Source organism: Amblyomma mixtum, chromosome 5 (genome assembly GCF_055824585.1).
Source record: "Amblyomma mixtum isolate Tamu chromosome 5, ASM5582458v1, whole genome shotgun sequence".
Classification (NCBI taxonomy): domain Eukaryota; kingdom Metazoa; phylum Arthropoda; class Arachnida; order Ixodida; family Ixodidae; genus Amblyomma; species Amblyomma mixtum.
The window spans coordinates 141,928,915-142,217,272 of record NC_143016.1 but is presented as its reverse complement, the minus strand read 5'-3'; the positions used below and the strand labels follow the sequence as shown (position 1 = coordinate 142,217,272).

The 288,358-nt window shown below is 47.3% G+C and overlaps 3 protein-coding genes, 2 long non-coding RNA genes and 1 pseudogene across 5 annotated transcripts; 5 read left to right on the top strand and 1 right to left on the bottom strand.

The window, feature by feature from the left end:
- Positions 1 to 8,037: 8,037 nt before the first annotated feature.
- Positions 8,038 to 14,029, top strand: LOC149343935 (uncharacterized). The gene is made up of 4 exons (XR_016283161.1): positions 8,038 to 10,524; positions 10,749 to 10,838; positions 11,929 to 12,040; positions 13,920 to 14,029. It is a non-coding gene; the product is annotated as an uncharacterized LOC149343935 (long non-coding RNA).
- Positions 14,030 to 17,648: 3,619 nt separating this feature from the next.
- On the top strand, positions 17,649 to 74,874 carry LOC149343934 (arylsulfatase B-like). The gene is made up of 10 exons (XM_089547103.1): positions 17,649 to 17,981; positions 18,332 to 18,491; positions 30,245 to 30,357; positions 30,821 to 30,931; positions 48,640 to 48,771; positions 58,124 to 58,250; positions 59,627 to 59,929; positions 70,468 to 70,739; positions 71,457 to 71,633; positions 74,734 to 74,874. Exons 1-10 carry the CDS (start codon positions 17,649 to 17,651, stop codon positions 74,872 to 74,874), a joined length of 1,869 nt encoding a protein of 622 aa, XP_089403229.1.
- A 21,433-nt stretch (positions 74,875 to 96,307) lies between these two features.
- Positions 96,308 to 128,409, top strand: LOC149343933 (acidic mammalian chitinase-like). The gene is made up of 7 exons (XM_089546101.1): positions 96,308 to 96,579; positions 98,308 to 98,419; positions 119,387 to 119,499; positions 121,409 to 121,538; positions 125,250 to 125,420; positions 126,735 to 126,854; positions 128,272 to 128,409. The coding sequence occupies exons 1-7, from the start codon at positions 96,398 to 96,400 to the stop codon at positions 128,407 to 128,409; spliced, it is 966 nt and encodes a 321-aa protein (XP_089402227.1). The 5' UTR covers positions 96,308 to 96,397.
- Positions 128,410 to 138,821: 10,412 nt separating this feature from the next.
- LOC149343930 (uncharacterized) lies at positions 138,822 to 280,890 on the bottom strand. Its single transcript, XR_016282744.1, has 3 exons — positions 280,803 to 280,890; positions 153,671 to 153,740; positions 138,822 to 138,979 (listed from the first exon to the last, which is right to left on the bottom strand). It is a non-coding gene; the product is annotated as an uncharacterized LOC149343930 (long non-coding RNA).
- On the top strand, positions 236,867 to 238,671 carry LOC149343932 (uncharacterized; annotated as a pseudogene).
- Positions 248,836 to 250,053, top strand: LOC149343931 (uncharacterized). The gene has a single exon (XM_089542790.1). The coding sequence runs from the start codon at positions 248,836 to 248,838 to the stop codon at positions 250,051 to 250,053; it is 1,218 nt and encodes a 405-aa protein (XP_089398916.1).
- Positions 280,891 to 288,358: the final 7,468 nt, after the last annotated feature.

Below are 288,358 nucleotides of genomic sequence, written 5' to 3'. Positions count from 1 at the left end.
GCGACACGGCGGTGACGCAGCTGCTGACGGTGGGATTTACGCTATCGGCGTGCTTCCCTTACTGTATGCTTCCATCGCAGGTGCTGGCTTAAATCTTACTGCCCGCGCCTGCGTCGCTGTCCTGTAACGTTTTGAGTGGCTGAACACGCGACTAAATGAGCTTGAAGGAGCGTTCAAAAAAGAGCGAGGAGCCTTCAAAAAACAGTTCACTCTCACACCTGGCGGAATGTGATGCGGCTTTGCCAGTTAAGTGCATTAACACGAGAGTTCACACTCCGTCAGCCTTTACTTACGCACCTTCCGGTCTGGCTTACGCAGACCGCGCCATAGCCCCACGTGAGTAGGTTCCTGTAGTCTTGCACTGAAGTTGATTCACTCGCAAGTTAATATTGCCATGTTCTAGTGACGGCAGTCCAGCGGTCAGGAACACACCAAGAAGACTTGAAAACGAAGCTCTTTATTTGGGCTGACTTGCGCCCGTAAAAGAACTGAATAACTCGGCAGCGGCGTAAGCAACAAACGTGCTCGTCAGTCGTCGAACTGCGGATCCCCGCCGCTCAAGACATCGCTCAATTTAAAGCCAGCAAGGAAACTTCGAGATAACAGGTCAAGATCATCTACAGTAATCTAGAAAAACGTAGATTCAGCTCTTCATGGCTGTGATCAATCGAGATTAGTGCGGTCGCTTCTCGCGTGACGAAAAAAAATGACAACAACCCTTTCGTGCGGCCTTGAGCGCGAACCAACAGACGTACACAACAATGATACGTGGCAATATGGATGGCCATGTAACCTATTCGAAGCATTACTGACATATAAGATGCTACCGCTATCGACCACTATTTCGGATACACTTCTATCTTCTTACGCTCAAAGATATCCGTGGTGTTTATAGTATCGCGCGTGTTTATCAATTTTGTCCACTTGTTATCGTGGATGGAGAACCGGTTCGTCTTTTCCTGAATCTTCCAAGCTCTGATGCGAAGGATGCGTTGCACCTGGAATTTCTCTACTTTACACTTGGCCACATTAAATAGTTGCAACATCTTTAAATCTTTATGATTTGCCGTTCCTACATATATCGCCCTAGTTCCTTCTGCAAGGTATGTTCATGCCCTCAAACTTAGTTACTGTACACTGTACAGGGCGCACAAAGCACAAAATTTTAAGCAACGGTATTCCTTGCATCAAAGTTCGAGTGATAAAAGAACTTTAGAACAGGCTTCCTCCACCGCTTCTATACGTACCGAAATATCCAGCCTCCGGGATACATCTCCAGTATACATAGAGTATTGACTGCACTCACTGTTTTTTTTTTGAGCACTGGCCTGCGTATGCCACAATTCGGTGTTCATACCGACAGCTATCTTGGTTTGGGTTGGAACGATATTGTAAATAAACAAACAAGATACTAATAAATAACTCTCGAATCTAGGCAGCTGTTACTGAAAGTTTAGATAAATATCGAAGGTAGGCCGTTCCGATTCAGAAAATATGACAGCTAATTCAAAGGGCGGAGCCACTTACTTCACGACCAATGTAGCTTCGTCACTGATTTTTGTCTCACAAGGAAATGAATTTTGAACGTCCTTTCCGAATGAACCACAAAACTGCAACAAAAATTTTGAAGTGAAAAGCTTCACTACGCAGGTCAGAGCCGAGCTTCGCGTGAGCCGGACTGAAGAGTTATGCGCATGCGCGAAACTGAGTGACGTCACGCGCTGCGCAGATGGTCGCTCCGCGCCGCTGCCGCAGCTGACACCGTCGCCGACTCCTGTCGCCTGGCCTTTCGTTGCAGCCGCTCGCTATTGCGCATGTGTGTCGCCTCCTCACTTTCGCTACAATTACGCGCTTCTCCTGCTCGCCAACCATTTGACCTTTCGTTGCAGCCGCGTGTTGCCCGCGCCGCAGCCGGCAACCCTCCTCTCCGCATTCCTGCGGGCAGTTTTAAGTGCGCAGATTTCCGTCTCCTCCTGTGCGCCACATGCGCCAGAGTATAAACACCACGGATGTCTTTAAGCGTAAGAAGATATAAGTGTAGCCGAAATAGTGGTCGATAGCGGTAGCGTCTTATATGTCAGTAATGCTTCGAATAGGTTACATGGCCATTCATATTAACTTGCGAATGAGTCAACTTCAGTGCAAGACTACGTGGACCTACTCACGTGGGGCTACGGCGCGGTCTCCATAAGCCAGACCGGAAGATGCGTGAAGGCTGACGGAGTGTGAACTCTCGTGTTGATGCACTTAACTGGCAAAGTCGCATGACATTCCTCCAGGTATGAGAATGAACTCGTGTTTGAACGCTCCTCGTTGGAACGCTCCTCGTCGGAACGCTCCTCGTCGGAACGCTCCTCGTGGGAACGAACAGCTCATTTAGTCTCGTGTGAAGCCACTTAAAAGCGTTACAGTACAGTGACGCAAGCACGGGCAGTAAGATTTAAGCCAGCACCAGCGATGGAAGCGTACAGCGAGGGAAGGATACAGCGAGGGACGCGCGCCGATAGCGTAAATCGCACCGCCAGCAACTGTGTCGCTGCCGTGTCGCCTTTTAAGCGGCAGTCGACCGGGCTAAACGATGTCTTCGTTCTTAAGAGAAATGTTTGAGAGCACTGCAATCACGGCGCGCAAGCGTGATTGTCACGCGGTGTTTTGAAGCGAAAAGCTTCACTAGGCTAGTCAACACCGCGCTTCACGTGAGCCGGAGCATAGATTTTCCACTTCTGCGCATGCGCGAAACCAAGTGACGTCACGCACCGCGCAGGTGGCCGCAGCCGTCGCCGCCGACACTTCACTGCTTGAAAAACGAAACTGCGTCGAGGCTAGAAATCGAACCAGGGCCTTCGACATTTGAAGCGGAGACGCCACCACTCCGCCACGAAGGATCAAGGTTTGAGCACGAATAAAGGCGCATCTGGTGAATGCATGGGTTTCATAAATGAAATAAAAGGAATGAATAAGTAAAAATAAGAAAAGATAAAATACAATTAAAGTATGTAAACGAAGACTAAAAAACAATAACAATAAGAAAATAAAAAATTATAAAAAGAAAATGAAAAATATAAAAAATAAAAAATAAGGAAAGAAACGGAAATAAAAATTAAACGGAAAAAGAAAATGTGAAAAATAAAATAGTAAAAAGCATTAAAAATAAAAAATAACATAAATGAAATATGAAAATTAAAAAAGGCAAACAGTGCGCCAGGGAACGCTTTCGCCTTGCAGAACTTTAGAGAGCCAAAGTGCACCCTGAATTCTAGCCGCGCCGACTTCCGTCTCCTCCTCCGCCTCCGCACAGGCAGTGTGTGGGCGGCTGAACGCCTGCACCGTTATCGTGGTGCTCCCTGTCCATTGTGCGCGAACTGCGACAGCCATGACGTCAAACCAAACATAACTGAAGCTTTTCGCTTGTATATTCAGGCTTAACCAGAGCTAAGCCACTGCCAAATTTGTTTTATTAGTTTCCAGCAAAACTACAGTTCTCAGTTTTAACGAGCACGAAAAATTAGAGTGCGCTTTGTTGCCGTTGTTGAAAATTGTTATTGACAAAAGTGACTCTGAACTCCGCGGTTGGAGTCATCGTCATCAATACACATCACAGTGCGCGGCTGCTTTGCAGGGGTATTTTTTCCTGCCCTTTATTTAGCCGCAAAGAAAGTGTATTTTTGTTCGTATTTAACACTTTCATGCTGTTCATAAAGGCGTAAACAAAGCATTAAAGAAAAGCAAATCTGTTAACTTTATAACAAACTGATTCCGTTGGCGGCCAAAATGCTTCATCGATGGGCTAATGCAATCGAACCGCTGCAAGCGCCTCTATTGGAAAATCCTGCCATATTATATAGCCATGAAGTCGCCGCTCCACGGCTGCTGTGAGAATGGCTAAGCTTTGATATTAGCGTGGACTCAGAGGGGACATTAACAGAAAATACACTTCACTTTTTTCCGAAACCACGCTGACGAAGACAAAGACGTTGTTACAATCCTTGCGCAGATTATTGCTGCCTACTGTCACTCGGTGGCGGACTTCGTTGCTAGAAAAGTAGTTCTGGTCGCTTGTTATCAGATAATCCAGTTGCCACTCCACGCCTACAATCCAAGGTCCAGCCAAGCCGTGAGTTTCCTTCATCATTACGGCTCTCCCTGGAAGGGTCTTTAGTTGAGAACGCAATGCCGTTCTTACATCGCCGACTTCGGTGCCTTGTCGCGTTCCTGTTGTCACTGATCTTAACACATAGCCAATTTTTCATTTTCGACAGACCAGGCGTCTTAGGGCAGTGTAATTTCAGTTCATGGGATAGACGGGCCAATGTTTTTACGAGCACTAAAACCAATCAGCCGATGACATATTTCGGAGCGTCCAGACCCCTCCCCCTAAGCTGCTGACATATAGCGCCCGGTGTGGAGTAGGGAGATGAATAAAAGGGATACATGACTAAATTTGCGGCTGGGTAAAATATCTCGGCCGCCCGCTCTGTTAGCTGCAATACAAACCAGCGTTCGTGGCTTGGGCGCGATCATACACACTGCGGCCCCGTACCTTCTCTTCCAGCGGCGTTGGCGCACCAGCGAGGGGAGCGAGATGGTTTGAACATTGGCGGAAATATTGAGAATACGCGACAGTCCCGTTGTTTCACGAGCTAACGTGTATAAGCCTGTCACCGAGCTGTCTGGTCTGCGCCATCGCTTTGAAAAACGAGGAGCGTCCCCCTTTCACCCTTCCCTTCTGAATGGCGTCCTAGCGATTGAAGCAGCGTAGCGTTGAGACGCTAATGCGTCTCTGAGACCGGCCAGCAAGAGGGCTGTTATTCTGTTTAGTTCAGGCTTCGTGCAGTGAAGTAGGCAAACCCTGCCTTTTCTCTCTTCTGCGCAAGAAGCCGTGATGAGTGATCCGCAAGCTATGTCAGTTACTCTCGCTGTGCGCTGATGGGTTGAAGATTTGTTAATTGTTGCCGGTGCCACTCGAAAATGCTTTTAACGAACTTCTCGCCTGTTTCAGGGAGTAAGTGCTTTTGGTTCCAACTGACGGTCCAGGTTTACAGCTTTACCACAAAATTGTGCATTAATATCTGTGCCTTAACAAAAATGGCTGTCTCAGATCCACTTCACTGCCGCCTGTTTTAACCATTGACACCCTTCGATTTAGCCTGAGGCTGAGCCAGTGCCGGAATCCATAAGAAGCAAAATTGCTCTCTCCATATCGCAACTGTGGCTGGCTTGTTCGCAAATGGTGGCTAGCCAAACGATAGCAGAAGCAGTGTTACTTAGACTGATATGGTGAGGTGGGTTTACTGCCTTGTAGTGGCACTTGGGCGTAAATGACGCCAAAGTGGGCGGCTGCGGATTGACTTCGAGCACGTGGGTATACTTTACGTCCATTGGTAATGCGCATAAACGGCGAGTGTTGCATTCTGCCTCCATCCAAACGCGGCCGCCTGGCCAGCAAATCAGCCTCCTCGGCGGTTGTCCTTTGACCTACATTCTTTAGGCACATGCAAGCCGCTTCAAACAAAACGAGCGTGGGAGCAAAAATAAACCAAGCCTGCCTTTCCTCAGCTTGCAAACTCCAGTGATACGAAGATTTCCAGAGCGTTATAAAATTGCATGAGAATTTGTGCAACGAAAAAAAAAATGCTGTATTTGCTGGCATCATCACGCCATTTGTCACCACTACAATCGGCTTGTAACGCCAAAGTGCTGCTACTTGGACGTGGTAGTTTTGTGGTGTAGAAAATATATTTTGAACTGAGAAAATTAAAAAAGTAATGTGCCTTCGCGCAAAATAACAGCCATTACAGTGGCGGTTGGTTGTGCCCTTTAACAACAATAACTCTGCCAGTTCCCTAGGAAGCCTCGAATGATCTAGACTGTACAAACGTGTGAAAATATGCGTAGGACACAGAAGTTTCGGAATACAGGCAACCAACATTGTTAGGAAAAAAAGAACAACCAAAATTGATCTTAATATAGCGCTTACTTTGGGGCCTGAAAGCAGGCGAAAAAGTGTAAACTGAAACTGTTTGCAAATCACTGTGCCTTAGAAAATCATGAGGAGGTTGCCTTTCACAGGGTAATGAGTACAGTTATTTAGTGTGCACGCGCGGCTCGGTGGCCTTGCGGCTGAAAATTCTTTGGTTTGATTTATGTGGTTTAACATCCCAAAGCGACTTTGCGTATGAGGGACGCCATAGTGCACTACTCCGGATAATTTCAATCAACTGGGGATCGTTATCGTTTACAGACATCTCACAATACATGGGCCTCTAGCATTTAGCCTGTATCAAAATGCGATCGCCGCGGCCGGGATCGAGCACGCGTCTTACGGGTTAGCAGCCGAACACCATGGCCACTGAGCCTCCTCGGTGAAGTTAAGACAAGACGTTTAGTAATAAATATATAATGACAATCAATGCGGTTGAAGCAGCACCGTATGCATTGGGTTTTATGTCGTAAGCACTAATGTAAGCAACAATGGCAGCTTTATTCTTGCGAATTAGTTCGCGTAACAAAATATTTTCCAGCAGTTCTCAACATAAATGTGAAAGAAAAACCTTTGTTATGCGGTTTGAAACGGAGCTCACGGTGAAGGTCAGAAGATGGTAGGCATAAACTCAGTTTAGCATGGCGAAGCGTCCACATCAGGCCTGTCTTTCGGAGCGTCGTGACGACAGTTGGTGCTTCAGGTGAGAAAATAATGTTTGCACTTTTATCGCTCTCTGATTCAGTAACTGAGATTCGAGCTCTTCCTATTCAATGTGCAACCCTCCCCGGGTACTGTTTTATAGAGGAAGTACAAATATTTGTCGGATGGAAAAGCAACTTTGGCAACTGGGTGTTTGCTAAATATTCGAAAGGAAATAGGGTGGAACACATGCCTGGCGAGAGGAAAAGTGACAGGGAGAAAAAGGGCTGCAGGTTGGTGCAGTTGAATGACCTACACTCTAAGAAAAAAGGGTGTAAGAAGGGTGCATCTTCACGACTTATGCTATCTGAAGGCGCATGGACTAAAGAAGCACTTTGCAGAGTGCATCGTTACACCCGTGTGGAGGTGGTGGAGGCCGTTAGTCTCTTTCAGAAAACTTACCCTCTTTTTTACTCTTCAAACCAGCTGTGTTCCCTCTGCGCGAAGACGCAGTACAGCAAAGTATGCAGCCCTCACCGCCTCCCCTCCCTCTCGAAGATGGCCCTCTCCCGAAAGCGGGGTGGCGGGGTTATGCTGGCTCACGCTCCCCCACTGCATTGATCCTTTCACCCGCGCTGGCGACACTGACCGCGCCTCCTCGCTTCTTCAAGGGACCAGAAGCTATTTCTTCGAAGAACACGTACAGCGATCTTCTGCCCATCTCCGCCTGACATGGTCGGCAATAATGGCGGACGAGGCGGCTTGGCGGATGCACAGAACGTTACTGAAAAAAGGTGCATTGGCCGCGATCGGCCACGACAACCATCACGCATGCAAACATGCTCTTGGTTGCTAACGACCAAAATAATCACTAATATTCGGTGCATGTGCTTTCATACTCATGATTGGATATCATTTTAAAAAAGAAGTAAGTCAGCAAAGACAGACGGCATGATCGGTGCTGTGTTACTCCTCTGACCAATCGCAGCTCTGAACGAAATCAACAGTTTAGCGCTTCAACACACCAGAGGCATGAAAATTATTGCGCTTATAATTTCGGCTTGTGGTTAAGCTTTTATTAAAGAGGTAATAAAAGCTTTAAAAGGAACAGTTTTGCTTCACAGCCAGCGTAAGCTCTATTAGTTCGCGCTGTTAATTCCCTCCGTGCAATTTCGAATAACGTGCACTGCTTTTCGAATAACCCCTCGTTGTGGCACATGTTCCTGAGCAAATAACAGACGAATAACAGAAAGGGTTCAGGTTAACATGCATACAAGTTAATAAATCAAAATCAGACGAACGGGCGAGATTGTTGACGCTGTAATTTTATGTTAGCTGAAGATGCAATGTAACGCAAATCCCGAATAAATTGCACTCTCATATTTCTGCTTCATTTCAACAGCAAAAAAGAGCCCTACTCGCTGATAAACGCGTGATCTTCACCACTAATACTGAGAACGCTGAAAAACAAAAATGCAAGAAACTAGGGAAGGAATAATTCTGCATCTGAACTGAGTTGTGAACGTGGCCTGACCATTCCATATATATAGGTACATTTTTGTTTACAGCACTTTTACCAAGACACGAGCCAGGCCTCAGAGTCGCACTTTTGCTGGTCTACTATGAGATCACCAGCATTTGTACATCTGCTCGGAAACTCCTCAACGCAGTGTAAAAGACATTTCTGCGTTTCCTTTCCAACAAGTGTACGGATCCTTTCTCTCGGCACAAGATAGCGAAGCCCATAGTAATCAGTTTTCGAGATAGCTGCATTTCCTGATCATGTTTTGGCGCATACAAGTGTTTCACATAGAAGCAATTCAATTTCAGCTTATTTTAAATTGATAAACAGGGAGCGAGGTGACCAACGCGATTTAAGTCTATTCGAACTTCTCTTGCGTATGAAATTGTGCTGCACACCTACAAGAGCAGAAATTAGCTTAAACTCAGTGTACGTGTGCGTAACTTTTAGCTTTTAGGTTGTTCCGCGCAGCTTTAATGCAGTCAAGTATAGTACTGATATTCAGAAATGAAGTTGACTGCCTCCAATTTTTTTTTTCGAACTGTAGCGCTATGGAAGCATCGAATTCAGCAACAAACCGGGTGCCAGAGGAAACAGTAATCAAGGCGCTTATATTGAGGCAGTGCATTGTGAATTCTTATGGAATGGTTCATGCGTCAGGAAATAACTCTTTCTTTTAGAGGCTAATGATAAGCACTAAACAGTACATTGCACTAGATAGACGCTGCCCGAAGACCCAAGCTCGAAAATAAATGAAACTACGGCGTATAAACCGGCAGGTTTTCCTTCATCATCGTAAGTTGCTTCGGATGACTGAGACTTTTGTCTTGTATGCACAAATAAAACTGAGCTAAAGGACACATTGTATCGCACTGACGAACCAATCTTTAACAAAAGCATAAATTCAGCGGTGGCAACTGCCTATATTGAATAAAATGAAAGCGCGTATAATAGACGTAATCGCCCGAATAACCAGTCGGTTGAAGCGTCTTAACGGATGCTTGCTGGCATAGCGCTGGCAGTGCTCCATTTCTGCTCTGTTGACCCATTTTGAAAATATTTTGAGAACTTCGCGAACACTGGAACGATGAGAGGTGAAAACTGCTGCATCAGCAGTTGTCGACTGTCGTTTGAAGCCCTCTTCTGCGCCATCTTCCTCAAATGTTCAAATGTTGTGAATCCCCTTTGTTTGCCTGACGCTTCTGATCACTCGATGCGGCTTTATTAAATCAATATTTCTACAGCTGTATCTATTTCGATTGAGTTAAACTATTTTTGAACAGAGCGGTTTTTCTTTCTTCGGATTCTCCTCACACGTGCGGCCCCATAAGCACAAAAGAAAGTTGAAATTTCTCGCAGCAATATCACGCGGCAATATCAGTATTTAAAACTGTTACTGTGCCTGACATTGAATCAATAATGCTGCAGCATTTACATCGCTTTTTTAGCCGGTTCTATGACTGATTTAGAAGTACAGGAAGGGCAGTTTATTGATATATATTTCGCAGTGCCTTCTGTACGCGGTAGTAAATGAGAGCTGACGAGAACTTCCGAATGATGCTCGTAACTTTAAGCTGCAGCTGCTCTGAAAACTATTCTGTTGCATACGCCACACATTTACGGCAGCATCTGCGTAATTCATACTGCGTAATAGCTGGCTGCATTAAAAGCTTCAAAGGGATACTGCAAGGACTGACAAGACGAGTCTCGCCGCGCTCGTTGTCTCCGATAACGGAAGAGTTGTGCGCACGCCGAAAGCGCGGAAAAATACGTGCCACAAGGGCAGAGAGGCGCATGCAAAAATAATAAGCTACCAGCACATTGCAACGACCAAAGGTTGTCGCCCGCACGTGGGCGGCTTGACCTTGGGACACTACTGGGAACGCAGACGTTCTTTCAGTCAGCGGAGAAAAGGAAAAGAGGGGAAGCGCGGGGTCCGGCGGAACGAAAGAAAGGCACGAAGCATGGAGGAAGGAAAACCTCCTCTGTAATTCCTCTATGGTGCGAAGCAAGCTTTGGAAGCGATGGCTGGCGATGGGTTGTAGTTTCTCGTGGTTTCTCCCTTCTCTCTCTTCAGGTCACGTGCCTGTCTATTTGGATTGGCCGCTCGCGTAGAGTCGAAGACGAAGCCGCTGTTTACCGCGCCTGGGTGCCGTCGTGCAAGTCGCGACGCGCATTCCTCTTTTCATCTTGTAGTACGGGCCTGTGTGCGTTTAGGTTCTGTTCAGCGATTACTTCATCGTGCAAGCTTCATCGATGTGTGACGCTGCAGTGGGCGACATCTTCGCGAAAGAGTCAACGTCTGAAAGAAACAGCGCACGCCAGATCGTCGCGGCGCCCTCATCGTACGGATTCTTTGCGCCCAATTTCAACCGTACAAGTAAGTGACATTTTCGTTTGGTCATACGGGTTGTTTCCTGCCATCAAGTTATGGTGTGTTCAGTACAGATTTTTTTATCATGGATTGTGTGCGCGAGCCGCTGCTTGTTGCTGTTTTCTTGTTTTGAGCCGGTCGCGTGCGGCCGGAGGGAGCCTATCGTGTACAACACACGATCGCAGCGGCGCAATCTGCCGGCGTCTTTCTCATGCTTTCTTTCGCTGCAGGCCCTGATCCTTCGTCTGCCGTGCGAAAGAACATTGCCGGTCGTCTCTTCAACGCCAAGTATTTGTCCCTGCTCACGACCATTCAGTAAGGTAAGTCCAAGCCGCAGTCTCCGTTCAGAAAGGGGCGAGTAAATTAGGGTGCGCGCTTCTGTGGCACGTACTGCGCGCAGTGCTCACATCTACTGCAGCACTGTATATGTGATTCTTATTGGACCATAATCCCTTTGTAATTTTAGCGCTGCAAGGCAACTCCTTCTGCCAGGCCGCTTTTTTTTTTTTTTGCGAATGGACGGCGTCAATTTTTTGTTCTTTATCACGGACTAGCAAGCAAACGATAAAACAGTAAACGTGAAATTTATTTATGCATATGCACGAAATTAGCAGCTCATTTGTGCTCTGCGCTTCCTGGCATGCGGCCGTTTTCGCTTACACCTTGCAATATTTTTGCTAACCCAGAATGTGACTTATCATGCCAGCAGTTTTACTGCATTCGAATGGCAAGATGCGCTTGCTAATGGTGTTAAGTTGATATGTAACTGGCTCTTCACTAAGGCTGCGAACTAATAGAGAAAAGTGAACTTGTTTAGTTCTTTTTACTAGTGAAAAGGTCGGGGCTAGTTGGTGGCCAAACATTAGCTCACAAAAGCGTACAGTCTATGTCACCTCTTTTTGTGCTCTTATATTCTCTTATGAAAGAGGGAGACTTTAGGTTTGATGTCGCTCTAAGAGGTTAAATAGAAGAATACGCTAGTATCTAAGCTTTTCTGTTTAGAACAATAAGGATTTTGGTTGCACTGCTGTAATCTGTCAACGAAAAAAAAATTCTGTAATGAATACTGTCAATCTCGTAAGCAGTAGCAGTATAGTTCTTTCTTTTTTCTGCAGTGGCTGTTAGAAAATATGTTAATTATGTTAGGCACTTAGTGGCAATTCACTGGTAATAGGCCATTGTGCTGTGGAAGTTTGTGTAGGCTTACTGTGCCAGTGCATTGCGTCAATTATGCCTCTTATAAATATGTGGCAAGTGCTGTAATGGATAAAATTTGGAATAAAAAGTTGTTTGTTATTTTCAAAATATTCCTGTAGTTTTTTGAGCATGTGCTGCCATTACGTGGTTTAATGAACATATAAGTTATCACTAACCATTACACTAACGCTATAAATGACGCCTCTATTGCAGTGCACCTGGGAGAAGGAGGGATGCAAAGGTGCACAACCATTGTCACTCCTAGCACCGAAGTTCAGCCTGGATTCTTCAAAACCGTACAAGTGGCCGGGACTAGATGTGTGTGGTATGTATGTTTTTATGTAATTGGGACATTGTTGCAAGTTCATCATCACTTGATGTCCATCCGTGAACATAGTATGCTATGTTGCACAGCTGCAGCCATTCTATTACAGAGATTTTAGAGCTTTTCAATGTTTTCGAGGACTTAGTTCTGGAAGAATTTCTGAATAATGGTTTGATTAATTGTGACCACTTTTTATGGCATGAAGTATAAATGCAGTTTTTTTTTCTGCAAAAGTAGGCTGGACTTCAGCAAAGATTTCATATTGAATTAGTTTGAGAGGCGCTGCCTACAATCCATGTTGCTGACGTCAGAAAAAAATGACACAATTATGGTAATGCTTGGCAGGGTGGCATGCTACCAAGCTAATATGACTAGCACCGTTTATGCATGTGAAGCTTAATGTGATATGCAGCTACGTGAGGCTGTTAATCTTCTTTGCACTGTTCATACTTTCTTTTTGAGTAGGAAGGTGCTGTTCACTGATGTGAATAATTTCCAACAACTCACATGAATCCATATTAGTTTTATTTCACATCGGAGTGAACTTAAAATTTAATTAAGCTCACGTTCCTTGCATGTGACAGCAGATATGGAAGGCAACTGTTTTAATAGCCATTCTTGAATGCTGTCAGTCAGTGTTTACAATTTCATTATGCTAAGCATCTGAAAAGATGTGTAAAGGTAACATTCTATTGTGCCAGCAAAATGTAATTCATGAGAATTACTGCTGCTGCATATGCTGCAAGCATTGGATGAAGCAGCACTGTCTAAATAAAAAGACGAGATTTGTAATTTCCTCAAGTAAAAATAGTGCTTTAGAAGGAGACTGTTCTATGCTGCTTGTGTAGTTAATGTAGTCTGTCAGTGAAGGCCAGTCCATAACCAAAGCTTTTTGCACAGGCATAATGTAGAGGTGTAGTATGAAACAGGCTATGAACGTGAAAAAAAGTATCTGTATTATAATGTGGTCCAAATAATTTTTTGGGTATGACGTTACCTCATGCATGGAGACAATTCTTTAGATGTGTAAGTTGCCCTTGCTATTATTTCACATTTAGCCGAAAGCTTTTCTTTGTTTTCCAGGAGTGGTACGCTAAGATTTATAGTGCATAGCCTTTGTGCATAGGCCTTTCACCAGGTATTTAAACTGTATCGAAAGGCTGTGACAATGGAATGCACCCAAAAATGCCATCACAGGGACAAGCTTCCTGCTGTTTGCTAATTGGAAATGAATTCACAGGTAATATATGCAGGGAAAATTACAGTTGGAAGTATCACTCATTGATGCTCAGATAATCACCTACACTTCCCTTTTAGGATGAAAATTCACTGTATGGGCAACAAAACATATAATGGCATCAGAGACCAGAGACATATTGTTAGCAAGGGCTGCATGAATCCTTAACCACTCTAGATACGGAGAAATAAAAACACGAGAATGGAGGGAAGGGTTTGTTAAACGGCATTTTATTTTAGTATCACCTTTTAGTAGCTTCCATTTCATGCACATGTTTTTCTGTTTCTCGATATGACCCTCTTCTTAATCTGGCATCCGGGATGCCTACAGCCTGACCGTGCAGCTGGGCACAATAGTCTGGATTTTTCCTGAGAAGCCAGTGTGCTTGTGATAATGTCAGCATATGTGAGTGATTAAGTAGCTGCCATTTAGGACATGTTTTGTTTTTCCTGCATATCTTTTCTGATTTTGGTTCTCAATAATAAACAGAAGCCTGCACTTGTGGCATTGTTTTCATGCATTTCCATTTATCCCTGCCTTTTGTGTGGTTTACACTTTTAGACCTGAATTAACTAAGACCATGGTCACGTCGTCTGAGCTTTGTGGTTGCAAAATTCATTATATGTTTTCTTCTCTGTGCAGGTCAAATACATGGTACATACTGCCTCCACCTGTATGAAGAAGACTGCCAGGGTCATTGCTGTAATATGGTGTAGCATGTGGCAAAATAAATATGACGGTATGTTTCTTTATCCGATTCGTTTATGAATTCTTTGTGTACATTCTGCAGTAGTACCTGCACCTGAACACACAATGACACAGACCATCTCACATGAAAGATTCGTCGCAACATTTTGACACTGCCTGCACTTCCAGAAAGACTCGGGCTTCTACCATATGGGTCAACTTTAGTTCTGCATTCAGTGGGCAGGTTTACGCTACAGAAGGGTAATAATGCTCTCGTGTGGACAGTATAAATACACCACCGAGTAGTGCATAGATACCCCTTGCAGTAGGGCATTACTTTGTACCACTAGAAGGGTAACTTTATCCATCATATAAGGGTATAAGCTTGCACCACAGGGGTGCAAACTTTGCTCTGTTTATGACGGTATATGTTTAGTCTTTGACAAAGTAACTTTGCACTTCTATACGTAGCATAAATTTACCTGCTAAAGGTGCAAACTTGCACCTTGCATGCTAGGATATGTTTATGCTTTCCTCAGGCTAACATTTACCCCTTTTAGAAAGGCGTAATGTTATACCTAACTGGTTTAAAGTTACTCTTCTTATGTCAGTGCAAGTTTAGGCTATTAGAGCGTAACATTACTCTATGTGCGAGAGCATAAATACTTAGTCTCCAAGAAACAGCGTAACCTTACCCCCAAAAAGGTGTCAGCTCAGCGACAAGTGTTTTACCCCTCAAAAAGACTAAGATCACACCTTTTTTTCTTAGAGTGTAGGATGAAGTTAGCTCTCCTCAAGGAGATCACTACCCAGGAAAGCATGCTTTTAATTTTGTTCACAATGGGATACTTCATCACAAGAAGGTGACCTGATGTCGATATCTCTAGAACTCATGCGGTCTGCAACAGTACTGTCTCCTGTTCGGAGGACAATTGTATAAACAGGAGGAAATACTGGTGAACCAGTTCATAAGAAAAGAAGCAAGAAAATTGTTATTTACTTCCAAATACGATCAGGCCGATAAACAGCGCTATGTTTGCGTATTTCTTGTGCCTTCTAAGTATGTTCTAGATAGGGAATATTTCTAGTAACCGTCCTCTCTAACTTCATTCTCGATTCAAGTCTCTTGGGTAATCGAAAAGCTTGGAAGCCTTATAAACTACGTTCTTAAAGACGGAAATTCCAAAGCTTTAGGTTGCCTGTTATGGCGTCTGCCATCAGTGTTCAACGTTCTTGTGGAGATTTTCTCGCCAAAACTACGGTGGAAGCCGGATCCATAACACTTATTTAGTACTCTGAGTGTGACCTTTCGACCTTACTCTCAAACTCGGTCTTGTGTGACCGAGAGTAGATTCGTTCAATAAAAGTTTGGCCATCAGATTTTGGCGGCACATGGTGAACGATCACTAGGTCAGCGGCCATTACAGGGCAATCAATTTTCTCGCCAGCTGCTGTCAAGATGGCCGTGCGATCCTCACTTTCAGTGTACGGCACTCCCTTGATCTCGACGTTGTTGAGTCAACAGTATTGCTAGAGATGTATTCCTCTTTTTCGGAGAGCAATATTCTCAGCTTTTAGAGCTTTATTAGAGACGGCGAGATCAACCTGCCGTTGGCCCACGCCTTCGACAAGTTTGTTGAGCATCTGCAGACTCACATTCATTCCATCAGCTTCTGTTTTGAGGCCACTAACATCGATACCGTCAACAAAAAATTTTTTCTTTACACTCGTCAGAACCTGGTCGACAAGTTCATTTAATTTTTTATTGAACCTTGGTTCGAGGATTTCGATTTGCTTTGCGAGCTCAATATTCGTCGGCATTGTGAGCAAAAGCAATCAGACGCAACAAGATCACTTAAAAATAACGCATGAATAGAAATATTCAAATAGGTGTAAAACAGCAGAGCAGCAGCAGCAGCAGCAGCAGCTGTGGTTAAATACGCCAACAAAAATTGCTAAAAGGATGCCGATAGCACCAACTTCAGGAATGCGTGAATATTAGCTCGCTTCCTTGACCACAGCCGCTGCTACTATGAAGCCGGGGCCCTGCCAACCACGACTTCAGCAGGGAACGCCGGCAATCCGCTCAGACGCAGGGGAGCCCGTACAAGAAGTGTTTATTGGCACGTATTTACTATGATTACACGTAGCTGGGCAGCACCTGCAAGTACGTCTGATAGAGAGTTTCGTGTCAGAGTAGCCGGAATTTTTTTTTTTTTTTGCAGACGACAGATGTGCAGATCTGTCGTCTACGGCCCATTCAGACGGAGCTTCTATGGAGCAATCGCATAAACAAAACAAAAAATTAAGGGAAAGCAGTGAGGTCGCGTATATCTAAACAGCAGCCTCCATTTGTGTTATAATATTGCTGCCGTTCAACTCAGTTGCGACCGCTCACTTGTGTATAGTCAGCGCGCACGTTTAGTTAATCCGAAACATGGTTTGGGAGTACTGGAATATGGTAGCGCATGAGCGTGGTCACGTAATTGTTTTTCATAGTAAGTGGCCTTTCTTTAAATCCCGGAAAAAGGACCACGTAGGAGCTACGTTGCTACAGAAAACTGGATGAGTTATTTATTATTCCCTCCTAGAAGTTAAGGAAACGCACATGACCGTAATGTGAACACTAGAATATTTGCATAATTAATCTTAGATACATTACCGTTTAAGAGAAATGTAAAAATTGCCCTCAGGAGCGCCACACGACGGGAAACAATATGTCGTTGGTTTCGCCCAACTCCGGTGAGCAAGAATTTTTATTTCTTGGGCTTCGGCCGGGTCTCACTCCCGTGAAAATGCGCTTTCAAGAAGCTTGCAGTCAAAGCAATCTCTCCAGTGCATGTAACTTGTTGAAATGGACAAAATTTGTTGGTGCACAGCGTCGACAGCAAGCTCCCCTTCAAAATTCTAAAAACCGGCTTGTATATTACTAACGGTTGGCTACATGATTCTCAATAATTAAAGAGCCTAACAGTACTAGGTAAAAAGTTCACTATTCAATATAGGTAAGCCATTCTGCCGTTTCCACGTCTTAGCTGTATTCTGATGTCGTATACCGCTGGCAATGCTGAGAAGAAAATCGTTCTTCTAACTCAAAAAACATATTTTTTAAAAATTGTGTAAAGTCTTTGGTGAAACACCTTGTATATATATGGGAACATGAGTTGGTTTCGCTCGTCGGACTTTCCTGGTTTCGCACATTGTTCGAAGCTGCCTTGATATGCCAAAGGTGGCGAAACAAAATTGAAAAAAAAAAACAAGCGGTCCTTTATCTGTAGTGAAAGGCTGCTCAAGAAGGGCTTGCGGCTTACCGGCTGGGGAAGGAACGCGACTTCGGCGGCAGAAATTTGTGAGCTCCGGGAATGTCGGCCTTGCGACACGAGTCTACGTATGCGCGCCGTGTTTTTGAGGCAGAGCAATCCCCGGGAATATGCCCTGGGGAGGCTGGCGGCAGTCTCCGACGGGTCTCCCCGTGCGCATGCCGCGGAAGACGCCGAGAGGATGCGGCCTCAACAGCTCGCGACGCTGGTTGGATCCAGAAGAGGCTCTCACCTGCTCAGGGAAATTCCACGTACTGTCGCGCTCAATATACGATATTGAGCGCGACAGTATATATGATATGATATGATAGCAATAGCGTGTTTAATCTCTCTTTAACCGCCCTTCGTTTCCAGGTGTCACGCTATGTCGGGGAACTCGGATAAAGAAGAACGCGCTGTCGATGTGTCATCAGAGGACGTCGATGCGTTACCAGAGAACGTCCCTGCTGCGCCTGCCAAAGCTTCCCAAGGCCAGAGCGAGCCAAGGCACGCTGCATCTTCATCGAAGGAGCCCGAATCGGTTGGTGGCGGATCCAGTGACCGTACCCTTCTTTGGAGCGCTGGTGTGGCACTGGCAGCTCTCGTAGTGGTAGTCGTCATTGCACTAGCCTTGTGGATGCTTCCTCGCAAGGCCGAAGATGAAAACGGATCCAAGAAGAAGCCTCCGCACATCGTATTCATCCTGGCCGATGACATGGTGAGGGGCTATTCCTTTTTTTATTGTTGGGTTCTCAGCCAGCCAGCATTTACTGGAGAGCTTAAGGTATCAACAATAAGCGTTCAAAGACATAATAAAATTCCTTTCGCACTGTATATGTACTTCATCGGTGCTATACAACCTGTTCAAATTTCCATTGAGGTATGCTGCAATATTAATATTGGTTAATTTATTTCCGCTAAGATGTCTAGAAAAATAAGCTGTTCATTGCTTTTTATTGAAGCGGTCCTGAGAAATACCGCTTTGAATAGGCAGGAATTATTGTTTTGGTGCTTCCAGCGATGTAACAACTATTCAGCAATGTAAAGAGCTACCTGTTTCTTCCTCAGGGCTGGGGGGATGTCAGTTACAACGGGAACCCTCAGATTCGGACGCCGAATATTGACGTACTTGCATGGAATGGAGTCCGCCTCAACAGGCTCTACCACCTTCATCTGTGCACACCCTCAAGAGCTGCCATCATGACTGGCCGCTACCCAGCAAATACCGGTGAGCTGCTCTTCTCACGGTTCTCGGGCACTTGCCAGAACGCGAGATGTCAGCCCCTAATGACAGCATAGTATGCATTTCAAGTAAACAAGTTGCAGTTAAGATATTCTTCAGAGGATTTTTCTTTCTTGCTTTAATGGCGACTTATAAATGCTGCATATTAGGCTGCATGCGTCAAGAAGACCAAATTTTAAGACATAGTGATATCGTTTATCAAGAGGCTAAAGGAAATAACATAATTGAGCCATCACGCGCACCAGTAACTAGTGCGTAGTATTCAGCTTCACAGGCGTCTCCTCTTTCAGTTTTATTTATTTATTTACTTATTTATTTATTTACTTATTTATTTAATATTTATTTATTTATTTATTTATTTATTTATTTATTTATTTATACTGTCAGCCGTAGGCCGTTACAGGGTGGAAACAGATACATATGTAACTTAAGTCACACAGCCACAAGTATGAACAGTGCGCAATTCAAAACAGTCAAATTGAAAACGACAATCGTCGCAACACAGCTGTCCTGCACTGCAGATACAGGCCTAAAGTGCAAACGCTAGTGGGTAAATATTTTGGCTTACAACCATAAAATAGCAGTAGGGAAACAAAACGTATGAAAAGAAAAACAAAATTACAGGGATGTCTATTCAGGTAAGTGACGGTACGAGCAATTTTCAAATTTGGGGAGATTGTCTATTTGCAGAAGGGCCTGAGGCAGGGAATTCCATTCTGTTATTGTACTGGGGAAAAAGGAGTATTTAAAACAGTTAATACGGGCCATCATGGGTGTAACCTGGTAACTGTGGGAGCTTCTTACAGGGCGACACGAACGCTGTTGCAAATAGAGGCTTGTGCTTAAGATGAAGTGATTATTGCGCAAAAGATAAAGAATTTTTAGCCTGGCGATCTTCCTTCGTTTCGACAGTGAAGGAAGTTGTAATTCATGCAGCATGTCAGTCACCGAATCAGTATATCTATATTTTGACAGAATGAACCTGGCGGCCCTTCTTTGAACTTTTTCAATCTTATCCGTTAGATTTGACTGATACGGATCCCATATGACGCTTGCATATTCCAGTGTCGGACGTACCAGCGCGAGATAGGCAGTTAGTTTCGCTTTTGTGGATGCAAGTTTCAGTTTTCTGCTAATTTACCACAATTTACTTTCGGCTTTTGAACATATGTTGTAAATATGTAAATTCCAGCTTAGATTAGATGATATAGTGACACCTAAATACTTAAAGGAGTTGACAGGTGTTATATTCCGCCCATCTATTTCATAATCAAATGAGAAAATATTTTTGGTTTTGTTTGTCAGTGTAATATATGATGTTTTTGTATAATTAATTTTAATTCTGGAAGCTGTACACCATTGATTAGTGGAGTTCAACGCCAAATTTAATGTGAGCTGGTCTTCTGGCTTAGATATGATTGAGCACGAGGTCTGTTAGAAAAGTATCCGACTTTATTTTTTTTTGCGAACACCTCATGGATATGAGACAAGCGCGCTTGCATCAGCGACCTTGAACCTTCATGCGCATGCATGAATTTTTTCCCGTCTGCCGATAGCGTCAGTCGCTGGGAAGCAGCGTTTAAGTGAGGCAGTGTGCAGTGCTCTCGTCAGTTTTTTATTGCAAGGAAAATGGCGGAGTGAAAGGAGCAGCGCTAGTGCGACAAATTTTGCCATAAACTTGGCGACAGCCGAGTGGAAACCATTCGAAATATTCAGACGGCTTTCGGTGAAGATGCTATGAGCAGCACACAGTTTAAGCAGTGTTACAATTGTTTTAAAGATGGCCGCACATCGGTGGAGAACGAGCCACGCTCCAACAGGCCATCAACATGCCAAAATGACCAGGTCATTGCCGAACTGAACGCTATGGTGATGCGGGACTGTCGCGTGACTATCCGAGAAATTGAGGAAGAGGTGGACATGAGCAATTTCTCCGCACATTCCATTATCACCGAAGATTTGGCCATGGAGAGAGTTGCGGCGAAATTCGTGCCGAAGCTGCTCACGGTGGAGCAAAAGCAGCTTCGTGTTGAAGTCTCACAGGACATGATGGATTCCGCAAACAGTGACCCCGAGAAGGGTTGAAATGCGGGCCAGTTGGTACATTGTAAACGGAAAAAAAACCAGTCACACAAGACGACGGACAAGAAGAGTGTACACACCACAACGACTGGATGACTTCCTCCAGTCGTTGTGGTGTGTACACTCTTCTTGTCCGTCGTCTTGTGTGACTGGTTTTTTTCCGTTTACAGTGACCCCGACTTCATCAGCATCATAATCACTAGTGACGAGTCTTGGGTGTACAGGTACGACCCGGAAACCAGATCCCAGTCGTCAGAGTGGAAGTATTCCACGTCACCAAGACTTAAGAAGGCCCGCCAATTGCGCAGCAATGTGAAAGTGATGCTGACTGCTTTCATTGACACCCTCTGTGTGGCAGACCACAAGTACGCACTCTACAGGGTCAAACAATGACCAAAGAGTACTACAGGGATGTCCTCCGTTGCCTACGTGATGCTGTGCGGCGCAAGAACCCGGAGCTGAGGTCAACAGGAAATTGGCGCACCCATCGCGCCAATGCTGCTGCACATTCCTCGCACTCGAATCAGATTTTTTGGTGAAAAACCAGACTCCTGTAGTTCAACAGACTCCTTACTGTCCTGATAAGGCCACTGCGATTTCTGGCTGGTTCCCAAAATGAAAAGGCCATTGAAAGGAGCGCGATTTCAGACAAGGAAGAACATTATGGCTGCAACGACAGCTGAGCTAAACTCCATTCCGAAAAGGGCCTTTTCGGAATACTTCCCACAATGGCAGCACCGCTGGGAGAAGTGTGTGGAGTCCGAAGTAGACTACTTTAAAGATGACTAGGTTTGCAACGCTCCAGTTATGCAAGTTTTTTTTCAACGGCCAAAGGTCGGATACTTTTCTAACAGACCTCGTATATTAAACAGTCATCCGCAAATAGCCGGACTGTAATTTGCAAGATTGAAAGAATTATCACGTGCACGTGACATGTTTACGGGCTACTGGCTTCATGTTGAGCACTCACTATTAATGAGTCAAACGGGAGTTATTTTGGGTGGATGAAACAATGCAGTTTTCTTAGATGGCACTGGGTCACGTATAGTTCTAATGACCGCTGCCAGTATCAATCTCGCAGATAATGAAACTTCCTTTTGCTGTGTACTACATGGTAGGAAGAATCGTCGTCAAACTACGTAAACACTAGAACTGTATTGGGAACCACATTACTGCATGATAAACCGCGAAAAAAATGTTTTCACTTAATTACCCGCTGCAGCGTATGTAGATTTATCTTTAGCTGAAAACGGCACTACTTTCCGATTACTTTCAATTTCTTTTAATTACTGCTTAGCTAGTAACGGAATAGGCATATGACCTGACGCTGAAGCGTCGCCGCACTATGTGCACAGTCTGGTCCAGGCTGTACGTGCTAGGCGTAATCCTGGCACGAAGAATGATCTGATTTGTTTTTTTTTTAATATGAACAATGAAGTACACGCAGCGGCTTTGGTCAGAATGTCAACTAAGGTGGCATAGCACCTAAAGCCACAATCTTCGGTCAACCACCATGTACAGTTTGCTCAATCTTGCAGATGGACCAAGAAAGAATGCGATGAGTGGTTGTTTTAGCGGATATTTATTTTTCTGGGTAGTACTGATTTGAAACATCAGGAAGACCTTTGTTTGCGAGCGCCAACAGAACTATCAACAACACAAAATAAATAAATTAATTAAAAATCCCCTGTGCCCCTTGGTTTCTGTGGCTGTTGGCTTCTCTCATATTTATACCGAGCCCCTTATTCCCCTTTCCTTGTCTGCTATATTCTATCAAGTCTGATAGCTCCAGAGAAAGTACGCGGTAAATGTTCGAGATCATGAAATGTTGACAAACTTGAGCGACTTGCACCATGTACCAGGTTGCACTGAGCGCTCATAATCACCTCGAGAATTTCGAAAAAGCGATACATGACATTGATTTTATATCGCCATCGGAGATAGTTTCAGCGACCCCAGTAAACATTTTATACGTCGCATTTTGCACTGAACATTCAGGGTCGGCCATGGTAATCACTATTTTCGCGCCAAATCTCTTGGCCCTAGCGCACTTGCAAATTCAAGTTCTCACCATTGAGGCACTATCAGCAACAAATGAAACGCGAACAAGGAAACTGAGGTGGCAGTACAAAAACACTAACTGATTAGCTCCTGGAGAGCAAATAGAAACGACGTTGATTAAGACTTCTGAAGAAGAGTCTTCGCGCTTTCGAAGTTAAAATGACGTGAGCTGGAATTGAGTTTCCCTTTGCTGAGAGCTTCTTATTTTGCTGTCTGGGGCTCAGTCGTCTTGTTCGCGTTTCATTTCTTGCTGATAGTACGTGGTTCTTGTTATTGGCGGCCAAGAGATGGCACTAGTTGCTGAATGTTCATAACAGGGACACTCGGGGACACTTTCTCGGGGACACTTTTTCTTGGTAATGGAGCCAAAGCTACAGAGCCGAAACGCATTATCTTCCTACGCAGCTGGAAATAGCCCCTAGTTGCATGAGCAGTTTCCTGCAAATAGAAATTGAAATCATAATGGTCTGTATTTGCGGTATATTTTTTTTTTGTCACGGTGTTCAGAAATGAAGTTTTCAAGCCTAAACACTTTTCTTGGTTCCGCCGTGTTTTCTCGTCACATGTCTGTCGCGGGTTTTCGACATGCCCCAACCTTGCAGACAAGATGGCGACTGCCGACTATTCGGGGGCTCAATTTGTTCCGGCTGATCCACTTCGCAAGGGTTGGAAGCGTTTTCACCACACAAGATTCGAGTCAAGTTCAAGAAGAGCTAGCTGTCGAAGTAAACGAAGGAAATGATCTGCAATGTGTATGCAGGCGTGAAGAGCAGTGACCCTGGACTTCCGACCGCTTGCGCATAGTGGAAAGTAACCTTCCTGACCGGAGTGAGTCAGGGTACCGTCGCCCGCATCAAAAAAGGAGCTTCGTACAACGGTCTGAAATCGCCGAAACGAAAGCGGCTGAGGTGGACGCCCGGAAGTGTTTCAAAGAAATCTGGGAAGACGTGACTGCAGCGGTATGACTCATTTACTGTCGGCGCTCTGCGGCGAAAGGTGCATAAGTATTTTTTTCCGAAATGAACTGCCGACTTCTGCAAAGATCCGGAACGAGGTGATTTATGACCCAGACATGGACATGCTGAACGTGTGTGTGTGCGTACATTGGGCAGGATGGTCAACGACATTGGGTTTGCTTTTCAAAAGTGCAAGCGGAACTCGGCGCTACTTGAAAGAGACGATATGATCGGGTGGCGGCGAAAGTATTCGCACTTTTCAGCGCCTATAGGTGGCGCGGCGGCACCGGCGTCATGGAGAACGGAGCTGTGATGGAGGTGCCACGGAAGCGCTCGCGTATGAAGGAGCATGCAGCTCTCGGCCTTGTTGTGTTTGTCGGAACGGTTATGTCGCTCACTAAACCAACGCAGAGGTGCGTCGTAGAGGATGAGACACCTTTTAATGCCAGCCATATGATCCACTAACCGCTTGAAACCATACAACGCAAAGAAAGGCAGGAGACGAAATAAGCACTTCAAGCGCCTCTTTTCGGTCTCGGTTGCATTACTTTGCGCTGCAACTTTTTAGCATGAAACGCTAAGTAACTGGCTTCAATGTACCGTAATTTCAGGTATGCAATCCGCGGGCTGTAATGCCCAAAAGCTGAAATTTCGCGCTTTGCGCACTAACTATAGGCGCGGATAGTACAGTATCTTTCAATATCGGCGGATATGCAATGACATTCCCTACGCTTACTTTATTAGAATGTAATCGTTCTGGAGTGTGTGCAGATAAATTTTATGCGCCTGTCGCACACGTTGCTCCTCTGGGCTACATGTATTGGACGCAGACAGTCTAGTGAACAAATTTTTTTTTCAGAAGAAATTGAGCCCTGCTGACAGGTGTGAACTGCATATTGTAAATTACAGTAATCCGCCAATTCCGCCACTAATGTATTGCTTTAACCTCACCCTAACTACAGAACCCGTGAACACAACGAGCGGAAAATACAGAACGTTTCGCAAAACATTACTGTGCACAGGGGTCCGCTACATTTAGATGTTTCATGAGCACCACGGTCAAAACATTAACAGTCAACATTCAAACCACACCTTTAAAACACGTATAGGCAAACTCTCTAACCGGCTTGTGCTTTTTTTTTTATTCTTGACGCCATGTCGCGAGAGTACTCTGTAATCTGTAGCGGCGACACGGTGCCGGCTTTCAGCCGTGGTCGCAGAGGGTTAAGATCCTTGATTGAAGTCATAAAACATCGGACCGACGAGCGCCCTAACCAGTCACGCTGTGGCGCTCAACTCACCGAGATAACGCAAGAACAAATCTTTCTAGACGGGCTCACAGTACACGACCATTGAATTTGAATCAGTCACTTTATTCCCGATCCACAGCAGGAAGCTACAAAGTGCTTTCAATTTCTTGTACCTAGAGGAACTGTGCAGGCTCAATTCATGTCACGCTGCACGATTTATGCCCTGGGGGACACTGCACAAACGATTGCATCGCACTTTTCGCGTCGGCACATCCACTGCGCGAAGCGTAGCTGCTTGCACTGCGAACGCTGATCACCGGGCGAGCGCTTCGGAAAATAACCGCGTGGGGGCGCCACCGTTGCTGAAAAGTGCGAATCTGGGAACCATTCGGGCAATGCGCAAACATCACCGGTACGTGCGAATTTTTTCGTGTGTAAAAAAAAAATGTTACTCCTCTGCGCATACAGTACGTGTCACGTTGTCACATTTTTCTCTGGGCGGCGCCTCCACCATCGCTCAGTCGTCGACAGGAGAGCTGTGCATGCAACTGACAGCGGTCTTAGACCGCCTGCATCGAAATTTCGACGAGTGCATCAATATATTAATATACTTCTCACTATGGTAGTATGTACATGCATTTAACTTCTTGGCTAGAACTTATGCGAGATTATAATTTTGTTTCGCAGTACCGCTACTACATTCATGAGTCGTGGGTGAATGTTGGCCATTCGAGAGATTTGTACGGAAACGACCGCGAGTTCACGAGATGAAGCATTCCGGCAGCGTTTGACAGCTGGTCTTCGCGTACCAAGAGGCAAAGGTGGCAGGCACATCCCTGCACACGCAGGAAGTGAAGAAGGATTTGTCGAGGGAGCACTCCTCACCTTTCGGGCAACCAAAGGAGCTACTGATTACCACATAGAAATGGATGGTGCTTGATTCGAGAAGTGGTTTACGGAAGAATGTCTGCCAAGTATCTAGTCTAACAGCGTAATCGTGATGGATACTACAGCGTCCAAATGGAAAAAAGTGCCGTCAATGAGCAACCAATAAGTGGAGAATCACTCTTGGCTTATGGAAAAAAACATACCGTTTTTGAATGATCACTTGAAGGTGGAACTGCTGGATTTAGTGAAGCAGCACAAGCACAGGTTTTCGGGAAGCCGCATTGATCTTCTGGCCAGGTACGCTGCCCACGAAGTAGCACGGCTGCCCCCATATCACTGTGAACTGAATCCAGTCTAACTGGTGTGGAGCCAGGTGAAACGCTACGTCGCTTCTAATAACACCGTGTTTACCTTGGCCGCAATGGAGGCACTGGCACGCGAACGTGTGTCTCGTTTATCCTGAGACAATTGGTCGCGGGACTGTGCGCATGTGACAAGGCTTGAAGATTGAAGAGGAGGCATGGGAACGGGATGCTGCCATCGACACCCACCTGGACAGCCTAATAATTACTTTGCACTCAGATTCCAGCTCATCTAGAGAAAACAGCGACATAAGTGGCGCCGAGGAATTGGTATGAGGAAAGCAGTACGGCAGAATATTGTTGGTTGTTGACCGCTACTGCTTTATCTGGTCTCGATCGCGGGGCTGTAACTTCCCGTAGCAACTCAGGCTATCAGAGACGCCGCAGTGAAGGGCTCCTGATGTATTTAGTCACCCCAGGGCTGTTCACTGACATCGCACGACACACGGACATTTTCGTATTTAGCCTTGAATGAATGCAGCCGCTAAGCACGGGATCGAAACCACGACCCTGCGACCAGCTTCCAAAAGCCAAAACAACTGAGACCACGTGCGTGCTGCCTAATTTGTGCACCTTTTTTTTCATCACTGATAATAAGCGCCTGCAATTGGTTGAGTGCCAGAAAAAAAAATCCTCTTTCCGTCCCGCACCACTATCACTTGGTTTTGTAAATTCCTTTTACTGGTATTTTTTCGCAAATAGAAATTAAAAGAATTTGTTATATTGGCGCTTCAAGTAATCTCAAAAATAATGCGAAAGAAGAAGCGAAACTGAAATCTGTACAGAAAGCCGCGCGGTCGAACTACTTGGCGGAGTGACACATTTAAAGAAGCCCCGCCTCCCTACCTTTGCGCCCATTGCAAAGAAAAAGTGTCCCCGACTATACTGAAGGTGCCGCCATCGGCACTCTTCCTCCGCGGCTGCATTCTGCATTCCTCTGTTTGGCACGCATTTTGTAGCAGCGATGGCTGAAAAAGTTCTTCGTAAGTGGTTTTTGAGGCATGATATTAAAGTTTTGGTAAATAAATCGCACTGAGCTTGTAGTTTTTGGATTAAGCAAGAAAAGAAAGAAGATGGCCGTTATTTAAGGATTGAAGAGTCCGCATATTGACAGCACATGACGACTGCAGCAGTGCCTTGATATCAGCGGGAATAGTTGCGAAGTTATTTTTGTTTGAAGGTTTCACTGTGTGAGACAGATTTACTGGTTGCTTTGACGTATCACTAATAAAAGCTGCAGTTATTGCTTGTGTGAAATCTTCGACCGGCTTGTGTCACCAACACTTAGTAACAGAGCACCCTGGGCACTGGATCATGTTACAGATATCTGAAGCTGGTTCTCGATGATTGTGGTTCATAACTGTCAGGTGCGCGTTTCCAAACGTGGGCTGTATTTAGAACAAGGTATAAAAGAATGCATCAGTAATATTTGTTAGCGCAGAGACCAGCTTTTTTCAGACGCACTGGAAGAGATTTAAGGATGACAGCAAGGAAGAGCTTGCTGGCAAAACTGAGGAGGGCTTCTGATAGAAAAAACTGTTTTTCCGCGTTCACGCCTGTAGTATGTTCTTGAAGTGCAATTTTTTTTCTGTACCCTGCTGGCTTGTCTAATGATTTGGGTCACAGGAAAACTCTAGGTTCAAGTAATAATGCCGCTTTACCTACACAGCTTTTAGGCGTGGGTGATTTTTGAGCCTTTGATGGCGTTAACCGCCACGATGTGAGGGGGTTAAATGGGAGTTCTGCTGAATGTGTAGAACTCAGGATTGTATCACAAAGAAAGAGTATGAAATGCAGTTCCGCTGATTGTAATAGCGTGATAAATGCGTATTCGACAGACAACATAATCAGTGTCGCCCTTCCTAAGAAAACTGTAATGGAGCTTAAAAGTTACCATCTATGATCTATAGAATCACTGAAAACGAGTTTATTTATTTTTATCCATTTATCGTGTACGGCGGAACAGACATGGTTCACACAGCAGAGGCAGATACAAAAAATGAGCAAAGTATAAATATACAAGGCCGAATGAGATACAGTCACGCACAAAGACGCCATACAAGAAAGGAAACAATACGCAACGTCAACAGCATAGCACTTTACTGACAACACGAACTGACGATTCAGATAATTCATCGCAGCAAATAGAAGAGAATCATGCGGAAGGAAGTTCCACTATATGATCGTGTTAGAAAAACTATTTTAAAATTCTTTTTAACAAGGAATGCAACGCCGCTACGTCTAGAGCTGCGAACTCTGCGATAAGCATTATACTGAGGTGGTATATACATTAGTACAAGCAAAAACTGGTTCAATATAGTCTAATGTTCATTCTTATGACGAGACTTCTTAGATGAATATTTATGTATGTACTGTGGGGAAGCCTAAATTCGAAAAATGTAAGTGACAGAAATTTAATTCCAGCAGTTTTCCTGCGTTCTTTCGAGTACTACAGCTGTTCTTTATGCAACGTGGCAGACGGACAGTTTTGGCGTTTGTAGTGGTTGTGTATAAAATGAGCGGCTAAACTTTGTAGTTTTTCTATGTTTTCTATATCTGCCATTGTGTGAGAGTCCGACACAATGTTTTCGTACTGTAGAGAAGGTCGTCACTGAATGAAAATGGTTACTGGCGTTTCGTAATTATAGCAATTGTAGCAATATCTCGGAAGCACCTAATTGGCATACGGTGAAAATGAGTGGGAGGAGAAGCTCTCGCCTTGGTAAGGGGCGAGTGGTCCTATGTAGCTCACCATTGCTAATTTATGATGCGTACGTGCGAGCGTGCGCTAAAGTTTAGTGACTAGAATTGTCAGCATTATATAACTGGCACTAAGATCAGTTCAATTGTAATGAAGCTGAAAACATGGCCTGAATAAGGTCGCATTAACGTCACAAACCTGCCCCGCATGCCAGCATTTTGAGAGCGATCCAGGAGCTGTGTAAAGGAACGCGAGCGTCCTGAACAAAGGTCTTGACTCAAATGCTCTGAAAATTCCGCACCGCCTGCTGGCGTCCTCAAAACACTGGATGGTTTGATTTGGTTTATGGGGTTTAACGTCGCAAAGCGACTAAAGCTATGAGAGACGCCGTAGTGGAGGGCTCCGGCAATTTCGACCACCTGGGGTTCTTTACGTGCGTTGCCACAAGCCGAGTTATTTTTCTCCGACCTTTATCCAAGCTTTAATAATACGGTTCTTTATGGCTTCAGAAAAATACATTAACATCATATTGCGCATACTTGAACTCGCTTCAGAAGACATATGTAAGTCGAAATTCCAAATGATTCAATCGGGTAGAGCTACTAACTTGAAAGTGTTGTAAACGCTGAAAGCAGGAGAATGATTTAACGTTTGAACAAAGGAACCGATTCTTGGAAGGCCGCTGACGCTCCCCTGGGGCGTGAAATAATTCCTGGTACGGTGACTACGTCAGAGCAATGTGCATATCATTCTCTGGCTTCCAATGACACTTACCTGCAGAATTGATTCGTTCGTTTTTAACACCGTAAAGGACAAACGTGCATTATAAAGAACGGAGTAAATGCCGAATGCACGGAATGCAACTAAAAGAAGAAAAAATTCCTCATTTTCTTCATGCTTAGTTTGCCGCCTTTATTTATGCGCTGAAGATGAGCGCTAATCTTTACTTTCCCTGGGCTGCAGCTTTTATTCAGATCTATGTTTTTGTTTTAGAAATATAGATAGGAAAGCAGCGCCTTGTGCAAAGCCCAAACGAACTTTTAATCCACTGTTACCTAGCAAGCTGTTCCTGATGGCGCTGCTGCAGCGGTACAAAGAAGAGTCCCAGATTCCTCACCTCCGCGTACAGCAGCGCAGAGGCGGAGTGGGAACGGCCAATTTTCCTCACGAAGACATGCTTCCTCTCGAACGTAACTGCCATGGGTGATAATCGGTTTTGTTATCAAAGTCCTTTTCTCCACTATCTCGTAGCCTATTGTCTAGACGGCTACAAAAGCTCAGTGCTTATCTTCCGCGCATTCCAAGAAAATTTAAGACTCAATTCGCAGAAAGAGAGAGGTTTTGATGCCGCTCTAATTTTCAAAGCATAAGGAAAGCGTATCTGATGACAGAGCGTCTGTGAGAGCAGGTGCTAACCTTGCGCCGAATTTCTCCCCAGGAATGCAACACTTTGTTCTCATGTACGCGGAACCAAGAGGTCTGCCACTGGACCTGAAGATTCTTCCCGAATGGCTCAACGACCTAGGCTACACTTCGTACATGATGGGAAAGGTTTGACTTGGCAGATTTGCTTGGCATTTGCGATTTGCGCCATCTGTATGGAAACAAGCAGCACTGTGGCCCTATAGCCTTTCTAACTGTGTTCTCGAGGGAGATTTTTAGCGAACCAGCAGTCGCAGGTCCCCTCAGCGAGTTCTCTCTTTGTGAGTGCAAGTTTCATGTCGCTATTCTTGTCACGGGTGCTGGTAGCACAACGGGGCCACTATATTACCTTTCTTTTCCCGGAGCGTGCTTCATGCACCCTTCGAATCTATTGCTATTCTATCACTAGCTTCATTAAAAAAAAAAGACGCTCAGTTTAGTTTCGAAAATTATGTTCCAAAAAGCTAGGCCATTTTATGCTTTAATTTCTTTTGAATCTGCAGCGCCTCTTTATTCGCAAAGCTGCGTTATTAGCATCACGTTATATTATGCTGTCCTCTAACTCATGTTCTCTTTTTTGCCCTTTCTTTAGTGGCACCTGGGCTTTTACAAATCAGTGTACACGCCCACCAAACGGGGCTTTGTGAGCCATGTGGGATGCTGGGGAGGAGGTGTGGATTATTACAGCCACCTGAGGTCTCCAGTGAGTGAGCTTTTTCTGCACGAGGCGATCATAAGTACCGTTTCGACTACTTCAAAAGGAGTGATCTGTAAACATGAAGGATTTATGTAGTTCGGTTATAAACATGAACACTTTATGTACTTAGGTTTAAAACAATAAAGCATACGCATCTAGGGGTGGTAGAAACATCTTGTGACTCTTCAGATTATCTTTTATCTCCTCTGCTTTGGAGGTATGATTTTTGATGAGTCGATAAGAGAACCAAAAGCCTACTATTTCGTCCCTATACTCTTGTCTGGGTGGAGTCATCATATTATTGAAACTGAATGTGCTTATATTTTATCAACACTGAGTTTTCTTTCACAGCGAGTAAAGAACAGCGTATAATGAATTACTGTTCTCAAAGTTAGTCAAAAATCACATAAAACATAGGCCTCATCAAAACGAGAGCTGCTGAAATAGTAGTCGAAAAGAAAGAGCATTTTTGATTAATACCGCTTGTTCATAAGGCAAGAGTTGCAACAGAAGCCGAGTGGAGATATCTTTATAATAAACGCAGCTGACGCTGCGGTCATTTGTTACGCATGAGTTTTATCTCTTTTATCAAGTCGTGTTTGGAATCCAAATGATGGATGTGTCTGAAATGTCTATTTTGTCTATTGTGTCTATGAAATGTCTATTTTGTGCCTTTTATCATTTATGCATCCCGTTTGACTTAGCGCGTGAGCGTCACCGGATGAAATGATTCCAGTGGCGTTTTCGATAAAAAAAATATTAGAAATAAAACTTGAGGTCAGTATGTAGCTGCCAGTAGTTTTTAGCTGGCTGCTGATATGGAGTTTCTGAACTTGATTGTGCTTAATGCCACCTGCTAGAAAGAAAAAAGTGTTTTGGGGGTGCTTGGCAAGGTGAATTTAACATGACGCTGGATATATATTGTTGACATAACCTCTTTCGCTTCCTTTGACTGTGTGCCATTCAGTGAACACTTTACCGTAGCGGACGCTGCCGTTATTCACATCCGTATGTTCCGTTGTTCACATAGTATGTTGTTCACATACTGACGCAGACTCTGCGTCAGTATCCATCCGGATTTCTGCGCATGGACAGTCGCTCTCCCTGAATCCGCCGCGGTGGCTCAGTGGCTATGGTGCTCGGCTGCTCGGCTGCTCACCCGAAAGACGCGGGTTCGACCCCGGCCGTAGCGGTTAAATATCTATGGAGGCGAAATTCTAGAGACTCGTGTACTATGCGATGTCAGTGCACGTTAAAGAACCCCAGGTGGTCGAAATTTCCGGAGCCTTTCACTACGGCGTCTCTCATAGCCTGAGTCGCTTTGGGACGAAAACCCCATAAACCAACCAGTTTCTCTCGCTGAGGCTTTAGGATGTAGACATAATAAACGCAATTTGAATGAATCTGCGGTAGATGCTAATTTCGTTTATGGGGTTTAAGGTCCAAAAGCAACTCAGACTATGAGGGATGCCGTATTGGAGGGCTCGGGATAATTTAGACCACCTGGGGTTGTTTTGACGTGCACTGTCATCGCACAGTACACGGGCCTCTGGAATTTTTCCTCCAGCGAAATGCGACCGCCACGCCCGGGATCAAACCCCCCTCTTTCGGGTCAGCAGCCGAGCGCCATAACCACTAAGCCACCGCGGTGGCTGTGGTAGAATTGAGACAAAAACGAATAAAAGTCTTGTAGCTCAAAAGCAGCGGAATTAAGTAAGGTTGCATATTCAGGGTTCACAATTGTATTAAAAGAGTAATGGGAAATTTTCAGGTAAAATTTAAGACACACTTACGCTCCACTTTAAGGGCATGACATGACAGCTTTAATTGGGGAACGCCAATATATTGTCACCGACAAACGGGTGAAGAAATAGCCCAGGTTCTAATTAGACGAGGCGGGCGTGCCAGCCAGCAGGCAGCTCGAGCGAGGAAGAAGACGATCTTCGATCACCTCGAATGCCCAAGGCTTGGCAAGTCCCTGCTTAAACAGTTCGGCCGCGGTACGGCGCCACTGGTTGGTTCCGACGGTGCCATTGCTCCCGCTCTCTGACGGGCACCGACTCGGTGCCGCAGCAATGGGCAGCACGAAGAGAAGGGACGCTGCATGTGTCCGGCGGCAGGTGTAGACACGCCTGAAGCGCTAGCGGGCGTGGTATGGTTTCATCCGTGCGACATGGACAACTTCGGAGGTCGGCCGTCTGGAGGAGCGAACTGTTCCTTGGGGAAGGACTTCATAGTTCACCTCACTTACTTGGCGGAGTACCTCGTAGGGGCCGAAATATCGGCGTAGAAGCTTTTCGGAGCGTCCACGCATGCGGATTGGGCTCCAAACCCATACTTGTTCGCCGGGCTGGTTACTAACAGCTCTGGTTTGGTTTGGTTTATGGAGTTTAATGTCCCAAAGCGACTAAGGCTATGAGAGACGCCGTAGTGAAGGGCTCCGGAAATTTCGACCACCTGGGGTTCTTTAACGTGCACTGACATCGCACAGTACACGGGCCTCTAGAATTTCTTCTGCAAAGAAATTGTAGCCGCCGCGGCCGGGATCGAACCCGCGTCTTTTGGGTCAGCAGCCGAGCACCATAGCCACTGAGCCACCGCGGCGGCGTAACTAACAGCTCTGTGGCGGAGGTTATAGCGGCGAGCGTCATGGGTTTGCTGGTGCCGGATGAGCTGTCGAGCGAGTTGGCGGGCGGCCTCGGCGTGACGAACGAAGTGGTCAGCACCCACAACAGTTGAGGTAGTACTAGTTGGAAGGAACATTTCGTCTAGCATGGTGGTGGCTTCGTGACCATGCACTAAACGAAATGGAGTGAAAGGCGTTGTTTCTTGTAGTGCAGTGTTATAGGCGAAAGTGACGTAAGGGAGTATGGCATCCCAGTTCTGGTGGTCTGCGTCAACATACATGGAGATCATGTCGGCGATCGTCTTCTTGAGCCGTTCGGTGAGTCCGTTCGTTTGAGGGTGGTAAGCGGTTGTTTTTCGGTGACTCGTGCCGCTAAGGCGCACAACCTCCTGTGTGAGGGCCGAGGTGAACGCCGTTCCCCTGTCACTTATAACGACGATGGGGGCACCATGACGAATCACAATGTTTTGAACGAAAAAGTTCGCAATTTCCTCAGCGGTACCACGGGGGAGAGCTTTAGTTTCACAGTACCGGCTGATGTAGTCGGTGGCCACCACAATGGAGCGGTTACCCAGCGAGGACTGCGGAAAGGTGCCTAGTAAGTCCATGCCGACTTGGTGGAAGGGGAATTGTGGCGCATCAATGGGCTGTAGTAGTCCGGCTGGCTTAATCGGTGGCGTCTTGCGACGTTGGCACTCGCGGCAAGTTCGGACGTAACGCTGTACAACTGCCGCAACCCTGGGCGAGTAGTACTTTTGGCGTATCCGCGACAAAGTGCGAGAAAAACCCAGGTGACCAGAAGATGGGTCATCATGGCACGCCTGCAGGACTTCTTCGCGCAAAGCCGCAGGTACGACGAGCAGATAGAGAGCTTCTGTCGGGCGGTTGTTTTTCTTATACAGAACGCCATCGCGCAAACAGAATGACGACAGACCACGTGAGAAGAGTCGCGGTGGCTACTCTGCGCTTCCTTCAAGATACTCAATGAGAGGCCGTAGTTCACTGTCGTCTCTTTGGTGTTGAGTGAGGACGGACGTGGAGATGGCGCCGAGAAACACAGAATAGTCGTCGGGATCAGCTCGGTTGTCCTCGACAGGGGCACGAGACAGACAGTCGGCATCTCTGTGCTTCCTACCGGACCTATAAACGATGGTGACATCGAACTCTTGAAGACGAAGGCTCCAGCGTGCAAGCCGCCCCGAGGGATATTTCAGATTCGTTAGCCAACACAGAGAATGGTGATCACTGACAACTCTAAACGGGCGGCCGTATAAATATGGACGAAATTTGGTCACTGCCCACACAATTGCCAGGCATTCTTTTTCAGTAGTGGAACAGTTCGCCTCCGAGCGTGACAAGGTGCGGCTTGCGTATGCGATTACGCGTTCGAGACCATCCTGCCACTGCACAAGTACCGCACCGAGGCCGATGTTGCTGGCGTCTGTGTGCAGTTCAGTGTCGGCTGACTCGTCGAAGTGGCCAAGGATGGGCGTACTTTGCAGACGAGTTCGGGGGTCTTCAAAGGCCTGTTGTTGCTCCTGGCCCCAGAAGAACGGTTCGGCATCTTTCGTGAGGCGGATGAGGGGATCGGCAATCTGGGAGAAGTTCCGCACAAAACGCCGATAATAGGCGCAGAGGCCCAGAGAGCGGCGCACACTTCTCTTATCGGTTGGCATGGGAAAAGCAGCGACGGCGGCTATCTTATCGGGATCAGGGCTTACTCCCTTAGCGCTCACTATGTGGCCCAGAAAGTTCAACTCCTGGAAAGCGAAGTGACACTTTTCGGGTTGAGGGAAAGACCGGCCGAACGAATTGCGGCGAACACGGCGCGCAGGCGCCTCAGGTGCTCTTCGAACGCAGCGGAGAAGATGACAACGTCATCCAGGTAGACGAGGCAGGACTGCCATTTTAGGTCGGCAAGCACGGTGTCCATCATTCTCTGGAACGTGGCAGGAGCCGAGCACAGTCCGAAAGGGAGCACCCGGAATTCGTACAGACCATCCGGTGTAATAAAGGCGGTCTTTTCCCGGTCGCGCTCGTCCACCTCGATCTTCCAATAGCTACTACGTAAATCTAGTTACGAGAAATACGTGGCGTGGCGTAGCCGGTCCAGGGAGTCATCAATCCGCGGCAGAGGATAAACGTTCTTTTTGGTGACTGTTTAGACGCCTGTAATCAACACAGAACTGTAGGGTACCATCCTTCTTCGCCACAAGAACAACAAGCGATGCCCACGGGCTCGTCGACGGCTGTATCACGTCGTCCTCGAGCATTTCTTGAACTTATCGGCGAATAGCGTCACGTTCCTTCGAAGAGACCCGATAAGGCAGCTGGTATAACGGTCGCTGGTTTGCGTCAACAATAATGCGATGCTTTGTGAGCGGAGTCTGCCTAACTTTAGAGGTCGAGGCAAAACAGTCGCGGAAAGATTCGATAATGCTCTCCAGGCAGCGTTTCTGATGAGAGGGGAGGTTCGGGTTGAGGTCGGTCTTTACGGGAGTGGTCGGTGCCTCCACTGATGCCGGGATTTCGGACAACGCGTGCTGTCCCGCGAATTCACAAAGTTCTTCGAAATACGCAATAGCTGTTATGCCAGGCAACCTCTCAGGTTCAGAACCAAAATTGGTCACCAGAAGTTCGGTTCGCCCACTGTTCAATTCAATAATTCCGCGAGCTACACAGACTTGCCGACCAAGGAGCAGCGAGATGCTGGTTTCAGCGATGCCACGAGTGCTGGGGCTGTTATCGCACTCTACGGTAACAAACATGCTTGCTCTTGACGGGATTACTACCTGGTCGTAACAGACGCATAGCTTAGCCCTGCGTGGCTCGGTATCGTCGTCGACAGGGCCTTGGGTGGAAAACGACACGATTAGCTCCTGTAGATTGATAACGGCACCGTACACTTGAGGAAAATCCAAACGGAGTATGAGGTCCTTGGAGCACTCGGGTAACACAGCAAAGCAACCAGGGAAAGTAACTCCGCGGATCTGGATTCGCGAAGTGCAGCCACCGATCGCAGTTACGACGTGGCCACCAGCTGTCCGGATCTGCGGCCCAGACCAAGGGGTCAGTACCTTCCTCAGAGCCGTGGCTAACCGATTGCTCATTACAGAAAAATCGGCGCCAGTATCCACCAGTGCAGTAACGTCTTGGTTGTGAGCGGATACCGGAATTTCGGCAGAAACCAGTCGGTTGCAGCGCGTCGTTGAGGTCGTCGGGTCAGGTCGTCGTCGGTCGGAGCGTCGCGGCGAATCTTCGAATGGAGGCTCTTGACACGGTCCAGTAGCGGCGGCCCTACCCCCGGAGGACGCCGTCTTCAGTTTTCCCGACGTGGGGACGCACCTCTCAACTGGCCAGAAGACGATGGGTGGCCGGGCGAAGAGAACCGCCTTGGGGATGGGGATCTGGACTGGCGCCGCTGCGGGGTCCAGAACTGCACGTTATCAGCCAGGTACAGCTCGATATCCCGTGGTCTTTCACAGTAGCGCGGTCGAGGTGCGTCAGGTGAAAACCCTCTTAAACCCATTATGCGGTAGGGACAGTGGCGGAGGATGTGGCCGGGCTCCCCGCAGTGGTAACAGAGCGGCCGATTGTTTGGCGTACGCCACACGTGCCCTTTGCTCATGGGGGGCCTGTACTCCTGCGGCACAGATGATACAGCCGCGCTCAGGTACTGCAGAGATGGCACTGGCATGGGAACGACGGGGGAAAAGGCTTGCATCGCTGGCCCAGGACTTCGTAGTGCCTCGCTGAACGTCATAACAGAGGGCGCCGGCTGTGGAGCTGGGGGCGGCTGCACAGCTCGTCGGATTTCGTCACGGACCACGTCCGTTACGGCAGCGACACTGGCCTGTGGAGCTTCCAAGCGAAGTTTCGCCAATTCCTCGCGCACACCGCTTCTTACAAGCTCCCGAAGCTCCTCGGCGGGCAGCGACGTAGGCGTGTACTGGGAAGCGGCTGCTACAGTAGCCTCACGTCCGTAGTGCGCGCCCAGTTCCTGCAGAGAGCGCTCGATACTCGTTGCCTCCCTTGTGAAGTCGGCCACTGTTCTTGGCGGGTCACGGACAAGTCCGGCAAATAGCTGTTCTTTTACGCCGCGCATTAAGTGGCGCACCTTCGTCGCCTCTGGCATAGCAGGGTCGGCCCGATTGAACAGTCGCGTCATGTCCTCGACGAACATCGCGACGCTCTCGTTGGACTGCTGGGACCTCGAGTGCAGAGCGATTTCAGCCTTTTCTTTTCTTTCGCTGGTGGTAAACGTCGCTAGGAGTTCTCGACGAAACACTTCCCAGGTGGTAAAGGAGGCTTCGTGATTTTCGAACCATGTTCTGGCTTAGTCCTGCAGCGCAAAGTAGACATTGCGCAATTTGCGCTCGCCGTCCCATTCGTTGAAGCCCGCCACTCGGTCAAAGCTGGCCAACCAGTCTTCTATGTCCTCGAACCTGTCCCCGTGGAACGGCGGCGGCGACCGAGGTGCGTGAAGGACGAATGGCGGGGCATTCCCGGAATGCTGAGTCGTCTGGCTAGCCACGGTTGATGTCATTGCTCTTACCGCTCTTACCGGCGCTATCAGTTGGCTGAACTCCGGTTGTAGACCTCGCAGACGGCGGCTCGCTTTGTGGACGGGTGTTGTGTCCACGCGTGGAGAATAGGTGTCGAGAGTGTCCTCGCAATCCGAGTACATGGGACGTTACCCAGCGGCTCCACCAAATATGTCACCGACAAACGGGTGAAGAAATAGCCCAGGTTCTAATTAGACGAGGTGGGCGTGCCAGCCAGCAGGCAGCTCGAGCGAGGAAGACGACGATCTTCGATCACCTCGAATGCCCAAGGCTTGGCACGTCCCTGCTTAAACAGTTCGGCCGCGGTATGGCGCCACTGGTTGGTTCGGACGGTGGCAATATGCGTAAATTGTTCATTCTCATCTTTACATTCAAAGATCCCTGAGAGTCCTCATACTATTGCCGGCGCTGTGGTGCCCTGATTAGTGCGCCAGACTGCGTGAAGCCCTTACGTCAGGTGCTAGACCGCGGTTGCGCATGAGATCCCCCTAACCTGTGGAAAAGGCTACATCGGTCAGACGGGGCGATGTTTAAAATATTGTTTAAAGGAGAACCGGCTTTCGATGAAGTCTAAAAACAGGGCCGATTTACCCATGCACTGCCGCGCAATCCCCGAGGCTACACTCAACAAGCCTTGCCTGCCTTTGCAACAGAAATAAAAACAATTGACGAGAAGCAAAGATGAGGTCGCACGTGAACTTTCAGACGTGTTTTTCATAAGAAAAGCTGGAATGACCATGTCAGTGTCACGTCGTTTAAGTTGTAGGAAAATGAAGGCAGATTTTTTAACTGCGTGTTGTCGTAGATATGGCATCTTTGGGGGTACACAAAAAAACACGTTTTTGCTGCCAAATCAATGAGTAGCGAGTCTGCGATTGTTGTGTTAACCTTGTCGTACATGTCTCTGTGTGTGCAGAAATCTTTGTTGAAATGTGTGACCAACTCACCCAACAACCGTCTCTCTTAAAAAAGCGATGACCTTCCGATGGCGGGTGCTGCCATCAGTGGGGTTTGTGCAACCCAGGTTGTGTCCTCTGGGCAACTTCTCGTGACCTATCATTCATTTAACTGATGTTCTGTATCCACTATTATAGAAGTTGCCACCAATAATTAACTACACTGCTGTTGTATATGCACAATTATATTTCTTAGAAGTGTTGTAAGCCAAGCACGGGCAAGGCGGCGAGAAAAAAAATTGATTCATGCTGCCAAGGACCCCATATTCGTGAAGCCATCAACGGTTGTGACGACTCTTTATAGACAGTTTGTTTCACGTACGTAGAGCGCTTAGGTCATCACTCCGCATGCGTACAACGTGAAGTGTGTGCGTCGGTCTCAGTGACCTACGTGAAATTCGGATCTTTGAGCTACGGTTTGCACGTTGCTTGCGTACACCCGGCCAAATATTTAAATGGCTTGGGTGTGGCAGCGCTGAATGCACCGTGTAAAAGGTTCTTTTCGGCTACACCACTGGCATATTCATGCTATAATTGGACGCGCAAAATGTAATTTCCTGGTTTCTCTTCACTCATCAAAATTTCACAAGCGCTGCGACTAGGAACAAGAACAGAGAAGGAAGGACAAGGACAAGTGCTACTAACAACTGAAAGTTTATTTGAAAAAAACACAGATTATAAGCACACAACTGACAACCCAAAGCGCCTGCGCTTCCCGCAAAAAGAACGCAAAAGAAAGTTAAGAATCTAGATACAAAATTTCACGCTCATGTAAGTTTAAAGATGGTGTGCTAACGCACGTGTCGCTGTTCTTGTGAATGTGATAGGCTTCAGAAAACTCCCTAGTCAGCTGATCTGGATGTCTGAATTTAATCTTAGCCCTGTTAAGCAGTGGAAAGCATGCTTTTTATTAGACACCTTGGACACACCGGGTTTGTTCAGATGACAATCTCTGTAATGAAGGGACAGATTTGATGAAGGAGCACCATTCAAAGAGGTTTTATGCTGACGTAAGCGTGTATTTATGCATTTCGCGGTTTGCCCAATGTAATTCTTGCCGCATTTAAAAGGTATGTCATATACCACTCCCTCTGCACATGGCACAAAGGGTGATTCATGATCCAGCTGGCATGCAAAAGAATGCCAGGTGCCAGGCATGCCAAAAGAATGCAAAAGAAAAGGCAGGCAAAAAGGAACCACAAAATGCCATCTCTTACAAGGAGCATTTAGCAATGCAACACCCGACCTAGGTAAAGATTTGGCCGGGTTACGTGGCGTTGGCAAGAAGGCGACATCTTGGCCGCCCGCTTCAGAGTGAATACAGCTTCGTCGCTAATCCCTCGACTTGGTATCCTTCTGTAAACTGTTGTATTACCTTCAGTTTGTCCGTTCTTGCTCGCGCATGAAGTTTTATGTGAGAACTATTTTTTATTTTCCAGACAGAAATCCGTTTCAGCAGCTCCTAAGCCTGACGAAGGACCGTTTGTGGTTGTCATAGCAAGAGAGACAGTGTGCCAAGGGTCTCGCGACACCACGTGAGGCTCTAAACCTCGTGGGATATCGCGAGACCCCGGCACAGGCAGCGGGAAAAGGGATACAGTGCACGTTTTGGCTCCATACACACACGTTGTCAACATTAGTAGGACACCAGTGCGCCTTCGCATCTCGAAAAGTGATGATTACATATGCTGCGGTACGTGAGGGAATGCAGTCCTTTTGAAGATAACATGCAATGCTCAGTGCGATGGGCTGAAATTGCTCAACGTCTGTCAGAAGAAATGGGGAAAGTATTTACCGCCCGCACTGTGCGCGACCACACGGACCTGCTACAGCCGCACTGTGGCTTGGCCTGGCTCGGCTCCAAGCAGCTAGACCAAAAATTAGTTTTGTTTATCTGTACTAGATGGCGCGCCATAACATGGTGGTGCAGTTTTTAGGTTCTATGGCAGATATACACAGTTTGCGTCTTGTACGTGTTGCTAAAACTGTACGAACAGACACGGGCGTACGCTACGTAGACTGCTCACCTTTGCGTACGCGAAGGTTCTTCGTACGTGAAACTAAAACTGTCTGATATTGTCATGCTGGTAATAAGCGGCCGAGGGTCAACAGCGGCGTAGCCCAGGACGTGCGCTTTCAGAACACTTCCACACACACACTTCCTCCTCTTCTTGATAGGCGCTTCCATCTGCACTAGCACTGGCTTCATTAGCCCTCTGCTCCGAAGGCATCGACCCGATGCCGCCCCGAACGCAGGAGTGGTCTCGAGAAGAGTTAGTGCGCCCTTTCGTAGTAGGACTTCAGGCGAACCACGCTGAACACCTCGGGGTGGAGTTGGTGTCGAGATGGTTGAGTCTCGTGAGGGATACACTTCATAATTCAGCAGTGCGAGTTGCGGGCAGCTTCGACGCGTTTTAAGAAGGATGCAACGTCGTCATTTGAGATGTCGTCGCCATGGGGCAGCATGAAATCGAGTGTTGTCGTCACCTGACGGCCATAAATGAGACTAAACGGCGTCATGTTGGTGGTTTCTTGTACGGCTGTATTATTCGCGAACGTTATATAGGGCAGGACGTCGTCCCGGTTCTTATGTTCCACGTCCACGTACATGGAAAGCATGTCTGCAAGCGTCTTATTTAGACGTTCCGGCAGTCCGTTAGTTTGGGGATGCCAAGAAGTTGTCCTAGGGTGACTCGTATGACTGAAAACTAGTATATGGTGCTGGAGCTCAGAGGAGAAGGCAGCCCCTCTGTCCTTAATCAGAACTTGTGGAACACCACGACGTAAGACAATTTGATGCACAAAGAACTGGGTACTTCGAGGGCGGTGCTACTCGGAAGGGATGCTGTCTCTGCATAACGGGTGAGATAATGAGTGGCTACGATTATCCGCCTTTTCCCTGAGCCTGATGTAGGGAAAGGTCCCAGCAAGCCCATACCGACTTGTTGAAACGCTTGCGAAGGCGGCTCAATGGGCATGAGGAATCCAGCTGGCTTCACGAGCGGAACCTTACGACGCTGGCAGTCCCGGCAAGTGCGGACATAAAGTGCAACGTCATGACCCAGGCGAGGCCAGTAGTAATTCTCTTGAATTCTGGCTTGTGTTCTAATAACACCAAGGTGGCCGGAAGCTAGTTCGTCATGGCAGGCGTGAAGAATTTCATTCCGTAGGGTCATGGGGACGACCAGCAAGTATGGCCTAGTGTTGGCAGCGAAGTTCGTCTTAAAGAGTACACCGTTACGTATGCAGAGAGACGACAAAGCGCGCCTGTGGGCTTTAGGAACTCTGCTGGTGGCACCTTCATGATAACGAATGATGTCGCAAGATCGGGGTCGGCGCGTTGATGTTAGGCGAAATCGTTGGTATGTATTGCACTCAGGAATACTTCATCGTCGTCAGCAGCGTCATCCGGAGCTGGTTGCACAGGAGCACGAGATAAGCAGTCTGCGTCTGCTTGTGCGCGATCGGATTTGCAAATGAGGGTGATATCGAACTCTTGAAGTCGAAGGCTCCATCTGGCTAGGTGGCCGGAAGGATCTTTGAGATTGGTTAGCCACCATACTGCAGGATGATCGGTCGCTACTTTGAAGTAGTGGCCATATAGGTATGGTATGAACTTGGAAACTGCCCACACGATGGCGAGGCATTCTTTTTCAGAGGCAGAGTAGTTGGCTTCTGTCTTGGAGAGTGCGCGGCTGGCATAGGCGATGACACGTTGTTGGTCCCGCTGTACTTGAACGAGGGCAGCGCCCAAACCAACGTTGCTCGCATCGGTGCGGACCATTGTGTCAGCAAGCTCGTCAAAGTGCGCCAGCACGGGGAGTTACTGCAAGTGGCGTGTCAGATCAGTAAGGGGTAAAGCAATTTTAGAGAAATTCTCCACGAAGCGGCGGTAATACGCGCATAGCCCGCGGAAGCGACGAACTTCCTTTTGGTTACGTGGCGGTGGAAAATGGGCGATGGCGGACGTTTTCTTGGGATCCGGTGGGACCCCTTCTTTGTTCACGACATGGCCTACAAACTTTAACTTTATTAGGCAAAATGGCGTTTTTCGGCTTTTAGAGTCATGCCTGAAGACGTTATGGCCTGCAAGACCTCCTCGAAGCGATGAAGGTGCTCCTCGAAAGATGGGGCAAAAACGATGACGGCAGACCAGACAAGTTTGCCACTTCAAATCCGCAAGAACGGTGTCCATGAGCCTTTCAAAAGTTGCGGGTACCAAACAAAGACCAAATGGCATCACGTGAAACTCGTACAACCCGTCTGGAGTGATGAAAGCAGTCTTTTCGCGGTCTGTTTGAATACCTCAATTTGCCAATATCCAGAAATATCTGGTGCTGCATGAGGAATCCAAGGCGTTATCAATTTTGGGCAGGGGATACACATCCTTTTTAGTGCTGTTGCTTAACCGACGGCAGTCAACGTAGAATCGTAAGGTGCCGTTCTTCTTCACAAGCACTACAGGTGCCGCCCACGGGCTCCTCGAAGGGCGAATAATGTCGTTTTCGAGCAGTTCTGTCACCAATGTGCTAATAACCTCGCGTTCTTTTGTAGTCCCTCGATAAGGTGACTGTCGGAGTGGCGGAACATTTTAATCTGTAATAATGCGATGTTTCGCAGAATACGTCCGCCCGACGCATGGCGAGGACGCGAAGGCACCACTGTAGCGATTGAGCAGTTCCCGCACGTTGTCTCGCTGCTCAAGCGGCAGCGTTGGGTTAATATCGTACTTAACACCAGCAAGTCCGTCGGGCTCTGTTGTTGAAGCAGTTGTTAAGCTGTGCACACACCTAGTTTCACTAAGAGCCTCAATATACGCCACAGTGGTCCCCTTGTTAAGGTGTTGGTGTTCGTTGCTGAAGTTGGTGAGAAGAACGTTGACCTTTCTATCTTCAAGTAAGAAAACCACCCTTGCGACGGAAATTCCTCTCTCCAGTAGCAACTGCTGCTTGCTTTCGCCGACACCCTCAATGTACCCTATGTTCTGTGAGCCGACAGTTACCATTACACAACAGGTAGTGGTGTACGAGTACATAGAGTTTGTTGCACCTCCACGCGAACAACTTCAGCAAGTGTGCAAACCTGAGGCTCTTCCTTGACCGGAAAGAGCTTCGCCAGTTCTTCCCTCACGATGCCTCGAATAATCTCACGTAGAGAGTATGCCGAATTCACCGTGGTGCCCCTCCACAGTGGCCGTGAGCATCGACGCTATTCTACGGTCATACTGCCGGGCCCTCATGTCAAAATTATTTTCGATGGGGCTACCCTCCTTTACGAAGTCAGCTACAGTAACTGGAGGACTTCGAACCAGGCCGGCGAACAGCTGCTCCTTGACCCCTTTCATCAGGACGCACGTGGGAAGAGTCTCTTCGTTTTCTAAACATACACTGTCACTCTTTCATTGGGCAGTTGATTTCGGGCCTTTAAAAGCAAGTCAGCCTTCTCCTTGCGCAACATGCTGCCCTTGAAGACTTGTAGCAACTTTGTTTTGAACGCATCCCACGTTCGAAGGTCGGATTCATTGTTTAGAAACCAGGTCCTCGCGTAGTCTTCAACGGCGAAATAAACATGCCGCATCTTGTAGTCAGCGTCCCAACCATTGTAAATGGTCACCCGGTCATACTGGTCCAGCCAATCTTCGGCGTCCTGATGTGGTTGACCGTAGAAATGGCTTGGCTGTCGGTGCTAGTGGAGCAGGACCGGTGGTACTATAGCTGGAGGAGCACTTGTCCTCCGTGAACAATGGGAAACATGGAGCAGTCCAAGTTCAGGAGGTAAGCCGTGCAATCGGCGACTGCCCTGGTGGACTGGCGTGTCTACATTCGGTACTTCTCCGGGGCTTGAATTACGGCTTGAAGGGGGCGTACGATGCATTAACGACGCATGGAGCACCTCCACCAGATGTCACGTTGGTAATAAGCGGCCGAATGTTAACAGCGGCGTAGCCCATGACGTGCGCTTCCAGACCACTTCCACACACACACTTCCTCCTCTTCATGATAGGCGCTTTCGTCTGCACGAGCGCTGGCGTCAATATACTGCTGCATGCGCGTGACTCTCCCGCGTGTGTGTGTAAGCAGCCGCGATCGCCACGTATTTGTTATAAGAGAAGGAAACTCTCTTTCCTTTGAGTCTGATGTCGAATGGTTGTCGTTGAAGTAAATGGTTGTACTCCGTTGCGTCTTCTTTCTTAACAACGGCCAGCTGCCACGTTGTTCATTTTGTTCCCAATCTGGTGCGCAGGCTGTGATGACGCCTTCAGGTCACATGACCTAGGTTGCTTCTCCGCGGAATTTTCGCGCACAGCGCCGAGGACGCGGCGCCGGATTTTCTGCACAGCGGGAGTCTTAACGCTATTTGAGTTGAACTGTTTAGCTAATAAATATAATGTAATATGAAGGTTTATTGAAGGAACTGAGACCTCAGGAGCAGGGCGGCAAGAGTCTGTGGTCGGCCAAGGCGAACAAAGCACGCGCAGCTATCGCAATGCTGCCGCTAAACAGAATTTTCATCTTCAACTTTACAATTGCCTCCGGGAAGAAAAGGAGCCAACCTGGCGACTTAAGGCGCAGGAAGGATGGCTGGGTCGTAGAATGGCTTGAGACGCTGGACGTGAACAGACTCGCGTCCACAGCGGCGGCGATCAGAAGACGGGCTGAGAGGTTCTACAGAGTAATGAACTGGAGATGTGCGCTCCAGGACACGGTATGGGCCCTGATACTTGGCAAGAAATTTTGACGACAGGCCCGTAGTATTTGTTGGAATGCAGAGCCACACAAGGGAGCCATTGGGGAAATGTGGCGTTGTTTGACTGAGGTCGTGGCGCGATTTCTCTCTGCACTGGGTGTCAGTCGTCAGAGCACGGGCTATGCGGCGACAGTCTTCGGCGTGCCGGGCGGTTTCAGAAAGAGGTATATACTCGGAAGCGTCAGGCTGGTACGGCAGAATCGTGTAGATGGTGTCAGAAGGGTGGCGGCTGCAAAGGAGAAAGAAAGGAGAGAAGCCAGTAGTAGACTGCGTTGCGGTATTGTACGCATAGGTTACATACGGAAGGAGAAGAGACATACATAGACAACATATAACCGAAGGTACGGATGAAGCGCTCGGTGAGACCGGTGGTTTGTGAATGTTATGCGGAGGTGGTGCGATAGACTATATTGCACTTGGTGAGCAGTGCTTTGACCACATCAGACAAGAAGACGCGGCCTCTGTCACTCAGCAATTCTCGAGGGGCACCGTGATGAAGGATGAATCGGTTTAAAATAAACGAGGCAACTTCTGAGGCTGTGGCAGCCGGAAGGGCAGCGGATTCGGTATACCTTGTCAAATGGTCAACCGCGACGATAGCCCAACGGTTGCCAGCTCAAGTGTACGGTAGGGGGCTGTATAAATCAATGCCTACGCGGTCAAATGGGCGTGGCGGGAAAGGTAGTGGCTGCGGGTCTCCAGCAGAATGATAAGGAGGTGGCTTGCGACTTGGACAGGTAAGGCATGACCGCACGTATTTGAGGATGAACATGTACATGCCCCGCCAGTAATATCGTAGTCGGATGCCATGGTATGCATCGATCACTCCGACATCACCACACTCCGGGTCAACGTAAAAATGGGCGCAGACTTCCGAGCGAAGGTGACGGGGAATAACTAGCAATCACTTGCGGTCATCTGAGCTGTAGTTGCAGCGATAAAGGAGGTTGCCACGAATTGAGAAATGGGAAGCATGGCGGCGAAGAGCACGCGAAGGCGAAGCGGCCGTAGCGTTGGTGAGAAAGTCAATTAGAGAACATAACCACGGTCGGCACGCTGCGCCGAAGGCATGACGCTGATATGAAGCATCGGTGAGGAGGCGTCGACGGTGGAAAGGCTGGAAATATTGGCTGGATTTGGGCAGCGGGATAGAGCATCACCGTCTTGATGTTCGCGGCCAGTACGATACACGACGCGGATGTCGTATTCCTGTTGACGAAGGGCCCACCTCTCGTGGGGACCGGACGGGTCTTTCAGAGAGGAAAGCCAGCACAGCGCATAGTGGTCGGTCACAATTTCAAACGGGCGGCCGTAGAGGTAAGGGCGGAACTTGGTAAAAGCCCGAACTATCGCCAGACGCTCTTTTTCAGTGACCGAGTAGTTAGATTCAGCCTTTGTGATCGTGCGGCTGGCATAGGCGACGACGTATTCGATGAAGCCATGTTTGCGTTGTGCGAGTACGGCGCCGCGGCGTACCCCACTAGCGTCAGTATGTACCTCGGCAGGTGCGGTCGGGTCGAAATGGCGCAGTATCGGCGGTGCGGTGACGATACGGCGCAAGGAATCGAAGGCGTCGTCACACACTTGGGACCACTGCGAAAGATCGGAACTGCCGGACAGAAGTTGTGTCAAAGGTGCAGCAATTGAGGGAAAGTTGCGTATAAACCTACGGAAGTAGGAGCACAGACCTAGGAAGCTGCGCAGTTCTTTGATAGAAGTAGGTCGAGGAAACGCGGCCACAGCACGAAGTTGAGTAGGGTCCGGACGGTCAACGTCCTTGGAAGCAACGTGGCCCAAAAAGGGAAGTTGGAGGGCTGCATAATGAAACTTCTTTAAGTTGAGCTGGAAGCAGGCGTCAGAGAGGCAGGTCAGAACGTGATTTAGGCGGGAGACTTGAGTGTCAAAGTCAGGCGAAAACGCTACGATGTCGTCGAGGTAACAGAGGAAGGTCTTCCACTTCAGCCCACAAAGAAGGGTATCTATCATCCTTTCAAAGGTGGAAGCAGCATAACAAAGGCCGGAAGGCATGACAGTAAATTCATATAGGCCGTCAGGGGTTAGAATGGCTGCTATGGGGCGATCGGCCTCACCCATGTGTACCTGCCAGTACCCGGATGGGGGAACTGGGACCTCAGGAGCAGGGCGGCAACAGTCCGTGGCCGGCCAAGGTGAACACACAGCACGCTCAGCGATCGCAATGCCGCCGCTAAACAGAATGTTCATCTTCTTCTTTACAATAAGCAAAAAAAGCCCGCATGGTGGCAACTACCTCCACCCTGTTTCAAAGGGGACGCTGTTAACTTTTATGCATCGACCTATGCCTTCTCGTGCGGTTCTAAATGGTTACTCCTGCTCTTAAAAGTGATATAGCTAATACTAAGAGCCAATTAGAAATGTTTTTCAACAGGGTGGCCAGCACTGACAGTTACAAACTTACTCACTAGGAGTTTGTTAAGGAGCTCAACGTTTCAAACATTCTACCTCTCTATGGTCTCTATGGCGTAGAGCATTTATCATATAGGTATGCGGTCGAAGCCAAATGTTTCCGTAAAAATGTTTTTTTTTTAGTTTTTTTCTCGCGGACTATGCTGAATCGGCCTGTGCATTTGGGTTACAAAACCAAACAACCCTGTAGCCAAGGAGACCGCCTGTTCATATTACATGTGATTTTAGCATGAGTTGCTTTCTTTGGCACACCTCACAAGGCTTAATAGATTTTTTCGCTTAGAGGTCACTACGACACTTCTGTATTTGCAAACGTTCAATTAACCAGGAGGTTAGAGTGCTTCCTTTATCTTCTTCGATTTTCTTTCTCCGCAGGTTCAGGTCACCGACTGGGGCTTGGATTTCAGAAGAAACCTAACACTGGCAAAAAACGACACTGGCAGATATTTCACGCATATAGTAACTGAGGAGAGCGTGTCGGCTATCAGGAATCATCCAGTGGACAAGGTGCGTTGCAGTAAGCTTGACTATTCGCGGCAGATATCCCGGAGAACATAAAGTCCAGCTTTCTTGTTTATCGCTTTTAATTGTCAGCCAACTGTGGAATACAGAAAGAGTCGCTTTTCAATTTACTGATATGAGCAGTCTAAAGTGACTGTGTGGCCAACTCTTGCCTTTAAATTTTTGTTCTGCGTTCGCACCGCGTAGTTAAGACTTCCGCATGGAAGGAGTGGGGTTCGTTTTCCACAATAAATGCAGGAAACCTACTAGCGTTCCGGGGAGGGTCCTGCCGCTATGCTGATTGTTACGATGCAGTCTTGCAATGCCAAAAAATTACCTTCATAAACAACGCCACTTTGAAAAATGAGCTTGTTCATAGTACTTGGGTATAGGTAAGCTTGATGTTCTACACATGATAGGACTTGCACGCCTAGCTGGTTAGCATTATTATCCATTTTCACCTTCTACACCTTTAACCGGCAGATAGAAACACCATCTTCGAGTGTCAACAGCTCAGTGGGCTTTTATTAAGACAGTAGCCAAGGACTCACGGATAATTTCAGCCACGTGGAGTTGTTATCGCGCGGGGTAGCTTAGTGAAAATATGAGCGCTTTTTACTCGTCTTCGGCGAAATGAAGCCACAACGCTCTAATTCGAACGTGCCTCTGGGATTCAGAGGTTGAGCGGCATTGGGCACAATAACCCGAGAATAATTTCCTCACGCGTCCTACACGCGACAGGTTCATGGTTAAGCAGATACCTAAAAAAATGTTTTTCAGTACCTGGCGATTCCTGCATACATTATTTTTAACAGGAAGTGTCTTTTTGCGACTGCTAAATGTTTCCTACTAGGAAACACGCGGAAATCGCAAAAATGCGACGTCTGTATGCCTCTAGAGTCTATCGTTTCCTTTGAGGAGAAATGAGTTTTGTTTTTATAAAATATGTCGGCGCTAGCAAACAGTATATTTTTCAAGAAGTTAGGTTGAAATAAAACCGCCCTAATACGTTTCTACGTTCATGCCTGATTGTGGCAGCTAAATGTGACCCTTATCTGAACTGCTGCACACTATACAGCTGTGCACTTCAAATGAGCATTCAGTGCCCCTTCTACACTTCAGGTCCAGCCGACCTGTCGACGCCGGAAACGTTTCCCGCTATATATGTATATATATATATATATATATAGCGCTATATATATATATATAGGTTGCGAAAGCGTGAAGTACTAGACTGCTTATAAGAATATATAGCGAAGCATACGCTTCGTTAAAGGAAACATATTTATTCAACTCGACGTTTCGATGGGAAGACCGATCTTCTTCCTGAAGAAGATCGGTCTTCCGATCGAAACGTCGAGTTGAATAAATATGTTTCCTTTAACGAAGCGTATACTTCGTAATATATATATATATATATATATATATATATATATATATATATATATATATATATATATACACACACTGTATTTAGTAGGGATTCCAATGGCCCAGTTTACTACTTTAGGTACAGTATTACGACAAAGGCGACTGTTCTTTTAACGTTTATTTTGCCAACAGTTTCGGGAATGGTATTCCCTTCGTCAGGGCAGGCTTACAATGAATCCGTTTCGTCAATATAAGGACACAGAACAAGCGAGGAGGTATAATCTCCGCCCTCTAAACAAACTTGAGAATCAGGGCAGGGGACCGTATAATAGGCAGCACGACAATTCTCACGCGGGCCGCGGCTGAACAACAACCAGAAAAGCAAACGGGGAGGTGGAAATGGTAAACTAGTAGCAAAGAACGAGCCTGAACAGCACAGCGATAGAAGGGGCAAAAGAGCGTTAAACCCGGCTCTCGGCGCACACGGAAGCCGCTACCCCCCCCTCCCAATACGCGCACACCCCCGCAAGACGCCGCCGGGTCCGAGCGGGCGGCCCGTATCAGGTATCCTGAGACGCTTGAAAGGGACGCGTTCGAGAGACGGCCAACACTCACTTGTTAGCCGCTGCAACGGCAACTTGCGACTGTGCCCTCTGCCTATTTTTGCTTCATTTCGTCGCTTTGCTCTCCTGTCGGGCCTTTCTACCAGACAATCTGGCGCCCCTTTTCCCATAAATATACTAGGCTGTCGAAACCCGTGTCCCGCAGTGAGCTTCCCGTGAAAAAACAGCGTCCGTCGGGTAAAATACTGAGCTAGCCCGAGCGCGTAATGGGAAGGCAAAGATGAATTTGGGGGAACAAAACAAAAGAAGGGAAGAGCAGAAAAAAAATTAGCTCTAAAAATGTTTAAAGAAAATCTAACGAAAAAAAATGTTAACGCACACATAGGAAGAGAAAAGAGAAAAAGAAAAACTACTGATTGAATGTGGCGCCAAACAAGTATGACATGGTGAGAGCACTTTGATAAAGTTTGGCGCAGTGCATGTGGTTCCGAGATTTGCATGCACGCGCAGGTTAAATCATTCTGAGATTATCGAGTTGAGTCGATGTTGGTGTAAGTAAATAACAAATGACGAGGAATATGTAGAAAAATGAAAATAAAAATGCACGGAGAATAAAAAATTGAGCACAAGAAGTTATACAAAAGTTAACAAATTAAAAATAATAATAATACATGCGTGCGGAAAACGCGAAAGGTCTGCGGGTCCGCGGAGCTGTCGCGTGGTCCCAATGGTCTAGGTGATAGATCAAAGGTGTCTATTTGGAATGGAACGTGGATGCTGGCAGGAGGTTGGACAAAAAAGTACTCAGGAAATAAACTGCTAGATTCCTTGCCATTTCAAAGTGTGTCTGCAGTTGTCAAGAAAAAAACAAGTTCCGGCGTATTCTGATAATAACGCTGTCCAAGGCCTATGACCGGCGGAATTTCCTACGTTGGCTCCTTTAAGCAGGAAAGTCTCCCGGGAGTAGCGTTCATGCCATGAGAGAACGTGCCGAATTTGTGAATGAAGTACGATTCCCTTTGTTCCCTGTAATATGTGTTAGGGAACCCGGACTGGAGAAGGATTACACGGATGTTTTCAAAACTGTTCAGGGGCAGACGCAGGTGCCTGGAAAGGGGCAAGTTGGGCAGAGATGACACTTGCGCTTTGTGGTTGTTGAAGCGGAAACGAAATGTTGTCTTGGTTTGACCAATGTACTCCTCCCCACACACCTCGCATTGTCCAACTACGTGACAGCCATACCCACATCCTCCTGAATATCCTTCCCAACGAATATCAGCACTTGGCCGAAGGCACGGCTATTGCCTTCTTCGACGGCGTTGCTGAGGTTCGAGGTTTGTGCCCCTAGGGAGGACACACTCCAGACAATGCTGGCCCACACCACGTTGTTCAGTCAGTCAAAATAAATCCTGCCCTGCCGTCGGTTCAGAGGGATCTTCTGTCGGACCTCTTGGCAGACTTTGTGGACTGTTTCGCTACGTGCTCGAAGGTCGGCCGAACTCCACTCGCCAATCATCGTATCATCACTGATGAGACTACGCGACCTGTCTGCCAGCGACCATATCGTGTTTCCCTGGTGGAGCGAGAAGCCATTCAGAACCTGGTTGCCGAGATGCTTGCAGACGATGTCATTCAGCCATCCACCAGTCCATAAGCATCGCCTGTGGATCTTGTCAAAAAAAAAGGACAATACTCTACGTTTCTGCGTTGACTACAGAAAACTTAACGTGACCAAAAAGGACGTTTACCCGCTGCCCAGGATAGATGACGCGCTCGACCGATTGCGGAACGCCCGATACTTCTTGTCATTACAATTATTAGGCAAATCGATGTGGATGAGAGAGACCGGGAGAAGACTGCTTTCCAGATGCCCGACGGCCTCTATGAGTTTAAAGTGCTCGCATTTGTTCTGTGCTCAGCACGGGCCGCGTTCCAATGCTCGATGGACACCGTTCTCTCCGGCTTGAAGTCGCAGTCCTTCCTAGTGTACCCGGATGATGTCGTAAGATTTTCGACCACATTTGACCAACACTTGGAGCGGTTGCGCATTGTGCTACAAGCGCTCAAATCGACACAACTCACCATCAAAACCAAGAAATGCAGTTTTGGCTTTGAGGGACTTCGCTTTCTTGGTCACGTTGTCAGCACACAAGGTGTTCACCCGGACCCTGAAAAGACCGCTGCCATCTCAGGTTTTCTACGGCCAACTGACAAGAAGGCCGTTCGCCGGATTTTGGGCCTGTGCTCCTTATAGGCGCTTTATTCAAGATTTCTCGAGAATCGCTGAACCGTTAAACACACTGACCCGCGACAACACGCCCTTCCTGTGGGGATCTGACGAAGAAGCTGCATTTGTCGAGCTTCGCAGCCTTCTACAAAATACTCCGATACTAGGCTATTTCGACGAGCACGCTGGCCCCGGACATCCGCACTGATGCCAGCAATGTTGCCCTTGGTGCGGTACTCATCCAGCGGCAAGACGGCGCAGGACGGGTGATCAGTTTTGGCAGTCGAACACTTACGCGCTCCGAGACCAACTATTCTACGACGGAGAAAGAACGTCTCTCAGCAATATCGGCCAGCAGCAAGTTCCGACCATACCTATACGGCCAACCCGTCCGTGTGGTAAGCGACTACCACTCCTTTAGCTGGCTGGCGGGTCTCAAAGACTCCTCACTATGCTTGGCTAGATGGAGCTTACGCTTGCAAAAATACGACTTAACAGTAGTTTACAAATTGGGCCGTAAGCATCAAAATGCGGACTGTCTGTCGCGCGCGCCTATACCAATTGATACCGAAAAGCCACCGATTATTTCCTTTTCCTGTGCGCTCTGAGTACCACCCAAATGGCGCAGCTTCAGAAGGCAGACTCTGAGTTCGCGCCCCTCATCGATTACCTCGAAGCATCGAATCTCACATTCCGCATGTTTTTCTTCGAGGGCTCCACACCTTCACTTTACGATCTGGTGTTCACTACAAGCGAAACTTTGTCAACAACAAAGACATGCTCCTGCTTTTCGTACCATCACAGTTGCGACCTGAGATTTTGTGTCTGTCATGATGCATCATCCGCAGGCCAACCTCGAGTGAGCTGTACGCTGGCACGGATTAGACAAAATATTATTGGTCCAGGTTACTCCCATCCTGGCGGGCCTATGTAAAAACGTAGCCTTGCGCTTCCCCTATGGAGCCTTCATTGGACTATAAAACGATGCCGTCAGCGTATATTTTTGCGTGGACGGTAAGGTATGTTTGTGTGTTGTTTGACCAGTGGGGCTAGGGCTGCATTAAGTAGGACAGGGTAGAGAACAGCCCTTGTGGACTGCATTGTTTGGGGAGAGAAAATGGGGCTTCAGAGCTTTCGGTATGCAACAAACGTAATAAAATAAGAGACTCTGGCTGTGAGGGACCCCGCAGTGGAGGGCTCAAAACTTTTGATCACGTGGATTTCTTTACCCTGCCCTGACATAACACAGTATCATGGGAAGTAGCGGGGCCAGTTGGTTCATTTTTCTACTTAAAACAGTGCGCAGGGACCGGACACAGTCGAGAAACACACAGACACAGGATAACACAGTAGGCTGCTCTGAAGTATATATTCTCCACCAGTATGCGACACCCGCGGCTGAATTTAACCCGCGTTTTCCGGGACACCAGTCGAGCACCATAACCATTGAGCCACCACGGCGGCATTCGACGCTGTGAGTAAATCATTGAAATTCAATCAATTAGCAAGCAAATATACAAAACTTGATGGGAAAGCAGGGGCAGCAGCAAAAGCTGAAGTTAAACACATGTATAAGCACACTAAGTTTCTAAAAAGATACCAATATCGCCAATCTGAAGGATGTGTGAAGCTTGTTTTTTTATGATACCGGCTGCATTTGAGCAAAATGGTGGTTTGAGCTAGTTGGTACATCTTTAAAATTTCACCAGCGCTGCGACTAGGAACAAGAAACAGCGCTTGTCCTTGTCTTCCTTCTCTGTTTCTTGTTCCTAGTCGCAGCGCTGGTGAAATTTTAAAAATACGGCTGCATTTGCGAAGATAGGCCCTTGCAGATGAAGGCTTTCGTAGAGAACGGCGGTAATCCGTGTAGTCGCAGGAGGCACCGCCCAGGCAGTATTCAGATGTGGTATGTAGATACGGCGACTACACTTTGCCGGAAGGAAGGTACGCTTATAATCTGGACCACTGAAGAGAGCAACGGCTAAGCAGAAGCTTCACGGATGTGTGAAAAATGGTTGCCTTTCGTTTGTGACCGCAGCCGCAGAAATATCTTTTATATCAACTTAGAAGCCAACACAGTTACATGTATAAGCTTTTCGAGTTAAACATTTTGATGCTAGGTGGCCTCTGATTATTTTCTCACGTATGTTTGCCTCAAATGTGTTCTTCTAACTTTTGTGCTACATACTAAAGACCGGTTCTTTAGTTCCTAAAAATTATGAAGTAACCCAAAAATAGCACGGGATTAGTCCGAAGTTTTATGCAGCACTACTGGCTGTAACAGAACCGCCTTACGCATGTCGGATGGCAGCGATGAATATTTCTAGAGTTTGTAAAGCTTTTGAACGTATGCCACGGAAGAGTTTGCTATTAAATACTTGCAAAATCGAGCTTTGAATTAAACAACTTATGACTGAGCAGCTTCTAACCAATCGTTGTGAGGCAGCAAAACTTGACCAGTGCATTTCAGACCGCGTCACAGTAACCTAAGATGTTCCACAACGGTCTCTCTGCTTGGCCCTTCAATTTTTAAAGCGAAAGGCCCAATACAGTCGTGACCAAGGAATGTTAGCAAGTGTGTCCGCGTTCCGGCGTCACTACTTAAAAAATAAACTTTGTCGAGGCTGGGAACCGAACCAGGGCCTTGGGTATTTGAAGCGGAGACGCTACCACGCCGCCACGAAGGCTCAGGGTTTGAGCATTAATAAAAGCGCATGTAGTGAATGCATGGGTTTCGTAAATAAAATGAAAGAAATAAGAAAAATAAACAGAAGAACAGAAACAAAAATAAAATAAAGAACAGAATATATATAATATATATATATATATATATGAAAATAAAAAAATAAGAAATAAACAAACTGTCCACAAGGAAACGCTTTCGCCTTGCAGCACTTTGGAGAGCCAAAGTGCCCCCTGAATTTTTTTTTTACTCAGCCCTGTATGTAGTCACTAACATAGCTTTACTAATAAGTTTCTTGAAGCGACAGGTTTAAGGAGCTCGTGACAAGGAAGATCCAAGAAAAATATCCACAAAAGCAACCTAGGAGGCGAGTGGGCCCTTAGGTCGCGAGACCTTACGGCTTCTTCGCAATCTGCTCACCGGCTTGTGAGCAAACTGCCCAGCGAGTCCGAAGGGCATTTCAATTAAGCCGCCGCGGTGGCTCAGCGGTTATTGTGCTCGGCTGCTGACCCAAAAGACGCGGGTTCGATCCCGGCCGCGGCGGCTGGAATTTCTTTGGAGGAGAAATTCTAGAGGCCCGTGTACTGTGCGATGTCAGTGCACGTTAAAGAACCCCAGGTGGTCGAAATTTCCGGAGCCCTCCACTACGGCGTCTCTCAAAGCCTTAGTCGCTTTGGGACGTTAAACCCCATAAACCAAACCAAACCATTTCAATTAAGGATTAACAGGAATTAGCTGGAAAGCAATTAACAGCAATCGACGGGGAGATCAACCTGGGTCGCACAAGGGTCACCGGTGGTGGCAGCTGCCATCACAGGACAGTGGCGCATCGCTTAACCGCTGCACCACTGCGCCAGGAAGGGTACGAGGACTCCCAGGGATATCTATGAATGTAAATTATCGAATGACCAATTCTGTTCATATGAGAATTCACCGATTAAGGATATAGCGTCGTACCCTTCGGGCAGGAGCTTAAGTGTCATCTCAAAGGTTTTGCAGATAATTGTGTAATTTAAAGGAAAATAGTTAATCCAATGACGCGCATATTCTTAAATTCGAGCTGACTAATTGAATGGTGTCGGATATGGCACATGCAGAGTATTGTCAGTAAAACTAAATATTCAAGATTTTCAACCAGAGTCGAACCACCCCTCAGTCTGGATAGAGTCAATAATTAACCAATTAAAGCAGTGTAGACTACCTGGGCGTGTATCTGCATTCGAATGTATCCTGGGACAAGCGCACAGAGCACATAACAAATCATTTAGGAAACATGGTCACCCTGATAGGGTCCTTGGCGCTTGTTAACAAAGATATTTTACATCACGCATACACAAATCTTATGACAACATCACTTGCATACGCTTCACTGATATGGCGCCGTCACCAGGACAATCTTAGTAATCTTCTTAAGTCGTTCCAAAACAAATGAACAAAGTTTATTACCTCATCCTACTGACGTCATAAAAGCGTACCTGCATTGTAGTATTCTCTAGACCGCTAAAACACTGGCAACAGGCAGGAAACATGCTCGCTTATTATTTTACCATTGTTTCATATTTTTTGCCTTAGTAATCTATCCTTTCCTCAAGTAAATATCAGACCGACCCCGCCCCCCCCGTTTCATGACGCCTTGATCATGGACATCAGCTCTGCCTAGTGTATCCTCTCCTGAAATGAATATCAGACTGCCCCCCCCCCCTGTTTCATAACGACTTTATCATGCAGATAAGCTCTGTCTAGTGTTAGCGCAAACAAAATATATCAAAAGTCCCCTCACGTTCTGGCCATAAACGAACAGAATTCTTTTCCATACACCATCGTGTGATTGCCAAATTTCCTGCATTTTCAGTCTTCATTATTATATTTTATTTGCACCCTTCACGCCTGTCAATATTTTGTGATCCTTTAATTTGTTTTCTTTTGCTCGTTGCTGCTTAGTGCTCAATCTAATATCGTTTGATCCCGTATTCCATGTAATATTTTAAATTTTTGTCTGCATAGATATGTCCTACTGTTAATTTTTTTCTTTGAAAGAAAAATGCTGTGGTCCATTTGTTCTTCTTTGTTGTTTCCTATGATCCTGTTTCTTCATCATACCCCCTCTTCTTTATGTACCGCTTTGCTGGGCGCTTGGGGTGCTCTGAAATAAGTAAATAACCAAACGAGACTGCTAGCGACTACTTTTGCGAACCTAATAAAAAGACGCACGAGCACGTCTAAACATCTCCAGTGTCGTGAATACCCTCTTGCGAGTACTTCTGAGTGCTCTTCTTGCAAGTATTTCTCTAAGTACCTCAGGACTTTCTATCAATAGGTTTTTTTGATATAGGTTTCAAGCAGAATTATCGCCTTTTAATAGTTTTATAGCGCGTGATATTTCTCGCCAAAAAGGACTCAGTAGCTCGAAGTTGCTGTTCTTACACTTGCATAACATTCAGTGTTTGAAAAGGAGTTCAATACTGATGCCTATAACTGCATGCGGCTGACGCAGAGCATTGATTACCTCCGCAGCCGATGTTCCTGTATGTTTCACACCTCGCTCCACACTACGCCCTCTACCAAGACCCTTTTCAGGTGCCGGTTCGGTACTTAAAAGGTTACGACTATATTGGCCACCGAAACCGCACCCCTTATGCAGGTACGTAATCATTCAAGGGCAAATTTATTTTGGGGTCATTCATCATCATCGTCACCTATACTAAGTTGCGAAATGCAAGAGAAAGGCCCTTGCCATGTATATTCAATTAAACATGTCCTGTGCCAGTTACTACCACCTTATGCCTGTAAAGTGCATAACCTGCTCAATCCACTTGACTTTTTACCGCCTCCTGCCACACTTGCCTCCTCTCCAAATCCCCGCAATCGCTCTCGACAATCATGATTTATTTTGTCGTCGCATTACGTACCGTGCTCTTTTCAGACCTCACTTGCACTATATGCAGGGGACAAAACACTTGGTCGCAGGTTCTTTAGTTTCCGATGCATAGCAGCCTATGATAAACAGGGGTTCCTTCGCACTAATCCCAGCAACCTTGAAGAAGACAATCAAGCAGCAGGAATTGTGTTCTTGCCCTTGCCATCGCATTTTTTCTCCTCTCCTTCGTCTTCCAGCCACCGGCGTCGAACAGTCGACGCTGCCTCGATATTATTAACAATCTGGAAGGTTTTATGTTCCAAAACATTTGCTAATGGGAAAATTTCACGCTGATATAATTAAAACAAGCATGACCGGAAATAAGCAATCGCAAGATCTCCGTTGCATGATGGGAACAGATCTAGCACGCAGGTCCTGAAATGTCCCGAAATTTTCCCGGAGCAAAGAACAAGCACCATGCCTGGCAGCTGAGGCTGTCCTTTCCGTGCATGGCCATATTCCTTAAAAAACAGCGTTTATAGCCGAACGAGTCTGGTGTTGCGAATTTTATTGAGTTAATAGTTTAGATAAAAGAACTAATACGTGACAAAAGCAACGAAAGTGAAGTGAATGTTTCTTCAGTGCATTCATTTTATCTTGAATGGCTAGATTAATCATGATTACAACGTTTCGACGGGGTAGCTTAGCCCTCATCACGGAAGTACAGCCTTTGTAAAAAACAACCAGGCAACGGAGTTTACTCCTTAGCCCTGTAGGGAAGCCCTTATGGCACCCCTTGAGGTTTAAATGCGGCAAAATAGGAAAATCCTTGTCCTTACCTTTAAAGACATTCCGGACTTTCAAAGCCTAAGGACCCCACTATACGGCTGACATGGAAACGGCGCTGTATGGTGAGTTTTAGCAAAGGCGATAACATCGTACAGATGTAGATGCTACTTTTAAAATAACTAGCAAGTTTTTCATGGTAATGTAAGTAGACACCTCATCTTCAAATATGCCAGAATGGTATAATTTCGCGGTGTCACCTTTGGAAAACGATCCGAGGTTCACGTATGAAGTGTCAAAATAACCTCAATATTTGACACGCGATTAAATGCGAAGGCCGCGCTCTATTGGTAACTTTTGAATATTTGTTGCAGGTATGGTGTCCGCGCTTGACGAGTCTGTGGGGGAAATTTTCGCCGCATTGCAAGAACGAGGGATCCTGGACGACACATTTTTCATTTTCTCCTCTGACAACGGTGCCGCCACTACAGCCTATGGTGGCGCATACGCTGCATCGTCTTGGCCCTTGAGGGGTGAAAAGTTCACACTCTGGGAAGGCGGCGTGCGCGTTCCCGGATTCATATGGAGCTCAAAAAAACTTTGGACTGGCGCCGGATCCGAATACGACCACTTATTCCACGCTGCTGACTGGGTGCCTACGCTTTACGACATGGGTGGTAAGTTGATCATATGCACTGGTCTTTATCTTCTTCTGCTTTGATCACTGGGTGTTAGATCAGCGGTTTTTGTCTCATTTAAATTTGACTGAAAATGCATGGAATTATGAAGGCCGCTGTAGCTGTAATAGCTAGCCGGTATTTTGAGTGAAACGCAAGGAACACATATTGTAGGATGCGATGCTGGGCAAGTTGGTTTGACATTCTGAACATGGTAGCGCTGGCAGACAAGGGACGAAGGAAGGACGTGGCACACAGGGCGCGCTGGACTAACAACTTTAATATCAAAGGAGGGTGATCCGCACGTTTTATACAGTACACAAGAAGCCAGTGATTCTAGGGCACATGCGGAAATCAATGCAAAAAGCAATAAAAAACAGAAGAAAGAGGGGACGCGCGCAGCCGCGTATTGAGCCCACCATACACAGAAGCAAAAAGCCCAAGAGGGATTGAACCATTTTGGTCGGCAAGGTATCAGATACGCACTGGAGGACACAAAAACAAAAGGGCGGTAGTGAAGGGGAAAGGGTGAATTGCATATTAACAACACTTCGTTAAAAATATATCTGCATGCGCCGGTAGTACAGTGAAGCTTTGTGATGACAGAGATAACAAAATAAAACAACAACACTTGGAAGGGAAGGGAAAACTTTATTTACACTAATGGTTTTTCCTGCGGTTTGGGGCATCTTCAGAGACGTCTTGGTTCTACCCCCAGGAGCCTTCTCTGCCGAAGTCGTCCGCCTCTAATCAGTGGTCGGTTGCCCTCAGTCCAGGGCTCCGCTGGCCACTGCCGCTCGTTGAGCTCGCTGTACCAGACCTTGTTGGTCTTCACAACGGTCGCTGGACAGCAGAGTCTCCCACTGCTCCGCACTCGGGTTTTGTATTTTGGGGACCACGTGTATCTTTTGGCAGGCCCATTTGATGTGGTATAGAGTACGTTTTTCGTCGCACCAGGGACATTTGTCCGTGTATATCGTAGGGTGCATTTTGTTTAGTATATGTAGGTTTGGGAAAGAGCCTGTTTGTAATTGTCTCCAAGTGACAGCTTCCTCTCTGCTGAGAGATATGTGCGGTGGGGGATATCGCATTCTTCTGCTTCTATAGTTTTGTAGTATGGCCGAATATTCCCTGGGTGCTGGCGCGAGTTCCGCGGTCTCGTCGGATGCTCGGAAAGTAATGTATCCTCGAGCTATCCTGTCGGCCTCTTCGTTCCCTGCCACCCCCGTGTGCCCCGGTACCCACACAATTTTGTGTGGGATCTTGTCGTTTTGTTCTTCCTGGTTTTTAATTCTGTCGCTCGCTGCGAGGAGTATACGGAGTGCGTGACGACCTATCCTGCCATTCATGTAATTTCGGCAGGCTGTTTGAGAGTCCGTGAGAATTGTTAGTGACCGCCCGGTTCTATAGCCCTCCGCCACCGCTAGAGCGACGGCTACTCCCTCGGACTCTGCAGCTGTGCAGCCTCGGAGAGACGCGCTGGTCATTTCGCGTAAAGACGAATCGACCACCGCCGCTACAGCGATTTTGGTATCTCCTCCTCTCCAAGACGCGTCTGTACACACGGTCGTGGCTTGAGGAGTGTATGTTTTCTCAATGAATTCGGCCCTCGCTTCTCTTCTGCCTCGATGGAGGTTGGGATCCATGTTTTTTTGGTATCGGAGCTACCTTGAGGGTCTTGCGAAGCTCGTCGGGGATCGTTGCTGTCCTCGACATTTCTCGCATCTGCTCGCGGTATCCGAGCCTCTGCAGGAGCGCTCTTCCAGTCGTTGTTTGCAACAGCCTGAGTTTTTGCGACTCAAGCTGCGCCTCTCGTAGTTCCTCAAAGGTGTTATGTAATCCCAGGGCCATGAGTTTTTCTGTAGACGTGTAGCGTGGTAGTCGGAGCGCTGTCTTATACGCTTTGCGTAGCAGGTCATCCGCTTGTTGTATTTCGTTCTTGTTGAGGCACTGGTAGGGTAGGCTGTACGTGATTCGACTAACTACTAGGCTTCTTACTAGTTTTAATGTGTCCTCTTCACGCATGCCATGTCGCCTTTTGGTGATGCGGGTGGTCATGCGTGCGACTTGTAGCGTTGCTGCTTTCAGTAATGTAAAAGTGTGAGTACTGCGCTGGTTGGATTGAACCCGCATGCCCAAAATTCTTATGGTTGTCTTTTCGGGTATGGGTGTCCCTTGTAGGTAGACGTTGAGTTTTAGGTCCTCGTTGGTTGGGACGGTCCGGTTTTGCTTGCCTCTCCAGACTCTCAGCAGTTCCGATTTCTCGGTCGAGCATGCCAGTCCTCTTTCTGCGAAAAAAAAATCTACACGCGCTGGCAGTCCCGTGAAGCTTGGTAATGACAGAGATACCAAGATAAAAGCAACAAACTACAAAAGGCAATGACGCGAAAGACATTAAAACCTCGGAAGACGGTGTGAAGACGGATATAAAGAGAAAGAAGTGAAAGTGTGGTTGTAATGGGGGAAGAACTGACAACCTAAAAGCAAGCGATAAAAGCCAACCGAACAAACACGGCCCTAACAGATGCGATGTAAGCCATCAATGAACACACACGAAAAGTGGGGATGAGGCCTAACCAAAAAGCCGAGCTAAAAGAACAACGATGGCTAAAGCTGGAAGGGATGAAAACTGGAATAAAAGAACAGAAGTAGCGTCCCCAGAATATTTAAACCGAAGCGGCGAATAGGCTGGGGTGTGAAAAAGAGCCGCGTATGGAACCAAGGCGCCAAAAAATCAGTGTCCTCGAAAGAAACGCACGCTCCTTTTCCCACAAGACTATAGACGGTGCGCTGACGCATACGTCTTGTTGCTTGTTGATGAAACCTGCCCTCTTAGCAGGTTGGCAATCGCTCTTGCGTTTTTTCAATAGGCTAGTCAACACAAAGCTTCGCGTGAGCCGGAGCCCAGATTTGCCACTTCTGCGCATGCGCGAAACCCAGTGACGTCACGCACAGCGCATGTGGCCGCAGCCGTCGCCGCCAACTCCTCAGTACTTAAAAAAAATTACGTCGAGGCTGGGAATCGAACCAGGGCCTACTGCACTTGAACCGGAGACGCTACCACTCCGCGACGAAGGCTCAAAGTTCGAGCATGATTAATGGCGCATATAGTGAATGCATAGGTTTTATAAATAAAATAAAAGGATTGGAAAAGTAAAAATAAAAAATAAAAAATCAATAAAAGTAGGTAAAGGAAGATTAATAAAAACAATAACAGTAAGAAATGAACAAATATTAAAATGCAATGAAGAAATAAAGTACGAAAAATGAAAAAAAGTACATGAGGGAAAATAAAAATTCAATTTGTTTCTTTTCTTAAGCCCTGAAACTTATGTTTCAGTATTTATTTATTTGCAATTACTGCAGGCAGCAGTGCTGCCCAAGCAGGAGTTCGCGGACGCGTGCTTTATCTCTTTTTTTTCAAATTGTTTTGTTGGAATTTTGTTCAACCCCTGTACCCACCCCCTCTGTAACGCCTCCTAGGCCTTGAGTGTAAATAAATAAATAAATAAAGAAAATATGAAAACTGAAATAATAAAAAACAATAAAAATAAGAAAATAAACAAAATTAAAACAATAAAATATAGAAGATAACAAAACAGTGCGCCATGCAACGCTTCCGCCTTGCAGCATTCAAAAGAGCCAAAGTGCTCCCTCAATTTTAACCGCGCCGATTACCGTCTCCTCCTCCGCCTCCGCACAGGCAGTTTGTGGACGGACGAACGCCTCTACCGTTATCGTGGTGCTCCTAGCGCATTGTACGCGAACTGCGACAGCCATGACGTCAAACCAAGCATAACTGCATCCTTTCGCTTGTATATCCAGGCTTAATCAGAGCTAAGCCACTGCCTAATTTTTTTGATTCTGTGTATTTGGGTTCAATATCCGCCTGTGCGCTTCCCCTATTTCTCCTGTTTGCGCAGGTGCCTTGAAATCACTGGCTTTTTGGGTACAGGATAAAACATACGGATGACCCTTCTTTTTTATTACAGTTGTTAGTTCAGCGCCCTGTGTGTCTCATCCTTCCTTCGTCCCTCGTCTGCCAGTGCTACAATGTTCAGACATACTGTAAATATGTAAATATCCAGGCAACAGGGGCGGAGTGATTTTCTATTCTGACCATTATCCGCACTTGATATCACTGTCCCTCTGGAGAAATGTGGACGTTATGTGCAGTCCGTAGACAATTTATAGGATTTTCGCAATGTTTTTTCCAAGGTCTGGTTTCGCAGGGCTTGAATTACTCCTGATAATTCGAAAGAATCAAATATCAGTGCTATGTCTTTTTAATGGTCAGGTTTCGCCGGGCTTGAAATACTGATAATTCGACAGAATCAAATATCAGTGATATGTGCAAGGATGGATATGCTATGGGAATTTCTGCGCCATAAGGTCGATGATGAGAATATTGTCTGCTGTCGCGTCCCTTTTGTAAGGGAGGTTTCTATGCTGTTCGTAGCGCTAAACTTGCACGGTGTGCTCGGCGCCAGGAGAACATTGGATGGTGATAACGTAAAGTGTGCGCTTTCATTACTGTGCCTGGAAAATTATGTCTGGCGGTATAACCGCGTGTCGCTTTTTTTGAAGCCGCCCTAGACGTACGCCTCTTTAGCAAGGCTGTGTCAGGCAGATAGAAGCGAAGGATGTTCTTAGTCATGCATGCACCAGTCGTAGCTCATAATATTGTCATTTTTTAGTGAGCCCCACGTGGTAATCACACGCTTTTGGTTGTGATACATACAATCGCAGCGCATCCTTATTGGCGCTACAGGTTCCATACAATACGCATTTGTAGAAAGAGCCGTAGTGCTGAAAAAGTGCCCCCTCGAAAGAGATGCCTTTGCAAACCGTCTGCGACGTCGAAAGGTGTGTTTAAAGCCTTCTGTTTCTAGGCAGCAGTGAATGAGCTTCCTATGATCAAGTGGAACGTTGAACGGGCCCAGAGGGCATAAGTGAGCACGAAGCCCATTCCAGGCTAAGTGTCGTGTTCTAGGCTACAGGACACAGTCCGTTGTCCGTGCTGCAAACACCTTGCCTGCCAGCCACGCGTACACTCGTCTTCTTAATTTCATGAAACTTTATCATCCTCCACGCACTCAGAAGTTAAAACATAGCAGTGCCGTCGATCTAACCTTGACGATTCACAAACAAGCGAGTTGCTGTATCCACAGTCGCTGAGCTGTTCTGTTTAAACTCGGTTTATTAATAGATGACATATTATCCCTAATGGAGAGTTTCCTTACCTAACTGTGCCATGATTCTGCTGTTGCGGGCGTACCAACCGGCGTGGGCAAAAAATGTGTATTTTTCTTACGGTAAGTGTAGAAAGCGCAGAAGATAGAGTATAGGACGAATAATAGCCCTCCTGATCCTCCTAGTACTAGCTATTAGTGCTGCTAAAGAATTAGCTGGCGTTAAATATGATATCAAAGCACTGGACTAAGTTAGGAGGTCAAAGGAAATGGAGCGTTAAAGGGCGAGCGCGTATATTATATTGTGTCAGCGGACAGACGAGGAGCACCGTGGCCTTCCAGATCAATGAGGATAAAGCTCTCAACCTAACAAATTCTACGGCGTCAACGAGAGGGCGGCAATTATCGTAATTGAGCTTAGTAGGAGGTACAAATAGTCTAAGTGTTGTACGGAAACACGGAATTGGGAATGAGTATAGTGATATGGAGTACGCTGTAGTGAGCGGCAACTTCAATCACTAGGTACGTAACATGCAGGCAAGAGGACCGGCAAGTAGGTAGATAGGGCATAAGATGTCGGAATAAAAGTAGGGAGCTATTAGTAGAACTAACAAAACGCCATAATTAGCGGATCATGAATATCTCCTCTTGGAAATGGAAAACCCGTAAGTGAACGCGGAAGAGCCGGCACCTCCTGGCTAAATATGAAAAAGACCGTGCTCGGCGCGAATTCTGAGTGCATGCACCGTAAGTGTACCTCCGTCAGGAGGTACTGTAAGGTGAGCTGCAGTGACCACAAAAAGGGTAGGGTCTGGAATTAGGCTAAGGATAAAGAGAGAAGACAACAGTATATAAAATGTCCATGAATGACTTATCGGCAAGATAGAAAGTAGAGTAGTTCAGGATATCGCTCACAACAGATATTCAATTTTAACGTTATACCATTCCGGAGCCAGTGTCGCAGAAATTCCGGTGTTGTTGTCGGCGCCGTTAGCAGCGAGAAAAAAAGCCGCGAAAAACTGGCCTGAGGAGCAACCTAGATGGCAGGAGAGTCACTAGATTGGTGAGTAGCACTACCGCTGGAGCACCTACCATCGCAGAGCAGTGGCGCATCGTTTATCCGCTGCACCACTACGTCAGGAGTGATGTGAGTACCTCCATAGACCTATGAATATATATTAGGAAATGACCTATTGCGCAAATTACATTTATCTAATGTTTATTTACACCATAAATGCTTAGAAAAAATCCGAACTATTTTCGATTCAACACAACCCTATCTCCCCGGTACATTGCATATAGAGGACGAACAGCATATTGAATTAATGGGTTATCATTTTATGCTGTGAGACCTGAAAAAATAACAAGAAAACATAATCGAAAGAAAAAATAAATACATATTATATAGTATCTCCTTTGCATCACGGTCGAATTTCGATGGAGGCGAAATTGTACAGGCCCGTGTACTGTGCAATGTCAGTGCACGTTACAGAACCCCAGTTTTAGAAATTTCCGGAGCGCTTCATTAAAGGTGTCCCTCATAGCCTGAGTCGGTTTGGGACGTTAAACCCCCATAAACCAAACCAAAAGCATTCATATTGAAACTGCCAGGAACCTGCCTTTGATGGAACGAACGCTTCAATTTTGTCTCTGTACTTCTCGGATACATATTGCGTAAAAAAACGCGGCATAGTATACTACGACTTCAGGTACCGGACGGGAGTAGCACAACTTCAAACAAACAAAATTATTGCTTTCGAAATAGGCAAGTAGGAACATTGGCGTTTTAATATGCTGAGCGCAAACACATTTGGTGATTAACCCATTTACGCTATGGCGCCTTTCGCTTAAGGCCGGCCTTACGTGTCTCCTCCAATTTTAAACCGTGGATGACGACAGCGGGGTATACGAAATATCTTATTAAGAACCCCGAAAATATCATTACCTCTAAGCCTCTAGAAAGAATCGGCCCTTCATAACTAAAAATTAATAAGTGCAAAATAGCTGGCATATGGATGCATAATATTAAGAGAATAGGCGAATAGAATGTGATCTAAACAACATATTTAGCATAAAAGCAGTCAAGAGAGAACTAGACATTCGAAAAAATCAGTTGTATTCCCTCAGAGACAGCACGACACTGTCATTAACAGTATGTATAAGATAAATAGGGCAGTCGAGGATTTCTGCTCGCCTTTATACAGTAGCCGAAATAATGAAGACGATAATGACGTATGAATTTGTGTGGAAGGGTTAGACATTCTGCCGGTTAGCACAAAGAAAGCTAGCTTTATAACCAACGCAAAGCGGGAAGGCACCTGGTGAGGATGAGGTAAGTGCAGATCTGTTGAAGGGATATTTTGCTCGAGAAAGTGGCCTTCGTGTATACAGAATGCTCCACGGCCTCGAGCGTGCCGAAATCTTAAGAAAAGTTTAATATCCTGTGAAAGGATCCTTCAGGAGAAACAGGCTTGCAAGTTTTGCTATTAACGTGTTTGCTGTTGTCAAAAAAGTCCCTGATTGCTTTTGTATCTTAGTCTTAATTATTCGATCCAAGCGAAGGACAAACTTTAAAAGAAAGGTATTGGTACACATAGAATGAACGAACCATTACCTTCAATGTTTGTGAAACCAAGACCTACTGAACTACAGACCTGCACATTTGGCGGGGTCCTATGGAGCAGCGTGCGCCAATTTTCGTTAGCTTATTGGCCGTTGAGGGCGCTCGGTTGACCTGTTCGTCTGCTGTCATCATCATCATCGTTTGCCAATTTGCGCAAGATATTTAATACATTTTTTTCGTCTTCTTCTGCTATCTTAACATCAACGATAAAGAAATCCACAATAACGAGTTTTTCCGCTCTGGATGAGTACAAAAAGCGTCTTTCTTTTTATCCGCTTTCTTTTCGTCAGCACCACCGTGCCTAGCATAGATAAATGGATGTTAATGATTACGTGGACAAACGACGAAACTGCCTTCTTTGAAATAAAATGATGGAGGAGGCCATCTTGTTCAACAGGTATAATGTGGCGCCACGCTTCCCGTAGGTGTCTTTCCCTAGCGGCAAAAGGCATGAACTAGAACATGCGCGCTGGAGCAGTGCCATATGTGCAGGTCTGTAGTTCAGTAGGTCTTGTGTGAAACAGTACCTTACAGTTTTGAAATATCAAAAATTTATGCCAAAAAATTCTGTACTTGATCCAAGGAGAACCGGACAATGGCCAGAAAAAAAGCATATAAGACGCTCAGCTTCTTTTCTTTGGCACCTCAATCAAGGAGTGAAACACACATTTATTGCAGGGAAAAGTGGCTTTAAATCAATTTCTTCGGCCAGTATATGGCATTTAAACTCGTGATTCAAGCTCATAAAGTTACTTGGGACATGTACACCTTGCCATTGTTATTAGGTGCATGGCGCCGTGACTTAGAATGTGGCATCTGCGCCTAGAAATCGCTGTCATTTCTCGCATGTTCTTTACGAAATTGGCCGCTGATGGGGACAGCTGTATGTCGTAGTTTTGTGTTTTCTAATAGAAGCTCTCGTTGCCGTGAGTGCGGGGCCTTTCTAATAAGAACGTGGTGCCTCATCGACACAGGACAACTTAAATTAACCTCTGTCTGCTTCTAATAGATAAGGAAGGGGCCTCCGAGCATCTGAAAAACTACGCACATATCGGCCCACTGTCCGTAAAGAAATACTGAAATTATAACCAGAAGCTATATGTATAACCTTTACAGGCAGCGAGAAAGAATTTTTTATGGAAATGTTTTATGCACACAACGGACAGGACGAGGCAACACACACACACACACACACACACACACACACACACACACACACACACACACACACACACACACACACACACACACACACACACACACACACACACACACACACACACACACACACACACACACACACACACACACACACACACACACACACACACACACACACACACACACACACACACACACACACACACACACACACACACACACACACACACACACACACACACACACACACACACACACACACACACACACACACACACACACACACACACACACACACACACACACACACACACACACACACACACACACACACACACACACACACACTCACGCACGCACGCACGCACACACAAACACACACACACACAAAATTCAACTGAATTTTATTGTGTGAGCGACGCATACATAAGCTAATATATGATAAGATATAAGAAAAAAAATCAGCTAGGCACAACATATAAACAAAAACGGCAAGAACTGCACAGCCACACGTGCCGGAAACCTTAGCGGAAACACTAGTAATCATGCAACCTACAGAACGATGGTGTTCAAAAACCGTTAAACATAGTGCAAACAATATCTATGACGGCTTTGTAGCCAGCATAGTCCTCCATACAGGAGGCGATACAGTCTCAATATGAATGGTGTCAGAAAAAGAGACGCGAATTCACTGGTGCTATTCACCGCGTAATTACAGGATGCATTCAGAGAACTGAATGATGAAGAATTTGGGGTAAGAAACGATATAAAATGCCTTGGTTTTCTGCTAGTCGCTAACAACATTGCCTTGACAACAACCCCAGAGAACAAACTGGAATGTATGATCAAGGACCTACACAGAACAAGCAGAAAGATGGGCTTGAGCGTTATTATGCAGAAAACTTACGCAGTATTCAATAGCTTCAGATGAGGGCAGAAGCTTAGATACGCTTGAATGGGTGAGAAGTTGTAACGGCATACATCTGTATTAGATTCGAGTATTAACCGTACATCCGGATCGCGACAGTGAATTAACTAGGAAAATAACTATGCGGTGGAGGTCGTTTGACAGGTACTCAAAAATCATAAACGGCAGCTTACCAGTATTTCTCAAGAAGAAAGTCTGTAACAGCTGCAGCTTACCGGCTGTACGGTTGAACTTAAATGGTAATCAGCGCGGCGAGTTGTGGAAAGGAAAATGATGTGTACCTTTAAGAGGCATGTTTGCCCCTGAAGAACAGAAATGAGCTTGGGTAGGGTATGTCATACGAATGCAAAAAGTCGATGGTCTGAATTCCTAGACATGGCAAGCGAAAGCGGGGGCTGCGTTTGGTGGGTTAGGATTCCGAGGTTCGCTCGGGACAGCGTTAATTACGAAGATACGGCAGCGGGCGTTACTTTGCAGTGGGTGTAGTTCACATAATGATGATGATGATGAATGACATAGCAAAAAACAAAATGTTGACCCTGCCGCTGCGCGTGAGCAGCTATCAGCAGATTTTGTTATCCGGTGACTGTACAAATCTGTAACCGTCCGCTTCCACGAATTATGATTCACGTAGGTGGGAACTTGTCACAGCTGGCTGGAATGGACGGCGTCAGCCACTTCCAGTCTCTGCTCAATCCCGGGAATGCTGCACCCCGAAGCGAGGTCCTCCTGAACTTAAACCAAGTTGATAACAATTCAGCTATAATCCAGGACCGATATAAGCTTGTCGTTGGCCGCTTTCCGTATGGTGTGTCGGACTGGCTCGACATACCGGGTGCACGAGAGCCTCCAGCACAAGAGACTGAACACGCACGTCAAGACTGCCGCAATTCTCAGGCTTACAAGGTTTGTAACGACGTAAAAATACAAGTCACTTGCAGGAAAAGAGCTTCATACCTTCTGAAAGCTGCACGCAGAGGACCGGCTTTTTTTTTAATGTGCGGTGTTTAGCAGTGCTGGCTTGCGGTGACATTACAGGAAAGCGTACTTGAGAAACAATCGAGAGACAGCGGCGCTAGGTGGCGGAGATGTAAAACTCAAGGGGTGAAAGAGCCATGAATCAAGACGTTATTGAGCAACATTTTTGTTCGTTCGTTCCATTTTTTTTAGTTCAGTTCAGCTATTATGGAAGCTGTAGATATGAACGAAAAGGTATGTGCATTGGCTATTGCATCATTTCAACTTTAAAGATGATCTGTTGCAGCTTATATAAAGCTCGCCTGGGTGGTAGAAAGTGTTAATGCTATGGTAAAAGACACATCATTGTGGATTGAATTGGTGCACCCTGGGGCCCCTGGTGGCTGCATAAAACGCCTTTCTGTGGGCACCAGATCGGGCTAGTTGAAGATTAAGGCCAGTGTAATGAGGTATACAAGCTTGATTCCTCAAAAAAAAAACTCCACGTTTTTTTTTTATTTAGCGTGCATCTTTGGTAGAGCTTTGTGGTAATCTTGTACTATACCCTGTCTCTGCACAAGTTGCAATTCAAGTAATGGTCACTGATGAACAGTGGTAATTAATACCGCGTATTGTGGTACTCTTTCTCCCATTCAATAAAAAAAGGTTCTCCTCAGCCGTGGTGTGAGCCCCAAGTGTGGCTTAGAAGGTGACGCCTACTCTGAGCCTGTGAAATGCGGTGAGAATTCCACCAAGAAGCACTGCGACGTGCCGGGGCCCTGTCTTTATGACATCATTGCGGACCCGTGCGAGTACCACGACATATCGGATGAAAATCCTGAGGTGAGTCCTTTATTCTGGTATCTTATAATCAAAATATATCGCAAAATCAGACTTGACTCGCTGTATGAGATCCGCCTCTTCCAAATGTACAAATCATTGGCCTTTGAGTGCTGTTTTTGGACGAAACTATCTACTTGCGTAAAATTTCACACGGCCACCGAACTCGTTATCGTTCGAAATGTGCTACGTTTCATGCCCTCGCAATAATTGCGGGTTTCAAACACTAAGTGGGTTCGCGTATCTTATTTCACCGATTTGGCCTAGCCATTTTTTTCGATCGTTCGCCCTCGTGCCAACAGGCAAAAATGTTATGTTTATACCAGCGTTTTTCACCGTATGCAAAATTTTATTTTCGGTTCAGTACATAAAACTGCAACTTGCTTTGATTTGCATTCATATTTTGAAGATTGCTTTCTGTGTTAGCCTAAGGTGTTTTGAAATATGTTTTATTTCTTTGATTATCCTCGCTTGAGCTATATATAAGCTGTATATGCATATTATTCAAAATTTTGTGCAAATTGTTTTTGGCACATTCGCTGTCTATGATGCTAAACAGCGCTTTGTTACCTAAAATTACAGCTTTTTTTCCTTCATTTTCAGCCATGCGAGTACATGCTTCATCAATTGCTTTCACCTAAACCTCATAACATGAGTTCGCTTGCTCCACTCGGATAGAATGCGAAATATGTGGCGGAAAGGGCAGGGTTTTCGAACTACACCAAAAAGAACACACGGAAAAGAAGATAACACATCAGGCTACGTTGACAGCTGTTCAGTGCATTAAAGCAAGACCTTAGCCTTCGTCAAGCGAACTTAAATCGAAGTACGGGTGGTTACTCTGTGAAAGGTCTCTGCGAGAGGTTCGTGTTGTGAACCTTGGAATCTGCAAAGGATCTGCGCAGTGCGTTCCAAAGCATCGCCTTTGTCGCGAGGGTAGTTGAAGAAGTAATGTTCACCTATGCAAGATGCACATAGTCCTGCGCGGTAAACGGTGTTTAAAGTCGCTCTTCCCGCTCTCATTTTAAACGTAGACGGAATAGCGTTTCTGCGCAGCTGAGCTGAAGCGATGCCAAGTTGTGTACGCTGAATAAAACGTGTAGGAAATTACCGGAATAAGCGATAGCTTTGCCGAACTTTCGTCGTTAGGAAACGGAGAACGTGTGGGCCGTGTTACTATACACAGCGCAACCCCGTGTTTTGAGAAGAACTGGAGGCGACCCTGCACTCGGCTGACGATATTGCTGCCGGGTAATCTATGACGGTGCGCGGTTCGCTTTCTTTCGCTTATGTTGCCGTTGCAGAAGTGCTTTTAGTGTAGAGTTGTCTAGACTGTTTTGTTTCAATGGCTGCATTATGAGCAAATATAGTGTACCCGGGAGCATGTCCGACTCGAACAGAACCTTTGTGCTATTCGGAGAAACTGCCAGCCGGTACAGTGTCTGCTTGGGGTACACCCATTTATCGGGCCTTTTTGAAGGCTTATCTGCTTCTAAATGATGTTGCATATGTAACATGCTCCTATTAAAGGCATTAGCCAGCGGTGAACGACCGGCTGCCGTTACAGGTGCTCAATGAAACGACGAAGTTGTTTTAGAATGGTTTGTTTGTAGCGGGTGTTTTGCCTAAGTTGTGCAATTTCTTTAAATGGGCGTTTTGAGGTAGAAGACCCCATTTTTCGGCGTCGCATTTTAAGCGATGTAGCGTATCGGACCTCAGCAAAGACAGGCTAACTAGCAGGTTGGTTAAACGATTTGTGCTGCAGCGAAATAAATGTGTCCCATTTGATTCAAGTGCCGGCAAACAAGGCATCTACACACCATATTTCTGCATGCGGAATACAATCAAACAAGCCATTCTGTGTGTTCTTTTTTCTGTTTTGATAACATGCCTACTTAGTGTTCTGTATGTTTTTACAAATAAGGTGCACTGCTCGATTTTTGGTGATAAAAAATTTGAACATTGTTGAGCTTTTGGGCCGTTTTCTCCTCAGTAAACTGCCTTAATAGTACTTCTGTAAGCAATTAAAATTTTAATACAAGTTGCCTAATACGTCCAAAAGATTGAGGGAAGGATATATAGTAGATCTGAAATCTTTTTATGAACTCACTGGTAGAACTGTGTACCCATTTTTTTACAAAATCACTAGTCAAAACGGCTTGAAATTGATGTATTTCAATTATTAGAGTTATTCTGAGTTCAGCTTTACCATTTGTCTGTAAGTGAGACATGCACACTCCTCGCGCTTTATAAACGGTTAGCTGATATTTTGCAGTTAAAATCTTAACTGCGAGTTCTCGAAAACCTCCAGTCAAACCAACCAGTCCTGCGTACGTAACTCGCCGAAACAGCCAAAACAGCTGTATTTAAGTCGGAAATCTTTTATGTGTAATATAAGCCCAACGGGAAGCTGTTTAAAAGAAAAAAATGCTATAATTTAGAATTTTCAATGTCTATAATTTGTCCAACAACGACTGTGCGTCCCCATTTTATTGCAACTGCTGTTAGGTGATTTCTGATGACAAATTTTGCGGCAGGAATTCCGAAGATAATGGTAATAAATCTCTGCAATTGCTTGGAGGCCTTAAGTATACAATCATTGCGCTTATGCTAGCATGACCTCGAAGAAGTACTTAAAATGCTGCCCATCATTCGTTCATCACCCAATGTGTCGAAAAAAGACGCAAGAATTGTTGAAGTGCATATCAGTAGTCAGGTGACAAAAAACCGAACACAAAGCTGTATGCCTGATTACAAATTCTTTTCTTCGGTCGAAAAAGTGAAAGCCCTATAAGAATGATCACAGCTGTAGTAAGCACTATGTCTTCAGCATGGCGTTTTAGTCCTCGCGGAAATATGGAAGCTAGAATAATGGACATCTTTCCGGGCACAGGAAAAGACAACGCCTCAGCAGGGAACCAACACACGCTGGCGGAGGCATCGAGCTCCCGCCGCCATCCCACTTGGCACTCGCGCCTCCTTACGGAGTTAGTTGCTGTGTGTTGCATATACACATATTGTACATTGAGACATAAAACTTGAATAAGAAAAGGCAAGCATGTATACACCAAATAAAGCCTTTTAAATTCGCCCCTTTTTGCAGGTGGTAAAGCGCCTGCAGGATCGCCTTGAAGCTTTGAAGATGAGCGCCGCCAAGCCCAGCAACCTCAACGAGGACCCAGATTCCTTCCCGGCTCGTCATGGAGGCGCGTGGGTGACTTGGAAGGACGATGTTCCGCTATGAGCAGAGCGCAATAAACATAGGCTCTTCAGTCGAAGTGGATCAGTAAAGGCGCTCCAGTCAAGACAAGTTTATTTTTTATTTGTAGAAGGAGGCGCTGTGACTGAAAGCCGTGAGAAACAACTTTACGGCGCACCGGCCCACTAACTAAGATTGGCAGAGCCAAGGGTAGGAGCCAAATGAGTTGAGAACGTCTACAACAATTCTATGATTAGCGAAATTTGTTATTACTTGTGCTTCGTAGATTAACAGTAGAGCACAAAGAAAGCCCTACAGGCACTCCCTGAAATTCACAACCGTGAAAAGAAGATCGTTGTGGGCGGTAGAGCGTACAACAGACGAAAGCACAAAAGAAAGAGACACCACAGACCAACTCCCGAGCTAACCATTCTTCTTCAATAATATGAAGAATAGCTCGAGGTAAAAGCTTTCCAAGCACAGAATACTAATCGATCCATGACACCTGATCACAGAAAAAGGAGGACAATTTGGTTATTGGATTGCTTAGCTGGGTGGTAATGTCGATAATCTTACTTGTTTCCTAATAAGAGCATGCGGCCGTGAATGCGGATTCAGATGCCACCACTGCTTCTTCGTGATGCTTGATGCTTCTGTATTCAGTCTCACTAGGGGACTGGCATAGGATTATGCCTTTTGGAGTCATTGTGCAGGAAGCTGGCCAGGATGGCCAGCCTATAACGTAGTACCCTTCTAAGTGAAACCTGCTTTCAAGCATAGTTAAGCAGGTTTGTGTAGTGCAAATGACTTCATTGCATAACATACTTTTTTTTTGTATTACACTGAAGGAAGCTTTCGCAGATTCTCGGAAATTTTTGCTGCTTCTGGGCGTTTCACCACAGAACCTTAGTTAAACATGTCTAATGGAGATACATGTGTAATGTAACCATTTCAACGGATTTTGCTCGTGGGTCTCACTTGCTATGTTCAACCGAGCATTTTCCAATCAATAAATTACCCTCCTAAGAGTTTCATTTCGCAAGCAAATAAGGTGTGCCCACGGTCATTGTGTAAATAAGGAAACGGCTTCAGACAGGACTAGAGGATCAAAAAAGAAAATCCTCAGGACGTTTCGACCTGCCTCCTATTTCTTCATGTGGCGGAGTGGCGGATATTGAGAAGCAGAACGCCTCATCAGAATAAATACGGAGGGCACCTAATACGAATGACATTCTTTAAACGAGAAAGCATTGCTTTTATTAAATTTTATTCCTTTATTGTTCTTATTATTTACCTATCTTTCGTAATGAAACACCTGCACATTAGCAGGCAGTCCTGAGCCTATACATATAAAGGGAACCCTTTGTTCGCCAAAAGCTATGCGCGTTAGGGGGCTTTTGGTTGCTGCTTGCCTCGGAATCTGAAATTCCTGGGTTTGGTTCCCCAAACCTTAAGAAGGCGTTTAATTTTTCTTTGCCTGATAACGTGGGTTCTGGGTCGCCACTTTTTCTAGACATCGGCTTTCGTTGCCGGTGAGCCACATAATGAATTCGCGTTAAAAACCAGTTACGTTTTAAGTCTGAAGCCCACACTGTTGTCTTATTGTAAGGGCTAGGGTTCCAAGTTCTCCAATGCTAAGCTGAGTTAATATCGGAGGAATAGACTGCCTGACTGCAGTAGTGAGCACGAAAATGCGAATGGTTGTGGTAAACAGCATTTCAGAACAATGGCTGACGAAGGTCTGCAGTAGACTAGCTCCGTACATTCTGAGCATGATTTTTACTCTATCAAATGCATTTCCAGAACTCTAGTACGCACTCGAATGGTGGCTTCCTCGATGGCTGTATTTTTTACGTTTAGTGATGCTTGGTTCTTCATTTCGTAACATGATTTCTTGAGTGGTTGGTGTTGAGCACTCAGCTCTGCTATTAATAACGACAGCAACCATTCAAACGCCGGCATTGTCACTATACTTTAGAACGCTGGGCAGACCATATTGGCAATGAATATGCTTTTTCTCATTATCGACATGTGTGCTCCAATGATGCGAAGGAAATGGCTTGAGGCTTGAAGACTAGGTCCGCCGTTACCGCGAGGAGCCGCCGAGACTGCGAGTAGCGCTGCACTAATCTGCTGAACTGTTTCCATGTTGCGTTCAAAAAACGGTGAAACGAGAGCTTCTTTTGTTCGCCAGCTGCCTTTTCTTACTCGCGGCCTTCTCTGTCGAATGAATGCTCTGGTTTCCTTGCTGAACTTTGCCTCTTCATTTCTGCGACTCCTGCTGCCCCAGCGCCAGTGTCACTACATAGAGGGGAAATAATGAGCCAAGTGCACGGTGTAATTATCAGCTTCCGATACGACACGACACCAGTTATTCGTGATGTGCAGTCAATGAGAATTACATCCGATGCTCCCCGACATGCTGCCGATGCTACCCGCCGTATCCTTGATTCGAAAGGATGCACGAGGTCCGGCCCACCCTGAACCACGGGCTCGGCCTCCCTCTGCGAACATTGCAGTCTTGCGTCGGGCTTTGGCCGTGGGCCGCTGAAGCCGTGGGCCGGAGCTAGATTCGGGCCTCTAAAGGGCTGTCTACACGAAATTGTTGGCTGATGTACATTAAGGTCACTTCGGTATAAAATCTAGAAATAAGGAAGAGAAGCATTGTTCCAGGCGGACAAATAATTGCTTTGGTTATATTATGGTGCTTATTTAACTGGGCTTGTAAAGACGTGCTGTTCGACTTGCCTGCAGACTACTTCAGTTGCTACGGCTTCGATATTATTGAGAGCGCGATGCTACGGAGAAGCCAAGTGAACTGTGCATCGCACAACGCCATCATTTCGTCGCCGTCTTGATTACAGGGAGCTCTTGTTTGTCCAGTGGCGGGGTGGGCTTCCTGGCTTTTCGACTTAAGCGTTTCAGGTAATAAAGTGAAGTCGCTGCTGGATACGGTTGCGGAAATAAGCAAACAAAGTCCAATGTACAATTGGTGGTTCCGAACCGCAGTCCGCCTCTGACATGGAAAGTAACTCTCAGTTCCTTAGTTTTCTACCAAGCGCCGTTTAATTCGTTAGCAGCGACCGCTATATTTTCGAATGCTGCGAATTTTCGCACCATCTAGTAGCTTTATTCCGCGGCGTGGTTAAGCCTGCAGCTTTCACTCAGTTAGGCGGCTCATTTTAGAGTCTATCGCTGACCGCAAATGACATTGCGGACGAGATGGCGCTGTTGGTTGAACTGACACAAGACACCCGGCTGGCACCTCTGTGGTTCGCTGGTATCTTGCAGCCGGCGGATGTGGCTTCGCGAGTGCACACTTCGTCATTTTAGCCCAGTTATGTGATCTCGTCATCGGGAACCCTTGCTTATTAGCGAAGATTTACTTGTGCGCAATGTTTCGTGTGCCCTGCGGTTACAGAGAAGTTGCAGTACTGCTAGTAGTGTGGTATTGCTGATAAGATCAAATTTACAATTTTGAGTTTTACCTTCGCCCCTTGATACAGAATCCTTGTGCTGAAAAGTTTATCTAAACAATTATAGCATTCTAATCAGTGTTTACCGTCCACCTGGCTCTTCTGTTGATATCCTTCATGCTGTCCCCAATGTCATGAGCAAGACCAACATTACTTCATCACGATTTATTGGTATGGGAGACTTCAACACTCCTGGCACCCACTTGCCATCGTTGTCTGCATTCGGTCGTGAAATTGCATTTTGTTGAGAACTAATAAACATATCTTTATTCTTTGTACTAACTCAGGCTGTATCTAGTGCTACTAGGCTGAATTCCATCCTCGACTTAGTTTTCCAAACCGCTACATTGGCCCAAAATGTCTTCTCTTGTGAAGTAATTGATGGGCTCTGAGACCATTAAGGCGTGTTAGTTTCACTCTCTTGTCCAATCTCCAAATCACCCTATTTCTTACTACTTTTCCTGACTTCACTCGTGCTGACGACAATTCCATTAGTGATGTTTTAGCTGATCGTTTCGATACATTCTCTGCTTTCTCAGCAAGCCAGGACGTAAATTTTCTCGCTAATTACTCTGAATGTATTGTCAGCGATTGCTTCCAACACTTTGTTCCGGCCCCGCCGCGGTGGCTCAGCTGTTACGACGCTCGGCTGCTGACCCGAAAGACGCGGGTTCGATCCCGACCGCGGCGGCCGAATTTCGGTGAAGGCGAAAGTCTAGAGGCCCGTGTAATGGGCGATGTCAGTGCACGTTAAAGAACCCCAGGTGGTCGAAATTTCCGGAGCCCTTCACTACGGCATCCCTCATAGCCTCTGTTGCTTTGGGACGTCAAACCCCAATAAACCAATAAACTTTGTTCCTATTAAAACTAAGAAAACAAATACTAATGTTTCTTGGATGTCTCGAGGCATTTGGCATTTACCTCGTCGCGTTCGTAGGCTAACGCGTTCTAGAAGAAGCACCGATCCGATACCCTTAGGCAGATTTCAAACGGCAAAGAATGAACTTAATCTTAAGTTGCACATGGCCGAAGATTTCTATTTTTGGCGTCCGCCTGCGCGATCTGTTAAGAACTAAGCCCCGAAAATTTTGGACATCCATCTTGCCTCGTGATACTTCATCCACTTCGTTCAGATTAGATAATGACGTCGTCAGTGAGCCGGCAGTGATATCGGATGCTTTCAACAAATATTTTCATTCACTGTTCATTCACGATAACATCATCATTCCGCCACTCACCAATATAATTTCTTCTCTAGCACTCAGTGATGTGGTGGTGAACACTGACGGCATCTGAAATCTTGTATTAAACCTCGACGTTAAGAAATGTACGACCCAGATGGAATATGCAATGCTTTCCTGGTTCGTTACACCATGTGGTCTTCGAAATATCTGACCATCATATTCAATAGGTCCTCATCATCTTCTACCGTCCCTTCTTCAAAGAAATTAGCCAAAGGGCTCCCTCTTTATAAATCCGGTGATAGGCCGTGCTTGTCAAACTATAGACCGATTTCGTTGAGATCACAGTCGTGAAAAATGTTGGAACACGTCATTCATTTCCAGATCATGCTTTTTCTTGAATCTAATAATTTGCTATCTAAAATTCAGCATGGGTTTAGGCGCGATTTTAGTACGGTAACACCATTACCAGAATTCACTCATAATATATCACTTAACCTCAATGTCGGCAACCAAGTTGACGCCATTTTTATAGGCTTCTCGAAAACACTCAGTACTGTTCTACATTCCAAGCTTCTTGCTAAACTAAATGCTGTACTAAACAATCCTCACTTGGCTGACTGGATTTTTAGCTTTCTCTCATCTCCTTCCCAGACCGTATCTTAAAATTATTTCCTTCCGCTGCTCTTGATGTAACGTCAGGAGTGCCCAAAGGCTTTGTGCTTGGACCTCTACTCTTTTTAATATATATGAATGACTTGTCACATAACATTTCTTTAACATTCGTCTTTACGCTGATGACTGTGTTTTATCCGAAGTAATTAATGGCCCTAATGATCATCGTCATCTCCAGGGGTCATTTGCTATGTTTTGTAGTTGGTGTAGCGCCTGGAAAATGAGAGTTAATTTCGACAAAACCGTCCTCATGTCTTTTTGTAGCAAGTCTTCCGTTTCCCTTTTTAGTTACTCTATCAATGGCCGTGTGGTAGATAGGGTTTCTCAGTATAAATATCTTGGTGTCATATTCACGCTTAACATGTTATGGTCTAATAACATTGATTACGTATGTAATAAAGCACTAAAAACTAGGTTATCTACGACGCACGCTAACCAATTCACCAAAGGACACAAAGCTACTCTTGTATGAAACTCTAAACCACCCTGTTCTTGATTACGCAGCTGTAGATGGAACCCATAGAAGCAGTTTGAGGTTAACATGTTGGAAGCAGTCCAGAAAAAAGCTTTGCGTTTTATATGTAATTATTATGATCGCGATTTCTCACCCTCTAATACACTTCTTTCATTGAATTTGACACGCTCTCTACCCGTCGCCCCACTGAATCACTAAGATTCTTACATTGTATCGTCAATTCTTCGGTAAGGCTCTCAGATAACCACTACATTAACGTTACACCATTACCATCTACAAGAAGTCATCACGAGCTAAATTTGATACCGTATTTGGCGCATACAAATTTATTCATATTCAGTCCCCCTCCCCCTCCCTTCAATAGAAGCCAGGAATTTTCTACCTGGGTTCATTCGTTCATGTCCATTTCAGAGTTTTGTAACTGCCATTGAATAAGCGTAATTGCTGAATATTCCTACACTTTGGTTAACAGTTCCTTTCTTATTCCGCCGCGGTGGCTCAGTGGTTACGGCGCTCGGCTGCTGACCCGAAAGTCGCGGGTTCGATCCCGGCCGCGGCGGCTGAATTTCGATGAAGGCGAAATTCTAGAGGCCCGTGTACTGTGCGATGTCAGTGCACGTTAAAGAACCCCAGGTGGTCGAAATTTCCGGAGCCCTTCACTACGGCGTCCCTCATAGCCTTAGTTGCTTTGCGACGTTAAAACCCAATAAACCAAACCAAACCTTTCTTATTCGATATTTCTTTTGTGATTTGAACTTTATTGTAGCGCTCACTTTGTATAGTTCGCTGTATTTTGTTACCCTGTTGCGTATATTGAATACTGTGTTTTTCTCCACCTTTGCGATAGCGCATATAATTGCGCTGCAGTATCTATAAGTAAATAAAAAATGAATAAATAAATTCATGTTACATATATGATCTCAGGAACTGCAGGAGGCAACCGAGTCAGGCTCCGCGTAATGTTAAAATATAAAAGCTCACAACATGGTAGGGCTAGATACCGACAGAGCCCCACTACAGCTAACGCTGTGGAGGGGTATTATCAAAGCACGTGATGGTTATGGAAAATTTCCTTGAAGCGTCCGAGCAGGAGGAGGAAAGATGTTCAAGAGAGGAGAAGCCTGTGCTTAGCGTCCGCATTGAAGTCATCGATGAGTGACAGCCTTTTGTCAAAGATTTTGTTACTCTGAGGTCTTATGGAGCGCTTTGCTGATCTGTATTCTATGTCATACTGTAGTCAAAATAGTTACAGTGGCTATGTATTATTCTACTTCTTTCCGCTGAAAGCGCTTGCACACTTTGCTGGCTCCTGCCGTCATATTTAAAAGCACTTGAAACAGGTCGATGGAGTGAGCTCTTTCTGAATGTTACCGACCTTCAGGCCTGGTTTTCCGTCTGCCTTATTACGTAATATGCAGCGACTCTCTCGTCGCGCGGTGTGCCGGTCACCACGAAGCGGAATGACACACCATTGGACTGCTTGTTTACATTAAGTTTATTTTTATGTGGCAGATATTATACACGGAAACCGGTTTCGTCCAGGCGTGCTTCATATTACTTCTCGTATTTCCGCGCCTAACATTGTTAAGGGTTGTTCCTTGCGTAGGCTGAGGTTTTGTTGGCTTGACACTAGACATGTTTAGCCTTGCAAGGGGATAGGCTGAGAAAATCTATTTTGGTAACCATTCAGGGAACTTTGCCATGCTTTCCCGCGTCACATTTTGTCCCCGCGATAGGGCGTAATGTGATGCTTTGATGATCTTGATATCATTGGTTATGGTCCTGCCCTTCAGTTTGGTTTTATTATTCAGTGAGCACTATAACTGGACAAAAGCCAATAATATAGCTATAGTGTTTTATTGATATCGGTGAGCGAAAAGAATGGGCAATAGATTGTAGATTTGTATGACTATTTGCGCTGTATTCCACCAATTTTCGCCAGTTTCGGTTCTTTAAGAGGCTCTGGAAAACCTTCGGAAGACAGGACATGAAGTCTCTCAATCACTGAATTCCGTTGTCATGAACTGCTGAGCAGAATAATACTATTCTACACGCTGTAGAGAACCCACAATCAAGCGCAAAAGTTGGCGAGCAATTCCCGGCGATTTTTTCATGCTCGCACCTGCACATACTAGTTAAGAGATGGCTATTGTTTAGATTCTTTCAGTTTCCAGGCAGCTATCATGGCCGCGGCCAATAAGCCGAGTAGCTCCGGTGGGTCAGGAAGCTCCGTCCCCGGTGTTGGGGCCGACGGAGGAGCTACGACCTTGATGTGTGCAAAAAGTGACGAGAGGAGAGGGAAGTGCGCGAAGACACTGAAATTCTCTTTTTCACTACATATAGCTCAGCTTCTACAAAGGGCATTAAAAAAAAATTCGGCTTGACAAGATTCGTGAATCGGGGCACTTTAACGTCCCAGGATCACCGCTACTTTTTAGAGCGCCTTTTACTGACCCTTTAACGGCACAGATATTGCGCAGTACCACGGGCCCGTTTTGTTACCTTTGAATTGCTCCCAATGCGCCTGGGATTAAGTCCTGGGTTGTCATGCTCACTAGGAACAGGCTGTACCAGACGCAACAGCGGCCGTAGCGAATGTCGACTGCACACGTAGAACAGTGGCAAAAAATCGACATCGAATAAATACCCATTGATAGACTTGGTTTTTGAAGAGACCTTCGTAATGCTGACTGTGTAAATTTATAGCTGTTCTTTAGCTATCATGAGCCCATTATCTGTCGTGTGGTAATACTTTTCTTCAATATAGAACCGGGCACATTTTTTTTCCTTTCGTATACCGTTGCACCCAATACCTTTCGCTTCCATTTCATCATCAGCTTCGTTGCTGTTTCAGAATAATGTGAAACAGAGCTTCCCAAAAATGGCACCTGAAAGTATTTCATACTCGCAATCTGATCGCAGCCAATAAATCCTAGAGTCACTTCGCAAATTTACCCTATCTGTTCCTTTCGTAAATTTCTGTGTGTCTTGACGGTTTCCAGCATGCAGGATGATTACACGTCTTGTTGCACCTGCCATATGAAACCTATGCCGCTACTGCCTGCACAACCACCTCTTTATTATTTTATTGAAAAAACAAGAAGCTTGAATAGTGAGCCACCGATGCCCTGCCCTACGAGGGAATGTATGAGGAAGACAATCATCGAGTAATTCTTCTGCTGGTGTTTTTGGGCACCATCGTGTAGCATCTCGTGCAGGAGAACCTCAGTTCAGCGGTTATTAAATAAATAATTTTCTATGCTTACCCCAGGATATGACTGGTTTAAGTCTTGGTCCCGAAGTGCGCTCCAACAACTTTATATAGGTGCTCAATCTTTCTGCGCTAGGCGGGCATGAGCTGTCACGCGCACATAGATATCATTCTTTTTTTCGAACAATGCAGCAACGCTTTTAGCTTAGTCACCCAAGGCGCTTTTTTGAAACAAAAGAAGCGGAAACGTTGGGCTAGTAGGCGAAAGTAGCCTAGCGCAAGAACGTAAAACGGGTGCTCTGAACCTGACATAATTGTGGATTATAACTGCTTTTGTGGAAGTCGCTAACTTGTTCTGAGGCTATTGTGGTTTCTTCTTTGCTATATAAGTGGATGCTGCATATTTTTCTTAAACAGGTGGTCCTCGATAGCTATGTATACACGTGTGTGTGAGGAGATGAAGGCTTGAACATCAGCACTCTCTTTCTTAGGTAATGATTTTGCACAAGCATTAATTACTTTTGCTTTTTTCTGCGCAGTTTACTGGGACACTCAATCAAGGGGAGAATTTGCTATTAGTGGAACCAAACGTAGCAAAAAAGTATGGGCCTCCCTAAATTTTGCAAGACCTGGAGATGTTAATTCCTCATGCAGTAGTTTTAAATTCAGCGTCTCGTCAGGCACGAAGGCTTGTTGAAGCTGTTAAGTAAGATCACATTAAGTTCGCATAAACACAATCTTCTTCTACTTATCTAAACATCGCGGCTCAAAATATAAGACAGGCGTTAGTTGGAATTGTATTTTCGGTTTTGGGAACTGGAGAAATAAAAGTGTCGGATGTCCGCTCTATTTTTTCGGCTATCGCGAAATTGTGACCAGGCTCTCTATAACTACAAAGACGGGCGACTCTAATGTGAATAAAGTAGGCGAATAAGTTCTAATGAATGTTACTATCTGATTTTTCACACGCTCTTGCTTTAGGTGCATTCTGCTTCTTGCCGTATTGGCCTAAATATCTATGCACTTAGCTAGGCGCTATGTATGCACTGCAACACAGGTTATATTGCATACTGGTGAGTAAATGTCCTTAAACGAAATGAACATACGATGAACCAATAGAATGAAGTCTGTGTAATGGCAAATGAAAACCCATTGGGCACGTGAACAAGTGCTAAACTAAATCTAAATCTAAAGGACCGAGGGTCCTGATATTCAACATACGCTAGCTCGATTTCCACCAGGCTGACAGCGAACGAAGGGAAGACAAGTGGCTAACAACATTTCTTGAATGCAACTAGGAGCTTTAGAATTCAGCTGCATGGGGCTTGAATTGAATAATTTTTGGGGTTTCAAGAAACACCGGACTCCGTGCTCTGCGTTCATGTGCAGCGTAAGGTATGAAGGGTAATAACCACGCGGAAACACAGCGCTGAATGTGAAGCAGCTGGCTACGCATTATCATCTTAGAATCCTGAAGACGGTAAACCACTCTTCGTTTACAGCACGTTCTCACTGATTCAATGCGTAGAGTTTTTTAAATCAAAACTGCTCCCTTTCGCGTCGTCCTCCCATTCAACTTGCTAATGTAAATGATTTGAAAGGGCCGCATCTCTCAGTTGCCTTAAATCAGAAAAGACGAGGAGGTGCAGCGCATCGGTAACAATGCGAACATGAAACGGCGTTGCCCATTACTAGATGGACCGACAATAACTTCTTAGAACTGAGCCCAAGTTAAGTAAGAAATGCGCCAGGACCGCACTTTAAGAATGACCATGAACGAAATGCCGATACCCTCTTCGTATTCCTAGAAACGGAGGCCTCAGAATTAAATACGTGACTGTTTACATGGAGACCTCGTGAAACCACTCGAACATACGTTATGCAAAGATTGCTTTCGCTGCGAGCTCTGCAACAGAAATCTTCGCATTAAATTCGAGGCAATGCACTCTAGCTAAAGAATTTATTTTTGAAGCGCGGATTGCCCCGAACGTTCTGCAATACGGCACTGAATGCGAAAGTTGGATACGGAGTGACGTAACTGTGGATTTTGCAGCCTTGTTTGGCCCATTTGGTGAGTTTTCAGGCTACATCCTCCGTATATACCCTATTTTTGAAATATTTTGACATCAATCCTTTATATAGGATATTAGACTACATGCTCTCAGGTAATGTGCGCATATCACTGGCGAAGATTTACCCCGGCGATACGCTTCCGTTCCGGCAGTTCATGATAGCGATAAGATCACGGAGACCTTCCCGCTTGCGCTGGTGTTAATCGCACAGACGACGCCTGTGTGGCTGCCCTGTTGTGTTTTAGGCGATAGTACACCCAGCTAAATGACGTGTTGGTTTCTAGGCGGCATCTTTGAGAGCACAGCTATCGCGACGCGCAAGAATGAATGTCACGTGGTCTTTTTGGGCATTTCCTGGGTATTGAAGTCAGGCAAACAAATAGATGTGAAGCTGAAAACCGTTCAGTGAGACGTTTTGCGGACCGTTGCACAAATTTGCACTGAAATATTCAGCCTATCTTCTTTGCTTGCGCTGTTGGTCAATTAATCTCGACTGGTTATGCAATCAAGCGCTGTACGAAAAATTATGCGACTTGCTCCACAGTAACCAGGAACATGCATTTAGTCGAATCGTTATAGAGTGCCACGACATATCTTTAAACTGTGCTAAAGTTAGCTGGGACGCCCTGTATATCTACCCATGTCTAGAAACTAACACTTATTGAGGTGAATTGAAGAAAAACGTAAAATATTGATGTTTCGGCACCGCTACGGGTGCCTTCTTCGCAAAGAGACAGAAACAAACAGGCCATTGCTTATGCAGGATATAATTTAGTTTCAACCCCCGTCAAACTGTAATGTTCAGCTTTTTGTCTGGCTCCTGACCTGTGGAATGATGTAGAATAAAATGAAATTTAAACCGCAATCAACGCAGGGGAGAAATTGTGAAATTTGGGGTCACAAAGCGATATGATAAGCACATTGTGCCCTGTCTCGCTCTATCTGTTCGCTAAACTCAGGTGGTGCAAATTAAATTAGACCCATCTGTTGGGGCGTCCCTCATAACCTGTGAGTGAATTTTGAATACCAAATCCCCAATATGCTACGTGCAACTTTTATCTGTCCCTGATCGTTCTATATAAAACAAGAGCATATGGAAGAAAATTTCCACACTTCAAACCTTTGTGAAAGCGGGTAGCGAATTTTTGCAAAAAGTGCAGTAGAGCGAAGCAGGCGTAAGAGTGGTGCTTCGTTCCCCAGCCCGAGCACAAAATGGCAAGAACGCCTTTGGACGGCAATGAACCAGTAACAACAATGAAAACAAAGAAGTAGAGCAAAGCTTCACAGTGAAATGCCTTTCACAGTCATTCGTTAGGAAAAAGAAAGCGCTGGATATAGTCCTTGTCATCGAGCAAAGACCCTCACTAACAGACGCGCATATAAAACGATCAAAATCTTCGGGAAAATAAGGAAGATCTCGCAAGTAAAAAGATAGGTCTGACCCACTGCTATTGTTTGGTATGCTCATGACGTCAACTGGCATTGTAAAACTACAGAATGAAGTCTCGCTGTCTTTAATTCTAGCGCCTGAATTTGGCGATTTCAACAACTGAAGCTCCGAATAAAGATTTATTGTAGAAAAAAAGAAAAACTTCAAAACTATACCTGAAGCCCAGGGGTCAGAGTTAGGAAGGCGGATAAGTTAGGATGTTTGCACGGATAATATTTATTTATTCACAGGTCCGAAGCATTAAATAAAAGTGGGTAAAAATAATTAAAAACAATAATGCGAACAGAATTAGTACATTATCAGCTCATCATATAATCACTAACGGCCTTCTTAAACAGGTCGGCGTCTGCCATGGAGTTGGTGGAAGTAGGAAGGTGGTTACATTTCTTAGATACCTTGGGGATGAAAGATTTGAAATGCACGTTGGTGCTACTGCTGGGCACATGAACCTTGCACTTGGGGTCCTTGCGTGACGAGATATACAGGGTCTGTTCTGAAAGTAGTAGGACTGGTTTTTCCTGGGCGAACGGGCGGACGTGAGGCGGTCTGCGCGTGCAGGATCGTTGAAGGGGGATATTGGGAATGCTGGGGAAAATTGGCAGTCGGCTCTCGGCCGTTGAACAGAGGAGGTCGCGTGTACTGTGAACCCCTGTCAAAACGTCTCGTCAAGCAGAATAATCGTGCGTTTACTGGATCAGCGATACGCGATCAAAGTTTTAGTAAATCTTGGTAGAACGGGCAAAGAAAATCACGACATGATTAAGGAGACGTACAGTGACGCTTCCATGGGTAGATCAGGTGTTTTTTGAGTGGCACAAGCTGTTCCGAGAAGGTAAGGAAATAGTGGAGGAAGACGGCCGCTCCAGACGCTCTTGGACCAGCAAGACAAACGAAAATGTGTAGCGAGTGTAACATTTACTTAACAGTGATCGTAGAATAAGTATCAGAATGATTGCTGATGACTTGAGCATTCCTCAAACCCAAGTTTTGGAGATCATGACAGAAAACTTATCCATGAGGATAGCGTGCGCGAAGTTGGTGCCGGGAGTGTTGTCAGAGGAGGAAAAGGCCAACCGGTAGGATCTTTTTCATGTGAATGAGGACCCCGATTTTTTCCCCAGCACAAGGCGGCAACGATGCCTCAGCCCCCTACAGCCTCGACTTGGCCCCGCCAGATATTTTCTATTCCCGAGAATAAAATCGACGCTCAAGGGGAAAAATCACGGATCGGTAGAGGTGGTTCAACAGGCCGTGACGAGGGAGCTAAACAGCATTCCGGTCTAGGCGTTCCTGGATTCGTACGAAAACTGTAAAACTCGTTGGCAGCAGCGTGTAGGTGCGGAAGGGTGCTACCTTGAAAGATTGTAATAGTTTGTACTATTCCCTTCAATAAATTTTGTTTAAAAAATTAGTCCTACTACTTTCAGAACAGACCATGTAAAGTGGCGGCCCAACTATCGAATTTCTGAGATAAGAGTTAGAATGGTAGATTTTGGGAAAAAGACATATGCGCCCAATTTTACGACGAGCTGAAAGGCATGCAAATTTTAGTTTGACTTCATTTGATTTACACATGCAGTTCAATGATAGAAAAAATGAAACGAACAGCCCGATTTTGGATGGGTTCGATTTTCCAAATTAGCGAGTTAATGGGAGGGTCCCATACTGGGGATGCGTATTGGTGTTTTGGCCTGACAAATGTTTCACACAGTAAATGTTTCAGGTTAATGGGCGCCATAGAAATATTTCATCGTAAGTAGCCGAGTGTGCGATTAGCGTTGCTTGTTATGTAGTCCACATGAGTATGCTAGGAGTGGTTAATACAGATATGCACACCATGGTGTTTGTAAAAGGAAGCTTGGGTTAATGGAGTATCTTAAAGCGCATAATTACCTGATTAGAACAACGACGAGAAATTCTCGAGAATTTGTATTTAGTGATGTTAAACTTCATTAGCTAAGTGCCGCACCAAGAGAGAGAGAGAGAGAAAGGAATTTTAATGAGGGAAAGGTGGAGAAGAAATGTCATGGAGGTAGGGCTGGAGGGTAAGGTGGTCTGCAGGGTTTGTAATTTGATGGCAAATAATGCAGTCATCAGTAAAGTGCTTCATGGAAGAAAAAGTGCTATTAGGAGAATAGTTAATGTAAATAAGAAAGAGCAATGGGCCTAGCACCGACCGCCTGTGGAACAACAGAGGCTACGCCTCAAGGATGAGAGCTATGGACGTTATCGGTTACAAATTGTGTGCGGTTAGACCAGGAGTATTCAATACACTTTAAAACATTCAGGTGCCGATTAGGCTTAATCACTTTTAGAGGGAGAAGTCCGCTGTGAACAGTGTAAAACGCTTTGGCGAAATCAATGAAAATGCAGTCGGTAATGAAAGTAGAATCAAGGGATGAGAACGAGTCGCTTGTGAAGGTTAAAAGGTCAGTTTCACATTGAATAGTGCTTTCGAAAGCCGTGTTGTTGGACACTAAAACAGAGCTTAGCTTCAAGTTATATGTCTACAAATAGCGTTCTCTAGTTGTTTGCTAGGGATGTTTGTTAATGAAATTGGTCTGTCATTGACAGGGGAACGAACTTCACTAGATTTGAAAACAGAAACCACCTTCCCCACTTTCCAGTCACCCGGAAGATCATGACATTCTAAGGACTGCGTAAAAAGTTTATACAACAATGTCGAAGAACATGCTTTAGGGCTTTTCAAAAACTTTGGGCTCATTCCATAATTACACGGTGAAGAAGACAGCTTAATGTCGTGTATTTGCATATTCCAGTTCATTCTATGATGACAGGATGGTCAATGTTGGCGCAGGACCAGGTTAATATGAAGTCGTTTGCGAGGCCTTTGTTTTTAAGTGGACATACGTAGTTTACCTAATATGTTGACATACCATGGTCTGGCTTCTACAAAGCAATCTGTTTGGCAATCGGCGGAAACGCGTAAACAGTTGATGTGTTTTTTTTTCGAAAAAGAGTCTTATGTACGTGTGACCAAAATATTGAATATTGAGCCCGTTCGTGACCTTGAGCGCCTTAGAGAAACAAGCTAGGAGTGTAACTCTGCACACAGCTGACTCTATAACATTAATGCAGTATCATTAGGCTCAGCACCCTGCAAATATGACAAAGGTAGCTGCGCTGAAGTATCAACAATGCCCTCATCACAAATTTAACAGTGGAAATCTAAACGCCGGGATTCACAGCAGTGTTGAAGAGAATATATGCCCAACTAGAAATGATAAGAAAAAATAAAGCAAAAATGCTATCGTAAAAGAGGGCTTATAACCTCCGGATGTAGATGAGCGTAGTCAGCAGCGTACAACAGCCGCTAATCTATAGTGGCTGTGGGAAGTGCATTTTAAAACTACTTCCTTATTGCAGAATCAAGATGCATCATTCATCCTGCTTCTATATCATGAGACTACTACCAAGAATGTTGTGGTTGGCTCTGGCTGCCTCTCAATGCCTCGAGGATGCTGCTCTTAATAGATGCACTTCAGCCAATGGTAGGCAGCTTCATCATACGTGGATATATGTTCGGTGTGATATATATTACGTTCAGAGAGCAGCAGAGCAATATTTGCATTTTGAGATCTAGGAGGCACTTGCTAATTATTGCCAACAATGCAATTTACGCTGCTGAAACCACTTTGCTTTTTCTCAACCCGTTCCTACCTGAACTGCAAGTCGAAGCTAACTAGGTACTCGATTTACTAAATATATTAAGCCAAAATCCATAAATTTCGGTCTCGAAAAAGACCATAGATACTAAAATATTGGGACATACTGACGCCTCTAATATACAGATAACATCCCAAGTAAAAAGCGCGGGCATCATTTTCCATGAGAAAATGCATTATAACAGATATATCAGCCAACATCGTTCCAAAATCCCTCGCTCGCACACTCTGCTTGATGTCGCGGCTCTAGTATATTTGGCCCCAGAACATTAAATTGCTTCTACATATTTCATTATCCTTTTTCACGTTGAGTTACTCTTTCATGATTAAGGGAAATAGCAAGCAAACTATCACAAATATAGTCTTCTTAGGTTACAGAAAAAGCAATCGCATCGTTAACAGTGCTAAATTTAACGTCCATACAAAACCGATATTGGGTCCAAGAAAATTTTTACCTGTGACTGATCTCCACAATCCCACACTTATTTTCATCCTACCACAAGGAAATAGAAAAAATAACGGTTAACTCAATGACTTTGCTAACGTTCACATTATTAGCCTATGTATACAGCGTGCCGTAGCACCGACCGCTGGGGAGTATTGGAAACCCGAATAAATCACAGACTGCAAATATTAAAATACTCTTTACCAATCACTCTTAAATCTAAATATATCCCTTTAATGTGAAAGCAGGTTCTATGAGATATCCATGTTCTATTATTCTTTTCTCACAATTTTTTTTTGTTCTGAGTTCATTCCTAATAATAAGGTCTTCAATAAAGTTACTGAGGAGTGAATCTCAGTAGGACGTAAGACTCGTCAAGCCTCCAGAGAGCTTTTTGCCTGCACTCACAGCATTGCAGTTGTACCATGTGAGGCCGAAATAAATTTCTCATTCTCAACAATACATCCAAGAAGAAACTTGGTGACTGATGTAAATGCTTGTAATTATATTTCGAGGTGATCTCAGCAACTTTAAATAGTATGTAAAGGCAACAGCAAGCCAGGAGGGCAAATACGACAAGTTAATTCTACTCTAGCCTAAACGAATAACGGCAAATGAGCATGGCCAGGGACGGAATACGAAAAACACATAGCCGAAAGTCCCCCGGGGTGACCGTGCACGCTCCAAGGGACGGAAAACTTAGCAACGATGGCAGGAACGCGGGAAGAGAACATTTTAGGATGTTTTCAAAATTACTGTACCAGAAGCTACTACCGGACTGCTTAAATTGTATATCAATAAAATAGATGTGTCCGGAAGTGGAGGCAGTTGAGTGTTTTCGTCAATTTACTGCCTCGCTAACTACGACCGGAAGTCTGGCATGTTCTGCGTCCGCTTGTATGACTTGGCTTCGCGCTGGGATACTTGAAATTTTGTCTCTTTTGTTTTTTATTTGTTATTTCCTTAAAAGGGCAAAAAATAACAGCCGCAGAGCCCTCAAAAGGAGGACCCTGAAGTGGAGCTGCTGGTGTACGGTTAAACCGACTTTTGTCTGCTTAGGAGATGGATTATAAATTTCTCCTGTTGCCTCTAAGTGTCACATATTCTCTATAAGTACAAATAATCATGCTACGCCCATGTGGTACAGGTGAGCTACAAAGTGGGTTAACTTCAGGCGGGCGCGATCGCCCTATCCGCTCTACCTGGTCCGTGACGATGAAATGTGAAATATCTAGAGTCTCTCCGCTTAAAACCCTTTATGAGACATGAAGTTGTGAGCAATGCACACCGGCTGTTCAGGGCGGGATTCTTGTTCTTATCAGCTTTTTATGAAATATGCAAATTTTGAGTTCTCTAGAGTTAGGGTTTTCGAGATAAAAGTGGGACACAGGTGTCCCACCGCACCATGAGTGCGTTTGAGAAAGTGGGACATATGTGTCCCGCTGACCTCTGAAGCACAGTCGCTCAAGAAAAAAAGTAATTTTGTTTTGTACCGAAGGGTGCGCATACCAACAACAAAGTACGGAGAGTACAAAAGCCTACTTCCTATGATAAAAAATCTAAAAAATATCTATCTATGTCCAGCACTCAGTCACTTTCAGAGTATGATAATAGCACAAAAGGGCATAGCACAGGTTAGTACAAAAGGGCATCATTTGCAGATTTCGTCAGTAAAAAGAAAGGTTGAAACTTACCCTTCATGTCGAATACCGGCGCGCGCCAAAATCTACTGAAAACCAGGGTTGCCAGATCGGGCTACAAATAGCCAAATTGGGCTACTTTTTGTCCGAGTTGGCGTCAGAAATTTCGTTTTGGCTATGTGGCTACTTTTGGGCTACATCTTTTTCTTGCGTGAAAAAAAAAGTTAAAGTAGTTATAATGTGCTCTGTTACAATTATACAGTGACAGAAATAATAGGCATGCAGGTTAAACAAATTGAGCGCGTCTGCTACAAAATGACAATTTGTAAACGCTGTGTTCGAGAAAACTTATGTGTTTCAGGTGGTCAAAGATCATGGCCTTTCGATTTCTTTTATAAAGAGTGGACACTACGTGAAAATTGCCCCCCGGAAACACTTCACAGCCTATAGATTGCACTTAATCCGTGAACTAACGCCACTCGCGCGCTCTCGCCACCGAACATAGACTGTTGCCATCTGCACATGAGAGCGTTCTCTTATTGACGGTGCACCACGGGTGACCTTGGCGCCAGAATAGAAGGAAAACACTAAGAGAACTTAAGTCTCCCTACGAGGTGCGAATGCGTAAGCATTGAATGCTACTGTTTCGCTTCTGTTGACTGGTTTCGTGATCCTCACATTTTAACCGTTAACCGTAGACGTGGCCTAGTGGTTTGGGCGTTCGCTTCGGCTGCGGTAGGTGGCTGGTTGGAAACCCACCGCCAGGCATGTCCTTTTCTTGTATTGTTTATTCTGGTTCTGCGGACGCATTCTGCTCAAGATACGCATGAGGCAAGTAATGCTTACGCATTAATACGGTCTTTTTCTGTTCCTTCCCATTCTCGTGGTGGACACAGCAAGCGCGCCACTCGCAAGAGCCTACGCTTTTTCTGCCGCCTCAAGCGGCACACGTGCAGCCCTCGAGATTCATTGCGAGCGACGCGAGAGCGCCGTGTCCGTCGCGTAATCCGCGTGCACTCATGCGGAACCATGGAGCCATCCTTCGGCGCGGCGCGGAACCCACTGTAACTAACGAAGGCGGTGGAAGTTAGTGGCATGACATGGCATTAGATCCATCGCTATGAGAAATTTCAGAATAGGCAAGTGGGCGATGTACATCCGGAACTACAAGAAGAAATGAAAAAAGGAGCCGGAATTCAAGGGTAATATGTTTTTTTCTCATTATTCTGAATGTGCTGTTAGACTGAAGATAAAATCGACATAGATTATCATCTAATGACATATATCCTTGATTTAGTCTGAGCAAATGCATATCGTAGAATGCAGCTTCAAGAAGGCGCATGCTAGATGCTTTGAGGTGACGCTCTCTGTGAGAACCTTTCTCTTAAAGCATAAAATTGCAATGTGAGGCTGCGTAAGTATACAGTAAGGTATTTTCACTGTCGATGTGTCTAATCTGAGCGCGAACATTTAAAAGGTGAAATATTCCTAAACTAGAGCTGTCGTCACCCGCCTCAGGTGATATTGCCTACTGCCGCGCCTGCAAAGTGGAACTGCGGCCCCATCTTTAGGACCTGGTTAGCGCACCTGGTTAGCCGCACTGTTAGAGCGCATGACGGATGCGAAATGTAACAACGGATAGAACACGCCGTGCGCACAACCTCAGACATCACGTGCGGGAAAGAAATCTAATATGTAAATATTCCTGCCGAAAATTAATTTAATATGCTTAAGAAATGTCATCACAAAAACAAATATTTTTGGCTACTTTTGGGCTACACAAAAATTTCGCTTTTGGCTACGTTTGGGCTACTACGGAGGCCAATTTGGCTACTTGAGGTCGGAGCCATCTGGCAACCCTGCTGAAAACCGCACGCAACGCATGCAAGAGGATCGGTTCGCTTGAGGCACAGGTATGTGCTGCCTCCGCTCGGCGCTCTTGTAAAGCGCCATCAAGACAGCTTCTTTGAACATCCACGAGATGGAAGTAAAAGCAAAAACGAAATTGATTCGAACGGTTTTAATCACAAAAGTCAGTATAACCACGAAAAAAGTGGGACATATGAGTCGCTAACGATGGATTTGCATCATCCTGATTCTCCGCCCTGTCGGCATGCATTTCATTACCACGTAAGTCGTCCAGGAGTCTAAACACCAGCTCAACTACTTCCTGCATGGACAGAGACTTCCGTGCATGAAAGAGAATGAAACTCCCATCCATTGATGAGCGGCAAAAGAGCTTTAGACTGGATATGCTTCGCGAAATATATGGATGAGCAATGCTGAATTTGAATATGCAATTTTTTTTTGCAAACAGTACACACAGGACAAAGGAAAATGATGTATAAAGCACATTTAAGAACTAGTCAGTAAAAAGAAAACTTTTCCAACTTGTCGTTCATAATCAACCGGCTGGACAGAGTGCCAAAATCTGCTGAAAACGGCATGCACCGCGCGCAAGTAGAACAGTTCGCTTGAGACGCACGCCTGTGTGGTAAGTGCGCCGCTCAATACAACATTGCTATTAAAACAGCTTCCTTGGACATCCAGGAGGTTGCAGTGGAAATTTAAGCGAAATTAATTCATCGCTTTTCAGCTCAAAAAGCAAAACATTACCATGAAAAAAGTGGGACGTATGAGTCCCGCTGTCCCACAAAGGGTTAATTAATAGGCAAAACTATAGGAGCCCAGAATGCTATTTAGAGGTCACCAGACCTACAGAATAAATGCCAAATATTTATCAGGGACCAGACCACCGGACACCGTCGGTGCGAAAGAGAGCCACTTAACTCCACTGCGTAGCGTCACGTAAATTTAAAGTCGCTTTACCTATCCAAAGACGTGCAATCTAAAGCATGGCCGCACATGCAAGGAATGAAAAATATCAAAAACCATGAAATAAATTAGAGGCAATCGTTTTAAAGTGATACTTCTGGACTAGTCACAGCACTTAAGAGAACTTCTTGCTGGGCTTGTTGGTAATTCATCACTGCAATTTAAAGGCGTCAAAAACTACACTCACCACAAACAAGAGAAGAGAACAAGACAGAGCGTTCTCTTCTCTTGTGTGTGTGCGCGTCGTTTTTGGCACCTTTAAGTTGTACTGACTTAACGCCCCACGCTGTACCCAACTCTCGTTTCCTTTTTTTTTGGCAGATTCGTCGTTCAAGCACGTGTGCTATCTGAAGGCACCTGGAAACTCTTCCACGGCGCTGCCCTTTGATCAGGTTGAAGTGCGCCTGTGCACCCACATCATCATGGGGTTTGCCACTGTGTCACCCGATTCTAGCATCAATCTGAGTCCTCTAGGTGGGCTTAAGGGCCTGGCTGCCTTTTCTGCACTTCGCCAGCGGAGAGCTGACATTAAACTCATGTTCTCAGTGGGCGGAGGTGGCGAGAACTTCGGCTACATGGTCTCCAAACCCTCCACAAGACATAGGTGCGTTGAAGTGATCCGAATTTTGAAGATGGCTTAAAAATCTTTGAAAACTTCTTGAAGGATATATTTCGTAAAAGAGGATCGCCCTTCTACAAATCGCAGTATTTGAGTATTTTAATGGGCATAGAATATATAAGGCGCTCTCTTTATTAATGTGATATAATTAGAAGCTTTACAGTGAACACAAATGCGTCGTCGGTCACACAATTGTCAGGAGCGGATATGACGTCACAAGATCTTCTACACCTTCATCTGCATTCTGTATCTACTCGCACAACTACATCTAAAAAAGCCTCTACATCTAAACATCTAACGTCTAGACCAGCTGGCTTACCTGAAAAAAATGTCTGGTCTTGTGCATAGATATGGAGGGGTCCGCAAGCGCAACGACAAAAAATGACGCAAAAAAAAGCGTAAAAGCGTCAACAGCTTCTAATGCGATAGCATTGCAAACACGTGTTGCAGTAAGATGCCCCTGTAAATTTTTGTTGATCTGGATATAGCGGTTTGATGAAATGTTACGACTCGCACTGCACTTGAAATACAGGGCAGGGGTGCAAGGCCATATACAACTGTGTGCCTTTTTTCGCGTAACTCCTACTTTGACAGTGTAAGCAAATGATCTTTCGACTACATATTCGCACTTGGTAACTTCCTCTCTACGTGTTTCAAGCCTCAAAGGAAAAATTCGGCAGAGGCATTTAAGACTTCTTGGATATGGGAACGCTAAAACATCACTCTCGCTTGCTCTATTGACACCCACCCACACACACACACGCGTATGACACAAGCCGGAACGCCGTAGGGGGAACGGTTGCATCACGCGTTATACGAAAATTGTTTTTTTTTTTTATTTTTTATGGAAAGGAGAGCACGAAGTACCCTTCTCACATCTCGGTGAACGCTTCCGCCACGCCTTAAGGCAAGAAATAAACGATCCGGAAAGGCAAACGATTGAAGGTGTATATGTTGTCGGTTCGAATCGCTGCGGCAAGCTTGCCATCATCTTGAATAGCACATGTGCGCTATATACAACGAGAAGTCGCATTATTTCAGAACTCTTATGGCACAGTGTGCGACAAACAGTTGAGTAACAATTCTGGTGCGAGAGTTGTCCGGAAATACAGCGTCACATCGAGGTCTATCTGTCGGTAGTGTATATAGAAGAACGACATGTATAACATTGTCTGAAGTGACGGTTTTGTCTTGCTCTGTGCGTCATGCGGCTGCTTGATCACGTGAGCCTATTTTTCTTGATATGGCTGGAATTTTCTGCAATATATCTGCAAAGACACACACACACGCACACAAACGCCGCCGGATTTGTTGTCATGACACTTGTAATACTTGCGCATTAATAAAAAAGAAAATATAGCGCTAGTGCGTTTAATTATATAGACTGAAGAATTTGGCGCACGGCGTTTATTGTTCTCCGCAGCGCGTTAGATATTAGCGGAAAATATTTGCGTTCTCATTTTCGATCTATGGTTCCTGGGCGTCTCTATAGTCTAGTAGCTATTTTACGAGACATATACCTTCAGAACTGAGCATGATGGCTTCTGATTATTCACATTTGTTATGCTCACATGTGACAACAAATTTCCACTTAACAAGAATCCATATAATTTATTAGAAAAGACTTTTTGAATTGTGTTAGAGGCACAAGCTGTTCGTTTTAATCGCAACTTTTCCTGATGCACCTTGCGCAACCTTGACCCTTGTACCTAGATTTATTGCCTTCGCTCAGAGAGTACTGGATTCATCAAGCCTCGACGGACTTGATCTTGACTGGGAGTTTCCTTCGCTCTCGGACGCTCTGCTTTTCGCCCAACTTCTTAAGGTATATTCCCATTTCAGCACTCTTTCTGATCGCACAAGTGGACGAAAATATTTACTGGTACAATTTTTTTATGGATATAGCGTAGGAAGTGAACAAAAAATGAACGCTTTCTTTACTGCTACTTTTCTTGAATATTGCCACGTATCATTGCAGTGTGTGTTCGTTCACGCTCAAGGCAGCAGGAAAGGGTCGTTATCACTTTTGTTCGTGGCGCGAGAAGCGACCAGACTAATCTAGATTGTTCGCAGCCATGAAAGGCTGCGAACAATCTAGATTAGTGTGGTCGCTTGGTCACGTCGTAATGCCACGTATCATTGCAGTGTGTGTTCGTTCACGCTCAAGGCAGCAGGAAAGGGTCGTTATCACTTTTGTTCGTGGCGCGAGAAGCGACCAGACTAATCTAGATTGTTCGCAGCCATGAAAGGCTGCATCTAGGTTTTTCCAGATTACCGTAGATGATCTTGACCTGTTATCTGGAAGTTTCCTTGCCGGCTTTAAATTGAGCGATGCCGCGAGCGGCGGACATTTCTAGTTCGACGACCGACGAGCACGTTTGTTGCTTACGCCGCCGCCGAGTGATTAAGTTATTTTGCGGGCGCAAGTGAGCCCAAATAAAGAGCTTCGTTTCCAAGACTGGCTAGTGTCTTCCTGACCACTGGACTGCCGTCACTACAACGTGACATCTGGTGGAGGTGCTGGGTAGCCTCCCATGTTCCGGACACCCCCTACAAGTCGCGACGCCAGCCCTTCGAGTCATTCACCGCAGGACCTGAGTCCAGTCCACCGCGGAAGCCGACGTCTGCTAGGAGACGCACCTGAGTTCGGGATTCTGCCTGACCCTACCCGGAAACGAAAGCCAGCAGGAACGTCCACCATGAGCTTGCCCCAGCCGACGGCTCCAATCATTCTTCACCAGCCCCGGGTGCCACCAACCTTCGACGCTTCGCCTGGCGCCGACCCCGAAGAATGGCTGGAACAGTTCGACCGTGTGGCTGCCTTCAACAACTGGGATGATGCTACGAAACTTAGGTACGTCTTCTTCGCCTTGGAGGGACCAGCAAAAGTCTGGTTTGAGAATGAGGAAGCTAACCTCACGAACTGGGAAACCTTCAAGGAGCAGCTTCTAAAGACTTTCACGAACGTTGTGCGAACGGAGAGAGCCCAGCAGCTGCTAGTCTCGCATACAACACCCAAACGAGACCATTGCTGTGTACACTGAGGAAATGAAGCGTCTCTTCCGGCGTGCCGACGCAAACATGAAGGAAGAAGAAAAAGTAAGGTTGCTCATGCGAGGAGTTAAAGAGCAACTCTTTGCCGGCCTCGTCCGAAACCCACCGAAAACTGTCGCGGAATTTGTAGAAGAGGCATCCACGATGGAAAAAACTCTGGATGCCCGAGCCCGCCAGTATGACCGCCAGCAGCGCATTTTCTCAGCAAGCTGCCTGGACACCGCTAACAGCAATGACCTGCGGGATGTTATACGTCAAGTTGTGCGAGAGGAGCTCCGACGATTGCTGCCAACGGGAACGCAGCCGCAAATTTCATCGCTCACGGACGTCATCAGGGACGAGGTTCAACAGGCCTTGGGTGTGACGCCGACACCCACGCAGCCTCTGCAGCCCCCAGCCATGACTTACGCCGCAGCTGTGCGCCGTCCTGCCCCTCGACGACGGGACCCAAGCCCCTATCGCCCTCAGCCAGCTGCGTTGGACCGCCGCCCACTCGCCCCAACCCGCCCGTCCTACGAGCGACGGGCGCAGCCGAGGAAATGCGACGAGTGGAGAACTCCCGACCAGCGCCGCCCACTATGCTTCCACTGTGGTGAAGCCGGTCACGTCCTCCGGCACTGCCCATACAGAAGACTGGGCATCCGAGGGTTCTCTTACGACGCTCCACGACCCCGACCCGGCCGGCGACCAGCCGAAATCGAGGAGTTTTTGCGTCGGGAAGAATACTCATCGCCGAGCCGCCTATCACGTTCCCCGTCGCCATCGTCCCCGCGCTTTGTATCTCCTAGCCGAGGTTACGCCATGCGTGGACGCTCCCCCAGCCCCCGAATGTTAAACTAAATAAAGCAGCCTCTGGAGGTGAGGTTGCTTCTAAGCGCAATGATAAAGATCCTCCATCGACGCGTACTCAAGACCATGCCTCAACTACGACGACAACACCGACGACGACAACACCGACGACGACAACACCGACGACGACAACACCGACGACGACAACACCGACGACGACAACACCGACAACGACAACACCGACGACGACAGCTCCGACGACGACAGCTCCGACGACGACGACACCGACGACGACGACGACGACGCGGCCAGACTTGAAGCTTTTACCGTTGCCCAGTGATGTAACGTCGCAGTACGCCCACCGCAGCCTCACTACTCGACGAAGCCGAGATCGTACACCGAAGACAACGTGCAATGCGAAAACGCGAACAAGTGACCTTGAAGTTATGATCGATGATCACGCGGTTACTGCCTTGGTGGACACCGGAGCTGACTACTCCGTCATGAGTGGGCCACTCGCTGTCCGACTCAGGAAGGTAACAACAACTTGGGATGGCCCGCTGATCCGCACCGCTGGTGGTAACCTGATTACGCCGTCAGGACGCTGCACCGCGAGAGTTACTGTAAATGGGAGAACCTACGCGACAACCTTCCTGATCCTACAGCAATGCTCGCGAGACGTGATTTTAGGAATGGACTTCCTGAATGAACATCGGGCGATCATCGACCTCGATCCAAGTCGATCAAGCTTTCCACGGACAAAGCCATATCTGCAGCGACGACAGCGACTCATCGCGTTGCCTTAAACGTCCTTGACGAAGTACTGAGCGTGCCGCCCCGATCAAGTGTCTTCGCCTGCATAGGTACTGGAGACGTCGAAACTGCCGAAGGCGTCGTCGAGGGGAACACCCAGTTACTCCTTGATCGAGGACAGGGCGTCGCAAGGGGAGTCGCCCAAATCCGAAATGGCCAAGCCCAGGTGCTGCTAACCAACTTCACCGAAGAATACCGGCATCTAAACAAAGGTACGACGATCGCATTCCTCGACGAGCTGGCAGACATCAGAGACATATGTGCCCTACCCGACCAACCCCTAGAACCATCTAACCAAGGCCATCAACCAACGTTTGACATCAACCCGGCATTACCACGGAGCAGACAAGAACAAATACGCAGTCTTCTTCAAAAGTACAGCGATTGCTTCTCATCAGCATCGAATGTGCGAAGAACCCAGCTTGCCAAGCACCGCATTGTCACAGACGAACACGCCCGACCACTGCGACAGAGCCCCTACCGCGTATCGCCGCTAGAACGCCAAGCTATTCGCAAGCAAGTTGAGGAAATGCTACGTGACGACGTAATCCAGCCATCAAGGAGCCCCTGGGCAGCACCAGTTGTCCTAGTGAAAAAGAAAGACGGCACCCTTCGCTTCTGCGTCGATTACCGCCGCCTGAACAGCATTACGAAGAAGGATGTCTACCCCCTCCCCCGCATCGACGACACACTGGATCGGCTATGCAACGCTAAGTACTTCTCATCGATGGACCTGAAGAGCGGCTACTGGCAAATTGAAGTCGACGAAAGAGATCGCGAGAAGACTGCGTTCATCACGCCAGACGGACTCTTCGAGTTCAAGGTGATGCCATTCGGCCTCTGCTCTGCACCAGCGACGTTCCAGCGAGTAATGGATACGGTGCTCGCAGGCTTGAAGTGGCAGATTTGCCTCGTCTACTTAGATGACGTTGTTGTCTTCTCCTCAAACTTTGAAGACCACCTCAGAAGGCTTCGGATAGTGCTGGAAACGATCAAGTCTTCAGGCCTGACACTGAAACCAGAGAAGTGCCACTTCGCCTACGAGGAGCTGCTGTTCCTTGGTCACGTCGTAAGCAAGGATGGAGTTCGCCCAGACCCCCACAAGACGGCTGCGATCGCAGAGTTTCCACAGCCTAATGACAAGAAAGCTATACGCAGATTCCTTGGATTGTGCGCTTATTACCGGCGATTCGTCAAGAACTTTTCGCGCATCGCTGAACCTTTGACCAACTTACCAAGGCTGACGTGCCTTTTAAATGGGAAAGGCCGCAAGAGGAAGCTTTCAACGAGCTGAAGCGCCGCTTACAGTCCCCTCCTGTGCTCGGGCACTTTGATGAAAACGCCGAAACCGAAGTTCATACCGATGCAAGCAGTGTGGGCTTAGGAGCGGTCCTCGTTCAGAAAAATGGCAGAGAGGAGAAAGTTATCGCGTACGCTAGCCGTTCACTGTCGAGAGCCGAAGCCAACTATTCGACGACAGAGAAAGAATGTCTCGCCATTATTTGGGCCACGTCGAAATTTCGCCCCTACCTATACGGACGACCATTCAAGGTTGTGAGCGATCACCATGCTCTCTGCTGGCTGGCCAATTTGAAAGATCCCTCCGGCCGCCTTGCTCGATGGAGCCTGCGTCTTCGGTTTGGTTTGGTTTGGTTTATGGGGTTTAATGTCCCAAAGCGACTAAGGCTATGAGAGACGCCGTAGTGGAGGGCTCCGGAAATTTCGACCACCTGGGGTTCTTTAACGTGCACTGACATCGCACAGTACACGGGCCTCTAGAATTTCTCCTCCAAAGAAATTCTAGCCGCCGCGGCCGGGATCGAACCCGCGTCTTTTGGGTCAGCAGCCGAGCACCATAACCGCTGAGCCACCGCGGCGGCGAGCCTGCGTCTTCAAGAATTCGACATAACTGTAGTCTACAAATCTGGCCGCAAACATTCCCATGCAGACTGCCTATCGCGAGCCCCGGTAGACGCAGCACCGGAAGAAGAAGATGACGATGCTTTCCTAGGACCGGTAAGCGCCAGCAATTTCGCGCAGCAGCAGCGCTCGGATCCTGAGTTGCAAAACCTAGTTGATTATTTGAAAGGCAAGACCGCATCGCCTCCCCGGGAGTTCAAGCGCCAACTGTCGTCCTTCGTCCTTCACAATAATGTCCTCCTGAAGAAGAACTTCACGCCCAACAGGACAGTACATCTTCTTGTCGTGCCCAAGAATCTTAGGCAAGAAATTATGCAGGCATGTCACGATGAGCCGACTGCAGGGCATCTCGGGATTGCTCGCACGTTGCACCGCATCCAGGAGAAGTACTATTGGCCGCGGCTAGCTACCTACGTTTCCCATTACGTGAAAACGTGCCGTGAGTGTCAGCGACGCAAAACGCCTCCGACTAGACCAGCCGGACTCCTCAACCCCATACCACCTGCAACTAAGCCCTTTCAGCAAATAGGAATGGAACTCCTCGGCCCCTTTCCGACTTCATCATCAGGTAACAAGTGGATCATCGTGGCCACCGACTACATGACCCGATACGCCGAAGCAAAAGCGTTGCCTAATGGTACCGCAACAGAAGTCGCAAAATTTTTTGTCGAGCAAATTCTCCTGCGACACGGCGCCCCCGAAGTGCTCATCACAGACAGAGGGACGGCATTTACAGCGGAGCTGACGCAAGCCATTTTAAACTACAGCCAGACAAGCCATCGGAGGACAACTGCCTATCATCCACAAACCAACGGACTCACAGAGCGTCTTAACAAGACCATCGCAGACATGCTCTCCATGTACATCGACGCCGAACACAAGACGTGGGACTCCATTCTGCCCTACGTGATCTTCGCGTACAATACTGCCGTCCAGGAGACAACCAGGTTTACCCCATTCCAGCTGGTATACGACAGGAAGCCCACGACAACACTCGACGCAATGCTCCCGCACGTTTCTGACGAAGACAACCTCGACGTCGCCGCCTACCTTCATCGCGCCGAGGAAGCCCAAAGACATGCGCGGCTTCGCATTCAAGACCAGCAGCACACCGACGCCCGACGCTACAATCTGCGCCGACGAGACACGCATTACAAGCCAGGTGATCGTGTTTGGATATGGACGCCAGTTCGCCGCCGTGGATTGAGTAAAAAGTTGCTGCGACGCTACTTTGGCCCGTACAAGGTTCTCCGTCGCATCGGTAACCTCGACTACGAAGTCATCCCCGACGGCACGACAGCATCTCAGCGACGCCGCACATGCCCGGAAGTCGTACATGTCGTACGCCTGAAGCCATATTATGAACGCTAAAGGACTGGAAGTTTTCATTGTCCGTGTTTACTCTCATTTTAAAGCATCGAGACGATGCTTCTTTGGAAGGGGGGTAATGCCACGTATCATTGCAGTGTGTGTTCGTTCACGCTCAAGGCAGCAGGAAAGGGTCGTTATCACTTTTGTTCGTGGCGCGAGAAGCGACCAGACTAATCTAGATTGTTCGCAGCCATGAAAGGCTGCATCTAGGTTTTTCCAGATTACCGTAGATGATCTTGACCTGTTATCTGGAAGTTTCCTTGCCGGCTTTAAATTGAGCGATGCCGCGAGCGGCGGACATTCGTAGTTCGACGACCGACGAGCACGTTTGTTGCTTACGCCGCCGCCGAGTGATTCAGTTATTTTGCGGGCGCAAGTCAGCCCAAATAAAGAGCTTCGTTTCCAAGACTGCCTAGTGTCTTCCTGACCACTGGACTGCCGTCACTACAGCGTGACAATATAAAAGGTTTGTTCGAAAAGTGAATGTCGTTGTTGATACTTAGAAAACAAAGGTGTAGATAACGAAGTTTTACGCAATCAGCGCCATCTGATCGTTGTTTCTGAATCCACTCAACGTTATTGTTTTGAATTTGTAGTCGTTTGCATGTCGGTGAATGCATATAATAATAACCTCGAACATTGTCGCTCCCGGTAGTTGCGAAGTGCGTGCTGTGATCGTCACCTTCTGAAATTCATCAAGTGTTGTGCCCAGAATATTATTGTAGGTGGCGAGATGTGGATATCCAGCACGTAGGCATAAACAAATTAACATATTGCAATGACATCAGTCAACTTTATCAAAACTGAAAAAATTCAAGCAATCTCCGTTCTCTGTCCGGAAAATGATGGCTACCGTTTTTAAAAAGGGCGTTCTGTTGGTCGATTTATTGAAATAAGGGACAAAAATTACCATTGACGTGTAGTGCGAAACACTCACCAAACAAACGTCCCGTCGAAAAGAGACGGAGCGGGAAACTGTCGCCCGGAATACTCTCATTCATGTCAATGCGCGCTCTCACTCCGCGGCCCGAACCAAGGTGATGATTCAAAATTTTGGCTGGGAGCGTTTTCATCACTCTTCTCATAATCCCGACCTTATACCTCGCGGCTTTTACCTTCGCCTGCACTTGCAACGTTGGCTTACTGATCAATGGTTTCAAGACTGCGAGAAACCGAATACCGCCTTTGTCAACTGGTTCCCAGGCGGCCAACTTCGATCCAAAGAGACTAAAGAAGCTGGTGCAGTGTTACGAAATATATTTTGAAGTCAACGGTGATTATGTAGAAATGTGAAGTAGATTTTTAGGAAACTGAAACTTTCAGCCGAATCCTCTGCTGACGAATATATATATATTGGTGTTCGCCACACGTGGGCTGTGCTCATGAGGGGCCTGTACTCCTGCGGCACAGATGGTACTGCTGCGCTTGTGTACTGCAGAGATGGCACTGGCATGGGAACGACGGGGGAAAAGGCTTGCCTCGCTGGCCCAGGACTTCGTAGTGCCTCGCTGTGCGTCATAACAGAGGGCGCCGGATGTGGAGCTGGGGGCGGCTGCACAGCTCGTCGGATTTCGTCACGGACCACGTCCGTTACGGCAACGACACTGGCCTGTGGAGCTTCGAAACGAAGTTTCGCCAATTCCTCACGCACAACGCTTCTTACAAGCTCCCGGAGCTCCTCGGCAGGCAGCGACGTAGGCGTGTACTGGGAAGCGGCTGCTACAGTAGCCTCACGTCTGTAGTGCGTGCCCCGTTCCTGCAGAGAGCGCTCGATACTCGTTGCCTCCCTTGTGAAGTCGGCCACTGTTCTTGGAGGGTAACGAAGAAGTCCGGCAAATAGCTGTTCTTCTACGCCGCGCATTAAGTGGCGCACCTTCTTCGCTTCTGGCATAGCAGGGTCGGCCCGATTTAACAGTCGCGTCATGTCTTCGACGAACATCGCGACGCTCTCGTTGGACTGCTGGGACATCAAGTGCAGAGCGATTTCATCCTTTTCTTTTCTTTCGCTGGTGGTAAACCTCGCTAGGAGTTCTCGACGGAAAGCCTCCCAGGTGTAAAGGAAAGCTCCGTGGTTCTCGAACCATGTTTTGGCCGAGTCCTGCAGCGCAAAGTATACGTTGCGCAATTTGCGCTCGCCATCCCATTCATTGAAACCCGCCACTCGGTCAAAGCTGGCCAACCAGTCTTCTACGTCCTCGAACCTGTCCCCGTGGAACGGTGGCGGCGACCGAGGTGCGTGAAGGACGAATGGCGGGGCATTCCCGGAATGCTGAGTTGTCTGGCTAGCCACGGTTGATGCCATTGCTCTTACCGCTCGTACCGGCGCTGCCAGTTGGCCGAACTCTGGTCGTAGGCCTCGCAGGCGGCGGCTCGCCTTGTGGACGGCTGTTGAGTACACGCGTGGATAACAGGCGTCAAGAGAGTCCTCGCAGTCAGAGTACATGGGACGCTACCCAGCACTTCCACCAAATATGTCACCGACAAAAGGTTCAAGAAAAAGACCAGGTTCTAATTAGACGAGGCGGGCGTGCCAGCCAGCAGGCAGCTCGAGCGAGGAAGAAGACGATCTTCGAGCACCTCGAGTGCCCAAGGTTTGGCAAGTCCCAGGTTAAACAGTTCGGCCGCGGTACGGCGCCACTGAATGGTTCGTACGGTGGCCATATTTTACGACCAAACGGCCCTTATTTTTTAAATATCCCTCGTACTTCAGTCCAAGTAACCACTGTTCGAAATTGATCAGCCTTGTACTTCAGTGCAACAAAGGATCAGCTGGCTTTCGGAAAGACCGCCGGTCAAAAAGCATAATGCAACCATAAATCATTTCTCAATGAAATGCACAGGGTACAGCAAAGCTCTGTATATATAGTCAAAAGCACTTGTAACGGCAACAATTGTAGCCAACGCTCACTTATTACGAACAAAGGTGATGTTACTTGGCCGCGCTACTCGGTCAGAGCAAATGAGGAGGGGCCATAAACTTGCTATCGCTGTCGAAAAACAGGCGCTTTCTCTAGCACCGATAAAGAATGTTGCTGAGCAATCTCAGCCCCTTCGACCCCTTCGACCCCTAAAGCACCAGCCTCCTATCCCCCCCCCCCCCCCCCCCCCCGCCAAAAAAAGTAAGCTCTAGGAAAGGTTCCTTTGAAAGAGCATTCAACCGCTCGCCGAACATGTGCCGACGGGCTGCGACGTCAGTTACCGACTAGGCAAAGCCTTTAAGGCGCAAGTAGAAACATGCTGGCTGTTAGACATGGGCAGGCATCACCTTCTAAAAGCTCTAGTCCTGCGCCATGGAGAGCGGGTTGTAAACGGAACTAGTGCACACGGTCGGAGACCAATCAATTGCGGGGATTTTGATACGTTACCTTGCTGGCATGGGTGGTCACGTGGCGAGCGTCGCTCACTGTATCCCCTCTCCACCTTCTGCCCTGCTGCCAAAAGCGGTGAGTGCGTGTGCGCTACGCTTGCTTCGTCGCTGCATCCTTCGAACGTCATCGAATATTGCTGGCGAGAAGGCCAACCAACCAACAGTTGGGTAAACTCTTGAATCGCGATTCGCGATTAGTAATCCCGCGTACCTGGCGCAGCTCATGGTAAGCAAAGGTTTCGATGGGGAGCATGTGACTGTCCTGGAGAGGTTGAAAATACTCCGGGGTAGGTCTTTTTTGAAGACGCCGATTTGCTTGACGGACTTTCTATACACAAACAAAAATCAGTCCAGCCGCCTTAAAGAGACTGGAAGATATGACGAATTGTCGATTATTACTAAATAGGCTGGCGCTTCTGTTAAAATATGTATTTCGGCAATAGCAATGCGTCTGAGAGATAACGAAGAAATTTGGAAAACCCACCGTTTATAGAGAACGACGAGTTGCCGCTTGCTCTCTGGTGCGATCGAAAAACTCGCGCATCCAGCAAGCGCTGAGACTGAACAGTGTCTTTAACCTTGCTTGAAACCAATCCGCAAAGCAAATGGCGAATCGCAAAGGGAACAAAAAGGTCGAAATGAAAATGCAGGAAACCGCCAGCATCGTCAAGCGCGAGCTGATGGCCACATTTATTCCGTGCATGCGTGTCAAATGGGAAAGCGCCTAGCGTTCGAGAATCGTGATGGATGCCAGCCAGGGGCAGCGCTTAAAGCGAAGCTGTCGCGCACGGTTAGGTTTCAGCCAACGGGAGCGATTTGTCAAGTTATAATGTCTTGCTTGGCCCATTAGTCAAGTGGTATGCGTTAGCTGCCTCGGCGAAGAAAACAGTGCTCAGAAGGTCCGTAGATTTCGGTAGGCATCCGCACTCTATATTAATTACCAAAGGGCTATACCTAGTGTTAACAAAACACTTAACTTCATAGTCAAAGACGCTCAAACAATTAAGGCGTCAGCGGGTTCGCTAAGGCTCCTTACACCATGGGAAATTGCTCACGGCCTACATCCTGAAATTTTGTAATGTCGAATTGTCGAATGTGTTTATTTCATACTGGGCTCTACACCTGGCACACAGTTCACTTTAGAAGCAAATAGGAATGTAAAAAATGGTAGTTCACTCTTAGAAATGCAGGTGTGCATTTCTTCTTCCGTGTTCTGGGCCTCGCGTCAAATGCATGGATTGGAACCTGTTGGAGAGTACATTAGCTTTTTTGGATAAGTTGGCACACTCATGAACGTGCCACAGCATTTCAAAATTTGAAACTTATAAGTCTTCCACCTCATGTTTATGTGCAGTGAAAAACAAACCCCATAGGAGGGAGCACAAACAAGTTAACACACATGAATGCTTTTGAACCAGGAACTGCACATTTTTTTCTAACTTCGCCGAAATTCATAAATATTCTTCTTTCCACCCTAGCCTGGTAATTTAAGTGCATAAACATAGTCTCATAGAAGTTTGAAAGCTACTGCGGCATTGCGGGCCCTCATTTGCACGAAGGTGGGGTGGTGCGCTCACAGTTACGAAAAGCGCCTGGCAGCCACGCGAGATTTCGTCTTGGGAATCCCCAAAAATCATTATAAATTTATTTCGTGCACTACGAATTCGAGCAACAGTTTTTGATAAATGTCTCTGGAACCCCGTGGGCATTTTTTAATTCATAATGGACGGCAGCTGTGTGCGGATTTCTTGTGGTAAAATTTCGAAAGACGACCTTTGGTAAATGTGCAGTTTCGAAAAACTATTAAAAAAAAGGATTTCAAAAATTTATTGCATTTTGACCGATATGTACAACCATGTCGATTAAGAAATAAATAAATGCCTTCTATTTCCGAACATAATCTTGAACATTATAACCATGAACTGAATCACTGATTAGTTAATTTTACTGAAAAACCACTTCTTACTTCCCATCAATCATTAACATTACCTCCTTGCTAAACAATCCATCTGCCCATCCAGCATCGAAGTGTCTTTAAAGCCTTTTCATACAAAGTCTGCATGGGCCAAAACATCTCACTTATATAGGGTGGTCAGTTGTACGTGTTAACCATACAGGCAGGAAGCACAGCTAACGAGAGAAGAGCAATGGCAGCCGACGTGTTGACCACTGCAAACGTTGCGGCTGAACCAATGTTTTAGGGGCATAGAATTTATAACAAAAGCTAGTGACGTAATCAAGCGCAATATGAATATGGCTTTTTCTGAAGAGCAAATCTAGGCAGCTGTTTTGACACGCCATGCATTTTTCCTCAGCGCTTTAGGTGAGCTGGACAATGAACACTGTCAAGTTAAAACCTCAAATATTCTACCCTCGCATCAAATTACTGCATAGCAGGTTGATGGGAGGGTAGGATGTTTCAGGTTTTACTTAGTTTTTTCAATACGGTGGCATCAAGGCATTCTTTTCTTGACCCGATCTTTTTGCTTTTATGATTCTGGCAATTCAATTCCTCAGTTGAAGGCAGAGGCTCTAGTTCGTTTTACTGCCATCGGTCACTGTCTGTTCTGTGTGTTGATAAATTTTCATCAACCAAACATTTTGTTTTATTATATATCTACGATCAATTCATTCGGATGGGTGACGACCGCAGTGCTACGGCTGTTATTTGAGTGGATTCAGAATGACTTTACTTCCGGACGTGGATATGGAATTATTCCTTCCTTGACTGTGCACCATGCGCGCGGGCTTCTAGGTGCGATATCAATTACATGTAATCTTATACGCTTCATATGCATAATAAACAACATATATTGTTCGGATCACAATGAATAGGCGAGACTTTAACGTAAGCCTTAGCAGGTATCAGAGACAATCCTCTCTCTGTACTTTATCAACACTGTGATTTTGAATTAGTAGGTTTTAACTCCATAGCATTAAGGATCTCGTGTCGCAGAAAAAGCGGCGTTGCCGTCGGCATCGTTGACAGTGAGCGAAAAATACACGAAAATACCCATAGAATGAACCTAAGCGGCAGGCGGTCCACCTCGATCAGGTAACCTTCCAGCGCCATCACAACCTGTCCACCGGATTGTGAGCAAACTGTGCACTGTGGCAGTTCAATTTATGATCACTCACAAGAGGTTGTTCGTGAAGAGCAAAACGGTTCGCAGGAGCCCCACCAGCTGCAGCACTTGCCATAGGAGGGTTGTGGCGCATTCCTTAGCCGCTGCACCACTGCGCCAGGAGTTCTACGATGACTCCCACATATCTCTTAGTTTTAATTGTAGAACGACCAATTATTCATATATGGGCATGAATCCATTAAAGCTATTGATTCATAGCTTTAAGGTGGAGCTTAGGTGCCTCCTGCAATTTTTTATACGAGGCAACACGAAAATTCTGTGTGGTTATCGTATGCCTAATCTATAGCCCCCGCGGTAGCTTAACGTTTCGAGTCGTGCAGGCTGCGGCCGACCTCATCTATTTGAGAATGGTGGTCGCTAAGCACAGAGTGACTGATCGGCTCCAGGTGGTGGCCTAATACTACCCACAGCGCCTGCACAGAAGATGTGCATATATCGACTTATCTGTTTACAGCTAGCTTTCCTAGTCAGTAGTCGCTACGCAAATTCAATTACTACCCTAGTGAACCCGGCAGCACAGACAAGGTGAACGCTTCTGCCTCTGTGTGCAATATTAACTTCGTCATAAGTATCCTACCCAGCCCAATTATGTCCACAAATGGGCAAAAGTGCCCCGCGCTGTACTTGAACGAACCCTTCTTTTAGTCTACTGCGGCCATCTTATCTGCCTACTTTCCTTATCCATTCACTTGACTCCATACCGCCACTTCCTAAGTTTAGCACCTCTTGGAGTCTCTCCATTACAATAAGAGACACAGTTATCTTCACCTGCGCATTGCAGACCGTACAAATGCTCATTGCTCTGTCATTATTTCAGCTGTAGTGTTATGAGATCGCGTCTGTTCCCTCACATCCTCTGCTCTCTTTATGTTTGGTAACGTTAAGCCTATCATTTCCCGCTCTGCTTTGCGCGCTCTGCTAAGTTCAGGTGCAAGCCTCATCGATAGCTTCCAAGTCTCTGCGCCTTAGTTTAGTACAAATAAGTTGAAGCAGGCTGGTTTTGATTACTGACATTGGGATTATGGTGAATAATGTTAGGATAATAAGCTACACATTGTGTAAAATGCACATAGGTCAGTTTGTTTGCCCTTCAGCATGAGAATTACAGTGCTACCAAAATTCACAACACGCCATAGTCCTGCGGCGTAGGACCACAGACGCAAAAGCGCGTTCAAGAATTTTTGAAGGTGCACGCGTTGAATTTTATTGACTCGTTTTTACGTATTTGACCTCGTGTGAATGCGATAGCATTTACATAGTGGTTTTGAAAAAGCTACGTGGTTTCTCTGAAACCAAATTCTCTGATTCATTGAGAGCTTCGAAAGGAGAACAGAACCTCGAAGTTTGAAAACCTGAGGACCAGATTATGTAAATATCCTTAATTAAATGATCACTCGGGATTATACTAACGCTACCCAGTCTTTCCCCTCCTCATATTCCAGCGATTGCTCTATATTATTGCGCCTTCTATCTACCTCACTCCAGAGAAATCCATCTATAATCCTCACTTATCTGCAATAACCTTCCCCCCCCAGTAATCCAACTTAACCCGTCCACTATATCCCTACTAATTCACCTCATTCAGTTTGGGGGGGTGCGCCTACTTGCAACATTTGGGGGTACTTTGCAATATGGTGGGCCAACTTCCAAATGCACTCACATTTTCTTCTTCATGAATGTACTTTGAAGACCCCCTGTTTACATTTTTATTAACAAGTGTATGTATCAAATAAGTAAATATGTGCATGCTTGCATGCATGCATTTAGTATGTATTCGTAGTAGCCGATAAATTTTTAAACATTTTTATAGGATAATCAATCCTGGAAAGGCGAGAGAACAATTCAGAATATATATGACCTTTATAGTTAAAAATGTTCGTTTTGACGGGTATTATCAGCGGTCCGGAATGAACGTATCGTGCATAGGATCGTTGGGCAGACTTAATTGGCTTAATGAGTCGGCATAAAAAAATGCATGATCCCTATCACGTTCCTTAAGGCTGTCGAATGAGCAAGGCACCGGAGCTGCTGTATCAAGGCGTTAATACGGTCAACAAGCTTATAGCGACTGACTGCAGTGTCACAATTTCTGATGTTTAGAGCCAGAAGAAAGGCTTTAAGAGGCTTTTCGCTAAAGGAGTGTCTAGCGTTCCGTCCAGACGGAACATTTGCTGCTGCTGCAGTTCCGTCCAGACGGAATATTTACTGCAGCTAGAGTTCCGTCCATACAATAGACAGTTTTAGTTTCACGTACGTAGAAGCCTCACGTAAATATAGCGCTTCGAGCGCTTACGGGTCACCAGTGCGCATGCGCAGAACGATAAGTGTCTGCGTGGGTCGCACGGACGTACGTGAGATTTGGATCTTTGCGTTGCGGTCTTCACGGTGCTTGCGTACGTGGCGTTGGCAAGATGGCGGCGCCCTGCCCGCCCGCGTCACAACGATAACAGCTTCGTCGCTAATCCCTCGACGTGGTATTGTGCTGTAAACTGCTGTATTTGCCTTCAGTTGGTCCATTCTTGCTCTCGCATGAAGTTTTAGGTGAGAACTAGCTTTTGTTTTTGTCGTGTCCGGTCGCTGTGTTGAATGCAGCGAAAGACGCACACGGTACTAAGACTTCGTTTATTTAAAGCCGATGAGGGTGCGACCAGCGTCGACCGAGGCAGGAGCCGAACTGGCCGCCCGAAGAAAGGAGGGAGCGGAGAAGCGTCCACGGGAGGGAGTGGCTTCCCAAAACAGGAGGAGGATGCGGGGGCGCACCATGGGGGGGCATCTGGCGACAGCGTGCGACGAGGGGCAAGTGGTCGTTAGGAGGAGGATGCGAGTGGTCGTTAGGAGGAGGATGCGAGTGGTCGTTAGGAGGAGGATGCGGGGGCGCACACACACAAAAGCAATAAGGGGACACAACACTTCCTTCCCCCTTAGAAAGTTGCCTGGTATCGTGCAGGGGGTCGGCGCTCACGCGTGGAGGCGCGCTGGCTTTGTGCGCTCGGGGGAGAAACACTTGTAGGCTGGCTGTTGTTCGCTGTGTCTCCTAGGTCTGTCCTGGGCGAAGTCTCTTCTTCCGGGAAGAGGTGCCAGGCTATGTGGGAAGATGGTGCACGTGTTCTCTCCGCTGGCGGACAGCTCTCAGACGGCGTCGTAAATCTACGCAGCTGGTTGAGATGTCGGCGTGCTACTGTGCCATGTATGTTGACGAGCCAAGAGCGCAGGCCTATGCGTCTGACAATTGTAGCTTCCTCCCAGCGTGGCTTTTTCAGAAACTGTCGGGCGAGGACGCGCTGCCCCTCATTAAGCGTGCCGCAGCGCGGAATTGCTTTTTCTTCCCGGAACGTCTCTGCCTTTGGCTCGGGGAGGATGGCTGTGAGCTGGGTTCGCATTTCACGCTCGAACATCATTTTCGAGGGGGTCTCGCCTGTTGTGCTCTGAACCGTCGTGTGCTGCTTGAAGAGAAAGCGCGCAAGGCGGCGCTGCAGCGAGCCTGTCTGATCTCTTTCAAGGGCGCGTTTTAGCTCGGCTACGTAGCGCTCGGCTTGTCCGTTTGTCGCTGGGTGGTAGGGGGCCGATGTAACTGATGAGATCCCGTTGTCGCGATAAAACTTGAGGATCTCCGCAGACACAAACGGTGTTCCGTTGTCCGACACTACCTTGCGCGGCAGGCCGAACGTTGCAAATAGTGATCGGAGGTTGTCAATGACTGCTGCCGAAGTCGTCTGTCCCATTTGCCTTATCTCAAGCCACTTTGTGTAGGCATCTACGACCACAAGGAAAGTGCAGCCCTCAATTGGTCCTGCAAAATCAATGTGCAGTGTGTGCCATGGTGTGTCTGGCTTTTCCCATTCTGGGACAGGAGCTTTCGGCGGGGCGCTCCGGCTGCTCTGGCAAGGCTTGCATTCTCGCACCACTGTTTCGATGTCGTTGTCAATGCCAGGCCACCACATGTAGCTTCTGGCACACTTTTTCATTGCAACGATGCCCCGATGTCCGGCGTGGATGAGAGACATAGCTTGTGCGCGTAGTTCTCTCGGCATCACAACTCGGGACCCAAATATGATGCAGCCGCGATGGGTGCTCAACTCTGTAGCTCGCCTGCGGTAAGCGTCGAAGTTGTCCCCTTTGAGTTTATGCACGTTGCCTTGTTGAACAGCTGTGTAAACTAGCCGGAGAGCTGCGCACTTCTGCGTAGATGCTGCAACTGTGCCTGCTGTAAGCGGAGGTTCTGGCAGTGCTTCGAACATCAGAACGTCTCCTGGTGGAAATGGTTCGTCAACAGTTGCGTCTAGTGGCAGACGGCTTAGCGCATCGGCGTTTTGATGTTTACTCCCATTGCGGTAGACCAGAGCGTAGTCGTACGCTGAGAGTTTGATGCACCAACGTGTCATTCGCGGAGACAAAGTTGGTGGCATAGGCCTTTGTGGTCCCAGAATGCCCAATAGCGGTCGGTGATCGGTTATAAAGGTCACCTTTCGGCCGGCAATGTACTGGTGAAAATGTGTCGCCGCGTAGACGATGGCTAGCCCTTCTTTGTCAAGTTGCGCGTAGTTGCGTTCTGCTTGCGACAACGTACGTGAGGCGAAGACGATGGGAGCTTCCCTTCCTTGCTCGTCAGTTTGCGATAGAACCGCGCCGACTCCGTACGGTGATGCGTCGCAAGCCAAAAGCAGAGGCTTCCTTTCGTCGTAGTGGCGGAGGACTGTACATCTTCGAATCAGGTCTTTCAGGGCATCGAATGACTGCTGATGGCGTGGCGACCATGTCCATGTCACATCTTTCCGAAGGAGTTGGTATAAGTCGTTGGCCACGGTAGCTCTTTGTTCCAAGAACCGGTCGTAGAACGTCAAGAGTCCGAGAAAAGCCTGTAGCTCCTGCTTGTTTGTTGGAGCTCGTGCTTCTGTGATCGCTCGCACTTTGTCCTCGGTAGGGTGAATGCCTTCCGCATCAATTCGGTGTCCCAGAAATTGCACCTCTGGCACCGCAAAACAGCACTTCGATTTGCTTATGCACAAATTAGCGTTTGCTAGCCTTTCGAGAACGAGCTCTAGGCGCACTGCATGCTCTTCAGTGGAAGTGCCACTGATGATGACATCGTCAAGGTAGACACAAACTCCTGGGATGCCCTGAAGCACTGTCTCCATGAATTTTTGAAATATGGCCGGGGCTGCAGCTACGCCAAAAGGCAGTCGCTTGACTTTGTACAAGCCTTTCAGTGTGTTAATTGCCAATAATTCAGCAGTTGACTCGCTCACCTTCAGCTGCTGATACGCCTGGGTGAGGTCCAATGTGCTGAAGACTCTTGCGCCACGTAGTACACTGAATACTTCTTCAGGTGTCGGTAGCGGGTAAGAGGACGCTTTAGTCGCAAGATTGACGGTGCTCCGGTAGTCTCCGCAGAGGCGTATGGTTCCGTTCTTCTTGCGAACTACGACAAGTGGTGTGGCCCATTCTGAATGCTGCGTCGGCTCGATGACACCTTGCTGCTCCAGTTTGTCCAACTCTTTTTCAACTGAATCTCGGAGAGCAAACGGCACCGGCCTGGCCTTCAGAAATTTGGGTTGCGCGTTGTCCAACAACTCCAGTGTGACCGGGGGCCCTTCGTTTCCTGGAATCTCTTCCGAGAATACTCTTTCGTATTTCTCTTGCAGTTGCTCAACCATGTTCTGGCTCGGCGTCTGGTGTATGCCGCATATCATCACGCCTAGTGGAGAAAACCAGTTTCTCCCTAGAAGGCTTGATCCTGTGCCCTTCACAACAAGCAGAGGTAGCGTATGGGTCTGGCCGTTGTAGTTAACCTGCACGTTGGCAGAGCCCAATAGTGGCAGATTCTGTCCTGACCACGTTCGCAGGTGCGTGTCGTCTTGTTGCAGGGCGGGTGCGTCAGATGGCCATGAAGTTCGGAACGTGTCCTCACTGATCAGAGTACAGGCTGCGCCGGAGTCCACCTCGAACTTAATCAGCTGGTGATGTACGCTTACTTCTGTAAAAATCTTCGGTCGCGTGCCGAGATTCATGGTGTTCAGGTCGTACAACACAGATGGTGTTGCTGATGTTGTTCCATGGAGATCAGATAGCGGCGTATTCTCTGAGGCGTTGACGCTGTGATTAGGCTGGGAAGGTGACTTTATCTTGGCAAGTCTCCGTTTCGTAATGCATGCTCTTTCGATATGCCCTCGCTTGTGGCAAAAATTACACGTGGCTGACTGGAATCGACATCCCTGGGGGTTGTGTTGGTCGTCGCACCGCCAGCAGCGTTGTGCCTTTTTGACCGATTTTACAACAACAGAAGGCTTGCGCACCTGGTTGCTTGTCTGGTGTACCGGCTCAGTGTTCCGGCGAATCCCTCTCTGCTGGTGACCGGCGCTCTCCGCTCGAACGGCGATGTCGTAAGCTTTGCTGAATGTGAGGTCCTTCTCAGCGAACAGGCGCTGCTGCAGTGACTCGTCACTCAGTCCGCACACAAATCTGTCGCGTAACATCACGTCCAAGGGAAGCATGGTGGTGTTAGCAGAAGAAGCTGCGTCTCCCTCCTGCCCGGTAGCTGTTGTCGACAGCGTTCCAAAATTGCAGTCGGCAGCGAGCTTCTTGAGCGCGGCTACGTAGGCGCTCACAGTTTCTCCTCCCAGTTGATCTCGTCGTTGGAAGCGAGCCCAGCTGTAGACCTCGGATGGCCTTGGGTCGTAGTGCTTTTGCAGCGCTTTTACGATGTCGTCGTAAGACACTGCCGCTGGTGTGCTTGGCTGAATAAGGGCGCAGACAGTATCGTAGGTCTGCTCCCCGCACAGCGTCAGCAGGTTGGCCCTCTTCAAGGCTGGGTCTGTGATGTTGTTAGCTTCAAAGTAGAACTGAAGGCGTCCAACCCACGATGACCACGATGAGCCGTTGAACTCTGGTATCTGATTGGGAAACCCTCGCGTAGCCATGGCTTGTCAATAGCGTTGCGTAGCGCGGGTCGAATCCACTTTCTCGTCGCCACTGTCGTGTCCGGTCGCTGTGTTGAATGCAGCGAAAGACGCACACGGTACTTTAAGACTTCGTTTATTTAAAGCCGATGAGGGTGCGACCAGCGTCGACCGAGGCAGGAGCCGAACTGGCCGCCCGAAGAAAGGAGGGAGCGGAGAAGCGTCCACGGGAGGGAGTGGCTTCCCAAAACAGGAGGAGGATGCGGGGGCGCACCATGGGGGGGCATCTGGCGACAGCGTGCGACGAGGGGCAAGTGGTCGTTAGGAGGAGGATGCGAGTGGTCGTTAGGAGGAGGATGCGGGGGCGCACACACACAAAAGCAATAAGGGGACACAACAGTTTTTCACATAGAAATCCGTTTCAGCAGCTCCTAAGCCTGACGGACAAGCGTTTGTGGTCGTCATAGCAACGAGTGTGCCGACGGTCTCGCGAGACCACGCTAAGCTCAAAACCTCGCGGGATATCGCGAGATCCTCGGCACAGTCAGCGGGAAAAGCAGAACCATGGAGGAATTTTTCTTCCTCCGAGAGCAGAACGGTGCTCGTTATGACTCCGTACGTACACGTCGTCAACATGAGTGGGGCAGCGCGCCTTCGCTTCTCGAAAAGCAATGATTTAAATATGCCGCAGGATGTAAAGGAATGCAATCCCTTTGAAGATAACATGCAACATACAGTTCGGCGGAATGAAATCGCTCAACGATTATCAGAAGAAAGAGGGAAAGTATTTAGCGCCCGCACTGTGGCTTGGCCTGGCTCCGCTCTAAGCAGCTCGACTAAACAAAATTAGTTTTGTTTATCTGTACTAGATGGCGCGGCACAACATGATAGCGCATTTTTTCCGTTCTATGGTAGATCTAAACAGTTTGCGTCCTAAAACTGTACGAAGCGAGACGAGCGTACGCTACGTAGACTGCTCACGTTTACCTGCGTGAAGTTCTACGTACGTAAAATTAAAACTGTCTAAAGTCCGTACTGTCCATACTATACAAAATGGGTGATTTCTACCAGCATAAAGCATTTCTTTGCCTGTGGAATAACCAGTTGACAAAGCTGTATCCAGATGTCCTCTCTACGCGTGTATACGGCACCAAAATACCTGTCCGCGTACTGCGTTTAGTTACATCCTCGAAGGTATAACTTCCGTGCACGCATGCGGGATCGGGAAAATGACACTGTTAGAAGCAGAGTGCTGACTCTTGTGGCAGATAATGTTGGACGGAACTCTATGGTGTCAGTTACAGTTCCGTCTGGACGGAACCCCATCGCTACATGCAGTTCCGTCTGGACGGAACTCTAACGGAAATTGTAGTTCCGTCTAGACGGAACTCTAGCCATAGCCTTTCGCTAATCGTATGCTTCATTAATTAACGCAGGAAATCTCCGAGCAGTTCAGAAAAAACACCCAGCGACCACTGCTCTTATCAGTAGCGGTGCCTGCGCAAGTATTGCTTGTACTTGGGCACTACCACGTCGGTGTTATGGCACGGTAAGCAATGCTGGACAAGTTTTATGCGCACTGCTGTGTGCGATCCAGTGGGCAGTATCTAGCCAGCAATTATATTTTATGTGGCTTGCTAGAAATGGGGTAATTATAGTGAAATGAAGGAAACAATGAAAAGCATGCGATAATAACATTATGCGCAAAGAATTGAGCCTCCTGCGCACGTGGGCAGCAGTGGCGCTAACTACAAAATATTCGCGTGAAATTTTACATGGTTGCTAAAACTTAATCCACTACACTTCAATAAAACATGGTGCTGGGCTAGTTAGTAATTCGTACTTGGAAGGACGACAGTGCAAAAAACAACCACAGGAAAGGACAAGACACAAAAGAATGTTCAAAAGAGCACTCTTTTGTGTCTTGTCCTCCCTGTGGTTGTCGTTTTTTGCGCTGTCTTCCTATCAAGCAATCCACTATACAGCGCCAACGGAGCATTTGCGCATGAGGTAACTTTCTGTAATTAACAAGTGTCAGCAAAAATTTGTATGACCCAACAGGAACATTAAATGCCACCTTAGTCACAGACTTAGGCTTATAAACAGAATAACCTGCCCCTGTACACAAAAGGCGCAATGAGTAAAACTAAGCAATTACCCTAGGCCGCATTTTTGATGCCTATGCTCCCAATTTCATGCGCAGCCAGAGTTCACAGAATGATTTGGTCCACGTGGGCAGAATCTGCGCCACTTGCAGTGGTTCTTATACGGCTTCTTTAATGTGAACCTCTGCGCCCAAATTGTATAGAACTCTGCAGTAAAGCGTCTACAAAGGCGAACTTATTTGGGCCGTTCAGCTGTCAAGCGTTATTCTGGTGAAAAAAAGCTTGAATATTTAGTGTAAATTCAATGCCTCCACCGTGAAACTTCAGACTTCAGCAAAAAGGGCTGTTTTTTTTTCTTTGGAAGGAGCTCGGTCGCGCTTGCCACCAGCGACAGTTTCAAACGATGGCACTTTTGCATAGTATGCTTTGGCATTACACATTCCTTCGGTACGTCCGGCTCTGGACCTCACTTGTGGTACGCGGGGCCTGTTTTGAGAGAAAGCACCTATCTTGGGCTGTCTGTGAACCGACCCTGCTTACCCGCCGTCGTGCCCGCGCAAAATCTGTTGCTAGTTCAGTCACCTCTGTAAGCAAGAGCTCTGTTCCTTTATCTGTGAAGTGCGGATTTTCACCTAGTGAGCCCACATTTTTCTCCTTAGCCTGAGAAATTTCTCTGCGACCTAAGGAGTGGAAATGCATATCTATTTAACGTTACCCACGCGGTGTTGTTCATTATCTAAAGAAGGGCATACCCGCGAGCCGCATAGCCATCGCTTAGTGCACGCTACTGGCTGGGCTGGCTCATTTCGGACTGCTGTTGGCCCTAGACTCCTTACGAAGCTTCTCCAAATATACCCTCCCCCCCCCCCGCCCTTACACTTGTTGAGGTGCAGGGTTACACCCACTCGCCCTGGGACTCTGTAGTCGCACGCTACCCCCTCCCGCGATGCCTGCCGATGCGAACCACCAAGCCATGCATGTGGACTCGGACGTGACCAGTGCTGGTTTTGGCGCGTGTCGATGACCGAAATGAAATAGAAGCCAATGATAAAAGCTAAGAGTTCGTTTCCCCAGCTCATTTGCTCAATCACAGTGAATGTTTTTTCGTCCTGATGACTGCAGAGCGTGCTGAATGAAAAAAAAAAAACGGAAAGATACTTAATTGCTATTTCAAAGCTCTACATTAAATCCCTCTCTACGAATTATTATCACGAAGCACCGCCAAAATAAAGTTTGGCTGATCCTAGCCGCAGTTATCTTTGATCTGAGCTTGAGACTTTCGCGATGGAAGAAACTGTAGCAGAAGTAGTATATTTTTCTACCTGCCCACACATATTCTTTTGTTGTAAACAGGTTCGTGGACTTTGTTAACCTGATGACTTACGACTTGAACAGCTACACGTGGTACACACCCTGGGTGAACCACAACAGCCCGCTTTTCCCAAGGGCTGCCGATCCTCCGTACTTCAACCTGCTGAATGTGGTAGGTGCTTCATTTAGCTAGTTCATTATTTTAACTCGGTGTAGATTCATTCTCATTATTTTCCGGTGAATATTGGTAATGACACTAATATGAATAGTCGCTCCATTAGTTTTATATAGAATACTCTAAGTTATAGCATACCTTTCGCCACATGAGTCAAGGCGCCATCTTTGTAGTGTCATCACTTATGAAAATCTTCGGAGCATGGTTATGTGTGGTTCCTTGAGAATCAGTTCTAAATAGTGTATTTAAATAATGGCTTGGCTATTATTGACCAAGCCGAGAGTCTCTGCTCGCAAAAAACTGTTGAGGCACTGAAATTATCCCGCAAGCGGAATCACCCTTCAGAAAGAAAAAAGAAGGGCTTTTCACGACTCTCGTGTGATGGCACCTACGTTTTTGACAGGATTGAAACAGTGGCAACAATTTCGTTTTTACTTGATCATATACATTTTTTTTGCTAATTCTAATAAGTTTAATTGTTTACCGCCGCTGGTTTCCAATTTTATTCAACGGTTCAAGACAAATTCAAGCTAAGTTCGCTTTATCTCTCTCTCTCTAAATGGTCCAATGTTGCAGTGCTGACTGGAACATGATACTTTCCATGAATGAGCGCCAAAGAACTTTTGAACTGCCTTATGTATGTTCATTTTTCACAACCTTGTGTTTACAAAAGGAACGCTTTAAAGGGCAAGCATATCACTGGATTGAGAGTCATCAGGTGAAGGCAAGTAGCAGTTTGTAGCCGGGAATATATGTCACCAGCTCAAAAGGGAAACGACAACGGGTTATTGAATTTGTAAGGCGGCGTTTTAAATATAACTTTCTCTTTCGTGGCCCAGCTGTGGTTACTGGGTTCGCATACAGGGCCTTAACATAACTTCAAGAGGTATTTCGCTGCCAAGCGCGAACCCAAACTTTCCAATGCCGTTTATTTCGCATAGCGGTCACTTAGCTTGTAGGAACTTTAACGTTAGTTAAGGTGTGCATTCTTTACCTTCGAAGTGGAATGGGAAGATGGGATGCTATATAATGCTGGAAAGGATGCGTCCTAGCCAAATCGTCAGAACGGTTAACCTGCCTGACTGCTCAAACACTGCCACACATAATTAGCAAATGTGTGTAATTTTTCCCCTTAAATAGTAAAATGGCGTAGGGAGTGCAACTGTGAAGAATTTCGAACTCGCCCACTTATGAACGCTCCACGTACGCTCCTTACGCGATGAGCTCATTCGATGGCGCCGAAGATGGACATAGGCCGAACCGTTCATTGTTACTTCACATCAAAAAAACGGCTGCCGTTTTGGATTGCGAAGGACGAAATATTGCACCAAGGGGCAGTTTCTTGAGGGGGTCCCAACGCCACATACCTGAGAGCGGAATTGAGGTGTCCATTGACCCAGAGAGCCAGTTATTTGCGCCTTCGAATTTTTCATCGTCAGTGCCAATTTACCGAATGTACGCAGGCGGCCTATGCTCTTGTCCCGCTCTTCTGCACCAATGTTGTCTACGCTAATGCCCATTTGTCTATTACCGTGTTCTGCCAGAGCGTCGTCCATGACAGCGGTATTCAGCGCACACCTCTCTGCCACTACCATCACATAGCTGAACGAGCGAATATTTGTTTGACAGTAGTATTAGTTGGTGAACAATACCATACGTATGTAGTGCACAGAGCGAGTGTGTGTTGCAGTTCGACACGAGACGCGTTTGTCTACGCCGTTAGCACAGTGCTCGCTAGCAGTGGCCAGCGAAGCTGATCCGTTTGCATCCCTGTGGGTTCGAGTCTCGGTAGCGGATCGTTATTTCATCTATTTGCATTCAGCCACAAACGTCGCAAGATCTTGCTCGCAGCTTATCCCTCGGAATATTTTTACCTTACTAGCAATGCACACTGCATTCTTGAGGTACAAACCACTTCTCCGGCGTGCTCGTGCGAAGCGTTAACTCGAGAGAAAGAGAGTGGAACCGGAGTTTCGGGTCTGCCCTCCTTTTGCACTCCCTCTGTCCTTCCTTATCCCTTCCGGATAGTTTTCCAGCCAGCGGGTAATCCCCTCCTCTATCCATGGTTTATCACCAGGCCTTTGTTCCACTCTGTTCTGCTCAACTTCTCTCCTGCCCCACAGCAAATAAGTTACACTTGGCTCGAGCTTGCGCTCGATTCGCCTGCTGTGCCCTCAGACGGTTTTCGCTTTCCGCGCCTTCATGATTTGCCGGGGTGCCTTATTTCCTTAGATGCACTTTTTCCGTGCTGTAATTGCGAAGAGCTGCGCCACTTGTGTAAGCCAGTGTGTTGCTCTGTTTTTTTTTTTGGTTTCGTTGTTGTTCGATGCATGTACCCTGCGGGCTCACGTCCTTTGCCGCGAAAGAACGAACGGCCTTTCCCATTTGTGCCACTCGCTATGGGAAATTATTGTTCAGTTAAAACTCAGCGATCCTCCATTTCGTTCACTCTGTCCCGTCTCTTCCGCGCTGTATCACATCGATATGTTCCACAGCTTCGCATTTAATCAAGAAATTCATTGTAGCCAGATAAAGCTCAAGAACGAACATGGAAAGGGCTCTGAGAGGAGGCCCTCAGCTAACGGCTTCGACCTATTCTCGTGATGTAGCGGTTAATGTATCGGCATTCTCCTGTTACCTTAAGGTGAGAGGGGATTAACCAAGCATTACTTCGGATTGAACACTGATTTACTGTCATATCATGACAACTGGTCGCCGATATTCGTTCTCAAGGCTACCTTTGAGGGAGGTCTGCAGGTTCGTTCTTGAGTTGTATCCGTCTAGATAGGTACGTGAAGACCAGTATCAAACTGTATATCAACGAAGCTGTTGGCCTCTGGAAAGGTAGTGTGCGTTTAGATTGCCCAGAAAGTGAATGTGCGGATACGTGTGGAGTGACGATTGTTGGGAGCAAGCATATCATCCTTATTTCTATCTACGAGTCGCAGCTGTCGTCATGTTATGCTGTTCACTACTTTATATATTCGCTATGGTTGTCTCTAGGTTATGGGACTTCCATTGTCTGTGGGGATTTAAATATTGAAAGAATCGCCGAATCAGCGCGCACACAGACGGAGGTGCTTTTGGCTCGCCGACTGAATCACTAAGAATTTTAGTGTCGCTATGGGAGTCTCAGATAATCACCACGAAATCGGGAACATGTATAGACTGCTTCTTCGTAGCCTCTACATTGGCTGTCGAAGTTTAAGTGCACGTTTCATACTCTAGGTAGCTTAGGCCTTTGCTTTGCAATATGTGCCGAACAACCTCGCGCAATATAACGCCACATTGCGTTTCTGCATCACTAAAGTTGACCGTAGTCATTGCTTGGTGTCTTTTTTTTTGGAACAGTACAGTCCCCTTTACGTGAGTGTACCAGGTGGGCGTACAAAACTGGCACATTCAAATAAAAGGAAACGCAATGCTACACAGGCTACAAGGAACGAAGAATATGTACATGACAGCATAAATACATCCCTGTTTGAAGCATGAAGTACATCAGCTGATGTGATACATTACGGGTGGCATGAAAAGGAGGAATGTCTATTGAAGCCGTTAGAGAAAAAAAATCATTTAGTATACAAAAACAAATAGAAAGCGTGTTCTTGACGGAAAAGGTTCACATGCACACAGATGCTAAGTGAGATATGTATATTAAAGTAATAATTGTAAGTGTTAATGTATTGCTGGCGCATCCATTCTCTGCAGATAAGTAGCGCTCAACTGTGGGTGAAATTGGGCATGCCAAAGGAGAAAATCATGGTTGGTATTCCGACGTACGGGCTGGCGTGGGTGCTACGCAATTCTGACTCCTGGCAAGTTGGCTCACTGGCCATAGGACGCCAAAAAAAGGGCGGCGGCTTCGTCGACTATCCCGAAGTAAGTCTGTCTGCTTTTGTAGGCCTAGAAATGACTGGAACAGCACTTGCTCAAGCCCCTCGTTCTCCTTCTGCATGCTTGTGTTGTCAATCCGAATTATAGCAGCAGTTTCATGTTTATGAATACCCAGCAATGAAAACTCTTACCTAATTCTACCGCAATTCATGAGAGGACGGCGCTGCTTCGAAATCAATTATATGCTGGCAGGTTTTAACTAAGGGAATGTCAGACAGCGTGAAGATTGACGCATAAACTTCCTAGCCCTTGAAGTGTACGTCATTATCTATAGGGAGTGCACAATGAGATCGCATAACATGTTATAATATTGGGTGAGCGCATGATGCTTCAGATCTTGCAGAGCCTGATTTCGGCGGTAAATCACCGGTGTGTTGTGAGGCCTTAGACGGACACTAAAGAACAATATCAACCAAAGGGAGACAGACTGACTACCCATCGTCAAAACAACATATGCTTATTTCCGCTAAGATAGGAGGCTGCGTTGTTCAGGAAACGCGACATCCAGTCGTAATACCTGGCTCGAAACGAAATAATATAAGCGTGCACAGCTACAATTACAGAACTACGCCATTTTTTCCCCTGCTTGGGTATCGTTGCATCTTTAACGCCTGTTTTCGCATTATGACGCATGAAGCCCACTTGTACTAAACAAGTGGATAACTTTTGTACCTAGTTTGTTTATTTTGTTAGGCTGTTCAGAAGATTTCTTTCTAAATTACACTTTTATGACTGTTAGCTTAACTGCGATCTCTGCAACACTGCTTACTTATCTTTAGACGCAGCAAACGCAACTTTGCACACGATTGTCTTCATAATTTGACCCGTTCGTTCACACAAGCAACGCTATATGCGGCTGCTGGGGCACATTTACACAACGCATACCCTGAGGAAGCGCTGTGTCTTTTGCTTGGTACTTTACCTTCAACTTTTCTGAAGGTGAGCGCGCTATGAGAAGTTACCTTCATGTAACACTTAGCAGGCGCAGACTTTTTGCAAGATGAATTCCAAATCTTCATTTCTAGTTGTCCAATAATGTTCAAGCTTGGAGCAAGACACTCTTGAGGTTTAATTACCCTTCGTGTTGTTAAACGTTTCGGCCGTCAATGTGAACATTTTTAGTCTCCACTTTTGATTGGGTAGCTGCATTGCTGCTGTGGGATGTTTTTTCGAAAGGTGAGATATCTGTGCTAATGCAAGAGGATGAAAATATTTTGTGCTAAAATTGATCGAAATGGTTCATTTTCAATACATTAAGTAGTCGGCAAACAAAAACCTTAATTGTAAATCAATTTCCAGGTGTGTACTGCTTTGCGAGAGGGGGCTAAGCATGAGTACGACAACGAAGCCAAGGTTCCATTTATGCACAAGGAAACCCTGTGGATTAGCTACGATGACCAGCTTAGCGTGGCGCTCAAAGTAAGTCTTGTTTGTTTGGTATTCAAGGTAATAACAGTCAGAACTTGTACCTCGTTATAGCCGTCAATATAAAATTGTCCCGCACAAATACGATGGAATATATAAGTAGTGTTGTTACAAAGAGCTAAATCAGTGTGACTGAAGGCGACTGCGTAAATGCAAATAAATCAACGGAAAGGCGTGTTACTTGCGGAGTGTTTATTTTAGCCTTGTCTTCAAGCTGAAGACCAAGGTGGCCTGTTCGGCATTTTTAAGGTTAATTTCCTCTATTGTATGCCAAAAGCATGGTTTAGTGGCTGCATTCCAAGGGCTTAAAATTTGTTCACGGGTTACACGGACACTCTAATTGGCATTCTCCTCGGAATGACGGCGTGGAATTTATTATTGTTCGGAAGAACTGCCGCTAATTACTTGAGCGTTTCGTTCCACCACTGCACCGGCTTTCTTGGTCATCCAATAAAAGGAGCCCGCTGAAAAGTAGAGTGTAAAGGAGCGAACGTATGTAAAGAAAAAATATTTTGATCTGAGCAGAATGACGCCTCCTGTAGCAGAAATTAAGAACCCAGTAGGTGCACACCTGTGTTCACTCCCAGATAGCACATGCTGTACCTTCTTTATATCGTATCGATATACCTTCCGTATATCGTATCGCAATCTGTGTCCGTACGGTAACGCTGTGCGCTTGCCCTTACATGACAGCTGTTCCTTCCATCATCATCGCGTTGCCTATGTTGCCCTTTAAATAGGGTCGTTCCATAAACTTCCCGTTCTTTGCTGCCCTGACGATGGCGTGCTTCACTTCAAATGGCCACGAGGATGCATTTCCTCCAGTGGTACTGGAAGGCGGTAGTGTTTTTCGTTTACATATGTCATGTAATATACGGTGCCAGTGCCAGTGCCGAGCCTCGTTATTCACGTGCGTTCGTCACGTGTCCTATTTGTGCTTCATTGCTGTGGAATTAGAAGCTTTACCGGCTGGCCCGTTTAAGTATTTCTAGAATTCAGCATACTTTCCTTCGTACATATCTTAAAACTTTCCCGTACTCTAGGGCTTGGCCTCGGGTAATATAACATGATTTTGTTAAGTGATGTCCTGCAAGCTATATACATGATATTCCTGCTAAAAGTCATGTGGATTCACTACCCCCCCCCCTGCATATTGAGTTAATTTTTATGGAACTGCAAACCTATGCAGTTCCTCTGCTGTGCTTTCTTATCTTCCTATGTGGTAATTTCAGTTCACAAACAAGCGTACGAAGCTGTGATATTGAGGTGTCATCAATAAAGCCAGCTTTGTAATTCCGAAGTTGCACTAAGTGCTATCGTTTCTGAACTTGCAATTGTTTACATGACTTCTAATGGCTCTCGTTAACTTTTTCGTATATTTTGATAAACAGTTATCTTTGAACGTTTGCAGGCTTCTTGGATTTTTAGCAACGGCTACGGAGGGACCATGACGTTCAGCTTAAACTCTGATGACTGGGCTGGAAGTTGTGGAAACAAATCTTTTCCGCTTCAGAGAACCATCGCGACATATGGCTCCGGCATATTGTAAACCTATATATGCTATCGACTTTCAAGCAGTCCTGAAACTTCTGTCAGGTTCGGTTCTGAATCTGCTCTTTAGGACAGGTATGAGCATCTCACAATTCTTTGTCACTACTGGTTCACGGCTTTCACCGTGGGCAATGTGCACAAGCACGAAACGCACGTGCTTGGTAGATTATATTTAGAGCTGAGAAATTTGTGATAATGAATATCTCCCGGAATTAAAAATTATTATATTTAAATGGAGCGCTTTCCTTCGATTTGAAAGTAGCAGTTCCTCAAGCACGCAGCGCACCTGGACTGATAGCAGTAGCCAAAGTGACCCTCACCAGGAAATTACAAAAGTGACAGCATACCGTGATCTAATTTCGGACCGTGGGAGATGTTTCACCTTAAACCCGGCACCTCGCGCTCTCGCACTCTCGCACCTATGCCCCGTTCAAAAGATGATGAAGGAGTATCTGAAGGCTGTCCTCCTCATGCCCCATCAAAAGAGATCTGAGATGCTGAGCATTTGCTACAGCCAGCCTCTCCCAGGTTTTTACTTTTCTGCATTGGTGTGCTGATGATAAGTTCATCTCCAGAGGTGCCAAAGTGTGTGCATTCTGCACTTCTTGCAAAAAAAGGCGCTGTTATTCCTACCCTCCCACTTTTATTAACTCACTAAAAAAATTATTTACACCGCAAAATATATTTCAGACATGTTGTCTGATGACGAAGCCTTCACATACCCTTGTCAAATCTACAAACTGAAGCCTTCGGTCATGAGATGATGCCGTTTCAGAGTCCTACTTCCCCACAATAGCGCGTATCCACTGCGTAATGGCCAAAGGTTGATATCATTACTTTTATGCTAAAATTTCACTTCGATACACCTGCGCGTGGTGTGGAATATATAGTCGTCCAAACACCTTTCTTGAGCGCTCGAATGGCTAACTGCGGAGCACACCTGCATCATTCACGAGTGACTTATGTCTCAAAACAATACTTTATCGTGCATGCACATTCCAATGGATCGTGTTTAACCGCTATAGTCGTTAAGAGCTATATCGGGACCACCAGGATGCGGAACATGTAATAAATTCACAACAGAGCTTGCTGTTCAAGCGTTCTAGACAATTGTTTGAACGGCTCTACTTGTGGATTTCATTGTGTCATCCTGAGCGCTAGTTTTAAATAAATATTCATATATTATATCCCAAGTCCGCTGCCGTGTGTGGTGCACTGCTCATCCGTCGCACAACTGCTCAGGCGCAGCAAACTCGGCTGAGCATACGCTGTGCAGCCACCTGTAGAAATTTATGGTGCCTATCCAAAGCTATCTGCTGCCATGGGTACCTACGCTTAATATGAGAGTGTTGTGATTATCTAAGCACTGTACTTGTGTCCCTTCACAGGGTCCATGAAATCATGCTATCGCCGCTCACTCTAGTTTACTTCCACCTCGTATCACTCAAAAAGTGATGAAAATGGAACAAGCATACACCGCACCGCAGACGCCCTTTTGTGACTTTCATCGCCCACATCCTGCCTGTGTACTGTCTTCGGAAGAAACGTGACAGCGCCAGCGAGATGATTCGAACGTCGAGCCCTGAGCGGAACGTTGTGCAAAAACGCGACCTCATTGCCAGAACACAACAGGGATGCAAGCAATCTGTTGTGGTTCCTTTATAATGAAATTATTAGTTATTTCTTGCATACCTATTCAACTGTGCATTCCTTGAGCGACTAAGCGACCAGAGAAAAACCGCTTGAATAAAACGGATGGTGATAAGGTTGAAGTAGATACGATTAAAGGGTGACAAGCAGTTTAAGAAGATTGAAAGCTAATAAGATGCCAGTGGCTGTGCTATGGTCCGTGCATTGGCGATATACAACACCTAGCCTATGCCCAGGGAAATACCTGTCACACTCACGGCGAATTCCCACTGCATGATTAGAGTGAAGTGCCAGGATATTACTGTGAATAGTTTAACATGGGCTCGATATAGCATTCGGCAGCAAAGTTGAGTGGAGCTTTCTTTACTAGTGTATTTTGGTTCATGGGAAACTTAAGCTCTCCATTCAGTTCAAAATTCGTAAATTTTCATTTGAGGGCGTGATACTTACATTAATAACAAATACAGGAGAATCACTACCAGCCTTTCTTTTTAAACATAATTTAACTGCCTAAACGTGTTCGCAGTTTACTTAGACGTCCATAGATCTCGAATTCATGCCACACATAAGAGGCGCCGCGAATAGCGCTCTTTCCGCACGGGTGCTTTATCGTTGAGAAATAGGGGCTCCTCCAGGCTGGGAAATCTTTGTCTCGTATTTTAAAGTAGCTGAAAACGCTATGGCTGGACGAATAAAATTCAAACAGGGTATTTGTGCAGTTAGGGTTCTGAACTGAAGGCAAGTGGCTAGTGATTAAAACAGTTCCTTCCACCAAAACGAGCTTCTGAATGCGCCTCAGGTTGTGATCGGACACTGGACAATTAAGATTCGCAGGTTACGGACCAGCGTTCACGGGATACCACGTGCAAGGCAATATTTTTTTATCATCAGAAATAAACAAAAAAACTGACTGCCAAGATAATGCAAGACGAAGAGGTAAAGGGATGCGAAAGATAAATTCTGGCAGACATGTCTCTGACAGAATAGGGGCAACTCCTCTTTGCAGCGCTAATGTGAAATGGTCCTCCCGGAAAACTACGGGTACGGTTTTTGCAGTGGTCATGACGGTACCGGCGCAATCAATATGCCAGGAGCCGCTTTTCGCACAGTTCTTGAACGGCCTAACTCCGTTCTAGGAGGGCTGTAAACCAGCGTGTACACGGACTATCTCCTGTCAACATAACTATCCTGAATGACCCGGCTCCGTTTTTCCGCATTTCTAAATTACTCTCTGTCACAAAATTCGGCGCATTTGAAAAAAAAAAGAAATACAGTGCCGCACAGACGCTCGCCAGCGCGCGTCGTTAGAACAGGGCAGGAGGAAACCCCGGAGAGCGACTAGCCTTGTGTGCGTTGCGGTCCTTTTCACCGTAGCTCACCCGCGCAACGCCAAGGAATTGCGTCAGACCATGACACCACTCTCACAGCCACGGTCCAATGAGACAGCGCGCGTGAGTCTGCGGGACGGCACCGTCACGAACCTCTAGTTGTCGGACTGCGGCAGTGCCCGGTGCACAAATTGTTTTTTTTTGTTTGCCTCTCTGTTGTGTTAGTGCACTTTAGGTGCAATAATCGGGGGCTACGGGTCCGGGCATGTGACACCGTGTGGGGAAACGAGCATCACCCTCAGGGTCGACCTAACTACAGCGGACGTTCCCGTGCTGGTCGCGCCAAACGCATCACAGTCCTTACCCCTACTTATGGGGCCAGTCTTTCACCGAGCAACCACACGTCACGATTGTGAGGCGGAAGAACACCGTGCGGATTTTTGAGGAGCACAGGAACGAGGACAACAGAGACGGCAGGCTTCAGTCCATTGAAATTTCAAAGCTCCCAGAACGACCTGTGTGCCTGTGGGCGAAGGAAACTATAGTTGTGCCCCCAAAATACGCGGGTTTCGTAAGCTCTACGCCACTGGTACAGCTCCACGCTGGGATGTCTTCGTGGGCGTGCAGCTCAGCTGTAAAGGAGGTGGAGAGCATTACATACCACGCTGTGTCCTCAGCGTTGACGGGACCAAGGAAACAATCGTCCATATAATGAACATTTCCAATCATGAACTGACCATCAAAGAGAACGAGCGGGTCGCACGAGCGGAAATTTGCTACCCAGACGATGCATCGCCGCGAGAGGGTGAGTCGGGCACCAGCATTGTCCATCTCTTAATGACACCGAGCGAAGAGATTCAAGTAGGTCCTGGTGTTGCTCCTGAGGAACGTGCAAAGCTCGAACTACTTATTTTTGAGTATTTGGACTGCTTCGCAACCACCGTTTCAGAGATTGGCTGCACAAATACCGCGGAAATGAGCATTGAGCTAACAACACTGGAGCCAGTGAAATTTCGTCCCTACCGACTCTCTTACTCCGAACGGGCACACGCAAAAGAAACGATTGAAGAACTAAAGCAAACTGGCATTGTTGTCAACTCCAAATCGGATTATGCAAGTCCTATCATAGTGGTGCGAAAAAAGACAGCAGAGCAACGAATTTGCGTGGAATACCGTGGCCTAAACCGTGTCACAAAAAAGGATTGCTATCCGCTGCCTTTAATTGAGGATCAACTGCACCGTCTGAGAGGTAAATGCTTCTTCACTAGCCTAGATCTTGCGTCAGGCTGCTATCAAATTCCTATGACCGAGGAATCGAGACACAGTACAGCGTTCGTTACTCCAGATGGCCATTACAAATTCGTTCGAGTGCCATTTGGCTTGGCCAACGCACCGGCAGTGTTCCAGAGAATAATCAACGCTGCACACCGTGGCTCTCACCTACATGTATGATATCCTACTGCCCACAACGACCGTGGAAGAGGGGCTTTACCACCTAAGGATGCTTTTGAATGTCCTCCATAGAGCGGGATTAACGCTTCGTTTAAGCAAGTGCCCTTTCTTTTTCGAGAAAGTCGATTACCTTGGCTACGACATTTCTGCCAGAGGAGTGCGACCTGGAAGTTTAAAGACACAGAGCGTCGCTGGCTTTCCCGTACTAACGAATGTACACCTGGTGTGTCAGTTTTAGGGTCTGGCAAGCTATTTTCGAAGATTTGTAAAGGGGTTCGCCAGCATCGCTTAACCTCTAACGCGACTGACGTCTATGGACGCAGGTTGGAAGTGGACCTCAGAGCACGATGCCGCGTTCACTGCACTGAAGATTAAGTTGACTGAAAGGCCAGTTTTGGCGCATTTCGCGTTCGACGCCAGAACCGAGGTGCACACGGATGCCAGCAAAGACGGCCTAGGAGCAATACTTCTGCAAAAACAAGCAGATGGGCAGCTTCATCCTGTCGTCTGCGCAAGCCGGCGGACAACTGACTACGAAGAGAGATACCACTCATACGAACTAGAAGCGCTTGCGGTTGTTTGGGCGTTAGAAAAGTTTCGAGCGTACCTAATCGAGATGAACTTCAAGGTGGTCACTGACTGCAACGCAGTACGGGCAACGATGAGCAAAAGGAATCTTCTTCCCCGTATTGGCAGATGGTGGCTGCGACTTCAAGAGTTCACCTTCGACATGGAATATCGTATGGGGGCGGAAATGGCTCATGTTGATGCACTGAAGCACTCTGCATACGACCTTCCAGAAGAGACGGATATTGTTCCTGACCTTCACGTCCCTGCAACACATATAGCGACAGAAGACGTGCTTACCATTGCCCGGGTGAATGATCCAAAGGTTCAAGTTTTGAAGGAAAGGCTAGAAAAAAAGACCTATCCAAAGACGACATGCGCGTCAAAAACGAATATTGGTTGCGCAATGGCATAGTATTAAAGAAGAACCGAGAAACAAACTCGAACGAAGGACTGATGTGGGTAGTTCCAAACCAGACTCGCTAGAGTATCGTCAGGACATGTCATGATGACACTGGCCATTTTGAAGTAGAGAAAACCTTGAAGAAACTTAGGTAAAGGTATTGAAGCGTTACCTCAGAAGATACATAGCTTCTTGGATCGAATGTTTTCTTCACGAGACCCCATCTGGAAAGAGACCGGGCAAACTTCTCAGTATGGACAATGGCAACAAGCCATTTCTATCAATTACACATCGATCACCTAGGCTTATTTGTAAGAAGCAAGTCCGGAAACGCCTACATAATTGTAGTCGTCGACTCTTTCACAAAGTTCGTATTGTTGCGTGCAGTCCGCAACACATCAGCTGCACCAGCGGTGCAGTTTCTACACGATGTGGCACGAATCTTTGGCCAACCGGCTATGGTGATCACGGACCGCGGAACCGCTTATACAAGTGCCAAATTCAGAGCAGCGTGCGAAACTTACATCATGCACGTAAAAAACGCTACTGCCTCACCGCGAGCTAACGGGCAACTAGAAAGATACAATCGCATGATAACCCCGGCAGTGGCAAGCTTGACGAAAGATGCAAACGGCAAAGACTGGGATTCTGCGTTGCCTCAGGTGACGTGGGGCATAAACAATACGCTGCACAAAGCCGCTAAAAGTACACCGTTCGGACTGGTCTTCAACTTCAGGCCACTGGGCATCAGGAGCGACACCGTTGAAGACGCCCTCGCAGAAGAATTCGACTATGAGGTTGAAACTAGGCGTGCCGCAGCGGCGGAAAATATCCCAGAAGACCAAAGCAAGCAACAGGAGAGGTACAACAGGAAGCAGGTGGAAGCGCCGATGTACAATCCCGGCGATGTTGTAGTAGTTGAGCGAGAACCAGCAGCAAGTGGGGAGTCAAGGAAATTGAAAGAAAAATACAAAGGGCCGTACATCATTCCAGAAAGGCTTCCGAACGACCGCTACCGCATCGAAAACGTGCCTCCGGCTCGGCAAAGGCGAAGAGCGTGCAGCAGTATTGCATCGGTTGACAAGCTGAAGCTCTGGGACGGAAATTCAACGATACAAGTTCTGAAGAATCGTAACTCGAGGACGGTTCCGATAGGGACGGTCGGTGGCACAGGATGGCCGAAAGTGAATGCCAGCTCATCCCCGCCGACGGAGATCCTTCGCCCGAGGGCGGACAATCCGAAATTTGAGTCAGAGCAACCCGAGCCGCCCGTGTGAGGAGAGGATGAGGAGGACGAGCGCTAGCGCGGCGCGTAAAGAACAGACTCAGGTGTTGGACACGAAAGAAGCAACACGGCCTCTTGTTAGCACAGCGCTCCTTTGTAACGGAAAGACGAATAAGCGTCTCTGAATTGTTCCTTTATCCTAACACTGGCCCTGAGTGAATGAAAACGTGCAGGCGCGAGGAACGGCTTACAGAAGTAATTCTACATATGTCGTCTCCGCATCGGACAAACACACATTACGCATAATTTCTTACTAACGAAACAAGAAAAACCTCTTCGTGAAAGTTGTGGGGATGAGCCCACAATAAAACATATTTTATTATCTTATTGAGAAGTCCGAAAACTAAGAAAGAAGCACTTTAGTAAGTTTTATAATGAATGCATTCCTTTACAGCCACCGCTGCTCTTAGGGGAAAATGCTATTGTTGCACGCCCTGTCTTTTATGCTTTTTAAAGAGGCTGGTGTTCTTGAGGAACTGTAAATTTTGATCCACTGCTCCGCTTTGACATAAGATACATTCAACCATTTTCTGATTCCTGAGAAGTAGGCTGTGGTCTTTATTTGATTGGCTGGGAACGTCAGGATCCTTGCCTAGCCAAGGACGGCTGCTAAGGTAGCCCAGTCTTCTTTAAGAGTTTACTAGTAGCCATTTATAAAATTTCTTTCCTCTCGCATTACTAGGCAGAATGAGCTAACTTTTTAGACTCTACACGCTGCTGTTTTTTTTTTACATATTATCAAAACCTGCAGAAAACAATCTTCATTTATCTTGAGCTTGGCGCATGATAGCCTTTGCACCTTATGCGCCATTAAACCCAACACAACGCATCCCGCGCTGCAGCAAACAAGCCACAGGAGGACCGCAGCATACTATGCGCAGACACAGACAGACTGACGGAGTGCCTGAACAAAGCAATTGCGTACATGCTCGTCATGTATGTCGATGCCGAAGAGAAGACCTGGGACGTCATGCTGATTTATATCGTCTATGCCTACAGCAGTGCAGAGCTGCAGGCCACCTAGATGACGCGTTTTGGTTCGTCCATGACATGGGGGCCACGACCACGCTAGACGCCATGCTGCCCAACGTTATCCAAGAAGATAGCGTCGACATTGCCACCTACTTTCAGCGCATAAGCCCGAAGACTTTCCCGATTGCGGACCAAAGACCAGCAGCGGGCCGACGCCAGAGAGTACAACCTATGAAGCCGCGATGTGGAATACAACACAGGAGAACGTCTGGGGTTGGACGCCCATTCTCCGCCGCGGATTGAGTGAAAAGCTTTTGCACCGCTATTTCTGCACTACAAGGTTCTCCGTCGATCTATGAAGTCGTCCCTGAGGAAATGACTCCATCCCAGTCACGCCACGCTCTACCAGAAATTTTCCGTGTCGTCTATCTAAAGCCCCATCATGCGCACTAAAGGCCGCTGTGTTTTAATTCTCCGTGTTTATTGTGCAGCGTCCCTTTCATTTGTTTCTAGTCACCTTATTTATTTAAAACATCCGATCGGTGCTTCTCTGAGAGAAAAGAATTTTCGCGAATGTCGGTGCTGTATATTATTTTACTTTTTAAAGCAGCCGATACACGGCTTTATCGCTTTGTTTGTGATGCACGACGCAGCCAGACTTATCTCGCTTGACTGCATGCAGAAGGGGCTGATTCTAAATTTTTCCTACATGTTCTGGTAACGTAGCAGGCTGCACCTCGAAAGTTCGCTATCAACTGCAATATGCGCACGGTCGAGAGCGGCGGGTATTCTGTTCAACGTCCTCCGAGGACGCTTGTTGCTTTCGCCGCCGCCGAGTCATTAAGTCCACTGTGAGCGCAGGTCAGCCCATTAAAGTTTACTTTCTGAAGCAAGTTTCGCTATCTTGCTCACTGCCTAGACTCCCGCGTGCACTTCGTGACATTATGAGCCTAGACAATACCTTTGCTAAGCCTTTGCTCTCACTAGCCACTCAAAATTTCTATGCTTCACCGGAATAAACAGAAATGTCAGAAAATGATGGCTATACGCCTATTTCTGATAAACTGTCGCCGAGATAGACGCCTACACAAGGCATGCTAGCGCTCATATAGTTTTGCGATAATTCTTGAAGAGCAAAGCAGCCTAGAAAACCGAAAAAAAAAATAGCTTCGAACTTTGCAGAAGCGGTTGTTTTTTGTAAGGGGGTAGGTTGAAAACAATCCTCAAGACAATGTGCTTGAGCCTACGTTTATTTTTTTGTTTCGAATGCTTCAAGTGTATGCATTTCTATTTAAACCATACAGAGGATGTTATCGTACACGTTTAAATTGGGAAGGTCATCCAAAGAATTCAATGATAAGAACAAAAAATGAAAGCGCGACAAAGCTTTTATTTGGTGACGTTCGGGTACTTGCCTGAGCTGGATCGTTGACTTTTCACGGCACTGAAAACTATTTCTAAAATTCCATATTTGCCGTTGTGTCCCTCCACATGCAAAGCCGCCCTTTTGCAAAAACAGCACGTTTTCTTTACAAAGGTGAGTTCGCGCGCGCTGAGCGAAGCCCATAGCTTGTAGTTGGCTTAGGGATGAGCGCTTTCAAACTAATGCCGCTTCTCATTTTTTAAGGCCTTTATCTGGCACCAGTTACCAGCGGTCAAATAAGCATCAGTTTCCCACTTTGTGTGGTATAGAATAAGAGGAGTTCTCTAAACTTTTGCTTCATGAGCGAGGAAAATGAAAAATTAACCCTTTTTTTCAGTTTGCGTACCGTAGGTATTAATGCAGGGCAGTTAATTTCGCGAGAATGTTTTGTTAATTTAAACTGCATATGCCATGGCGCCGAAAGGCACGTCCGGCTTCGACGAATAACAGGTACTGAGGAACAAACAGGGCAAAAATATTCTCGCAGCTGCACAGCTGGGGCATGATGCTAGCTAGGCCTTTTACGGCTTGCAGGTCAGTGCGGCTATGCGGTCTATGTGGCTAGCACGCTTGGATGTACCCGTTAGGATAGAGCGGGGCGGCAAAGCCAGGTGAAGGAACCGGATATAGGGATATCGCGGTTTCAAGTCGCCATTGAAGAAAGCAGTGTGACGAAAGCGGAGGAGGCGGCAAAAGGCGGCAGAAGCGCTATTGGCACCATAAACCAACTTCGGACGCCTGAAGAAATAGCAATATATGCTTCTTACGGTCTCTTGGGATACAAACGTGGGACTGCGTTTATGCGTGCCTCATACGACTAGGAATGAAACTGCAATAATTCTATTAAATATAAATTATTAAAAACTTTCAATAAAGAATTTTTTTTTGCATTCATCAGGCTTCGAACGTGTGACAGGCCGAATAAAACGACCGTACCAGTCGCTTTTCAGTACAAAATGTTCTTTTATATTATACGTTTACACCGCTAAACACTTACTCCCATAAAAATAACTTGAGATGGCACGCTATTCATACGTGCAGTGCTTTATACATCATGCTTGCTACCACTAAACAATGACACGACACACAAAGCGCGAACTGACAACTGTTTATTTTTGATGTATGATGTACAACCAACAAAGTCCAGTTCTCATGCTTTTAGCAGTCACATGTTAATCCTGCTAAAATTTCCATATATTGAAATCGTGTATATATTCTGTTGCAAGCGATAAGCACCGTCGTAATTTGCGGAATATTTACCATCACTTTAAGACAGAAGAATATTAGAGGACATGCTGCAGGGAAGGTCTTGAAAGCGTTAAGAGTAAAGCTGGCTTCATGTGAGGCGCATTTGGTCTTCATAAAGTACAGGTGAGATTATCTCTTGCCGATGGGTCTTGTAGGCAGGTCACAGTGGCCATAACAAGAGTAAAAATTATATCCCACGCAGACACATGGGGACTCACACAGGCGGCTATGCGGACAGACCTGCATGGGAATAAATCGGCGGAAATATAGGTAATATCTGAGTGAGCTTCTTATTGCATGTAAAAAAACATGAATGATAATTTATTGTATATGCTGGGAGAAAATTATATATCCATCAGACAACAGGTTGATTTTTTTTTTTTGCGGGCAAAAAAAATTTAAACGGCGTCACTTAGCAGGGCGGCCCTGGTGGCGCTGTCTGGTGCCGCGAGGAGGCCTACCTCGAGCTAGTTACGAATTGCACAACTTCGAAAGAGGCCACATGCGGTAGAACTAATGTAGGAGATATTATATTTTAAAAGCTTCCCCTCAAATTCGAAGCTGCCGGCAATTTCGGTGGCTGATTCTTTATTAACAAATTTAATTAACATGCCAAGGGTATATTAACACAGTTATTGATTGTATAGCCAAAGCTGCAGTTGCTTTCAAGAAGCCATTAAGTAGTAGTAATTTACAGGGTAGAAACGCAGCCGTATAACTCCGTTACGCTTAATGGGTTTTGTAGGTGCACATCGTCGCCGCATACCTCAAACCTCATTTGCGGTGCCCACTGACCAATGGAGACAACTATGCGCATTTAATTGCCTCGAAACCGACTGAGTCTCGACCCTCGTTCGTTTCAGAAAATAAAAGGCATACTCGCCACAGTGGCTTGGTGGCTAGGGCGCTCAGCTACTGAGCCGTGGTTGCAAGGTGCGAACTGGGCCGCGCCGGCAGCGCTTCGATGGAGGCGAAACGCAAGAGGTTCCCTTGTGCTGCGCGATATCAGTGCACGTTAAACATCCCCGGCTCATAGAAATTATTGCGGAGGCCTCCACTACGACACCTCTTCCTGTACCCACTTTCCTCCCTTCCCTTTATGGCGCGGCTCGGGTGTCCACCGAGATGTGAGACAATTACTGCGTCATTTCCTTTGCACAAAAATCGAAACCAGTGAAAGGTAAAGAATTATGTAGCTTGACACCATCGCCGCCTGAGAGCGTAATTGAGGTGTCCACTGACCCAGCGAGCCAGTTAAGCGCCTTTCCTTAACGAAGTGGTTATGCCATCATGAGCCTTCATTTGCACTTTGCCTTTCCTGCTGTTCCCCTTTCCTAGTGTGCAGTAGCAGGCCAGCGCCATGTTACCACCGGCCGACCTCTCCTCCTTTCCTCTCATTAAAATTCCTTTCTCATTCTCTGTTTTAGACAACGAATAATCGAACTCTAGTTACTAGACTCTTTCGTGCGACGGGTGGTGGCGGTGCAAAACATTTATTGTTGGTAGTGCTGAAAACATTTATTAGCAAGGGACAGGAGGTATGTTTGAATCAGCCCGTAAGGGACCGATCCTTACAAGCACTAGGTGGAGGTCCCTAGTTTCGGACCCCAGTGGCGGTGACCGCCGCCCGGGCGAGCCCGCCTAAGGCTTGTTGTGCCTGTAAGTCATGGCAACCGAGCACGGTCGCCTCCCAGTCCTCCCGGGTTGGGTTGGTGAAGGGGGGATAGACGGGTTGGAGGGGCAGGCCCACATCATGTGACAGGTGTCAGAAGAGACCACGCTAGCGTGCGGGCAGCTGACATTAAAATAGGGAAAAATGTTTTAGTGCTGCCGGGCCAGCAACGTATTGGTGAGAAGGCGGAGAAGGAGCCGCTCGTCTGCCTTCTTGAGGCCTTTACATGGGAGAGGGTAAATACAACGGCTATGTTGATAGTAGATTGTAACATCCTTGAAGTTATAGACCGGGGAGGAGAAAACAGCCCGGGGGGGGGGGGGGGGAGCGCGCGAGGGGCTACGCCTCCTGCTTCGTTTCCTACCAACTCATGATGAACAGGTGGCTCAGTGTTTATGGCACTTGGCTGCTGACTGGAAATACGCCGGTTCTACCCCAGCCGTGGCAGTCGAATTTCGATGGCGGCGAAATTATAGGGGACCGTGTACTATGCGATGTCAACGCACGTTAAACGACTCCACATGGGTGAAATTTCCTGAGCGTTTCACTGCGGCATCCCTCATGGCCTCAGTTGCTTTGAGACGTTAAACGCCCTTAAACCATAGACCATTTATTGGTACTATTTAGAAAGAGGCATTGCTTCGACCGGGTCCTTCATTTCCGGTCCTCGCAATCACTAGGAGGGATAAATAGTCCTGGACAATTGTGGCTTTCACGGCGGTCTGGGTTATTATCACCAGGGCCCGCTGGTCCTAGAGAGTTGAGCAGCCGAGAAGGGCAGCCTACCAATCCTCTCAGGCGGGGAGGGGGGGGGGGGGGATCGGGATTAGCAGGGCATGCACACACCATGTGGTACGTGCTCGCAAACACTTGCGCGCAGTATGGGCATTGCCGAATTGAAATGTTTGAGCACAGTCGGGCACAGTACCGAGTTGGTGTAGATGCGAAGGACCACATACGACTGGGATGGCGACATAGAATCGACCCTCCAGGAAGCAGCCACAACTATAGCTACTCACACGGCAAGCATTCGGCTAGAATGCTCCCCCACAAAGTCAGCACTCCTCATAATCTAATTCTTAATAATAATTCTTGCCTTGAAAGCACTCCGTCATCCATCTTTTTAGAAGGGTTTCTTTCACGTTCACGATCCGGTATAGACGAAGCAGACAATGCCAAGGTGATGCATGCCCTTGTGCTTCGTCGCATTCTTTACGCCACTCCTTACCTGAACCTCTCCTATGCAGATAAAGATACGATCAATGCTCTAAACCGCTTGGCTACCAAAGCAGCACTCAAACTATCAGTGAGCACTAGCACGGACAGGCTCTTAAATTTAGGAATGCTCAATACTATACAAGAACTAATAGATCCACATCGCCGCACACAGTACTTTTGCCTGGCTGGCGCGGAAACAGGACGATATATGCTGGATTCTCTTGGAATTCACATACCAGCACAAGCTACAGACTTAATCTTAATACCATAAATCTCGCGGAGTCGCGCGAGCCAATGCTCTCCATATAGAACATGGCACCTCAGAGGGGGTGGGCTGTGTGGACGCAGCGTGTGGTCCAGACCGTTCAGTAGCTGTGGCTTGCCATCCAGCAGCCCTCCCCCCATTACCCATTTCATACAACACCTTTGTACCCCGGAAGAAGCAGAGGAAGCAGCTATAGCGATGGCCATTGCCCAAAACAATGCGACTTATATAGTCAGAGATTCCAAAACAGCCATTATTAACTTCGGCCGCGGACGCGTCCATCCCCCCGCGTGGCAAGTATTACGAATTCGCACCCGAAATTCCGATTGGCATATTGAGCTCGTGTGGGTGCCGGCTCACACTGGCAATCCCGGAAAGGAGGCCGCCGCTAACATAGCGCGCGGACTTATTTGCCACGCAAATGGCGACCCCAGCCGGAACTTCTCGAAGGAGCGGGCACACACGTTCTCAGAATTGACTCAACAAGCATGCCTTGCCCGTCGACTCTACCGCCCTCCCCACCCCCGTCTATCCCACTCCCAAGAAATCCTCTGAAGGCGATTCGAGAGCTGAACTCTTCCTACCCGTTAGCTTCTACCCTACTTCCGCGCCGTTCCCCCAGAGTGCACTCGCAGCGGAGAATCACACGCAAGCCTGAACCACATCCTGTTCGGCTGCCCTGCTGATCCTCCAATGCAGGGACAGCCCGCCATCGGAGCATGGGAGGAGTGGGAGGCCCTCCATTCATCGCTGGATCCGGATACGCAACTTCGCTGAGTATGAACCTGGCTGCCAGTGCCATAGCCCTACGTGGCCTGGACACATGCACGTAATGTGAGGGCTGAGCTTTGGCCCTGAGACCTTGCACGGTCCAAACTCGCTTGCATAATAAATTTTTCCATCTATCCATGCAGATGCGAAGAAGTCAGCGCTCCTTTGCCTTCTTGAGGTCTTTACAGGGGGTGGGTATCGGCCGGGAGAGGTTTGATACTTAAGGGATATCTCTCGAAAAGCTATAGCCGGAATGAAATGAGGAGCCGGATTAGAAATTAAGAGAGGCGATTCCCTGCGGTTAAGTCCACGGGCGGTATTGTCCCCTACCTTATTCTATTCTGTCCCTGCATGTGCTGCATCCCAGATAGTGGTGCGCCTGGTTGGAAAATCCTGATATTCACGTATGTGTAAAATTTTGATCGCGAAATATTGAATTCGTCTCTGGTTATAATTGTGGCAAGCTCACCTTAAGTCGGTGATAATGACTCAGAGCATTCCTCTGCAAATATAATGTTGCGGACACGGTGAGGCCCTGGACCAAGGTGTTTAGACTGACAACGGCCGCCGTGCACCAACCCCCATGGTACGAGCCGGCCGTGTCCATATACATTACCGCTGGTCGAGCACCATAGTGCCAGGAAACGGCCTCCGCTCACGCGAGGTGGCAGCCGTCATGGGCCTCATTTGTCAAGCTATTCGGAAGTGGACGAATCTGCAGGCAAGGATTCCCGCTTCTCCTGTTTGGCTGTGTAAGTGATGTAAGCGTGTGAAAAAACGATTACCCGCAGGTATTTTGCTTAACCGCAAGTATTCGTCGTTGAGATGAGCCTCACTCAGCTCTCTAAAGGTGCATCATCCTCAGACCAAGGAGACATTAGACATCCTGATCTGCTATACGGGGTAGCGTTAGTGCACTTCTTTCTTCATTTGGTCCAGTCACCAATGGTTGTATTATGAGATCACCTGCACGGTTTGAAGCAGATTGTGGTCGCAAGAATAAAGTGGTCACTATCGCGGATTTCCTTGGTGCTGTGCCAATCAGCATATCTAATATTTTGGGTGAAGGTGAGAAAATCGTTTTGTTAACCAGGTCCATTGAGGAGGCCGTATAATAATTATCGTCCACCCCTATTAAGCGAGCCACCTCCGGATGTTCCAAATAACGTTCCCAACTCTTCTTGTTGCCATCCAAGAGCCGGAGGACGCAACCACTCTCACAAATTACGCAGTAATTCAGCATGATTCGCAGAGCTGTTTCTGTGCGCATAAAAATTATACGGTCTTCCCGGTGGACCAAGATTGCAAAGCGACATTCTCGTGCAAGGGGGCGGAGTCTATAGAGTGTGTCGAAAAGGCGATATAACTAACGACCACAAACGGAAGAAAGCCCAGTATGCGCGTGAGCGTATAGACGCCAAAACGGCCCTGTGAGACGTTCGACAGGGTAGTGGTCTGTGAAACGTCAAAACGGTCAAAACGGGCCTGCCACTCCACATCTCTCGGCTGCTAATGGCAATCAGGTTTCGGTGACTAATGCGCTAAGCTGGTATGCTTAGATCTAGTTTAATTTTCTCATTTGCAGGTGAATATGAAATTATACAGCATTCTAATGGGACGCTGCCATCTTGCATCTTGCCCGGCTGTAGCGCTCGAAAGTAGACCCTTTTGGCTGGTAGCTTCTGACACATCTTGTACCTCAAAGAGCAATTGGTGCGCCCACTGACTCAGGCAGCCAGTTATACGCTTTTCCTTTCATCAGAACCAGAAGACAGTTGAGAGTGCGTGTACTAGAAGAATGGCAAGTAAACTATTTGCTTTGTGCAGTCAGACCCTGTAGTCAGAGAAGTGCGGCGAGAAGGCGATCGATCTGAAGACTGGGCATGCACGTGAGCTTACAAATGCCAAAACGGGTCTGTGACACCCCCAAGCGGGCAGTCACCCGAGAAATGCCAAAATGGGCCTACCACTCAGACCTCTGGGTAGCTAAAGCAAATAAGCTTTCTCTGATTACTGCGCTAATACCGTGAGCTGATATTTAAAATTTTTTCGCTCTGTCGAAGTCCTGTATTTGAAGTGCAGGAAGGTGTTTTCTGAGTTAAACGCACTGTTTTCATTGGCACTTGGGAAAACGAGAGGGGGGAAGCTATTGCAGGAAAGAGAATGAGGTGGGGAAACAACGAACAGTTTGGTCGGTTCTCTTAGGTCAGAGTTCTGCTGGCTTTAGCTGCTTCGCTGTCCAGGTGTACAATGCGCTGCTGGTCGTCCAAGGCCTTGCTGAACGCGCCACCCTCCCCCCCCCCCCTGCTCGCATGTGTATCCCTATGTGAGTTAGGTTTAGTTGGTTTGGTTTTCACCCCATCATATGTGGAAAATGGTTGGATAGACAACACAACAGAGGCACTTTGAGCTATAGTGGATTGGGTATAATTTGCCTGTAACGTAAATATTGCGATAAGAGTTTGTTTAAAGGAGTCGTTAATCTATGGCTTCTCCTGTTGTGAGGTTCTTGTGTGGGGGAGGGTACTTGGCCCTTTCTAGCATTAAGCTGTTGAAAGCGATGCCCGCAGCTGCTGGCTAAGGGGATGCAGCAGGGTTGTGGGGCGAGGTCCGCCTGGTTCGTTAGGTCGCAAGGTAGGCCGCGCCCAACATCTTGTCCTGCCAGGTCATCGTTTCCGGATGTCCATACGACGCGGTGGTGTCGTTTGATTGAAGTCAATTTGATTATGGCTGGCTACATTGAAGGAAATCTGGCTTAAGTGAAGTTTCTCGCTGCTGTCTGAGAGTCCGTTATGATGGTGGTTGTTAAACCGATTTTCTCTCTGCTAAGGATTGTTACGGCGACCGCGGTTATTTTGACCTGTTTGGGATTGCTTGCGCGTAATGATGCCTGCAGGATTCACTTATCATTTCAGTCCAATACCACCACCTTCAACTTGCCCGGGGGGGGGGGGGATATGCGCTTCTGTTCGTATACAGGAATGTGGCTGTCATGACGTAGTTATTTTCGATGGGTGGTGATACTGGCATGCGTGCTGACTTCGTGGCGAGTATGATGCAGGGCAGTACACATGGGCGCGGTTGTTACGCTCTCCCGGACGTGTGAGACGAGGTCTATTACTTGATCGAGGGCCTGTATGGGTCATTTTTTGAGTTTGGATAGCAATGTGCGGGCCGTTGAGGTGTTTTGAAGTCTTTGTTTTTGACTAGTGTGTAATGCGTCTCGTTGCTCGTCGAAGGTGTATGGACACCGAAGTTCAGTAAATTCTCTGTGGCTGTTTGGTTAGGCAGTCCCAAAGCTATCTTGAAAGCGCCTCTAAGGAGGGTGTCGATGGTCTTGAGCTCCCTTGAGTTCAGTGCATGATAAGGGAGGTATCAGGTGAGGCGGCTAACTGCCAGTGCGTTGTCTAGCGCGCAGACACAGCACACAGCTCCCTTTTGCGTTTCGGAAAGAGGCAGTTAAGAAGTTCTTCTTAACTGCCTACATCGAAACGAGGCGCCACGGTATGGTTCGAACCTGGGTTACGGCTCAGTAACCGAGCGCTCTACCCAGCGGGCCACCGCGGCGGGTGTTAAACTCTGAGGCCGGTGTGGTGGGCACCTGAGGGGAGAAAATGACAGTCAGAGTGAGGGACAGAAAGCGAGAAGAAGCAAGCGAATGTGCCTAAACGGCTTACGTCACTAGCACAGGGTTGTGCTCGTCGACACGTCACTGCTGCTCGATTAGTATCGGTTTTGGCGGCGGTGGGGTGCCGTATAGACCGGATAGAGTGATGAGAGCCGCGTATTATATGTCTCGTTCTCCTAGAAAGATATGACAGCTAAGCTGCTTTTTTTGAACAAAGAGCTAGCGGTTATTTGAGATCTGCGACGTGCCATCGCGTCTGTTCAACTGTGCAAGCGCATTTCTCTTATATTTCAGAAAACACGCAACTTCAACCCCATTAGCGTGACTGGGCGTACGGAGGCGTAATGATTTAACTGTAGATCGAATTATTGGTAGACTGGTTCCCACAACTATTCCCGAGCGGGCACACAGCTTCCATGTGCTGCGTACACGCAAGTACGCCCACAGCGTTCCCTTCACCTGACAGCGCTCAATGTGAGGTAGTCAACAGACACGCGCCATATTCACCGCAAATTCCTTTCTTTATACTTGGCACCTCCTGAAAGTCTCTTACCAGTATTAATACCGACGAGTGAAAGGAAGCGAAGGTGTACGTGAACACCTGCAGAGTTCATTGGTCGCTAGACGTCGCAACGTATGTTAAAATTTCGTACGGCATATTGCTGAGTGCGTACTTGGTTGCAACAACCAGGAACCGCTCACGCTGAAATTCAACATAGTGGCTAGCGCACAAGGAAGACGCATATGGAAGGAATCCAGACAGGACAAAGACTAGGCTTGCAACTGAAGTTTTACGTCGAAGAAGACGTATTCAACAAGACATCATCTTTCATTCTCATTTACTTGCGCCGCTGGTGCCGCCTACTGTTGCATTCGCGTCAAAGTGGGATAAAGGAACCTAAGAAGCTACGTGTTACAAAAAGGCACGGGCGTTACTAAAAGTGAGAAGGCTGGAATGCAGAGGTGAATAAATCACGAAACATGATTGCATACGATGTAAACCCGAGGGGAAATATGAGAGGTGAGCACAAAAAACAACGAAAGCGCAACGGTGAGACCTGTGTATAGGCAGGCCAGAGTAAAACAGACTTCACATAAAATCGCAAAAACCTAGAAACATAAAACCAAAACAACTAAACCACCACAATCCGTGGAACGAATATGAAAACAACAAAAGTAAAAAGGATATACAAAGGTACCAGACAACTACTGCCGCAAATACACAGGTGAAGGCGAGAAGGCAGACGAGAATATTGCTTTTGGAGGCAGGGGGCGTTTATACCCGCCAAAACATAACGAAGGCTAGGTGGAATAAAAAATTAAGCATCAGCTGACCAGTTGGGAGCAAAATTAGCGCATGTTCATAACCTATGGGAGGCTGCGTACTGTTCTAAGAATTTTGTTTATTAGTGAGCACGACCGAGGCTAGCTCACGCATTCGTTTCCAGCTTGGTTAATGTAAAGACCCTCTAGGATTTTCCTGTCCTCCTTTGTGCTCATTTTTCCTACGGCAGCGGTTTTTTTTTTTTCATTTTAGAGTACCCAAAAGTTTGTGAGGGCATTTTTTGCAATGTTCGGCCAAGTGGCCATCTGTCGCGACGGCTGAAACCCTTTATTGGTGCTCTTGTAGTCCTTCATTTAGGCAACGGCCTGTTTCTCCTAGTTAGCGTTTTGTGTTTCTTGGTTATAGCGTTTCATGTGAAATCTGTTTTATCCTAGCCTGCCTATACATAGGTCTGTTTTGCCCTTTGTCTTGCCTCTTGCAAGCTTCGTTCACCATCACAGTTGCGTTTCGTTGCCTTTTCTACTCACCTTTCATATTTTCCCTCAGGTTAACATCGTATGTAATCATGCTTCATGAGTTCTTCCCCTCTGCATTCTAGCCATATCGCTTTTAGTAACGCCTGTCGCTTTCTGTAACAGGCTGGTTTTAGTTTCAATTATCACACTTTGACGCGACTACCACTGTAGCCGGCACCAACGACACAAGTAAAGGAGAATTGAAGATACAATCCTGCATCAATACGTCCTTTACGAAGCAGAATTTCAGTTGCAGGTCTAGAGTCTCTCCACTCTGGATGCGTCTCCCTTGTGCACTAGCCACTATATCGAATTATAGCAACCAACTAGCCCAATTAAGAGCTTTGGCTGAAATTCATGTTTTATAACAGACTTGGTTTAAGAGCGTACGTTGTTGGGCTGGTCGGTAAATCATGGTAAATAAAAGGGGCTACTGCGCACAAAAAGACACGAACAAGATGGTAACACCACAAGCGCAGACTCGCGGCTAACTTTATTTGAAAAACGACACTCCTTTTATCCCTTGAAACTGTCACACCACACATATGCGCAAACCAAAAACCTGTCTTCATTCTGATAAAGTTTGATCGAAGGATCACTTACACAATCTTTACCCGTACGTTTGATACTCACGCGCCACCTGGTCACGGCTCCTCCTCAAAACTTTGGTATCTCCAGCAAAGGCAGGCATGGCTCATTGCGCGTAGCATCCGGGCACGCGCCAGAGTGCAGGGGTAAATTCGACCCTGTTCTTGATTTCATCGAAAGCTGGTGTTCCCTTAAGCGATCATTCAAACACCGGCCTGTGTGACCGATGTATACCCTGACACAGATGAGGGGAATCTGGCATACGACACCTGTCTGGCCACTGACGGAACGAGTGGCATGACGCTTCACGAAGTCCGCCTTCCTCTTCCCTCCTGACATGACTGGAGGGTACAATGAGGCCAACATGCACGGGGCGGTAAAAACTAACGGCGCACCTTACTGTTTCGCCACATTCTTCAGGTTGTGGGAAACCCTGTGAATATACGCTAGAACCGCTGGCCTCATTTCCTTAGAACGGCCACAATCCTGGCACGTCTTATCATTCAGTTTGCGCAGAAGCTTCTCTGCCACTGGAACAATGATCGAAGCAGGAAAGCCAGCCTTCGTCATCCTAATGACCTGATTACTGAGGCTCTCGTGCACCAGGTGGGCGCAAGACTTCAACAAGGCGCCCTGCAAGCAATAGGTTCCGTTGGCTCGTTTAACAGTCTTGGAATCTGCTAACCTGAACGGCATCAGATCTTTCTGTGCCCGTGGTAAGTACATTCAGCAAACGTGATGCGGTGTTAAAGTCAGGTGAATAGCTAAATATCTTATATCTAAATATCTCGTATCTAAAGATCACCCTGGCGCGACACACACTGTAACTCTGGAAGAGGTTTTATCGATTTTCAGAGGACATGGGAAGGGCCTAACCTTTACTTCCGAATTACTGGACCATGACAAGCTACAGTTTTTAGATATTAACCTCACTCTAACACCACGTCACGTTTGTTCGATGTACTTACCACGGGCACAAAAAGTGCTGTTGCCGTTCAGGTCAGCACATTACAAGACTTGTAATAAGGGAGTAATTACTCATTGGCATCCACCCAAGCGCAGCCATACGGCTACAAAGGAAAGCTGTACAGCTTTCTCAGAAACTTCGTAGTTAAAGAAAAATTCGTCCTGGTCCCGGGTTCGAACCCGGGACCACCGCTTCACCGGAGCAGTCGCTCTACCAACTGAGCTAACCGGGACGGCTAGGTTATGGCAGGGCGAGAGCGAATTGATCAATAACTCGAAGTGGGAACAGTGTTGGTCAAATGTTTAGGGGAATCCCCCAAGGTGAAGTAAATTAGTAATAATGGAGTAATTACTCATTGGCATCTACCGAAGCGCAGCCATACGGCTACAAAGGAAAGCTGTACAGCTTTCTCAGAAACTTCGTAGTTAAAGAAAAATTCGTCCTTTGTAGCCGTATGGCTGCGCTTGGGTGGATGCCAATGAATAATTACTCCCTTATTACAAATTTACTTCACCTTGAGGGATTCCCCTAAACATTTGACCAACATTACAAGACTGTTAAACAAGCCATCGGAACGTACTACTTGCAGGGCGCCTTGTCTAAGTCTTGTGCCCACCTGCTGCACGAGAGCCTCAATAATCAGGTCATTAGGATGACGAAGCCTGGTTTTCCTGCTTCGATCATTGTAGCAGTGCCAGACAAGCTTCTGCGCAAACTAAAAGATAGGACGTGCCGGGATAGTGGTCGTTCTAAGGAAACGAGGCCAGCGGTTCTAGTGTATGTTCACAAGATTTCCCACAACATGAAGATTGTGGCGTAACGCTACGGTGTGCCGGTTATTTTTACCGCCCCGTGCAAGTTGGCCTCATTGTGCCCTCAGGTCATGTCCGGAGCGAAGAGGAAGGCGGACTGCGTGAAGCGCCATGCCACTCGTTTGGTCAGTTGCCAGACGGGTGTCATATACCAGATTCCCCTCCCCTGTGGCAGGGTACATATCGGTCGGACAGGCCGACGTTTGAATGATCGCTTAAGGGAACACCTGCTTTCTTTCGACATCACATGAATTTAGTGGCGCGAACCTAAACCATGAGAGTTCATAGGGGCTCAGGACTTCAGGTGATGTGGCCGTATCACGTCCGCGTAGAAGGTCTCTGATTTGGAAAATCGTTTCTAGGTCTCTATTTTTGTCTACCAATTGTTGCATCTTTGTAGAAGCAGGAGCGCCCTTTCCTTCCAGTCCCCGCCGTGCTGCCTGTACTTCTTCGACTGCCTTCAATGATTCATCTATTGAGAGTGCAGCCTTTTCCAACTTTGTCATCCTGTTCGTCAATGCTCAGAAGTTAACACTGATGTATGTCAGGTCTCTTTCCAAAGTCCGTCTCTTCGAACATAGCTCTTGCTCTGATCACGCACGCAATGTCATCCTTGATTTCCTCAAAGACAGATTTGACGACTTCAAAGTACCGTGCACAATATACTGCTGCGTTTACCCATGCTCCCCATCGAGTCAAAACAGGCTTTGGCGGCAGAGGAATGTGAGGTGCTGAGGCGACGAATACAGCAATTCTTGGCGGAGATTGATGAAACACCTGTTTTGTGCTAGATACTAGCGCCTCCACTCGGTGAAAAGAGAGCCGGACACATTCGGCAACACGATGCATTGCATGTCAGATGAACCATGTTGTTGTATAAAAGCGTCAGTCGCTTTCCTGCCTTGCACATGTAGGATGCCCCATCCGTGACGAACAAAAGTACAGCCTTTGTCAAAAGTTTGGAGCCCAGGGGGTTTGCTTCCGAAGCACACTCTCTGGTTCGTAATGCATCTCTAGCGCTACAAATTTGCTGAACGTAAGAAGATTTCTGGTCCTGCTTCCTCCAATGGCTTGGAGTACCACGAATGTTACAGGAGTCCCACTGCGAGGCTTAGAAGCAAACCCCTTGGGCTCTAAACTTTTGACAAAGACTGTACCTTCGCATACTGAATATTTCCTGGCCATAGAAGCTCCAGAAATGAAGCCAAAAAAAAAAACGGTTTATCGTGGAATGGCTCAACTTTTCAAGAACATCTGCGTTGAGCAGGATTGCCCGACCGGCTTTCTCTGGGCTCAATGCTCCGACGATTTAGTTGGCCGCATACCACCCGCTAGCGTCAGTGGTTTTGTCGACTGACACCGAAATGTAGTTCTCCCCACTTTCATCCGTGATTTTGGCGAGAGTATCCTCGTATCACTCTTTCACGTATCTCTTACGAAGCGTTGGTTCATCTGGAACATGCTGCTTGGTGTACTTTTCCAGAAAGTTGAGAACATCACTGTTGGTTAGTTTCCACAACGGGATATCTGCCGCCAAAAATGCTTGACACAACTGTTTGGCAAATGACGATTCCTTCGCTGCCGAGCTACCGCTGAAAGCCTCTGCCAGTAGGAACTGCGATGTCCACTCTTTCGTTCGCTTCAGGTTTGCAGTATGCTAGCTGGTAGCGACGTATTGCGCAACATGGCATCGCTTTTCACTTGGTACTGAAGTTTCCCACAATTTGCAGAAAAACACAGTTCCATCAGTTGGAAAAACATCTCCAAACTGCGAAACCCACTGCCTGCAACGAGCGCCTCCCGATGCCTTTTCTTTTGGCATGACAATACGAAATGAAATGGACAGTGCTGACGAAGGAAAGGTTGTGAAGCCCGCTCCAGTCACTGTCGCGTGTTCTGGAAGCGGCAGCCAAAGAAGTGACTGTTCTCTGCGGAGGGCTAGGCGGCCAAGATTCTACCGAGCGATCAGCGAGCAGTGAGCGCGCGAGTATACGAGTCTTGCGCGCGCTGACGCGACTTTCCCTGGCTGGACGCAGCGCGTTGAGGTGATGGTCCCCGGCTGGACGGCGCCGGTGCGGATGTCGGGTTACACTTGTGGAGGTTATATTACGTCTTTGGTTGCGCCAGCTACGCTTCGAGAAAAACGTTTGGCGAAACCTGCGCCTTTTGTGCGTGCATTGGCGAGCGCCCCTCGCCGATGTCTCAAAAATGAAAAAGGGCACCGAGGACCGAAATGCCGGATATAGGCATTTATAGGCAACAAGTGCGGTTAAATAGGTAGTATTCCTAGAAAATGACAAAAATGCAGGCAAGTGTAAAAATCCCCCGTTTAGGCATTTATAGGCATGCTTAGGGAAATGTCTAACGTTCCGGGCCCTAGTTATCATACTTTGTGCTTACACTCAGTGTGATTCTTGTCACTCCAAGTGGTGCAAGAACTGCAGGCTACACTTTGCTTTTAAACAGGATAGTTTTATGGGCAATTAATCAGTGACATTTCTGGTTCTTTTTTTTATGCAGTACACCTTGTAAGAATACTGCAATTACACAATGATGCTATTTTCCTGTTGTTTACTTTTTGAATAAAATTTCTGAGTGTCTACGAATACAGTTGTACCATATACTCTCACATGTGTTCTGACTGTGAAGGGGTGATAGACTTGTACTATCGCGCTCAATATGAGTTGCAACGCGCGGTCATCGACCGGGGCTCGTTCCGTGGTGTGCCTCCTCCAAACAGTCGCTCGGAATTCTGGGAGAAACTGCTGTTCCAGGAAACAACAGCACCCCGGCCCAGGAAAAAGTTTCTCCCAGAATTCCGAACGACTGTTTGGAGGAGGCACACCACGGAACGAGCCCCGGTCGATGACCGCGCGTTGCAACTCATATTGAGCGCGATAGTACACAGCACAACTCACTTTCTGAGCAGCGCGCCAGTAAGCGGCTCACGAGTATTGAAGTTTAGCTTCGAAGTGACGCCTGCGTCGGCATGAACCTCTTTGGCGTCTATAAGCTTTTAAATCGCTCTCACGGACAGTCAGAAAAGTGACCGGAAGATTTTATTAGAGCAAACGTCGAACTGCAGCACTTATCTCACAAAATGTGGAGTATAAAAGTGTGTCGAAAAACGTGTCAGTGCTGATGTTCGCGCCTCTAAATAATAAGCAGCTTTGGATAGGCTAAAATATATACAGAACGGAAACCACATACTTGTCCGACACAGGGATATTTCTCATTTTTGGCTGGTTCTCTGGGGCACTGCTTTCCACAGGTTGTAACTCTGCAAAGAGAGAGCGTCGGAAAAAATTGGCTGTGGTTTAGCTCTGGTGAAATCTGGTAGAGTAGCGAGAGGTACATACCTCTGGCTACGCTTAGGTTTAGCTTGAAAGTGAGGCACGAGGTTTACGTAACGGCTTGAACTTTATTGTTTATACCAATGAAGACGCTTCGGTCGTCAGTAAAGTAGTGAGACTTCAGCGCAACTGACGAGGCGTGCGGTGACTGCGCCGCCGTCGGCACAGCGGTGAGGCGCCCAACGCGCACACCAGCTCCGTGCTCTGACGTCACTCCGCGCATGCGCGTAGAATGCGGAGCGTGATGCCATGGCTTAGTGCGCAGCCACGCTGACTTCGCGAAGCGGCTGGCGTAGTGTAGCTGTCGCTACAAAAACGTCGACACCTCAATTTTATTAGGAAAAAAATTCCGGGGCTGCTTTGACGATCTAGTGTGCACGAGGCGAAAGCCTTTCCACGCAACTTTGGCCGTACGACCGTGGGCACACACGAAGCAGATATGGGGCGACTTGGTTTGGCTAGCCATGACTAATTGGGTCATTACCATGACTTACTAGTCATGAGTGGTTATTGACTAAGTAGTCATGACTAGTTAATTGATGACTGGTTATTGACTAGCCAGTCATGACTAATTAGTTGATAACTAACTAGTCATGATTGGCTAATGATGAAGAAGTCATCTCTGGTTAATGACTAGCTAGTCCTGAATAACCAGCCAATGAAAACTAGTCATGACTAGTAATGACTGACCAGTCATTAACCAGTCATAAGCAGTCATGGCTGGTTAATGACTAACTATTCATGACTAACCAATCTTGACTAACTAGTTATGAGTGATTAATGACTAACTAATGACTAACCAGTCATGACTGGTTAGTGATCACTAGTTAGTCATTAACTAATCACGACTAACTAGTCATGAGTGATTAATGACTAATTCAAATGCGAAATGAGTAGTGAATGACTTCAAATGTCAAAGGCCCTGGTTCGATTCCCAGCCTCGAAACAGTTTTTTTTTAAGTAGTGACGCCGAAACACGGACACATCTGCCGACGCGGCTGCTAACGACAGCATGAGGCATTAAAGGCTTTCGCCTTAATAACAGTGTACGCTGGAAGCGGCACGTTCCTTGCCTTCTGCGTCAGTTACACTCTAACGGTTATCACAAAATCTAGCTCTCGCTAAGTGAGACCTTCGCCAGGATTTCGCCTATCGCGTTCCAAGATGACGATGCGGGGTGTGAGAGGGTGCCACAGACTGTGGGAAGGCACTCCGTCTCTTAATCGATCCGTCTTTTGAAGCACAGTATAATATGCAGAAATGGTGCAGTCTAGTTTGTACTACTAAACAAATGATTTCTTCTGCTCTACCATTCAGAGAGCAGTCATAGACTAGTGGCTCTGGCGCCCATCTCACCTGCGATAGTTGGTTGGTTCGAATTCCACGGCCGGACACCCAATGGTAAAAGTGGCAAGAAGCATCCACTGCCTTGGCTACCTGCTTTCTTTAGAGGTGTGCGATAGAGAGGGCCTCCTTAAGTCTCGCTGCGCCCCTCAACCGCCAAGCCCAGCTTCGAATTCGGCACTCTGCGAAAGGGGTACTCTTGGGCCAACGCAGGTAGGAGGCGAGCAAAGCTTTGATGTGGTGCCACTGGGCATGCACATGCCTACAGCAACGGCTGCTCCTCTTCACAGAGGCTAAGGAGCCGCTATGATCCCACAGAAAAGGATGTGTCAGCAATCCAACTCCCCTTCAGCGCCATGGTGTCTGCGCGACGCCCGTTTTTTCGCGCAACCAAGACAGCAGTCGCCTGCAGTTCTGGGTCAGAACGCACAAATCTTGACGAATGTTGACTCGCTGAGCACAGCAGAATAAGCAGCAGTCTACAGGCGCAGCACTCAACCCCTGAGCGCTGCGGGTGCCTGCTCTTTTTGTCATCTCAAAGGCGGCAGCAGAGACTTGCGGAAGCTGCCCAACAGTAAATTTCTTTTAAGAATCCCTCACAAAACCAGACGAGTATAGCCAAGGCGGATCAGCATAGAGGGGCGTTGGAGCACCCACCCTAAAGACCCATATATTTGTTTGGAGGTCAAAAAGACAGTTCGGCACTACTACAAAGAACTCGCCGGGTGATGTACTTGAGAGAGAGGCGTAGGCAAGCTTCAGGATATGAACACTTAGTTGATGCTCACAGTCGCTCAGGGTTTCCCAACAAAATCCATCGATGGTGTCCCAGTCAACAAGAGTGGATAAACACCCCCTGAACATACGAGGTTTTGCAGGAGTTCGATAATTATTAGCTATATCAATGGTCACTCTTTCTAGACGAAGTTGTTTTTGGCCAGTAGGTGGTTAGCTGATTAGCGAGAGTGCTGATGGGGGCAGTTCGTAATTCATGAGATCTAAGATTGCAACACAGCGGAACTTTTAGAAAATGCGAAGAAAAGACGGCACACTACTGCGCCGACAGTCGGGAGCTGACTGTAGAAAGCCAACCGCATGGCCTCAGTCACGGTAAAATTTGGATTCCAGCTCTTACAATTCCTAAAACGGGCTTTGCGCGTGAACAACTCGGAAGGGGCCAACTGTCTATTGCGGCAGTGAAGCAGGTATAGTTGTGAGGACCACGGTATACGCTTTGTTAAGCATAAGCAGAAGAGAGAAAATATATCTTAGCACGTTTTCGATTATATGAAAGTACGTTTACGGTGCTGTAGAGTGCAGCAAAACTCAGCATTCGTGTGAAAGAAAAAAGGTTTCTTTTTGGCGTCTGTTGTGCTTTTCAGCCCCGATATATTTATGACTGCTTACACTGAGAAGATTGTGACACTCCGACTAAGGTTTCATGACACTCCCTTGATACGTTGGTCGGCGTGCCAAGGTCTCTCTTTAATTAAGGATGAGTTCCAAATTTGCTTAATTTAAGAATTCGAGAATGCCTTTGTTGTTACGGCAAATGATCGGTCCTGTGTCTTCGAAAACGCTGTTAATGCACATTGGATCGCCAGGAGAGACTGTCGGTTGGCGATTTTCCTTGCATTTCTGAAAGAGGACTCGGTGTAGGGTTTCCTCGGCCTTTGCGTCGCTTAGCACCGAATTAAAAGACGCACCTCGAGTCGACGCTCCGCCTCCACTCTGTGTAGTGGAGGAAGCGGGCGCTGCTCCGCTCGAGGGTGGGTTGGAATTCAAGAAGGCCACTCGGCGTTTCGTACAATAAGGAGCTCATCGAGAAACATTCCTCTAATTTTCCTCCCTTGAAGAAGTATGTATGACGTATGGCGAAGAGATAAAAGCAGAACACGTGCTGGGGTAAGGTATATCACCGGCTATAAGACGCGCATTTTATAACGCTGTGAGTCTCAACACCATTCACAAAAGACTACCTTCACAGCTATAGTTAAATATCTTTGCAGAATTGCATGGCACAAGCAGCAGTGATAAACAGAAGGAAGGGCCTGCGCGTCTGACAACTTCCCCCGCGGGTGCAGTAGCGTCCACTTAAGACGTTACAGAATGGTAATAAAAAACTGATTTGTGATTTTTGCGAAATTTACCTCGGTCGCGGGGAGAGGCGGTGAAAAGTCGCCTCCTTCTAGGCACATATGTGCAACGCGTGATGCCGAAGTAGCGACATGGACTCACTAGTAGCAGGCATAGCTTGCCGGTGGAAGCCAGCTGGGAACCATAATATTTAAATTATTTCAAAAGCCACGCCCTTCCCCCTTGTCGAATATCTACATGGCAGTACCAGCGAAACTACCCGCTTCCTCGGCAAAACCAGGTCGCCTTTGAGTTGCGCCGTACAAACCACATATGGAAACGGTAGAGATGTTTGCACTTAAGAACTTGCCTTCAGATCATGAGCTGTCACTATTCATTGCACTGTTCCCTACAAGTGCACCGCCATCTACAAAAATTTCACGCCACTGCTAGAAAGCCAGCCTGCGAAGACTTCTGCGACGCGCTCCGCGACTCGGCGAACTGTGAACTTTGAATCTTTGGCCTGGTGTGCAGTGACGACGTTAGTTGTGCCCGCGTCACAAAGTGCTGACAGGAAACACTTCAACATTGAAGGCAGCGCCCCACAATGATTATCCGAGTTCTAAGTCGGCGTAAGCACGAATGCCAGGAAGCAATCTACAGTCGTGTTCACACATACGTAACTTCGCAGAGAATGCGTTGATTTTCCCTCTAGATCTCATAGAAGAAAATATGCTGATGATAAAGGTTACAGGATGCTTGACGTGTTGCAGATTCTATGTTACTCAATCACGTTGCTCGAGGCTGTTTCTGGAAAATTTCGCTCTATATTAACAAGTAATAAAAACAATGAAAGATACAAACAAGGAGAAAACACACTTACATTTCGCTGATTCGCAGTGAGAACAAATGAAACTAGCCCTCGGTCCCGCCAAGACACCTTGTTTTAAACATATCTACCCGCCCTCGATGGGAACAACAACCAAATAGGTAAATTCAATAAAATCTACCAAATAATTATTGGAGAGGATTGGGAAAGAAGTCGAGGATTTGGGAAAGAAAACACAGCCAATCAAGAATTTGGGAAACAAGATAAGTGAGTCGACCAACACTGCCGTGCCGAAATATGCGCACTCCAGAGTACAAAGATTCCAAAACATTCTCCTTTCCTCCCGCAAGTTTGGGGAACGCTCGCTTCGCCACTGGTGCATCTGTTTGTAGCCTCAAAGAGTTAATCTGGTATCCATAGTTTTTAGGAAAGACCATCTCCGAAGCCCATCTGATCCGGTGCCGTCACTAACAAGCTGCCTTGCCCGAAGCACATTATGCTCTCGAAGAGCGAAGCCTGAGACACCCTACACTTTGAGCGGCAGAACTCAAGAGATGGCACAAAAGCGGCGCGACTTAGAATATCAGGAATTGTCGCCATTTGCATGCGCCCCCCTCATCATAAAGACTTCCGCAATCACCTGTGATACCAAGTATAGGGTGCCGTAGTGGACCTGGAGCCAGGTTAACCCTTCCCGTAGTCTCGGAATCGTCCGCTCTCCGGCTTCCCCGATCCCGCTCGGCAGTGATTGTGACGCACCACCTCCCTCTGACGTAATGCGTGGGACAGCAAACACGCATGGCACCTGAAACATTACTCTCTGGGATGAGCTGACTGACACTATCATTGAGCCGACTTCGGCACGCGGCGCCAAGCATCCGGATCCTGTGCACGTCAGTGAAAAGCTTCGACTGTGGGTTGAACGAAATCCACGCAGACAAGAAACAGTGCGCTGCCCATCATATTTACAAGCAAACTGGTGGCCGAATAGCTTTCAAGGTGGCGTCGGTGCTACCTTGTGGTTCTCGAGGGAAGTCTGGAGTTTTATTGCGTAAGCAATATTACGACACGTTTCAGCCCGTCGCGTCGGGGCGGCCGCGAGGCACGTTTGACCTTGAAGGGCGGCGCGAGGCGCGGCGCACTACAGCTGTAGCCGTGCCGCTGCCCTCGCCGCGCTCTCGCCAGCTGCGGAGTGTGGAGAGGAGGCTGGAGAACGAAGATGGGGGGGGGGTATAAATTGTGTTCGCTGGCTTGCCGGCTCCATCGTTATGCCGGCTGATAAACAGAAAGGGAGGCTACGTCGGCTTGACGAAGCCAGGAAACGACAACGGGCTTCGGAGACAGATGAACGCGAACAGCGCCATGCTAACGGCGCGCTCAAGACGCTGCTAGACGGGCGCACCGCGCCTCTATCGAAACGAAATCGTGTACAAGCGGTGATGATCCCGAATGGAACGCTATGGATGCTTACGCAACCTGCCAGGTTTAACTAAAGCTAAACCTCAACAAATGTTTTCCTCCTCTTGAGCAGCGATTCTAGTTGAGGTTGGTTTGAACTACGATTACGGTACTCCCCAGCCAAAATTCAGCGCAGGTTGATGTTGCGATATACTGAGGCAGAAAATAAAGACCACACTTGAGCTACTTTTAAGAGCACAGTGCGAAGAATTGCCGCTTTGCCCCACAAGGAGCCTGGACAACCCAACTGAACGAACGCTCCTCAGTGTAGATTAAGCGTTTCATATTCATTTTATATCAAAAGTTGGCCCTTTCGGGAGACTAACTGCGTTGCCAAAACCATTAGTTCTTCTCTAGACTAAATGCCAACCCTTACTCTGGCCACGGATCATCCCTAGGGATCAACTGTTCAATGATAGGGAGCAAACAAGGGGTGCAGTCAATCACCCTAAAACCGCATGAGGTGACGAAGAAAAAAATTGGCGCGCCGGCGCGTTGCAATCGAACTGCTCTGTCTTAGATTGGAAGCGGAGCGCGCTATACCCTTGACCATATTTAGTCTTTTTGTCAAGGTCATAGTTATTACAGTCTAGCAATTTTTGAAGTATATAAATATATAAACTGTGTACAAAAATTTGGAAAGCAGTGACAAATAAACACGGTGCATAAGACGACACATCTAGCCACCCAGCACGAACAAATAAAGAAAGCACAGCACTTAATTGATACATTATAATTGGACACATCTATGCAAAGAAGTGCTAGAAAAATGGCAGTGAAGAGTGCAGCCTCAAGAGTGAGCGCCACTCTGGTTCGAACTCTGAGCATACACTTCTTTTAGGTGTACAATCATTTTACTGAAGTAGTCTTTCAGGAAAGGCTCACAATTTCGATCCATCGTGCGTGCTTTCCAGAGGCTGTGAATTCCAATTAGAAAGAACACATCTAAGGGTTCATCAGCAAACGGGAGTGCAGTTGGATATTGTACACAATGCGGTGTGGAATAAAGTATGTCATTCTTTCAATACTTTTGGATTATATCGCAGAAGAGTACTGCAGCATTGCGACTGATGTTACCTAAATGCTCACTCATTTAGGTAACACCACGATTCCACAATTTACCGCCCTCTCTGCGGAGGATATTTATATCTCGGCATCAGGAGTTAAGCGACAACAAGTTAGAGCAAGGCTTCAAAAGGCGGTGAGCATTCTTACGGCCTACCTCCGCCTGCAAGAGCTCGAAATTTCTGCTGAAAAATATTTACTTGTTGCCTTTACACGCAAGAGCATTTCTCATTACCCCGTATGTATATATGGCTAAATATTACCCTACGAAAGAAGCCATCGCTTCCGTGCAATAATCATCGGTCTTAAACTGCCATGCCGCACACATGGGTCGGCCATGAAAAGACGATCGTTCACGTTCTCCCCTTTCTCGGAGGGAAGTCGTGGGGCGCATCAGTGCGGTCGATGCTCCAGCTGTGCAGCGCATTATTCATGGGATTCCTTCGCTGCAGTCTCGCTGCACTTGGAAATTTGAGGAAAAAGAACATACGGTGTGTACAAAGCATTCAAGCTCAAGCTCTCCGGACGTGCCTCAGTCTGCCAAAATTCGTGTCTACAGCCGCAACAGTACTCGTCGCTCAGGAGAATCCAGTGGCTGCCTATATAAGAATCGACGCCTTGAGAGAGCATACTCGACATCTCTTTCGGAATCGCGCTCCCCATCTCGCCAGTCTACTTGCTTGCGAAAATTATTGATTCCCATCGCGACTTTCGACCATTCCACTTTACGCCACCCTCTTAACCATCCTCTCTGTTTGGAGCCTGCACCAACGTCGAGTGCTTTTTTCCATACCAGGGATTAAAAAGAAGGTTGATTTATCTCCGACGGTATTAATACCGTCTACTCTTGAATATTTGCACGAGAAGCACGTACACTGACTGCACGCATACACCGATGGTTTAGAGACACCCTCTAGTTCCTCGGGCTCCGTGGTGATTCCCGTAAGGAATGTAGTTAAGAAAGTGAAAACATCACACCAGACTTCAACGACTAGTGCAGAACTTACCGCTAGAATTACTATTGCTACCGCTATTAATAATGACGCCCGAACCACGACCGACTGCTAGCCACTTTGAGTTCGCTGCCCAGCAGTAAAAAATCGCACACTTACAGCAAAGAGAAGGATACAAATGGCATATACTTTTCTCGCGCACCGCTCAGCGCAGTCTTATATATGTTTGAAAAAGTGTCATGTACCCCCTTTGTCGAAAGTAACCGAGCAGTAGGTTTTTGCTTCTCAACCGTATACCGGAGCCTTGATGGCACCCCTCAGGACAGAAAGGTGTCAGAACTTTAAGACAAGCGCTCACCTTCCTCTATACAGATTCAAAGCTTAAGGGCTGCCATAGGGGCCTCGCTACGCGGCTAAGAAACAGAGCACCTGTGCCCGGTTACTTTTGACAAAGGGGTGCATACCGGCTCAGTCTCATCTACCCAACGCTCCAACGCCACTAAGCCTTTCTTGAAGCAGCAGTCTTCGCTTGCATACGGATAGCGGTGGTACTTTTATTCACGAAAAAAGATGTCTCACTAATAAAAGGTTGTGGCCTAGTACAACACCAAGGTGGAAAAATCTTGTTCAGGTGAGGGATCACTGAGATCAGGTCACACCACAAGCCTGGTTATGCAATTCCATCTCGGCGCGGATTTTTTCTAATGCGGTGGAGAATTGTACAGCACCAGGATTGTTAAGCCGGTACTCTTGCACGCGAGACAGATGCTCAACCCCAATACCACAGCTCCGCCCCAGCACGTGGTTTTGTCACATGGCAGCCTGATAAGTTAATTTGAGTAGGAACACACATGTTTCCTTTCAAAGCTCCGCCCAAGTTATGTAGTTCTTAAACCCGTTCTTAAATATTAGCAAGAAGCGTGATAACCATTGGACACCATAGATTTCTTTTCAGAGCCTATCGTAAGGCTACGCCCACAATGTCATCCCACTGAGGAGGCCTACTATGCCCCACTCGTATATTTTACATGCATATAGTTTTCTTGTTGTTATAATTTTCCATTTATTTCTCCATTTAAATCTTATAAGGCCTCTGAGCAGAAGCCCGTAAAATTGGAGTAATATGTGACGAAACAAAACCAGTTGGCAATAAAAAAACTTCCAGGCAGGGAACTACGGAGTGTAAAATTGCACAAAATTTGGCGAACTTTAACGAAATAAAGCTGGCCAATACTCAAAAGTTTTTGAAGTTTCTGAACAGGCGAAAACTCTCAACTGGCCATCCGTTCTCTCTAATTCGTGAAACTATCGAAGTAGTACTCACCGCTGCAATAGAATAAGGAAGGTTAGTAAAAGGAAAACGCAAGTCATGTTAAAGGTCAACACGTTAGATGTTTGCGTGTTTTTCTTGCTTCGTCCCTGCCTTTCCTGCAAAAATAAAAGTGAAATGACGTCAAAATAGAACGGATATTCGGCATCCCAAAAACGTCTACACCACCCCTGATTTACTTCGCGTCCTCCCTATAAACAGCTCCCAGGGTTGTTTTTTATGGCCAACTACTCCTCTCGTCGATCCAAGACGCGTGCCCGAAGAAATACATTCCAGTGATGAAGTCTAAAACGTATGACGATCCGCTTGGCTTTATTTCCTCAAAAGATTGCTTTCTTCTAAAAGCCCTAAGTGTGCTTCTGTACTCCCGGGAGCAAATTTTTGGGAAGCCAGGATAACCCCACGAAGACGGAATTCTTAAGCACTCTGCTATTAATGCAAAAGTAGTGACGGCATTGCAGACTGAAAACGGCAGCTTAAGGACGGACAGGTGGCGGCAGGTTAAAAAGCAGCTGCACGGTGAGCTAGAATTCAGAGCATAGAAAACGTAAAGCGCAACGATGAATATGAATAGGTATAGCTAGAAACATCTTGCAAACGTAATGCTAGTACTGATGAGGTCACGAAATTTTCGTGCCCCGTACACAACTTTTCAATGCACAATAGGAGCGTCAGAACTACGGCCATCCGGCAGCATTTTAGATGTTAGAACGCATAACATCCAGTGTCCGCCGCCGTCAAAGAACCCATGTGATACTCATACCACTCAGACACATAGTAGTAATGTGTTGAGATCTCATTGCATTTCGCTGCGGGCTTCGCATGAAACACCTGTAATAAACTGACTTTCTCAGGCATAGCCACCTAACTCATCAATGGCTGGACGCATGACCTGACGTTAGTGCGCTGGCATTAGAAATATCTGCGCAGGAGGAAATGGTGGTCCGCCATCCCGTGTGGCACGAGACACGTGACGCTTGACGTTGTGCAAACCTTGCGACATTATCACAACGAGAACAGCGACGCAGGTGGCAACTTGCCTATTGCACTGCGAGGAAACTGCCGAGCGTGGCAGGTTGCCAATTCACAACTTCTCCAGCGCTGCGACGAGGAACAAAGATAGAGAAGGAAGGACAGGGACAAGCGGTGTGGCAAGGGTGTGGCAAATTCATGATCGGTCACGAGACGTTGTTAGTGTAGACCAAACTATATCTCACAAGCCCCACAGGTGGCTGCGTTTGTAACAGTCTCCTATCAGAGCAGTGGCGCAACGCTTAACCGCAGCACCTCGGCGCCAGAACTAGTATGATGGCTCCCAGCGGTCTATGAAGGTAAAGTAGAAAATGAGCATTTCCACGAGTATGGACATTTAGCCATGAAGGCTATCGCGCCTTATAATAAGAAGAGCTACAACATATTCAGCAGCAAGAGAAAAAACTAACTCTCCAAATCGATGCAGCAAGAACCACCTAAGAAATTATGTTATTATTACATTGAAACTTCTTTACGAGACACAATCTGCGGACGACCACGAGACTACGCCAACGTCTCATCTGTAAACAAAGTTTGCTCAATTGCCTACGGTAGTTTTTCATTCGCGTAGCAATAAAAGTGTGACACCGGCGCATCGTGGAAGAGAGCATCAGTACATGATGCTCGTTTCAAGAAGGAATCTAGGGTATTGAGCACAGTCGTATTTTCCACCCATCTCAGTGTGCCGGTGTAACCCGGTTGTACCGTTCGTAGTTCATGGAGGGCGGCCGTCAGTTCTAATAGCTTTCGTTTTACTCAGGACAGAGTTTGTACGCTTGTGCAATTTCTTATCACGCGAAGGCAGATAGAACTATACTCCGTTTCATACATCTGGTGCAACGCTGCCAAAACTAGCGCTCCTTTTTGCGCGACCTGTATCCTTGACGCAAAATAGTGCGTTACTTGTTGTGAGCGAAAACTAACAAATTCTTTGCCGGCAGGCTTCGTGGATAATACTTTTGTCATCAGCGTGACAAAAAGTGCTGCTATTGCGAGCGAATCGATCGAGATCTGTGATTTTGTATTTTGCGTTTGTCGTATTTTCCCATTTCACGTTTTCGCTGTTTACGAAACGCTGGTCGTGTTTACTCTTTCCGTCCCACTCTAATTCACTTTTGAGAAAATGGCGTCCTGCTCAGCGGCCCCGGCCACCTCTCCTGTACGCTTTTTCTCGAAGGTTCGTACACCCAAGCTGTCAAGGCACGCCAATCAAGTTATTGCAAATGTGTACTCCAGTACCAGGATCCGTTTTCCGGAGAAGCCTGTTCCGGAAGTAGTGAGTGCTGTGAGCGAGGACACCGGAGTATCTCCCCATACCGTTGCCAAAATGAAGGCGGAGCGTCTGTGTGGGCCTTTGGCGTCTCCGAAGAAAAGACCTCGTGACGTGAAGATGTCAAGCTCGCAAACAGTCAAGAATGAGAGCTTCACATTCCATGCCATCCGTCCGAAAGTGAACAGTATGTATGCAAAGAGGGAAGTCCCAACACTGCGCAGTGTGCTAAAGGCTGTCAATGAGGAGGACGACTACCTGCCGAACTTCAAGAAAACCACATTGTGGAGGTTGATGATGGACATCGGATTCAGATTTGAAAAAAGAAAACGGAACCTTGCGCTGATCGAGCGAAGTGACATTATTGCCTGGCGTCGCAGGCACCTGCGGCCGATCAAGGAACTCCGAGAACAGGGCAGGTACGAGTCGTTCCTTGCTTATTTCCTTACGCAGCACGTTTAGACTGGCTTCACATAGAGCTTGATGTTAGCTTTGGAACCTAGTAGTCGTAACAGTGAGTGCTGCTTCTGAATGACACGTTTAAACGAAATCGACTTAACCACGTTGCTGTTGCGGACTTTTGCGTAGAGGTGAAGTTTCACGGCCAGTTTTGCGGCACGTTTGGGTGGGACACGTGTACGCATGGGTCAGATTTACTGCTACATCCCAATTGGTGCGGCAAGGAAAAACAACAAAACTGCCAAAAATGTCGTAGCACCGCAATGGGTAGTGCCACCTCGTCGTCACCGTAGGAACGAATAAACACCGACTATACACTGCCCGTTGCTCCGGTGGTGCGACTTACTGGCGCTACTGCTGCGAATGTTGGGAATTTTTGTTCCCAGTCGCCACAAGTGAAGAAATTTCAAATGTTGCCGAATTATCCAAGTACCCCATGCAAACATACAGTGAATATAAAGTGGCTATCAAATGCCGCCTGGGCGCGAAATATAAGCGAGCATTAAAGCCGAGATAATTCTTTTTCTTGATTGTCTTTGAGCGGCTCTTTGTGAGACAGCGATCAGCAGTGTGTTTCTTGCAGTGCGTTGCCTGCTTACATGCTGCAGTGTGTTTGCTTACTGACAAGCATTAACTTGTGCACTCGGTTGTTCTACATTTATTGTTTCTTTCTTTCTTTCTTTCTTGTTTCCTCAGACATAGTCCAAGAGGGGGCCGAGGCTAAAGGCGACTGAGCGCCTGACAAGGGCCCCGGCCCCCTTGCACAATGTACATAAAACAAAACTAGCATTACAAAGTTCGGTCAAGCAGTCGTCTTAGGATCAGTCAATGGGAAAACAAAACGTGGCTATTTCCTGTCAGACTGTCAGAATCACACGGCATTAGAGACAATTTCATTTTCTGTACAACAAAGAGGCGTTACAAAACAAAAACCGTTATTGAGTTGTACATCGGGAGTATACTGAATACAGCATTAAACCAATACATGATTTGCACATTAGCACTTTCAACCCAGTAGACGCAACCGTGAGAATCGTCGCCAAGTGAAGACTTTAGATCCTATTACAGTTAGTAAGATATGACAAGAGGAATATAAGATAGAACAAAGGTTATACTTTTCGGAATAGTTACAGTAAAAAGAATTTAGTACCGCTGTTCACAAGAAACTTCTTACAGTATTTCTTAAAAAATTGTGCACCTTTATTAAAGTCTATCTGCATCATATCTGTTCTGTTCAAAGCATTCGTTATTTGAAAAGATAATGCTTGTGTTCCGTAGTTTGTTCTAACTGTCGGCATTATTCGTTTTGGATTCCGAATGCGGTATGAACTTTAACTATGTACTGTGGGAATACGTAGCCTGTACAATCACCGTCAGGTGCATCATCTACCTAGATGAAACCTTGGGCAACGCAAGGCACACAATAGAATACGTCTGGCAGGACAAGACTGTGAAGTCATCTCAGGATGCCTTCCTGAAAGGCTTAACAACAGTGTTGGCTGCGCCTTCGGGCAAGGGGCCCCGTTTGATCGTTGTACATGCAGGGAGCAGTGCAACAGGATTCGTGGAAGATGCTGCTGACTCCTCCAGAGCAAAAAAAGGGAAACCACGCTGACTACCCCTCTGAGGTGGATGGCAACTACTTTGAGAAGTGGTTCACCGACAAGGTTTTGCCAAACATTCCGGCCAACAGCATTGTCGTCATGAACAATGCTGATTATCATAGCGTGTCTCTTGAAAAAGCACCTTCGAAGTCTACACCGAAAGCTGATATTCAGCTTTGGCTCAAAAAGAAAGGTGTTTCTTGGTCACAGAACATGGTGAGGGCAGAACAGCTGGAGATTTCTCAAAAGGTAAACACACCCAGCGTTGTGTACCGCATCGACACCCTGGCAGCTATTCATGGCCACGAAGTGGTTCCGTTACCACCATACCACTGCGAGTTGAGTCCCATAGAACTTGTTTGGAGCCATTTGAAGGAATACATCGCAAGTCGCAAGAAATATTGCACTTTGGCTGAAGTGGAAAAGCTTCTGCCGGAAGCACTGGCCTTTGTAAGCCAAGAAAACTGGCAAAACTGTTGTGTTCATGTGGAGCAAGTTAACGCTGAAGCATGGCAACGCGATATGATTGTTGAAGCTGAAATTGAACCGGTTGTCTTCAGCATTTATGACTCGTGCAACTCCTCCTCCGATCGGTCGAGCACTGATTTTAGTGATGGAGATTTAAGTGGCATCGAGGAACTTGTGTGACTTCGAATTGATGTGTAATACACGTGCTACCGAGGAAAGAGAGAGGACTCATCAGCATGCTGTGATCACCTTTGTGCGTGTGTGAGTGGAAATGTGAAATATGTGTGCATGTGGGTGTGCGCGTTGGTCGGTCTACCGAGGAAATTGTAACATATCCATCAAAAATTGTAACATTTCTATCAAATCATTACATAATTGCAATTCATTGCATCAAATTGTATCGGGCAGTAGCTTGTAGTGTAGGCGGTGAGGTGGACGTGTTAATAGTGTCTGTATAGAAGTAGAATTTGTTAGGAAGTGCTAATAGTACTTTTTCAAACTAGAATATGAATACTGGTACACGTCGTCAATGGGCGCAGTTATTAAGGATTCATTGCAGAAAAATACGATGGAGCTTAATCAAGCGTTGTGTCAATTATTCGAAAAGTATCAGAAAATTTGAGAGCAAATTGGATTCATTTAAAATAGTTTTGAACATGTACTGTTTGATTCGTTCGACTAACTGAATAGAAATTTATTCAATGTGCTGTCCAAAATTTCGAAGATTCCCAAACAGCTAGGAATGGGCCTCATTTTGTTTGTGAGGGTTGGAAATGGTATGTATGTGTGTCTGATCTTCATGTCCTGAAAAGGTATTCCTGCTTTGGTGTTGTATTGCATTACTGTCATTCTCTGGCTGTTCTTACATGTTATGCAGTCCCATTTTTGAGGTAGCCAGTACTGTATGTTTTGTCCTTAATTATTGGAAGGCGCGAATGATTTCAAGCTGGCTCTTGCCCAGCTCAATATGAATTTGTTTGTTTCGAGTTATGTCTTTCTCAGTACATTTGGTCAGGTTTTCGTTTTATGAAATAGTGTTGTTCGATGGTTGCACATTTTTTTTTTTTCATTTTTTGAGCACATGACTGAGTTTGTGTTGGTGTACATCCACTTCACGTGTCCTTTAATTTGTAGGCACTGTGGTCCATGCCACTGGCTGTTTCCAGAATAAAACATTTCTCGCAAACACTGCGGGGTAAGGATTCTTTAATGTCCTGTCTCATTTATTCTTTGCTCTTTCAATATATTTTTTCCTAGCGCTCTACAACATTTTCAGCATTCTTACTTGATGCTCCCACAGTTTGGAGCACTGTTTACCTGGCTGCAAAAAAATCCTGCCTGCGCAGCTTCTGATCTTTTATGAGATCAGGGAAATCGAGACAAGCTGATTTGCCTCTGTATTGCCTTCATATACATTTGTGCACGACAACAAATATGTAACTCTTGAGGTAGTACTATTTTCTGCCACTGTGTGAATCAACACTGCGTTCTAAGTATAACACTTAGCACGGGAAAACAGGCCATATCGAGGTGGTGTGTGTAAAAATAATCTGACCCATCAGTTTAAATATACTGATCTTTTGCCGCATATAATAGCCAAGTTATGAGCTCTCTTCAACGACAAAGGAAAACGCGCTTTGGTTAAGAACGAAAAATATCTTAACAAAAACAAAAGAATTGCAGATATGCACAAGAATGTTACACATATAGAATTAGAAAACACGCGATTAAGAAGTCTACAATATGTTTTCTGCGCTCCTGCATGATAAACCAGCATTCTAAGTTAACCGACATCTTGCTTCTGAACTTTGCGATCAGTAAAAAATAATGGCCCTCACCAAGTCCTTTGGGCTACTCTACAGCACAGTGCCAAAGTCGGTCTCAGACTCTTTTGGCGAAGACTGGATCAGCCGCTAACCGGTTGCACGGAACAATTCATAACATTCCAGGTACTTTAAGAGAGGCCTGCAAAAGAGTGGGTTCCTCGGCAACGGCGAAATCGAAAGATGCAGACGGCCACTTGTTAATCGGGCCACGGCGAAGCGCTCACCACAGTGCTAATTAATTAAACCCGACCAATGAACGTCATCTTTTGCACAAATCCCTTGCATGCATCTAAAAAGTATAGTCACAATGCTACAGAATCGGAAAGGAAACCGCCACTGCTGACCAAAAGCCGGTGCGAGCTCATTGACAACGACTTTCGAACAGCTAACAGTAACGCGGTATGCATCAACTGAACAGATGCATGCAGTTCATTTCAGAACACGGCACAATATTCAAGCGATTCTGAACAAACCGAGTTTTCACATTCATGTCAGGCGAAATACAACTTGCGATCAAAAACAAATGTGCGAAAAAAAACTTTCACCATGCGGGATTTGAATCCACACATCCCCATTGCCTGTTGACTCTCCGGAGCGACATTTTTTTTTTTTTGGGGGGGGGGGGGGGGGGGGCGGACTACTTCCGTAACCTTCACAGCGTTGCTCTTGATGTACGAAACGGAGTTAAGGGGACGGTGCAGTGGACAGGCTGGTTAAGGGGTGGGGGCGCTTTATCTTGGCAATGCTCCAGGTCATTGTAAGGTTTCTATGCGAGGATTCGGACGCGGCACTGTCCTAACTGGAACAAACAGCAATGCTGCAAGGTGCTATGATGACAAAGGGAAAAATATAGCAGGTAGGAAAAAATTGCAGCCTATTGAAATTCAGGTGGCGACAAATTTAGAACAAACGCTTCACGAAATGAAAAGTGCACACGTAGCGAGGACGGGAGCTATTGATACAATGTGCAGTAAAAAAACAACTACATAAAATTGCTGAAGTACCAAGCGATGTTCAGGATTCAAAAAGAAATTTCTGTTCCGCGATTTTCGAGCACAAAACCACTGGGCCTCGAACATGAAACAAGAACTTACTTGGCGCACCTTACCAAATATTTCACTGCACAACGGGACGAAGGCCAGTCAGCAATGTATATTGAAGTGCGACGACGAAGCAGCCGACAGTGTGCACTTGCACAGCTGACCCCCCCTATAAAGGCCAGGAAGAAAGGTTACGCTACGCTTAAAGTGTCGAAACAAGCTGCCTCTAAAGGGGCTTCACACAACTGTTCACATGTTATTGTCTCCCGCTACATTGAATTCATAAAAATATTATTTCATGACTTCTTCAAAAGTCACCGCATTGACCATAAGTTCTGTAAAATGCACAAAATAAAATCCTTCTTTCTACTCTGAACTACAGCATTTTATTTGATATATACGCTGAGAGAGACTGCAAGCCGCTAAAGAAAGGTTGATAGTAGCTAGGTTTTAATAGTGGAATCATGCGAGCAATTTTTTGTCGCTTGGTATCTGTGTACCAAGCTGGTTTGTCTCGTTACCCATATTTCAGAATACTGCCTGTTCGAGTTCGGAAATGATGTTTTACTGGGTGACACGTTTTTTTGATGCGTACCGTTTATCTCTTTCCCCAGTAGCACAAGGTGGCGAGCCCATGCGGGTCCGACATGGGCAATGAGGGCTGGTGGCTGCCCGCAATAACCTCACATGGGTCCCCCATGGGTGCAGTGCTGGCACAAAACGCTTGGACTGCCCACTTCATGCCCGAATAAGACCCTCGTCGCCTAGGCATGGGCTTAAACAGACTGGGCAGCCCACCTAGGTCCCACCACAGATACATGCGGTCAAAGATGCGGGCTCTATTATGATGAAGTGCAGGTAACCCCAAAAAGGCCTGTGCGTACATCACCGTGAGGGAGCCGAAGTGGTTTTTTGTGGGCAAAGAGCTAGCCTTCAGCCTACATTGGTCCCGCGTAGGAAACACAGGGGCTAAACTTAGAGCTTCACAGTGGCGAAGCGTTCCAGGCATGCAGTTTGGGTTGTATTAGAAACACCGGCGACGGTCCCGAGTGGGCTGGGCATTGGCACATTTTCAATTTCGACATCTTCACCGCCTGTATTCTAAATCCAGTATGAAAGGGGTGAGCATGGGCTGCGTGCAGTTCGAGTGCATAAAAGATGGGGCTACATGAAGGTGAAGTGCGGGCACACCCAACAGGGGCTGCCCGTGCAGCACCTTGACGGAGCCAATAGGGCTGCGTGTGGGCTAACACCAGTATTACCGCCTGTAGCCTACATGGGTCCTGCATAGAAAATACAAGGGCTAGGCATGGACACAATTGCGATTCCAACATCTTTCCCGCCTGTATCGTACATATCTGGTAGAAAAGGCCTAGGCGTGAGCTGCGCAGTAGCAAAACATGCAATGTGTGCGTGCAAACGGCTAGTATATATCCTCCAGCAGCTTTCGGAAATCCGGCTCAGATTATTCTGGCCTTCAGAGTGCAGAAACATCATGCGCCATTAGCGAGTTGCCGGGCAACACCTATCGACAGTCCCACGTACATTAGTTGCATACGGGAAGAGTTGACATTCTCACATTTAGTCTGCCTGCATATCCTACATCAGAGGTGAAAGGGTTAGGCGTGCCCAAATAGTAAGAACTTGCATGTTTCACTGTGATGAAGAGCTGCTCTTTGAACGTCGTAGTAACTAAGGAACTCGCTTCTGAGGTTTGTTGGCGCTTCTTTTGCGTTTATCGCATTGCATTTTTTCTGGTGTGCTACGGTCGCCGCGGAGAAAGCTGCCAGCATAAGGTTTCTTGCTTGTTTCATTGCACTTCAATTAGGCCAGCACTGCAAGCGCTTTCGTCGTCTCCATGCAACATATGACGCATGGAATTCATGACTGGTTGATGAACATAGCGAGCCTCCGGCGACTGCGCCTGAGTGTGCAAAATGTTTGTTACTGTCGCGTTCATTGCGGCAGCTTTCTTAATGTCCGCTAGCAGCAGTCTGTAGCGGCGCATCGACGAAGACAGAAAAGTCTTGGTTTTCGGGCAGGCATTCTTGCGCTTCTTCTTCGTCAAGTGATCGCCCAATGATAACGGAACTTGTCGAAGTATGGTGGAACCCTATCGTGCTTGTCTCAGTGATGAATGATTTCGCTGCGATACACGTGAGTGATGAACAGTAACATTTAGTGACATTTCAGTGGTGGAGGCCACGGCGGGGAAAGCGGATTTTAAGACGGCGACGTCGTGCTGCTAGGACGTAAGTATGCATTTCAAATCACTCGGTTCTCTTTGTGCTGCCCCCGTCTCAGTTATATGGGCGGCGCCTGCAGAAACTTTCTAACTGTTCAGTGTCTTTTTAACTAGCAATTTGTAGATTGCACAGCGTAGAGGGACGAAATACCGCAAAATTTTCTTTCTGTTACATACCAAAAGTGCTTGTCCTGCATCGTAACATGACTCAAATTGGTTTTATGGTTTGTATTCTTTCTTTACAGAGGCATATGGTGTATACGTGCGAGAGCAATTAGCGATAAGCGTCCTGAGGGGGAGCGGCTCAAGGCCTTGATCAAACATCACGCATCGCATTGATGCTTCGGAAAGTGCCGTAAATAAAGAAGGATGACCACGCAGGCATTGAAATCGCCTGAGTAGCTTGTTTACACACCAACAATGTTACGACATAGCTTTGCAAAACATTATTGATTCCAATACGAAAGGCGTGAGGTGCATTCGTGATACTGAGCATTGCCTATGCTCAAGGCCAAGCGTCTTGAGGCGCCTGGCTTGTCCGTGTCTTCTCTTTCGTCCTGTCTTCTTTTGCGCGCATTATCTCTTTTTAAGTAATGTGACGGTAGCTCCTTTTCCTCTTTTTTCCCTTTTCTTATTTCTTAGCCTTTACCAATTCACAATCACATCACTAATAACGATCGTCAATTACAATCCCAATTATCAATTACCCATCATCATTCTCTATCTGGCTTACAGATGAAAGACATACTACGCCACTTCTACGCATAAACACCATTTGTTTCAGTACAGTGAAGCACCATAACACCTCTTTTCATTCCGTCCAATTTCTGACGTGTAATTAACATATTAATATTTGTTTGTATTTGTCATTACAGTTAGACGAGAACACATACCAAACACACGTCACTGAGTCATGCACACCCGACCATGCGTTCAATGGGTGTCCCGCAAACACGCCTGAAACAACGACCCTTCGTGGCCTACGGGCAATAAAGAACAAAAAAAAACCTTCATTCCATACGCGTTAAGCGCCCACCTAACGCAGTGGGGTTGGGTTCGAACCCACACGTCGGATAATTTCGTTTTCTAGTTACAGGAATTGTGGGACTTTTTCCGACTGACGACGGGCGGCGTAGGGATTTCACCTAAATGGGCTCCTTACGCTGTCGCTTAATACCTGCGACTGTCCAATACGCCTTTCCCAGAATGCATCAGACCTCATGTTTCTGGTTCGATGGGCAAAAGATAGCGCGCACCGAGGTGTCTCTAATCGGGAGAAGAAATGGGGCCGGGGAGCGATCGGCCGAAGGAAAACCGGTTGAGAAGCGAAAGTGGACTGTTTTGCCTTGGAAGAAGTGCAGATTGGTCTAATTAGTGTAGATTCATAATGGTGGTTCAACAGCGCAAACACACACAGACCAAGAAAGAGAGAGAAAACACATGCCAGAGCTGAATTCAGTGCTGGTGTGTGTCCTGTCTCTTTCTTGGTCTACGTGTGTTTGCCTGTGGGCCTAGCATGAGTTAGCCCACGTGCGCCGGGCTTGGGATAACCCACGTGGGCGGGGCTTGGGCTAGCCGATGCCGGTTCCCGCTGCACTGCCGCCTAAGCCCCCCTGCAGGTCCCCTCTGGGAAGCCCATTACTGCCGCTATCGGTCTCACAAAGGACCGAAAAAAAAGCCTCCTTTATCGTTTTTAAGCATGCAGACCATAAGGGTCCCCTGCTGGTCCTATGTAGGAAGCCCAGTGGGCTGCCTCTGTGGGTCCGGCGCGATGCCGAGTTGCAAATCCCGCACATAGCCCACATCGGGCCCCCATGGGCTTCCCGTGCCGGGCCCACGAGGGCCCGCTATTCAGAGCCCCGTTAGTGCTACTGGGGTTGTTTTACTTTTTCGAAGAAGACTGATATTATTATCCGCGGTATTCTGCATTTGGCAAATTTATTCGCTGCAATCCTTCTTTTGGAATGAGAAATTAAATGAGTAATGTTTTCGGTGTGTAACTCCACGTTCACACCTTTCGATCACTTGAAAAAAATTTTAGCAGCACAAGCTTTATGTGGTCGTTTTTGTTGATGAACATAAGCAGATAAAGAGTCTACCGCAAATGTACATAGCTGCGATATTACGAGAAGGACGAGAATCACACGGTTAAGATGTCGATAGGTGAGAAGGCTTGGGGGATGGACTCGACTGCAAGCTTGAAGGTTGAGGGGACACTGAGTGTTTCATTATTGTCTGGCACGTGGCTCTAATCATTGGCAGAGCAGACAAAAAATTAATTTTGGTTTGTGGGTGTGCCTGTGCGGGAGAGGGTGGATACATAGCTTTCGAGTGTATGTTAAGGGTGTAGCAGTTGGGAGTTTTGATATTCTTGTTAACTGATGGCAATGGCTGAGGAAATCTATGAAAAAGACCGAGTTGGGCTATTACAATACGGAATGCGTGTGGTGTAGACAAGAGTATGCTTTTATTGTTGCAATACTGCTGCTGTGAGAGCAACAAGATAGAATAAGTGTAGATACGAGGTTCTTCTAGTGTTTTGACCAGGTCAGCATGGTGACAGTCAAAAATAGCGTTTAAATTTTTTTCAGGGCAGGTGAGGGTCTTGTATGCAAAAAATTTAACAGAAGGTGTAGCAAGCGCTTGATGGCGAGGCAGGTAGCCCCAATAATCGGTTTGCCATTGTTATAAAAATTCATGGTGATATTGAAACAGCATTTGACAGCCCCATAAGACACCCAATGTAGTTAGGTTAGTATAACTTTAACAGTCAAGGCTAGGTGTAGTACAAAATTGTGCCTCAATACTCACGACAACGCGAACTGTGGTTCCTTGTTGTATTTACTCCCGTAAGGGTACAATTTCGCTCACTAATATGTGGTCCTTCCTTGCTAGTCGAAATTCGTCTCATAAAAATGTGGATCGAGAGGGTAGGAGAAATCACTCAAACAAGCCTAGAAACAAGCAACGCAGAAATATTCCAGACCGGTCCCCTCAGAAAACCCGGTCTTCTATATCGTTCGTATCTCGAATTGAAGGAAGCAACTGCTACAGACTCTTCGCACACTGCGCATCAACATTCGGCTTGCCGAGTGCATTAGCCATTTGAAGCGATAGGTCAAAGAAAACATCGCTACCTTCGCCATAAGTTACTGGAACAAATTGGTAATGACATCGAAGGGATCCTGAATCAAAATCTCTCTTAACCTAAGTCACTTCGGACGTTGAAACTTAAAAAAGTAAACTACCTTTATCAAAATTGAACCACGGACCAATACTTGACTCCTTGGGCACCAAACGACTCCTGTTTCTATTTCGGAGGTGTTCCAGTTTCCACTACGCCCCGCCGCATTAACAACCAAGCACCGCGACAAGTATGTTCCTTCCTTCCATTCGCTGCCCTCCCTGCACAGCCTCTCCCACTGCAGACCTCATTCAGCAGATAACCGCCCGAACCTCGAATGGGCACTGGCTCAACAAAGGCGGAAATATGCCCCAGACGAGTATCGTAATACGTACATACCTCCTCGCAACCTCAGCGACCGGGACAAAGAACACATTCCGAACATCACGAACTCCATCTGGGAGGACGGCACCCTTCCAGCCCCTTAGAAACAGACCCTTATAACGCTCCTCCCGAAACCGATAAAAAAACAGTTGTTCAAAGTTTCCATGCAGTTTTCATAGCTTCCTGCGTAGGAAAGACCATGGAGCGCATGACTATCAATCGATTTAAAGCACATCTAGACTTACGGATTTTTTTCCTCTTCAATTAAAGGGCCTCTTGAAGGGTATGCGCACCAAATACCTCTTCTTCCTCGCCTGCAGGAATTTTACCCTCCTCCAGTTTTCCGGAATCAAAGCAGTGGTTGCCCTTTTGTACCTTACCCATGACATCTATACACCACTGGCTCAACCTGTTGCGAGTCTAAGGTGTACAGATACCTCACTGAATTTCTGCGTAACGCCACGGCCATGTTCCTTCTCTTCGACTGTGTCTCTCATTCCTTCCTCCTTACGCGGGGCACTCCAAAATGAGTTATTATTTAACCCACCGTTTCAAGCGTTTGTACTGCTTCTGTATCTCATATTCTTGCATCTATCCTAAACATCCGTCATCCTTTCTGCACCAGCACTTCTCTGCACTTCTTGTTTGCCTTAGGCAAATCCACGACAGCTACAAGCAAGGCACCATTGTAGTCACTTCTTAACTGCGAGTGGTAGGCCTGTATCCCGCGTACAACCAATCCGGAATATTCCTCTTCGGAGAATCCCGCTAATAGCGAAAATACATCCACCGTAACTCTCTGACAATGGCCGGTCGCCACATCTATCGAACACCCTCCCACCGGATTCGAGCATTTCAACCTTATGGATCATCTAAATAAGTCAATATTACTGCCACCAGCAAAGTTTGCCATCAGCCAACGCTTCTTACGCGACAGAGCCTCAATGATCACCCAGGCTTCGCGAGAGGCAAGTCAGGCAACTAGTCCATGTAGTCGCTTATCCATTTAGTTGCTTTACTTAGGCCATAGACACCTGGTAAAACAGCATTAAAAACAACATATGCCCCTCTTTCCAGGTTCTTATAGGGACACTGGATACGTGAAAAAGTTGCATTTAATCCAAACGACCTCCACGTCATAGCGCATCCTTCCCCACACAAGGATAACCTCCGCATAGCTCCCATTCCGAAACACGTAGCGACCGATTGGGTAGACGCGCTGCAGGCGTCCCCCACCACAGTCATCCCGATGATTCGACCGTTGTATACAGAGAGGCCTCAAGAGCTGAGACCAGAGCTGCTACTTGCGCCATGGCGCGTGACAGCTGGATCGTGACGTACACGCTCTGTCCGACGCATGTTCTATCCCGGCCGCGGCGGTGGAATTTCGATGGAGCTGGAATTCTAGAGGCCCTAGTACTGTGCGACGTCAGTGCACGTTAAAGAATCCGACGTGTTCGAAATTTCTGGAGACCTTCACTACAGCGTGCCCGTAGCCTTAGTCACTTTGGGACGTTAAACCCCAATAAACCAACTGATGGCGCTCCTACCGCTGTCCTACAAATGTCCCGATAATTGCCAGTATACAGAACCTCTCCCAAGCACCCCTAACCCCCCGACTACACAATACAATCTGCAAATAAATAATATTCCCAGCGGTTTAGCTCTGGTGAAATCAGGTAAAGTGCGTTAGCAATGGTGCACGCGTTCTTCTGGCGATCCTTCAGCGCGTTGCCTTCGGCTGGTAGCATTGCAGCGTTTCTGAGCAGTCTGGTGTTGAGATTTCTCGGTGACCGATGACGTGGAACGCCGCTGCGAGGTAGAACGTTGTCACCGAGCTGCATCCTTAGCACAACGCTTTGCAAGACGTTCTTCACGGCATTCTGGCGTCTCTTGACCACATTGTCGCTTTTTCGCTTCTTCCTGTTGCTGCCACTTCTCCTTAGACGACTGCATAGCAAAGCATTCACGCCAAGGCAAGCGCGCATTTATAGACGCTTTACAGCGCGGGAGCATGGGCGCCGCCATATTTGGTGACGTGAACATTCCGAAAGGCTGCAAGGGAGTCCACAGAACGCCATCGCCCGCTCGGCTGTACGCCTTGCTCGTCGGTAAATTGGCTTTTGAGTAAAGGAAACCTATCTGTCTCGCATATCTCGGTGGACACCTGAACCTCGCCGCAACAGGAAGGGAGGAAGATGTGAGTGCACGAAGACACCGTGTTCACTAGATGCGCCTTTGTTCATTCCAAACCATCGAGCTCCATGGCGGAGTGGTTAGGGTGCCCGTCTCGCACTCCGTATACCCTGGTTCGATTCCCCAACTCGACCAATTTCCTACTCTTTATTTATTTATGTGGTTAGACTAGAAATTAGGCTAATTACTTAACATTCGAATGTCATCGATTTCGCGCCAATGCTGCTAACGCCAGCTTCGAAGACCAGAAGTGGCGGACCTCGTAGTGGCGCCATCGGTCGTAGAGAGAGCAAACTGCTCAGCGCCGCTTCCAAGCGGCGCACCAAAGGCGCTGCCGTCGGGCGGAGCGCGGCTGAAGCACCACTGTTCAAGGTCATCTGCCCCTACCGGCCGTTGCTACGCGACGAGGAGAAACCTAAAGTAGTATTGCTAACGCAATAAAAGTGCGCAAAGAGGCCAAGGACGAAGAAATAACAGGAACCACAAGCGCTGCTCTTTTAAGACCGTTAGCTCTTACTATTTCAAGGGCGCGTCTGTCAGTAATAAAGGTCAAATTGACCAAAACAGTTACAATGCGACACACTATATCACATAGCAAGCAACAGCGGGCTCGTACCACCTCGTATATATATATATATATATATATATATATATATATATATATATATATATATATATTGTAGTGTGCCAACTGTGACAGGTTCCGCTACCGCCATAAGCCGACACTACGCTGCACCTGACGACGACGAAGTTATGCGCCGACAATACGCTGCGCCTGACGACGACGATGTTGCCCCGCTCTCTTGGTGCTGGCTATGCCCGTCTACGGTGCCAGATCCTGCACGGCGGTTCGGTCTCTTGAGGACGCCTAATAAACGCAATTGGTGGAGGTGCTGGGCTCGTCCCCTACCAACCTGGAACTCCGTAGCCGTACGCTGCCGCCTGTGTCAACCATGCCAGATGAGACTGCCCCAACACCGGCGGCCAGTTCAACCACCGTCTTTTGTTCTGGCGCCATCTGGCAGCGTAGACGGGCGTAGCCAGCACCAAGAGCGCGGGGCAACTTCGTCGTCATCAGGCGCAGCGTAGTGTCGGCGCATAACTTCGTCGTCGTCAGGTGCAGCGTAGTGTCGGCGCATGGTGGTAGCGGAATCTTCGGGCCCGTCAGCAGTGCTCCGAGGTAAATGCCTCCGGCGTATTGAAGAACTTGATTCCTGCCTTCCCTACCCTATTCTTGATACCACCGCTTCCTTCGATGTCGATGTGCTCAGCTCTTGTGATGTTAAGAATGATCCACCGCCCTCCGACGTCTTCCACCGTGACATTGACGCCGACCTTCCACCCGCGCTACGTGATCAACTCGTCGCCCTCCTCCAGCGCTTCAGTTCTTCTTTCGATCTTCCTCAGACTGCCTTGGGCCGTACGTCTGTCGTTGCGCACGCCATCGACACCGGTACACACGCCCCTCTTCGCCAGCGCCCCTATCGTGTCTCGGCTTCTGAGCGCCGCGTCATTTCTGATCACGTGGACGACATACTTCGTCGGGGTGTCATACAGCCCTCCCACACTTCCTGGGCGTCTCCTGTTGCGTTGGTAAAAAAGAAAGATGGTTCCATCAGGTTCTGTGTTGATTACCGCCGGCTCAACAATATCACACGCAAGGACGTCTATCCCCTGCCACGGATCGATGATGCTCTGGACTGCTTGCAGGGAGCTGAGTATTTCTCCTCGCTGGATTTGAGGTCGGGCTACTGGCAGGTGCCCATGGCTGACGCTGATCGCTCAAAAACTGCCTTCATAACACTTGACGGCTTATATGACTTCAACGTCATGCCGTTTGGCCTTTGCAACGCTCCAGCAACTTTCGAACGCCTGATGGACACTATCCTTAGTGGACTCAAGTGGGATAGTTGTCTTTGCTATCTCGGTGACATCGTCGTCTTTTCTGCGGACTTTTCTTCTCATCTCATCCGCCTGTAGCGCGTTCTGACTTGTCTTACTGACACTGGGCTCCAGATGAATTTGAAAAAGTGCCGCTTTGCTGCCCGACAACTCACCATTTTAGGACATGTAGTCTCTAAAGACGGCATTCTTCCGGACCCCGCCAAACTTCGTGCAGTTGCCGAATTTCCGAAGCCCATCTCACTGAAGCAGCTTCGTAGGCCTTTGCTTGTAGTTCCGTCGCTTCATCTTGAATTTCGCCTCGATCATCGCTCCTCTGACCCAGCTACTCGCAGGCAGCTCCAACCTCTCTGCTTGGACGCCTGCTTGCGATGACGCCTTCTACACCTTGCGCCGCCTTTTGGTTTCGCCTCCTATCCTGGGCCGCTTTGACCCGACTGCGCCTACTGAGATCCACACTGACGCCAGCGGTATTGGACTGGGTGCCGTTCTCACCCAACGCAAACCTGGCTTCCGTGAATATGTGGTCGCCTACGCCAGTCGGACCTTGAGCAAAGCGGAGGGCAACTATTCTGTTACCGAACGAGAATGTTTGGCCGTCATTTGGGCCATTGGAAAATTTAGTCCCTATGTCTACGGCCGCCCGTTCTGTATAGTAACCGACCACCATGCCCTGTGCTGGCTGGCCTCTCTCAAAGACCCGTCAGGCCGCCTAGCTCGCTGGGCTCTGCGATTGCAGGAGTATGACATTCATGTCATTTACCGCTCCGGCCTCAAGCATAATGACGCGGACGCTCACTCCCGCTCGCCGCTACCTAGTGCTTCATCGCCTGCTCCTGTGTCTGCTTACGACTTGTCCTCGCTTGCCACTGACGACATGTCCACCGAGCAGCGGAAAGACGCTTGGATCGCCACTTTTATTAACTTCCTTTCGAGTCCTACGACTGATAATTAGTCCCGTTCCCTCTTACGTCAAGCCCGTCACTTTTCTATTCGGGACGGTCTCCTCTATCGTCGCAATTACCTGTTCGACGGACGCAAATGGCTCCTAGTGATCCCCCGCCATCTACGCACCGACATTTGCGCCGCTTTCCATGCGGACCCCCAGTGTGCCCACGGCGGCGTATTGAAAACCTACACGCGTCTGCGTCTCCGATTCTACTGGCGGGGCATGTACCGCTTTGTTCGCCACTTTGTGCGATCTTGCCCATCCTGTCAATGGCGTAAATGTCCGCCTCACACCTCGCCTGCTCTACTGCAGCCGTTACCCTGCCCTGCCCGCCCGTTTGACCGCGTTGGCATAGACCTCTACGGCCCCCTCCCTCCCACTCCCGCTGGTCGCCGCTGGATTATCGTGGCCGTGGATCATCTCACACGTTATGCTGAAACGTCTCCATTACCATCTGCCTCCGCCCGCGACGTGGCTTCCTTTCTTCTAAAGAACCTGATTCTTCGCCATGGTGCTCCTAAAGAACTGCTCAGCGACCGTGAACGCATATTCCTGTCTGACGCCCTCGAGGCCCTCCTCAAGGAATGCCGCATTATCCATCGAACCGCTTCGTCTTACCACCCTCAGACCAACGGCCTGACCAAGCGTTTCAACCGAACCCTCAGTGACATGCTGTCCATGTACGTCGACGCCAACCACTCCAACTGTGACCAAGTTCTTCCCTTCGTCACTTACGCATATAACACTGCGATACAAACCACGACTGGATTCTCTCCCTTCTTTCTTCTGTACGGCCGCGAGCAGCCCTGCACGATGGATACTCTTCTTCGCTACCGGCCTGACATTTCCGAGTCCACGCCACTCTCCGACGCTGCCAGGTACGCCGAAGAATGCCGTCAGCTTGCTCGCTCTTTTACCACGCAGACCCAGTGGCAGCAAAAACATGACCGCGACACTTCCGCGGCCTCTACCTCCTACCCTTCCGACTCCCTTTTGTGGCTCTGGGTGCCTCCCACAACTCCCGGCCTTTCGCGGAAACTGCTGCATCGGTATCATGGTCCCTACCGGGTTCTCAAGCAAACCTCTCAGGTCAATTATATTGTTGAGCCCGTTGCACCCGCTGCGGACTTGCGTCGCCGTGGCCGCGAAACCGTCCACGTCAATCGACTGAAGCCGTACTACGACCCCTCTGTTCTTCCTTCCTCTTAAGACGCCAGGCTGGCTCCTTTTCGCCCGGGGGAAACTGTAGTGTGCCAACTGTGACAGGTTCCGCTACCGCCATGCGCCGACACTACGCTGCACCTGACGACGACGAAGTTATGCGCCGACACTACGCTGCGCCTGACGACGACGAAGCTGCCCCGCTCTCTTGGTGCTGGCTACGAGAGAGAGAGAGAGGGGCTCTTTAATGAAGAGCAGAGAATTTAGCCGGCGTTTAAAAATCGCTGGCATGCTACTCTGCGTAGGGAGGGGAATTTGGGAGATAAAGACAGAAGGAGAGCGGAGTGGAAGAGGTAAAAAAAACGAAGATAAAATGCGGCCATGAAATGGGTACTAAGGATGCAATGGCGAGTTTTGATGTAACCTATGGAGTGATGGAGTGCATAGTCCGTCAAATGGGCTGACGAAGTTCACTGCATGAAGAATGCATGAAGGTGACGTGCTAGTGAATTTAAAGCTTATCGAGATGTCCAATGTCTTTTAATTATGTGAATAGAAAAGTCATTGCAAGTCTCTGTTGCCTAAGGCAGGCTAAGGGACCTAAAACTTCGTCCATTGTAAGGGGCACTGAGCAGAGCTTCTGCATGCAATGTTCATAGTACGCACGCTCGTTAGCATATGCAGGGCACTCAAGCAAGATATGCTCCACAGTTTTTATCGCCGCACAGTTGTCACAGTGCGGACTGTCCATTTGTCTAAAACGGTATCGTAAGCCGTTTGTATGTGCAGCATTAAGACGAAGTCGATGATATAGTGTTTCCAGATGTCGAGGAATTCTGGGTGAGAGTCTTGATCTAAGATGTGGGTCAATTGAGTGAAGAAATTGGTACTGATATGTCGGCAAACTCCAAAGCCGATACATTTCTTCAGAAGCAAAACTTTTGGCCACCTGGGACGCATCAGATTTCGTAAAAAAAGTTCTAATGTATCTCCGATGTTGATGGCCCTTACGGGCCGCTTCATCTGCTTTTTCATTAGCCTGAATGCCACAGTGAGCAGGTACCCACTGAAATGTTATGCAGTGGCCTGCGGCAATAGCTAAATGATGTAGATATCCGATGTCCAGGGAAACTGGCTGGTGATTCGTTTTCTTCAGCAGGTTGGCCAGGATATGGAGAGATGCTTTCGAATCAGGGAAGATAACCCAACGGTCGGCGGTTCGGCGCAGGATGTAAGAAACTCAAGGAGAAGGTCAGCTGTCGTAGAGGATGTCCTCCGCTGCAGCCGGTAAGAAAGGGCATGGCCTGTTGAGGGCACATAAAGGCCACATGAAGAGGTTTCTTTAGTAGTTGAACCATCGGTGAAGATATGGGTGTGCCGCCTGTATTCCTCCGTTAAGTAGGCGAGAGTAGTTTGCAGAAGCGCTGCCTGTGGCATGCGGCTCTTTGCATTCACACCTGGAACAAACTTCTTCACCTTTAGAGGAGAGAGTGTCCATGGAGGAAAGGCCAGAGGTAGTAGTTTCTGTGCCTGATTAATAGTAGGGATGGGCAGGAGCTGCACTGCCTGGCCAAAGCTAGAGTTGCTGTGAGTTAGGTGGACACGGTGCAGGAAGTGCTTCTTCCCTTGAAGAACGTGGCGGAGATGGGTACGCATAGTTTCCTGTTGCCTCTCTCAGGAATCACCTCTAGTGGGAGACATCCTGCCTCCGCTACTGTTCCTGATTCAGAGGAACCCTTTGGGAGGCCAAGGCATATTCGCAGGCAGTTGTTCCGTGCGGCAACGAGAGATTTATTGCTTGATGTGGATAATCTTTGAAACACTGGTAGACAGTAGCGCAAGGTTCCTTCAACGTAGGCTTTTTCAAGCAGAAGCATTGATCGGCAGTTGCTACCCCACCTTGTTCCCGCCATGAACCTAAACACTTGCGATGCTGCAGCGATCCTCTCGCGGAGTTTTTTGATCTGAGGTGTCCATGACAGATTATAGTCGCCTGTCTACGCCGCCAGATCCAGCACGGCGGTTCGATCTCTTGAGGACGCCTAATAAACGCACCCCTACAATATATATACCGGGTGTCCCAGCTAACTTGAACCAAGGGTTTAAAAATGAAATATTGGGGTCAGGAGAGTGAAACTACCTGCATATTGGTGACAGGCATTTGGCGCACCACAGGAAATTTTTTGTATTGCAATTACTTAACTAGTAATTAAAATAATTTTTTTTAAATTTTTAATATTGACTTTAGACACTAAGTGTGATTCGCAAAGTTGGAGAGCACTTTCAGAAACCCCCATTCCATTATTCGCCATAAAGAAAACCTTACGTGTACCTCTTTTTTCGAGCTCGAAAGAAAGCCCGCGAAATACAAAAAAAACCACGTGACGAGCGCATTCGCGCGCCGCGATCGTGCTGCTCTCAACCGTGCTTTCAGTGAACGAAATCAGCTCCGGTATTCATTCGGCGGCCCCGTTTCAGAGGCAGGCCGATATCTTGGTGGTGGTTTCTTCGGCCGTGTCAGCCAGTTCGCGCGTGACGGTGTAAATTGCAGCGAGTGCGCTGCGCTTTGCAGTCGCGATAAAGACTGCCAAGCTCGAAGTTTTCAAATGAGAGGAGTTTTATTTGCCAGTTGCAAAGAAAATAAAAGTGGCGGTTTATGGCTTGGCTGTGCGGCGATGACAGCCGTGGCATGCGGTTGTCCTGACTCCATTTCATTTCGGTTTCTTACCAATTATAAAAAGTGCTCGAATAGGTCACCTTGTGCGACGATACAGCTATGGCATCTTGTAACCAAATCAGCCGTTGCATTTCGTATGACAGCCTCAGGCATGTTTAAACAGACTTCCGTTATTTTGTCTTTAAGGTCTTGCGGTGTGGAAGTTGGTGTGCTGTACACCTTGTCCTTGATATGACCCCACAAAAAGTAGTCCAGAGGTGTCATATCAGGAGACCTGGCTGGCCAGTTCACGGGACCTAGTCGTCCTATCCATTTCTGCGGGAACGCTGCGTCGAGCCAGGTCCGAGCCTTGGCGCTGCTGTGCGCGGGGGCGCCATCGTGTTGAAACCACACATTTGTGGCCCTGGCGAGCGGTAGATCCGAAAGGAAGTCGTCAACGGGTCCTCTGAGGATATCATTGGTGTAGCGATCTGCTGTCAGCGTCTGGTCGAAAAACACAGGCCCGATCAAACTACCGTCGAAAAGTCCACACCAAACACTAAATGACCACTGGTACTGGTGCTGCGTCTGTAAAACCCAGTAGGGATTTGAATCGCTCCAGTAATGAGAATTGTGCAGGTTCACCTGTGAATTGCGCGAAAAACTAGCTTCGTCACTCCATATCACTTTGTTCAAAAAATCCGGGTCGTCCTGCATCTTTATCAGAATCCAATTAGCAAAATCGGTCCTGTTTTGGAAGTCCCGTGGCAACAGATTTTGATGAAGCTGTACGTGGTACGGATGCAGGCGGTGTTTGCGCAGTATTCGCCAAACTGATGACCTGGAGACTCCGGTATCCTCGCTCACGCTGCGCACGCTTGCTTGGGGTTCCAGAGCGAACAGCGATAAAATATGCGTCTCGAAGTCCTCGTCAAAAACAGGTGCTCTGTGTCGTGTGGACGTAAAACTGCCCATCCGTCGCAGCGTCTCGAAGGCACGCAGGATCGTTACTGAACTTGGCCGCCTGCCTGGGTGCCATTGTTGCATAAGGTCTGCAGCGCGCCTTCTGTTCCCATGACATGCACTTGCATAAGGTCTGCAGCGCGCCTTCTGTTCCCATGACATGCACCTAGAGCGAGAACCATGTCTGCTTTCTCTTCATTTGTAAACGGCATGTCTGCAGTGCTAGTAATCACTACACCAAAGATTCAGTCTCGCATGAGAGTGGCATAAGAAGAGCACACGACAAACTGTGCTTCACCGCTGCTTCCAGCTTTCAAAATCCTCATTAGGAAACTGCAACACACAGCCGCCAACACCTCGCGGCGAAACATTATTCCCTGTATTTCTCTTTTGCTTCTGAGTGACAAAGCAGACTCGCCATCTCAGTATCTTATCAGATTGGGACTAAGTCGTCGTCGCCGGGTGCCAACTAGCTGACGCGGACGAAAAACCCTCGCCAAGATATCGGCCTGCCGCTGCAACGGGGCCGTCGAATAAAGGCCGGAGCTGATTTCGTTCACTGAAAGCACGGTTGAGAGCAGCACGATCGCGACGCGCAAATGTGCTCGTCACGTGATTTTTTTTGTATTTCGCGGGCTTTCTTTCGAGCTCGGAAAAAGAGGTACACGTAAGGTTTTCTTTATGGCGAATAATGGAATGCGGGTTTCTGAAAGTGCTCTCCAACTTTGCGAATCACATTTAGTGTCTAAAGTCAATATTAAAAAATTTAAAAAAATTATCTTAATTACTAGTTAAGTAATTGCGATACAAAAAATTTCCCGTGGTGCGCCAAATGCCTATCACCAATATGCAGGTAGTTTCACTCTCCTGACTCCAATATTTCATTTTTAAACCCTTGGTTCAAGTTAGCTGGGACATCCGGTATATATATATATATATATATATATATATATATATATATATATATATATATATATATATATATATATATATATATATAGCGAAGTATACGCTTCGTTGAAGGAAACATATTTATTCGACTCGACGTTCAGATCGTAAGACCGATCTTCTTCAGGAGTCTGAGGTGGGGGCCATCCGTGATCCGGGGCTCGCTGGCGTGGCATCCGGTGACGCCTCGGCTTGTACAATTGGTGCCGATAGTGGGGACGGGGCATTTGCTGTTGAGCTCTGGTTCTCGGGTGTGAGGTCTCGCGCCGCAAACTCTGGTTGGTTTGGCGGCGAATTTAGACACCGTACAATCCGGGGCTCTCTTTGTTGGGGTTGGTTGCGAAGCTGGTCTCGGGAGTCTGGCGTCGGCTGAAAATCTTTGCGGCGGATTCCGTGAGGCATTTTTCGAAGGAATCTTCCGACGGCAGTCTTATAAGCCAGGTGTCTATCATTGCTTGATGAGATAAACTCCTTCAGCGATGACCTCATCGCTCATGTATATATATATATATATGTTTGCCCCCAGGACAAACAGCTGCGTAAAATTTGGGTGCCACGCGGTTTTCACCCGCGTAAAAAAGGTTCTCACCCATGTAAAACGCCTTGGCATGTTCCAGATGATAAAATCACTAATTCAGATGAAGCCCAAAATAAGTGTGAGAATCACAACGACGACGTTTCGGCCCCGACCCGCGCATTCCGAGGACATTCTGACAGCCATTACGGCCGTACCGATTGTCGCAAGGCGTTCCGAATGGTGCCAAACGATTCGCCGTGTGGTGATGCACACGCTTATAAAATTCATTAACTGATATAACTAAGAGTTATACCGGATACAGCTAAGATGGCTGTAAATCGCAATAGTAGATAATCCATTCGATAAATGTCGCTGTTTGTGTCTTAGAAGGGGTATTTTCGGAAAGGAAACACCCACGCATTTTTGGATTTGGTCTTCTCCACGTTTGCTGAGCCCACTGATGTAGACACTAAAAGCTTCCGTAGCTAACGCTCTTAAGTCAAACACTGAGGTAGTGTTGTGGCAGACTTTTTTCCCCATTCGCCTCTTCACGCTGTTTATTCTGTAGCAATGAGAGGCACATCGCCCCTTAAAATAGCAGTCTCATGAAGCCACGGTCATTAAAGGTGAACGGCAGGTTATGATCGGAGAGGCACGGGAGAGGGTAAGGCGTGGAGCGCAATTGCTAAGGAGAGCAGAGAGAACAGGGGGAAGCGGTAGCCAACCAGACAAGAGTAGGTGGTCAGGATGGTGACCAAGAAAACTTACCGGCGACGTCCTTGGTTGGATTCTGGCGAGATGCCGGAATTGATTTAACATGCGTTCCAGCGGTGCGAGGCGTCTCAGGCTTCCGACGGCGTGCCCAGGCGCTCTGCCGCCATCGATTTGACCCGCGCCTTCTGGCGCGACGTGCAATAAAATAATGAAAGCGACACCTGATAGTTCGGTTCTGCTTCGCTTCTCAGTGTGGTCGGAAATGCGTTCACAGCCCTCCACCAGAGACTGCTACGCCTGTATTCTTCGATGCAGAGACCAAAGTCAGACTAAACTAAAAGGAACTCTGGTCTCTTTGAACTATGCCAGTTTAAATAACCATTCATGGAAAGGTTCTGACATTTGGATTCCGTCCTCTCAATTATCGATGAATCCGCACCTATGCATGCAGGACCCTTCCTCAGCAATGAGTCCACACCCCTCAATGCATGCGCCTCGGTAAACGTTTCTCCCACACCCATTATTCCGCACCCATATGCAAATAAATAAATTTTGCACTCACTTTAATTCTTCCACAGACTCGGTGATCGCATAGGTAGGCTCAAGTCCGTCTTGTTTTGACCCGCTATGGTTGCCATCGCATTGTCAACGCACCTAAAGTGGCACAATGCGCGCAGTGTCCTTAACGTTGCAACAGTTACCACCGCAGAGGAGTTTGCCATCGCGCTAGCTGTGACCCACCCCTCCATCACGATAGTCGTTAGCTGCTCCCATCCCAACAAGCCATTCGTAACTTGGATGCAGGTCGTATCTCCCGACAGCCACACTCTATCCTCTGATATTTCCCTTTACTGTCTACACCTCGACATCTCTTACGGGCGTTTCGTTCCTAAGGAGCTCAGCAGGAACGCACATGCGCATGCTGTATCCCAAGAACTCAAGTACTGGGCGGAACTTTCCCCAGCCTGCCGCTTCCTCTGACACTCCTCAAGGCAATCATACACGATGTTACGTACACGGACACACATTAACATTATCGGCTCGAGCGATGTCTATACCCCCCAGCACACAGGGAACTCACCGGGCGCGACGCCGACCTGCCCAAGCGCAAAGCTATATAGCAGACTAGTCTTCATACCCAACAAGTCTCGACAAAAGCATTTTTGAACAGAAAACCGGTGATGGCGTCGTTTTTTTGCATATAGTATAGGGTTCCACTATAACAATAATGTTTCTGGGAATCACCCGACGGCAGTCTTGTGTTTTTGTAGCGTTCCCCATTTTTTTTCAGTCGCAGTCAATTTTTTATTCGATTGATAGAAAAAATTGAAAAAAAAATATTTTGTAACATATCAGAAAATTGCGCCACTGCCTTGAATATTTCCATAACAGTATGTTACAATTTTTTTATTTTCGAAATTTTTTTCCAAGCAACCTCGCCACTGTGACAGAACGCTCGCACGCTCTCAATTGGCAACACTTTTTTACCGCTACCCAAGTTGCACTCTAACATTTATTCACTGACATTCTTATGAACTCATCCATACTCCCGTTCACCAGCCAATGCTCATATCCAGTAACAACATATACTGGGTGTTTCAGCGGACATTTTCAGAAATTTTAAAGAACAGGCTTTTTGGGGTAAAAATATGGCGTTTGCGGCATGGTGTTTAGCCATGTTGGCGGGAACCAGAACAACGGTGAATCGTGTTAAGTAGTAAGCTGGTTTACTGACTTTTAATAACTAACGTTTTAACTATTAGAGTTAGGCGACTAGTTGCAATTAGAGATTAGTAGTCGGTGGTTAGAACTAGCCATATCAGCTTTTAGACCTTCGAAACGAGATTACGGTCGTCCCTGTAGCTCCAAAAATCTGGCTGCTTCGGGTGAACATAGATGCACTTTCGAAGTCATGCAGGCATAGCAACCCCTCCAGTGCACGTAACTAGTCGAAAAAGCCAAATTTTCTCCAGCCAGAGCACCACGCGTAATCGAGTTTTGGCAATTATAGAAACTGATATGGCTAATACTAACCACTCACTACAAATCTCTAATTACAGCTAGGCGCCTAACTAACACTACTGGATAAAAACTAATTATTAAAACTTATTTAACCATCTTACCACTTAACACGACACACCGTTTTGTAGTGTACGCGAACAATGGCAATGCTATGCCGCAAAAACCATATATTTACCCCAAAAAGCCTATTCTTTATAATTTTTGAAACTGTTGGAAGAAACACCCGGTATATTGATTCTCATACATATTCCCTCATTGAGATTTAGACTCACAAGCTTATCCACTTGCATTCATATCGACTCGCAAAGTAAAATTTACGAAGTTCGTTTTCTTGGAGAACAAGTTACACGATGCGACATTTAGTGCAGTGGCTTCATCTCCTCTTCTCCAGTCTTGATTCACAAATGCGCAGATTCCGCGAGGATTTAGTAACCAGCCGTGTGGGGTCTTCACGTTGCTGTACTTTCGTGGCTGCCCCGCGCACTTGGGCGAATTGCTTTCATGTCAGGGCACCTGTTTCAGGGCAGGGCACCTGTACGGCGTGTCGCCTACGAGTACTGTTAATGCTGCGCACGTCTTAATATGCTTGATGCATAGATGGTGAGTGGTTATTAATCAGTTACCGCTGAACTGAGTTGAGATGCTGAGTTTACGCAATTGGCGCTCGAAATGATCTGTGGAGGGGGATGTGCACAAATTAATGCCCAGCGCCAGATGGCTATTCTTCACCACACTATTGCTAATCGGTGACTATGTATCAACCTTATTATCCCCGTTCAGCATAAAGCGTTTTTTTTTTCAACAATGTATATCGGACAAGTGAAAGATTTTGTCTTTTTTTGAATTAAGAAGCCTTACTACTCACTTTCGGTAAGTACGCACACGCTGAAAATGAGATCATTTATAAAAAGCGAGACCATATTATACAGTTTCATTTGCTCAATTTTATTTTATTTTTTCAACCCTTGGTGCCAACTGATTAATCGGGGTTCTAACGATGAAATGGCAGACCTTCAGCCAAAGAATAATCATGAACAGAATCATGAACAGGCGAATTGTTAGTTATGCTGCACATCCTTTGGCCGGGAAAATGTACTACAATTACGTGTTGCATTAGACGGGCTGATCCCTCCCCTAAAATAAATCGAATCGCTTTGGAAGATTCAAAGTCTGCGGCAAGTAGCCAGCGGTTAGTAACACGTCATAACACTGGCTGTCAGATGCGTGGCTCACCGTAACTTTGTCTATGGACAGGGGATACCACTAGCGTACGATTCTAGTCGATGAGTAGTGTCACCCTCTCTGGTGTTGCAGCATTACCCTGAATGCATGTCCTACTTCCTTCTACACTCGAGTGTTACAACTTTGATGAAAGGCAGTGATAACATTCCGTTATTTGGTGGTCGTTTTCTGCAGTGTCACCGTGCCAGCTGGCTTTTGATCTGTTATGAAATCAATTCAGGAGATAATTTCTCTCGTGTAACTAATTTAGTTTCTAAGCTGCAAAGAAGACGAGGAAATATACTATGCACAAACCCTAGTGAAAGGCAAACACGCTTTGCGGAGCTACCTGGTCATGGGCGGGAAGCATGCAGTTGAAATTCACCAAGGCGTATTGTACTGGTTGTGTGCGCCCACACATAATGTTGGTTAACGATTGACGCTCGTTTTTCACCACTAGATTTCCTCGAGTGAGCAAAGTGAAGTGAACGTTCTTGAATTAAAAAATATAGATTCCACATTTAGTTTCGTAATCCTAGGATAAAGTGCCAATATAAGCCTTAAAACCGTTTCTGGCGCACTTGCCTGTTATTTCATTTTTAACTGGAGTAATATTTACTGAGCAGGCTGCACAATTTTTAAAATACCGCAGTTACAATGTGAATTTGAATATATCTCTATGTTGAAGAGTAACTGTAGCTGTTAATGAGTATTGTGCACAACTCCAAAGAAGGCGCCTTGAAGTCGAAGCTTGTAAACTGAATTTGGCTCAATAGTGGTATTCCGGCTAGTCTTCATGAAGACAAGAGACGCCTGTGACGTTTAGAAACATATTGGCCGCGAGCTAAGCATACAGGATCGAGGGCTTGCGTCACCTGAGAGAAAACAATGGTGATTTCAAATACGATGAAACTAAATTGTTTTTCGCTATCACTTGTGAGGTGTGACTGGTACAGCATTATACCGCATAAAATATAAATAAAGAAATTGTACCTGTTTTGCAAAGTACGAGTAACCCAAAGATTAAAGGGCGACTGAGTACAATTTCGTGTAAAATGTGTTGTTATTAAAACAAATTCCTTGAGTTTTCCTAGACATGGTGATCTAAATCCAGAGGAATAAGATCCACTTAAGAATTGCTTAATGAATGCACAACTTTTTTCCTGCACTAATTTACGACTCGTCGGATCAATAGCAAAAACGGACTCCATAATAACTCAAGGGAAGCAAGTGGCCATGTAGCGTGGCCTCAGAGATCTGCACAACTCTAATGGCATTATGGTGATCTTTCAGGGAACAGTATATTTTAGAAATAACCCCACTTAGTTTCTAGGGCTTGTGGCCGGGGCATACGAAGGTCTCGTTTTTGATCTACGGGCGAAGACGAACATAACACGAAGTTGCACTTCATAATTACATACATTTCCTCTGCAGCCCTGGGGCTACGCCTGCAAGAATTGCAGGAATTCGCTCGTTACAGTTAGGAAGGAGTAAAAATTGTGCTATCGAAAAAGTCTACTCCACCTTACGTGATTTGCTGAAAGAAATTGAACTGGCACATTATTCCAATCTGATTTATAAATTATTGTAAGTAGATCATATAGTATCGCCGCCATATTCTAACAAACAGAACCACCAGGGAAACAAAACTGCGTTCGCTCACTTGCATTATGCAGCTGTTCAGTGCAAAAAAATAAATATATGCACAGCAGTTATGTGCTGTATTTATTATTTGTCATTATGACAAAAATAAGGTTACTGTCCAGTAGTGAACTGAAGTTACCTGTGTATTTAAACGCCTCCATAGCGAGGCTGATCGCTCAGATCTCAAAGGTCTATCGGTTTTATTCAGTTCACAATATTCATAGAGTAGAAAAACTGTCAAAAACAAGCGTGTAGATCTCATATATTGTCACGTTGTAGTGACGGCAGTCCAGTGGTCAGGAAGACACCAGCCAGTCTTGGAAACGAAGCTCTTTATTTGGGCTGACTTGTGCCCGCAAAATAACTGAATCACTCGGCGGCGGCGTAAGCAACAAACGTGCTCGTCGGTCGTCGAACTACGAATGCCCGCTGCTCGCGGCATCGTTCAATTTAACGCCGGCAAGGAAACTTCGAGATAACAGGTCGAGATCATCTAGAGTAATCTAGAAACAAGTAGATGCAGCTGTTCATGGCTGTGAACAATCGAGATTAGTCCGGTCGCTTCTCGCGTCACGAACACAAATGATAACACCCCCTTTGTGCGGCCTTGTGCGAACGAACGGACGTATGAATTACACGCGGCAATATAATGCAGGAAAAAAAATAAGAAGTACACAAAAACATAAATCCTTTACCAACTGGGCTATTATTTTAAATAGCGATCAACGGCGGCAATGATCTAGCCTAAATTGACTATCTTCCGCTTCTACTAACTGTGGTGTCTGGTTCAGACCAGACGCATGACACGGGACCACGCAAGCGCAGTATGCAGAAACACTCCCCTTTATTCGTCACAGTCAAGCCACTTATATAGGAAATCATATTGAATGACGATGGCGATATGTACACTGAAAGAAACGAAACTGAAACAAGAAAGGATACAACATCGCCTCCCGCTTGAAAATACAACATAGTAATTTACAACAACCAAAATAACACGAACTAAACACTTATTGTTCAGGTAAAGAAAACCCAAATCTTTCTACAGGTCGGCGTACCCTAGTGCTTCGACGCAAAGGTTGCTCCACCGAATCCTCTAAAGGAGCAACCACTTCTTCATTAACTTCAGCACTTGTTTCCGGCAATCGCAACAATTCACCCTGTTCAGCGCCTGCGCGGCTTTCAGGCCCAGCGGTGCCAGAGTAGTGATGAGGCAATTCCCATGCCCATTGTTCTATTGTCTGCGATTGATTGCAGGGAACCCGAACTAGTTTAGACGCGTTCCAGCAACGACCGTCGCTCATCAAAAAGCTATTTTTGCCTTTTCTGCCGACAATCTTGAAAGGTCCCATGTAATTTACCGACGCTTTCCCACCGCCTGCTGGCTTGCGTACACGAACGAAGTCCCCTACTCTAAAGGCTGGTCTTTTCGCACCTCGCCTCCTGTCCGTATACTGTTTTGCATACATCTGCTTCGCCTTAACCCTAGCAGGAACATTCGAACCGGCATGGACACCCTCTCTTGTCGGCAAACCCACTGTATTGAGTCTTGTCCTTGGCTGACGCCCGTGGAGCAACTTAGCTGGCGACACACCCATTGTCGCATGCGGCGTGGACCTATATATGCCGAGATAGTCAACCACAGCAGCCTGGAGGGGCCGTTGTTCCAATCGGGCAACCAGCATGAAATCTTTCAGCACGCGATTAAAACGTTCAATCGCACCGTTTCCCTGTGGATATTACAGAGAAGAACAACGATGCGCAATAGCCCTCTCTCTCAAGAATGTTTCAAACATTTGCGATCTAAACTGAGGCCCATTATCTGTGACAATTTCTTCCGGATAGCCTTCTCGGCTGAACACAGTCTGCAAAAAATCGACCACACTCTGTGACGTTACTGTAGATCAAAAGGCAACCTCAGGCCACTTGGAATGATAATCGATCAGCGATATCATGTACCTACAGTTTGAAGGGGCCCAGTCAATCGGTCCCACTATATCCATTGCTAGCTTCTTCCATGGTAGCGCTGTAAACGTCACCGGCTGCAGCGGTGCAAACGACGGTTTAGCGGACTTGTCCGCGGCCTGGCAGATATGACAAAAATGAATTGCTTCTTCTACCTGTTTATTCAAACGCGGCCACCAGTAAAGATCACGTAGTCTCTGCTTCGTCCTCACAATTCCTGGGTGACCTTCGTGCGCAAAACCAACCAGGAGCGAGGTTAATTCACTCGGAACAACTACCTGCTCGCCGCGCATCAAAAGGCCATCAACGAAAGAAAGCTCTTCCCGCACGTTAAAGTACGGCATTACTTCTGCTGGCAAAGCTTTTCTAGGCGCCCAACCATGTACCACGTGCACAACAACCTGTTGCAGTGTGCTGTCTGCAGCAGTGGCCACCTGCAGCCGTTCCTTTGTTAGGCACTCTGATACAACGGACACAATTTCTTCCTGCATCGTCTGCTGCGAATCACAGTCAAGAGGTAGGCGTGAAAGCGCATCGGCCACGACATTTTGCGATCCCTTTTGGTACTCTACGTCGAAGTTATAGTACAAAAGTCGAGCTGACCATCTGGATATACGCAAAGGTCGGCGTCCTGTACCGGCAGCTGGAAGTAACGTCACCAGTGCCTGGTGGTCCGTACGTAACAAAAATTTTCTACCCCACAAGTAGACGTGCCAGCGCTCGCACGCGAAGAGACAAGCAAGGGCCTCCCGTTCCCCAGCGGAGTACGTCCGCTCAGCAGGAGTCAGGGCACGTGATGCGAAGGCCACCGTGCGTACGCTGTCACCATCGCGTTGCTGAAGAACGGCTCCCAGACCCTTATCAGAAGCATCTGTCGTAACAATTACATCAAGGTCTGGGTTAAACATTTGTATGACTGGGCTTGAAGACAAAGCTGTCTTAACAAGCTGGAAGCTACGCTCAGCCGCATCATCCCACGTGAACTGTTGACCAGACCGCAGGAGCCTTCTAAGCGGCTCGACGAGATCAGCAAATCGCGGCACAAATCGAGCATAGTAACCAGCGAGACCCAAAAATGACCTCAAAGTGGCAACATCGTGAGGAGCAGGCACTTTGACAATAGCGTCAACCTTAGACTGCAATGGTGTGAGCCCTTTTGAGCTCACCGTATGCCCTAAAAAGGATAGTTCTGAAAGAGCAAATGTGCATTTCTGGTTCAGCTTCAAACCTGAATCACCAATGCGTTTTAGCACCTGGTGTAGATTCTTGTGGTGCTCCTCACGTGTCTTGCCCCACACAATCACACCATCAATGTAACAAAGTACGCCTTTACAATCTTTCAAAATATGCTGCATCATTCTCTGAAAGGCTGAAGGGGCAGATGCAAGGCCAAAACACACTCTCTTAAAACGAAACAATCCTTCGTGTGTGATAAAGGTGGTTAGTCCCCGACTTTCCGGAGTCAGTTCTAGCTGGTGGTATGCCGACGCTAAGTCGAGCTTTGAGAAGCACGTTCCTCCAGCTAGTTCATGAAGTAATTCCTCTGTATGCGGAAGAGGAAAAGCATCGGCAATTACTGCCTTGTTCACTTCACGTAGGTCCACGCACAACCTAATTGAACCGTCCTTCTTCCTCACGACGACGATCGGTGAAATCCACTCCGATGCGTCGACAGGTTCAATTATATCTTCGGCCAGCAGGCGTTGTATCTCTACCGATACCTGTTGCCGTAGCGTGAGCGGCAGGCGTCGGAGTTTCGCAACGACTGGTTTCACAGATGAACGACAGTTAACATGGTGAACAAAGCCTTTCACATGCCCTAACTGTTCCGTGAACAAGTGCGCAAACTGGTGCGTAAATTCTGAAGGCAGTGAATCAGGGCATGTCACCTGGCAGCAATTCAAGGTTGAGCCGTTGATAGTGATTCCCAGGCTCCGAACGGCATCAAGCCCCAGCAGCGAAGTGCCCTTGGGTGTGACATGAAAAAGCACACTGGCTCTGTTTCCCTTGTAAGATACTTCAGCAAGAAAGCAACCGCTTAACTTGATTTGTTCTCCGGAATAGTTGCACAAATTGGTAGTCGGCGGTCGTAATGAGTACGTGTCGGCTAGATATTTGTGGTAGTGCTCTTCACTTAGCAAAGAAACCGTAGCGCCTGTGTCGACAATCAACGACAATCTTATCTTCCCGATAGAAATGTTGGCTCGAATATCCTTCGCCGACGCATTACGGTCACCGATTTGAAGTACCGTGACGGCGTTGGCCTTCTCGGGCTTTCGAACGGCATATTTCTTTTTCTTCGATTTGCACATGCGTGAAAAGTGACCAATTTTTCCACAAGAGTGGCAACGCTTGTTCCTCGCCGGACATGCAGTCGAGTTAGCCATATGCGATGACGAGCCGCACCTGTAGCAACTTCCTTGCTCAGCGTCTGACCTTTTTCGCACATCTTGAATCTTGTTCACAGTGCTATGCGCGAATTCCCCGAGCTCTTGTTGTGTTTGCTCAATTTGCTTCCCGATGTCAACAGCACGCTGCAATGTAAGCGAAGACCCTTCATAAAGCATGCGTTCACGTGTTGTTCGTGACGAAGTGCCTTCCAATAATTGGTCTCGAATCATGCTATCGGTAGCACTGCCAAAATTGTAAGTAGACGCAAGGTCCCGAAGACTGTTTGTAAATGCTTGAAATGTCTCACCAGGCAATTGTCGTCTTTGGCGAAACCGGCGCCGCTCCACCAAATCATTCGTAGCGCTCGCGAAATGCGTATCCAGTGCAGCAAGCGCGTCCTTGAACTGGTCCACCTCTTCCTTCTTGTCCCCGGCCTTGGCGTCCGCAGTCACGTCTGCTCCTTGTGCAAGGATGCTGTAGAATATTCGCTGGCCTTCAACCCCGAGCGAGTTTAGCAGAATTGCCTCGCAACGCTTCGGCTTCAGTTCATCGCCGCCAATGGCCTCCAGGAAATTCAGGAATACGCGTTTCCACTGCATCCAAGGCACAGCCGGGTCACCGGGTGCAGGCAAGAAAGGGGGTGGTGCTGGGAAACACCCGAGTGACATGGCTCCGATACTGATCCTCGCAATATGTGGTGTGAGCAAATTTCACTTATCTGCGTTCTTGCGCTCCTCCGGCGTTCTTGCGCTCCTCCGGCGTTCTTGCGCTCCTCCGGCGTTCTTGCGCTCCTCCGGCGTTCTTGCGCTCCTCCGGCGTTCTTGCGCTCCTCCGGCGTTCTTGCGCTCCTCCGGCGTTCTTGCGCTCCTCCGGCGTTCTTGCGCTCCTCCGGCGTTCTTGCGCTCCTCCGGCGTTCTTGCGCTCCTCCGGCGTTCTTGCGCTCCTCCGGCGTTCTTGCGCTCCTCCGGCGTTCTTGCGCTCCTCCGGCGTTCTTGCGCTCCTCCGGCGTTCTTGCGCTCCTCCGGCGTTCTTGCGCACCTCCGGCGTTCTTGCGCTACTCCTGGCCGCCGATGAGATCGTGGCTGCAAGGGCTCCGTGTCGCCTTTCGCCGTAGGCGGTTCATCCTCGTCGCCAATATGTGGTGTCTGGTTCAGACCAGACGCATGACACGGGACCACGCAAGCGCAGTATGCAGAAACACTCCCCTTTATTCGTCACAGTCAAGCCACTTATATAGGAAATCATATTGAATGACGATGGCGATATGTACACTGAAAGAAACGAAACTGAAACAAGAAAGGATACAACACTAACCTCATTCATGGAGACAAATCAACCTCATATCTTAATACGTCGTTTACATGAGACTTGTATGCTCTCAGCCGTTTCATTTGATAGATTTGGTTTTTGATTATCATGCATCAGTATTGGGCTCGATATTTGATTTACCATCCCAGAAAAATGATAAGGAAGGCCCACTATTAAATGTGTGGTCTTCGGGTTATAAAAGTTTATTTCCCTTGTGCAGCACAGCTCTAGCGTCGGCTACTTAGGACGCGATATAATATTTTTTCTTAAGTTATCACTTTCTGTAAGGGTCACAATAGGTTGCAATTTTATGGCAGCTGCTAATCTGACCCGGGCGAGCATGACGCCGAACAAAAAGATTTTTTTTGCCATTGTGCGAGTGCAGAATGAGGCCTCCTGCTGCTGTCCTTCAAAGGAATCAGCACCTAAGCAAGACAATAGTGCACCTTGCTCATAATTTCTTCGTGCCAATTTTACCATTGGTGCTACGCGGTGACTGAGTGGTTATGGCGCTAGGCTGCTGTTCCAAAAGACGTAGGTTTGATCCGGGCCGCGTCGGTCGAATTTCGATGGAGGCGAAGTTCTAGAGGGACATGTACAGCGCGATGACGGTGCACGTAAAATAAGCCCAGGTGGTCAACATTTCCGAAGCCCTTAACTACGGCTTCCTTCATAGGAAGAGTCGCTTTGGAACGTTAAACTGCCGTAAACCAAACATTTTACAATTGCTCATTCAGAGTGATCAAATGCGCAGAGTTTTCATCTAATGCTGCGAAATATCCCGTTGCATAGATCGATGAGCTTTGAAGCTTTGATCTGCAGCTTTGAAGAAATTAACCTCGCCATATGAGGCTGGCAACACCCACCAGGTCTCCCCACATATAACTAAACAACAGGGAAATGAATCTGGTATAATCATTAAAATATCATGCCCTTTCTGAAAAAAAGAGCAGCGATTATCAACGTTTGAGAATTGCTTGCCATCCGCCCCAGTGCAGACCGTGATAAAGCGACATTGTTCAGACAATGTGCGTCATATTCCGGTCCTGCGCAGCACTTGGCAGATGAAAAAAACAGCTTGTCATTGCTCTTCGCCCTTTTTGCCCACATTGCAACAGCAATATGTTTTTCCCGTGGCATATAGTGGGCGAAATGCCACATCACGGCGCACATGCTTCAAAAAACAAAGTAGCTTAAATTTGAAGAAGCGTCAGGAGAAGAAATTGTTGGGAATAAAACTTGGCCGAACCAAATTTGAGAAAATGTTCTCAACATGCTCAGAGGTGGAAGAGAGCCATCATTGAATCGAACATTCTTTTTAGCTCGCAGAGGAATGCACCTCATGTAAGGGCAATATTCAAATTTAGCCCATACCAACAAATCGAACAGGGCCTCCCTCTAGTGCATATTTGGCATCATAATCTTACATTCCGCATGAAACTACCAAAATTGACTCAGGTCACGCTACTATTAAGGCGTATAACAACTAGTGCAAGCATAACTGCTGTCCGTTCTTATATTTTATGCTGCTTTACCTCATTCAAACTTTTTTGTTGCTTCACGGTCTAATCATTATTCAGCGTATACTGCTGCCACGCCTTTTCTCATCAGATACATTCTCTGCACAGACGCGCACAGACCGTCCGAAAGGCGTTTAGAAACTTCCTGCAACGGCTCAAACAGCGCGTCCACACTGTGACCACGAAGGTTGAACGGTGCGCTAGTGCCTGCAGTGCCCACATTGTGGTCACCTGTTTCTGGAGCAGAGCTTGAGCACATTACGAGCTTTGCGCGCACGCGCCCATCCTAGAAACAAAGGTAGGGCAAGGCATCAGCAGGAGGTGGTCACCTGATCACTGAAAGACTTCAAGGGACGCTGCACATAAAAGTTTTGTTGCAATACTAAAACGTTTTCTAAATGTCAGTGATTGTACAGGTGACCCCGGTTCACTTTCCTATGCCGGTTCAGAATTGGTTGAGTAGCCATAAACTTATGACATAAGCCAGGGTGGTTGCAGACATGACATTCAATGCCTTAATTCTCACGCTATTAGACCTTAAAGCGTATCGTAACATATCAAGTAAAATAATCCTGTTGAAAACCTTAGCGCTTGTTTGTCTCCTATGGAACTAATTGAAGTCTACATATTTCAGCAGTATAATCGTTCAGATCTATATGTTTGAGATTAAAACAGAAATAAATGTATTTACTATCGAGGACATAAGCACCCACCTCACGCGTGAGCTCGCAAAAAAAAGAACACTCGCGGTGGCATATTTTTTTTGCCTGCAGACTCTTTCTGTTAGAAGGGACGGTCATCTGAGAATGTTTCCTATCCTTCATCTTGATACGCAGCTCCACGCTGCGGCCAACATAAATGCAGATTTCTGGCGCCTGAACAGACTGACAGCATGCGCCGGTAAGCATGCCACATTGTCGACTCAACGTGTGGGTTGCTTCTCGCCCGAAGCCCAACAGCAGACGCTTCTAGACAAGCGCCGGTGGCGCACGAAACATAACTACAATTCACGCTCCACTCGGTCAATGTCGCCACACAGCGATGCATTTGAGCCAGCGGAGGCACGTCCTGGACTCCTCTGTCCCCGGAAGTACGAATGATATATTCGAACTGGGCCCGGAAACATGCGGTCTTTATTTCAGTAAATTACCGGCATTCTATATGTGTATTCATATCGAAGGTTGTGGACAAGTACTACACCAAGGAAGCCAAATTCTGTTCTAATCAAAGGGTACAATGTTGTCCCAGTTCGCCCAGATTAAACCCCATCGTAGTCCTGTGTACCGAAATCTAACGACGTTCGAGTTCTTTTGGTTTGGTTTGGTTTCTTCGGGTTTAACGTCCCAAAGCGACTGAGGCTACGAGGGACGCCGTAGTGAAGGGCTCCGAAAATTTCGACCACCTGGGGTTCTTTAACGTGCACTGACAACGCACAGCACATGGGCCTCTAGAATTTCGGCTTCATCGAAATTCAGCCGCCGCGGCCGGGATCGGACCGGCATTCTTTCGGGTCAGCTTAGAATTTTTTTTCCGTTCCGGGGCGGAATTGCGGTGGAACCACGATTCTAAGCATATTCCTTCGCCGCTAGGTCTCCTGCAGAGCATATTGTCACGTTGTAGTGACGGCAACCCAGCGGTCAGGACGACACCAACAAGACTTGAAAACGAAGCTCTTTATTTGGGCTGACTTGCGCCCGCGAAAGGACTGAATCACTCGACGGCGGCGTAAGCAACGAACGTGGCCGTTCATAATAGGGCTTAAGGCGCACTACATGTACGACTTCCGGGCGTGTGCGTAGTCGCTGAGATGCTGTCGTGCCGTCGGGATTACTTCATGGACTAGGTCACCGATGCGGCGGAAAATCATATACGGGCCAAAGTAGTGTAGCAGCAACTTTTCGCTCAATCCACGGCGGCGAATTGGTGTCCATATCCAAACACGATCACCTGGCTTGTAATGCGTGTCTCGTCGGCGCAGATTTTAGCGTCGGGCGTCGGTGTGCTGCTGGTCCTTAATGCGAAGCCGCGCAAGTCTTCGGGCTTCCTCGGCGCGATGAAGGTATGCGGCGACGTCGACGTTGTCTTCGTCTCAAACGTGCAGGAGCATTGCGTCGAATGTTGTCGTGGGCTTCCTGTCGTATACAAGCTCGAGTGGGGTAGACCCGGCTGTCTCCTGGACGGCAGTGTGATAGGCAAAGATCACGTAGGACAGAATGGTGTCCCACGTCTTGTGTTCGGCGTCGATGTACATGGAGAGCATGTCTGCGACGGTTTTGTTCAGACGCTCGGTGAGTCCGTTGGTTTGCGGATGATACGCAGTAGTCCTCCAATGGTTGTCTGACTGTAATTTAAGGTGACTTGCGTCACGTACGCTGTAAACGCCGTTCGTCTGTCTGTGATGGGTACTTCGGGGGCGCCGTGTTGCAGCAGAATTTGTTCAATGAAAAATTTTGCGACTTATGTTGCGGAACCACTAGGCAACGCTTTTGCTTCGGCGTAGCGGGTCATGTACTCGGTGGCCACAATGATCCACTTGTTACCTGTTGATGAAGTCGGAAAGTGGTCGAGGTGGTCCATCCCTATTTGCTAAAAGGGCTTAGTGGGTGGTGGTGTAGGGTTAAGGAGTCCGGCTGATCTAGTCAGATGCGTTTTGCGTCGCAGACACTCACGGCATGTCTTCACGTAATGGGAAACGTGGGCAGCTAGCCGCGGCCAATAGTACTTCTCCTGAATGTGGTTCAACGTGCGACCAATCCCGGATTTCCATGCGGTCGGCTCATCATGGCGTGCCTGCATAATTTCTTGCCTGAGATTTTTGGCACGACAAGAAGATGCAGTCCTGTTGGGCGCGAAGTTCTTCAGCAGGACATTATTGTGAAAGACGAAGGACGGCAGTTGGCTCTTGAACCCTCGGGGAGGCGATGCTGGCTTGCCTTTCGATAATGAACTAGGCTTTGCAACTCAAGATCCGAGAGGTGCTGCTTCGCGAAACAGCCGGCGCTTACCGGACCTAAGAAAGCGTCGTTGTCTTCCTCTTCGGGTGCTCCGTCAGCAGGGGCTCGTGACAAGCAGTCTGCGTCGAAATGATTCAGCCAGATTTGTAGACAACAGTTGTGTCGAATTCTTGAAGACGCAGGCTCCAACAAGCAAGGCGGCCGGATGGTTCTTTCAAATTGGCTGGCCAGCACAGAGCATGGTGATTGCTCACAACCTTGAATTGTCGTCCGTATAGGTACGGGCGAAATTTCGACGTTGCCCAAATATTGGCGAGACATTCTTTCTCGCTCGTCGAATAGTTGGCTGCGGCTTTCGATAGTGAACGGCTAGCGTACGCGACAACTTTCTCCTGTCTACCGTTTTTCTGAACGAGGACCGCTCCTAAGCCCACACTGCTTGCATCGGTATGAATTTTGGTTTCCGCGTTTTCATCAAAGTGCCCGAGCACAGGAGGGGACTGTAAGCGGCGTTTCAGCTCTTTGAAAGCTTCCACTTGCGGCGTTCCCCATTTAAAAGGCACGTCAGCCTTGGTAGGTTGGCTGAAAGGTTCAGCGATGCTCAAAAAGTTCTTTACGAATCGCCGGTATTAAGAGCACAATCCAATGAATCTGCGTATAGCTTTCTTGTCCTGAGGCTGTCGAAACTCTGCGATCGCAGCCGTCTTCTGAGGGTCTGGGCGAACTCCATCCTTGCTTACGACGTGACCAAGGAACAGCAGCGAAGTGGTACTTCTCTGGTTTAAGTGTTAGTACTGAAGAGTTGATCGTTTTCAGCACTGTCTGAAGCCTTCTGAGATGGTCTTCAAAGCTTGAGGAGAAGACAACAACGTCATCTAAGTAGACTAGACAAATTTGGCACTTCAAGCCTGCGAGCACCGTGTCCATTACTCGCGGAAACTTCGCTGGGGCAGAGCAGAAGCCGAATGGCATCACCTTGAACTCGAAGAGTCCGTCTGGCGTGATGAGCGCAGTCTTCTTGCGATGTCTTTTTGTCGACTTCAATTTGCCAGTAGCTGCTCTTCAAATTGATCGATGAGATGTATTTATCGTTCCATAGCCGATCCAATCTGTCATCGATGCAGTGGAGGGGGTAGACATCCTTCTTCATAATGCTGTTCAGGCGGCGGTAATCGACGCAAAAGCAAAGGGTGCCGTCTTTCTTTTTCACTAGGATGACTGGTGCTGCCCAAGGGCTCCTCGATGGCTGGATGACGTCGTCACGAAGCATTTCCTCAACTTGCTTGCGGATAGCTTGGCGTTCTAGCGGCGATACGCGTTACGGGCTCTGTCGCAGTGGTCGGGCGTGCTCATCTGTGACATTGCTCTGCTTAGCAAGCCCGGTTCGTCGAACATTTGATGCTGATGAGAAGCAGTCGCTGTACCTTTGAAGAAGACTGCTTGTTTGGTCTTCTTTGTTCCTGGTTAATGCTGGGTTAATGGCCTTGGTCAGATGGTTCTACGGGTTGATCGGGTAGGGCAAATATGTCTCTGATGTCTGCCACTCGTCGAGAAAAGATATCGTCGTACCTTTGTATAGATTCCGGTATTCTTCGGTGAAGTTCGTTAGCAGCACATGCGCTTGGCCATTTCGGATTTGGGCGACTCCCCTTGCGACGCCCAGTCCTCGATCAAAGGTTAACTGGGTGTCCCCCTCGACGACGCCTTCGGCAGTTTCGATGTCTCCAGTACCTATGCAGGCGACGACACTTGATCGGGGCGGCAGGCTCAATGCTTCATCGAGGACGTTTAAGGCAACCTGATGAGTCGCTCTCATTGCAGCAGATACGGCCTTGTCCGTGGAAAGCTTGATCGACTGAGATCGAAGGTCGATGATCGCCCGATGTTCATTCAGGAAGTCCATTCCCAAAATCACGTCTCGCGAGCATTTCTATAGGACCAGGTAGGTTGTAGCATAGGTTCGGCCATTTACTGTAACTCTCGCGGAGCATCGTCCTGGCAGCGTAATAAGGTAACCACCTGTGGTACAGACCAGCGGGCCATCCCAAGTTGTTCTTTCTTGAGTCGGACAGCGAGTGGCCCGCTCATGACGGAGTACTCAGCTCCCGCTTCGACAAGGCAGTAACCGCGTGACCGTCGACTGCAACTTCAAGGTCACATGTTCGCGTTTTCGTATTGCAGGTTGTCTTCGGTGTACGATCTCGGCTTTGTCGAGCAGTGAGGCTGCGGTGGGCGTTCTCCGGCGTTACTTCTCCGGGTGGCGGTAAAAGCTCCAAGTCTGGGCGCGTCGTCGTCGTCGTCGGTATTGTAGTCGTAGTTGAGGCATGTTCTTGCGTTTTCGTCGATAGAGGATCTTTGTTCTTTTGCTCAGAATCAACATAACCTCCAGAGGCTGCTTTATTCAGTTTAGCCTGCGGGGTTTGTGGAGCGTCCACGCACGGCGTAGCCTCGCCTAGAAGATACAAATCGCGGTGATGATGGCGACGGGGAAAGTGAAGGCGGCTCGGTGATGAGCATTCTTGCCGACGCAAAAACTCCTCGATTTCGGCTGGTCGCTGGCCGGGTCGGGGCCGTAGGGCGTCGTAAGAGAACCCTCGGATGCCCATTCTCCTGCATGGGCAGTACCGGAGAACGTGACCGGCTTCGCCACAGTGGAAGCATAATGGGCGGCGCTGGTCGGGTGTTCTCCACTCGTCGCATTTCCTCGGCCCTGTGCGAGTCTCGTAGGACGGGCGGGTTGGGGCTAGAGGGCGGTTGTCCAGCGCAGCTGGCTGAGGGCGATATGATTTTGGGTCCCGTCGTCGAGGTGCAGGACGGCGCACTGCTGCGGCGGAAGTCATAGCTGGCGGCTCCATAGGCTGCGTGAGGGTCGGCGTCACACCCAAGGCCTGTTGAATTTCGTCCCGGATGACGACTGGGAGCGAAGAAAGCTGCGGCTACGTTCCCGTTGGCAGCAATCGTTGGAGCTCCTCTCTCATAACTTGATGAATAACCTCCCGTAGGTTATCGTTGTTAGCGGTGTCCAGGCGGCTTGCTGAGGAAACGCGCTGCTGGCGGTCATACTGGCGGGCTGGGGCATTAACAGTTTTTTCCATAGTGGAATGCCTCTTCTACGAATTCCACGACGGTTTTCGATGGGTTGCGGACGAGGCCGGCAAAGAGTTGCTCTTCAACTCCTCGCATAAGCAACTTCACCTTCTCTTGTTCCTTCATGCTCGCGTCGGCACGCCGGAAGAGACGCTTCATTTGCTCAATGTACACTGCAACGGTCTCATTTGGGTGTTGTTTGCGAGACTGTAGAAGCTGCTGCGCTCTCTCCTTTCTCATGACGTTTGTAAAGTCTTGAGGAGCCGCTCCTTGAAGGTTTCCCAGTTAGCAAGGCTGGCTTCCCCATTCTCAAATGAGATTTTTGCTGGTCCCTCCAGGGCGAAGAAGACGTACCTAAATTTCATGGCATCGTCCCAGTTGTTAAAGCCACACGGTCGAACTGTTCCAGCCATTCTTCAGGGTCAACGCCAGGCGAAGCGTCGAAGGTTGGTGGCACCCGGGGCTGCTGCAGAATGATTGGAGTCGTCGTCTGGGGCAAGTTCATGGTGGACGTTGCTACTTGCTTTCGCTTCCGGGTAGGGTCAGGCAGAATCCCAAACTCAGGTGCGTCCCCTAGCAGACGTCGGCTTGCGCGGTGGACTGAGCTCCTGCGGTGGATGACTCAGAGGACTGGCGTCACGACTTGCAGCGGGTGTACGGTACATGGAAGGCTACACAGCACCTTCACCAGGTGTCACGTTGTAGTGACGGCAGTTCAGTGGTCAGGAAGACTCCAACAAGACTTGAAAACGAAGCACTTTATTTGGGTTGACATGCGCCAGCAAAAGAAGTGAATCACTCGGCGGCGGCGTAAGCAACAAACGTGCTCGTCAGTCGTCGAACTACGAATGCCAGCCGCTCGCGGCATCGCTCAATTTAAAGCCGGCAAGGAAATTTCGAGATAACAGGTCAAGATTTTCTGCAGTAATCTGGAAACACGTAGATGCAGCTCCACATGGTTGTGATCAATCGAGATTATTCAGGTCGCTTCTCGCGTCACGAACAAAACCGATAACACCTCTTTCCTGTAGCTTTGAGTGCGAACGAACGGACAGTACAATGATACGTGGCAATATAATGACGAAGGCTAGACAACCCATGATCGATTGATGTAGCCGTCAAAATAGCAGGTGACGGCAGACCGTCATGTGGGCGGTTGAGACTAGGGAAAAGGTGGCCGCAGTTGGCAAACGACAGGGTTACCCGGAGGGATAATGTAGGAGCGTTTCTACTACAGTGGCGAACCTGAGTAGGTTCTGCGGATTGCGATTACGAATGGTCATTTTCCGGAAGCAATGAAAATATTTTTATTTTCGCCACTAGTCTCAGGTCACACTTTCTGCCAACCATGAGTTACGGGCACCAATATCATCGGAAGCGGGGAAGGCTGCACCGTCATATTGCGCTTCGAGAAATTTCTAGGTTCAGAGCCCGGTAATGGAATGAACGGCATTGTAGATCAGAGACCGCTTCATCCGCCACATAATGCGGGAAGCCGTAAGGTGAACCGTCACTCACAGCGGCGACAGCGTTAAGAACAACTCGGGAGTTAAGCAGTAATTATCCCAGGTCACTGGTAAAAATATTTGTATTTGCCAGGGAATGTTCACATATGAGTGTAACTGAGTTATATTAGCTTAAAATAAGTACTGACATGCAAAAGTTTAGTCATCAACCCTGAAACAAAAATAAAGAACGCCCTGCCAGCATCGTATGATTAATGGAGGAGAGGAAGAACGCGAATATACGTGGCCGGCTCTGTAGAGCGCCGTTTAACTGTCGTTGTTTTTCGCCTTTGGTTCTCTGAAGTGTGGTGACGAGCTTGTGTTGAACATCGCTGTAGCCACGACCTGCGCTTGACAAGACCTCTCATGGCTGGCTGTACCAAACAATCGCGCTCATTTATCACTGACTCATACTGTGGAACTGACTCAACTGGCATAATAAAGTCTCTGAATCAGGCTTCCATTATCCCAGCAGATAGCATACTTGTCACACTTGACGTCGCCGCTTTGTACACAAATATTCCCATAAATGAAGGTATCGACACACTCTCCAAATTCTAACTCAAAGTCCTCACCCGCACGAAACTGAAGTGTACCTCACGCTACTTGAATTGGTACTAACACTCAACTACTTTGAATTCGATTCTTCTTACTACCTTCAAGTATTTGGAACAAGCATGGGCACTCCCTTCGCACCCACTTACGCGAACATTTTTATGGGGCTACTAGAATCTCAACTTCTAAATTCATTTCTAAAAAAACCACTTATATGCCTGCGTTACATAGACGACATTTTCATGATATGGGAGCATGGGGCTGAGACCCTAAAGACATTAGTCACACATTTCAATTCATGCCACTCTAGTATTAAATTCACCTTCAACTCCTCGAAAACGCAAGTCAATTTCCTTGACACCACTGTCCGTTTAGAAAATAGCAAGCTCAAAACCACACTTTACAGGAAGCCCACTGACCGACAACAATACTTAGATTTCACTAGCCATCATCCAAGACACTGCAAACAAGGTATATTCGTAGGACAGGCAACGAGACTAAGAAGAATATGTAGCGACGACGACGACTACCTGAAACAACTACACTCGCTAAAAAACACACTAATCACCAGAAACCATCCACAGACAACCCTCAATAATGCGTTCCAACGAGCAACCACTTTGAAACGAGATGTAGTTCTTAAAAAACGAACAAAAGCTAACAGTCAACGACCTCCTGCACTTATAACGAAATACTCAAACGCGCTTCCAAAGATAAACAATATCCTGCGGAAATACCACCCCATTTTAACTGGTAACGACCGTCTCAAGAAAATATTTCCCGACGCACCAAGGGTAACATACAGACGCAACACAAACCTGAAGGACATCCTGGTGCATGCTAGGCTCGGTAAGAAACCACCACCGACAGTAACTTCATGCTCTCGACCTAGATGCAAGACATGCAAACATTTACAAAGGGACACTACGGTTAAAAGTGCGGCAAACGGTTTCAGTTTCGATATAAAGACTAGTTTTGACTGCACATCGTCCAATGTTATCTACATGCTCCAGTGCTCCTTCTGCCAGAAACAATATATCGGGGAAACCGGGCAAACAATGAGTGCCAGATTAAACGGGCACAGGGCTGACACAACACGGAATGAACAGAAGGCAGTGTCGACCCATTTTAATCAACGCTATCACAAATTCGACGAACTCAAATTGTTCATTCTTCCGTCAGGCTTCAAATCGACTAGGGACAGAAAATACAGAGAAGCATTCCTAATCCACAAATTTAAAACACTGCAACCAACAGGGATTAACATGTCTAGAGGAAACCTGGAATCTCTCAGGTACATTCCAGGTTTAGCGTAATTTTAAATTAACAAATGTCTTGCACGTGCTCAGACCATTTCCTAGAACCTCGCATAAGTATATTATCTTTTCAGGAGGACACAGGGGCGGGATGGGGGGCACGGGCGTGGAGGTAGACAGGGACAAGGGCTTGTCCCTGTCTGCTTCTATGTCCGGGTCGTTTGTTGCGCCCCTGTGTCCTCCTGAAAAGTTATGAACCAACACGGCCAAATACAAGTACTTCCGAGTATACTATCGCTCTTTGCACCCTTCCCAGGTCAAATCTTCCACCACATTTCCGGCCTTCTCACCGTCTCCCTGTGACTCACCCCCCCCCCCTTTTTTTTTCTCCTAATCCCCTACTATCAGTTCTCGGAAACCATGACATTCCTCTTACCCCCTCCGCCCTACCTTTTTGGCTTTCTCTGAACTCGAGCCATTCCCCCCCCCCCCCTGCCTTGTCCTTCCTTGGAAATGCCCCGCCTTCCAGTGCCAGCCTATGTTGTTTGCCTTCTTCTCATTTCCCTGTACCACGCTGACTAATCCTCTTATCTGAGTTTTTCAGGTTCTACAGCGCCTCCCCCCGTCGCAGCCCCTTCAAAGCCTTTGTTCATTACACACCCCGGATATAAGTTTTTCCACTATATCAGCTCAACGAATCAAGGTTCACCTCCCTCCCCTTCCTGACACGCATCCCCTCTCGCACCACTTTCCTTCACCACCCCTGGGGCCTTCCTCCTCGGAGCGAAGGCCCTATTTAATCCCTGCCAATGATGAACGCTTTGCCCAGACGAAGACAAGTCCCCTTGTCGAAACGTTGGCTCAAGCAACCTGAGGTTTTCCCCTCCCTTGTTCATTTTTGTGATCGCAAAGGACCATCAACCACACCCTCTCTCTACCATGGACTCCAGTCGACGGAAGATGACGGAACAAGGTAAGCCTCTCCCCCTTCTTTCATTGGCACATGTAGCGTTGATAGGTGATAGTCAATACAAGCACATCCACAAGAACTTTCCTCCCGGAGAACATGCACCATACATTAGGTTTGAGAGCGGCGCCAAAACCAATGACATAAGGAAACTGATAGCCGCAGCACCACAGAACATCACGCACTTCGTCATTCACTGCGGGACTAATGACCTGAAACACAGCAGTGCTGAACAGACCATTGAGGCCATGAATACACTAGTACACGAGGTCCATGCCAACAGACCAAACACGAAACTGCACCTGACAACCGTGCTTCCTAGGGTAGTCAACTTGCACCACAGACACATGCCACAATCCCGCCAACTCGCAGCTCACGCCCAGGACTCGTTTAAGCTCAACAATTTTTTGCTGGACATGGAACATTACCAATAAGACGTTGAAATCATCCACCACGCTCAGATGCATCATGACCCTGAGGCACTCCTGGACAGAGATGGACTTCACCCTAATTTTTTTGGCGTCCAAGTAATGGCAGACAACATAAAGTACCGGCTGGGAAATACATTTAAGCGGACGCTACAGCCCACTCATGCTCCCTCTCCCACTCTGGCCAACACTCAACAACAGACCACCCACAAAAGCGACAACACCCAGGAACGAACACCGCCTACCCCCTCTAGGACCCAGGACACCTCCACACAGTTCACTCCAGAGACTCGCGACGCTGGCACACAGTCGGTAACCGTGGATCCCACACCAGCGGAACAGCACGTAGGAATCCCACCGAAAGTAGCCACTAAACAACAAAGCCACCACTTCACACAGACACCTACGCGTTTAGTGACGCACACTAGCACCCAGATTGTCATCGATGCGGACCTCGAAACCGATACCACCCCCAAACACACAACACCCGTCAGGAGGTCCACTCGGCGTAAGCACAGATGACTTACATCTGGCAGCACCAATCGCCCCGAACCCAAAAGACGAATTTTCCTGGTCGCCAGAAAACTAGCCACTAAACAAACTAACTACCGATTCCACCTACACACTTACAAATCCTACTCGCAGCACAGGACAATACCCAAAGGACTTCCAGTTAATGTTAGGTGCTCCCTCGGTGCGCTCAGGTCTGAACTCATCGCTCGATGGGAAAAAGTTTCAAAGGACGCATCCCTTTCATTCATAGCTATTTTAAAAGAACATTGTCAAGAGCAGTTAAATTCCCTCGATGATCAACTTAGTAAGAAAGAACTAAATTCGGACAAAAGCCAGGCACTAGAAGATTTTGTAGCCAGAAAGGAACGAAAGCTGCACGATAAACAACAGCGTAAACAAATTAGAGATAAATTTCCGCTATATACGAATACATCTGGACAGTTTAACAACCGCCCGCCAATTTCCATACAGACAAAAGATACGCCTTTTCCGCCGCAGGACACTGACAGCAACATTGTCGATATTTCCAAATCCTTAAGTGATAGCGACAAACGGATTCTGAAGCATGGCCTTACATTTTGTCCAACTAACAATAATTTTAACGAGTATGAACTTTACATTGATATCACAGAATTTGCTCGAAGATTGCGAATTAAGGAATTCTTTGCCGAAAAGACGAACACCCGATTACTAACCTAGCTCTTTCCTGTAACACGTGGTCAACACGTACTCACCCTACTGAAGTAACCAGCCTTAATCCCATCCCTCTTAAAGCCGAAAGCACATGGACGCCGGAAGCGCAGCAGAGTCCCGAATTAGACTTGTACATTAAATCTGTCTCGAAAGAAATTATAGACCAAACAAAGCAAGCTCGAAAACGCAGAAACGTCACCCCAACAGAACAGGCTACTCTGAACCACTTAGCTTCTAGAACCGATATAGTCATTAAGCCTGCAGACAAAGGAGGTAGCATAGTTATTCTGCCGGCCGAAAAATACAAAAAAGAAGCTTTTAGGCAACTCAACAACCCTTGTCATTATAGGAAATTAGATTCAGATCCCACTTCAGAGTTCTGCAAATTGATTCTGAACAAACCGGCAAACTTATTATCACGGGAACTAATCACGCAGTCCGGCTACCACTTCTTAAATCCGCTAAACAAACAGGCAGGACGCTTTTACCTACTTCCCAAAATCCATAAGGTTTCCGCAGAAGACTTGTTTGCCGCAGATATCCCCGGCAGACCTATCGTTTCAAACAATAACACGCCCACAGAGAACTTATCAATTTTAATGAACAACTATCTTGCAGATATTCCTACCCACCTCCCTTCTTTTGTCGAGGATACACCGCACTTTCTCCGCATAATAGAGTCTCTGAATCAGGCTTCCATTATCCCAGCAGATAGCATACTTGTCACACTTGACGTCGCCGCTTTGTACACAAATATTCCCATAAATGAAGGTATCGACGCACTCTCCAAAATTCTAACTCAAAGTCCTCACCCGCACGAAACTGAAGTGTACCTCACGCTACTTGAATTGGTACTAACACTCAACTACTTTGAATTCGATTCTTCTTACTACCTTCAAGTATTTGGAACAAGCATGGGCACTCCCTTCGCACCCACTTACGCGAACATTTTTATGGGGCTACTAGAATCGCAACTTCTAAATTCATTTCTAAAAAAACCACTTATATACCTGCGTTACATAGACGACATTTTCATGATATGGGAGCATGGGGCTGAGACCCTAAAGACATTAGTCACACATTTCAATTCATGCCACTCTAGCATTAAATTCACCTTCAACTCCTCGAAAACGCAAGTCAATTTCCTTGACACCACTGTCCGATTAGAAAATAGCAAGCTCAAAACCGAACTTTACAGGAAGCCCACTGACCGACAACAATACTCAGATTTCACTAGCCATCATCCAAGACACTGCAAACAAGGTATACTCGCATGACAGGCAACGAGACTAAGAAGAATATGTAGCGATGACGACGACTACCTGAAACACCTACACTCGCTAAAAAACACACTAATCACCAGAAACAATCCACAGACAACCCTCAATAATGCGTTCCAACGAGCAACCACTTTGAAACGAGATGTAGTTCTTAAAAAACGAACAAAAGCTAACAGTCAACGACCTCCTGCACTTATAACGAAATACTCAAACGCGCTTCCAAAGATAAACAATATCCTGCGGAAATACCACCCCATTTTAACTGGTAACGACCGTCTCAAGAAAATATTTCCCGACGCACCAAGGGTAACATACAGACGCAACACAAATCTGAAGGACATCCTGGTGCATGCTAGGCTCGGTAAGAAACCACCACCGACAGTAACTTCATGCTCTCGACCTAGATGCAAGACATGAAAACATTTACAAAGGGACACTACGGTTAAAAGTGCGGCAAACGATTTCAGTTTCGATATAAAGACTAGTTTTGACTGCACATCGTCCAATGTTATCTACATGCTCCAGTGCTCCTTCTGCCAGAAACAATATATCGGGGAAACCGGGCAAACAATGAGTGCCAGATTAAACGGGCACCGGGCTGACACAACACGGAATGAACAGAAGGCAGTGTCGACCCATTTTAATCAACGCCATCACAAATTCGACGAACTCAAATTGTTCATTCTTCAGTCAGGCTTCAAATCGACTAGGGACAGAAAATACAGAGAAGCATTCCTAATCCACAAATTTAAAACACTGCAACCAACAGGGATTAACATGTCTAGAGGAAACCTGGAATCTCTCAGGTACATTCCAGGGTTAGCATAATTTTAAATTAACAAATGTCTTGCACGTGCTCAGACCATTTCCTAGAACCTCGCATAAGTATATTATCTTTTCAGGAGGACACAGGGGCGGGATGGGGGGCACGGGCGTGGAGGTAGACAGGGACAAGGGCTTGTCCCTGTCTGCTTCTATGTCCGGGTCTTTTGTTGCGCCCCTGTGTCCTCCTGAAAAGTTATGAACCAACACGGCCAAATACAAGTAATTCCGAGTATACTATCGCTCTTTGCACCCTTCCCAGGTCATATCTTCCACCACATTTCCGGCCTTCTCACCGTCTCCCTGTGACTCACCCCCCCCCCCCTTTTTTTTTCTCCTAATCCTCTACTATCAGTTCTCGGAAACCATGACATTCCTGTTAACCCCTCCGCCCCACCTTTTTGGCTTTCTCTGAACTAGAGCCATTCCCCCCCCTGCCTTGTCCTTCCTTGGAAATGCCCCGCCTTCCAGTGCCAGCCTATGTTGTTTGCCTTCTTCTCATTTCCCTGTACCACGCTGACTAATCCTCTTATCTGAGTTTTTCAGGTCATACAGCGCCTCCCCCCGTCGCAGCCCCTTCAAAGCCTTTGTTCATTACACACCCCCCGGATATAAGTTTTTCCACTATTGCAGCTTAACGAATCAAGGTTCACCTCCCTCCCCTTCCTGACACGCATCCCCTCTCGCACCACTTTCCTTCCCCACCTCCGGGGCCTTCCTCCTGGGAGCGAAGGCCCTATTTAATCCCTGCCAATGATGAACGCTTTGCCCAGACGAAGACAAGTCCCCTTGTCGAAACGTTGGCTCAAGCAACCTGAGGTTTCCCCTCCCTTGTTCATTTTTGTGATCGCAAAGGACCATCAACCACACCCTCTCTCTACCATGGACTCAAATTATTAAGGTGATTCATACTGTGATAGTGTTAGAGGCAAACACATAAAAGAAAAACATTTATTCTAGCAGCAATCATAGGTCTGCGTCTGAACTCTTCTGAGTTAGAATCAGCAATAATGTACTGCTATTTCACCTCTCTTAACAACAGCTTCCTGCAGGATGCTAGGAGGTCCAGGAGAGTCTCAAAAAGAACGGGCTTGAAAATCTGCACCGCGTTTTCAGAAGCTTGCTTCTTTACAATGCATTCATTACACACAAATTCGATAAGCAATTCATAGACTATAAAAGGAAGCACTGCTTTTGTACTTTTTTCCAAACGAAGCCTAAATGGGCCACAGTTGCAATAACTTGTCGTATTTAGAGGTCGATATCTTGCCCCCAATGCCTGTTCTACAACCAGCAATGTACTTCCAAACTTCTATGCTCTACTCCTTATCGGACTGCGTTACAATACACCAGATTAAAAACTTGCAAACATCGTATCAATAGAGGAAATTCCAGTCTCCCTCACTCCCCACAGATCACTGAACACTGTCCGAGAAGTAACCTGGGAAACTAATTTTGTACACATTACAGAAAAAGATATGCTGAAGGGCTCAAGAAACAAGAAGTCATAAATGTTCACCTGAAGATGCGGAAGGAAGGACAATAAGGAAATAGAAACAAAACAAGTGATCCTCACGTTCAACACAGTTACATTGCCTGACTCAATCGAAGTGGGATATTTAAAAGTAACTGTAATGCTATAGATACCCGACCCTCACCGATGTTTCAGTTGCCCGAAGTTTTGCCATGCAATGTGGCGCTGCCTCATGCTGCGCAAACTGCGAAGGGAGCCACGCTACATACGCCACAGTGTGTCCGTCGTGGAAGAAGAAAAAATATATACTCTCGCTAAAACACAGGAAAACATCTCATTTAAAAAACCAAGAAGGCGATTTGGTCTTACTTGCACATTTTTGAGCCGCCGCGGTGGCTGAGTGGTTACGGCGCTCGGCTTCTGGCCCGAAAGACGAGGGTTCGATCCCGGCCGCGGCTGCTGAATTTCAATGAAGGCGAAATTCTTGAGGCCCGTGTACTGTGCGATGTCAGTGCACGTTAAAGAACCCCAGGTGGTCGAAATTCCCGAAGCCCTTTACTGCGGCGTCCATCATAGCCTTAGGAGCTTTGGGACGTTATACCTCAATAAATGAAATCTTACCGACACATTCGCCTTGACCGGAAAAATCCAACTTCGCCAATGTGGTGCGTGGGTGTGACACACCACACCAGACTTCGGCAGTTGTCCAGGCCACACGCAGGGAACCTGCGGCAGGTGGATCCGCGCCCCCTAGTGGAGTAGCTGACAGTGATGCGCCAACCCGAAAGCAAGCTTTGAGGCCCCCATGTAGGCGGGTCTCAAGGCCTGCCTATGTGCCTGCTGCACTGCAGTCTAACGCCCCTACAGAGGTGATGGGCACGACGCAAAGCAGCCCTTCTGGGTACACATCGGACAGACAGCGAGACTCCCTATTATCAGTCAAAAAAGAGGTACCCTACGTCAGGGGGCCAAAACGAACTCAAGTCGTGGGTACGGATCCCACTGGCAATATCTGGGTGTTTTTTCTTGTGCTTTCTAATCAAAGAAATTAAAAATATTTACTAAAAGTTGCGTACCCGAGGCTCTGCCGTTTCGGTGGCTGTTGCCTTCCGCCATGTATGCCATACCGAGCTCCGTCTTCTCCTTCCCTAGTCAGCTCAACAGCTAACGAGGGCCTCGATTCTGAGAGCCTTAATGCCATAGGATGTAAAGAATGGTTCACGCAAAGATTCCGCCCTCCGTTCAATGGCGTTCCACGTCAAGTCGCGGAAATATAGGACATACTATGCCCGCCACTATGGGTGCGGGTGCGGTGGTGAAGATTCTTAATGTTATTCTAGAGACAATAGGTAAATACCCCCTAAATTTGACTGGAAATACATTGCAGCTACTACCCAATTACCGCCCCGGTTCGAAGGCGCCTGGTATACACACAAATATAAAATAACAGGCAGTCGTGTTGGGGGAATATTTTTCCTCTGTGCCAAGTTCTCACTATACATGATCAATTTTAAACAATAAAAAACACAACCGAAAAGAAAAAAACTGTCCATAAATGCTAGTGCTAACGAACAATCCAATAATTTATTTACACTACAAGAAAATAACAGAGCACTTTCTTCCGGTAAACACACAACACCAAGCAGAGATGAGATTCATTTCGAAATGCTCCCAATCATTACAGTCACGCTGAAGCCGCACATCTGAGATGCTGGAGATCTTGGAAAAAAGGCCTCTTTTGTACCATTCCTGATGCAAGGAAAGGTGCCAAACCTCTGTTGCCAGATACAGGCCGATAGTCCTTACGTGCTGCCTTGCTGAATACCTTGAAAGCATTCTCAAGTTTGGGCTAATGTTTGAACGTGAATCCTGTGAACTTCTAGACAACCATCTGCGTGGATTTAAAAAAGCATTCCCAACAATCGACTGTCTTGTCTATCTTTAGGATTTTCCGACCGTCGCGTCGTCCTAGAAGCATTTATAAAAAGGCAACTCTGTCTTGTAGCCTTCTGTGATTTATACAATGTCTGTGTAACCACGAGGACGTTTCGGATTCTGCGTGATCTTGGCACCCACTGCAGGATACTGAAGTACATGAGCGGCCTTTTGTCCAACCATTCATTTTATGTACGTTTCGGTGCCATCATTTCAAGGAACATCATTCAAGAGAACGGTGTGCCTCATTGTTGCTTTTAGAGCATTAGAGCACTACGCTTTCCGACCTCTCCACCTTTCCCTCATTAAATTTCCTTTCTCTCTCGTAGTAAAATGAAGTCCGTTGCTAAAATTACATCAAAGTTCATCATGTACTCAGTGAATGTTGACAACATCCCGAGTTCTTGCAAATCGCCGAATACAGCAACAAATACAGCTGACAGTAAATTAACGACATGCGCAAATAGAAATGGGTGTATGTTTTCCGTGCCAAAGTCAGTAGCTGCTCCGTTATCGCTTAGAAGGGACCTGCACACTGATCCGACTCCTTATCTGAATAAGTTCACGCTAACATTAGAAGACGAGAACAATTTTTAGGAATAACTTTTCACAAAAACGCATATTCCTTCCCCATATAAACAATCCCGAATGGAACGCCATCAAATCTCTGATCATACTCGAAGTCCTCTCACGGAATCACTAAGGAAGCGACAGGACATCCATTTTACACAACTGCCGGTCCGCTCTACGCTCTTCGAAAGATATATTAGTGCATAGAGTATGAGTTTGCAAGACTATCGTAAATAAATTGACTGGATCCAGTGTATACAGCCTTGGCTTAGATGTCTCAGCTTCTCAGCTGGTGCAAACAAAACTTTTGTAGTAAGTAGTCTCTTTGTTGAAACATCGTAACCCTGTATTGAAGACAGAATAACCGTGATTACAAGTTCGTATATTCTGAAAATGCGATCCGTACCAAACCACCTATGTTAGCCATACCCAGTAGTTACAAAATGCAGATCTTCAGCTGCCGCGGTAGCACAGTGGCTATGACGTCTTCTGCTGACCCGAAAGATGGGGGTTCCCTCCTCGCCGCAGCGGTCGAATTTCGATGGAGGCAAAATTCTAGAGGCCTATGTACTCAGCGATGTCAGTGCACGTGAAAGAACTCCAGGTGGTCGAAATTTCCGGAGCCATTCACTACGGCATCCCTCATAGCCTGAGTCACTTTGGGACGTTAAACCCCCATATACTATAAACCAAACTGGAATGCATGTCCAAAACACTGTTAAACAATAAACCCCAATTGATCCGACAGTTGCAAGTCTGCTTCGAGAATAAATTTGAAAAGTTAGGATTACTGTGCACCCTTCGCGATATCGCTTCAAGAAGCAATCCGCTACCTCAACATCCTTGCAAATTTTTTCGACTTCACATTAACACAATTTAGTAAAAAGCAAACGCCGCAAAAACTTACAATGCAACGCTTAAAGAAAATATGCAAACTGCGTTGAATTCGATGCAGATAGCTCAAAAACAGTAGAATACGTTGTGAGTGCTATAGTGCAAGGTAAATTCGAAAAAAATGATGGGGCTGCCGAGGTGCATTCACCGCTTATTGTTATTCTGTATGTGTAGCTGCAGGCAAAATAATATAATGAAAACACTGAAAAAATGTACAATTCACACTGATTCACTGGGCCTGCTCATAACACTGCATTCCAGAAATAGAGGTGAACCCTTTGGATCATTCACAAGATAGAAAAGATCCCTACACGAAGAGGTGTCAAAATATAATGTTTTGTCCTGAATCATGACGGTATAGATGCAAATGAGAAAGGCGGCCTCTTTGTTCTACAAGCTCGCAGCGGTGGTATGAAAAATTAAAAATACCCGACCTCATCATGAGGCAGGTCAGGTTGTCATCCGGCACTCTGTTGACGGATTTCTAGAAATGTAATGAAACTATGTCGGCTTATCCCAACATCTCTAGGATCTTGGCAATTTCACCGACGGTCGTGACTAACTGCGTAGTGGTAGAAAAACCCACACGGAAACTTTGTTGTGCGTTAGTTAACACCTAGCTGCGTTCTAGAAAATTGTTAAGGTGTTTAACCGATATGTGTTCGATGAGTTTGTAAATAGTAGATGTTAGCGACATCACACGGAAATTACTTGACCTGTGAAACGACCCGTGAAATTTTCCAATCTAGAGGTAGTAAGCCTCTAAGGAGCGCTCAAATATTACTAAAAGCGCAGCTAAACCTTCAGCCTACGTTTTCAGAAAGTTGTCGTCTGGTCCTGGCATTTTTTTTTCGATCAAGATGCAAAGAGAGAAGTTTAGAATACGCTCTTCAGTTAGGTTGAAATTCATTCCACTGGGAAACATTTTAGCGGTATCGCCAATCTGGACACTATTTGAAAACGTGCTTTGATAGTAGTTGTGGCAAGCATTTGCTCTTTGCTTTTTATCGGCGACAGTGCGGTCGCCTAAAGCTATTTTGTCGAGTTTGTAATTAGCATGGCGGGAAAAAAATTGCCACAGTTTTGGGGGATTTTCGGCGAGGAAACGACCGTAGGTTTCAGTGAAGCATTTTTCTCTTCTTTTACGCAGCTTTGTGGCAAGTGTTCTCTTAAACTGCTGATTAATTTTGATGTTGGGAGTTTTGTGCATACGGCCAGGCTAAAGTTTTGCGCTTGAAGTTGAGTACCTCGTGGTAATTCAAGGGTTCTTTCTGTTGGCCTTCTTTCGTTTCTCAGGGATGAAGTTGTACACAAAGAAAGGGGAAATAGAGAAGAAGCGTAGTTACATCTGGTCAACAGAACGTCTAGAATGCATCTTGTAAGCGGTGCCCTAGTCGATTTGGTATCCACCCCTAATGCGGGAGTACCCCGCCGCGGTGGCTGGGCGGTTACGGCATTCGGCTGCTGGCCCGAAAGACACTGGTTCGATCTCGGCCGGGGCGGCTTGCATTTCGATTGAGGCGAAATTCTGGAGGCCCGTGTACTGTGCGTTTCAGTGCACGTTAAAGAATTCCAGGTGGTCAAAATTTCCGGAGCCCCTCACTACGACGTCCCTGATAGCGTCAGTCGCTTTGGGACGTTAAACCCCAGTAAAGCAAACCAAGCCTAATGTGGCAGATACGGGGTTTGAACCCCAGTGCAGTCGGGTACCCATCGGTGACGCAATGGATACAAGCTCTCCGCTGCCTTGTGTTCGTGTTCTGTAGGGTTAAATGCTTAGAAAATTGGCCTTTACCCCAGATTATGTACATTTTAATCTGTACATCGAAAGACAATAAAGGAAACTCTCCACATGTGCTGACGACGCATGAGCTATGGTGTGAAATCGAGCAATATACGCTAAAATTAATTGCAGCTAAGCAATCACTTCCTTCAGAGAAATTTTCTCCTACTCTTGGCTTGTGCATATTCATAACTGCAGTGGCAAAGTTTATACTTTTTCGTGTGGCTTTTGTACGCTCAGTACAGCAAATTTTTATAGTCTACCGTAGCGTGATGGCGGAGAACAGAGCTGCAGTGATTAGCTTTGCCTTGTAACACTTCCTTTCGCGTGATGCACTCACAAAGAGAGAGACCACGAAAAGATATCGATAATATTTCAGAGGGGGTCTAAAAATTCTCATTTGGAAATTATTTCCAGGAACTCTCGTGCGGCCCATTCCTCCGAGCGCTCAGTATTCATTCTTTCTAGCGGCCTTTTGGTGCCCTAGCATCATCTTTTTAACGTTTTATCACCGCAGATCTCATTTATTTTACTAAGACTAGGCGACGACGTTTGCAGCATTTCCATGCTCTCAAACTATATGAAAACAGCCTTATTCATAGCCTTTCAGCGGGTGTCGACCTCACTTTTTAAACTGCTAATGCATTCAAACATTGCCCTTCTGGTCTGTACTGGAAGGGCAGAAGAGTGTCTCTTGGTCTTTGCCGTGACATTTCGCGATATTTCACCCGTGGCTGTGCTTCAGTCCCCACAGCCTCACAATTCGCCGTGGTTAGGGCGATGACCTTTTTCGCCATTCTAACCTGCTGCCAGAAACACCATTCCTGCTGTGTTCAAGTAGTTCTTGGTTTATCTCGCTTTCTCTGGGATCTCCGGCCAGAAACCAAAATTGTTAAGAAACGTCTCATACAGCACTAACCAATCTCAATGCGCCCAACCTTCCATCCACGCTGTGCTTGACAAGCAGTGCTTACTCAGCCTATATTATTTCCTCGTTGCTCCTTCCCGATGAACGCATTCCTTCGTAAAGCGAGCTTCACTTAGTCCGGCTGATGTTCTTGACTGCCACAGCAGCATCTTTGAATTCTTTCCGTCGTTGAGGTGACATAAAAAAATGCACATATAATTTACAAAATTCATCCAAAACATCACGTACTAGTTGATCCTTTCCAATAAATACACAACGCAGATTTACGAAATTATTGACCCAGGGCAGAAACGGATTGTTTGAACCGACTTGCTTGATCCTAGCTGCTACACCACCGCGAACTTCTGCCAGTGCTGCTGCTTTGTCGTACCCTTGGCTGCGGCAAATGCAGTGTTCTCTCCACATTCTCAGATATGTTTGAGAATACGTTGTGTAATCTCAGAAGCAGTTGTTCTTGTATGGTATCGTGGGAGTGGGGAGGGGGGCGGAAGAGGGGACATACATTCATGCTTAACACATCTAGTCATTCAATCAATCAATCAATCAATCAATCAATCAATCAATCAATCAATCAATCAATCAATCAATCAATCAATCAATCAATCAATCAATCAATCGTTTTATTTCCTTAGAAAAGGAGGAGTACGGGACTAAAAGCTCGAACAGCTTGACGAGGTCCCGACCCCTTGTTAGTTGGCATGACAGCAGGACGACGGCCAGTCTTACACAAAAATGAAAAAAAAATATCACAAAACAGCGGGTATTACAGAATGAAACAAGACGGCAATCAATCGTAGAAGCAACAAAAGGTAATACAGATAAATCAACACACATAAGCAACAGTGGTGAACAAAATTAGGCGAATAGAAAGGCATGGTTTAGCCTTGCAAATGAATAAGTTGACAAAAACGTTTAATGCGACAGTTTCGGCTTCTGGAGGGATCAAAATTTTGTCGGTCTAGTAAACTTAACAGCGAAGGTAATGTATAAGATAGAGATTGTTCATCATAGGAGGTTCTCGGGGTGTGTACAAACCACATTTCTCCGTCGTTCACGCCTGAATTTCTGTACAATATGCAAAAAATATTTATCCGCCATGATAGTTTTCACTACTTCCCTCTTCGTGTGTCTACAGAAGAGTCAGATAGATTTATTATATCCTTGCGGCGACCTGTACGATGTCCATATTATGTCCGAAGGGATGGAGTGTAACACTCTTGTGGTGTGTTCCTTTATTGCGATCTTGTAAACTGAGACAAATTCTATTAGTTTAAAAAATTTACTCCTGCTCTCCGACTCTATGACTTCTCTGCGACCGCACAAGGAAAGGTCATTTTCAATAGTAATATGATTGAGTCCCAAAGTCCGTGCCATATGTCTCTTTAGCCTCTTCTTTCCGCCTCTCTCTCTCGTTGAAGACTGCGTTGATTGTTCCATCACGCACGAGGTGAAAGTCCACTGTCCTTTATCGCACGCAGCTAGAAATGGTAGAGTCTGATAATACGTGTTCCGCTATGCCAGAGTTCAATTTCCGCCTCAGGTTCAAGAAACTGGAAGAAGAGTGTTTTTGCCTTCGTGAATAGATTTCAGCCTGAACAGTAGGGGTGGTATTCCCCCGGTGAAACCTTTTGCGACAGGTCGCATTAGAGCAGGGCCTAAAAAGTGCGTACAGTTCCTTCACGAAACGGAAAACGTCGCAGGCATATTCGTCTGCGATGCTTTCATTCACTCCGAAAAGAGACAAATACCGCTGCTGATTCACTATCAGCAGTAGTTTCGTATCTTTGATAAGTAGTTTTTAATTATTGCAGAGATGTTTATTTTTATTTCAATCAGCATAATGTACGTACTACAGTAAAATGCGTATTTAAAATGCAAGAGAGATGACGCTTATTTAAATTTATGATTCGTTTTACGAGTACGATTGCGGTTTAAGCCACGATGAAAATGGCGCTTGTCATGTCGGTATCTCAAGCGTATTGTCTACAAATCAAACAACGTTATTTCTCAATAATGCGTGTATTAACGTTGTTCTGCACGTTGTCTGCTTAGCGTGTAAGGTAAATATTTATAGGCACTAGCATGCCTTATGGCCTTGTACAGTGTTGTTTCCAGCCGCATCTGGGGTTGAAACAGGTGAACGACACCACGGAGGTGGTTAATATTCAGTTGAATGTGTGTAAAAGTCGCGACATTGCTTTAAATCCTCTTTGGCTCGTGCGGACACTGTTTCGTGGCGCTAGCGTACATTAAAACTTCTTGAAGGGTCGCGTAGCCGCGAGCGCAAACGTTGCCAAGGCGATCTCGTCGCAGCGGGCAACTTCTGCTTCGTCGTCTGTTTACGACGGCGCTGAGTAAGTTCGCATGGCGAGCGGTAGCCCTGTTTAGCAGACGGTAGCCACAGTGCTGTTGTCTTCGGCAGCAGGAAATGCCGCCGAAAAGATTTGTCGGGCAAGGCACACGGGTCGCAATGTCCGCGTACACGGCTCACTTCTCGCAGCTCAAAAACCAGGCAAGGAGAGTGGGATCGATGGCGGCTAATATCATTTACCTAATTCGTAACCCACGCTAACCGCTACAGCGCATTCCGTTGTTCGACAAAGCGTATTAAATGGAGGCGACGGGACGGTGGCGTAGAAGGAAGGCGGATCGGCTGTCGTCACGCCGCTGTCACCGCGGCTCGAGCCAGTCAGCGAAGAGCGAAGTGGACATGTCGCAAAAAGCAACCCCGGGAGAATACCACCCTAGATGGAACATTTTTGGTTTGAATTGAGCATCCAGGTTTTCAGAACATGGCCCGCATCTGCTTGTGTTGTGTGGAATCAAAACTTCAATAAATCCACACTGAACGTTTTACTCTGCTCTTCTAATCTCGTAACATTGAGAAATAGGCCCTTGTCTTTTGTAATGACGCAATCCTGTCCTCATAGGACCGCCTCTCACATCATCACATCATCTGTGATGGCTGTAGTCTGTGCCCCATTGTCAGAGTACATCTTATATATTAATACATCGATCACGTTTGTTCGGTGCAATAAATCATGAGCGTAAGTGTATTTTGAAGGCGTCGCAGGTTACTCCTCTTGTATCAACTTGGTCTATATGTACTGTGGTTGTTTTCTGGTACGCTCCAGATTGCTGTCGCCGACCATGCGTGTTTGAGATGCATCCATCTGTCGTCAACACACCATGCTTGCGGAGATATGCTGGCTTCCAACTTTTAAGGCGGAAGCCTTTAATGTCTCATCGTTGTAAGCAGCAGTTGGCGACAGAAAATGTCACGCTTTTCAATTGTTGGAAACGGTCGTGACGTCACAGTGCGCGAATTTCAAACGGGGCCAATTGTACTTTGGCTAGTAACCATGCAACCAATTGAAGGGATCGTATAGTGATGCTCCATGTAAGTGGGACTGAGCTTAGTTAATTGCTTAATTACCCAATTAGCCTAATTAGCTTTACTAGTCAGGCCATATAAATAAATAAAACCGATTAAGAAATTGGTCGAGTTCAGGAATCGAACCCCGGTCTTCGGCTTGAGAGACGAGCATGCTATCCACTCCGCCATGCCAGCTCGATGGTTTGGAATGAACAAAGGCGCGTCTAGTGAATACGGTGTCTTCCTCACTCTCATCCTCCTCCCTTCCCTCCCGGCGAGGTTTAGGTGTCCACCGACAAATGAGAGACAGATACATTTCCTTTCCTCAAAAACCAATTTACCGACGAGCGAGGCGTAGAACCGAATAGGCGATGGCGTTCTATGAACTCCTTGGCAGCGTTGCAAGACGCTGTCACGTTCCACTCTTAGAGGCGAAGCTTAACATCTTAACGACACATCAGTGACCACACTTTAGGTCAAAAAAGTGCCCCCCCCCCCACCCTGAATTTTGTGACACAGTTACTGCGTAATTTCCTTTCCTCAAATACAATTTTCATTTTCTTCATTACGGCTCCTCATTATGTCTTCTTTCACTCCCACTTCCTCCCTTCCTCTACGGTGCGGTTCAGGTGTCCACCGAGATGACAGAGAATTACTGCGCCATTTCCTTTCCTCAAAAAGCGTTGCGTTCAAAGGGCAAGGCATCGCGCCGAACAGGTGGTGGCGTTCCGTGGACTCCCTGGCAGCGCTACAACGTGCTGTCGCGTTCCACTCCTAAGGGCGAAGCTTAAGCGTCATTAATTAGCAGTTAATTAGTATTCAGGCATTAATCAGTAATTAACCATTAATTAGTGATTTGTCATCACTTAGTAATTAGTACTCAATTACATGTGACGCCACCAGTGCCACAGAAACAGCGAACATGGTGCGGAAAACGCTTCCGCATCTACCCACTTTAGAAAGTCAAAGTGCCCCCTGAATTTTTGAGAAGTTCTCTGGCTGTTGGTGTGTTCCTGCACTTGTGCATGTGTCTAATTCGAAAAATCAGCTGGAACCTCCGTACTGTGCAATTGCTCTTTATCGTGCGTTTCGGTCTGAACGATCTAAAAATCTTGAGTTTATTGAACTTTCGAGTGCATGGTGACACTCCTTTTCATGTCGCCAACCTATGTGTTTTGGCTTATCTACCTCCTCACTCGTACATGTAGAGGTTGCAATCAGTGTTCCTGTTGCTGCTTCCTTCTTTTTCGTATGTTCATACTCTTCCACTGACCACTCCGGTGTCTTCCGAGGGCAGGGACAACGATGTCTTCCGGGACTTTAACGTAGTAGGGTCAAAGGTGCCGCTTAGCGGTAACCACGGCGTCGGTGTTTCGACAAAAGCAGGAGGACCACCTGCCACCCAGGTCACTTGAACTTGCGATGTCATCGCATCCGGCCCACCAGATTAGAAAAACAGCTCTCCGGGAAAGGCGGCAGTTAATGCCTGGCCGCCAGGGGTTGGTCGCCGAGAGCAACCTTAGGTCTCAAAAACCCAACCAGTGGCTGTTTTTAAAACTGCCACCTGTCGGGGCAGTGGCATCGCTTACCCCCTGCACCACTGAGGAAGGAGTGCTGTGGGTATGATGACGATCTGCCCGCGATCTATCAATTAAAAGTAGAAGACGACCAATTCGACAAGTATGGGCATGTAAGCAGAACCGAGCCGTTAGACAAGTAGAATAACCATTCCCTCAAGTATGGACATATAAGCACAACCGAGGCGGCAGAGTACTTGCGTGGGAGGGATACCTAATGTCGTCACATTGCCAGCGGTATTGCCATTCCAGTCTCAAATAAGGCACCATCTAGACGAAACTGACGTTCTTCTAACCTTTTTCTGTTCAGAGACTGTTGAACATTGCTTTGGTTATCAACATCTTAATGTTTAGACCTACCGTTCTGCTCTGCCTGACTAAGTAATTGGCGATGGTTTGGCATTCAGCCCATGAGTGACACAGTAAGGAAATGTCATCGGCCAATTGAAAAATATTCGGGTATTCCCTTTTGATTCTTACACCCAACTGCTCACAACATAGATATCTGAACACCCCCTGCAAACAGGTGGTCAATATGATTGACGAGATCCTTTCCTAAATGGAATTTTATTCATCTTTTTATGGATGACTATAGCGGCTGTACAGCCGTATAGATATCTTCCCGCATTTTTAGATAAAGTTCTTCTAGGCTACTCTAATTACAAAAGATGAGATGGTCATTAAAATGATGGATTATTAACAAGCTCTAAGAAGGCCTCGTTTGAATGTGAAACTACGAGCGATTTCAGAATAAGCTAGGCTTCTGGCGGGGCAGCAGATTAGGAAAACATGTCCTCCGCTTTTGTACCTTTTTGGAAACTTGTTTCTTGAGAGTGGAAAAAATCATACACGCGAGACTACTAACGTTTTAGTTACCCAATATGCCGGTGAGCGGAAAAGCTGTACCATTTTTTAATTAGGCGTTCGGACACACGTTTGCGGATGTTCCCAGGAAGGGAGTTTGTGTGCAGTGGTCTATGCGCTAGTACATACTTAGAACCCAAGACATGTTTTCGTGCTCTTACTTGCCTGTTAAATGCAACATCTAGCAAGTCTTTTGAAGCGTTTTGGGGGCCTCACCCTCAGTCGTCCCTCCCAGGACCGGCAAAGATTGCAGGAAACGAACGGCGCGGAGCATGCCGGGACTATATGCACAGCATCCCTGCCCCTTCCCCCTGCAGAACGCACCCTACCTGGCGCCGACAAAAATCAGTAGTTTAAGCCAGGGCGAGGCACGTGCCGCCGGTCAGTTCTGTGGTATTACAGGTCTACGGTTGACCTACTGACTCGTCAGCGCCTTGTCACGGTTCAGAGGAGCGTCGCCAGCGTGAAATAGCGCATGCGCACAACTATTCCCATCAGCCCGGCTGTCACCAGCTAAGGTCTTGTCTCGACCATTACACACGCCCGTCGAGACACTGTCCGTACGCAACCGCCGTTCGCAGTAGTGTCGCGGAGGCAGAAAATTGTGTCTTACAAAGTGAGCGACCAATTCATCCATTTTGCTTGATGCTTGGCTAGCTGTTATCATCTTAAGCTAGCTTAACTCCTCGTCGTGAATGCGCGTCAGCCTTTTTGCAGCTAAACATGGACATTTCTTATGGGACTTAAGCGCCCCCAGTAGCACAAGATGGCGGGTCCACGCGTGTCCGACATGGACATTGAGGGCTGGTGGCTGCCAGCTTTAAACCTACATGGGTCCCTCGTGTGTGGAGTGTAGGCACAAAACGCTTTGGCTGCCGACTTGAAGCCCGAGTGGAGCCCTCCTCGGTAATGCATGGGTTTAAATGGACTGGGCAGCCCACCTAGGTTCCCCGCAGATACATGCGGGCTAAGATGCTGGCCCTGTTAGGGAGAAGTGCGGGTTATCCCAAAAGGGGCGGCCCGTACATCACCGTGAGGGAGCGGTGATGGTTTTATGTGGGTAAAGAGCTAGTATTCCCGAATTCCGCCTACATGGGTCCCATGTAGAAAATATAGGGGCTAAACTTTGGGCTTCACAGTGGCGAAGCATGGGCATGCAGTTTGGGCTTTCTGAGGAACAGCTGCGACGGTCCCGCATAGGCTAGATATGAGCACGTTTGCAATCCCACATGCAATTACCATGCATGCAGTTTGTGCGCATAAAAGAAACTTTGGAAATTCTAAAGTGTGCTTGATGAAAGCCTTGTGGCCGACCCAATGCCGCTTCCCCGAACCGCTTGACGCGGAATCCCTGGGCCGCTTCGGAGTTATTAGTCTCACTCACTCGACTGCAACGAGACGTCTGGAGAAGGACCGGCCGTGCAGCTGCCACCGCCGACGCGTGCGCACTCGTTCTACCGCTACTGTGTGACGTCACGGTTGCTATGCACAGCGGCGCCTCCACTGGCGTGCCTGTTGCTAAGGAGGGCAGGAGGTTGCGCCGCTGCGCGAGGAAAGGCCATAGTTGGCACGATCCCAGCGCACGGCCAGACATCGCGAGCATGAGCCATTAAAGGCTTTTGCCTTAAAAGATGGGCCTACATGAGGGTGAAGTGTGGGCACCGCCAATAGAGGCTGCCCGTGCAAAACCCTGATAGAGCAAATTAGGCTGTGTGTTGGCTAACAGCAGCATTGCCGCCTGTAGCATTCATTGGTCCTGTGTACAGAAATTACTTAGGCTAGGCATGGACATATTTGCCATTCCCACTTCTTCCCCACCTGTATCCTTCATATCTAGTAGAAAAGCACTAAGCGTAGGCTGCGCAGTAGTGAAACAGGCAGTGTGTGCATGAAAGACGCGGGCTACATGACGGTGAATTGCGGGAAACCGCAATAGGGGATACCCGTGCAGCACCCTGACAAACCAAGGCAGTTGTGTGTGGGCCAACGGCTAGTACATTTCCACCTGCAGCCTTCGTAAGTGCTGCGCTGATACTCTGAGCGACACAAAGCAGAAACTTCATGCGCCATATGTGAGGTAGCTGGGAAACACCTATCGACAGTACTACGTACATTAGTTGTACACGAGAAGAGTTGACATCCTCACATTTTGCCTGCCGGCTTGCATAGCCTACATCGGTCGTAATAGGGCTAAGTGTGACCAAATAGCAAGACCTTCCATGTTTCAATCTTTTGAGGAGCTCCAGTTTGAACATCATGTTAATAAAAAAGCTCGCCTCTTTGCCTGAGATTATCGTGCCTCTTTTGCGCATATCGCATTGGATTTTTTCTGGTGTACTACAGTAGTCGCGGAGTAAGCTGCCAGCATAAGGTGTCTTGCTAGTTTCAATGCACTTCACTTACGACCGGACTACAAGCGCGTTCGTCGTCTGCATGCAACATGTGGTGCATGGCCTTCACAACTAGTCGCCGCGGTGGCTCAGCGGTTGTGGCGGTCGGGTGCGGACCCTAAAGACGCAGGCTCAAACGCGCTGGTTCGATTCGTGATAGGGAAGAGATGCAGCGAGGCAGCTGATGCGCGAATGGCCCAATTCGAGGGCGCCCTCCGTCGACTCGCCCCCACCATTGACCGTCTAGTAGAAAGCTGCGCCACAATGGCAGCCAACATCCAAACCCTTCATGCCAGACTCGATACCCTTACGAATCTCCCGGCATCAGCAACCCTCTTGAAGTTAACAACCCCTCATAACTACCCAGCACCCATTATTGTCGCCACATCGGAGAGTGCAACCGCGCGCTCACGTGCAGGCGGCATTCTTAAATCACCCGTCGCGCTATCACAGCGCCCCGAACCCTACGGGAAACGCGATGGCTAGCTCCCCCTTCACAGTTTGGCAATGGAACTGCAGGGGCTTCAAGGCGAAGCGGCGAGCCTTGGAGCACACCCTGCAGGCCCAGCCGCACACCCCCCACATCATCGCACTCCAGGAAACATACATGGACACGAAACTTACCAGCTACGCCGCATATAACCAACAAACGACACCAGACCACCAGCCCAACACCGCCATCCTGGTCCACCGAAATTTAGCAGCTAATCATATAGACCTTAGTTACCCCGAGGTTCCGCACACTTTCGTACAGGTCCTACCGAACAGTCGCTCACAAGCCCCGCTCCACATCCTCAACGTCTACAGCCCCCCTAGCGACAAAAGCACACGAGTGGCAACCCTCGTTCGTAAGGCCTGCGCGACTGCACAAACAGGGATGCTACTCATCTTAGGTGACTTCAACGCGCCGCATACCGAGTGGGGCTACCCCCGTAAAGCATGCGATCGTAAGGGAGCCAAAGTGTGGGAGACAGCCCAAACACTGGGTCTGACACTACTCCTAGACCCCGACAGGCCTACTCGCATTGGAAACAGTGTCACACAGGACAGCTGCCCCGATCTCACTTTCGCCCGCAACATCCCAGACGCACGCTGGGAAAACCTCGGCATGAACATAGGTAGCGACCACTATGTTCTCAGCACAACCTTCACGGCTACACACAGCAAAGCCCCCAACCGAACAATCAGGCACATTAACTGGGACGCCTTCCGATACGTGCGCGGCAAACGCACTTCGGCCCCCATAGACGACCTGGACACATGGACAAACTCGCTGCTCGAAGACACCGCCAATGCCACCTCCACGACTACCCAGGACGAGGATGGCCCCTCTCCCGACGCCAAACTCATACACATGTGGGAGGCCCAGCGCAGTCTTAGCGTTCGCTGGCTCCGACAAAAACACAATCGACCCCTCAAGCTCAGTCTCGTTCGCCTCGAGCGAGAGATCGAAGCTTACTCCATCAAACTGAGTCAGGAGCAATGGCATCAAACCTGCGACCGTCTTAACGGCCAGTTAGGGTGCAAAAACTCGTGGTTCTTGCTCAGACATCTACTGGACCCAAATAACACCAAATCCACATCTCACAAGAACCTCACCCGTGTCATACACGCTTTTCAGGGAACAAATGAGGAACTCCTCGCTACCCTGAAAGACAAATACATCAATACTTCCACTGAAATTCCCATCCCTTCAGGATACACGGGTGCTCAGAACACCAACATGGACGCCGACATCACGGCAGGAGAAGTCCGCACCGCCCTCAACCAGATTAAAACCACCGCGGCCGCTGGCGACGACCACATAACCAACAAGATGCTTCGTAACCTCGAATATCAGTCCGTCGAGGCACTCACGGACCTCTTCAACCAACCCTGGCATGACGGTCGCCTTCCAGACACCTGGAAGCATGCCAAAGTGATTTTCATACCTAAGCCATGCAAACGACTCGAGCTGGGCAACCTTCGGCCCATCTCGCTCACGTCCTGCCTGGGAAAGGTCATGGAACACGTCATACTCAACAGACTCCACACTCACGTAGACCAAAAGGACCTTTTTCCCCCCACTATGATCGGCTTCAGAACCGGCCTCTCCACTCAAGACATTATGTGGCAAATCCAACACGACATCCTCGATTCGAGACCCATCCGAGCTACACGAACCATCCTAAGCCTAGATGTCAGCAAGGCTTTCGACAACGTGTCACATGCTTCCATCCTGGCAAACCTCTCACAAATGAATGTAGGCACTCGCACTTACAACTACATCGCCGACTTTCTTCATAACCGTACAGCAGAACTTCACATTGCAGACCTTCACAGCGAGAAGATCACACTAGGCACCCGAGGAACACCACAAGGAGCAGTCCTATCTCCGTTCCTTTTCAACACTACAATGAGAGGCTTCCCTCCACTCCTGGAAGAGATACCTCAAATTAAACACTCAATATATGCCGATGACATCACCCTGTGGACCACCTCTGGCTCTGACGGGGAAATCCAAAACTCCCTCCAAACCGCAATCGATAAAGTACACTCCTTTGTACAGGTGAACGGGCTCACATGCTCCTCCACGAAGTCCGAATTACTAGTCATCAGGGACAGACGAGCTCTCCTGCCCGTCCCCGACCCGCAAGAACCTATTGTGCTTCAAGTCGACACACATCCCATACCTCCGGTCCGCACCATCCGCGTTCTGGGTATGTTAATACAGAACAACACGCAAAACTCGGAGGCCATTCAGCGCCTCCGCACCACAGCCAATCAGATCAACGGCCTTATCCGCCGCATCAGCACCCGCCGCAGAGGTATGAAGGAGGATGACCTCTGTCGGCTCACTCAAGCTTTCCTCATTAGCAGGATAGTCTACTCCTACCCCTACTATCACCTCCGCCGGAAGGACGAGGAAGCTGTGAACAGCGGTACTGGGGCTACCTCAGTACGCCAGCACACAGCACCTCCTCCAACTCGGCATCTACAACACGCTCACAGAACTCATAGAGGCACACAAGACCGCCCAAATCCACCGCCTCTCCCGCACTAAACACGGGCGGCTCATACTTGACCGTCTCAACATCAACCCCATAGGCGACGTTCACCCCACAACGCCCATTCCTATAGGGGCCTATAGCCGCCTAGTTATAAAACCAATCCCCAAAAACATGCTACCTGGCCGCCATGACAAGCGCCGTCAGCTGAAAGCCCAAGCACTAGATGCCACATACCTTGCCGACGAACACGCAATATACGTAGATGCTGCACGGCAAAGTGCAAACACATACGTGGCTTGTGCAACCACGCCACAGTCTACTCTCGTCACCGCCGCCACAGTAGTAGCTCACTCTCCGACAGCGGCAGAAGAAACCGCCATCGCGCTGGCCATCGCTGACCCACGTACGCGCACAGTCCTCAGCGACTCCAAAAGAGCAATACAAAATTACTCGGCAGGTTTTATCTGCCACCCCGCTGCACGCATCCTTCGCGGCTGCACTCCCGACCATAAGATCGACCTGGTCTGGGTACCCGCCCACGCGGGAAACTCTGGAAACGAAGGGGTCGACCGACTAGCCCGAGGACTAACCAACCGGGCGGCCGGCCCCACGGACCCAGACGCTCTTGCCGAGGCTCCCCAGACCTTTGCCGAAATTACCAACCTCTACAGAGAGATGAGACGCCAGTTCCCGCCTCCACACCCCGACTTGAATCGAGCGCAAGCCACCTTGCTCCGCAGGTTGCAGACACACTCTATCCTTAACCATTCTAGACTTTCACTCATCACAGACGGGGAATACGACCCCGTCTGCCAAAATTGTTACCAGGGAGAAATCGCCAGCCAGGCTCACATCCTCTGGGGTTGCGCGGGAAATCCGCCCCCTCGAACCTTACTGCCAGCTCCCTCCGAAGACGGATGGAACCAACTCCTCAGAAGGCCAGACAAGAGCATCCAACTGGCACTCATTTCGTGGGGCCAGGAAGTCGCCCCCACCTGGGGGCCACACCAAGCCCACCTGCCCTAAATCCCGCCAATCTATAGCAATAAAGTTGTTTCTCTCTCTCTCTGCAGCGCTCGAGCGAACAAAACAAAATAAAAAACACGCGCAGAAACCTCACACCAGGGGCACGCTATTGCGAAAATTGTTTTTCGATCTTTTGAAGCGAAAAGCTTCATAAGGCTAGTCAACACCGAGGCTAGCGTGGGCCTCGCCGTCAGAAAAAGCCACAGGTGCGCATGGGCGAACTGCGTGACGTCACGGTGGACACCCGAACCCCGCCGTAAGGAAAGGAAAATGAAAGAATTGGTTTTAAGGAAAGGAAACGACTCCTGCCTCTTTCATATCTCGGTGGATACCCGAACCGTGCCATAAGGGCCTTAAGAAAAACGAAATGAAGTGAAAATTGCATTTAAGGAAAGGAAATGCCTGTCTCTCATATCTTGGTGTACACCCGAGAGGAATGCACGCCACAGTACATGTCTCTAAAGCAACCGTCTAAGACAGCACCATATTCACTACACGCGCAGCTCCTCCTCCTCCTTGCCGCACCTTCTCGCTTAGAGATATTCAGGCTTAACCTTAGCTAAGTCACAGCAAATTTTTTTCTTTCGCCTCACCATCACCTTCCCTCCTCTGCCTGGTTCGCAACAAAAAAAAAATTGGCTGAGGCTTAGCTAAGGTTAAGCCTAGTCAGATGCGAAACATATTGATGGCTAGGCTTGGTAATACATGGCTTTCCTTGGTTGAATACTTGGTCATTTTAATAGAACCACTAGAAGTGTAGCAAGGATTGCTGTGGCAGCTATATACGGAATCATCGGTGAATTCAATGCAGAGTGTACAACCGCTGCCCCAGCACCGGCTACAACAGCATTCTTGGTACCCATGGAAAGTACATTGGAAACACCCTTAGTTATCCACCACCGCCACCATTCCAGCGTTCCGAACTTGTAAAACTACTGACGGACTCGGTGGCAGCACTAGTGGAAGCATTCCTGACAAGTTCCTCGCTTTGTTCTTCAGTTGTTGTAGAACGTTGTCGCCGAGCCGCATATTGAGCACGCCGCTTAGCCAGACGTTCATCCCGCTCTTCATCGGTCTCTGTGGCACGCAGAAGCTTTCGCTTCTCGTTCAAATCAGCCCTGCTTCTAGGCGCCATCCCAACACCTGGCCGCCTCGTAAGTGCCCGGAGAGTTGTTGTTGTTGTTGTGACTGAGAGAAGGATGAAAAGGAAATTGCACGGGCCTGCTACTGGCTCGAGCCAAGCCACCACCGCTGCCACGTGCAGATAGAGGAGAGTTAAAAGATCATAGGAAGAAGAGAGGGGAAAGGAAAGACGCGCGTCGCAGCAACAATTGCGTCCGCCGGAGCGGACGCTGCTCAAAAAACAGATAAGCGGCCGAAGCCGCGCTCGCCGAAGCGAGAACAGATACACGTTGTTGTTGTTGTTCTCGCGACGCAAGCTCAGCTTTATACCGCTGCTGTAGCGTCACGTGGTCAGCTGCAGCGCCTCTGATGTGGAGCCTCCACCGCCGCGGCCGACCACGCGAGCCGGCAGCCCAGCTCTCCTCTGCTGTGACGTCATGTTGTCACGTGGTGTCACGTGGTCCCGCTAAAGGTCAATGGTGGCTCCACCGCCGCGCTCGACAGGCTGTAGTGTAGCTCTAGTAATATGCTTCGCATAAAAAACTGGCAGAGGCTTAGCTTGGCTAAGCCCGGTAGGTTGCGAAAGCAAACCAGGCCTTGGTCGAAACACCTTATATATACACATCCACGCGTAATCTTCTTTCAGAGAGAGGAAGGAAAAGAGAGAGAGAGAGAGCAGCAGCGGGGTTTGTTACCCTGGGACTGCGGCGATGAGTTGTTGTGTTGTTGTGACTGAGAGAAGGATGAAAAGGAAATTGCACGGGCCTGCTTCCTGGCGAGGACCGCGGCGACGAGCCGAGCTGGTCTCCAGTTTTCTCTCCGCTTGGTGTGACGTCACCACAGCTAGCGCCTCCTCGCGGTTGCGGCGCGCAGCAGGTGCGCGGCGCGCCGTGGTTACCCTGGAACCGCGCCGACGAGCCGAGCTTGGGCACCGCCACCGAGGACTTGCAAGGCGGCGCGCCACCTCCTTTCACAGCCGCCTACGTCACGACCGCGGGATGGAGCCGGGAATAGTGAGGGGATGAAGCTGTTCACGCAGATGAGTTGAGCCGTTGAGTTACTTCTACCAGTTGAGCCGGTTTGGCTGTCACCACAAAGAACTTCTACCGGGTCGGCCGAGTGGCGAGGCGAGGGCATTCCTTCGGTTGTTGTGTTGATGCAAAATTGTCATCGAATAGACCTCTCCCGGCCTACGTCATCAACGCACGTGTTTCTGGTCCGATGGGCAAAACATGCGCCGTACCAGGTGGGAGAAGAAAGGCTGACAGGCGTTTCGAATCAGGGAACAAAGCTGGTGGGGCAGTGCTCGGCACCTGAAAAACCGGTTCAGAACCGAAAGTCGACGATTTTGCCCATCGGGGCACACCTTTTTGACGTCACACTGTTTACATCAGGGAGAGGTCTATTCCCTCGTGTTGGTTGTCAATGGTGACGAAAAGGTGCTCTTGGAAATACGAGCCTTGCGCAGGCACACATCAGAATGCCTGGCTCATACTGTGCCCCAAATTGCAAGTCTAACTACGATGTGAAAATCTCAAGTGTCCGCGTCTACAGGTTTCAGAGCGACCCGTAGGAGAGAGCGGCGTGGACAAAGGCGATTTCTCGTGAAAATTTCACGCCAACAAAGCATACTGTGGTAAACATCGTTTTTTTTATTATTATGCTCTATGTATCCGTAACATAAAATAAGCGCTTTTCCTTATGTTTGTTATGTTTATTGCGGCGCACTAGCTCCCTCGCCTATAGGTATTTGTTAAGTCTGTGTTATGCTCGCTTCGATTCGTTTCACGTAAGCGTGGCTAGAACTATACATTACTCTTTTTTTTTCAGCTGTGCGAGAAACATTTTCTCTCAACAGACTTCGTTAGAACTGCAACGTACACGGATGCGCAGACCGGCAAGGTGATTGAAGTGCAGCTGGAGCGCCTTCGCCTAAACCAAACAGCAGTGCCCAGTGTGTTCACCGACTGCCTGAAGGATCTATCTCGCCCGACAGCGTCCAGCCGGGAGGCACCACAAGAAAAGAAAGCTCGATTAGAAGCGGCGTCGCGGCGAAAAGCTACTGAGCTTTCTGTTGCCGCTCAAGCAGAAGAAAACCGGAAGAACAAAGTGGCCAGTTTCGGCGAGTTTTGCGGTGCAATTGCAAACTCCTCCATTTCCGACTTCTGGACTGTGATTGTCAAGGAGTCAAAGGTCCTATTCTTGGATCTGTCATTTGATCGTGCTCCCGCTGTGCGTAGTTCGGTGACAGTGTCAGCAGAAGTGTTCGTTGAGGTGTTTATTGGAGAATAGCGCATCAAAAACCTTTCCACTGTGAATGTGCATTCACACTTGCAAGATCTCAGGCAGCTAAATGAGGTATTGCAGTCTGTTCAGCAGCTACAAAGTGGATGCTCTGCGGATGGAAACCGAAAGGCTCACCATCTTCTGGAAACTTTGTTGCTACTGCTTCTTGATGTGTGCAATGAGTACCAGCAACAAGAATATCAGGGATGGCACATGGAAGTTCTCAAATTTCTAAGCAGTCAAGTAGAGCTTGTTTTGAAAATGCTTTACGTTACTCTTCAGACATGATTGTTTTTGCGGGACTGCTTTACACAATATCACCGCATGCATATAAGTTTATCCGAAGTTCTATGAAAGTGAAGCTGCCCCACCCTGTAACCACAAGGCGCCTCTGCTCTTCATATCTGCTAAACCCTGCCCTCGAGCAGTCCGACTCTTCCTTCTTGAGCTATACGAAGACAGTGTTGAGCATGATGAAAGAACTTGAGCGGACTGTTACTCTGATGATGGACGAGATTCATCTCCGAAGCTACTTTGATTATAAAGCTGGCTTTATCACAGGCGCTGCAGTAAACAGCTCAAGTCCAGCCAAAACATCATGTTTTTATGGTGCAAAGCCTTCTTTCAAACCACAAAGTTGTTTTTCACATTCTGCCCGTAGCTCAGACTGATGCAGACACTCTTCATAAATTCTTACACAAACTAATTAGGAGTCTTGAGTCACTTGGTGTGAAAATTATAGTAGTTGTCTCAGACAATAACTCAATAAATCGAAAGGCTATGAAATTTTTCGCAAATCCGCCAAAGGCCAGCATTGCCTATCAACATCCAGCTGATTCTTCTCGGCCCTGTTTTTCATTTTAGATCCAGTGTAATGTGTTAAAGTCGGTGCGAAATAACTGGTTGAACCAGCGTAACATTGGAAAATGCATGTATTTTCCAGACCTGAACGGCGCTGAACCAAAGCCGCCGATTCTGACAGCATCATTTAAAACTTAGCGGGAGCTCCACGATGCAGAGAAATATGATCTGTTAAAAATAGCGCCAACCCTATCGTTAGAGGCACTAGACCCATCGAATATGGAGGGTAAAACGTGAATCTTGCACTTCGCATTTTCAATGACTCCACAGTGGGTGCACTGAAATCTACCAGCACACAGCATGCAAAAGAAACTGCTAATTTTATTGGTACAATTCTGACTTGGTGGCGGATAGTCAATGTAAAGACGCCAAGGAAAGGTGAGCTACTGCGGGATGAGATGCAGTATCCTGTGAGTTCCACGTCATGCCCTCAGTTGGAATTTTTTAAGAAGATAACAGAGTGGCCTGACTACTGGGCTAGCCTTAAGCATGATGCAGGGCGTTTCACACGAGAAACACACATGGCTCTCGGACACACAAGCCACGCTCTGCATGAAATTTCACTTTACTGTTTAGAGGAGCTTGGGTTTAAGTATGTCCTACTTGGAAAGTTTCAGACAGAATCTCTAGAAGAGAGGTTCGGAAAATATCGCCAGCTGAGCGGTTCTCAATACCATGTCTCGGTTTGGCAGATTTATGAGTCCAAGAGCAAACTGCGGCTGCAAAAAGTCCTAGATCTTCCGGACTTTGACTTGTCGAAGACAACTGCCAGCTCAAATAATGAACAGTTTCTGACAAAATTTACAACGGAGACATTGAGAAAGAAACTTCAAGGATGCTAGCTGTGACATACGTTGCTGGATATTGCGCACATGCTGCGTTGAAGAAGCCCATGTGTACATCGTGTAAAGAAATGCTTGTTTTAGAAAATACCGATTTAGACAAAGATGAAAACATACTCATTGCAGGCATGACCAACGTTACTAGCTTACTTCTTCAGTTTGCAAACTCTAACGCCGCGGATGTCACCCTTGCCTGTACCGCCGAGCGGGGGCGCTCTCGTCGCTGTCTGACCGGATTATCGGCAGAGTAGCCGCGCGCTGACCACGTCAGCGAAGACTACAGCGAAGCGTATTTGTGCCAGACGTTCTTTTGTTGGGTTAAACTGCTCTGCAAGTTGATCGCTGCTCCTCTGTGTCTTGCCAGATTTATATAAGTGCGTTTCGAGTGACGCAGCTCGTGCGGCGTTGGCTCCGGCTGCAACTCAACACAGAAGCGCAACAGCGTCGGTGCACCCGCGCTATGCGTCCGTGAGTCGGTGCGGCCGAGCTGTCGACCTGTCTGCTCCCAAACCAAGGCAAGATAAGCGTCCTACGTAATGTGCGACCGCAGTTCGCACTTACCATCGCCAAGGCTGCAAACATTTTCTGGAATGTGTTGGAAGAGCTAGAGAAGTGCAGCCTTGCTCGCTTGGGTTGTGCTGAGCACGAGTCGGCATTCGCTTGTCAGGTACTGAACTTTGTTACTGCCACAAGAATGCACTTTTTCTCCAGTACGTGTCTTGTCTCTTGTAAAAGAACGTCTCTTGTAACTGTTTCGCCCATTAAAAGTGGCTCTCATTAGGGTGCATAGGTTTTTTTTTCTATATATATTGAATTAACTGCTTTCAATCTGACCAGTGCTATTACCGTCATTTTTCGCGTTTTATGACTTTAATAACGTCGAAGTTTCACGGTGGTAGTCCTGTATCTCCCTGTTAAAAAGCCCGTATGCATCGTTTACTGTCTTGCTTCAAATGGATGATACTTTGCCTTAGGTTTGGATATTTTCGGCAACATGCGACTCATTTACCGTGTCGTGGTTCGCCGGAAGCAAAGAGTTATTCAGTTTGCAGGGAAGTAAATGAAACAAAAAACTATGCCCGACCAAGAACCAGATGTCTCATCGAAATAGCTAATGATTCAGACATCGCGATCGTACCTCTGCCGCCCAGGACCGTTCGCACAGCCACTGTAGTTGCAAATTCAGAACAATATTTGTGGTCTATCTTGGAAATAACTTCTTTAAACAGAAATTACCGGCGTAAAGTGGCTTGAAACACGGCGTGCTCGTCTCATAGCGATAGTTCGTGTGACGAGAGACCGGTCGGAGCGGGCCAACAGCGTCAAAAGCGCCACATCACGAAAGGGAGCCGAATGGGGCCACGTTTGGCCGCCGAACTGCAGCGGAGTTTCCAAACTGACCAGGTAATCTAGTAACGTTGGGCATGACAACAGGGAGTTTGAAATTTCCCCAAGCAGTGGTCGTCAATGCAGTGCTCTTTACTCAGATTCTCCTTGACAAGCTTAGAAGCCAGCAGTATTCTTCGCAGTTTCTTGTTCTGGCTAATCAAAAAGAGGCACTGGTAGCCCTCGTATCTCATGATCTTGATAGGTTTGAGGTGCCAGACTACTGCGATTCGGGGCATTCTCCGCAGGAGCTCATGCATCACATTCTCAGTGCGGCAGCCAATACACTGCTCAACAATCTATGCAAAGCAGCCAACAACAAACTGGCTATGCCAAAACCAAAGCGAAAGCTGCAAACTGTAACGAAAAGAATTGAGTGCACGCAGAACTACTGGAATTGTTAAAAATATTGTTAAAAATGCATAAGAGGTGTATTGTTTCATCTTGCTGTGATTATGCTGCATTGTATATATTTTCCTATATTTCGTGCTGTTTACCTTAATAAATCACTCGTTTCTTGAAACACTGTAGCCATTCATTCCTGACTTCTTTTCTTCTGTGTTGTCAACAAGCTGTATACTTACATTGCTTTAAATGCCGTGTATGGTTCTTTGGCAACTGAATTTAAATTATGTGGTAAATGACCTGGCCTGAACATTTTCATGCGGACACCGCGGCGAAATTTACTTGCGGAAGTAAGATCGTATCAATCAGCGCAAAGTACAATAATTTGTGCGAACGCTAAACAAAAACAACAATATTAAAAGTGATTGTGTTTCTATCGGGAAAGTATTTTGTAATAGTAGTTCTTAATACTACTGGTCCTTGCATGAACGAAACGGTAGGACCGGCCAACGTTACTTGTCCAGTAACTTTGGTACCGACGGCATCGGGATAAGGAGCGCGCTGAAGATCCGTCGGGGAGTATCGCGCGAAGTGAAGCCGACTTCCAGGCCCATCCCGCGAGCGTGACGCCACGGCGCCGCGCGGAGGCCTTAAGTTAGTCTAGGTGGTGGTGGCTGGGGGCCCCTTTTTTCGCAGCTGGTATGACGTCACCACAGCGAGCGCCTCCTCGCGGCTGCGGCGCGCAGCAGATGTGCGGCGCGCCGTTGTTACCCTGGGACCGCGCCGACGAGTCGAGCTGGTCTCCAGTTTTTCCTCCGCTCGGTGTGACGTCAGTACGGGGGTCGGCTAAAGGTCAAACGTGGTTACCGTCGGGACCACGCTGACCGCTCATAAGCTAGCATAGTACTGCTTTCGCAATAAAACCTGCTTACACTGGCTTTGCGGAGATACAGTGGCGGCAACTGACAAAGGACAGGGTTAAATGGAGAGACATGGGAGAGGCTTTCGCCCTGCAGTGGGTGTAGTCAGGCTGCTGCTGCTGATGATGATGACACTCGCTTTTCTGTCGGCATTAATTTCTTCCGCGAGGGCTCCTCCGTGTCTCTGTCCTGTCCCTCCTAGCCCCTTTCCCCGAAACGGCGAGGAGGTGCTCGCTCTACAAGCCACTAGCGAACATTTCAGCCGCTCTCCCGCCTTCCCTTCGATGGGGCGCTTCCAGGAAGTGGCGAAGAGGCTTTGACTACTACTTGTTTACTGCGCCCGGCCACAGCGCGTTGACGTCATGCAGAAATACTCCCCCACTTTTCCCGCTTTGTTTTCGGGCAGGTTTTTGTTCTCTCCTGCGGTTCGGTTGAGCGTGAAGCAAAGAAATGGGGCGCGAAAACACGTGCTGATGCTCGCTTGACTTCATTCGCTATGTGAAATACAGGGTGTGTTCTGAAAGTAGTAGGACTGGTTTTTTCCTGGGCGAACGGGCGGACGAGAGGCGGTCTGCGCGTGCAGGATCGTTGAAGGGGGATATTGGGAATGCTGGGAAAAATCGCCAGTCGGCTCTCGGCCGTTGAAGATAGCAGGTAGCTTGTACTGTGAACCCCTGTCGAAACGCCTCGTCACGAAAAATCATGGAGTGTTTACCGGATCAGCGATACGCGAACAAATTTTTTGTAAATCTTGGTAAAACGGGCAGAAACTCAAGAAATGATTGAGGAGGCCTACCGGTGACGCTGCCATGGGTAGTCCAGGTGTTTTTTGAGTGGCGCAAGCTCCGATGTTGCAGCGATGGCGTAGAGGTAGAGCATCTACCTCGCGTGCAAGAGGACCGGGGTTCGAATCCTGGTGCCACGCAATTCTCCACCAGATTAAAAAAGAAACTCCGCGTGTCGATGGAATTGCATAACCAGGCTTGGAGTGCGCCCTGATTTCGGTGACCAGAACCGACAACGCACTTACTCACGAGAACAGGATTTGGCCACCCTGGTGTAGTACTTGGCCACAACCTTCTATGAACAAACCAATTAACCCTCGGCCCTCAGTCCCCAGCGACCGCGGAGCAACTGACCAAGGCGGCGGTCAGATCTGTGACGCAGCGGAGGGTGCTAAGAATCTCTGGCTCCGGACAGGCCGCCATTGGAAACTGAACCTGGCAAAGTTTAACGCAAGAACCTTATCAAGTGAGGCTAGCTTAGCAGTGCTATTGCAGGAATTAGCCGGTATTAAATGGGATGTCATAGGGCTTAGTGAGGTTAGGAGGACAGATGAGGCGCATACAGTACAAAAGGGCGGGCATGTACTGTGCTATCGTGGATTAGCAGATAGGCGAGAACAAGGTGTGGGATTCCTCATTAATCAGGATATAGCTGGCAACATCGAGGAGTTTTACAGTATTAACGAGACAGGGGCAGCTATCGTAATTAGGCTTAATAAGAGGTACAAGCTGAAGGTGGTGCAGGCCTACGCGCCTACATCAAGCCATGATGACCAGATAGTTGAAAGCTTCTATGAGGATGTGGTATCGGCAATGACCAATTAAAATCACAGTACACTGTACTGATGGGCGACTTTAATGCAAAGGTAGGTAAAAAGCAGGCTCGAGACAAGGCGGTAGGTAACTATGGCATAGGTTCTAGGAACAGTAGGGGAGAGTTATTAGTAGAGTTCGCAGATAGAAATAATTTACGGATTATGAATACCTTCTTCCCCAAACGAGCAAACAGGAAGTGGACGTGGAAGAGCCCCAATGGTGAGACTAAAAATGAAATAGACTTCATACTGTGTGCACACCCTGGCATCGTAGAGGATGTGGAGGTCCTCGGTAAGGTCCGTTGTAGCGACCACAGAATGGTAAGGTCTCGTGTTAGCTTAGATATGAAGAGGGAACGGAGAAAACTGGTGAAGCGAAAGGCTATTAACGAGTTAGCATTAAGAGGGAAGGTAGATGAATTCAGAATGTCGCTGCAAAACATATTTGCCGCTTTAACTGAAGAAGGCGACCGTAGTGTTGAAACAATGAATGATAATCTTACAGCTATCGTTACAGAATGCGCCGCAGAAGTAGGTGGTAGGATGGTTCGACAGGATACCAGCAAACTATCTCAGGAGACTAAAGATCTGATTAAGAAACGCCAAAGCATAAAGACGTCTAACTCCACAGACAAGATAGAACTAGCAGAGCTATCGAAGTTAATAAATAAGCGGAAGGTAGCCGACATAAGAAAGTTTAACATGTAGAAAATCGAGCATGCTCTAAGGAATGGAGGTAGCCTAAAATCAGTGAGGAGAATACTGGGCATAGGTAAAAACCAGATGTATGCGCTAAAAGACAAACAGGGCAATGTCATCAGCAATATGGATAAGATAGTTGAATTAGCCGAAGAGTTCTACACAAATCTATACAGTAGCGAAAGTAATGATCAAGCTACTGAGGGAGGCAGTCGAGCACAGCAATGGGACATCCTGCCAGTAACGAAGGAGGAAGTAAAGAAAGCCTTAGGAGCAATGTAAAGAGGGAAAGCAGCTGGTGAGGATCAGATAACAGCAGATTTGTTGAAGGACGGAGGAGATATTGTGCTACAAAAACTAGCCACCCTGTATACGCAATGACCTCGAGAGTACCAGAAGCTTGGAAGAACGTTAACATTATCTTAATTCATAAGAAAGGAGACGTCAAGGACTGGAAGAATTACAGGCCAATCAGCTTATTGTCCGTTGCCTACAAAGTATTTACTAAGGTAATCGCTAATAGAGTCAGGACAACCTTGGACTTTAGTCAACCAAATGATCAGGCAGGCTTTCGTAAAGGATACTCGACAATAGACCATATTCACACTATCAATCAGGTGATAGAGAAATGCGCACAATATAACCAACCCCTATATAGAGCCTTCATTGATTATGAGAAAGCATTTGATTCAGTGGAAACCTCAGCTGTCATGCAGGCATTGCGGAATCAGGGTGTAGAAGTGTGTTATGTGAAAATATTGGAAGATATTTATAACGATTGCACAGCTACTATAGTTCTCCATAAACTCAGCAATAAAATTCCAATACGGAAAGGTGTCAGGCAGGGAGACACAATCTCGCCAATGCTCTTCACTGCCTGCTTACAGGAGGTATTCTGGGGACTGGAATGGGAACAGTTGGGGATAAGAGTTAATGGAGAATACTTGAGTAATTTGCGATTCGCTGATGACATTGCCTTGCTAAGCCACTCAGGACAAGAACTGCAAAGCATGATCAATCAGTTAGACAGGCAGAGCAGAACGGTGGGGCTAAGAATTAACATGCAGAAAACCAAAATAATGTTCAACAGCCTAGCAAGGGAGCAGCAGTTCGCAATTGGTAGCGAGGTGCTGGAAGTAGTAAGAGAATATGTCTACTTAGGGCAGGTGGTGACCGCAGATCCGGATCTTGAGCGGGAAATAACTAGAAGAATAAGAATGGGGTGGAGCGCATATGGCAGGTTGTCTCAGATCATGAATGGTAGCTTACCAATATCCCTGAAGACAAAAGTATACAACAGCTGTATCCTATACCGGTGCTCACCTATGGGGCAGAAACGTGGAGGCTAACAAAGAGGGTTCAGCTTAAGTTAAGAACAACGCAGCGAGCTATGGAAAGGAAAATGATAGGTGTTACGTTAAGAGATCGGAAGAGGGCGGAGTGGGTGAGGGAACAAACGCGGGTTAATGACATCTTATTTGAAATCAAGAGGAAGAAATGGACTTGGGCACGGCATGTAATGCGAAGGTCCTTAAGGGTAACGGAGTGGATTCCAAGAGAAAGCAAACGTAGCAGGGGACGGCAGAAAGTTGGGTGGGCGGATGAGATTAAGAAGTTTGCGGGGATAGGGTGGCGGCAACTGACAAAGGACAGGGTTAATTGGAGGGACATGGGAGAGGCCTTTGCCCTGCAGTGGGTGTAGTCAGGCTGATGATGATGAAGCTGCTCCGAGAAGGTGAGGAAAGAGTGGAAGACGACGACCGCTCCGGACGCCCTTCGACCAGCAAGGCCAAGGAAAATCTGTAGCGAGTGAAACATTTACTGCACTGTGATTGTAGGATGAGTATCAGAATGATTGCAGATGACGAGCATTCCTCAAACCCAGGTTTTTGAGATCGTGACAGAAAACGTAGCAATGACGAAAGTGTGCGCGAAGTTGGTGCCGAGAGCATTGTCTGAGGAGCAAAAAGCCAATCGGAAAGCGATCTGCCAGGATTTTCTTCATAATGTGAATGAGGACCCCGATTTTTTGCCCAGTACAAGGCGGCAACGCTGCCACAGCCCCCCTACAGCCCCGACTTGGCCCCGTCAGACTTTTTTCTAATCCCGAGAATAAAATCGACGCTCAAGGGGAAACATCGCGGATCGGGAGAGGCGGTTCACCAGGCTGTGACGCGGTAGCTAAAAAGCATTCCGGTCCAGGCGTTCCTGGAGGCGTACGAAAACTGGACAACTCAACTAGCAGCAGCGTGTAGGTGCGGAAGGGTACTACTTTGAAAAATTCTAATCGTCTGTACTACTCTTATGAATAAATTTTATTAAAGAAATGAGTCCTACAACTTCAAGAACAGACACTGTACAGTGCTTTGCGCATTTCCCCGGGTATCCTTATTCAATCCACGATCGAAAATGACAACGCCATCCTACGCGTACGTCGAGTGCAAGGATGGTTGAACCCTGGTTTGGTTTAGTTTATGGGGTTTAACGTCCCATAGCGACTGAGGCTATGAGAGGCGCCGTAGTGAAAGGCTCCGGAAATTTCGACCACCTGGGGTTCCTTAACCTGCAATGACATCGCACAGTACACGGGCCTCTAGAATTTCGCCTCCATAGAATGGTGGAAACCTATCGTCCCTGTTTCAGTAATCAAGGTCGTCACTCCGGAAGACGTTAGAGGTGAACAATAACATTTGCTGACGTTTAAGCGGTGAAGGTGACGATGGGGAAGAAGGATTTCATGACGACGACGTCGTTTTGCTAGCACGTAAGTACGCATTTCAAATAACTCTTTTGTGTGACTACTGTCTCCGCGTCGGTTATATGCTCGACGTCAAACGAAACTTTCGATCACTTCAGCGTCTTTTTTAACCAGCCATTTGTAAATTGTACAGCGTAGACGGAAAAAAAAATCAAGGCGGCACTTTGTTGACTTGAAATGCGGTGAGGCGCAAGAGTTCAATGCGGTGTTGCTGCTTGGGTCACTGATGTGTGGTTAAGGTGTTAAGCTTCGCTTCAAAGAGTGGAATGCGAGAGCGTCTTGCCACACTGCCAGGGAGCCCATAGAACGCCATCGCCCGTTCGGCTGTACGCCTTGCTCGTCGGTAAACTGGTTTTTGAGGAAAGGAAATGTATCTGTCTCGCATATCTCTCGAACACGCGTCTTTTGGTTCAACAGCCGAGCACCATAACCAGTCCGCCACCGCGGCGGCTACATGGCTCGAAAGTAATACGATACCTTAAGGTGAGGCGCCTGAAAAAAACACCAAAAATTGTGGAGGTAGAAGTGCGTGAACACTACAAGCGCTCTAATATGGATATGGGCACACACACACACACACACACACACACACACACACACACACACACACACACACACACACACACACACACACACACACACACACACACACACACACACACACACACACACACACACATTCACACACACACGCACACACACACACACACACACACACACACACACGCACACACACACACACACACACACACATATATATATATATATATATATATATTCGCCGCGTGTTTGAAGGATGTATACCGAGCCCTTAATCGAAAAGTGTTGGGATAAAATAATGTTTTAAGCAAAAAAAATTATGAACTCGAGTTGACAGTGCGTTGCTACTTCTGGTAACTCAGGCGACGAGTTATAGAGCAATATAAGTAATCTATACGCATAAACCAATGATATAGATATAAGTAGAAGAATCAAGGGTATTGTTTCTGAACACAAATTTGTGTTTAACAGATGACGACGGCATTAATGTTAAACCAATGAACGATAATCTGACAGCTTTTACTATCGAGTACGCATTAGAAGTATGCGGTAGGATGGTCCGACTGAATACCTCAAGCTCTCTCAGGAGACGGAAGGTCAAATCAAGTATCGCCAAATAATGAGGGCATCTGACCCCACAGACAGAATAGAACTGGTAGAGCTATTAAAGCTGATCAACAGATGCAGGTTAACCGACATTAGGAAGTTAAGTACGGTGACAATCGTTTATGTTGTAAATAACATAGGAAGACAAAAACCGATGAACTGGAAACTAGGCATAGACCAAACGCAGAGGTATCTGTTCAGAGACAGCGAGGGCAATGTAATGAGGAATATGGATAAGGTAGTCAAAGTACCAGAGGTATACTACACAAATCTCTAGAGCATACAGCATAGACAAGACGTCAGTAAGCAAGACAGTAGGGTACAGCAAAGCCACATCCTGTTAGTACCGAATGAGGACGTAAAGAAAGCTTTAGCAGCGGCGCAAAGAGGAAACTCAGGTGGCCAGTGTCAGATAAGCGCTCATCAGCTGGAGGACGGTAGAGAGAATGTACCAGAAAAGCTACCCACCCTGTAATTCCAATTCCCTATGAACTCCAGCCTACCGCAAGCTTGGAAGACCTCTAACATTACCTCACCCTATATGAAAACAGACCTCAAGGCCTTGAAAAGTAAAATGCCGGTCACCTTATTGCCCGTTGTCTCCAAATGAGAGGGCACGGCACTTGGCTGGCAAGCAACATGTCTAAGCATCCGCTACTGCTTTTGCAGATTTTGCCGTGGATTTTTACTGCTACAACAACCAGCAACGGTCAACAACTGGCCTTCTTCCGAGGGCCTCGTGACAATGACACCGTGGAATGCCTGATCTTCGATTACCGTACGTCATCTGTGACGTCATCACTCGACGCTGTACATAAGGAGCATCGCAGCGACCACTGCTTCAGAGGGCACGGCACTTGGCTGGCAAGCAACATGTCTAAGCATCCGCTACTGCTTTTGCAGGCAAGTGTTCCGAGCAATACCATTGTTTATTGTAGTGACAACCGCTTCTTGATAGTCGTGCCGTGCCCCCGCAAGTGTTGTGAAATTTTGTGCGACTGCTGGTCAGTGCTCTTATTGCTTTTGTCGGGTGACGTTGAACAGAACCCCGGGCCAAAAGTGAATGAGAAGTTGGAAGAAATTCTTGAGAACCAAGCTGCGTTCGCGCGTAAGATGGATGACATCAAAGGTGAAATTGTTGCAGTGAGCGCAAAAACCGACAACTTGCAGGGCCTTCTTGATGCATTTGATGCGATGAATAACAGGATTTGGAAGCTAGAAGAAGTAGTCCAACAGCAGGCTGCAAAGCTTATCGATTATGAGAACCGAAGCCGACGTTACAATTTACTAGTATTTGGCGTCACTGAAACTGAAACAGACACTGAAACGGAAACAGAATCAAAACTGAAGGAACTTGTTGTGGAAAATATATTTCAGAAAACTATGGGCGTGCAGGTTGACACAGTGGAGCGAATTCATCGCCTTGGTAAAGCCCAACCAGAGAAATGTAGACCAGTTATTCTTAAGTTTTACGATTCCAGAGAAAAGGAGAGTCTGCTGAAGAAAGGCACAAAGCTGAAGGGAACTTCTTGGCGTATTAGCCCTGACTATGCCAAAGAAACTGTAGAAGTGCGCCGAAAACTATGGGACAGTGCGGCTGCAGACAGGGCTAAGAAGGCTAAGGTCTTTCTTGTTCATGATAAACTTCGCGTAAACAATGAAACCTATATCTGGGATCACAGCCGAAACGAACGATGTCTGCTGTCTACAGGCCGCGGAGATAAGGCTGGTAATTCCAGACAGCACCAGTCAGATGAACCAGGCAGCCCAGCCCACCTTGATACCTCAATCAAGAGTGCAACGTCGGACACATCGCAGATATAGCTACGCCTTTTAAGTTTCAACGCGCGAAGCATTGTAAATAAGACTACAGAATTAGAATACTTGCTCCTTTCACAAAGTCCGCATGTTGCAATAATAACAGAAACCTGGTTGAATAACAATATATCTGCTGACTGCATTGTTCCTCCGGACTATATAATGTTTAGGAAAGACAGGGACACACGTGGCGGGGGCGTTTGTATCATCGTAAAAAACTCTTTATCTGCTGTAATAATGGAATGCAATGTTGCTGAAACAGTTTGGTGCAAGATAAAGTTTTATAACGTAACTTACACTCTCGGAGCTGTGTACCGCGCACCCTCTGCTTCACCTGAGTTCCTAGATGAACTAGACACTTTTTTATGTGCGAATGGCAAAACGAACACGAGACTAACAATGACCGGCGATTTTAACCTACCACAAATTAATTGGCAACGGCTATGTTCTGTTGGTCCTGATTCGTGTACCGGAGAGAAACAATTAGAAATTTTGTTCGCGTGTAACCTAAAACAAATTGTGCAAGAAGATACAAGAATAACGCCAAATTCGCGGTCATTATTGGACTTGGTGTTCCTGTCAAATAACATAAAAGAACACATTGTTAACGTTGAAGATGGTGTCTCTGACCACAAGATGATCGTTGTTGCCATACCACTTGCAACCAGTGAGTGCTCAAGGCCTTATATCCCTGTGCGCGTTAAAGATTATGGGCGAGCGGACGACACCTCCATTCTTGACTACCTGGAATCTGCCTTTGATGATTTTGAAACTGTCTATGATTCCATAACGGTAGAAGAGTTGTGGCAGCAATTTAAGAAAATTATACAACACTGCGTTGACAGATATATTCCAACTCGTGTTAAAAAGACGAAGCACCGAAGCCCCTGGATCACCAGGGACATAATTCATATGAAACGTAAAATAAAAAGACTACGTAAAAAGAAAAATAAACGTATCCCAATTTTGCGACTTCGTGCTGAGCTGAAGCAAGCGCTGAAAGAAGCTAAAAAAAAGTTCTTCGATGAAACGCTGGGCTGCTTCCTCAAAACGTCGCCGCAAAAGTTCTGGCGATACTTTAGTGATAGGAAGGAGAGAATACAGGAGATGAAGCACGAAAATAAGATACTGATAAAGAAGGAGCATATAGTAGATTACTTTAATCACTTTTTCCAGTCGGTATTCACTGCAACCCAAGATGACATAGACCTTAGTGCAGAACACCTGTTGCCTAGCCAAATGAATGACGTCATAATTACGCAGGATGGTGTATTTCAGCAGCTCCTCAATTTGGATGCTAAGAAGGCCAATGGACCAGACAACATACCAACCCAGTTTCTCCGAAGATATGCCGAGTGGGCGTCGAGATACCTTATACTTATTTTTCAAAAATCTTTGCACACCCATTGTGTACCACAAGACTGGCGCAATGCACTAGTAATTCCGGTGTTTAAAGGGGGAAACCGAGAACTTGTAAATAACTACCGCCCAATATCTCATACATCGATTTCTTGTAAACTTATGGAACATATTATAGCGAAGCACATCTTTCATCACCTAGAAACAAACGGTTTACTTTACCCTCACCAACACGGATTCAGAGCAGGCCTTTCCACCACTACACAACTTGTAGAGACAATTCATGATTTTGCAATGACGATTGATGGGAAGCAGCAGATTGACGTAATCGCTGTAGACTTTGCCAAAGCTTTTGACAAAGTGCCGCACAATAAATTAATTTTTAAACTGGAAAGAGCTGGAATTAATTTGAATATTGTGAAATGGATTAAAGCTTATTTAACAAATCGTAACCAAGTGGTCAAAGTGGATGGTCATGTGTCCAGCCCACTAGCAGTGCTTTCAGGAGTTCCGCAGGGTTCTGTTCTGGGACCATTGTTATTTTTAGTCTATATTAATGATATCTCTGCTGTTCTGGAACCAAATGTACGACTAAAGCTATTTGCAGATGACTGTTTAATTTATTCTACAGTTAGAAACAAGGACGACCAGCTTAGAACTAACAACTCTTTACACGCTTTAAGCGAATGGTGCAAAAAATGGAACATGGAAATAAATTATTCGAAATCAACATACACGCACATTACAACGAAGAAGTCTGTTCTTTTGTTCCCATATGTCATTGGTGACAAATGTTTGGTAAATGTAACTCAGTTTAAGTACCTAGGAATGACAATAACACAAAACTTAAATTGGGGCACACATATAGAAGAGGTTTGTTCTAAAGCATACCAGAAGTTATATTTTCTGAGAAAAAAATTGGAGCATGCTACACGGGATGTAAGACTAATTGCATATAAAGCTTTTGTGAGGCCAGTCCTTGAGTATGCGTCAGTAGTATGGAGTCCTAAACAGAATTATTTAAAGAAACAATTAGAAAGAGTTCAGAGGTACGCAGTACGCTTTATTTGCTGCCGATATCGAAGGACAGACTCAGTTGCGGATATGCTCTCTTCCTGTAACCTGGATTTATTAGAAACACGACGACAAAAAAATCGGCTCAAGTTATTGTTCCAGATTCTCCAAGGATAGATAAATATTCAGAAGGAAACATACATACAAGCACCAGGCAAACGCAGTTCTAGAACAAATCATGGTCGGATAATTCAGCCTTACAACGCCCGTAGTGATACTTTCAAACATTCCTTCTTCCCTCAGGCAGTTGAAATGTGGAATGATTTGCCAATGAGTGTTGTGGAACAGAGTGATGTGCATGCATTCGAACGATCTCTGGATAACCACCTGCTTGAAAGTACCATTTGATGCTTGACTGAATGATGTACCGTGTCATGCTGATGTATTCAATGCTTGTGAATAGTGCTGTTTTTCTATGAAATTTTTATACCCTCTCTGTAAGGACCCTCACACGAGGGTTGACAGTATTGTTAAATAAATAAATAAATAAATAAATAAAATTATATATAGGGTAATCGGTAATGAAATCTGGACATAGTTAAACTTCTGTCAACCAAATGATCAGCTAGGCGCTCGTAAAGGCTCCTCTACGATAGTCCATATTGTCACGTTGTAGTGACGGCAGTCCAGCGGTCGGGAATACACCAATAGGACTTGGAAACGAAGCTCTTTATTTGGGCTGACTTGCGCCCGCAAAAGAACTGAATCCCTCGGCGGCAGCGTAAGCAACAAACGTGCTCGTCAATCGTCGAACTATGAATGCCCGCCGCTCGCGGCATCGCTCAATTTAAAGCCGGCTTGGAAACTTCGAGATAACAGGACAAGATCATCTACATTAATCTGGAAAAGCCTAGATGCAGCTCTTCATGGCTGCGATCAATCCAGATTAGTCTGGTCGCTTCTCGCGTCACGAACAAAAGTGATAGCAACCCTTTCCTGCGGCCTTGAGCGCCAACGAACGAACACTACAATGATACGCGGCATTACCCCCCTCCCAAAGAAGCATCATCTGGATGCTTTATAATGAAAATAAACATGGAGAATGCAAACTTAGAGTCCTTTAGCATTCATAATATGGCTTCAGGCGTACGACATGTACGACTTCCGGGCGTGTGCGGCGTCGCTGAGATGCTGTCGTGCCGTCGGGGATGACTTCATAGTCGAGGTCACCGATGCGACGGAGAACCCTGTACGGGCCTAAGCAGCGTCGCAGCAACTTTTCGCTCAATCCATGGCGGCGAATTGGCGTCCATATCCAAACGTGATCACCTGGCTTGTAATGCGTGTCTCGTCGGCGCAGATTGTAGCGTCGGGCGTCGCTGTGCTGCTGGTCTTGAATGCGAAGCCGCGCAAGTCTTCGGGCTTCCTCGGCGCGATCAAGTTAGGCGGCGACGTCGAGGTTGTCTTCGTCGGAAACGTGCGGCAGATTTGCGTCGAGTGTTGTCGTGGGCTTCCTGCCGTATACCAGCTGGAATGGGGTAAACCTGGTTGTCTCCTGGACGGCAGTATTATAGGCTAAGATCACGTAGGGTAGGATAGAGTCCCACGTCTTGTGTTCGGCGACGATGTACATGGAGAGCATGTCTGCGATGGTCTTGTTCAGACGCTCTGTGAGTCCGTTGATTTGCGGATGATAGGCTGTTGTCCTCCGATGGCCTGTCTGGCTGTATTTTAAAATGGCTTGCGTCAAGCTCCGCTGCAAATGCCGTTCCTCTGTCTGTGATGAGCACTTCGGGGCACCGTGGCGCAGTAGAATTTGTGCGACAAAAAATTTTACGACTTTTGTTGCGGTACCGTTAGGCAACGCTTTTGCTTCGGCGAATCGGGTCATGTAGTCGGTGGCCACGATGATCCACTAGTTACCTGATGATGAAGTCGGAAAGGGGCCGAGGAGGTCGATTCCTATTTGCTGAAAGGGCTTAGATGGTGGTGGTATTGGGTGCAGGAGTCCGGCTGGTCTAATCGGAGGCGTTTTGCATCGCTGACACTCGCGGCACGTTTTCCCATAATGGGAAACGTGTGCAGCTATCCGCGGCCAATAGTACTTCTCTTGGATGCGGTGCAACGTGCGAGCAATCCCGAGATGCCCCGCAGTCGGCTCATCATGGCATGCCTGCATAATTTCTTGCCTAAGATTCTTGGGCACGACAAGAAAATGTACTGTCCTGTTGGACGCGAAGTTCTTCTTCAGGAGGACATTATTGTGAACGACTAAGGACGACAGTTGGCGCTTGAACCCACGAGGAGGCGATGCGGTCTTGCCTTTCAGATAATCAACTAGGCTTTGCAACTAAGGATCCGAGCGCTGCTGCTTCGCAAAACATCTGGCACTTGCCGGAACTAAGAAAGCTTCGTTGTATTCCTATTCGGGTGCTGCGTCGACAGGGGCTCGCGACAAGCAGTCTGCGTCGGAATGCTTGCGGCCCGATTTGTAGACAACAGTTATGTCGAATTCTTGAAGACGCAGGCTCCAACGAGCAAGGCGGCCGGAGGGATCTTTCAAATTGGCTAGCCAGCACAGAGCATGGTGATCGCTCACGACCTTGAATGGTCGTCCGTACAGGTAGGGGCGAAATTTCGACGGGGCCCAAATAATGGCGAGACATTCTTTCTCGGTCGTCGAATAGTTGGCTTCGGCTTTCGACAGTGAACGGCTAGCGTACGCGATAACTTTTTCCTCTCCACCATTTTTCAGAACGAGCACCGCTCCTAAGCCCACACTGCTTGCATCGGTATGGATTTCGGTTTCGGCGTTTTCATCAAAGTGCCTGAGCACAGGAGGGGACTGTATGCGGCGCTTTAGCTCTTTGAAAGCTTCCTCTTGCGGAATTTCCCATTTAAAAGGCACCTCGGCCTTGGTAAGTTGGGTCAAAGGCTGAGCAATGCACGAAAAGTTCTTGACGAATCCCCGGTAATAAGCGCACAATCCAAGAAATCTGCGTATTGCTTTCTTGTCATTAGGCTGTGGAAACTTTGCAATCGCAGCCGTCTTCTGTGCGTCTGAGCGAACTCCATCCTTGCTTACGACGTGACCAAGGAACAGCAGCTCCTCGTAGGCGAAGTGGCACTTGTCTGGTTTCAGTGTTATGCCTGAAGACTTGATTGTTTCCAGCACTATCCGAATCCTTCTGGGGTGGTCTTCAAAGCTTGTGGAGAAGAAAAAAACGTCACCTAAGTTGACTAGACGAATTTGCCACTTCAAGCCTGCGAGCACCGTATCCATTACTCACTGGAGCGTCCCTGGGGCAGAGCAGATGCCGAATGGCATCACCTTGAACTCGAAGAGTCCGTCTCGCGTGATGAACGCAGTCTTCTCGCGATCTCTTTCGTCGACTTTAATTTGCCAGTAGCCGCTCTTCAGGTCCATCGATGAGAAGTACTTAGCGTTGCACAGCCGGTTCAATGTATCGTCTATGCGGGGGCGGGGGTAGACATCCTTCTTCGTAATGCTGTTCAGGCGACGGTAATCGACGCAAAAGCGAAGGGTGCCGTCTTTGTTTTTCACTAGGACGACTGGTGCTGCCCAGGGGCTCCTCGATGGCTGGATGACGTCGTCACGAAGCATTTCCTCAACTTGCTTGCGGATAGCTTGGCGTTCTAGCGGTGATATGCGGTAGGGGCTCTGTCGCAGTGGTCGGGCGTGTTCGTCTGTGACAATGCGGGGCTTGGCAAGCCGGGTTCGTCGCACATTCGATGCTGATGAGAAGCAATCACTGTACTTTTGAGGATGATTGCGTATTTGGTCGTGTCTGCTCCGTGGTAATGCTGGGTTGATATCAAACCTTGGTTGATGGCGTTGATCAGATGGTTCTACGGGTTGGTCGGGTAGGGCAAATATGTCTGATGTCTGCCAGCTCGCCGAGGAAAGCGATCGTAGTACCTTTGTTTAGACGCCGGTATTCTTCGGTGAAGTTGGTTAGCAACATCGGGGCTTGGCCATTCCGGATTTGGGCGACTCCCCTTGCGACGGCCAGTCCTCGATCCAGGAGTAGCTGAGTGTTCCTCTCGATGACGCCTTCGGCAGTTTCGATGTCTCCAGTACCTATGCAGGCGAGGATACGCGATCGGGGCGGCACGCTCAATGCTTCGTCGAGGACGTTTAAGGCAACGTGATGAGTTGCGCTCATCGCAGCAGGTATGGTGTTCTCCGTGGAAAGCCTGATCGACTTAGATCGAAGGTCGATGATCGCCGGATGTTCATTCAGGAAGTCCATTCCCAAAATCACGACTCGCGGTCATTGCTGTAGGACCAGGAGGATTGTAGCATAGGTTCTCCCATTTACAGTAATTCTCGCGGTGCAGCGTCCTGACGGCGTAATCAGGTTACCACCTGCGGTGCGGATCCGCGGGCCATCCCAAGTTGTTGTTACTTTCCTGAGTCGGACAGCGAGTGGCCCACTCATGACCGAGTAGTTAGCTCCGGTGTCCACCAAGGCAGCAACCGTGTGACCGTCGACCATAACTTCAAGGTGACTTGTTCATGTTTTCGTATTGCACGTTGTCTTCTGTGTACGATCTCGGCTTTTTCGGGCAGTGAGACTGCGGTGGGCGTTATTAAGATCGACGTCAACAAGTCTCGCCGGGTGGCCGCCAGCACGCCTGCTTCTACTGTGTATGTCTGCGAGCAACATGAGTGTGATTGCTTTCGGGCCTGCCGCCATGGACCGCACACACGGAGAGGACCCAGGTGCCAGCTGACTTCAATTACGGAGTTTGCCCGGTTGGAGTGCAGGACCAAAACGGACCCCCTTTCCTAAAGGTCTGCACGTGTAGAACGCCGCCGCCGTCGCCTCGGGGAGACGAACGTTATCTTCCCCATTTGCCGTGCCAGGGAACAAAGGGCCTCGTTTCCTGTTGCTCTTAGGCGTGCCAAGCACCGGGACAAGCTGGCGGGCATCATCTCCGACCCTAGCGAACGTCTCCAAGCACGAGGAACTACTTTCGGCCTTTTCGTGACCTCGCGTCCGGCCTCGAGCGGCGGGTGACATATGACGATCAACAGATGTCGGTGACCCGCAGAAACCTTCGGCAGGCCGGGGGCCATCACCTACCACAGTCGACGCTACCTCGACGACGACCTTCTTTCCCTCAGACTCAACATGTGACGGGGGCGTGGCCCTAAGTGCAGTGGTGTGTTTGTGCACACAAGTTTGTGTTGTTTGTGCTCTGGGCCCCTCCCACCCCTGCGTGGGCGTCCTCAACCTAGGGACTTTGGGGAACGAGAAGGCTATAAATGTCGACAACGAATGCGGCAGATCAGCCTACCATAGAGCCTCATTTTGAGCCTCACTTGAGCCTCACTTAGCCCCATTTTGAGCCTTACTTGAACTGCACTTCAGTCTCACTTCTAACCACCATGTTGTAAAAATGTAAATAAACCCTCTTGTAATCTTCCTCCCATCACCTAACTCTTCCACTCGACGGCAATCCTGTCCTGGTGGTGGTGGGAACGGGTGTCGAAGCTTGACCGCGAGTTGCTGGCGCTGCCACCTGGCGAAGATGGGGGGAGTTCGGGGTCGCTTGCTAGCTCGCTGCTGCCGCTCGCTGCTTGACGGGACCGCGGTCAAGCTTCGACACTCGTTCCCACCACCACCAGGACAGGATTGCCGTCGAGTCGAAGAGTTAGGTGATGGGAGGAAGATTACAAGAGGGTTTATTTACATTTTTACAACATGGTGGTTAGAAGTGAGACTGAAGTGAAGCTCAAGTGAGGCTCAAAATGGGGCTAAGTGAGGCTCAAGTGAGGCTCAAAATGAGGCTGCATGGTAGGCTGATCTGCCGCATTCGTTGTCGACATTTATAGCCTTCTCGTTCCCCAAAGTCCCTAGGTTGAGGACGCCCACGCAGGGGTGGGAGGGGCCCAGGGCACAAACAACACAAACTTGTGTGCACAAACACACCACTGCACTTAGGGCCACGCCCCCGTCACATGTTGAGTCTGAGGGAAAGACGGTCGTCGTCGAGGTAGCGTCGACTGTGGTAGGTGATGGCTCCCGGCCTGCCGAAGGTTTCTGCGGGTCACCGACATCTGTCGATCATCAAATGTCACCCGCCGCTCGAGGCCGAACGCGAGGTCACGAAAAGGCCGAAAGTGGTTCCTCGTGCTTGGAGACGTTCGCGAGGGTCGGAGATGATGCCCGCCAGCTTGTCGCGGTGCTTGGCACGTCTAAGAGCAACAGAAAACGAGGCCCTTTGTTCCCTGGCACGGCAAATGGGGAAGATAACGTTCGTCTCCCCGAGGCGACGGCGGCGGCGTTCTAACGTGCAGACCTTTCGGAAAGGGGGTCCGTTTTGGTCCTAGGAGCACTCCAACCGGGCAAACTCCGTAATTGAAGTCAGCTGGCACCTGGGTCCTCTCCGTGCGTGCGGTCCATGGCGGCAGGCCCGGAAACAATCACACTCAAGTTGCTCACAGCCGTACACAGTAGAAGCAGGCGTGCTGGCGGCCACCCGGCGAGACTTGTTGACGTCGATCTTAATAGCGTACTCCGACGTCACTTCTCTGGGCGGTGGTATACGGTTCAAGTCTGGCCGCGTCGTCGTCGTCGGCGGCGGCGGTTTTGTCGTCGTAGTTGAGGCATGGTCTTGCGTTTTCGTCGATGGAGGATCTTTGATCTTGCGCTCAGAAGCAACCTCACCTCCAGAGGCTGCTTTAGTCAGTTTAACCTTCGGGGGCTGGGGGAGCGTCCACGTATCGTGTAACCTCAGCTAGGAGATACAAAGCGCGGTGAAGATTGCGACGGGGAACGTGATAGGCGGCTCGGCGATGAGCATCCTTCCCGATGCAAAAATTCCTCGATTTCGGGCGGTTGCTGGCTGGGTCGGGATCGTGGAGCGTCGTAAGAGAACCCTCGGATGCCCAGTCTCCTGTATGGGCACTGTCGGAGGACGCGACCGGCTTCGCCATAGTGGAAGCATAGTGGCCGGCGCTGGTCGAGCGTTCTGCACTCGTCGCATTTCCTCGGCTGTGTGCGACGCTCGAAGGAAGGGCGGGTTGGGGCGAGGGGGCGGCGGTCCAACGCAGCTGGCTGAGGGCGATAGGGGCTTGGGTCCCGTCGTCGAGATGCAGGATGGCGCACAGCTGCGGCATAAGTCATGGCTGTGGGCTGCAGAGGCTGCGTTGTGGTCGGCGTCACACCCAAGGACTGTTGAACTTCATCCCGGATGACGTCTGTGAGCGATGAAAGCTGCGGACGCGTTCCCGTTGGCAGCAATCCTCGGAGCTCTTCTCGCACAATTTCACGTATAGCCTCCCGCAGGTTATCGTTGTTTGCGGTGTCCACGCAGCTTCCTGACAAAAAGCGCTGCTGATGGTCATACTGGCGGGCTCTGGCATCAAGAGTTTTTTCCATGGTGGATGCCTCTTCGACAAAATCCGCGACGGTTTTGGGTGGGCTGAATACGAGGCCCGCAAAGAGTTGCTCTTTGACTCCTCGCATAAGAAGCTTTACTTTTTCTTCTTCTTTCATGTCTGCGTCGGCACGCCGAAAAAGACGCTTCATCTCCTCAGTGTACATTGCAACGGTCTCGTTTGGATGTTGTACGCGAGACTGTAGCAGCTGCTGGGCACTCTTTTTTCGCACGACGTTCGTGAAGATCTTCAGAAGCTGCTCCTTGCAGGTTTCCCAGTTGGTGAGGCGAGCTTCCACATTCTCAAACAAGATTCTTGCTGGCCCTCCAAGGCGAAGAAGACGTACCTAAGTTTCGTAGCGTCATCCCAGTTGTTGAAGACAGCCACACGGTCGAACTGTTCCAGCCATTCTTTGGGGTCGGCGCCAGGCGAAGCGTCGAATGTTGGTGGTACCTGGGGCTCGTGAAGAATGATTGGAGTCGTCGTCTGGGGCAAGCTCATGGTGGATGTTGCTACTGGTTTTCCCTTCCGGGTAGGTTCCGACAAAATCCCGAGCTCAGGTGCGTCCCCTAGCGGTGTCGGCTTGCGCGGTGGACTGGGAGTCAGGTCTTGCGGCGAATGACTCAGAGGGCTCGCGTCACGACTTGGAGGGGGTGTCCGGAAAATAGAAGGCTACTCATCACCTATACCAGATGTCACGTTGTAATGACGGCAGTCCAGCGGTCGGGAATACACCAACAAGGCTTGGAAACGAAGCTCTTTATGTGGGCTGACTTTGCGCCCGCAAAAGAACTGAATCACTCGGCGGCAGCGTAAGTAAGAAACGTGCTCGTCAATCGTCGAACTATGAATGCCCGCCGCTCGCGGCATCACTCAATTTAAAGTCGGCTTGGAAACTTCGAGATAACAGGACAAGATCATCTACATTAATCTGGAAAAACCTAGATACAGCTCTTCATGGCTGCGATCAATCCAGATTAGTCTGGTCGCTTCTCGCGTCACGAACAAAAATTCAGGGGGCACTTTGACTGTCTAAAGTGCGTAGAGGCGAAAGCGTTTTCCGCACCACTTTCAGTGCTTCTTTGGCACTGGTGGCGTCACATGTAATTGAGTACTAATTACCAATTGATGAGAAATCACTAATTAATGGTTAATTACTGATTAATGCCTGAATACTAATTAACTGCTAATTACGCTTAAGCTTCAGCTTCGCCTTTAGGAGTGGAACGCGACAGCGTGTTGTAGCGCTGCCAGGGAGACCACGGAACGCCACCACCCGTTCGGCGCGATGCCTTGCCGTTTCAACGCAACGGTTTTTGAGGAAAGGAAATGGCGCAGTAAATCTCTGTCATCTCGGTGGACACCTGAACCGCACCGTAGAGGAACGGAGGCAGTGGGAGTGAAAGAAGAAAGACGAAGATGGCCAGTAATGAAGAAAATGAAAATTGTATTTGAGGAAAGAAAATTACGCAGTAACTGTCTCACATATCTCGGTGGACACCCGTCAAAATTCAGGGGGGGGGGGGGGGGGTTGCACTTTTTCGACCTAAAGTGTGGTCACTGATGTGTGGTTAAGATGTTAAGCTTCGCCTCTAAGAGTGGAACGCGAGAGCGTCTTGCAACGCTGCCAGGGAGTCCATAGAACGCCATCGCCCATTCAGTTCTACGCCTCGCTCGTCGGTAAATTGGTTTTTGAGGAAAGGAAATGTATCTGTCTCTCATATCTCTGTGGACACCTAAACCTCGCCGGAAGGGAAGGGAGGAGGATGGCAGTGAGCGAAGACATCGTATTCACTAGACGTGCTTTTGTTCATTCCAAACCATCGAGCAGGCATGGCGCAGTGGATAGCATGCTCGTCTCATACGCCGAAGACCGGGGTTCGATTTCCGAGCTCGACCAATTGCTTACTAGGTTTTATTTATTTATATGGCCTGACTAGAGAAGTTAATTAGGCCAATTGGGTAATTAAGCAATTAACTAAGCCCAGTCCCACTTACTTGGAGCATCACTATATGGTCCCTTCAATTGGTTGCACGGTTACTAGCCAAAGTACAATTGGCCCCGTTTGAAATTGGCGCACTGTGACGTCACGACCGTTTCGACCAACTGAAAAGCGTGACATTCTCTGTCGACAACTGCTGCTTACAACGATGAGACAATTAAGGCTTTCGCCTTAAAAGTGATAGCAACCCTTTCCTGCGGCCTTGAGTGCCAACGAACGAAGACTACAATGATACGCGGCAATATCAATGCTGTCAATAAGTTAATACTGAAATGAGATGAATATAACGAACCTAGATATATATGTTTTTTAGTTTGCAAGGAAACATTTGACTCATTCCAAACCTTAGCAGTGATGCAGGAATTACAGAATCAGGGTATAGATGAGCCTTTCCGAAAATACGGGAGAATACCTAGAACGGCTGCCTAGCCACCATAGTGCTCCATAAAGTCACGAATAAAATTCCAGTGAAGATTGCTGACAGGGACGGAGGCATGACCTCGCCAAAGCTATTCACAGCCTCCTTACGGAACGTATTCGTTGGCTTGGTTGCGAATAGTAGTTGGTATTAGGGTTAGGGATGATACCTTAGTATTCTTCAATTATTTAATTACATTGCATTTGTAAGTCACTCAGCGCGTTAACTGCAAAGCATTAATGATGAAATAGACAAGCGTAGAAGCAGTGGGTCTAGAAATTTATATGCAGAAACCCAAACGAGTGTAAAATCTCGGAAGAAAACAACTCTTTATTGTTAGTAGCGAGGGGCTGGAAGCGACAAGGGATGTGTCTAGCTAAACCAGGTGGTGCTCGCTGATTCAGATCGCCAGAATGAAATAACTAGAGCGTGGGCTGCGTTGGGTTTAGTGACGCATAAGAATCTAAGGCTGTCATGCGCCGAGCTCAAGGTGTAAGAAAATTGTTTTCTGCAGAATGTTACGAAGAAGCAAAAATCATCAGCGGTGTCAAGGACTAAAAAGTTAGTTATTTGCTACTACATTGTAATGCTGGGAAATAAATTTTAGAAATGGCTAGTATTGAAACCTTTAAAGGGGGTCGAGTAACCTCAGCGGCCATGCTTGGGTGGGCAATGATACCTAGGCTCCCAACCAATGAAGTAAAACCTCAGCATTCTTCTCAGGAATGAGAAGACGGCTGAAGTGTATAAAAAATTGGAGCAAAGCTGTGGATAAGAATTTATATTCACTCGAGAAAACCTGCTTATCTTGAAAAGCTAAAAAACACTAGACATGTGAGCATCTCCCTTGTCACGTAAGACAAGTGTTGGGTGAAAAGGAATGCATTCATTGTAAAATTGACTGAAGTAACTCTTCCTTATTTTTTTTATGTTCAGCGCATGAGAATAAAATTCATCAATTTTAAGGTGACCTCCACATTTTTCACCTACTGGTTTGTTTTGTTTTGTCAGTTGTAAGTTGTGTGTAAGGGGTGTGTGTGCAGTGCGGGGACGACACAAAATTACTTCTATACAACGTTTCTGTTGACCACAGGTCTTCCATTCACCAAGGACGGGCTTTACAAAGTGCATATTGTTATTAACTTCACTGTCCTATGAAGCCTGCCATTTTCCTCTCAGTTTATTATTCACTAGTTTTACCCAGTCTTGTAAGGTATGTACTTGTTTTACTTGTACATTACGGACACGTGCGGCTCATGCATCAAGGCTCTCCTTCCCCCGGTTTCCCGCGTGACTAGGGACCCAGACGAACATTATTGTACTGCTGGCCGCAAAAGTTTCCGGGATCTGCGATGCGCGGAGGAGCGAAGCAAATGCATTGCTGCACCATCTGCCGTCTATCGCAGCTCACTCCCACTACTTCCGCAGCAGGCGTGCTGTGAGCCTCGACACCGCTCTCTGTAACGCAGATGGCACAGGAATGCAATTTTTCTTCGCGCTACCACCAATCGCAGATCCGGCAAACTTTTGCGGTCGACAGTAGGTCTTTGTGCTCCAGCTTTCATTGCGTTATGTATTATTTTTCCTATTACGAGTATAACTGCATTTCTAGAGTTTAATTCTGTAAATAACATAAGATAGTTGGTGTTGATTACATATTTTGTATACTCTTCTTGATTATTTCTTTAACTGCGACAGCAATGGCGTACACTTTGGTCGTAACAACTGATGCGCACTTATGTAGCCAGGCTATTTTTTCTTCTTTCCCTCATATTACCGCGCTGCTAGCGTAGTGTGAGGTTTTATAGCCATCTGTTTAAAAATCTATGTAATTCTTGTAAATCTATGTAATCTATGTAAATCTATGTAATTCACTGTCAAAAACTATAGCAGTAAATATTTTTTAAAGCTTGCTTTTTTGAATATGTGTCCACCTAAGATCACATACAGGAGGGAAGTTGTATCAAGGTGGCAGTGGGTGGTGTATGGGGCAATATTGGGTGGTGTGTTGAGTACTCCTAATCCTTCGCATTTTGTAGCAATAGCTGCACTACGCCAGCCGCTTCGCGAGGACAGCGTGGCTGCGCGCTGAGCCGTGGCACCATCGCTGTGCCAGCTGCGCGCACGCGCGGAGGGAAGTTATAGCCCGCAGCTGTTGATCGCGCCGCTCGCCTGCCGCTGCGCCGATGGCGGAGCAGGCGCCGCGGGCCTCGTGAGTTGTGCGCACGCGCGGAGTGAAGTCAGAGCCTGCAGCTGGTGTGCGCGCTGGGCGCCTATATTACGCTAGCATTTCGAGCCTTCAGCCTGGCGGCGCCATGGCCACCATGGCGGCGCCGTGGCTGGTCACGTGGTTTGCCCCGTGGTATGGAGCAGCTGCCGGCGGCGCGGCGCGGCGCATCGGCGAAACCGAGTTGGGGAGGAGTGGACAGGGGGAGAAAGTGAAATCATGTACAGGGACGACGATGAAGAAGGAAAACCCAGAAAAACGAAACAGCGAAAGACTTACTTTGCAATTGCACTGCGCGAGTTCCACTCGGCTAGCTGTAGCTATCGCGTCAGTTCGGGTTTAACCAGAGCTAAAGCACAGCGATTTTGTTTTCTTCAAAGCGGGGGAGGTGTGGTCTGATTGCATCGAGTTTGTTGTTAAGCAGTTGTTTGGAAGGGTATTTTCCAAATATGGGGTAGCAGATATCATTCGGTAGTGAACAGGCTTTTAGGACGTATGAGGATGTCCGCATGGTTTTCTGTCTGTAAAGGAGGGTTGATTGATTTCGACATTTTATGGAGGATGTTCTGTATGCACCAGTGGAAAGACATAACCAGGGATATGCATGGGATCCAGTTGTTTTAGGTATGATGACTTGCAGACTCATGATCAGGCCTTCTTTTGTAAAGGATGCTCGACAATAGACCATATTCACGCAATCAATCAGGTGATAGAGAAATGCGCAGAATATAACCAGCCCCTATATACAGTGTTCATTGATCACGAGAAAGCATTCGACTCAGTACAAAACTCAAGCAGTCATGCAGGCATTGCGAAATCAGGGTGTAGAAGAGTGTTGTGTCAAAAATGTTTGAAGATATTTATAGCTATTGCACAACTACCATAGTTCTAGGAAGGGAGACATGATCTCGCCTATGCTATTCACTGCCTGTTTACCAGAGGTATTCCGGGGCCTGAAATGGGAACAGTTGGGGATAGCAATTAATGAAGAATACCTAAGTAATTTGGGATGCACTGATGACGTTGCCTTGCTAAGTCACTCAAGACATGAACTGCAAAGCATGATCAATGAACTAGACAGGCAGAGCAGAACGGTGGAGCTAAAAATTAACATGCAGAAAACCAAAGTAATGTTCAACAGCCTAGCAAGGGAACAGCAGTTCTCAATTGGTAGCCAGGTGCTGGAAGTAGTAAGACAATATGTGTATTAAGGGCAAGTAGTCACAGCTGCTCCGGATCATTAGAGGGAAATAACTAGAAGAATAAGAATGTGGTGAAGACGCATATGGCAGGTTCTCTTAGATCATGAATGGCAGTTCACCAATATCCCTCAGGAAAAAAGTATACAACCGCTGTATCTTACCGGTGATAACTAGAAGAATAAGAATGGGGCGGAGCGCATATGGCAGGTTCTCTCAGATCATGAATGGCAGTTTACTAATATCCCTCAAGAGAAAAGTATACAACAGCTGTATCTTACCGGTACTCACATATGGGGCGGAAACGTGGAGGCTAACAAAGAGGGTTCACATTAAGTAAAGGACAACGCAGCGAGCTATGGAAATAAAAATGATAGGTGTAACGTTAAGAGATCGGAAGCGGGCGGAGTGGGTGAGAGAGCAAACGCGCGTTAATGATATCCTAGTTGAAATCAAGAGGTAGAAGTGGACTTGGGCAGGGCATGTAATGTGAAGGCAAGATAACCGCTGGTTCTTAAGGGTAACGGAGTGGATTCCAAGAGAAGGCAAGCGTAGCAGGGGGCGGCAGAAAGTTAGGTCAGATGTAGTTAGATGAAGTTTGCGGGAATACGGTGGCCGCAACTGGCGAAGGACAGAGTTAATTGAATAGACATAGGAAAGGCCTCTGTCCTGCAGTGGGCGTAGTCAGGCTGATGATCATGATGATGACACGAAGCACCTGTAATCTAGGCAGGATCATACTATAGCACTATAAATTGGCCAAAGACATGCCCTATCGGACCGCCACCGTTTTCGTGAAAGCACCTTCAGGACATTTAAGGATTGGGAAGCTTTCTTCTTCAGGCTGTTTATGAGTGGAAGGAATGTGAGCATATTATCAATAACTGAAGCTAGAAATGTGTACAGACTTTTGAGCTAGTTGGTTTATAGCAGACACGTACAAGCGCAAAAAAACTCGGACAGAGAAGAGACTTGGTCAACACGAGCCCTTTGTTGTCCTTTGCTCGTGTTGTCCAAGTCTCTTCTCTGTCCGTGTTTTTTTGCGCTTGTGCGTGTCTGCTAGAAAAGTGTGTTTTTAGTTTATTGGTAATTAGTTTCTCTTAAATGGAGGCTGGAATATCTCTCTAGCCCTCGTTTGAGAGAGAACATGAAGGCCAGTATTTTGTGAGGAGAGAACTGGAATCTGTTTCTGTTTTCTCATGACGCTAGATTATTCACTGCCAATTGTACTTGTCTCACGTATGTTGATATGCTGATTGCTGTGCAGGCAATTTGGAGATCAACATGAAATCAGTATTTAATTGATGTTTTAATCATTTCTGCAATAAATTCATTCTCACGATAAAGGGTGTAGTGCTTAAAATACACCCCTGTGACACTCCATTCTCCTGAGCAAACTTCTTTGAGATGATTGAACCTAGGCGTACATGAAAGGATCGGTTGGATAGGAAGTTTTTTATGCAGTTCAATATCCTTCCTCGTATTAGAGGCTCTGCTAAGTCGCGGAGTATTCTGATAGTGCAAGTTGTGTCTTATGCCTTTCGAGGTGAAAGAGGACAGGAAGACTGTGTTGTCTATGTATGAAAGCGTCTTGGACAGTATTTTCGACGCGAACTAAACGAACTGCGGTCGAGCATACCTTTTAAAAACACAACCATGACTGTCAAAGAGTTCGCGAGATTCGAGCACTATGGTTAGCCTGATATTCAAAATGCTTTCAAAAGACTTGGCGAGGCAGATGGTAAGAGCTATCCGACTATAACTGCCAGGGGATGCTGGCTGCTTTCCAGGTTTCAGGAATGGCACTATAATGGCTTTTTTTCATGCTCGTGGAATTTTTCCTTCTGTCAATTTTTTTTCATTTCAAAAGTGTTTCTTCAGAAGCTTGGGAAAGATGCGCCAGTATTTTGTAATGTATTTCATCAGGTCCTGGAGCAGTCTGATTGGCGGCAGATAAAATTGTTTATTTCTTGGATTGCGATTAATATAGTCAAGGGTTCATGTGTGCAACTACATGTTGGAATTCTATGTTTTGCAGCTCTGTTTTTGTAATTTAAAAATGATTCTGTGTAGTGTGCGGAACTGGAAACACTTGAGAAATCTTCACCCAGGATGTTTTGTTGTTCCTCTATGCTGGTTTGCGTATCACTGGCTGTAAGAAAAGGAGTTGTGGAAGAGAAGAAGTCACCATTTAATTTACGAACTTGCTCCCACATTTTCTTGGATGTGATTGAACTGTTTACAAGCGATGTGTACTTTTTTCCCGGAAGCCTTCTCAGCATTGCGCCGGATATAAAGTGCATTAGACCTCTCCTTTTTAAAGTTTATAAAGGTCTCGTGTATCGAACACGTTCGAAAAATTACCCAAGCTTTATTTTGCTCCTCTTTCTTCTCTCTACATTCTTGGCCGAACGACATCTTGTGTTTGTGTCGAACCACACCCAAATCTGAGGGATAACCTGTCATGCCTCAGAAATGATGCAGACAACTCTGTACAGCTGATTTTTCCTGAGCTTGGAAAACAGTATGTGTCTTTTCTTCTATTGAGGAGGCGGATATTATTTCACAGAATAAAATATTTAAAAATACGACCCCTAGTATCTGTTTGGCACCTCCCCAAAAACTAGACTTAGCATTATAAAAACCCCGGCTACAAGACATGGCTCCGGTAGCTGCTCTAAAGCTACCTAATTCGTGAAGTGTAAGTATTAAGGTTGGTTCGAGATAAAGAGAACAAATTGTGATTCTTTTAAAATGCAGGTCTTCAAGCCCGGTCATTTTGACAGTGTGCCGGACCTCTTAGCATCGTGGAGGTAGCTGTTTTTAAGAGAGGTGAAATAGAAGTACATTTATTGCTGATTCTAACTCGCAAGATTTCAGGCGGAGACCTATGATTGCAGCTGCAATGAATGTATTTATTTTATATATTTGCCTCTATCACTATTACAGTATGAATCACCATAATAATTTGAGTCAGTACCACAGCATGAGTCAGTGACAAACGAGCACGAATGTTTGGGACAGCTAGCATTGAGAGCTCTTGTCAAGCGCAAGTCGTGGCTACAGCGATGTTCAATACATCTTCGTCAGCACACTTCAGAGGAGGAACGGCAAATCACTACGATAGTTATACTGGCGCTCTACATAGCGGCCACATATATTCGCGTACTTCCTATCGGCCATTCATCACACACTACTGGCAGGCCGGTTTTTTTTTTGGCTCAGGGTTGTTGACTAAACTTTTGCATGCCAGTACTTATTTTAAGCTAACCTAACACTATTACCCTCACACTCATATGTGAACAGTCCCTGGCATACATAATCATTTTCGCCAGTTACCTGCGATAATTCCTGCCTAACTTCGCAATTGTGTTTTTAACGCTGTCGACATTGTGAGTAGCGGTTCACCTGCAGCCTTCCCACATTATGCACTGCATGAAGCGGTCCCTCATCCAAGCTGCCGTTCCTTTCAGTACCAGGCTCTTAACCTAGCAATTTCTCGAGGCGCAAAGTTACGGTGCAGCCTCCTCCGCTTCAGATTGTGTTGGTGTCCCTTAGTTTAGAGTGGATGAAAGTGTGACCTCAGAAGCGTGGCAAATATCACGATTTTTTTCACCGCTTCTGGAAACTGGCGATTAGGTCCTCATTATACAAAATGGATGCACAAATCGTAATCACCATCTCCTAGCCAACTTCGCCACTGCAGTAGAAATGCTCGTTTATTATCCCTCCAGGTAACCCGGTCCCGTGCCAAGTGCATCCGCCTTCTCTCTAGTCTCATCCACCCACATGATGGGCTGCCGTTACCTGCTGCTTCGCCGGCTACCTCAAGGGATCATGGGATATCCTTCCTTCGTCTTTCATGCCCTGCAGGAGATGTAAAGATGGAAGAATGTCCTTAGAAATGTAGTTCTGTCGCAATTATTCACCGAGTCAGATCTGCGGTGGGGTTTGATCTGGCCGAACTGGGCCATTATTCCGTCCTTTCACGAGAACACAATATTTCTTTCGTGGTGTAGTATTTGTCGACAACCTTCCATATGAACACACATGTAGAATGAAGGTAATTTACAGAAATCAAGGCAGGAGATTTCACAGCCAATTTCGAATATATCATACGTAATACCGGGGACAGAGGAGTCCAGGAGCGGCCTCCGCTGGCTCAAATGCATCGCTACGAGTCAACAGTCACCTAATGGTCCGTGAATGGCAGTTCTATTTCGTGCGTCTTCGTGTGCTTTCCTAGAAGCGGCTGTTGTTGTGCATCGTGCGAGAAGCAACCCACACGTTGAGTAGACAAAATATGGCACGTTTACCGGCGTATGCTGCTAATCTGTTCGGGCGCCAGCAATCCGCATTTCTTTATGCTGCAGCGTTGACACGAAATCAAGATGAAGGATGGGAAACATTCTGGGATGATCGTTCGTATTAACAGCAGCGAGGCTGGCGGCAAAAAAAAAATGCCAGCGCGAGCGTTCTGTTTTTGTGCTAGCGCTGGCGCGAGGTGGGTGCTTATATCCCCGATAGTACACATATTTATTTCCGTTTTAATCTCAAACAGTTTGATGAAAACCATTGTACTGCTGAAATAAGTAGGCTTGAATGAGTTGCGTACGAGACAAACAAGTGCTAAGGTTATCAAGAGGTTTATTTTACTTGATATGTACGATAGGCTTTCAGGTTTAATACCGTGAGAATTAGGACACTGGATGTCATGTCTACAACCACCCTGGCTTCTGTCACAAGTTTTTGCCTACTCACCCAATTCTGCACCGGCACAGGAAAGTGAACCGGGGTCACCTGTACAATCACTGATATTTAGAAAACGTTTAGTATTGCAACATGACTCTTATGTGCAACGTTCTTGAAGTCTTGCAGTGATCAGGTGGCCACCTCCTGCGGATGCGTTGCGCTACCTTTCTGTTACTAGGATGGGGGCGTGCGCGCAAAGTTCGTAATGTGCTCAAGCTGTGCTCCACATAAAGGTGACCCCAGTGTGGGCAGAGCACGTACTAAGGCATCGTTCAGCCTTCGTTGTCGCAGTGTCGCGTTGACACGCGGTCGTCAGCCGCCGCAGGAAGCCTCTAAACGCCTTTCGGACGGTATGTACGCATCTGTGCAGAGATTATATCTGACGAAAAAAGGCGTGGCAGCAGTATTACACTGAATAAAAGATTGGACCGTGAAGTCACATAATAAAGTTTGGATGAGGTAAAGAGACAGACAAAATGTAAACGGACAGCATTCATGCTTGCACTAGTAGTTACACGACTTTAAATCATAGCGTAGCCTAGTCAAATTTTAGTGTTTGAGGCACAATAAAAGATTTTGATGCCAAGCATGCTCCTGCGTGTGGCCCAGCCCGATTTGTTGATATCGGATAAATTTTAATCTTGCTCTTACATGAGGGATCAGTGCTCTTGGAGTTAAAAATTATGTTCTAGTCAATGATAGTTCTCTTCCACCTCTGAACATGTTGAGAACATTTTCTCAAACTTGGTTCCGGCAAGTTTTATTCCTAACGAATTCTTCTCCTGACGCTTCGTCAACATTATGTTACCTGTTACGTCGTTTTTTCAAGCATGACCACCCTGAAGTGGCATTTCGCCAACTATATGCCACGGGAAAAAATTTGCTATTGCAATGTGGGCAAAAAGGCCGAAGAGCGACGACCCACGGTTATTTGCATCTGCCAATCACTGGGACGAGCGGAATATACGCATATTGTGAGTGGAATCTCGCTCTATCACGGTCTGCATTGTTCCTGATGTCAAGTAATTCTGGAACGTTGATAATCGCTGCTTTTATTGTAGGCGGTCGGTCCAGAAAGGGCATGATATTTAAGGATTATACCAGATTCATTGCCCTGTTATTTAGTGACATACAGGGAGACCTGGTGGGTGGTGCCAGCCTCATACGGCCAGGTTTCCTTCTTCAAAGCTACAGATAACAGCTCATGGATCTATGCAATCGGTCTATCTAGCACATGCTTCATTATGATGGCTACGCCTCTAAGAGCCTGGTCGCCTCCTTTCGATCACGCAGAGAAGCATATTTTTTGGGCACAGTTAGGTGCCAAGGACATAGATTTGCCGCTTGCACACATAACTTGGCAGAAGAGTAGTCTTTTCTGTCATATTAATTTAAGCCCTGTACAGGTACACTTTACAATGAAAGCGATTTGTATGTTGTGTGCACATAAAACTAAAGCTTGTTTAACATGAAGGAATCCAGCGGTTGCCGAAACAATAGAATATAGAGGATGTATTTGTATTAATATTTCGAAATATGATTTGTGGCGCTCATGAGTGGAAGTATAGTGAGACGATAATTTCTTAAATATAACTCGTTACAAAGCACGAGAAAAAAATGGCATGCTGGCAGTGGGATCCGAACTCACGACCTCCGAATTACATGTCAGGTGTTCTACCAACTGAGCTCCAAAAGCGGCTTTCCAATCAGCTTTAGGGGGTATTTACCTATTGCCTCTAGCCTAAACATAAGAGGGTTCACCATCGCCACCTGCGTCCATAGTGATGCACGTAGTATGTCCTGTATTTCCACGACTGTGACGTGGAACGCCGTCAAACGGCGAGGGCGAACGCTGTGCGAGAACCCTCTTACGCTCCCTATGACATTAACGCTGTCAGAATCGAGGCCCTCGTTAGCTGTTGAGCTGACAAAGGAAGGAGTATGCGGAGCTCGTTATGACATACATGACTGAAGCCACCAGCCACCGAAGCCACAGAGCCTGGTTGACGAAATGTTTAGTACTATTTTTATTACAATCGATTACAAAGCAGAAAAAAAAACACTAAGATAACGTCAGTGGATCCGAACCTACGAGCTAAGTTTTTTTCGGCCCCCTGACGTAGGGTACCTGTTTTTTAACTGATAATAAGGAGTGCCGCCCTCTGTCCGATGTGGACCGAGCAGGGCTGTCTTGCTTTGTGCCCGTCACGTCTGTAGGGGTGTTAGACTGCAGTGCGGCAAGCACATGGGCAGCTTTTGAGGCCCGCTGACCCGGGGGTCCACAAAGCCTGCTTTCGGGTTGGCACATCACTGTCAGCTACTCCATCACGGGTCGTGCATCCCCCTGCTACAGGCCTCTGCGTGGGGCCTGGACAGCTGCCGAAGTCTGCGGTGCCGCACCCACGCGCCACATCGGCTAAGTTGGATTTTTACAGGTGAATGCGAATGTGTCTGTAAGACAAATGAGATTTTTCCTGTGTCTTTAGCGAGAAAATTAATTTTTCTCCTTCCACGACGGGCACTCACTGGAGTATGCATGTGGTCTCATTCGCAGTTCGCGCAGCATGAGGCAGCGTCACATTTCGTGGCGAAACCCCTGGCAACAGAAACATCCGTGAGCGTTGAGCATCTATGGCATTAAAGTTACTTTCAAATATCCCACTTCTTTTGAGTCAGGCAGTGTGCTGGAGTTGAACGTGAGGATGTTTTGTGTCTATTTCTTTATTGTCCTTCGTTCCGCGTCTTGATCAGGTGAACATTTAAGACATTTTGTTCGGTGAGCTCTTCAAGCATTTCTTTTTTCTGTCATCTGCACAAAATTCGCTTCCCAGGTTACGTCTCGGACAGTGTACAGAGATCTGTGGGCAGTGGCGGATACTGGAATTTTCTCTATGGATACGATGTTTGCGAGTTTTGAATGTGGTGTATTGTCACGCAGTCCGATAAGGAGTACAGCATAGAAGTTTGGAAGTACTTAGCTTGTTGTTGAACAGGCATTCCGGTCACGATATCGACCTCGACCTCGATATCGACGATATCGACGGCAAGTGACTGCGACTCTGGACCGCTTCGGCTTCGTATAAAAGAAGAGCAAAAGGAATGCTTCCTTTTATAATCTGTGATTGCCTTTTGAAATTTGTTTGTAATAAATACATTGTGAATGAGTAGCCTTCTGGGTACAGCTGTGTAGAGTTCCAAGCCCGTTCTTTTTCACAGTGTGCAGGATCTCTCATCATCCAGCAGGTAGCTGTTGCTAACAGAGGTGAAATAGTAGTACATTTATTGCTCATTCTAACTCGCAAGATAGACGCTGACAAACGATTACAGCTGAAATGATTGTTTTTATTTTATCTATTTGCCTCTGTCAATATCACACTATGAATCACCATAATGATTTGAGTCAGTACCACAGTATGAGTCGGTGATAAATGAGCACCATTGTTTGGGACAGCTGGCAATGACAGGCCTTGTCAGGCGCAAGTCGTGGCTACAGCGATGTTCAACACAAGCTCGTCAGCACACTTCAGAGAATGAAAAGCAAATCACAAAGATAGATATACTGGCGCTCTCCACAGGTGGTCGCGTATATTCGCGTTGTTCCTGTCGTCCATTCATCATGCACTGCTCGCAGGCCGTTCTTTTTTTGTTTCAGGGTTTATGACTAAACTTTTGCATGCCAGTACTCATTTTAAGCTAGTCTAACGCAGCTACAATCATATGTGACAAGTCTCTGGTAAGTTTAACCAGTTACCTGTGATAACTCCTGCTTTAATCCTCAACTGTGTTTTCAACGCTGTCGCCACTGTGGGTGACGGTTCACCTGTACGAAGAGAACCTGTACCTGTAATCCTCAACTGTGTTTTCAACGCTGTCGCCACTGTGGGTGACGGTTCACCTGTACGAAGGTTCACCTAGACGAAGAGAACGCCGCTCGCAAGTGCTCCTGCCTCGACGCCTCCTTACAACCGAAAAACATCAACGCAGTAGAAAATGGAGCAATCCATCGCTTTCTACTGATCAAGCGAAATTCGTGGATACCCGCTTTACATCCGTGAGTCCCGATTTCGCCATTTTCTGCCCGTCGGAAAATCCAAGGCAGAGAACGCCGCGCTAGGCCTAGGCGGCGTCGGGCCGTCGGCCCGAAGGAACGCTGCTACATCTCACGCCGCACCCGTGAGGATGCCTGACGCTGATGCGGCGGCGTCGGCCGGAGCCACGACACCACTCGAAGAGAATCTTCAAAGCGACGCCAACGCTACCGACAACGCTACCGACAACGCTACCGACAACGCTACCGACCATGCTAACGACAATGCTACGGACCTCTCGCAGAAGAGAACAATCGACAATGGGGGATGGTTCACTGCCAAATACCAGAACTCGAGACTGATTGCCGTTCCGGAGGCCGGGACAGACGCGGCGGACAATTCAGCGCTGAGCCAACCCAAACTCAAGTGGAATCCCGTTCGGCGAGAGAAGCTACCTCCTTTGCCAAAAAACGACTTCAAAGTCATACTTAGACCGAAGAATGGACTCAACATCAGCCAACTGAGCACGCATCAGATGGCCCGGGCTATAACTAAAGCATGCGGAAAACCGGACATCTGCAACGAAGGCCGCTTCCTTATACGGCTGCGCAACGGATCCAACATCGCTATACTCAGCACGCCAAGCATGGAGACTGCCAGTGCTGTGCAGTGTATTTCGAGTCTGCGCTTTGATGCAAAGAACTATGCAGTGACAGCTTACGTGGCCGCGCCGGACAATTCATGCAAGGGTGTCATTCATGGAGTGGACGCCGGGACCACGCCAACTGAACTACTCTCACATCTTCGGGTACGTACCCAAGGAGTCAAAATACTTTATGCAAGAATGCTTGGCAAATCCCAAAGCGCGGTCATTACCTTCGAGGGAACGATCGTTCCGCGCTACATCTATTATTACGGCGGCGAGATACGTTGCTACCTCTATCGATCATCGCGGCAAGTTTGTTATATATGCTTAAAGGCCGGACATAAGGCGGACGTATGCCCGACACCTGACGTCGTCGTCTGCTCTAAATGCACCGAGCCAGTGATCGAGGACGGACACTCCTGCGAGCCCAGGTGTGTGCTATGCACGGAAGCGCATCCTACAGGGGCAAAGGAGTGCAAGGAGCGCCTCAGGAAACCGAGACCACGGACGAGAAAAAAAGAGGAACCAGGCGGCGGAGACAACGGCGGACGCGGCCGGGCCCGGAAGCGCTGGTTCAGCGAGGACTACAGTTCGAGATCCACGTCCAAATCGGCATCGAGATCAGGTTCAAAGTCGAGATCGGCGTCCAGGACCCGGGAGGATCCAGAAACCAAAAAGAAGCAGCAGCAGAAGACCACACCAAAAAAGGAGGAAGCAACCAAGGTGAGCTGGAAAGAGCATCTTTTCCCTACCTCTCCCACTGCTCCAAAAAACACAAACACACAGAAAACAGTGATAGGCAACAACGCTAATGGGGAAGTTAACGCGGAAGTTCAAGAGCTAAGACAAATAATTCAGACGCTCAGGGCAGAAAACGCCGAGCTGAGGCAGAAACTAAACGATCTGATAGACGAACTAAAGGCCCAAAGAACAGGGCAGAACAACACTAACCCGCAAACAGATGAAGATCACGCGACAACTATAGGGCGCCAGGAATTTACAACTGCCATGGTTGCTGTTAACAATGCACTGGCAAATCTTAGCAACCTCATCTCCAACATCCAAGACGAGACGCGCAAGGATAGAGAGCGTCTAGTACAATTCACAGCCATGAAATCCAGAGGAAAACCCTATAACAGGCCATCTCAGTATGGCGAGCAACCGTAAACGCTCGGTCAAGTTGGAAACCCTCGAAATATGGCAGTGGAACTGCTGTGGGATCCGCCGAAAGCAGGGTCTTCTTAAACAACACATCACAAATTGCACCTCTCCGCCAGACATAATCGCCCTACAGGAAACCGGCTGCTCACTCACTCTCGCGGGGTACTCCGTCTACGAGGGGCAGGGGCAAAGCAAGGTCGCCACGCTGGTTGCGAAAGCAGTCACCGCAATCAGACACGACATCGACGGAACGGACATTGACCACGTCCTTATAGAAATCATTACCCAAAAGAGAAGCCAAGAAAGCACCTTCCTACTTAACGTGTACAGCCCGCCAAGCCAGAGGAAAGCCAATTTCAGCTACCTGCTAGGCAAAGCAGAAGAAGCAGCAGGCAAGAACGGTATCGTTATTCTGGGGGACTTTAATGCCTGGCATAGAAGCTGGGGCTACGTTCGGGAAACCCAGAAAGGCAGGGATCTAGCCAGAGAAGCTGATCGTAGAAGGCTCACCCTCATCACTGACCACACCCAACCCACGCGAGTGGGGAACAGCATCAACCGAGATTCGTGCCCAGACTTATCATTTGTCAGAGGGGTAAGGCACGCAAGATGGGAAAACGACGGCGAAACTCTAGGCAGTGACCACTGCATCCTGCGCCTTCTTATAGAAACCCTCCCGATCAGGAGACAACATGGCCAGGCTAGACTGACAAACTGGGAAGCCTATAGGAAATCGAGGGCACAGTCTGAAGACGCTGAGATCACCGACATAAAAGGCTGGGTCGCAAGAATCAAGACAGACTGGCAAAAACTAACCCGAAAGGTCGCCCTCACTACCGACACGCCCGAGGTGGACAAACATCTCTTACACCTTTGGGACGCCAGACGGGGCCTACTAAAAAGGTGGAAAAGGCAAAAGCATAATAGGCGGCTCAAGCGTAAGATCGCTGAGGTCACCAGACAAGCCGAAGAATATGCGACGGAGCTCTCGAAGCGCGACTGGAACCAAAAGTGCAACGAACTTCAGGGGACTCTAGGTTGGGCCAAGACATGGGCTTTGCTAAGGGCTCTCATAGACTCAACCACGACAAAATCCGAAACTCGTAAGACGACCCAAAGGATCGCGCACCAGTTCCAAGGCACTGACGAGGAACTACTACAGAACATCAAGCAGCGTTATATCGGCAATGCAACACACGCCGACAGCAGCTTGGCATACACGGGCAAAGCGAATCCCGCTCTGGACGAACCCCTTACCATACAAGAAGTCAGACACGCTGTGATGTCCGCCACAAAGAACACAACACCAGGGAGGGATGGCATCACTAATGCCATGATAAGAAATTTGGATGACAATTCAATCAAAAGATTCACAGAATTCGTCAATAAACACTAGGAACAGGGGACCCTCCCGGACGACTGGCGACATGCGGAAATAGTAATGATTCCGAAGTCCGGAAAGACTCCAAACCTGGAAAATCTTAGACCAATTTCCTTAACATCATGCTTGGGAAAAGAGTACGAGAGAGTTGTGCATCACAGGTTGCAGACCCACCTTGAGGACAATGAACTCATGCCGCACACTATGTTTGGATTTCGAAAATACCTATCGACACAAGACGTTCTCCTGCAGATCAAGGAGGAGGTGCTTACTACCGTTCCAAAATATGGAGAAAACATCTTGCTCGCTCTCGATCTTAAAGCAGCCTTCGACAACGTCAGTCATAGGGCTGTGCTGGAGGGGCTTAGCAAACTGGGTTGCGGGCAGAGAATATTCAACTATGTGAAAGCCTTTCTGACTAACCGAACCGCTACCATTGGAATAGGAGGCATCAGGACTGACACCTTCAACACCCCCGAAAAAGGAACACCGCAAGGCTCTGTGTTATCACCTATGCTTTTTAATATTGCAATGATTGGTTTAGCAAGGGCGCTTGAAGAAATTGAAGGAATCAGGCATGCCATCTACGCAGATGATGTCACAATCTGGGTGACAAGGGGATCCTTAGGAGAAAAACAAGAGCTTCTTCAGCGAGCAGCAGACACGGTCAACGCATACGCCCGACACTGTGGACTCGCATGCTCCCCTGAAAAATCCGAGGTACTCAGAGTCTACAGACAAGGGTATGATCTGCAAAACTCCATAGATATCTACATAGGGGAAACGAAGGTTCCGGAAGTATCGAAAGTTAAGATCCTCGGCATGTGGATCCAAAGCAACCGTCGTATTGATCACACGGTCAGACAGCTAGCAAATACCACAGCACAGATCACCAGGATGATTGCAAGAATTTCCAACAGAAGAAGAGGTATGAAGGAGGAAGACACATGTAGGCTAGTACAGGCCCTCGTGGTCAGTAGGATCTTATACGGCGTCCCCTACCAAACACCGCTCGAGCAAGAAAAGGAGCAGTTAGAGGCAATTCTTAGAAAAGCATACAAATGCGCTCTCGGACTGCCGGTCAACACTTCGACGGAGAAATTCCTTAAACTGGGCATAAACAACACAGTACAAGAACATACCGAGGCCCACCTTCTCGCGCAGAAAACAAGACTGGTACTGTCCGCAACAGGCCGAAACACGCTGCGGTTGCTCGGCATGAGGGACGCTTTGAAAGAAATCAATAGCACAGAGAGCGTTCCAAATGAAATCAGGAGGATCATTGAGATCAGCCCGATTCCTAAAAACATGCATCCCGATATACATAAGGCGAGAAGAAAGGCAAGATCTGAATTCCACGAAAGAAGCTTCGCCGGGGCAAAAGACGTATTATACGTTGACGCAACAACATACAGACACCGATACGGCTCGGTAGCCAGCGTGGTGGATCACCAGCTCAGGGAAATCAACTGCGCTTCGATAAAAACCAACAACATCCTCGAGGCTGAGGAAGCAGCAATTGCACTCGCCATCACCCAGCATAGTGACGAGCCCCATGTACACATCATTACAGACTCGCAAGAGGCGTGCAGAAGATACAGCAGTGGACGCATATCCACTGCAGCCATTCACATACTCAAGGCGAGGACGATCACTTTTACGAGTTGCTTCATCACGTGGACACCAGGCCATGAGGCTGTCAAAGGGAACCAATGTGCGGACGCCAATGCCCGAGGATACGCCAACCGGGAGGCGCGCACCGAAGGGGAACTGGACGCAGTCACTAGACGGTATGGAGCCATCTTAGAACACCAACGAGCCCTCCGTAGGGCCTACCCTCCTCCCCACAAAGACCTTAGTAGAGAGCAGTCGGTTGCCTGGAGACAACTGCAGACTAATACATACCCCAATCTGAGTTTACTCAGCAAAATTTATCCTTCCACATATGCCAACAAATGCCCGCTATGCGGTGAACACCCAACGCTTTACCACGTTACATGGGCCTGCCAGAAAATGCAGGCAGTGCCGATAAACAACACACCAACACCGGAGCAGTGGGAGGCTGCGCTGTCCAGCTCGAAGCCTGAAGAGCAGCTCAAGCTGATCGACAGGGCTTGCAAGACTGCAAAGGCCGCTGGGGCCCTGGACTGAGGGCTCCACCTACTCTTCGATAACGAACATTTGTTGTACAATAAAGTTTTTCATTCATTCATTCACCTGTACGCTTCCCGCATTATGCGGTGCATTAAGCGGTCCCTCATCCAAGGTGCCTTTCCTTTTATTACCGAGCTCTAAACCTAGAAATTTCTCGAGGGGCGAAGTGACGGCGCAACCTTCTCCGCTTGAGATGGTATTGGTGTACCGATGTTTTGAGTGGCAGAAAGTGTGAGCTGTGACGCGTGGCGAATATAACGGTTTTTTCATCCCTTTCGGAAACTCACCATTGGGACCTCATTATGCAAATCGGACGCACAAATCGTGATCATCAGAACCTACTCAGGTTCACCACTGTAGTAGAGACGTTCCTCTGTTATCCCTGCAGGCAGCCCTGTCCTGTGCCAACTGCGGCCACAGTCTCCCTTGTCTGATCCCCCCACACGATGATATGCCGTCACCTGCTATTTCGACTGCTACGTCAAGGGATCATGGGGTATCTTGCCGTCATTACATGCCCTGCAGGAGACGTAGCGATGGATTAATGGGCTTAGAATCGCAGCTTTGCCACAATTCTGCTCCGGAACGAAAAAAAAATCGCACGTTGTTGGAATTGGGTAGCCAGGCTTCGGGTGGAGTTTGATCTGGCCGAACTGGGCCAGCAATGTACCCTTTCACGAGAAAGGAATTTGGCTTCCTTGGTGTAGTACTTGTCCACAACCTTCGATATGAACACACATATAGAATGAAGGTAATCTACTGAAATAAAGGCAGGATATTTCCGAGCCAAGTGCAAATATATCACACGTACTACCGGGGACAGAGTAGTCCAGGACGGGCCTCCTCTGGCTCAAATGCATCGCTGTGTGGCGACAGTCACCTAGTGGTCCGTGAATAGCAGTTCTATTTCGTGCACCATCGGGTGCTTGTCTAGAAGCGTCTCCTGTTGGGCTTCGTGCGAGAAGAAATACATACGTTGAGTCGACAATATGGCACGCTTACCGGCTTATGCTGTCAATCTGTTCGCGCCAGAAATTTGCATTTCTTTTTGCCGCAGCGTTGAGCCGCGTATCAAGATGAAGGATTGGAAACATTCTCAGATGACTGTCTCTTCTTACAGGAGCGAGTCTGCCGGGAAAAAAAGGAAAACAAAATGCCACCGTGAGTGTTCGTTTTTTTTTGCGAACTCTCGCACGAGGGGGGAACTTATGTCCCCGATAGTAAATACATTTATTTTTGTTTTAATCTTAAACACTTTGATCTGAACCATCGTACTGCTAAAATATGTAGGCTTGAATTAGTTCCGTACGAGACAAGCAAGCGCTAAGCTTTTCAGCATGTTCGTTTTACTTCATATGTTACGACACGCATTCAGGTTTAATACCGTGAGAATTAAGGCATTGGATCTCATGTCAACCACCACTCTGGCTTCTGTCATAAGGTTTATCGCTGCTCATGCCTTTCTGCACCGACTTAGGAAAGTCGACGGAAGATCCCTGTACAATCACTGACATTTGGAGAACGTTCTACTGTTGCAACAAGACTTGTATGTGCAACATCCGTTGAAGTCCCTCAATGATCAGGTGACCACCTCGTACGGATGCCTTGCGCTATCTTTCTCCTCTAAGAATGGAGGCGTGCGCGGAAAGTTCGTAATGTGCTCAAGCTATGCCCCACAATCAGGTTACCACACCGCGGGCACGGCAGGTTTTAGCGCATCTTTCAACCTTCGTTGTCACAATGTGGACGCGCGGTGGTCAGCCGCCGCAGGAAGCTTCTAAACGCCTTTCGGACAATCTATGCGCATCTGTGCAGAGATTATATTTGATGAGAATAGGCGTGGCAGCAGTATAACAGTGAATAAAATGTTGAACCCGTACCAAACAAAAAAGTTTGGATGAGGTAAAGCGGCCGAGAAAATATAAACGGACAGCATTTATGCTATTTGATGAGAATAGGCGTGGCAGCAGTATAACAGTGAATAAAATGTTGAACCGGTACCAAACAAAAAAGTTTGGATGAGGTAAAGCGGCCGAGAAAATATAAACGGACAGCATTTATGCTTGCACTAGTAGTGGCACGCCTTAAAATCAAAGCCTAGACTGGGTCAACTTTTTAGAGCGCAGCTCTTTGGCGTCCGTTCCTGGGTTTCGCGTCGTCGTCGGCGTTGTCGTCGGCCTCGTAATCAGCTCCGCCCCCCTTTCATCCCCCCAGCGCTAGCAGCGACCGACTGATACCGCTGGATGCCGCTGACGCCGCTAGAGAGTCAAGATAACGTGACTGCATAGAACACCGTCGCCGCCATGCAGAAAGAGGAGGAAAGGTTCCCCCCCCCGTTCTTGTGTGGCGGATAGGGTGCTCTTCAGTTGCCGACGCGCCGGTTATTTCACGTAGGCCCCGGCACGTCGACGAATACGTGACCACCTTCCCACGGCTAGACCTGGTTCTTAGCGCTGCGGAAGCGAGGGCATCATATCGTTTGTGTCGGCATCGACGGCGTTGTCCCTGAAACCAACTCCGCAGCTGGGGTTGACTCACTATCGGCGTCAGCGGCATCAGTCAGTCGCTGCTATCTCTTCCCTCCTCCCTTTATCGTGTTGTCCGCTTGCTGCGCGCGCTTCTGCCCCCATCGTTTGCCGCTGGGTGTACACGCCGCCCCCCTCCCCCCTCTTCCTGCGAAAAAAAAAAAATTCTGTGATAGCGCATACATGTGTTGCTCGATTTCTTTGCCTCAATCTATCGAAAAGGTGAAACAGCTTATTTGCTGCGCTCAAATTTCGCATTAGGAAGTAACGTAATCGTCGGTAATATTTTTTTATTGTTTCACGCGCAGTAAAAGATTATGAGGCCAAAGATGTACTAGCTGGTGGCCCAGACCGATTTGTTGATATGAGCTAAATTTCAATTTTGACCTTACATGAGGTGCCAGTACTCTTGGAGCTAAAGATTACGTTCTAGTCAATAATAGCTCTGTTACACCTCTGAGCATGTTGAGAAGATTTTCTGAAATTTCGCTCGGCCAAGTATTATGCCTAACGTATTCTCCGGCCGCTTGCTGAACTTTATGCTACTTCGTTTTTTCAAGCATGTCAAGCACCGTGAAGTGACATTTCGCCCACTATATGCCACGGGAAAAACATATTTCTGTTGCAATGCGGGCAAAAAGGCCGAAGAGCCATGACACGCTGTTTCTTTTTTCATCTGCCAAGCGCAGCGCAGGAGCGGAATATGACGCACATTGTCTGAACAATGTCGCTGTATCATGGTCTCCATTGGGGCCGATGGCAAGTAATTCTGGAACGTTGATAATCGCTGTTTTTTTTTTCTAGGCGGTCGGCAAATAAAGGGCATAATGGCTTATGGATAATACCAGATTCATTGCGCTGTTTTGTAGTGATATGTGATACACTCTGAATGGGCAATTGCAAAATGTTTGCTTTACGGCGGTTTAACGTCCCAAAGCGACTCAGGCTATGAGGGAGCCGTAGAGAATGACTGCAGAAATTTCGAGCACCTGGGCTTCTTTTAGGTGCACTGACATCGCGCAGTACATGGGCCTCTAGAATTTCCCCTCCATCTAAATTTGACTGAAGCGACCGGGATCAAACCTACGCTTTTTCGGGACAGCAGCCTAGCGCCATGATCATTGAGTCTTCAAGTGACAGGAATGGTAAAATGTGCCCGAAGAAATGATGACCATGGTGCACTGTTGTCTAGATTTCGCCTTGATACTTTGAAGAAGATCAGCAGGAGACCTCATTCTGCGCTCTCGTGATGGCAAAAGAAACTTTTTGTTCGGCGTCGTGCTCGCACAAGTCAGATTAGCAGCTTACATAAAATTACCACCAAATATTGTCCTTAATGAAAGCGAAGATATCGCGTCCTATGTAGCAGACGCTAGAGCTGTGCTGTACAAGGCAAATAATCCTTTATTGACCGAAGACCACGCATTTAATAGTCTGCCTTCCCTCTGTTCTCTTCGGGCACGGTAAATCAAATACTGAGACAAATATTGATGAATGAGAATAAACAAAACCAAATCTGATACGACTGACAGCAGATAATTCTTATGTAAACGACGTATTAAGATATGAAGTTTATTTCTCTCCATTAACGAGGTTAGGAGAAGCGGAAGATAGCCAATTCAGGCTAGCTGAATGTCACCCTTGATCGCTATCTGCAATAATAGCCAAGTTGGTGAAGTATCGGTCTTTTTATGTATTTTTTATTTTTACTTCCATTATATCTCAGATCTGCACTCTTGTCTTTCAGAGTTGTTTTGTTCTATGAATATTGGGAACTGAATAAAACCCTCAGACCTGTGAGATCTTAGCGATTAGCTTCGCTAGGGTGGAGCCTAAATACAAATGTAAATTCCGTTCCCGGCTGGACAATAACACTATTTTTGTCATAATGACAAATAATAAATCCAGCACGTGACTTCTGTGCAGATATTTATTTTTTGTAATGAATAACTGGACGATGAAAGTGGACGAACGCAGTTTTATTTGCCGGGTGGTTAGGCTTGTAAGAACGCGGCGATACTATAGGCTCTACTTACAATAATTTATGAATCCGATGGGAATATTGTGTCAGTCCAATTTGTTTCTGGGGATCACATAATGCGGAGTAGACCTTTTCGATAGCAGAGTTTTCCCTCATTACTTAGTGTAACGAGTAAATTCATACAGTTCCCGCAAGTATAGCCACAGTGCTGCAGAATAAATGTATGCAATTCAGAAGTGCAACTTCGTGCTAAGGTTATTTTGGCCCGTAGATAAAAAACGGGACCTTCGTATGCCCCGGGCACTAGCCCTACAAACTAAGTGTCGTTATCTCTAAAATTTACTTGTCCCTTAAGGATCTCCATAATGCCATTAGTTGGTGCAGATCTCTGAGGCCGCGCTACACAGCCACTGACTTCTCTTGGGTTATTATCGAGTCCTTTTTGTTATTGATCCCACGAGTCGCAAACTAGTGCAGTAAAAAGGTTCTCCACTCATTAAGCAATTCTTAAATGAATGTTTTCCTACCGGATTGAGATCACCATGGGTAGGAAAACTAAAGGAATTTATGTTATTAACTACACATTCTACACGAAATTGTATTCAGTGGCCTTTTAATATTTGGGTTACTGGACTGTTGCCAAACAGATGCAATTTCTTTATTTCTATTTGATGCGGTATAATCCTGTACCAGTCACTCCTCACATGTGATAAGGCAGCACAATTTATTTTCATCGCATTTGAGATCAGCATCGTTTTTCTCTCAGGTGAGGCAACTCATCGATACTGTGAGTTTAGCACGCGGCCAATATGTTTCTAACGTCGCACGCGTCTCTTGTCTTCATAAAGACTAGCCTACATGCCATCATTGAGCCAAATTGAGTTTAGGAGCTTCGACTTCAATGCATCCTGTTTGGAGTTGTATACAGTACTCAGTTACAGCTACAGTTACTCTTAAAGCATACAAATATAGTCAAATTCACATTGTGACTGCGCTGTACTATAAATTGTGCAGCCTGCTGAGTAAATATAACTCCAGTTAAAATTGAAATATTTAGCAAGTGCCCCAGAAGAGGCTTTAAGGCTTATATTGCCACTTTATCCGAGGATTACAGAACTAATTGTGGCTTCTAAATTTTTTTAATTCCAAAATGTTCAGTGCACTTTGCTCATTCGAGCAAATCTAGTGGTGAAAAACGAGCGTCAACCGCTAACCACCATTATTAGTGGGCGCACACAACGAGTACAATATGCCTTGTTTAATTTAAACTGCATGCTTCCCGCCCATGGTCAGGTAGCTCCGCAAAAGGTAAGTGTTTGCGTGTCACTAGGGTTATTGCATGGTGTATTTACTCGGCTGCTTTTCAGCTTGGAAAGTGACTGAGTTACACGAGAGAAAATATGTCCTAAACCCATTTCATGCCAGACTGGAAATCAGCTGCATGGTGACATTGCAGAAAACGGTAAAGAAACAACGTAATGTTTTTATTGCCTTCCAGCAATGTTTTAACACTCGAGTGTAGAAATGAAGTAGGATAATCATTCAGGGTAATGCTGCAACACCAGAGAGTTAGACAATACTCATCAACTTGAATGATACTGTCACGAAGTTGCGAGGACGGGAACGGGTTTATTTACAAGTCGGGATCGGGGACGTCACTGGATGGTCAGCGTTAGGCGGGCTCCACCACGGTCTCGCGCACACCGAGTTCTTCTTCTTTCCACTGCACTGCAGTGCGACAGCGCCGCAGCGCGGCGTAACACTTCGCCCGGGGCAGTCGAAGCTCGACCTCGAGCGAGTTAGTCAGCGTTGTGATTGCAGCGTTTAAGACGGGCGACGTGTACGACCTGGACCTTACGAGAGCGGCGATTGCCTGGGGTGACTTTGGCGATTGTGTAGTTAACGTCACTGAGGCGATCCAGAACAACAAAAGGGCCGCAGTACTTTGAGAGCAATTTCTGATAGAGGCCCTGTCGACGCAGTGGCGTCCACAGCCAAACGTAGTCACCGGGCTCATACGTCACCGCAATGTGTCCACTGTCGTAACGGCTCTTGGTGCGAACTTGTGCACTGAGTGTTCGGAGGCGAGCTAGTCGTCGCGCTTCCTCCGCACGGCAGAGAGTCTGCGAAATGGACGGATCACGATGATCAGAAAAGGGAAGAATCGTGTCCAGAAAGGTGCGTGGTAGGCGCGCGTAGAGCAGAAAGAACGGGGAGTATCCAGTGACGTCGTGTGTTCCGGTGTTGTAAGCGTATGTTACAAACGGTAGCACGGTGTCCCAGTTCTTATGGTCGGCCGCTACATACATGGACAACATGTTCGTGAGGGTGCGGTTTATGCGCTCCGTCGGGCCATTCGTCTGCGGATGATAGGGTGTCGAATGACGATAGTCACAATTGCAGAGCCGTAGGAGTTCTTCCACGACATCGGCAATGAACTGGCGCCCACGATCGCTGATTACGACACGAGGAGCTCCGTGGCGAAGGATCACCGAGTGTAACAAAAAGGACGAGACGTCTGTTGCTTAGGTGGACACAAGAGCAGCTGTCTCCACGTAGCGAGTCAAGTAGTCGACGCAAACTATAATCCAGCGTTGGCCCGTGGTAGACATGGGAAGCAGTCCAAGCAAGTCGACCCCGATCTTCTCAAAAGGGGAGTAAGGTGGTCTGATCGGTTTCAACAAGCCGGCGGGCGAGGCAGTGAGATGCTTAAAGCGTTGACACTGCAGACAGCCTGCAACGTACTGATGAGTTGACTTGTAAAGGCCAGGCCAGTAAAAGCGTTGCCGCGTCCTGTGTAACGTGCGAGAAAACCCTTGATGTCCAGCAGAAATATCATCATGCATGGCATGCAGGACTGGCAGACGAAGACTGGCAGGGACAACCAAAAGCAGACGTGCACCCTCCACGGAATAGTTCTTCTTATAGAGCACGCACTCTGATATGACGAACGGCGTTACAGGGGCAGACGTACGGGCTTGATCAAACAACGGCTGGAGACTACGATCCTTGAGTTGTTCTTGCTTAAAAGTCGCAAGGCTAGGAAACTCGGTAGAGACAGAAGATAAACAGTCATCGAAGTCCTCTTCACAATTTGCCGTGTCTGGCAGAGGGAAACGAGACAAACAGTCGGCATCAGCATGGTGGCGACCGCTCTTATACGCCACTGTAAAGTCATATTCTTGGAGGCGTAAGGCCCAGCGAGCGAGTCGACCGGAAGGATCGCGGAGGCCAACAAGCCAACACAACGAGTGATGGTCTGTAACAATCTTGAAGTGACGTCCATGTAGATATGGTCGAAACTTTTGCACAGCAAAGACGACAGCGAGACACTCGACTTCCGTCACGGTGTAGTTGCCTTCCGATTTGGTCAAAGTGCGACTTGCGTATGCGACCACGTGCTGGGCGCCGTTGTGAAGTTGGATAAGCACTGCGCCGACGCCCACACCACTGGCGTCGGTATGGAGCTCTGTCGGCGGCGCCGGGTCGAAATGGCGCAAAACAGGCGCAGAAGTGAGCAAGAACTTCAGCTGCTGGAAGGCAGACTCACAGGCAGGCGACCACACAAACGGGGCGTCTTTATGAAGGAGGGAAGTCAGAGGACGAGTGAGCTCGGCGAAACCTTGGATGAAGCGGCGGAAATATGAGCAGAGGCCCATAAAGCTTCTAAGGTGTTTCAAAGAGCGTGGCTGTGGGAACTCCCGTACGGCAGCGATCTTCTGCGGGTCTGGCCGGATACCATCCTTGTCGACAAGAAACCCGAGTACAAGGGTTTGCCGTTCACCAAAGTGGCATTTCTTGGAGTTTAAGACCAGTCCAGCTCTTGCGAAGCAAGCCAGCACCGTACCTAGTCTTTCGTTATGCTCGCGAAAGGTCTTTCCATAAATGATCACGTCGTCGAGGTAGCACATACAGACCTCCCACTTAAGCCCACGCAATATTGTGTCCATAAATCTCTCAAAAGTAGCGGGGGCATTGCATAACCCAAAGGGCATGACATTAAATTCATACAGTCCATCGGGCGTGATAAAAGCTGTCTTCTCCCTGTCCGA

What these genes read in the sequence shown, in the direction of transcription:
- LOC149343931 (XM_089542790.1), top strand. Translation starts at nt 248,836, where the DNA reads ATGAGAGGGCACGGCACTTGGCTGGCAAGCAACATGTCTAAGCATCCG.
- LOC149343933 (XM_089546101.1), top strand. Translation starts at nt 96,398, where the DNA reads ATGGGGTTTGCCACTGTGTCACCCGATTCTAGCATCAATCTGAGTCCT. An exon ending in ACTTCAACCTGCTGAATGTG is followed by an intron (nt 121,539 to 125,249) that starts GTAGGTGCTTCA and finishes CATTCTCTGCAG; the next exon opens with ATAAGTAGCGCTCAACTGTG. An exon ending in AGCTTAGCGTGGCGCTCAAA is followed by an intron (nt 126,855 to 128,271) that starts GTAAGTCTTGTT and finishes GAACGTTTGCAG; the next exon opens with GCTTCTTGGATTTTTAGCAA.
- LOC149343934 (XM_089547103.1), top strand. Translation starts at nt 17,649, where the DNA reads ATGTCGGGGAACTCGGATAAAGAAGAACGCGCTGTCGATGTGTCATCA. An exon ending in ACAGCCACCTGAGGTCTCCA is followed by an intron (nt 30,932 to 48,639) that starts GTGAGTGAGCTT and finishes CTTTCTCCGCAG; the next exon opens with GTTCAGGTCACCGACTGGGG. An exon ending in AAACCGCACCCCTTATGCAG is followed by an intron (nt 58,251 to 59,626) that starts GTACGTAATCAT and finishes TATTTGTTGCAG; the next exon opens with GTATGGTGTCCGCGCTTGAC.